The 259,416-nt window shown below is 37.6% G+C and overlaps 1 long non-coding RNA gene across 2 annotated transcripts; it reads right to left on the bottom strand.

The window, feature by feature from the left end:
• Positions 1-16,093: 16,093 nt before the first annotated feature.
• Positions 16,094-186,195, bottom strand: LOC309604790. Of its 2 annotated transcripts, XR_014231050.1 has the most exons (3): positions 169,097-186,195; positions 146,139-146,204; positions 16,094-38,822 (listed from the first exon to the last, which is right to left on the bottom strand). It is a non-coding gene; the product is annotated as an uncharacterized lncRNA (long non-coding RNA). The 2 variants fall into 2 exon arrangements; XR_014231051.1 differs by lacking the exon at positions 16,094-38,822 and having other exon boundaries at positions 142,632-146,204.
• Between the last annotated feature and the right edge of the window lie 73,221 nt (positions 186,196-259,416).

The raw sequence follows: 259,416 nt of genomic DNA, 5'->3' as shown, positions 1-259,416 counted from the left end.
GTAGTTTTAACCTAGCTACCAAAATCATAAAGTACCTCGGGTCTAAGGACCCCACTGGGCTCCTTTCGTTGAGACCATCGTTATAACACAAGGCTGACTGTCCACACCTAGGAATTCTGAATGATGATATGGAATCCACAGGAACATTGGCTAGCGGTTTCCGCAGATTTCATGGGTTTTCTTGACATCAATGAATAGTTATTTGCTGTTGTTGCTCTTTTAGAATACGAGCAGGTTGTAGGGTTCTGAAGTTCAGTCTTTTTATAGCAGTCACAGAGTGTTTTTTGAACAGCATCCATCAGGTGCTAGAAATGAAAAGACTCTTGCTTCTCTCAAAAGCTTCCAACTATCGGCTTTCTACTTCAAATAAGTTAATTAGCTATCCACCTTAAAACGCCGGTAGTGATGTAGACTAAAAGTGATTCGGCTCCTCATGCATCCCTGTGTCTGAGTAATTCACGTTATCGTTGAATCTGCACGATCATCTCGTCATTAGCTTTTCTAGTTTTACCAGCAGACAATTGTCAAAAATTAAGATTTAAAGAACTATTAAAGAGGAAGATTGGACTGCTCCCTGCTTTCTGTTGGTAGTCACTGCTGTTAAATCCAGGGGAAGGTGTGTCTCTGGGATAATGAAAGCTATTAAAAGTCAGGAAAAAGTCTATCCTCTCTCACAATGAGTGTCAGATTCATTTCAAAGAAGGGTTCCGTGCTAGCTTCTTTGCAAACCCCAGACGATCAGGACATATGCGTAGACATATGCTTTTAGGCAGTGTATAACGCCTGGGGCTAGGCCACTGAGACTCCTACTAAAGTGACAATAAAGCAAACAAGGTACAAATAGGCATTACAGCCCCTCCCTTTTTGCCACTGTGGGTAAAGCTGTGTCAGCATTTCCATTTGAAACCCCCCATCTTCAGGGGCTTTATAACTCAACCGTAAAAATTAGTTCCAAGCAAAAACTTGGCATGCAACGTTTCAGCCTCAGAGTGAACTTTTTATTTTTTTCACAAATTGTCAAAGGGGGAAAAAAAAAACCCAGCCCTTTGGCTATTTTTACTTTTTTTTTAAAGGCACAAAAATAGAAAACAGAAATGTACTGGTTGCGCACATTTTTGGAACGCTTACAAAAACATTTATAGGCCATTACGAGGCATGAGTGTTCTTGGAGTCCTTCAGGTTTTCTCGACAGATGATTTTATAAGGCTAACATCACCAGTGCTTATGAGGTGACTTTTCAAAAGTATTCTCTGCTATATCTCTTTTCTTTTCAGTCACATGGAACAGATCTGCCTCATAAATGGACGTGACAGTTCTGATGTACACAATAGTGAGTCGTTGTGGTCTATTAGCTCAATAATCCATGCTCTGAAATATCCGTCACTATAAATTTAGCCAATAGACTGAAGAGACTGGGAAGAAGCTTCCACAGTTTGTGGAGCAATTGCAGTGTGTTCTAACATTCTCTAAATATGTAGGAAAACAATTGGGCCGACATGTGAGTTTTCAAACTCCTTTGAAAGCAACGGGCCAAGTTCCCACTCCGTGTAACTCTGGGGGAGAATTAAACACCTTTCGATAGCAGCTCTCAAAACTTAACATGATTCAGGCAGAGTTCTGCAAGTTTGGTGATACAAACCGCCAGTGGTAATAGACTTGTACTTGTGGCTAACCGTGACTCACCCCATTGTTCAGAAATACAGATGAGGTCTAGGAGCGGCTTGTGATGTTTCAGCACCATATGGGCTCTAACAACTTGGTACAAGCAGCTGACAAGTTAAGGACAGTGGCAGTGAATTGAAAATGAGTCTCACTCCAACTTTCTGAGCTTGTCATTGGTCCGAAACATAATAGAGTTTACATCGTCATTGTTATCACCATGATCATCATTATTATTTGTATTCAGGTTGCTTGTGTTAAGTTACGTGGAGACCGTAACCACGGAACTTACTCCCCTGCCCCCTCACCCCTTGATTTTACACTTAATTTATATGTTACTAATAGCCAACTGCTGTCTAAAGACTTTTTGATTCATGCTCCGTTTGCTTTCCTCTGTGAGGTTTATGGTCAAGGGACCTAATTTGCCGGCTTCATTATAAACTGCATTTTGGACAAAATATGAACTAATGGGGTTGAATTTAGGCCCTCAACTTTGCCTCAAAAGTCAAACCATGGCTTTATAACAAAAAGGTATTTAGCAGTGTCATTGGAGCATTGAACTTCCTGAAGTTCACATATGATTAGAAGTTAAATATCTAAAAATCCATTTATTTGCTTAATAACACTGCCAAATTGAACCCGTCTGTGGTTTCTGCATTATAAAGCCACTAAAGGACTCTTCTGAGGTACTGTGTGTGTGTGATTACTAATTTAATAGATTTCAACCAGCACCACTCAAATCAAATCATCATTCCTCATGGATTGTGTACCTAGTATGGCAATGCCCTGTGTCAGGCACCGGGGGGGATGTGCAATTTCTGGTACTTTCTTCTGTGATCATGCTAATCACGTTGTAGTTTAATTATTTGAGTCCAGGTCTGCCCTTCACCCCCACCCCTATTCCTTCATGGAATTTTTGTGTACGTGTATCCCACGGCCCACAGCATGGAGCAGGCAGGAGGTGGAGGCCTTCCTACATGCAGTAGTTAACACTGATTCAGTGCTTTAAGACATGCCAGGTCCTACACTAACTGTGTTACCTGAAACCACTCCTAAAACCTTCTCAACAAATTTGCAAGGTGGGTACTGCCATATTCTCCATGTGGCAGATGAGAAAACAGAGGTACACAGAGGCCCCTGACCAAGGTCACGTAGTAGTAAAGGACGTGGCTGGGATTCACACTGAGACATCTGTCAACAAAGCCTGCCCTCTCTATACTCTTCTGCCTTCTACTAGAGTCTTGTTCTTAAGGAAGGATAATCTGGTTGAGCTCATGGGTACACACATGACACACCTGGGTAAAGAAGGATATATAAACACAAGTCAAAGACAGAACATTCAGTTAATTGTATGGCTCAGAAAATCAGCTTCTCCGAGTGTGTTCACCCATCTAGGGAATGGAATGTGCGGAAGAAGAGCCTTGCTGTTTCAGCACGGGAGAGAGTTACAACATCCCCCCTATCGCCCACCACTTTGGCAATGCAACATCTGGCCCCGTGTCCTTCCCGGGGCTTCCTGGAGTGGAGATGCTGCTGCAGTCTGAGGTCAGCAAAGTCTAAGGGTCAGGAGGAATACGTGGCAGTTCATCTGTATTTGAAAGAAGCTGGTGCGTTTACCTGGCTGGCCGTCCTGGATACAGGCGATTGCATCAGCGCAGGCATTGCTTAGATTAATGATTGAGCCTCCGATGTTAGGATCCAGAGACTCCAGCTAAGTTCAGTGATTCTTTCCCCATTTCTCCACAACAGATATTTGGCCAGTCTCAGCATCTCTCATAAAATCTGGTCCAAAAATAAATGTGTTCTGAAAATCTCAAATTGATATCCAGCTAATAACAAGCTAGCACACCATAAAACAGTCATCAGGATTCAACTGGTGTAGCACCACACTTTGGAAAAAGAGATCCACATTTGGAATTCCACTTGAGATACTCATATTTGGCTGAGTTCTCTCTGCCCTGTTGGGGCCCACAGCACTGTAGATTCGCAAAAGGAGCTCTTCTCCCAGGGGCTACAGGTCATCCAGGTCTAGAACTTGAACTGGGTCTGGGCCATCCCATTACTTGGGCCAGATTGGAGATTCTTGACATTTTTGACGGGCGGTGTCTCTCACTGTGGTCGTTTAGATTTTTAGAGGGGATCTTTTTTTTTTTTTTTTTTTTTTCTTAACAGCATTAGATCAAAAATGTTTTCACAGGTCAGAAAGATGTAATTTGTTTATGTGCCTTAAAATGATAGAATTTAGTATTAGAAGGTGTGACCCTTCCCCCAAGAGGCCATCCCCTCTCGTTCGACAAATGAGGAACTCTTAAACCCACGGAGGGCGTGTATTTGCCAATGCTAAGAACAGGCATGTCACTGAGCTCTCCTGACTTGCACTCCAGTGCATTCTGTAGCTCGCTGTGCTCTCTCCTAATTTATCTTTGAGGCCAGTCAGATGATTAAGGCTTATTAGAGAGAGTTCTCATTGGTATGGATAATTAGCAGAGAGGTACCGGCTTTGAGTCAGAAATCCTAGGCTTCCATCCAAATTCTCACTACCTGAAAGACCTAGAGTAAATCATTTAACTTTCCTGATCCTCACTTTCCACATCTGCAAAATGTGTATAACAATAGTACCTAGTGCCCTGGGCTGTTAAGAGCATCAAAAAAGATACTACATGGGAACTTGTTTAATGGACCATAAAGCACTCTGCAAATCTAGTTGTAAAAAAGGATGAAAATATGATTTTAAAATGTGATAATGTTTGTATTGACATGGTTTATATCTGCGTATAATTTTTCTCCTCCCACTACCCCCTAAAATAAAAAACAAACAAGAAATTGGTTTTAGAACAGGCTGCATTCCTGCCAATTTCTTCTTCTAAATTGAGTGCTCTTGGAAGGTTACAAGGCACAAGAAACGGCACATTCTAAATCATTCCTGTTGAAATACATCAACATACTAATAGTGGTTGTTTCAGGGTAGTAAGAATGTGGGAAATGTTTTTAAAAAAATTCCTTTACATTTTCTCAATTACTGATAATGAAAATGTATTAGTCTTATAATTAAGCAAAAAGCATTTAAAAATCAATCTTACGGTACATTTGTAAAGGTCCCCATTTGATAGCAATAATAATTGCTTCCATTTATCCATTGCTTACTATGTGGCATACACTTTACATATATTGCTTTATTAAATTTTTAAAAAATCCTGCCTGCGTGATAAGTATTATTTGCTCCATTTATAGACGATAGCCTGAGGCTCAGTGAGATTAAATCACTTGGCCAAGACTGCACAGCGAAATCCACAAATCCACAGTTTCTCTGATTCCTGAGCCTGTTAAGCCTGTATTTTTTTTTTTTTTTTTGGCTAGGCCCTGCTGCGTTGTGGGATTGAGATTGGGATTTGTCAGTGTTTCACCTTCCTTCTCCCTCTAAATACTGTGGTTATAGCAGATTGATGAACCTGAACTTGGCCTAGCAGACAGAAGCCTGGCTTTTCTTGGGTCAGAAGAACTGGGCTCCGGTCCTGTCTCTGCCAGTTAAGAGGTGGAGCTTGACCTCAACAGATCCCTTCGCCTCTCTGGAGCCTGTGATTTTTCCTTGTTAGATGAAGGGCCTGGATTAAATAAATGCCTTTCAAACCAGTTTTAGCTGCAGACCCAACCCACTTTTTCTTTTCAGATGAAATTTTAATTGCCTGGCCCAGGTGTCGGGGTCTCCTTGGCCTTTGAGATCCAGAAAAGATGACTCACCTCTCAGCCCACACTATGTCAAAGTACAATTCCCAGGGCCTCATCCCGTGGGCCCCACTGCCACTGGGGAGGGATCGTGTTTTGCCTGTTCTGCACTTCATTGATTCAAGCATAAAATTTAGCCCTTTACCTTAATTTCTCCTAAAAACACCAGCAAAACCAGTCATGAGTCTTTGTGTGTATAAAAGAATTTACTGATTATTTTGGGAAGATGAAGGGATTTACAAAAAAATAGCTTGAATTTCCTATTAGATACTCATGCCAATAAAAGCTTTTGGACCTTTTTGAAAACCGGGGCTCCAGCCTCTGGTCATGTTGCCCTTCTCCCCTCACTCCTTTCCTCTCGTTCCTTCTTTCCATCTCTGACCATCACAGATTTCTATTTCTCATGCAGTGGAGATTAGCCCTCTCTTGGTGGTCCTCAAGACTCCAGCTTTCACTGGCTCACGTTCCCGCCCGCGCAGCAAATCCTGCTCTTCCCCTAAAGAAATGAACCCTCTTGAAGATTTTGTGTGCTAGGGGTTGATGATAATTTTTTTTTAACAATGCATCTTTTGGCACTTTAATATATAAAACTGATGAAGAGTGATGCTTTCTGTTTGAAGCTGCCTAGGAAAGGCCCAGCACCTCGTTTTCTGAGGCACCCCAGCATTCAGAGAAGCGCAGATAGAAAACTACTGGACTAGATAATCTTTAATGTGGAATCCTCTATGAACTATTCCCTTCCCTGCCTCTTCCCAAACGTAGTTGGCCACTTTCTCCTTTGAAACCCCATGTTGCCCCATGTTGTAGAGGTCAGGTGGAGTATGCAAAATGTGTGTGTCTTTGTGTAAGTATCTTTCTCCCCAACTAGACTGTTAACGGAGAGAGGGGGGGCTACGATCATGAATCTCTGTACACCAGGTACTTGCCGAGCTGGTCGTAATGACTGCCGGTGGGTGAGACGATGTGACTGCATGTGACCACTCAGTGACAGATCACCCCCTGCAAAGAAGTCAGCTAAAAGGGCCTGTATAGACAAGAAAGCAAGCAGAGCCTCTGTATGATGCTTGGGGGGAAACCATAATGACACCTTGCTCTGTCTCCTCCCCTATATGCATGAGGTCTGTAGCATCCACGGTGCATGGGGGTGGAAAGAAGTTCTGCTTAAAAGCTTCATTTGTAAACTTTTTGTTATCAGCCCAGTTGGCCGTTTTCTTTAGATCATTTTGTGAAAGACCATGTTTGGATTAGTGTTAGGCATAAGGAAATGGCAGTTCTTTATCCGTTCTGAAATGCTCAGATGGTTCACTGAGGTAGCTGTGCAGCTGTTGTAGGACGTGTAATAGCATTAGGCACTGAGTGGGAGAGGAATCTGGTGCCAGACGTTTCTGGCAGCGGCTGCAGTTCTCGCGAGGATCCTGGTGAGGAAGCTATCAGCCGCAGTGCTAGGGGCAGGGCCCGTCAGTAGGTGACTTGCTGGAGCAGAACCTTGGATTTCAGCAAAAGGAAGGAGGGAAAGGAGTTTTTCTCTTGAGTCACAATCATTAATAATCATTCTTGAAATTCCATTTCAATTACTGGGAGTGAAGTGTTCATAACCCAAAGTGATTTTATCTGCAACTTGTATGTTTTATGTAGCTCCTCCCTTCTTCCCTCCCACCCTCCCTCCCTCCTTTTTTCCCTTCTGATCAGATGATGTAAACCAAAGAGAACTTATAACAGTACTCTACCCTCACTGGCTTCTGGGGAGCACTAATGTCCCTTATCGCTCATATTCTGGACATTTTCTGATGGGGGCGGGGTTTGGTCCACTCTTGTCTGTCACTGTCCTAATTCTTTTTATAGTGGAACTGACAGATAAGGAGAATTACTGTGATTATATCTCAGGGTAAGTTACCAAGCTGTCTCTGAGAATCAATAGGAAGCTTTCACATTTTCCAATCACATGCACATACTCTTTCTTTCTCTCTTTCCTTTTCCATTCTCCCCGCACATAAACACATATACAGAAATATAAGGTTACAAAGTCAGGGCACAGTCCTGGAGAAGCATGGGCAATTTCTCTGGATGGCCATTCCAAAGGAAACTTTAAAATTAAATAACAGACTAAGATTAGCTGAAAGTGAAGTGTTGATATATATACAGAAATGTAAAGGTGTGGGTGCATATGGAATATCTTATAATGCTTACCCATTAAAGATCAGAGCCTCCTCTAATTATGCATACTGGTAAGGGGTTTTAAGCAAGCTACATGCCACATATACATTTGTGAGACTCAAATGTGCAGGTACCTGACCATTAGCTACAGTTCCCTTGGAGCACTGGGCAAAACCAACTTCTCTGTGAAAGATGTACCATTGCAAAGGATATTGACCAGACATTCTGTTATACTTTGTTTATTTCTTTCATCTACAAAAATTTCTTAAGCACCTTCACTGAGGTTTTAGAGTCTCCATAAATAATACCATCCTTCCCTGCCTCATGTCTAGAACCATTTCAAAGAGAGATGCACTATCAGAGGTAGGCAGACCAAAATATCAACTTTTCAACCAAAACAGTTGATTGGAGAAATGGCCATACAAACTTGCTAACATAATCACCACTCTCTGAGTTAAATTTGTTGACCAGTTTGCTCACTATGCTTCCGGCATAGTGGAGAGAGAATGTAGATTCCCAAAGGCAGGCTGACTCCTTCCCAAGCATTCCATGATGGTCTGCCAAACTTGCTGTGTTAGTCAGGGTTCTTCAGAGAAACAGAACCAACAAGATGCTTATAGATAAAGTTATACATATAAAGAGATTTATTATAAGGAACTGGCTCCCATGATTATGGAGGCCAAGGTGTCCCAAGACCTATAGTTGGCAAGCTGGAGACCCAGGGGAACCAATGTTTCAGTATGGGAGCCGGCAAACCTGAGACCCAAAAAAACTCCAAAGGCCAGAAAAGACCAATGTCCCAGCTCAACAGTGAGGCAGAGGAAGATCTTTTTTACTTAGCCTCTTTGTTCTATTCCACTTCAGTTGACTGGACGAGGCCCACCCACATTAGGGAGGACAATCTGTTTTACTCAGTCTAGAGATTCAAATGTTTATTTCATCCAGAAACACTCTCACAGACACACCCAATAATAATGATTGACCAAATGTCTGGGCATCCATGGTCTAGTCAAGTTGATACATCAATTACCCATCACTCTTGCCAAATAGAGAAGTGACTTCCTCTTCTTCCAAGGAGGCTTGGAGGAGAAAAAGTAGTGAGTGAGGAGCCTGACAGATGCCTGGATGGGGTGCCACACTCATGGATGTTTCTCCCCAAGGGAACCTTGTGTGTGGAGAAGTAAGTGTTCTTGCAAACAGCAGGCAGTCTGTTAGACAATGGCAACACAAAAATGAATATAAAAGAGTCCCTGATCTCACCAAAGAGGAAAGGGGGGTGGAGGGAGGGATAAGTTAGGAGGTTGGGATTAACATATGCACGCTACTATATATACACACCACTATACATATACACACTACTGTATATAAAACAGGTAAACAACAAGGACCTACTGTATAGCACAGGGAACTATACTCAATATTTTGTAATAGCCTATAAGGGAAAAGAATCTGAAAAGGAATACATATATATGTACATATATAGTAGCTGAATGATTGTGCTGTACACCTGAACTAACACGATATTGTAAATCAACTATACTTCAATTAAAAAAAGTCTCTGATCTCCAAAACCACATGAGCAGAATAAAAGCCTTAAAATATTTGTTTTAATACAGTGTATTGTAGGCTAATAGAGATAAAGGTATACACAAAAGGGCTAGGAGGGGGTACAGGAGGGGCACTGAGTAACTCATTTGCCTAGCGTGAAAGGCTAACATTTCTTGCAGGGTATCATTTGCCCCAGGAAGTACCACATTTCACCTTCCACATACTGTGCTCCAACTGGATTTTACACAAATCTATGAACATGCATGGGTCATGGGCAGCGTAAATCCTCCTACAAGAGCACCAGCTGCAGTGACCAGGGTGGGATTATAGGAATTATCCAAATGGTGGCTTCCCAAAGGGGCAGATATACCAGTACGTTAGCATGTAAGACAGTAATGGAAAATTCTCTGGTTGTCATCACCACTCTACACTAATTATTACCCAGTTAGCTCTGGATTCCTCGGACGCTGGTTTTTTAGCTTGGAAATGATCTGAATCTTTTTGCCGCTCTTCCTGTTGGCTTGCTGCTGGAAGGAAACAGAGGGGAACAACCGACAATGAAATGCCAACCAGTTGACCTAGTAAAGCTGAGACATTGTAGTCATATGGGAAGAGTCTAGGATTTGAGGTTGGAGGGTCTGGATTCACATCCTGGCCTCACTATTTATTGGCTCTGTGACCTTGGGCATGTCTTTATACGTCTCTGAGATTATAGAAAATGAGGAGGTTAATAAAAATAATGATACTTTATAAACTTAGCCTGAGGATGAAACTAGATAATGTGTGTGATAGTGCTCTGAAAAATACAGTGTTACCCAAAATCAGTTATCATCTGATGAGACATTTGGTAGAGTTGCAAGTTAAAACAAATTGCTCAAACATTACCGGAATCTTTGGTGTTTCCCTTTTTTTCCTGCTATTCTACCTCTTCCCTAAATACTGAATTTTGTTCTTATGCTAACGCCCAACCCGAGAGAAATACATATGAAATGGTGACCATGGCAGTAAAGTGCTGCATTTACACGAAGCCTCTCTGCCCAGCTTCCTTTACGGGCTGATTCCTAAGATGCTGTTGAACCAAGTAGACTCAGTTTATTCAGTGTGGGACTTTGTCTCAGCCAGGATAGTACCACTCACCATCAGGCCTCTGCAAAGCGTACATCCACTTCAGGTCAGCTTTGGGTTTCTGTTTCCATTATGGGTTTTAAAAAATGTCCAAAGTGATATGAGAAAAAATTAAGAACAAGCAATAGTTCACCTAGGTAAAAATAAGACTTCCAGAAGCCTCAAGCACCTAGATTATGACAGAGTATCCAGAAAAAAGCATTCCTTTTTAGACCTACCTCCATCCTTCCCCCACTCCAAATCAAAAACCACATCAAATTGAAGAATAATTGCCCTGATTATAATGGAGGAGAAAGAAAAGCTTAAAAATTAAAGAAATTGATAAAAAAGAAATTTAAAAGTTCAACAAGTTGAGGGCATTTCAAACAGAGGCATGCATGTCTCACATACACATACCTAAAAATTATAGGGTTTTAGACTGGAGGAGATTTCAGAGGTTATCTGGTTAATATATATATCAAATCGTTATGTTGTACACCTTGAACTAATATAATGTTATGTGTCAATTATATCTCAATAAAATAAACTGGGGAAAATATTTTTAAAACTTCAGTTCAATTTGCTGTAACAGACGTGTCTGAGCACCTCATGTATGTCAGCCTTAAGGAGACAAAGATGAAAACACATGGGATCTGCTTTCAAGGGAAACACACACACACACTTTATAATGTAATGAGGTTGTGCAATACTTACAGCAGGTATAAAGAGTAAAGGGTTTGGAGAGCCCTGAGGGGAGAGAGCTCAGATATGCCAGAGCTTTTAAAAGTCGTGAGAAGGTCACAAAGGAGATGTAACTCTATCAGGGTCTTAGGTGGTGAGTAAGAGTCTGTACAACCCCTTGGGAAAAGGGAAGGAAAGATCTCAAAAAAGGAAAAGGGCGCGAGCTAAGGGAAGAGGAGACAACCATAAGGAGGAAGCGGAAAATGCCCAGCGATTCATTTACCTGAGGGGGCAGGTGATGCTCAGGTTGGAAGGAGAGGCTGAACCTTTAAACTCTGGGGAATTTAAAAAACAACATTAAATAGAACTTAAGAATATGACCACTTGGGTTTAAATTCTGGCTCTGCCGCCTGCTAGCTGTGGGGAAGTTACATGACCCTTCTCTGCTTCCTCATCTGGAAAATGGGGAAAAATATAGTGTCCATCTCATAGAATTATTATGAGGATTCAATTAGATAATACCTGAAAAGTACTTAGAACAGTGTCGGGTACATAGTAGGTACTCAACAATAATTATTATTAAACTGTTGTTATGGACTGAATTGTGTCCCCTCAAAATTCGCATATTAAAGTCCTTACTCCCAATCTGACTGTATTTGGAGACAGGGCTTTTAGGAGGTAATTAAAGTTAGATAAGGTCATAAGGGTGGGATCTTAATTCAATAGGATGGGTGGCCTTATAAAAAGAGCAAGAGAGATCTCATTCTCTCTCCACACTCATGAACGCCGGAAAGGCCATGTGAGTACACAGCCAGAAGGTGGCCATCTGCAAGCCAGGAAGAGAGCTCTCACCAGAGCCTGACCATGCCAGCAGGCTCCAGGACTGTGAGAAAATAAATGTCTGTTGTTTAGGCCACCCAGTCTATGGTATTTTGTTTTAGCAGTTTGAGCTGACTATTATGCTTATAGACCAGGAATTGCAAACTCAAATGGTAATAAAGTGACACAAGTAATATCATTAAATGAAACGCCGTGTTCTTAGAAAAGCAACAGTATAAGCTTAGTGAGGCAAGTTCAATGATAAACTGAACCCGGGCATATTTGACAGAAAACTGAGAGTGATGGAGCCTGGTGAACTGCAGAGTGACGGCCAGGTTGTGGCCAGCACTTGGGTTGAGTCAACTGATTATTGCTGTGTAAGAAACTAGGCCTAACATTCCAGGACTGTCTGACATTTTAATGAAAAAATAGAATTTTTTTTTTGTTGGGGTGGTGTGATTTCTAAATTTTTAACTGTTGACCAAAATACAGTGAGGGCATAAAAGTAAAACCTAGCCCACAGACCACTAAGCTGCTCCATCAAACATGCTCAGAGACCAGTGCCCAAGAAGACTGGTTTGGGCAGGAGCCACCAGTGACAGGGAGACCGTCTGGGATAAAGAAATGCCAAAATAGGAGGTGGGAAGAGACAAAGATTTCTAGTCAGACCTCAATTCAAGCTCTGTTTTAGCTCTGTAAACTTCAGCCAATATTTGGGATCTTTCTGAGACTCAACAGTGTTTTCAACAGAAAAATGGAGATGAAAATAATACCAGTGTTATATGGTTCTTGAGGGAATGAATGGAAAATGTATATAGAGTGTCTAGTGAGCGCTTGAAAATATTAGTTCCTTCCTTTCTCCTAGTTGATAATAAAAGCCTGAACAAAGGGAACAATGCTGGAATGAAGAGGATGCTAAAAAACACGGCGCCTATAGAATGACTAGGATTTGATTGGATGCAGAAGACTTCAAAGTTGATGACACTTGGGAGGGAAGGGATAAGGAAGCTGTTAACTGTGGTTCACAAGAGGAGAGAGATTAATTACTTGCGTTTTAGATAAATTGAACTTGAGGAATCTATGGAACATTTGGGTCGAAATGCCCTACTGATGTCAAAGTAAGTGTATAAAGTAGAGAGCAGTTAGGGTAGAGATATCATTTTTTTGGATGCTATCATCTTACAGATGAATCCAAGTTGAATCCATGGAAGTGGTCAGGAGTTTTCAAAGAGACCAAGTAGCATAAGAAGAAAACCAGGCCCAGGAAGGCCAAGGACTGTACAAGGAGACAATGAGTGATGGAAGAAAAGCCAACCTGGGAGAGTGAGGAGGAACTGTCAGAGGGGTAGCCATAAAACAATGAACAGGTAGTATCGTGAGAGCAAGGAAGGAACATTTTTAAGAAAGAGGAGCTTATTGTAGAAATATTAAGTAGAATGAGGATAAAGAAGAAAACCCTTCGTTTCTGTACTTTGAAGTTTACCAGTGACTTTCAGGAGAGTGGTTTGATGAGAAAACTAGCTTCATGTAGTCTGTGCTGGTGACACCCCCATCTGCCCTTTTATCTGCACCTTCCTAAATCTCAGTGACGACTCTAATCCATCAAGGAAACAATAAATGATGTTCAGCACAAAAAGGGAATATTTGCTTTTAGGATGAAGTATCCCTAGAAAATATGCTGTAAATTAAACCTTGATTTTCTTGTAGGGAGAATGATACAGAGGATTATGCTCTTGACACAGGGCGTTGTGCCCAACATTTTATAGGCATGAGTACAAACTCCATATTGAATTAATTAATTATAAATGATAACCATGTATAATATAAAGCCTCTTCAAGTATACATAATTAAAGAGTGTAGTACAAAAACCAATCGCATAAATTATATTTAATATGAGGGCATAGCATAAATATTAAACAAAGTTATTATTTTATTCCTGACATTCTTTCTCATTGGCAAGTGATGGAAATTTCATTGTCATAGAATCAGAAAGCCTCCCTTGGTAAAGTTTTCACAGACCTTTCCGAGAAGACTTTGGAGGCTACTGGGGCTGCTCTCTGCCTTTATGAAGAGTTGATGAACTTTGCTTTTATTCTTATTTTTTCTCATGATAGTTTCCAGAGTAAGTGTTGTTGGCTAACATGTTGCCTTTTCTGCTAGCATCAAGAATAAATTTCTGCTTTCCTAAGCTGCCATCTCACCAGGATGAGTACTGTTCACTTACACTGTGAGGTTATTCATGGAGGATGAACTTTGAAACACATAGAAACCACCTTTTAAAATGTTGACCCTCTCATCTTGCTACTTTACACAATGTCAAAAGAGGCTCAAAGCTTTTTCTTAAATAGTAGAAAATTCTATCAAAATTAAGTTTGATCCAAGTCCGTGGCAAGTTTTCGTGAATCCTAACAATCACATTTGATCCTTTCAAGGGAAATTTTAGGGAAGTTTTGTCCTATGTGATTATAAAAAATAAGACTTTTAATAAGCATGGAGAATATCTCATTTAGAATAGCAAATATTTATTTGTGTTGTACTTTGGAATTTATAAAACACTTCCTATACATTAACTCATTGTAGTCTCAAAGTGCTCTCTTATATGTAATAGCAAGGCAATTATTTTATTTTTTTAAATTATTATTTATTTATTTTTGGCTGTGTTGGGTCTTCGTTTCTGTGCGAGGGCTTTCTCCAGTTGTGGCAAGCGGGGGCCACTCTTCATCGCGGTGCGCGGGCCTCTCACTATTGTGGCCTCTTGTTGCGGAGCACAGGCTCCAGACGCGCAGGCTCAGTAGTTGTGGCTCACGGGCCCAGCCGCTCCGTGGCATGTGGGATCTTCCCAGACCAGGGCTCGAACCCGTGTCCCCTGCATTGGCAGGCAGATTCTCAACCACTGCGCCACCAGGGAAGCCCCACAAGGCAATTATTACTATTTCTAATTGCTATAGCTGGAGATTGAGGATCAATGAGATTAAATGTCTTTCGCTGAGCAACACACACAGTTAATAAGGGATAGAATGAGGGACCAGAACCTTGGTCCTCTAGTTTCTAAGCTGATGCTGTTTCCAAGAAGCTGTTCCTTCTAATGAGCAGCCCCCATTCCCGTCGGGACGCTGTGCACTTATTCAAATGTTGGCATTATTGCTCAAAATATTTTTAGAAAATTTGTTTTCAGGTGTGCTTTCTCTGTCACACTAGAAATTTCGTCTCAACATTATCCACATTATCCATCTTGTCTCACTACTTAGAGCTCCACTGTCTTCCTCTTAGACCCTGAGGGCTCAGTGCTGCTGCTGTCTGTTGCAGATATTTGGGAGGGGTCTGTGCATGCATGAGGTGAACCAGGGGGCCAGACTGAGACTAAGGGCCAGGGAACTCTTGTGAAGGCTCTCAGCTTGCTGCTAGAATTAGCTGGGGACACCTGTTTGTCACTCTCCTGCTCTCTCTGCTAAGAGCTGATCACATGCATTTAGCAAGCTGGCTCCATTAACAGGAACTTCTGCACATCAAATTGCCAGAAGTCAAGTGCTATCTATCCCTTTCTTATGAAGGCAGGACACTGCACCACAAATAGTTCCATTAAAGTGATTATAACCTTATTTCCACATATTGGCTTTTATAAAAGTGTGTTTTATTTTTTTGAAAATTTTACTTATATGAAATCTCTCAGTCCTTTATAATACCAATCAAGAGTTTGGAGGCCAACCCAAAATGGCATCCAGACCATAGGGGATGCCATTTATATTGATGATAACAGAAATAGAAGAAGAATGTTTATGACAAACTTGAGTGAGTCACCAAGTGAGATAGTATCCTTTCCTCCTGGATATCTCTATAAACACCGATTATCTTTTTCAAAGGAAAATGATTCTACTAAACTTTTACCATCTTTCCAAAGTAGTTCATGTTTTTTGAGTAATTCCTTTCTTGTTAACGAGATGGATTTGCCCTCGTCAACCACTCACATTCTCCTTGACCAAGGTTATGCATTTTCAAACTGGCTGACCCAAGAAGATTTTGTTAGGATACTCATTAAAGATTAAAATTAAGATTTGGGGGAGTAAAAACCTTTAAGGGTCTGTATTTAGATCTTTCCAAAGAAGGTAAGGGCGAGGGATGGTGTTTGTGTTTGTGTGAATATATATAAGGAGACCATCCTCTCAAAGGTGCCAGAGGCACCTCTTTTCCAAGATGTGAGTGTGTGTGTGTGTGTGTGTGTGTGTGTGTGTGTGTGTGTTTTGAGAGAAAGGGACTGGGTATACTGGGACATGTTTCTACAAGGTGAAAGGAAGGCTAGACAAAATTCAAGAGAGGAAAATGATGATTGTAGTGGTGGTGGTGGTGATGATGGTGGTGTGGTGATAGTGATGGTGGTGGTGGTGGTGATGGTGGTGATGGTGATGGTGGTGGTGATGGTGGTGATGGTGATGGTGGTGGAGATGGTGGTGATGGTGATGGTGGTGGTGCTGGTGGTGGTGATGGTGGTGGTTGTGATGGTGGTAGTGATGATGGTGGTGGTGATGGTGGTGATGGTGGTGGTGGTGGTAGTGCTGGCAGCAGGGAAAGGATAAATTCATAAGGTGATCAAAATCTGAGATTCTCATGGCTCTAACATCCACGATCTGATTATGGTCTCGGAAGAGGCTCTTCAATTGGACACGGAGAAGTCCTTCCCTGATGGGCTTTGTGCAGAGTCTGAGGCAGTGGCTGCACCAGTGTTTTAGGACATGAGCCAGCAGACCAGTTGCCATTCCACTGTTGGCACTCCTTCTCATGGTCACAGCAGGAAATATTGCCTATGAGTCAGGGACTGGGGCTCCAAACCTGGTACTCAGGGGAGCATGAGAGATCCAAACAATTTGGGTACAATGCTTCTTGGAGACAAAGGGATGAAAGGGTTACTCTCTGAATACCTTGTTCTTTTTTCCATTACTTGCACATTTATCTATAACACTTATTATCTTCCTAGAAATCATTTTTTAACCACCTCATAGGGATTCCTAAATGTGATGGTTCCATGACTCCCTGAAGGCTCCTACTATACTCTAGGGTCCTTAAGTAATTTTTAGTTTGTACTACAGATTCCATCCCTTCTGAAATCCTTTGGGATTATTTCTAGCTCCTATCTTACCATGGGTTCCCAATCCCTTATCTAAAACTCTTGGGGTGAAATGTATTTCATAGTTCAGATCTCAGATGTTAGAATAGTAATAATGTAAATTGCATAACATCCTTAGCAGTACACCCAGTAACACAAGAAATCAATATTTCCTTAGTGAATGTACGAACAGTCATGCTAAGGGGATAAGCAAAGATTATAAACAGCCTCATGTCAGTTTGCATCAGCTCTCACTGCCCCTGAATTTGTACCAAATTTATAAAAAAAAATCAGTTTTCAGGATTTCATGACTGTTACAAGGGATTGTGAGCCTATACTCACTGTTGTTAAACAACCTGAAAGTGAGGAAAGAGTGAGAGGTACAATGAAAATCTCGAATGGAGGAGAATGTCATTGCCCTTTGTAGTAGGCTGAATAATGGCCGCCCAAAGATAACAGGGCCTCATTCCCAGACTCTGTGAATATCACCTTATAAGGTAAAAGATGTGATGAATTTAGGATCTTGAGAAGGGGAAATTATCCTGGACTATCCAGGTGGGCCCTGAATGCAATTGCATGTAGCTTTTCAAGACAGAGGCGGAGTGAGATGTAACATACACAGAAGAGGAGAAGGTAATGTGAGAGCAGAGCAGAGAGAGATTTGAAGAAGCTGGCCATGGAGAGTGATACAGCCACAAGCCAAGGAATGCCAGCAGCCACAGGAGCAGCAAGAGGCAAGGAATGGATTCTTTCTTGAAGTTTTGGAAGAGAACCCAGCTCTGCTGACATCTTGATTTCAGCCCATTGACACTGATTTTGGACTTCTGACCTCCAGAAATATAAGAGAATTACTATCTGCTGTTTTAAGTCACCAAGTTTGCAGTTATTTGTTATAGCAGGCACCCTAATGAGGAGAGTCTTATTCCTCATTCAAGTCTTCCAATGTGAGTCCCTCTTTTTGGATCACTTGTCTTTTTCCAGTGATTCTTTGAGTGTTAGTTAACTTCTCTAAATATCAGTTTTTTTTCATTTGTAAAATGAAGGTTATAATACACACCTCACAGGGCTTTTGTGAGAACTCACTTTAAAAAAATATATAACTTGCTTAGCATATCACTGGCATAAAGTTAGTACTCAATAAATGTTAGTTTATTTTTGACATTACTGTTCTCTGAGAATCCCTTTATAACTTCTCAGGATATATGAATTTACATTTACATTTGAGTCCATCTATATTGCAGAGAGAGTCAATCAATCAAATTTCAATTTTTTCTCATCTAAAAGATTTTGCCAGCCCATTTATAATCACCAGTGTCACAATGATGATGCATTTGATGTCTAAGAGTGTTAGATGTCTAAAGACATACCAATCAGTCCTGGGAGGCTGAGTTTCTATTTTTATCCCAAACATTTGTATTTTCCCAAAGCCTGGAGACATTGAACTTGGTGTCTTCAATCAAACCAGTGCTAATTTGCCTGACAAATGCTTAAAAATGTGCCCATTTGCAGATGGGTATACTTATTGGTACTTTGTAGAACATCTTTTTCCAAAAGTGGGAAACCATATAAAAGTACAAAAAAAATCTAAGGGGCTAGTAGTACATTTTGAAAGGAGACAATTAGTATTTGTAAAATTATCCAAACTCATAAAAAGAAGAATAAATGGGACAACAAATCTGTGAGAAAGCCCCCACCAGGAAATAAGATGTATGGTGAACAGAAGCTAAGGGATAGCAAAGAAGGGGGCTAGTGAATACTGTTTTTCTACTATGGCCAGGCAAGGGCTAGGCACAGTCACACACTGATAGGTATTTGTACTACTTAGATCCAATCAGACCAAATATTTCTGATAGAGTGTTCTGCTGTAGCTGTCCTCATTTGAGCAGGACTGTTTTCACTATTTACAGATATACAGCCTTGTCTCTTAAAGGGTAACTATTTTTTGAGCTTACCATACTTTTAAAGTACATTCTTCTTTTAGGCAATGCAATGTTGTAGCTTCTGACAAATGTCTTAAAGACTCAGGGTAACTGGGAAGTGTCCACAACCCCACTGAAAGGCTGGTCTGAGGTTAAGGTCACAAACTGTAAGAGATGCCAAGCAAGGCCACAGCAATGATTTAGTATCACACTGTCCTTTTACAAAGGGGGAAGCCGAGGCACAGAGTTCCACACACCAACCTGGGGTCTCCCAGTTGTTAATGAGCGAGGCGAGACCCAAAGTGCTTGTCTTTCTATCCCATCGAGAGCTCTTTCTGTCCCACCATAAGGCACTCTGTTGATTTGTGGTGAACTGTTTTCTCAACTTTCAATTTCAGCCTTTCCAAGGCTGCAGCACCAGGGAAAGGAAAGGAGTCCACAGCTGGGCTAGGAGTTTGGAGATCCAAATGTAGAACTCAGCTCCACTACTGATGGGGCTTGATCAGGGGAAGATCATTTACCCTCGATTTGCCTAAGATTTCCCCATCCAGGAAATGGTTCTCGCTGCCCTCTATTCTTTTCTTTCAGAACACGTATCACAATTGTCTTTACCTAACATCTGATTCCTGCTCTAGGGTGTGGTGGGTGAGGGCACAGAGAGACTCTGGAGCTGTACTGCTGGGGTTCAAGTCCTGGCTCCCCCATTCACTACCTCTGTGGGCAAGTTACTTAGTCTCTCTGTGCCTCAGTTTCCTCAACTGTTAAGTGAGGATAATGATAGACACTATCTCAGATATAACATAAATGAGTTAATATGTGTAGAACACTTAGCAGAGTACCTGGCACCTATTAAGTACCATCTGTATACTTGTTCTACAATTTCATTATCTGTCTTCTTCACCATATCATCTCAAGGGCAACTGTCTTCTTGATTGGATTCCTGCCTTTCTTCCCAATTTTATCTCTTGCTACTCTCCCACTGGCACTAACTTATTTGCATTTCTCACCCAATTTCCTGAAGTTTCCATGACCTTGTAGAGAATTCCACTACTCAATATATCCTTTCCTCCACGGTTTCCAAGCAACAATGTGATTAAAAAAAAAGATCAAAACTGAAAAAGGGACTGAGAATGCGTCAGATTGTCTTGGTCTTCTTTAGAAAAAGAGGTGACTGAACGCAAAAAGGATCGAATAGGCTGCACTTTGTAAACAGTAGGACTCCCATTAATCAGTTTTCACAACACTCTGAGGATAAATACTTAGTTCACTGGAGTCAACCAGAGGTTGTCCTGGGCTTAGTAATGACCAACAGGAAGCGAGGGCCACCACACCAGCTAGTCAGTCCAGAGCACCCAGAGGTGCTCCATGGAGCTCTGGGGACATGTTCCCTAACATCTTAGGAGGGTGGAAAGCTTTTCCCTTTGTGTTCCCACTGTAATGCATCTGTATTTTTTCTTCCATTGTGTGCTGTATAGATCCATCTTTAAGGTCTAATTGTTTTGTGTTGTTTTTGTTTTTTCCCCTGACACAATTTTCAGCTTTGTGGGGGCAGGGATCATGTGTCATTTGTCCCTATGTTCTGACGTGTAGGTACAGCTGATATCTAATGTGCCTGGTGTATGATCTTAAACTCTCTTATTCCTTGGTTTCCTGGACACCAAACCCTTCCAGTTCTCCTCCAAATTCTCTGATCCTTCCTTTTATATTTCTTGGCTGGTTCCTCTTTCTTTGCTCAGTCCTTTGGGGGTCCCTACACTCATTCTTCTTTCTTCTCTTCTTACTCTTCATGCTCCCCTTGGTGCTCTTACCTGATCCCACGGCTTCACCCACTCCCTACAAGCAGAGGTTTCCACAATCTATCTATGTCCCGACCTGATCTCATCCTTCAACCCAACCACTGGCCAGACATCTTTACGTGGATGGTTCATGTGTATCTCATAGTAAGTCTACTTCTAAAACAGAACACATCCCACATTGTCATGTAAAAGCGCTCTTCTAAATCTCATTTTAGATGAATACTCCAGCTGGGAAACTTGGACTTCATCTTTTTTTCCTGCCACATCTCAGAAGTCTTTATTTGTTGAAAATGTAGAATTTCTGTGTCATATTTTTGATGCCTCCTCAAAATCTCCATTGCCATTGCTTTAGTTCATGTCGACATCATCTCTAGTTCGACCTACAGCAACAGCTTCCTAATTCCTTCATAACAGTGACATTTTAGTAGAGTATGGGCCAGATTTTTTGCAGACTGTTCCTCAAGTGGGGTTTTCTTATGTTTAGAGTCAAATTATACATTTTTTGGCAGAAATGATACATAAGCAATGTATCCTCCCTTCTCGGTGCATCACATTAGAAAGTACATGGTAACTCTGTACTGTACTGTACTTAATAAGTATTTGGTGGGAAGATATTTTGACACCATCTAAATATTCTATTTCCTCATCAAATTTTTACCAAGTAGTTTTATTATCTATAGATGATTCTTGCCTGAATCAATTATTACTATGATGGTTGCAAAATGGTAATTTTCTAACTCCATTATTCCCCCTACATTTTTTTGGTTGACATTCTACTTTAATTCAATAACCTATTTACTAACAGTATGGACTCAAGAATTGTTATTTTATTCAATGATGTATAATCCCTTAGTGTTTTCACTTATTCTGATGTTTACATTGTCTTAAATTTGGCCAGTGAGAGCCCCTTCAATCAAGCACCTGTGTCCTTTTGATATATCCTCATAATTTCTTGAGCATGTCTTTATTTCTAGCATAAGGAGCTTTTCGTCGTCTTCATTTTTGTGGAATATTTTGACTGGCTATAAAATTATAGGTTGTTGGTCACTTTCAGTATTTTAAAGATGTCTTTCCATTTTCCTCCGACAGCCATCATTTTTGTTGCTAAATCAGTCTCAAGACTTATTATTGCTCCTTAGAAGGCAATGTGTCTTTTTTCTCCTTTTGTCTAATTTTAAGATTTCCTCTTTGTCTTTGATTTTAGCATGCTTTACTATGTTATGCCTAGATGTAGTTTTCTTTATATTTACCCTGCTTGTGTTTAAACTTAATCAATCTGTGGTTTGATGCCTTTCAATTTTGGAAATTCTCAAGTAGTATTTCTTCAAATATTGTTTCTGTCTCATGTTCACTCTCCTTTCTTTCCTTTCTTTGTGGGACTCCGATTACACATATTGGACATTTTCATATCTCTTTTACTCTTTTTTCTAACTTCCATGTTTTTTCTCTCTGTACTTCAATCAGGATACTTTAAACTTGCTTGTATTCTAGTTTACAAACTATGTTTTCTACTCTAATATACTATTAAACCCATCTCTTAAATTCTTAATTTCAGTTATTGTATTTTTCAGTTCTGTATCATTCCATTTGACTTTTTAATATAGATTACAAGTCTCTGCTGAAGTCCTCCATATTTTCCTCTATTTTCTTTAACATAGTTATTTTAATGTACCTGTCTATTAGTTCTAATATCTGAATCATCTGAAGGCCTGTTTCTGCTTGGCTTTTGATCAATTGATTCTTTTTTTTTTTAACATGCCTCATACTTTTTGGCTGGATGCTGGACTTTGTATATTAATAGCATTAAAAATTATAGAGAGTCTGGATGGTGTTACCTTCCTTCTAAGATGGTTAAGATCTTTTTTTGGCAGCAGAGGGTACATGCAGATCACCTTAATTTTATTAGGGTTGTCCTATTTCATTTTGCCTTTACTCCTAGGATAAAGATTTTCCAGTATCTCAACTGAGAGCCTGGAATGTTTACCAGGACATTTCACATCAGCAGCCTTGAATTCCTTCTCTGTCTTCCCAGACCCTTGTACAAGTCTTCTAAAATCTCTGCTCAGCCCTTTGTCCTTCTAGCTGCTAGTTCCTGGTAGTTATTTGGAGACATACCCTATGTGCAGCTTAGAAATTGGCCAAAGCCTCAAGTGGAGTTTTAATGGAGACTTTTTAGGCTAACTTCCTTGTGGTTTTCTTTTCTCAGGATTTTCCCCCTCCAGTACCAGCTGTTTCAGCTGTCTTAAGCTCCAAGATCTGTCTTCTTAGACCATTGAATCTGCCACTTTCTGCTAGTATTCTACTCCCTTGTGCAATACTCACAACTACTTAGTCCAAATCAAGCTTGCTGAAAACAATTTTTTATGTAATTATATTAAAGATTTCAGAAATATTTTTCAAGTTCACCTTTTGTTATTGATTTTCAATATTACAGCATTATGGTCAGATAATATATAGTTTATGGGATATACTAGTTTGGACCAAATGAAATTTCCATTTTTGTAGGTCAAATAAAGCTGAATATTGACACTTTAAAAAAATCTTAAATGTATAGTTCCTTTGCAATTTATTGATTCTTTAGAATCCAGAATATGGAAATTTATATAATGTACCATGTATGCTTAGAAAATAACATGCATTCTGTGTTTGTTGGAGGTACTCTTTAGATTCTCTTTCTCTTTAAAACCCTTGCTGGGCTTTTGGTAATACCCTTGAATTGGCCAGAAGGTAGGGCCATCTGCTGTGAACAATGAGGCACTAAGTTTCCTACTTTGTGAAAGGACCCGTCAATGCTATAAGCCATGTATCTTCCTCAAGGCTTACTATGAGGAAGCAAAACTGACCCTGGTATTATCAGCTACCATCCAACTGTTTCTTTTTCTGTCCATGTGAAGTATTATGGAGAGAAGGGAAAGAGGCAGTCACAATCAAGACTTCCAGTGTCATACTGAAGCCTGAGGCAAAAGGAAAAATCAGTAATTCTGATTATTTCTTTCTTTAAAATTTTTATATTTGGTTTATCATATATTTTTTGTCTTAATTTTGATTTTTAAAAAGGTTATTTTAAAATAGTATTTATCTTGATTACTGAGATTTTTGGTGCCTCCTGAAATTTTGTGCCTGAAGTGATTGCCTCACTGCTTCTTCCTAGTTCGGTCCCTAGATGTTCAACATTGTAGAAAGCACAGGTAGGAGGCTTTTGCTTCTCTTCTCTCTCCGGAGTAGGTAGGGCTGGGGCTTCTTGACTCCTTGAAGCAATATAAGCAGAGAGGGACCAGGGAATTTCCCGACCACCAAAAACTGAGTAGTTTGATGAGATTTCTTATTCCAGACTACAAGAGTTAGGCCTCAGAAAAGAAACAGGCAGAGTCATCACCAGTCTGAGCTTTACCCCTTCCACTAGAGTGCAAAGAGCCGAGAAACAGGACACTGTGACTTCTCCCCTCTGTGGATTGTGTGTTTCATCAGCATTAGGAGAAGAGAGGGAGGAGAAGAGATTTATATTGAAACTGAGTTTGACGTCTTAACTGGATTAAATTTTTAATAACCAACAGTGGCCAGAGAGTTAGGGCATTTGGCCAAGTTGTCACTGAAGAATGTTAAAGGGAAAGAAGTTCTTGGAAATGGTAAAACCACTTCATGCTTATCCTCATTGAGTTTATACTTCATAATAACTGGTTGCATATGTATCGATAACAAATAAAGTTTATTAAGAATATTATTCACATCTTTTATATCATTGCTTCATTTTTATCTACCTGATGTATTAGATTCTGAAAGAGGTCAGTTAAATTTTCAAGTACTGTTATTGATTGAGCTACTATTTTCTGCAGTTGTGCTGGCTATTGTTTTGTGAAATTTCAGGTTATATTGTTAGGTGGGTATGTGCTCATGCCAATTATACCTTCTTGATATCGCTTCTTTCTTGTAAATATATTTTTTTTCCTCTCATGATTTAAATTCTCTTTTGTCTGGTATTAAAAATTTTAGCCTGGCTTTCTTTGGGTTCATATTTACCTAGCATATTTTTTCAATACACTATTTTTAACCTTTAGCTGTTTCTTATATTAGGATTTATTTCTGAAGTTTAGTTTAATATTTCCTATTTATTATTCATTCTTTCATTTTTTTCTCTTGTTTTCCACTGGATGAATCAAATTTTATTTTCTTGTTCTGAAGATTACACATTCTATTTTCATCCTTTTAGTGAATAACCCTAACTTATTTATACTCATATTCCTCTATAGTTTCCTCCCATCAACATCAAAAGCTTATCAATAGACGTATCTTTCTTCTGAACAAAACAAGAATTTTAGCACTCTCTTACTTCCTTTTCTCTGTGTTCTGTTTTTACCCTATGAAGCTTTTGGAATTTTGACATGGTCATTGATACTCCTAAATATCATTTCATTAGATTTAAAAATCTTGCCTTAATTATGGGAAATTCTCTGTCATTACTTCTTCACTATTTTCTCTTCCACATTTTCTTTCCTTTTTCTCCCTATTGGGACTCCTTTTTGCCAGATTTTGAAAATTTTCGCTTCAATGTCCATTTCCTTGATTTCTTTCATCATTTTATCCCTTCTAATACCTTCTGTTCTATGGCTGTATCCATTCCGCTCTTCAACCAATCCAATCAGCTTTTAAATTTAACTGTTATATTTTTCAATCCCAGTAATTCTAATTGATTATCCTTTATAATGTTTGCTCCCACTTTATGCTTACATTATCTACTCTTTCTCCCTTTCTCTGAAGATATTTATTATGCTTATTTCAAATTCTTGTTCTGTCTGCTTTGTTTATTCGACTGTCTTTGGTGCAGGGTGTTCCAATTGTTCATTTTGCTGATGCTTTTCAGATGTCTTATTTTTCTCCCCTGTGAGCTCACCCTTTGTTTCCTTGGGACTCTTAGCTGCCTTTGCTAGTCCTGTCAATATGGGAGGAAGAGCAAATGCCTAGATTCTGGTCTTGCTCATCTGGGGAAGCTTTTCTTGAGATGGATGTGGCAGAGAGAAAGAACTTCTAGAGATGACTTTTCTGGGTTTAACATGTCCTCGTTTTTTCCCTTCCACAAGTTTAATCTCATAGCCATTTGGCCTATGCACAGCCTACAGGGTGAACGGAAGAGGGGAGGGGAGAAAATACCCATGTGGTCAGCTAACTGACCTGTACTCAGTGACACTGGCTCCTCACCCTTGCCTGGTGTCACTCCCCTGATTTAGCGCCAGTGCCCCAAGATGGCTCTAGGTTTCTAGAGCTGACTTTCTGACCCATAAGAGCCACAGGGCAGCAAAGATCCATTTAGGGGAGAAAAGAGAGCATAACTAGAAAGCTCTCCCTTATCCAGTGTCTCCTCTGTGTTCTGTGACCCTCTCCCGTTTGTTATCATTCCCCTCGCCCTACAGAAGGCCCACGCTCTGCCTCTGTTAGCATTTCTCTCCACTTGTGAGATTCTTGGGTGGGTGGAAGGGTGAAGCTCTGACCCCCATCAACCTCCTTATGTCCTGAGTCATCTTCTATGTTTGTTTCAGGAGATGGAGACAGCAATCTTATACTCGCTTGCCATCCTGACCAGGGATATTTCTCATTGATAGAAAATTAGGGCCTACAACTCTCTGTCTCCATCAGAGACAAATTTTTGCAGCAGAATGATTGTAAATGGCCTCAACATATGTAGGGTTAATAAAACAAAACAAAACATAACTTTAAGATCTTTTATAGAAACTTCAGGATTTTTTTCCCTAGGCTTCTACTCAATATTGATTTTTACCTCAGGGAGAAAAAGGACCTTATGCAAAAATCCTTTATTCTCCCTCCCCCCATTTATATTAAATAACACAAAATTATTTTAATAATGTAATATGGAATCTAGAGTCAAAACATTTTGGTCTACAAAAGGGAACCGATTTATTTTATAAATCACATTCTTCTGCTCCTTCCAGCAATTTCCCTTTTCCCTGGGAGGGGATGTTATTGTGTTCTTTCTGTGGTTCTTTGTGTAATTTTAATTTATCATTAAGTAACACTTTGCTTTTTAACATAAAGAATTCAGTGTGCTTGATGGAGCAGCGCTCCATGGAAAGTTAGTTCACAGCAACAACTGTTTGGAGCAGAGGAGTTTATTAATTTATCAGAACCTTATGTTCAATTTCAGATCTCAGTGTAGGAACCAATAATCAGCCGCACCTGTTGCCAATTAAAGTATTAATGGCACATCAATCAAAGAAAAATCACTGCAAATGGAGATGACACAAGCTCTGTACTCATGTCATTTTTTGGAAGTCATCCTTTATTTCAAAAATAAGTGAGATCTACAAACCATACCCTTTACTCTGGATTCTCCACTTTTCGTCTATGATGGCTTTAGTGGCTGAATGCCTTAGACTATGAGGGCAAATGCATTTTCCACTGGAGGAAACCGCTGTCTTCATATTTAAAAAGTAATAATGCTGCTGTGCATGTGAAGAGTCGCAAGACCCTGTTAACATTTTTACCAAGCTTGACAGAAGTTAATTATTAGCATCACAGAAAGCAGGGAAGCACTAGCACTGCTCAAGATGAATGGAGTCTTCATTGCCTGTATAGGTTGCTATGTTTACTTAAAAGAAGAAATTCATGGTGCTAAGGGGAGAAGAGTCCAGCAGAGAAAGTTCTGCTTTTTAACCTCTTATTTTGAATAGGTCAGTGTTTTCTGGGACTGAGGAAGGGGTGGTGGAGGTGGGGTGGGGTAGAATTAGTGAAAAGAACATAGGCTATGGAAGCAGACAAATAAATCTGTGTTCTAAACCCAGTGGCTCAACTGTCGTCTGTGACTTCGCTCTCACTAGTTAGTCATTCTGTGTAATAGTTTTGATACCTGTAAGGAGGGGATACAATGACTACCTCTTGGGGCTTTGGGAGGATTAGATGAGACAGTGTGTGGAAGAGTCTAGCGTAGTATCTGGCACAGGTAGGTTCTTCCCCATTCTTCCCACCGTCAGGAATGGGTATCACGTTGTGGACAGCATGACTGCCTTGCTGGGCTAATGCGAGGTGTGTAGGAGTCACTTTCCAGTAGCTGACCAGAGCCTGGAAGCAGAACATCTGGAATGGGTGAACACCCCCCTAGACTCTTCTTCCAAACGCTGTCCTGAGTTTCCTTTATGTTTTCCACTCCTTGAATCCCTATAGTTCTTAGAATTATATCACTTAAAACATATGTGTCACTTCCTCTACACGGTTGCCTCACAGAGGTAGAAATGGCAAATAGACTCTGCACCCTAGTGGATAAGACCATGGTCTTTGGAGTCGGATAGGCCTGGGGCCAAATCCAGGTGCTGTCATTTTTAAGCTGTGTCATCATGATTGGGTCAACTTACAAGGCCCCTCGCTGTCTCAGATTCCAACTTTGCAAAGTGGGCTTAAATCCTGACCTTACAGTATGGTCCAAAAAAGAGTTAGTGTGGTATGGATGCAAACACCTGCACAGTGCCCAATGACGAGTGGCTATTTGCTGTTGTTATTGGCTAGAAGGACCAGTGTGGAGTGTCCTACCAGATCCTAGGGTTTCTGGCAGGTATGACGGGCTTGGCAGGAAAGGCATCAAATCTAGGAGAAACAAGTAAAAACAAGCAGGAGATTTGAAGGCAGGGGCTGTTTGCTCTCTAGCCTGATTTATAAAACTCACAGGTGATGCATTAGTGACATTTGCCCTTTGAGGCAAGGACAGAAGATGCCAGGATTAAGCCTGCCTGATAGCCTTATGGAAACTTTCAGGCGCATCTGCCTTATATCCCATTTAGAATGCAAGCTCAGAGGCAGGTGCTGTGTTTCACTCTTTTTTGTGTTCTCCTACGTGTCCAGCACAAAGCTTTGCACATAGTAGGTGTCCAATTACCATGTGTTAATTAATGGGAAGATTCCCTTGTTTAGTACAGTAGGGTGTCTCTAACTATCTCAAATGTTTCCATGTAATGCTCAGAATATACATTAAAAAATCCATTGTAATATAACAAATATACCAATATCTCAAATAGTTTGGATGACAAAAGGTTGGGAAGAAGTGTGTCAATATAAGGAATCTCAGTGCTAAAATGGTTTGAAATTACTGCTTTAAAGCATGGCCACAATTTTACATCCTCCACTGATGTATACTTAGATATACACTTTTTTCCCCCCACGCACATTTTTTCCTTCACAGAGCTATCTTTTGCTCAATCATTGTGATGTAATGAATTGTGGATAATAATACTGCAGGACTCCTTCTCACCTCTCTCCTGCCAGCCTTAAAGATGGGTATGACCAAACAGAGCAATTCATCCTCAGGCAACAGAGACTGGCCCACAGGGTGGGCACGTGACCAGGACAAGGCCAAGACATTGTTTGATATAAGGATGTCGCCATGCTTCAAATGTCAGTTTTTTTTTCCTCTGGAGTTTCTAAGCCAGGGCTTCCAGAGGCTGCTCTCCACTAGGTGAAATCCTTTCTGCAGTCATAGCACAGGAGGTGCCATTGAACAAAGAGTGGAAGAGAGAAGCAAAATGGGAGGAGCAAAAGGAGAACAAAAGAGTCCTGGAAAAGCAGAGAACCCCGGATTTCAGACCCTGGGGCCTTCACTGATGTAGTCCTTCCTTCACTTCTGAAAGCTCTGCAGCATCTTTTCCAGCCTTGCAAGCCAATACAATGTCTTTTTCTAGCTCATTTGAGTTGGGTATCTCGTTGCTTGCAACTAAAAGAGTCTGACCAGCACATTCAGGCTTTGGTTCTGAAACATTCACTTCAGAGCCCCGGCCATCTCTCATCCCAATGTCCTGAACAGATGCAAATATAATTACGGAATTCTCTGTGTTACATAAACACACCCATCTGACATGCAGTTTTTAGCACGTTGTATGTATACATCCGGATTTCTCAACCTTGGCACTATTGACATTTTGGACCAAATCAGTCTTTGTTCAGTGTTGGATATTTAACATTATCCCTGGTCTCTGCCCACCAAGTGCTGGTAGCACCACTTCCCCAGTCAAACAAAATGTCAAAGAGAAACGTCGAAAATGTCCCAGACATTGCCCAATGTCATGGGAGGTGGGGGGAGTGGGAGGGGAGGGCAAAATTGCCCCTATTAAGGACCAGCCACTGGTATACACAGTATGTAAGCTCCATGAGGGCAGCGTTTTTTTTTCTCTTTTTTGCAGGTAGGAATTCCCAGGACCTAGAACAATTCCTGTCTCACATGATGTGCTCAGCATTCATTTATTCAATGAGAAAACAAATGCGTTCTAAGTAAATGGAGGACGCAGTTGCAGATGCTTCGAGAATCAAAGACAAGGAAAAGAAGACCAAGGAAGGCAAATTCATTATCTCCTAATTTTATGAGCTAGGGTTACAAAAACAAAACAAAACAAAACAAAAAACAGCACGCATAATTTGGCAAACTAAGAATCTCCCTCACAGTACAGATTCCCTTAAAGAGGAAGGTAGAAAGTTAGATTAGAGAAAAATGTTGATTTTTAGGAATTATCCTTCAAGCACTGTGGTCTTCTACAATCTCATTTTTTTCCTATTTAAACAGAACAGTCAAACCCAACAGTGAAGACTGATTTGGGACCTGGGAAGTTAAAACAGAACCTGGGAGAATGTCTCAGGAGGAAGAGAAGTCCTATTAATTTTGCTTTTATTCTCTAAAAATGACACATGCTTTTTGAAGTGTAGTCTTGTTTCCACACCTTCAGCGGGTAGTTTTCCCATCAGGATTAAAATGATCAGCACATAGAAGAGCAACCCCTGCATTTCATCGTCCTCTTTTTATTGTAACTCAATAAAAAAATATGGGAGTTAGAGAATTTAGTTTTACAATAAGTTTTCCCATATTGAGGGGCACCTGATATATGAAAATATATGTACATATTCTTGGCAATACTAATGTAGCATTCACGAAATAACTGAGCCTTATACGATCCAGTCACATGATGTTAGCCAGACACAAATCACATCTACTCCAGCGACATCCAGAGCAGCTATTACAGAGGCTGTAAATCGCCAGAACAACAACCCCCGATCATCAGAAGAGAAATAACCCAGCGCTGTTTCCAAACAGCAGAATCACACTCTCTACTTTGTCCACCTGCGTTGCCACCTGAGTGCCTGCCGTCAGATTATCATTGACTGAGACTTCTGTAAATCCTTAAGTTCTTAAAAAGCGTGATTTCCTTTTTTAGTTTTATCACCAGTCCCAAACAATTAGTCTACTTTTCAGCAGTTTCACACCAAGCAGTTTTGTTTATTTGTTCATGGCAGGGAGTGGAGAGCCATAACGCCCCAAGGGAAGGAGATCCTGGGTGACCGACCAGCCAGGCATTTCACCAGATCAGTGATCCAGCTCTGCCTCAGCCACAAGCCCAGGCCATCAAATTTCATGCCTCAATAATATTTAAATCACCGTGTTGGGAGCAGGATAATGTGGTCATAGACACTCACTTTGGAGTTAGACAACCCTGGGTCTGCAAATTTACTAATTGAGGGCCCTTGGGCTAGTGACATAACTGCTCTGAGTCTGTTTTCATTATACACTAAAAAGAGGTGCCATGGTGATTAACTTCACTCAGGGTTACTCACCAATAATGAAAACCATGAATGTGAAGGCCATGAATGCCAAGGTACATAATACAATTTTAGGGTTCAACTGGCAATAAGAGAATACTATTAGGTACTACAGGTTTCAAACGTTTTCATACTTCTGGATTGGTCTGGGGACCAAATTTGCTGATAGGCTGCAGATGGGAGTAAACACCTAGGTGTCCTGATTCATGTCTTATCTCTGAAGTGGCTGGACTCAGAATTCGAATCTCCAAGGAAGCCACGAAGTGGTTCTTGATTATCTTTCAGTTGTACGTGATTCTACTCCAGGCTAATGCAGAACCTCTCTGGTCTTCCTTACTTTGTCTTAGGGGATACCAGAATCACTCCATTTAAGTAAAGTCAACAAGTATCTTATTGAAACCTGTAAAGCAGTGGCTTGTAAATCCCAATCATAATCAATTAATGAATACAGATGCCTAAATGATATAAGCAAAATTCATTTGCCAGTGGTATATGTGCCAAATTAATGAGCAAGTCATTGAGAAATCTCAAATCTGAAATTGAGAAATCTGAAATCAAGGAATCAGAGGGTTTCTTACTAGGATGATTCAGTGTGTCAACTTCTGTTGGAAAACTGAAGTTAAAGCCTTGCTTTGAAAAGAAATACATCTTGAAACATAGACAATACCACAGTCATCTATCTTAAGAGTATCTGAACTACATTTCCATAGTACTAGAAAGCTTTAATTAATTACCAATCTGCTTATGATGTTACACTGAGTGCTGTGCAAATTGAAATAAGCTTGGCCTCTGGCCTTAAGAGGATTTTAATCTCCAATAAACACTATTGATGCAGATAAAGATCATATTACATTTGGGGGAAACATTAATAGAATGAGCAACAGAGAGGCTTCCAATTGTTTGTTATTTTCATTTTCAGATGGCAAAGTCTGAATAAATAATTTTAACCTAGATAGGTCAGCAGGCTTTGTGGAACAATGAAGAAAGATTGTGTGCTAATTTTCATGTATTTCTCAAATTTATTTACTTTTCTCTGTCTCTACTCCAACATGCTCTAGGCCTCCATCATGTCTTGCCTGAGTTACTGTAATACCCTTCTAACGGGTCTCTAGTCTTGCCCTTTGTGGCAAATCATTTTCTCAAGTGGAGTCAGGGAATTTGCAAAAGTGGGCACATGATTGGTCTGTTTCCTGGCTTAAAGCCCTTTAGTGGCTTTGCAGGGCTATTAGATTACGGCCAGATGCTGGGTTTACAAGGCACTAACCTTTCTAGCCATTCACCCCTTGCAAAATATGCCACAGTCTCTAACACAGCTGGTTATGCCTACTTATCCCTCAGGTCTCAGCTTTGGCATTTCTTCCTCTGAGAAACTTTTTCTGGCCTTTGAAGTTGGGTTAGCTGATCTTTTTCTGTGCTGCCGTAGCTCTCAATAGTCACCCCTCTTATAATACTGTATAAGAATAAAATTATTTACTCTTTTGAATCTTCGTTAGTTTCCAAGTTCCATGTGGGTGAGGCTATACATGTCCTGTTTACCACTGTAGCCCTAAAATTTGGTGAAAATAAAAAACTCCTGGTGAGGGGCTTCCCTGGTGGCGCAGTGGTTGAGAATCTGCCTGCCAATGCAGGGGACACGGGTTCGAGCCCTGGTCTGGGAAGATCCCACATGCCGCGGAGCAACTGGGCCCATGAGCCACAATTGCTGAGCCTGCGCGTCTGGAGCCTGTGCTTCGCAACAAGAGAGGCCGCGATAGTGAGAGGCCCGTGCACCACGATGAAGAGTGGCCCCCGCTCGCCGCAACTAGAGAAAGCCCTCGCACAGAAACGAAGACCCAACACAGCCATGGATAAATAAATAAATAAATAAACCCAAAGTTAAAAAAAAAACAACAAACTCCTGGCGAAAAAGTAGATACCTAGCAAACATTTTGTTGAATTAGGGATTCTTTTTTTTAGTCGTTTAGTTGCTCCTTGCATTGGTGTCTTCAGTGACTCCCAGTACATCTCTGTCCAGTTGGACTTGCCATGATGATGGAACTATTCTGTATCCGTGCTTGGCTAATCCAGTAGCCTCTAGACATGTGTGGCTGTTGAACGTTGGCAATGTGACTGGTGACACTAAAGAATAAAATCTTTACTTATTTTTAATTATATTGATTTACAGTTAAATAGCTATGTGTGACTAGCTATATTGGACAGCACAGCTTCAGGAGAACTTTATTAGATTCACATGCAGTCATACTCTCTTCCAAGAAATGGGTCAAGAGCTGTCTTTCCCAATAGTAGCCACTAGTCACATGGGGCTATTTAAATTGGAATTGATTAAAATTAAATACAAGTTAAATATTTAGTTTCTCAGTCATGCTAGCCACATTTCAAGTGCTCAGAACCCAGTTATAGCTGATGGCTGCCACATTGGGTGTCACAGAAAATTTCCATTATCACAGAAAGTTCTAATGGACAGCACTGGTTTGGAAAATGGCTCACCTGGCCAGAAACAAAGATGCACATTCTTCCCAGTGGGGTGGTTAGTTACCACCACCCTCTTGTTTGGTCCTGACTGTTAGGAAGGCTGGGGAGCTGGGGTCATAGTGCCACTAGATGGCTGACAATACCCAATGCTCGTTCACCTTATGTGATTAGGATATTGACCTCTAGATCCCAGGGTACCATAAATTAGGGACAGTGATGAGAGCAAAGTAGCTGACCCCACCAGGGAAGACCAGGTAGACTCAGGGCGGCATTCTCTTGTGAGAGAGGGTCAGGGCCAATTTCAATGCTCCCAACTCAGGCTACTTATTTATTCCCAGACACATCAGCCCACAAGGTCGCAGTGACCTCTTGGCCCCCAGCGGCTACCTGAAGGTCACCTCTCCCCAGAGCATCTCTCTTTTCTCTTTATTCGCTTCAGCTCTGAAACCAGCCACCTCTCCTTTCCCATGAGGCAGTCATTGGCAGCTACTCCAGGCTTTGTTGCCTCCAGAATGGATAACCACAAAGCGTCCCCGGAAGGCCACCCAGAAGCTTCAGCTGGCTTAGTGTGGCACTGTCTATCTGCCGAAAGGCACTGTGCATGCTGCGCCAGGAACACCTGAGCTCCCACTTTGCCCCGGCTGCCTTGTCACTTTGCAGCAACATTCGAGGTACAGCCCTGAATCCCCTCACCTGAAATTGCTGCTTTGGAGGTTGTCCCCTCCCCTGAACACCACCACAGCAGGGGAACGCTGATCAGCTAAGAATGGTCCCAAGCAGGGGGTTAAAGTCAGGGAATTTTCTGAGGAATTTGCTTCCCCTCCTGGTTTGACAAAGCTGGACTTCTCTGTGTTCAGGAACACAGTGAAAAAGCCATCTGTTTAGTTCGGCTTCTGCCATGAAGGGTGGTCTTGGGGAGTGGATATTTAAGTAGTGTTTTTCTGCTCTCCTCATATACATTTGGAACTTTAACAACACGTTAGTAAAAAATGATTAACTACAAGCCTTCAGTTTCCACTAGGAGTCCTTTTAATTTTTTTGAAGTTGATTCCTCATCAGCTTTGTGGCTCTTCCCCCGGAAAAGCTGACGTTTCTTCCACTCAGCTCACCACCACTTCACAATCCTCATTTCTCAGTCTTTGGCCACAAGAAGGACTTTGCTTTAGTTCTCTTACTTTTCCCATTTACTTCCTCTCCCGCCCACGCCACCCCCAAGTGTTTTCAAACCACGACCATTAAAAAGTTCTTTTAGAAAACACTTAAGTATTATCCAACCCCCCTCTAAAAAATGTCTTGTCAGATTTCTTCCTCTTGTTTGCTTCAAAAAGTGGCGCTTTGATTGTCCATTAGAGAGTTGTTTACATTACTCCAAAAGCTCCATTTAGTTTCCTTGACAAGGTGGAATAAGTGACTGGCTGTGATGGATAGAGGCACCTGTCCTAATGGCTGCTCACACTGTGCCCACCAGCGCAGGTTACATTGATAAATTGACAACAGTTGGGACATGCTCTGCTAGCAGCAAGAATGAGGCTATGAGGACAAACACAGGCGGTGAGATAGTCTGCTTTAATATTCCCGGGAAAGGTGTACAGCCTCCTAATCTAACACCCCAACACCTGCGGTGAGGAATTAGCGCACAGGCGGAATTTCTTTGTTACCTTGACACCACTTCTGCTAGTTAGTCTGGAATGCTATGGACTGTAAAAGAGTCCTCCCTCCTCCCGTTTATACCCCTGCCATCCCTGACTTGGGGGCCCCCGTGAAAACTGTATTATTTTGATTTTGTGTTATTATGTATTTACTTTTTTTTTGAATTCCTTTATTGAAAACCTTTCTTTTTCCTCCAATAAGAAAAACAACATGAAGGACAACAAATGGCTGCCTGTTAGCTCTGGGTTGATTATCAGGAAAACGTGGGAAGTAACCGGAGCCAAGGCTGAAGTGTTAATCGTCTGGAATAAGGGGCTCTGGAGGTTCCAAATTTCGAGTAATGGGGAGGTAAGTGTCCGTCACGACGCCCCACTCAGCCAGGGGTTCTTAGAAGGTGTTCAGTTCCCCAGCCAACTTACCCTTCATTTTCTTTTTTCCACGCTGTTGGTTTCACGTTACCTTGAATACAGCGGGTACAGCAATGAGTGAGGCCCAGCCTCGGAATATCCCCATGCTGACAAAGGGCCCATGCAGGCGCGTGGCTCTAGGGGCAGATCCAGGACTTTGCAGACTCCCTTCACTATGTTCTTCCTCTCCGATAAGGTGGGAGCATCAGGGCAAAGCGATGGGTAGGTCCGCTGACGCAGCTGGGCTAAGAGCTGCAGCAACAGTGGCAATCTGACACAGCCCCTTGCTCCATCCATTACATGCTTATCTTAACTGAAGACTAATCTAAAGGAACAAATAACCACAGAGAAAATGCTCCAACTTAATACAAAGTCATAAAAAAGAGAGAATACAGGAGCAAAAGAAGCATGGACATAATAATGCTTTCCTGAGCTCTGCTTTTCAATGTCCTAGTTACCAATTTTATGATAAGACACAGTTTGCCTTTATGATTTGCATGAGTAATGAGGCAATTAGCAGCCATCATATATAAAACATGCTCGTTCTTCATTAGACACCAGACAAAATGGCACAGCGCAACGTGTAGAGTGTGGCCAGGCTCAAGTGACTGGCTCTTTCTAGAGACTTTGTGTGGAGTTTTGTTGGAAGCCTAATGGCTGAACGAATCACATTAGGAGGCTAGACTGTGGTTAGTTTGATGTGAAATTCTGACTGGCTGGCAGTCGCCTCCACTCCCCACCCCCTAACTGCTACTAAATTTCATTTCAAGTTATAATTATTGACATTGGAAACAGCTACTCGGATCACAACAACAAAGCAACAATTATACAGGATCTGGTGTTTCTCATGCAAATTACAGCAATAAAATACAGGAAAATCCGGCCCACTTACAGACCAGTCTTTGTCTTTGGAGAACACAGTCTGAACTATTTGGTTAACTAAATTAAAATGTAAATCTTGGCTGGCTTTTCTTCTTAGATAGTGATATGAAACAGTTTCTAAAAGACAGAAAAAGCTTGAGGGACCACATTTCAAACAACTTGTCATGAATATATTTTTTAATGAATTAGGACTGAAAAGCTTGACTGTATAAAAATCAAGGATTCTAAAATGCTGTTCAAACAGGAAAAGCATAAGGGGAGAGAGAGTCCTGTATATTTACCCCTAATATGTTTGTTTACAAGGGAACTTGGGAGATTTGAAAGATGCACAGTAAGAGTCCCTTGCGTTTTCACAAGTAAAGCCATAGCCCTCTTATTCCCGGTTGGGGTAACATGTATAATGAAACATATAACCTAGAGAAGGAGATTAGTGAGCATTAAAACTGAGTTCTTTTACTTTATTAGAGTTGCTTTCCTTCCTGTCTTTGTCTCTTCTTCCATACAAACTCTGAGCCTGTGAAAGTGTCACAATAATCGGGGGGGGCGGGGGGGGGCGGAATTAAAAAGTCAATCAGTGGCATTAGCAAGAAGGAGCTGTGAATGCAACCACTCTGAGCCACGTGGAGTTCTGCAAAGCGTCGGAAACAATGACTTGAATCTATGGGGAAATGGTATGGCTTCCGATCCATTATCATTACTGCTTCTAACAAGCTGAACTAAACTAAGCAAAGCACCCCTCAACCAGCATAGAAAAGGGTTGGATCCACAGGGCCTGCAATCAGTACTACAGAAGACAACATCAAAGAACAGGAGAAGAAAAGCCACTGCTTGTGCCTCTGGCCAGGATTCAGCCGACAACGCATCTGCTTTGAAAGCTATACCTCCGAGTTTGACCAGAAGGAAACTGACCCTTGTGAAGCCATGACAATGGAGGATACTGACGTGTAATTTATGTATTTAATTTTTTTTATACAGGAAGAGCAATTGTGTGATCATATCTCATTTATAACAAATCTGATCTTTAAAAGGCAATAATTTTACAAGTGCACTTCTGCGTTAAGAATACTGTTATCATAAGCAGGGAGCAAACGCTGTGTGGGCAGTCACTCTGACTTATAGCAGCTCGGTACAGCCGCTGCTAGATAACCAAGAGTAATGGTTTTTGATAATCAGGCCACACTATTAATATAACATGAACCACAAGTGCTTTTGTACTGCAGCCCTGGTTAAACTAGCAAATCTCATTGGAATATAAAAAAGGGGTGGGGAGTCGTGTTCTGTTTTCTGCTGCTTCTGCACTGAAAAATGTGCCTCACGGTGCTGTCTTAGGTGTTTCATGTCTTTGGGAATGTGCAGCAGCAGTGAAGAATGTTTCCCTTTAGAACCTCTGGTCCTTTCTGCTCAGCTAGAGCTCAACAACTACCTGCTGCATCAGAATTGAGGTCCATGAAATGTAGCAGATGGATTTCAAGTGGCAGTTCTGTTGGCTGGGGTGAAGCTGGTGGAACGTGCTGAGGTCCGGAGCAAGCTGGGTTTATGCTGGTCTCTCACTGGTCTGTGACTGTTGAAATACTGCTGGGTGTAATGGGGCTCATTTTGGCCCATGTGAACAAAAGTTAATGCTGCCCCTTCATCGTAAATGTTAGCGTGAAGGAAAATATGAGGGAGGCACTTCTGGTGGTAAGAGTCAGGCAACATAATCATAACAAGTAAAACCAGGCTTAAGCATGTCACAATAATGTTTATTCATATGGTGACATTTACTGTAACTTTCCTCTAAAAGGCGATGGTCTCCTCCAATGTTAACAACCCAGAAACCATATTACGAAGTTATCTTTGGATGCATGATGTGTATCTCTGTCATACAGCTCTCCATTTCCCAGGACGTGTGCACTGGGAGTGAATTTCCTCTTCAGAATCAGTGCTTGGATTATTTCTGTAAATCTGAGGAGGCGCATACTCAGTAAAGAAATGCATGTTTCCTGAATTTTACAATGAGGAGAGAGGGCTAAAAAAGGCTGATTAAAGAAGCTGAGACTCAGTGAGATTGAGTACCTTACTCAGTCATTTAAGAATCTCCTCCAGTGCCATGTTTTTCATAAAATGTTCCCTGATAATGCAAATCAGGAGTAGTATTTCTGGACCTCTCCAGCTTTCGTGGCAAGAGATGAAGGTGAGTGTCTTCAGTGTTTTGATTGTGATGATCTTGTGGCCATTGCCATAGACTACTTTGTATTCATCAAACATTTACTGAGCACTTACTATGTGCCGGCCAATGGACCAGGCATGGAGGGGGAGGATGAAATACATCAGCTTCAAGGAGATCAAAATCTGGTAAGAAAGAACAGACAGGTACATAATTAATTATAAAACTTGGCAGAACCTGATAAGGAGAAGTCCATTTAAGCTGCAGTGGGAAAGATTACATTGAACATGATGGAATTAATGAAGACTTTAATGCATTTAATGAGAGCCTTGAAGAATTTGTAGGCTTTGCATACATTTTATATTCACTACTATATTCTAAATTAGTTGAGATTAGTCACTACATCTAACCTGTATTTATATGTATTACTATGTTGAGCAGAATGTTTGGTCTGTAGATGCATCACATAAATCATACCATCTATAGAGCACTTATATGTTTCAGGAATTGTTATAAGCACATGTTATCTAATCCTTGTAGCACCTCTTGAAGTAGGATCCAAATTCTCCCCATTTTCCAGAGGAAACTAAGGCACTGAGAGATTAATTGTTCAAAGTCGTAGTTATTAAGTGGAGAAGCTGGATTGGAGCCGGGCAGTCCGGTCTGACCGCAGAGACTACATTCCTCACCCATACACTCTAACTGCCTGTGGTCAAGAAACATTGGTTGAATGTTGAAAAAGCTAGTAGGAGTTTCTCAGCAGTTATAATGCAATTTCATTTACCACTGCAGAATTTCTTGAGAACACTTAGCTCAGGAAACGAAACAAAAAATCATCAGGGTGCATAAAAATCAGTTTATGATTAAATGATTAACCTCTGCAAGAAAGTCAAACACTTGTCCACAATATATTTATTCTCTAGAAAGCCTTGAGGTTGTGGATCAACTAAGAAGGTATTGACTTACACTGATATTTTTTGAAAATAAGTTTATACTGTTTGATGAATATATAACATCATTGCTTTTGGCATCAGGTCCAACATTTATCCTTTCCTTCTCATCACACAATGTAATGATACACATCCATACAGTAAACTCAGGTTCTATGGACCTGAGTCTCAAGCACCCTTGGTGTCCTATATTAAATGGAGAACAAACCTTCCCTGTCAGAGAAAAGTCATTGACATCTAGTTCAAAGACGATCAATAACTTGATCTCGTCTGCACAAAATGACCTTTCAATGGCATAGATTGTAGGGAGTTGGTGGGCCAACTAGGTAGAGAAAAGCGATGGCACGGTGTATGTTAGCCAGTGACCCACATACAAACACCGCTTCAATTGGAGAAGCGAGGAAACCGGATGTGCTCAGCTGGTACAAATATCTGCATTTCACCAGGTTCAGTCTCTGCTTAAATCCTTTCTCACAATACCGCTAAACTTCTTTGTTTCGAAGAAGTTGTGTAACAAATGCGTATGAAACTAACAGATACATTTATTCTTCTAAAAATTGGCAAAGAGCAAAGAAAGCTATCATATCGGGTTTGTTGAGGTTGCTAAAAATGGCTATTCTTGTTCATCAGTGTGGAGTACAGAAAAAACCCAATGTCTTCTTAGTAACTTGGAAACTTTTAGAGCTATAAAATGCCATGCCCAAAGTACACCTAATTCCATGACTAGTAATTCATCATATGAAAATAATTAGCTGTGAACATAAAGATTTGTGGACAATGATGTACATCTAAAATTATTTAAAAATTTAAAATGTAGAAATCGCCTAAATGTTCATCAACAGGGAAGTAAATAAATGCATTTTAGTACATCTACAAAATATAATACAAAAAAAGCAGGATACAAAACTGTACATACAACATTGACTTGATTTAGGATGAAGAAAATGCACCACAGAATTAACAGATATTCTGTGTGGTAAAATTACTCATACTTTTAATTTTCCTCTTTATACACTTTATTTTTCCAAATTTTGTACCATGAACGTGTATTGTTTTTATAGTTACTAGTAGAAAGTAAATATTAAGTATTCTTTAGAAGGCTGTGGGCATGGTGAAAATCCATCCAGAAGGGCCCTAGACTTTCTCCTGGAAGATAAGGCTTGGCCTTTTCGTCCCAATGTCCACTCCCAATTGCTGAAATCAGTGGTGTTTTTCCTCACCCTTCCACAGTAATTCTAGGAAAGGTAAAACTTTCTGATGAGATATGAGAAAGCAGCCATTAGAAAACCTTGGAAAAGAAATGAGTATATGGAATATATTTCCAAGAGAAAAAATAAGCAAGGTGATTGAGAGAACTTGTTAGAAAACTGAAAATTTTCTTCCTGACTGAGTCAAATAAACCTGAGTGTTCTCTGAGTGAGCTGGGTTTTGGACTGTGGTCATAGGCATACAATATAGATGGCTTTTTACATTGTAAAAGCTTCGTGAGTGATAATGCCTAACTTTAACAGTCAAACATTATGAACAGATTTCAGCACAAGGTTTCCAAGATAAGAGACATGAGGGGGAGCAGTATTTAAAGCAGACACAAACATTCCTTGCCTTGAACTTCCCTAGGTAAGTATTAATTTCTACATGGTCACAGTGGAATCATGCTGGCAGATACTAATTACTATACCATTGGCTTGTGATGACAAAAATGCTGGCCCATTCCATAAAAGTTTCTTTTCAGTTTAAACATATGAATCAAATAACTCTGATTGTCCTAGATATTGCCCAGATGCAGTGTCATTCACTCTCAATTACATCCCTGTTCAGATGATTCTGCAAAATTTAATTCCCTTGCTTTCACACTTGACATTCATTCATTTATTCACTATTTACTGAATTCCTATTATGTATCAAGAAACAAGAAATTTTATTTTTCCTTTTAATTTTATTTCCAACCTCTTAGGAATTGTTTTAACCTAATACTAATCATTTTTCTCGTATTCTTCCATCCAGCACCCAAAATGGTATGTGGCATGTAGATTTTTTTAAGTTAAAGTGAACTAAAATAAATGTTTGAGAATTTTATTACATCCCTTGAGATAATTGGAAACATAAAATAACATACCACAGAAGAAAACTTGCATTTATGTCTGTGTATGAAGATATGCTTAGTATTGGAAGTAAGCATCACAGATAACCAGACAGATAATACATAATTAGAAAAGCAATAAAAATTTTAGTAGTCATTAAAATGTTAAATGTAACTGAAAACATAATTTTCATAAAATGATTTGGATAAAAATTGAAATATTTTAGTTGGTTCAACTTTTAGATTTGATAGCAATTCATGTTAATGATACTTGTGGCTCTAATTGTATTAAAAATAATTTAGTAAAATCAAATTTATTCTTTAATTTAATATAATTAAATTAGTAATTTAATTAAAAAATAAATTAATAAGTTAAATAATAAGGTTAAATAAGTTAAATAAGTTACATAATGATATAATGACACAGTCTGAGTAGTCCTGGCAAAGAAAAATGTCTTAGAAAATTAAAATTGGAATCAAGTTTCTGTACTCCCATTCTCTTATTTTAAAGGGAATATGGATATAGACAAGTGGAGACACTTGTTCAATATTCTATATCCCCCAGTGGTGAGCCCAGCGTAAAATTCAGGTTTTCAGACTTCTTTCTTGGTCACCTTGTCTCAGCCTGCATGAGGCAAATTGCTGTGCTGAAACTCTAATCTTTTATGTGAATGATTTCTTTGCCAGCTTGTCTAGTAGCAGACCAACCTACCTTTAAGAAAGCTCAATGTAAAAAAAAAAGAAGAAATCATTGACCAGTATTAAATAATGTAGATAAATAAAATTAACATTTACTGTGAAAAATAATAATACTAATGTCTTGTGTAGTGTAAAATATATGTAGAATTAAGATGTATGGGCAATAACAGTAAATGGGAGAAAAGGCAAAAAACATGTAATAACAGCATTATCTGGGAAAGGGTAAAAACATTTATTTATATTAGACTGTAATAAAATAAGAATGCATACTTTATCTCTAGGGTTACCATTTAAAATAATTATAAAATACTAACTAACAAACTAATAGAAAATGAACTGTTTAAAACTAACTAACTAGTTTAAATGAAGGCAAAAAAGGAGAGAAAAACATGTATAAAGTGGAAGGGATAAACAGAAAACATGTAGGAATATTATAACTATACAACTGAAAATATCAGTAATTATATTTAATGTAAATGGCCCCAAAACTCCAATTCAAAGATATTGTCAGATTAGATGAAAAACAAAAGCCAACTATATGTTGCTTACATGAGACACATCTTAAATATAAGTACCCAGAAAATTTGAAAGTAAAAGAATGGACAAAGGAAAAATGCAAATCCTAACCAAAAGAAAACTGATGTATTTATAATAATATCAGAGAAATGAGTATTTTTAGATATAAGTAATGACATTTCAAAATGATAAAAGGATCAAACTGCCGGGTTTACATAATAATCTAAACTTGTGAGCTCCTAATAACAGTTTCCAAATATACAAGTTAAAAACTGATAGATACGAAAGTATAAATAGACATATTTATAACCATAGTAAGAGAGTATAACACATCTCATTGATTGATAAAGCAGACAAAATTCAATAAAGACATAAAATATCTAAATCTGAAAATATTTATTATATACAAGTATATGTGGAATATTTACCAAAATTGACCATACCCTGGATAATCAAGGAAGTCTCAGTTTTAGAAGACCAAGATCAGTTAGAGTATGTTCTTTGATCTCAGTGGGATTAAACTAGAGATCAATAAAAAATAATATTAAAAAATAATCCAAATGGTTGGAAATCAAGCAACATACTTATAAATCATCTATGTAGAAAATAAGAAATTACTAGGAAAGTTGGAAATATTTTGATCTAAATGATAATGAAAATATAACATACCAAAACTTTTACGAATTTGCTAAAGCTCTGATCAGAAGGAAATTCATAGCCTTAAATGCATATACCACAAAAGAAGAAGGGCTGAAAATCAATAATGTGAGAATTTATTTGAGGAAATGTGGGGGAAGAATCCACAACAAATGAACAACAAAAAAGTACAATAAAGAAACTATTCGGCTTCCCTGGTGGTGCAGTGGTTGAGAATCTGCCTGCCAATGCAGGGGACATGTGGGGTCCTCCTGGTCCAGGAGGATCCCACATGCTGTGCAGCAACTGGGCCCCTGTGCCACCACTACCGAAGTCTGAGTGCCTGGAGCCCGTGCTCCGCAACGAAGAGTGGCCCCTGCTCGCTGCAACTAGAGGAAGCTCAAGTGCAGCAACAAAGACCCAATGCAACCAAAAATAAATAAATAAAAAATAAATTAATTAACTAAAAAAAAGAAACTATTAAAGACAAAAGCAGAAAATAATGAAACAAACAAAAAATTTATAAGAAATCAACAAAGCCAAAAGTTTGATCTTTGAAAAGACTCTCAGATTGATAGGCTGATCAAAAAGAAGAGAGAAGATACAAGTTACCAGTGTTAGAACTGAAAAATAGGATATCACTACAATCCTAGAAACATTGAAAGGATCCTAAGAGCATAATGTGAAAAACTTTATGCCAATATACTTGAAAATTTAGATGTAACAGATAAATTTCTAGAAAAAGACAACTTTTCAAAACTAATACAATAATAAATAGAAAATCTGAATAGTGCTTACATCTACTAAATAAATCAATCCTTGATAAAAACCTTTCCACAAAAAGTCTTTAACTCCAGATGGCTTCACCTGTGAATTCTTCCAAACATTTAAGGAAAGTTACACCAATCTTATACAAATTCTCCCAGAGAACCAAACTGAAAACACTTTCTAATTCATTTTAAAAGGCCAGGATAACCTTAATATTAAAACCTGTCAAGGACTTTCAAAGAAAGGATAAGTACAGGCCAATTTCTCATACAAATATCACTGCAATAATCCTAAACAATATATTAGAAAATAGAATATAGTAATATATAAAAATAATAAATACATCATAACCAAGTCGAATTTATCCCAAGAATGCAAAGTTGATTTAACATTCAAAAAGTCATCAATGGGGGCTTCCCTGGTGGCGCAGTGGTTGAGAATCTGCCTGCCAATGCAGGAGACACAGGTTCGAGCCCTGGTCTGGGAAGATCCCACATGCCGCGGAGCAACTAGGCCCGTGAGCCACAATTACTGAGCCTGCACGTCTGGAGCCTGTGCTCCACAACAAGAGAGGCCGCGATAGTGAGAGGCCTGCGCACCGCGATGAAAAGTGGCCCCCACTTGCCGCAACTAGAGAAAGCCCTTGTACAGAAACGAAGACCCAACACAACCATAAGTAAATAAATAAATAAAAATTAAAAAAAAGTTAATCAATGAATCACCCATTTTAATAGAATGAAAGAGAAAAATATGATCACTTCAACAGAGATTAAAAAATGGATAAAATATTATTTATCCATTCATGACTGTAAAGAAGTTCTTCATAAACTGAAAATAAAAGAGAATTTACTTAATCTCATAGAGATTATTATGATTTATTATTTTTTGGGGGGTTGCATTGGGTCTTCGTTGCTGCATGCGAGCTTTCTCTAGTTGCGGCAAGCGGGGGCTACTCTTCCTTGCGGTGCATGGGCTTCTCATTGCGGTGGCTTCTCTTGTTGCAGAGCACAGGCTCTAGGCGCGGGCTTCAGTAGTTGCAGCATGTGGGCTCTAGAATGCAGGCTCAGTAGTTGTGGCTCACGGGCTTAGTTGCTGTGCAGCACGTGAGATCTTCCCGGACTAGGGATCGAACCTGTGTCCCCTACATTGGCAGGCAGATTCCCAACCACTCTGCCACCAGAGAAGTCCCCAGATTATTTTTTAAAAATTCATTGACTGTATGACATCCATGACTGCCAAAGTACAATATTTGGTTTTCTTTAAAAAATGCTAATCACCCCAAAAATTTTCTGGGAAATTATGGATCATCAGGAATTACCAGCTAAGAGTTTTGAAACAGGGTAACAATAGTCCAAGCCAGTTATTAATTCCCCAGGATTGGTTTGTACTGTCATCTTTACCAGATTAGAGTTTGCAATTCTTTATATTTTGCCTAGGAAAGTTTTTGAGTTACTTTAAAGAATTTGCCTCCCTTCTTGTTCTGTAAAAATATGACAGGATATATTCCATTTACTTTGAACATTTATTTTGATCTTAATGATAGTAAAAATGTAATATATCCAAACTTTTAGGAATTTGCTAAACTTTTTCATCACTGATTAAAAAACAAAACAATACCACTGGCCCTGAAGTACAAAATATAATTCCAAGTATGAGGGAAAGAAAAGACATATGGTGGCCTTCATGAGGAGATGAGTTCAGAATAGATAAATCACTTGAAGGCTTACAGTTTCTATTCTGAGAGGCAGACAATACACTTGAAGAAATCTATTGCTTAAAGAAATATTAAGAATAAGAAATGAGCTTGAACAAAAAAACCATTCTTAAGAAACTTGAAAACAAAATTCTACTAGCATTCTTAATTATAATTAGATAATGAAGAATTATAATAAGGAAAACAATGCCACGATACCCACTTGGGTGAGCTTTAACTTCACAGTAGGATATAAGATTTTATTTTCTTTAACTCCCTTGAAACCAAACCCTGAGTTACACATCGGCCTATGTGTAACCAAGTGTGAAGTGGGCTACTCTCTGGAAGAATGGGCATATTTTTTCCTTGTAGTAAGTTACCAAAATTGACATGTGATAAGGAAGAATCTTTTTAGTTCTGGGGTGGGTTGAATGATATGGTCCAATGTGGGCGTCAAATTAGCAAAAACTAGATGTTAGTTTCTTTACTGCATGAAGGTAGTCTGGAGACATTTAGAGATGGGCACAAAAGGAAATTTAGCAAGGAGCAGTTTTAGAAATACTTGTCAAACCTTGTTGAATATGTGCTTCTATGTAGAGATTTTGTTTGGTGTTTGCCCTGTTTGAATGTATTAATACCAGTAGAGAGGATTGAACAAAATGGATTTAGGAGAACAATTGTTTTAGCTCCCAGTCTCTGCTTCAGACAAAGGTGATGACAGGAAATATTAGTAATTGTCTTCCCACAAGAGGTATGTCTGTCATATACAAGACCGACTCTGAGAATTACCTTAAAGGTTGTTTATGCTGTAGTATGGCCTGATTCTCTAGGAGTAGATGTGTCTGTCTTATATACTACTATATTCCCAAGGCCTAATACAGTGCCTGGCATCTTGTAGGAGCTCAGTAACTATACCTGGAATAAATGACAACTGAGATCAGCAAATAGTGGGAATAGCTGGATCTGCCTTATCAATTAAAAATAAAACTTTCTGTAAAAGTATCTTTTTTTTTCCTCTGATGATATTCTGATGTTAATTTATGGATATGGATATATATATGTGTGTGTGTGTGTGTGTGTGTATATATACATATATATATATATATATATATATATATATATATATATATATATATATATAAAGAGAGAGATAGAGACAGAGACAGAGAGACAGGAGAAATGGGGGAAAATATATATGTACTCACAAATATATATCTGTGAATAATATTTTCAGTGGTTTCTAGGAAAGTCACTCTGTGTCATGCAACCACCCATCATGTTCTGAAAACAGAGCTAAATAAGGACAATAGAGATTTTTATTGCCTATGTGTCCCCACTGTATTAAAGAAAATTAAGAGAGTGCTTCATTTCTGAACTTATGTGGCATGGCCAGAGTGACCTTATGGTCTCAAAAGCATCCAAGACATCTGGGAAAAACTCCACCTTCTGTAGCCTACAGGGTAAACTATGTTCATTGTTTTTAACAAGTGTCAAGAAATGCTGATTTCCCTAATATCTTAGAATTTGTCTGAAGGAGCAAGGAAAATAGTGTGTAACATATTGCCCATTCATTCTTATGGCAGAGGAAAATACAGGAAAAATAATGTCAATTTAGTATCCATATAGAAATCCATATTTATTCACAATATAATGATCATAGAGGAGCTATTATATTCTGGGGGATAAAATTCACTCTCAGCAGACTGTTTCAAACAACGATAATATACTACCTCAAGCAGTCTTAAAAATTTTATTATTTTCTCCCTTAGAAGTCAACAACACCAAGGTTTAGAAGAATGTTAACAAACACAGCATATTTATAAAGATGTAAATAATCATGGTGGAGACTTACTGTTCACCACTGAAAAGTAGTGTTAACACATCTATGATGTCTTCTCTGGGCTATTTTTAAAGGGAATTTAGACATAATTTCAACAAGGTTTCTGTACTTAAGGAACTTAGATTCTGGTAGAGAGAGTATGAAGGAGAAACACATGAAAATTTATTGAACAATGTAATTTATGTATCTGACATTTTGCAGTCTATCAACTTGCTAGAAGTCAAGAAAACAATTTCCGTCTTTGTTTTTCTTACCCTTCAAGCATTTGTTTTCTTACCCACTATGAAGATGGCTTCCCTTGGGTTTTATGACTTTTTAGTTTGCCTTTTTGGTTTCTTTGTGTAGCTAATTCTTGTCTAGTTGGCTCCAATTGTGGTAAAAACTCTTTGAGTGGGGCTATGCCGGCATTTACTATCATGCTTTTTCTCATTGCTTCTCTACGTAGTGTCTGCAATGAACTTTTTGAATACATCTGTTTAATGCCTGGGGGCCTTTGCATATTCTTTTTCCTCTACCTAGAATCCTCATCCCAATGTCTTTGCTTGAACAATTACTATTCATTGTTTAGGTCTCAGCTTAGATATAATTTCCTCCATTTGGCATGAATCTATAAGAATCATTGAGTTCTTCTCTTAGATTCTTTAATAGTGTATTTTTCTTAGGCATATTACAATTCTATACTGTATATAACTTAGCTATTTACTTGAGCATCACTCCAGCTAGACTGTAAGCTCACTGAGAGCAGAGAATAGGGTCTATATTTTGTTCAAGCTTATGTGCCATCTTTGTATTGATGTACACTCTGCTGTATGTATATGTATTCTAATGTGTCTATATATAATAATATATTAAAAGACCATATGACAGAGTGGTTAAGGAGAGCCTGGACTCTATGACTAGCCTGCCTGGGTTAGAATCTCAGCTCTGTCACCTACTAACTATGTGATCTTTAATTTTTCCATGCTGCAGTTGCATAAGTGTATAAATCAGAGATGACAATAACATCATAGGATTGTTGTAATTGTTAAATAATTTAATAAATGTCAAGGACTTAGTACCTAGTAGAAGCTATATAAATACTTGCTTCTACTTATTATCATAAATATTCAGTAAATAAATGAATGAATCATTAACCAACCTCAGTACCACATTTGCCTAATTTAAGTCCTAGACATCCCACTCTCGCTAGTGATACCATCCTGATTTTTCTTCCCAGCCTCATATTCTCCTCCGTTCAGTCACTTGATAAAGTCCCAAGGACCTGAGTTCTGGTTGATATACTCACCTCTCCACTTCAATCCTGAATTAGTCACAAGATCAAGGGTAAAATCTGGCTGTAGGAAGAGTTTGATCTCTCAGTGCTGGTGCAACCCTATTTGGATGTGGCAAGTGCCCTTGCCTGCGGTCATCAGCCTGAAAATCATGTCACTGAAACAATGTAACTATTGGGGGCTGAGGTGTGGGGTGGGAGATGAATGCCATTGCCCCTACCACTCCTCCTCAAGAAAAAAGAGTTCTGAAATGTGTCAGAGACAAAGACGAAGTCGTCATCCATGCAAAGTGTCCCTACTTTACTGGGGTGTGGTGCTTTTATTGAAAGGAATGAATAGATTATAAAATGAACCAGCCTGGGTTAAATGCATTCCTCTCTTCAGTTCCTTCCCTTATGTTCTCTCATCTCTTATTTTCCTCCCATGGGACTGATATTGTAAAGCTAGTTCCAAAGACTTCTGATCAAGGAACCCTTCTACCTTTAGAAGACATAAGAGGTAGCAGGGTAGGTCCCAGGGGAAGTGAACACTGAGAGTTGCTCAGGTATCTTCCACTTCTGGGTTTGCTGAGTGGGCAATGGAAGCCCTTGGTTCTTACATGGGCTAAGAGAGATCAGTAGACTAGATGACCAGATGGGTTATAGGCTGCAGCCCGCCCTACACTGCCTCTGCCTACAGTATTTTTCATGCTTCAGGAATCTGGTAGAATGGTAGGGTAAACAAAATTTAATCATTAAGATATTCTGCTCCAGCTCATATACTGTTAGAACTAACTACTGAAATTCCATCAAAGGAAGATACATTTTAAAAAAATATAAAAAATGAGAAATTTTCAAGCGTCAACAATTTACTTGGGTTTTTATATTATAGAACTTCTTTTGTGTTTACTATGAACTCGACAAAAACCAAAATGTCTGCTACTACTGGTGATGGAGATACATTTTAAGATTCAATTTTAGAGAAAAGAGTCACTTAGACAATTAAAAATTTATTAGTTCAAGTTAAAGATGTGGTCAATAGGTGAGTAATTTAGCAACCAAAATGAAAGAAAAAGATTTTTAATTCCTTATTTTAAATTAAAAAAGTCTATTTTAAAATAATGTGTCAAAAGGAAATTATAATAGATGTTGAAAAATATTTAAAACTTAATAAAAATGAAAATACTACATAAAATTTGTAGAGTGAAGCTAAATTATAGTCTTCAATTCTTATAAGGGAAGAAAGACTGAAAGTTATTGAATTATTATTCAACTCAAGAAGTTAGAAAAAACACAAGAGTAAAGCCAGACAAAAAAGAAAGGAAACATTAAAAATCAGAGCAGAAATTAATAAAATTTTAAAAATGCAAGAGAAAGGACTTAAAAGTCCTGGTGACTAAACTATTATCAAACCTGTGGCAAACTGTTTGAAAAGAAATAAGACATAAGAGAAAAGAGATAAATAAAAAAATTAAGAATAAAAACTAAGGAATAACTATAACAAGTACAAATTAATTAGAAAATGGTGTGAGACATGTTATGTCAATACATCTGAAAAAATTAGATGAGACAGATGAATTTCTAGAAAAGTAATTTACCACAATTGACTAAAAAAGTATTACAAAATCTGAACAGGCCTTGGAACAATAGTTAAAATTAGTTAAATAGTTTTAAAAAATTAGTTAATTAGAAAATAGTTAAATAGTTAAAATTCTACCACAATAAAAATATCAGACCCAAATGGTTTTAAAGATCGCTGCTACTAAACATTTAAGGAAAAGAAAATCTCAATAAAAAATAAACTGCTCTAGGAAGAAAATAAAAAAACTGAATGGTTCTTGCTTAATTTTATTAGGTATTGTAACTTTAAAGCCTAAACCAGATAAGGACATTATGAGAAGAAAATATTATGAGAAAATCTCATTTGTGAAATATAGATTAAAAATCATAAAACAAAGGAGATAGATATTTGTACACTATGTTCATAGCAGCATTATTCACAATAGCCAAAAGGTGGAGAAAGAACAAGTGCCCATTGATGGCTGAATGGATAAATAAGGTGTGGTATATACACATACAAACACATACATCTATAATGGAATACTATTCAGCCTTAAAAAAGGAGGAAATTTTGACACACGCTACAACATGGAAGAACTGATGAACCTTGAGGACGTGCTAAGTGAAATAAGGCAGTCACAAAAAGGCATATCTGTGATTCGACCTTTATAGTGTACCTAGAGTAGTCCAATTCATAGAGACAGAAAGTAGAATGGTAATTGTTGAGGGCTGGGAGGAGAAGGAAATGAGAACTTGCTTTTTTAATGGGTATAGAGTTTCGATTTTACAAGATGAAAAGTTCTGGAGATTGGTTGCACAACAGTGTGAATATACTTAGCAATACTTTACATTTTTAAATTGTTAAGAGAGTAAAATTTATGTTATGTGTATTTTACCACAATTAAAACAAAACAAAATAAATTATGAATAAAATATATCCAACAATATATTAATGTATTAAAACAAATCTATTGTGGCCAAATTAAATATATCTCAGGAATGCAAGTTTGGCTTAATATTAAAACCTATGGAAGCAACTCACTACATTAACAAATTAAAGGAGAAAAATGGCATGAGATCACTTACCAGATGTGGAAAAACTATTTGAAGAAATTTAACACTTTGTGATAAAAAGTCATAATAGAAAATTCTTCAAAATGAAAAAAATTACTAAATCTGCAGCAAACATCATACTTAATGGTGAAATATTTTAAAAATTTCAGAGACAAAATAGGTAGAATATCAACACCACTTGCATTAATTTTTGTGTAGGAGATCCTGTGTCTATTATATAATCTGAAGAAATTTTTAAAAATAAATTAAAAATAAGGAGATAAAAGATTTATAATTTGTTAATGACTTTTTAAAAAAAGAAAACAAAGAGCATGTACTGATAAATTTTAAGATTTCAAAGAAACTTCAAGAGGTGTTGGATAAATGATCAATATAAAAAATGCAGTGCATGCCTGTAGATTAGCAAACAATTAGATAAATATTTAAAAAAGAGATTTGAACAAAAACTTTGTGAAAAATATCTTAAAAGAGAATGATTTCAACTTTAAAGGAGATATAATTAAATGGAGAAACCATGTTCATGGATAAGAAGACATTATTATAATGATACAATTTCTCCCCAAATTAACCTATGAATCCTAATTAAATTTAAATAGAACTTAAAATCTTATCTGACAACTTATCATAATAATAACATGGAAATTCAAAGGAATACATTGATTTAGAAGGATAAGAATAAGATGGGGCATGTTATATGCAAGGAACATTATCATTATAATTGTACTTATAGAAATTAAGATGGTGTGATATTGGGTCAGTAATAGATACATTAGACCAGTGGAATAGAGGCATTTGGACCAGTTGTCCAGAAGAGATCCATGAAAATACACAACTATAATGTGTGACTCAGGTGGCACTACAAATCCATGGTCTGCCATGTTAATACCTGTTAACCATATGGGAAAAAATTGAATTCCTACCTCAAACAAAACACACAAATCATTCCTGGTGAATTAATGACCTAAAAAATGAAAGCAAAACTTAAAAACATTTAAAAGAAATTAGAAAATATGTTTATGATATGAATGTAGGACAAGCCAATTTGATAATAAATCCATAAGGAAAAAAGTGGAAAAATTTGTCAGCATTAAAAACTTCTGTCCCGCAAATGATACTATAAAGAGAAAAGAAAAAAACACAGACTGGGAAATTATTTGCAGTTCAAAACTGACAAACATTATTATCCTGAACAGATAAAAACTTCCAACAAATCGATGAGAAAAAGACAAGCATCCCAATTTAAAATTGAGAAAGTGGGAAAAAAAAATTGAGCTGGCAACATGAGCAGGCAAAAGAGGAAAGAGTGGCCAATAACCAGCAAGACGAGTGATTGAACAATAAAGATGCTCAACCTCCTTAGCAGTCATGAAAAACAAGTTTAATTTATAATGGTATAAAATTTCTCACCCATCAAATTTGCAAAAATCTAAAAGTATAAAAATACCAAGTATTGGTGAGATGAAGGTGAGCCCTCATACATATAAACTGATACAACCATGTTGGAAACCAGTTTGGTAATATCAATAAAGCTGAAGATAAGCATATCACATGACCCAGTGACTACATCCTTATGTATATTCTAGAGAAATTCTAGCCCAAGTGCATAACATTCACGTTCAGGTGTCTCTCCTGTAGAATGGAAGCTTCATGAGGACAGGAGCTTGGTTTTGTTTATTACTATAGCCCAGAGACTAGATTAGGGTCTGGCACCTGGTCAATAAATAAATATTGCTTTAAAATGCATCTAAAGCAAACAAAATGAAAGATAAGACAGGAATGGAAGTCAGATCTATGAACTTGAAGGACAATTTGAGCATTTACCCACTCTGCTTTTTCATCCTTTTCTGGCAGGCTACTCTAGAGTTGTTCAGCCCCTGTGCTAACTACAGTAACATTTATTCTCCTTTCTTATCTCAAATACTGCACTTCTTATGGTCACAGGATGGCTTGGGGATGACCTATTGCTTCAGCAGCTCAGTCTAATGACTGATGGTTATTTATTTATTTTTATATATATATATTTTTTATTAAATAAGGTGTCTATTTTTTATTTTATTTTGTTTTGTTTATTTTTTAACATCTTTATTGGAGTATAATTGCTCTACAATGGTGCATTAGCTTCTGCTGTATAACAAAGTAAATCAGCCATACACATACACATATCCCCATATCCCCTTGCTCTTGTGTCTCCCTCCCACCCGCCCTATCCCACCCCTCTAGGTGGTCACCACAAAGCACCGAGCTGATCTCCCTGTACTATGCAGCTGCTTCCCACTAGCTATTTTACATTTGGTAGTGTATATATGTCAATGCTACTCTCACTTCGTCCCAGCTTACCTTTCCCCCTCCCCGTGTCCTCAAGTCAATTCTCTATGTCTACATCTTTATTCCTGTCCAGCCCCTAGGTTCTTCATATCCATTTTTTTTTTTTTTTAGATTCCATATATATGTGTTAGCATACGGTATTTGTTTTTCTCTTTCTGACTTACTTCACTCTGTATGACAGACTCTAGGTCCATCCACCTCACTACAAATAACTCAATTTCATTTCTTTTTATGGCTGAGTAATATTCCATTGTATATATGTGCCACATGTTCTTTATCCATTCATCTGTCGATGGACACTTAGGTTGCTTCCATGTCCTGACTATTGTAAATAGAGCTGCAATGATTTTTAAATTAACTTTCACCTGAAAAAATAAAAGCCCTGAGAATGTCACATCTTTGAAATATGATGGTGGCCCCATGTAAATAAGGTCTTTCTGCGTTCAGCCAAAGAGCGCTGATGCCTTGAAAGATAGGCCTGTCTGCAGTTTCTTCCTCCAGCGAAAAGCAGAGGGCACTTGTAGACACTAGGGCCAGAGGTTGACTTGAGGCCTCAGAATGAGAAGCATTATGGAGATCAAATTGTATTATTTTCTTTACCATGAGATAAAAATGGGCCTGTGGACAAAAATGTTTTCACTAATCATTTTGGAGATCAAAGATTTCATTTCCTAAGAGCTCAAACTTCACATCTTTCAGCAAGGACTTACTTTGAACCCTGTTTAATGGTGCTGTAGAGGACTTTTTTCTCTTGAACTACAGCTAAAAGACTTGTAAAAAAAATGTTGTTTCAACACTGAAGCACTTTAAATGGCTGACTCTAACCACAATGTATAAAAAGTATAATTCAGACTTGGCAGAGCGAGCTAAATAAATAGTGATGATAAGCGACCCATCTAACAATGTAGCCGCCGTGTCTTGTCATTAACACAATTATGTCAGCACAGTCAATCAGCACGTTGCCTTGACTCTCAAGCCTGGGACTGAATGCACGCTTTTCAAGTTGGAGGGAGCAGAGAGAGAGAAGAGCTATCACACTTAAGCCAGCGATATGACTTCCCAGTAACTCAGAGCTTTTTAAGAAAAACAAGGTTATACATTTACAAAATGCTTTGTCGTTGCAGTAATGCTAAACTCATTCTTAGGAGTTCAATACCATCTGTAATAACCCTCTAGTGATCCCAAACAAGAAGAAGGACTTGAGTTGCCGCATTTTTTTCACATATGAGAAACTGATTTACTACCTGAAGTGATAATTAATGGGATTCCGTTCAGTTTCAAGTGGAGATGAATCACACAAGAGGTGAGTATGGAATCTCAGAATGGCAATATTCTTCTAAGAGCTCTCCCAAGCGTAATGGTAAACGGCAGGTGAGAGCACCTGCCAGCTGAATATGACAACAGGCAGAGGGACTGGGCCGTGAAAGGAAGGATATATCTGGGACTCTTGTGTGCTATTCCTCTCTGTTTGGCTTTATGACGCTTATCCAGGCTACAACAATCTGTTTGTATCATTTATTGGAGTGACTTCAAATTCACTCACTGACACAACTGACATGCCACAAAAAACATTTGCATTCATTTGAGTTTAAAATAGTCACTGCAGACTGGTGAAGAGGGCCACTGCTTTTAACATTTACGGAAGAAGTTTGACTATCAGAGTGTGAGCAATAAACACTACTTTTGATACTTAAAGGGGTGGGGCAGAACACTGTGCTTGATTAGATTGACTTTTATCACACTGGTTCTAAAATGTGGGTTACTTCTACAAGTAACAGCCATTTCATAAAACTACATCAGAAAGAATTACATAAAATTTTTAGGGGCCATTCCTTGAGGGAGATATTGCATTAGCCCCATTTGACAGAGGAGACAACTGAAGTGCAGAGGGATGAAGTGACTTACACTCCCATGGTCCATATCAGAAACAGGATTCCAACACACTTATCTTGCAGGAAAGCCTGACATTGTACTATCTCCCAGGATGTGTGTTAAATTAATTTAAATATTTGTTTCATTGTCTGCTGTGTGTTCAAGTTTACCATTTTTGCTTCCATCCTTCATAATCAACTGAAAGTTCATAAGAACTCTTGTCCACGCTCTCTTAGGCAATCTATTTTCAGACCCTCATAGCAGGCAGGCAGTGCTGATTTTCTGGTGTCCTGTCCTAGTGTCAACAGCAGGTCTTCCCCATCTTCCCTGACACTTTGTGCTGTCCTGAGCCTGCTGTATTTTTCTCTGGGTTATTTTTTACCATCTGACATATTACAGATTATGCATTATTTATGTGTTAACTTGTTAATGTCTGCCTCCTGATCCAGAACACAAGTTCATGAAAGCAAGCGTTTTGTGTTGGATTCATTGCTGTATCCTTAGTGTTTAGAGCAGTGCCCTGTGTATCGGGATTGTTCATGAAAGGATGAATGAACACTCTGGTTTTAGAGGTGAGGTTATTAAGAATCAGAGAATCTTGCCTAAAGTCACACAGGACATTAAGTGGAGCACCTGCCCTTTGAACCCAAGACTGAGGGTGGCCCAGTTCTCTTTGCACCGAGCCACACAGCCTTCAAAACAGAGGTTATCTGTTCATCTAAGAACTGACAAACATCAGCTTTATCAGTTTAAGGGTAAGTCAAAATCAGGAAAGAGAAATTTGGTGATATTAACTGGTTTCCGGAAATTGGTTTGAATGTTCTAGGTAAGAAAAACATCATCAAACTTGGGTAGAAAATAAAATCATTTGGTTATTTCCCAACAACTTCTGACAAACAATTCTGAGGTTTCAGAAATAATTTAATGACTGGGGTGATGTCATTGAATACACATTTTAAATACTGTGACACCTTTTCTGCTGGGGGCAGGGGTGGGTTGGGAATACTTTCTATGATATTTAAAATAAAAACATTAATTCCCCACTTCTCACTCCAACTAACACCATATTATTTTTCACTTCTTCCTATACACCAGATGGCAGCTTGTTTAAATAAGGCGAGGTAGAACTATACTTATTTAAATCAAAAAGTGTTTTGGGTGGAAATTAGTGAGGCATATCTCAAGATATTTGGATCCTTAACATAGAAGCCAAGGTTTTGGTCTTTACTTTGAATGTGCGTGAAAATCATTGACAATTTCATGGACAAAGGAGGTTTGTCCAGGAAGGAAAAAGAGTGTTGAGGAAGTTTGCCAAGAAACTGAAAGAGAAAGAAAAGAACGGGAAGGGGTCTACCATCTACCAATTCGTTTGATGTGTTAGGAAGTTTGCTCAGCTGGCCAATGAAAGGATTATCCTGCCCATTTTACAGGTGGCAATCAGGCTTCTAATACCAAAATCTTGCTCAGGATCACACAGTGCGTAAGAGGTAAAGCCAGGATTCAAAGCCAGAAATGTTGGCTTCAAGTTAAAGCTGCTAAGAGCAATATGGTGGCCAAGGAGGTCCTGAAAATCCACTTCCTTTAGAGCCCATTTCCTGGGAGACTGGACTAAGCCCGAGACATGGGATAAAGAGATCCAGGTTTTGCAGGTAATTAGTTCTAATGCACTTAAAAACAATGAGCCTCAGTTCCCTCTTACGTAATATAGGGATAGCTATACCCACCTTATAGGTTTGGCGTGAAGATGAAAAAGAAGAAGATGGTGGATGTGTATGAACCATGCATGCCGTCAGTGATTAAAGCACTTCTGGGCACTCAGAATTCTCCTCTATATTTTCATCTGTAACATGGTTTCAACATTTTTTGATGTGAGTTTGGGAGGAGAAGGCATAACACTTATCAAATATATTTAATCATGAATCTCCAGCCAGAGATGATGTAAATTAACAAGGGTTTTAACTGAAAGGTGACAGGAACGTCCTAGAATTTCCCATCAGGCAATTTTCTAAAGAGTGGATGAAATAGTAGAGACATCTACACTTGCTGGTATGGAGAGAGGAGAACACAAAGAATTGGGGGATAATAAAATCCCAAAGCTTGGAAAACAAGTTCTGTCAACTGTTACAGTCTCAGAGAATGTCAGCTTTGATAACTCTGGAAAAAAAAAATGAAGAATGAAGAATCTGGATCCCAGAGTTTTCCACATGTATAACAATGACTAACCCATTTGTTGAGCAATTACTAAGTGACATTGTACGAGGTGATCACATATATTTTCTCCTTACAAAAGCTATTTGAGTTATAGATCACGTGCATTTTACAGATAGGAAAACTGAGGCCCATAGAAGTTAAGGAACTTGCCCAAGTTTGTACAGCAAAAACAGATCACAGATCTGGACTGTCTTTAAAGCTGCTGCAGGTAACTACTAAGCCATAACATCAAACTAAATCCTTCAGGTGTAAGGATGTTATTTGATTGCTTACTACCAGCTGAGACAAGGAGATCGTTATAATTTGAAAAAGGAAACTGTAGTTTTTCCCAGAGGAACAGGCAAAACTGGGCCTCCTGCAGGGAGGATGAGGAGCTATGTTTCTATACCAGTTTGCCTGGTCAACAGTGGTATATACAACACTGAGGCAGCTGCCTCTGAGTTCCCCATTTGAACGGGGTATTTCCATGCCAGAAAGATGAGGGCAAGCCTGAGCTAGGGGCATGCTTATGTAACAAACGGCCTAGAATACAGAGAAAGGTTAAGGATGTAAACTAGACAGAGGGCTGACTAAGCAACAATTAACAGAGATGTGTTGATGATTTACAAACACTGGCAGTCTGCAAATATCAGGGAGAGAGATTTTCTAGAGAAGGGTAAGAAAAAGTGTAACAAAAGTAAGGCGTAATGGTATAATAATTGCTCTTCGAATTGCACTGAATTAAATTAAGGAAAAAAAATAGGCCAAATGTCAAGAAAAGTCGTTCCCCTTACAGAACTGATATCAACTAGTATGTGGAGGGTGTTAGGTCCTGCCGGGCTCTGGCTGCACAGCCCTCCTTGTAGCAAGGCTGTGGCCACATTTTCCCCATTGGGGTCCAGCCCCACTCAGTCCCTAAGCTGAGGTCTGAGGCCCAGTGTGGAGGTACTTCCACGCCACATCAAGTCACCTTCTGCTTCATAGCCTATTTAATGCATGCCTCCATTTCTTACAACTGACTTTTTACCTATTTCTAGACCTGGTTTCTTCTTTTTAGCCTTCTCCTGGTTACTGGTTATCTGTCTTGTTTCCTGTGCCTGAAACTCCATTTTATTAAGCTATCCAGCTACCCCTAAGCATAGGGACTGTAGTTCTGCTCTCCCTAACAAAATTCCCACATGTCAAGTAACCATCTGCCTACTCAAGTTAATTGACTGCTATTGGATTCCCTTCATCAAACTTCATCTCCCTATTAGGAAACCCTAACCCATGACTTTCATCTGACTTTCTCCAGAGCTGAACTCTCATCTGTAGCATATTGACTTATCCCAAAGATTCCATGCTGAATATACTGGGCCAGACTTCCTCCCAGCATCTTCAGCTAGGTATGGCCCCATCCCCAAACTGTTCCCATTCTATGGCATGGATCTACTTGAAAGCACTGGACATTCCTGGCCCCTTCCCTTCCGTGATAGTACAGTTTGCATATGTTTAGCCGTGACTACAGAGATTGAATGGAGGCCTTCTCAACTGGGTGACACTGGAGCTGAGTTGTAAAGAATGAGTTGCTCACCGGGTTGACCGTGAGAGGGGGAAGGGGCTGAGGGAAAGGATTCCAAATCTAGGGAATAGCAAAGGTGTAGAAGCATGACATGGCATTAAGCTGTAAGTAGTTCGTGTGTGGCTGGAGGGTGACATGAGATGAGGAATGGCAGAAAGTGATGTTGAAAAAGTAAGGGGGATGAATGTAGAATGAATTTATAAGCCATGTGAAAGTGGTTGGACTTTGTCTTGAAGACAGTGGGGAGATACTGGAAAATTTTAATTGGATTAATTAATTTGATATATTTATATTTCAGAACAATGATTTAGGTAAATATAGTGAGGTGGAGATTGATAGCACAGACAGAGAGACCTGTAGGAGACTATTGCTTTGTTTCAGAAGGCTGATAAAATAATGAGTTCAAGGAAATGACAGTGGAGGGAAAAGATAAGAGTGGCATCAAGGATTGGGAGAAAATCTTTCTGAGGTAGAATTGCTAAGACCTGGTGGCTTATTAGACAGAGAAGATAAGAAGGAGGGAGGAATGTAGAACAAGTTCCAATTTTTAGATTAGATAAAAGATAAATTTCTCTCTTAAACATATAGAAAGGTGAATACTGGATCTCTTTAGGGATAGGGGCTTGGTAAGACCCAGAGATGACCTGAGGGACTGCAGAGCATAGAACAAAGGTGAAACTGAAATCAAGGCAGGCACTGAAACCAAAGCATCAATCTAAAGTAGCTAAGCAGAGAGAAAAGCCAAGTTCAAGAATACCAGCTCAGAACCAGAAGGTTCTAAACGGAGGGTACAAGTCAGAGAGGTTCTCTGAGCTACTCAGACACCTAAGATGTGGGCCAGGGATGAGAAATGATGACTTCAATCTGGGACATGCTGAGTGTGAAGTGTCTATTGGTCAACCCAGTGGAGATGTTCAGCAGACAGTGGATTTGTGGTCTGGCACTGGGAGTGAGTTATTAGCATGTAGGCTGGCTCTAGTCCCTGGAGATAGGTGAGTTTGCCCAGGATGAATGGAGCATTCTGGGAATAGTTAGCCATACTTACATCTTTTTTCTTGATGTCCCCCATGCCATTCTAATTCTCTCTCATCATTCCTCTGCCATTAGGAGCTCCTTTGACTTCTGCTTGTTACACTCACTGATCCACTCATAGCTCCTTTGGAGCCCCTACAATCCTCCTTGAGCCTCCCTTTGCTGTTCTGATCCCTTCTATGCCTCCCTTGTGAGTCTTCAATTATCTCTCAGCTTTTCTGAGTCCCTCAAATCCCTTAAATCTCAGCTGTGAAATGCACACTATTCTTAGTAGGCATGCCCCTTTTGAAGTCAATGGGAATTTACAAACAACAACAATAAAAAATAAACACGATCCATCTGCCATAAAACACTGATGCAATTTAAGAAAAAAAACCCTAGAAGTGGTAGTTTTTTAACTACAGCCTCTAATCTTTCCTTCTTTTGAAAGACTAATGTGTAGTAAAGATTTTAGGACATATTTTTTCGCAACCATTTCTACATTTTATTTTTGAATTAGACTGTTCTCCATTAAAAAGGGGTCTCAAGTCAACCACTCAATATAATGTCAATAATTGCACACATGCCCATACACCCCAAATCAGATTCCACAACTAGCAACTGGGGGTAGAGAGAATCAATTTCTACATGTTTTCTGAGCAACAGAATTTCACCCAATATTATTACAAATGGTTTTAAAAGGTCACACAAAGCTAGGTTTGGAATCATGAGGTTGACCAGTGCTTTAATGTGCTTTTATTAAAGATACTTGTAAAGTCACGTTTGAAGACTCAGGTATCTATCAATTGCAATTAAACTTGCTTTGTGTGCTGTGAGACAAAGAATTTACCTTTAGCACGTGTTTATAGAAGACAGAGTGTTGTATTGGGAAGGCCCTGAGCTTTGGAGGCAGGGATACCTATCTTCCAATTTCACTCAGTGTGTGTGTGCATGTGTGTGTCTGTGTCTGTGTCTGTGTGTGTGTATTTTCCAGGGAAAGAACTACCATTTCATGATCATTTAATGTCTTCTGCATTACAGATACGATTTCTAATCCTTAAACACTATAAAGTATTATTATCCTGATTTTATAGATAAGAAAACTGAGGCTGAAAGAAGCTAAGTGTCTCACATAGCTGCAAAATAAACAGTAGCTCATGAATTCAAACTCAGGTTTCATTGCTCAGTAAGACTGCAGTCTTTTCCTTATATGTCACTGCCTTTCTTATAAATGGCCTCTCTTACTAATATGCTATTTTAAAGCCTTAACTTTGCTAAGCTTCAGTAACCTAATCTTTAAAATGAGAACAATTATTCGTATAATATAATTTGTAAACAGAATTGTTACTGGGAGGCAATGAGGAAGTGTATAATTAAATGCCTGGCACATAGTAAGTGCTCAAAAAATTGTATTTGTTTTTTGGTAGCTGAGAATCTTGCAAGCGAAGTATCCTAGTTTTTGTCAGTGAGATATACTATAAGCAGAGAAGTCACAGAAACTCTCTCATACTCCTCCATGTGAAAAGGGGTTTCTGCTTCTCAGAATAGACAATCTTTGTCTGCCTAGAGTTTTCTAGCTGATCCTAGAAGGATGCTATCAAGTGTTCTTTTGCTCTATAGTAAATAAAGTTACTAAAGTTCTTTTTGTGCTCTCATTTTAACTAGTGGTTCAAGAATATGTTTAGTTAACTGGTGGCCCTGTTTATCTCTATGCGGCATCAGCAAAAAATCAGTAAGGAACATTAATTATCAAATATGCCAGTTTTGTGACCATTAAGTACCTCATTAGATTCTGTTTTGGAAATTGCATTCCTGAGTGTCTTTATAGAGAAGAGCACAACATGATCAGCACTGCTTAACCATAACACAATCTAAAGCAAAATCACTTATTTAATGCACCTCTTTTATTATTATTATTATACTGCAAAACAACAAAATGATAATTCTTCTTTGCAAGCATAACTAAAAAAAACTACAACCTCAGACTCCAAACACATAACTTGCTTAAGAGGAAAACTACAATATTCACATATATATAAAAAAGACACAACTTTGTAGATTAAAAAAAAAAAGTATATTGAAGATCAACGTGTAATTTCCATTTTGTATTTAAGCTCCTTGTTTGAATGGCAAAGCTTGTCTGCACCTCTAATCATCCTTCCTCCTTGTGCTTGCTGGGATGTGGGCAAAACTGGTCTCTGTTGACAGGTTTTATGTCATATAATCCTTATAGGCGCTGATTTTTTTTTTAGTAAGTGGTTAGCATGAAAATCTGATATGCTTCAACTGTGAAGGAAAAAAATAGAAAAGAGAAAAAATAAATTAAAACTATGTTTAAAATATATGATATAGTCTAACCGTTTCTCCATTAGGGAAACTATAGCTGCAAAAAAAAGATTAAATACAAATTTGCTTTGCTTTTAAACCTACTTAAGAAGCACCTATCCTCTCTGTCCATATAAATTCCAATGGAAAACACGATGACATGCAATTACTAATCTCAATGTACACAGCTATGCCTCGGGGACTTGGTGGTTCATATTTTACTGTTCTGTAATCAAATACAAAACTAATGAGTAAAAACATGCTTCCCCCAATAAATTTCCAGCACCTGGACAAGTGTCTGACAGGGAAATGGAAGATGCGCACACAAAATTCATTCTGCAAAGCTATTAAAGTGTTACACTTGCCAACAAGTGTTCATTAAACAAGAATGAAGGATCTTTATGCCAGTGTCTTACCAAAGGCTTTTTAATATTTTAATGGAGAGTAAAGACTATTTATCTGAACTCTGATCAGTTAACGTTCAGATCTGTTATGAAGAAACAAGGAGTCCTTTATAATACCTTTCATAAAAATCCACTCTGCAATGCTTCAAATAAAGACTAAGGACTGTAAAAGATTATGCTGCATATAAACAAAATCAGTATCGTTTTGAAATTATATGGTTATCCGTGGAACTCCTCAGTACATTAGAATCATCCTGTATTTTTATTTAAAAAGTGGTTAACGAAATCCAGTATACAAATGGAAAATGGGATTAGAGATGGCATCTCAGCCATGTGACTTTATTCAGGCCCCAGAAAGCAAGTAGCACAGTTAATGGGGCAGATGAGGGGAGAGGAAGGCTCGTCTTCCAAGACTTGAGAAGAGAAGAGATGAGAAGACAAGAGAAGAGAAGACAAGAGAAGAATGTGTAGTGATGGCAACTGCCCTTTAAACCAGAATTCAAATAGATAACTCTCTACTTAGGAGTCAAAGTATATGAGCCTGCACAAAACAAAAAAATTGTGAGATAAAATTAGTCTTATAGGGGTTATAATATAGTACCTATGAAACAAAATTTTAGTGTTGGGTTGCCATGCACAATCATTTTCATCACATAATTTTACCATAGGAAATATACACATGCATATATTTATGCATACATGGGTACACACAGACACATATGTGCACACACACACATGAACATGTTTAGATCTGTGTGCTAGAGCAGACACTCAGATGGAGGCAGGGATCTAGACCAACCTGGGGTATCAGATACAGTGACAGCTTTTAGGACTTTATCCCCCTACCTGTGGTTTGCACATGCTAAACTCACCCTTGTGCATGCCTAGAAGGCAATCGTGCAGAGAAAATAGAGCAGGAGTCAGACCTGGTCTAACTTGAATTTTTCTTCATTTCGGAGAAAGAGGTTAATAATGACAGTAATAATAATGAGTGTGCTTAAGCTGGCACATATTAGATCCTTTGTACGTGCCAAGCACTGTTTTCAGAACTTTACTTTTATTTTCCTATGCTATCCTCAAAATAACTCAATGAAGGAGATACTATTATTAACCTTACTTTACAGATGAAAAAAGTGAGCCTCAGGTGATCATACCGCTAGTTTGTGGAGGAGGCGGGGTCCAAATCCAGGCAGTCTGCACTTTCTAACCAGACGTTTGACCCAAAGCATTAGGAACATTAGGAGCAAGAGTCAGAACAGAGGAAGCCTAATTTGTATTCCTTGTACCTGTATTACCAAAGTGGCTGAGAGCCCACAGGGAGGGGCCATGTTTTGTGGAAGTGAACCCCATAAAAGGAAGAGGTTGGGATCACCAGGACCTCGTTCAAGTTATTTAACTTCTGGGTTTATGCTTGTGTAAGTTAAGATAATAATGAGCAGCTAGAAAAGAGTTGGGAGAAATAATGAATGCTTTTTGGATATTTTGAGCTCCTTAGGTAAACTACGAAAATGCTGGTGAAAGATATTGCAGCACTCCTAGTAAATTTCCACCTAGACCCAAAGTGTCCATAGGGATGTTCAGGTGAAACCCGAGACACGTTTCAGAATTTCCCTCCCAGTGTGCTGGAAGCTGCTTGTTATTTACCTCTGCTAATCGTCTGTAGGCAATAGGAACATATTTTTGCTAAATGGGGGGGGGGGGGGACAATATCACAATGATTGATTTCCTTTGTTTGGTCTGTTTTTAAAGAGTTTAGCACAGATTCTAAGATACGCTTTAAGATCTCTCATTTGGAGGTTTGAGTTTCAAGTCAAGTCTTGTAGTGAGACTGTATAAAGTCACCTTTGGATAGAGTTATCTTTATCTTTGGTCCCAGATGGGACGAGTGAGCTCAGGGAATCTTTTTTTAATGAGAAAAGAGAGAGGGGTCAGGATTTGGTTTAATGAATTTGACATTTAGGCCAATGACCTGTTTAGGTCATGAGGAAAACACATTTATAGACCTTGGCTTTAGTTTCTAAAGAAGACTTATTCCCCCAGTAACAAAACCAAGAGGGCTGCCAGGGTCTGTGTTCACAAAAGCATTCAGCTGTTAATAGTGAGGTATAGTGAGGCCCCAGACTTCACATCTTCACCAAAACCATCAGAAGCCAATGCGATCTCCTATAACTTACAGGCATATCACTTTCCAGATGAAAACCCAGCAGGAATGATAGCGCTAACGTCTGTGAATAAATAGAAGGTTCTGATCTTCCTCCTTGTAACAAGAAGTATGTGAATTTTAAAAACCATGGGGAGAAATAATGACTAACAATTTGGAAACCTCCACTGGCAAGAAAATGCTGGTAAGGAGGGGAAAGGGTGGCTAAATGTGATTTTGGGGGGTAAACATATAGATAGAACCATGGGATGAGAAAAACAGATTTCAATTTATTTAACTTATTTAACAAGCACAGAATGTGCTTGCTATGTGCCAGGCACTGTTCTAAGTACGTAACAAATACTTACTCACTGAACTTTCTTTTTCGATGCAGTACTAAGCCTAAGAAATTGTTTTATTCCGAAACCTGGAACAGAGATAAGGTTGTCTCTGTGCATTAAAATGTCTTGCCTTATAAGGAAGCGTTTGACTGCACTAGATTAAACTCATAAAAGCTAATGAAGAGGCCTCCTTCATACACGTTTCTTTTTTCCTGTTTGGACTTGAAGTGACAACATTACAGAAACACCCTGCAGGTTTTTATCTAAATAGCATCCTATAAAACAATGTCCTCTTGTCAGTCACCACTAATTCAGCACAGTCAAGTTATAAATCTGTCCAAAGGCCAGCAAAATGCTTAACTTAGCACATCACTAATAAAATTAGGAATGCGGGTTTATTACATGAACCTTAAGTACGTTTGGCCAAGATATTAAGATTTTTGCTTATGGCAACCATGGCTAATGTGGATTGGTATTTTCATTATAACACACCCCACAGCACTTCCCAGTAACATCTCAGGTTTCCAAATTAGAGAATAATCTTCTGCACTCTCACACTCACTGGTAGGGGCTGCAGCCGGAGCCCCCATCTCTAAGGCCTGCTGCACTTTAGGGTAGTCAAGAATGGGAAAGACTTTTCAATAATGCTAATTCTACTGAATAAAATTAGAGCAAATTAATTAATACTTCTATTAACGTAACCTGATTTCACTTTGTTCAAGAACAGAAGCACTTACAGGCTTTTAACACCCTCTCAGAAATATCATTGCAGCTCAGGGCAATTTTGAGAAGTGATTTATAAGCAGTTGCAAACGCTTCTAAAATGGTAAGATTCGAGAAAGCCAAATGTATGTTCACCATGTTGTCCTGAGGTCTTGAGTGTTTTATTTTATTTTATTTTTTAAATTATGGAAGAACAATAAATATATCCTCTCTCCTGAGCCAACATTTATTGTGATGGCTTATATTTGCATAGTGATTTAGTTCGCAAAGTCGGCTCATATGCTTCCCCACGTCTCACCTTAGGAGGTGGATGGTGCAGGTATTATTATCCTCATTTTCCAGAGAGGACGCATAGCAAGGACCAGAGCTGAAACTGGACATCAGTTCACTACCTCATATCTCGAGAATGCCTCCCAATATAGCGCCTCGAATTTGTGAACATTTGTAGTCTTACAGAATGATATTGTGTCCATTTGATCGTTATACCACCTAGAAATGTTGTGCTTGAAAAAGTGTGCATTTACATGCACACTTTATCTTTTTTCGCCCTAGTGTATCTATTTTTCCTGATCCACGGACAGTTTAAATTGTCCCTTCCCAATGCCACCAGCTTCCTTCCTTACCAACACTGTTGTGGTTGCCCATGTTGGCAACCTGCATTATAGCATCTGCCTTATGAGATGTGAAACGCAACTGTGCAGTGGGGAGATGGTAAGCTCTCTTTAGCATGCCACTGTCTCAAAAACCTGTAGATGGGCAAAGTCACAAAAGTTCACTTCATGAAAAATACAACGCACCATGGAGAGCAAGTATGATTGATGTCCGCAGAGCAAACTGTTTATCAGACAAACACATTTTGCCAACTTTGACATAAATTGTTAACTTGCTTTATCACTCAGAAATGTAAGGCTAGCATCTTTGTAGGAACTTCCCCCAAACTCTTTAATGACCTCTAAAAAGCTTTATCTTATCATGATCTGATTTGCTACTACAATAAATCATTTACAAATAGTTTTGAAGAAAAACTAGTATTAGAAATATGGAGTCATTTTCCAAATATAAGAAGGCTTTAGCACTTGCTTGGCTATTGTGCGATTGTGAGGGTATAAGAAGGCACTCAACGTGCTCAGTACTAAAATATCCAACAGGACTAAGAATGCTGCAGCCTATTGGGATCTAATTGGAGGTTAATTACACATTTGGTAAATCATGCAGGTCCTTTCATTTTCTTCTTTCCTCCTTTTTGACTTTTATCATTTATGGTAGGGATGGGAGAATAAAAAGGAAGTTAAATTGTTCAATTTCTAGCATTTCTGATATTTGAAAATTAAAATGATATCTGGAGGTGATGATACACAATTGACACTCAGAACAAAAGTGTTTAAATTGTGGCTCTGTCTTATATAATCCAATTTGATTCAATCAGATCAGTTAATTTAACACTTACTGAACCACTACGATGAGCCAGACATTGTGCTAGGTATTAGTGACATGATATGACAAAGATATTTCTGATCTTAAGGGATCTTAAATTCTGATAAATCACAACTACTTCAACACATTGCCTTCTTCACCTCTAAAATAACAGTGATGGCCCAAGCCATGTTTAGGTCTGTCTGCTTTCTGTGTGTATGATCATGGTGATGGTTTTGCTGAATCTCATCCACTTGCTCCTTCTCATATACTTTCCACTCTTTTCCACCCCACTCTCTGCCCTGGGAGAGTGAGGACAGGCTCTTTTGCCCTCTGGCTTTTGCTGTGTCTGGTCAATGGGAAGTCCCTGTGGTAGATCAGGGGGAAGGCGGAGAGAGGTCAAAATACTTGTTCTTCTGGCTCATCAATTTACAGGATGACTCAGACTGACTGTGAAAGGTCCATGGTTTTCTCAAGGCAGCTCCCTCTATGGGACTGTCCATCAGGGTCCTGGTAACTGAACTCTCCCATTCTTTTGGGCAAGGCTATGGCAAGAGCACCACTGCTACTAGCGCCAGAGCACTACACGATCCTGTGGCTTCCTTATACCCTATCCACTGCTTTTTAAATAGTTCCTTTGTAAATTATCTTCAAATATACCTAATTTGAGGGTGCAGTCTGTTTTCTGCCAGGCCTGTGGTTGATACACTATATGTTTTTTTGTCAACTGGTTGAAATTGATTTTTGAAATCTTGAGAAGTCAATACAAGCTAGAAATTCCAGTTTAGCCATTTTCCTCTGCCTGGGAAAAACATTGTAACATTTAATTTAATGGGGCAAGTGGTGGAATAGTGTGAGAGAATGAGGAGCCATAGACATTTGGCTAGGCTGAACTACATTTCCCAGAATCCCCTTCCCCCTGTGTTATGGGCTAAAGTGGGGCCACATGAGACATTTTTTGGCACGACAGTAGGAGGATAGGAGTAAAGCAGCAGTCATGTTGTTTTACATTCTCAAAGGGTCAGGGCAAAGTCACCAGGGAATGTTTCAGCAAATGCATGTTGTCCCTTATGTGTTGACTTACTGCATTGGTGTGGGCTAGCAGCTGGGCTTGCAACTGCTCTGTCCTCCTCTGGACTCTCCTTCAGCTTCTCCAATTCCCAGGCCAGGTGTTAAGCTCAAGGATGAAAGGAACTAACTTCTTGTGCAGGATGTGATGATGCTCAAGGTTGTAAGCATGGAGAACTAACATGGGGTCTCATGCAGAGAACTTACACATGGCTTCCAACGTGTGTTGGTGGCTTCCAGCTTGTTCTCGCTCTCCTACACGTTACATCCATTTTCTCTTCTCAACTCCCTGACCCTAGGACTTCAAACGCTAGCATAAGATGTAAATAGCCTTGCAGAGACTGTTTAGCTTACTCCCATCATTGTGTAAGAAAAAGAAAAATCCTTGTAATAGATTTCTTTCTCTATCTCATTGTTACATATATAACCTTGTAATATATACACCCATTTTATATAGATAGATAGACAGATAGATAGATATGACTGTCTACCTATCTATATGTTCTAGTGGTTCTGCTTCTCTGATTGAATCCTGACTAAGGCTTTTTAGTAGCCTAAGCTTCAGGCATGTCCCTTTTAAGTTGGATCTGCTCTTTATATTGCCAGCCAAGAACACATCAGCCAAAACCAAAGCTTGATTATCATGCCAACAACAAAAAAACACTTCTTAAAATAACTCATTTGGCAAATGTGCATAAAAAATGGGTAAGATTTTTAAACAAGGAAATTATGTATAAATATCTGAGAGAGGCCAATGAACACACCTTATGGCTTGATATCCCACAATCCTACCTACCCTAGAGATACCACAGAAGGAAGATAAAAGTTCATGGATCTGAGGAAAAAAAAAAACAAAAAAAAAACTGTGACAAACCCCTGGGGAGGCAAAAGTGTTTGGATCATGGGGTCTGTGTGTAAGGAAGGGAAAGATCAGAAGACCAGAGTGAACAAAATTTTATGTAAAGGTAAAGGTTCAGGGTGAGAGTCTTAGATGTACATATTGCCCATTCCACCATGAGTACATTAGTGTCGTTCCAGCCCAGTGCCAGCTGAAATGTTAGAGTGACCTCAGGATGGGACAGAGGTCTGCCTGGATTGGAGAGTGGAAGGCCACAGATATAACCATTATTCTCCTTCTGAACAATAGTGAACTATTTGAAGTGCACAAGCACTGTGAAAGACCAAAAACTGAAACTCTATTTTTTACATACGAAGTAGAGTCAGTGGACCAAAGATAACAGGAATTAAAGTATGCACACTGAGCATCATTAGATAGGCAAGTTGGGATGCTGATAATATGAAACAATCACAAATTATAAAGAGGAAACAACTCAAAATCCAGGGAAAATGTAGCAGACAAAAGAAGAGCTCCATAAATATGTAAAACGGCAGATGCGTCTCAGAAATAAATTAGTGAGTTAAAGGGTCATGTCAAGAGTTTCTCTCAGAAGACAAAAGGGAGCCATAAAAGAAAAGTTAAAATTTATGCAAGATAGAAGAAGAAATATCAAGATATGGATAATAGAAGACCCAGAAGGAGAGGTAAAAGTAAATGGACGAGGAAATAGTTGATGAAAAATCTGAGAATTTATAAGAAATAGAGATGAAACATGTCTGATTGAAAAGACTCATAGATTGCCAAGCAAGAATATAAGAATATATTTACTGGGAGAAAATCCCTACATCTGGACATATGATCATAACATTTAAGAGAATCAGAGACAAAAAGTAAATCCCAAAGGCTGCCAGAGAGAAAGACCAGGTCAGTAGAAAGGAAGAAGCGTTTGATGTCAGACTTCACCAGAGAGATAAAAAATGGTCAGGAAAACAGGAGACCACAAAGAATATTTGTGTTCTGTATCTAATGGATATTGCCAGGTTCAAAGGAGTCACAAAAGCTACATTTTACTGTCTTCAGTGTGGCTCTGTGAGAACAGGGGCCCTGTCTCAGCTGGAGTCAAGGTTGCATACTGGCAGACCATTCCCTAGGCCTCGGCTTCCTGACTCAATTTCTCAGATGGCCCTGAGTTCCTTTGTCAGAGCCTCTTCATCTACCAACACCTAAGGTCCGCTTGAACCAAGCAAGCATTCCAATAAATGCTTCCTGAATTTGTTGTGCTGGTTAAATAATCCATGATATTTCTTTTCTACTGAAAATTTGATTAACTTAAATTTATTCAGTAAACCATAGAAATTGAGTAAACATAACATATTTCATCAGTAAATATTTACTATGTAAAACACCAAGCACCAGGTCCTATAAGAATGTCAAAATGGATGACACACAGCTCCTGGGAAAAATGTGGGAGCTAAGAAGTCATATGCAAAAAGTTAAGGTATAAAGCATCTTAAGTGTCAGTAACATGTGGGAGGAGAAGCTTGATTCAGGAATTCAGAGGAAAGAGGCATCATTTTCATTCAACATGATAAGGAAAGGCTTCAGGAAAAAGTGGCATTTGGTTTGGGTTCTGAAGAAAGTATCAATAGGCAATGAACTGGTGCTTAGGTTCCAGGTGGAAGAGATAGCAGAAGAACAGGAGGAAATATTTTCAGAACTGCAGAAAGCCAAGTGTGGCTGCAAGTGAGAGTTCACGGAGGATAGTGGGAGATGAACCTGGGGAGACTGGCTAGGTCCAGATTGAGGAGAACTTCAAAAACTAAGGAGCTGGATGAAATGTAGTGGGATATGTAGACCATTGGAGTTTTGTGAGCCAGAAAAGGGCATGGTGAAAACCAGGTGATTAAATAAAGTTTAATTTTGCACCAATAAAATTTATATATTGGTTGAAGAAATCCTAGAGTCAGAAATATGACTGCACTGATCTGAATGGAGAAATAATTAGATCCTAAACTAGGATAGTAATAGACACAGAATGGCCAAATGGGTTGGTGATTACTTGGCAACTGGTTAGATAAGGGTTGAAGAAAAAGAAAGATCCTGAGGCACCGATAACAAGTTCCTAAAAACATCTGCAACTCATGGGGTATGAGCTATCAATGTCTCATCTTGGTTTCTATAGATGGGAAACAAAATTATATATATATATTTATATATACACACACTTACATATATATAATGTACATGTGTATATATATACCTATATGTGTGTGTGTATATATATATATTTTTTTCTTTATTCAAGAACCAAACCAGAAAGTATTTCACGAAAACTTGTTCTTTGCAACATTTTGACCAAGAAGGGGTTTACCCAAAATATCCAGATATTTTGAATTTCTGCTTTTTCCTTCAGCTGACAGATGAAGACTATAAAAGCCAATCCAGTTTGATTATTTTGAGTTAATTACCTTTATAATAAAGTCTAATTTAACATCTTGAATGTATAAAAGCGACCAAAACTCTCTTTTAGTTCCCAAATCTTCCTAGGCATTTGGATTTGTGAAAACTGAAAAGACCAAGGGGGGAAAAAGTCTTGTTCTGCAAGTGAAGAATGCACACTGAGCAATATAAAGTAAATTTACTTCAATTTAATATAGATAATCATATGCAGGTCTAGAGTCTTTATATTTTATAGCTCTCCTTAATTCCACATCTTCATACTGCAGACAGTACAGACATAAAACATTTCATCACAGTGCTTAGGGATTTTTTTTTTCCTAAAAAAAAAAACAAAAAAAAACAAAAGGCAAAGGAAAATAGTTCTTCTCTAATAGCATATAGTCTCCAAAACCCAGCTATATTATTTACAATGATGTTTCCTACACCAGGGTTACAACACCGCACTGATGTGACTAATTGAAAACAAACTGAGAAATGTACAATGAAGAGAGCAACGGAGAAACACAGAGCTGCATTTTCTCAAGGCCTCGCTTTAGATCTCTAAAGTGTTACTGATAAAATGCACATTTTATTGCTAAATATTTGCCATGTTTGCTATGATGCATTTAAATCACATCGGTTCCCGGCTCTTCACTCCAAAAGAACAAACGTTATTATCCTCTTAGTATTTAATATGTGCCTTGTCTTCCTTGAAGCATTACCATATTTAATGTATACATGGTGGGGTGGAGCTCATACACCTGCACGCTATCTACACAAAGAGTCTACTGTATGTCACGAACCACCCCGGTTATCAAAAGTCAATGGACTCTGAAATTGATACAATTCCAATATTGCAGCTCATAAAAATCAGAGCGATATTATATTTGTGACCTACTTCATTCACATAGAAGAATCCAGAGGGAATTAGGACACTCTTCTGCATTTCACCTACGTAACTGCTTCATTCATTATTTTGGATGATATCTTTTTTTTAAATTGTGATAAGATAAACATAATGTGAAATTTGCCATCTTAACCATTTTTAAGTATACAATTCAGTAGTGTTAAGTATTCATATTTTTGCAGAACCAATCCCTAGAACCCTTTCATCTTGCAAAACTGAGAATTTGTACCCATTAACCGTCTCCCTCTTCCCCCAGGCTCTGACAACCACCATTCTACTTCCTGTCTCTATGAATTTGACTACTCTAGGTACCACATATAAGTGGAATCATACATGGTCTTTTTGTGACTGGCTTATTTCACTCAGCGTTAATGTCCTCAGCGTTTATCCATGTTGCAATATGTATCAGAATTTCCCTTCTTTTTAAGGCTGAATAATATTCCTTTGTATGTATATGCCATATTTTGCTTATCCATTCATCTACTGATGGACAGTTGAGTTGCTTTCACCTTTGGCTATTGCGAATAATGCTGCTATGAACATGGGTATATAAATATCTGTTTGAGTCTCTGCTTTCACTTCTATTGGGTATATACACAGACATGAAATGGCTGGATTATATGGTAATTCTATTTTTAATTTTTCTGAGGAACTGTCCTACCGTTTTCCATGGAAGCGGCACTATTTTAAATTTCTACCAACAGTGCACAAGGGTTCCAATTTCTTTATAACCTTGCCAATAGTAACAGTTTTCTGTTCTTTTTTCTTTTTCTTTTTTGATAGTAGATATCCTAATGGTTATGAGTTGGTATCTCATTGTGGTTTTGACTTGCATTTCCCTGATAATTAGTGATGCTGGGCATCTTTTCATGTGCTTGTTGGCCTGCATGGTAGCTTTTGACTTATTGACCAGAACAAGTATGAACACAAGGATAGAAAACAAATTTCCTAAATTTCTCAGGACTTTGGAGTGGCAATCAACAACAGTTATTAAGTGTATTCTTGAGATGCTCTGGGCTAGGGCTAGAGATTTTAAAAAATAGATAAAATAGAGGAGTTTAAGAGGAGTCTGCCTGCAGGAATCTGGTGGAGAAGACAGACAGTGTGTATAAAAGTACAATGACTCTACCGAGACCTCAGGTTCCTTGAGAAGAGAAGTAACTTTTGTATCCCCACAATTTCCAGCACAGGAACATCTTATGCTGTGTCCTTCATAAATATTTTTAACAAATAAATAAACTCATTCTTTATATATGTGATCTTCAAAAAAAATTTTCCAGAGCAAACTTTTAATGCTTTTTCCAAGCGATGAGCTTCAACATGGATCTACATACACTACATTCTTGTAAATCTTCTGAAAACAGTTGCTTTTGAAGAGGTGTGAATTTCCCTTACTTTCCCTAAAAGGGTGTTAACTTCAAAAGGCGACCTGGTGAGTGTTAAAAAATTAACACATTTAAGTCAGTAGCCAAAACATCACTCCCAGATCTGTGAACCTGAAATTGAACTGGTAGACTGAGCTCTGGTTCCGACGCCAGAAAAGTCATCACTCAGCACTAATCCAGACCAATGAAAATTTGCTCTTCCCTTGTGTTGGGGAGAGGGGAGGATTTTGAGGATGGTAATGCTAATGAGGCGTAAAAGCAGAAGGCAGCTAGTTATAAACTCTCTTAGACCCTTCTAAACCCTTAAATTTGCTTTAAAAGCTACTTTACTGTAGAGAATGTGCACTTTAGCTGGCCATCATCAAAAGAAACCTTTTTTTATTAACAATGAAATTGTTCATTTGTGGAGAAAATTGATTGAAATATCTTTGCTGGGTCCCTTCCCTCCTCTTCTCTCCTTGTTCCTCATCCAGCCAGGACACAAACAGACTTTTTTTTTTTTTTTTTTCCCTCCAGTTCCTTGTCACTTTGTATGACACCCACCAATATGTTACCTGGCCCCCCTCATTTTTTCTCTCTGCAGTCCTTGTTTAACAATGATCTTAACCACTAAACTCTGGTCAACAGAAGTGTAGCAAATGCAGAAGTACTGATGCCAGGATCCACCTCAGGGACTTTTAACGCTAAAAGGAATTCTCTGAGGGCATCTGGGTCCACCTTCTGCCTCTGGGCATTACTGCACTTAGCTGATGCAATTACAAAATCTTTTATGCCACACAGAGGCAAGACATCACATTATGGTTGTGAAATACTAGGAAACATCAGGAGCAGAGAAGGAAAACTGGCGTGTAACAGAAGTACTAAAATAAAATAATAATAATAATAATAATTAATAATAAAGTTTTCTGAAAAAGTTGGAGATCAAAAGGCTGTGACCCAGGCCACAATTTTGCCAAAGTTCTAAAGCAGTAGCTAGTGTATGAGTGTTTCCAAGGGGGAAAAAACTGGTTGTTGAGTGGTCTTCTCAGTCATGGCTACAGAATTCTGACAGTCACAGGCACTGATCCAAGCTTGGCCCTATGATCCACTGTTTCCTTTCCCTAGGAGATGCATTTCTAAGAGCTATCCATACTCGTTCACCAGGTCGTTCATTCTTTCATTCAACAGAGGTTTGTTAAGTACTAACGACATGTCAGGCACTTTGCTAGGTGCCAAGGATAGAGGGATGACTATGACCTATGAACTGAATTAAGGGTCTCACAGGCTAGAAGGGCAAGGCAATCTAAACACGAGTTACAATGCAGGGTGTTAAGTACAGCAATAGCAGCATGTTAGAGAGAGAAGCAGAGGGAGAGAGACACTGCTTCTGGGTGAGTCAGTGAAGAAGTTTCTGGAGTTCTTTCTTCATCATTTATTATCTGTTTCCTGATGTCTGTATTTCACTGGCCCATGGGCTGCTTCCATTCTCCACCTCCTCTACTGCTCTGGGTTCAGAACTGAGGAGAGAGACAACCAAGGGATATGAGGCATATATGCTTTGTTTTATTTAATTTGTTAGTACGTATTAATATGTATCGAGCTCTTATAACATTCCAGGCACTTTTCTAAGCCCTATATGTGAATTATGCTACTGTAGTCCTTGCAGCTCCCCTATGAGGTAGGTCCTATTTTCAATCATCATTTTACAGGTGAGGAAACTGATGTATAAAGAAGTTACAGAATTCCCAAGGCAGCAAACTAAGTGGTGGGAGAGCCAGGCTTTGAAGCCAGGCATTTGGCTACAGAGTTTCCATGCTCAGGAGTCATGAATGTAGTGGTCGACATAAGAAGATGACCTAGAAGAAGCACGTGCAGTCAGAAGAGAAGCAGGCAGTGTGCAGACCCAAGCAGAGATGGCAGCAAAGGATGGGGCCTGAAAAGGTAGAGAGGATGATGGAGAGCTAGAGGACAGTGTGTCCTTCAAGCCCAGGAAGGAGAGAAAGTCAAGAGGACACAAACCCAGGCAGCTCTGCATTTTGAGAAGAGCGCTGAAGGGGATGGGGGTAAAGGCAGGAGACTTCCCCAGGTCCTAGCTGTCACACGCTCACATATGAGAGCTTGGGAAGGTCACTTCACCCTCTGAGCCCTGGTTTCCTCATTTTTAAAATAGTGATATTTCTTTTATGTACCACAGAGATTGTTGTAAGGCTCATGTCAGAATAATTTTTGTGACCATCTTGAATATAGTATAAAACAATGTGTTCGTTATTATACCATTCCTCCTGGAACTGATTTAGTTTTAACATTAATAAAAATTGCCCTTAAGGTTCCTAATTTTTACCTTAAGTATATACATAACTGTGTATACTTTATCTCCCTTATAATTTCTGTGAGGAAAGCTAAGATGATATAATCAATCCATATGACTATTAATACTTTAAATTATTAATTCATGAATACATTGATCAAAGTTTTGAGTGTGTAGTTATACTAAGTTTTAAGTAAAGTTTTGAATTGCTCTATTCAAATGAAGAATATGTTCAACTTTTTATTTCTTCATAAAGGAACTTATAATCTAGACAGGGAATCTATTTGTAAACTAATAACTATAGTACATTGGTCCTCAACTAGAGATGGCTTTGCCTTTTCCCCTCCCACCAGGGGACATTTAATAACGTCTGGAGATATTTCTGGCTATTACAGCTAGGTGGGATGGGGGATTGCTACTGGAATCTAGTAGGTAGCGGTCAGAGATGTTGATAAACATCCTAAAATGCACAGGACAGTGTCCCTTCTCCCATCTCAACAAGCAATTATGCAACCCAAAATGTCAATAGTGCCAAGGTTGAGAACTGCTGCTCTAGTACAATGAAATCGGAGCTGAAATAGAGGATTGGAAAGATGACATAATGAGAGAAGTGACAACATATTTCCTGGGAAAATCAGGAAGTGACTTTTGCCCTTAATAAGTACATTTTCATCTTGTACAATGCATGCCAGAGATAATTCCCATTTCACTGAAAATTTGTAAATAACCCTTGCATGTTTGAGCAACTATACAAACTATTTAAAGCACAACAATCTTGGATGGGAAATTTTCATGAAGTGCTTTTGAGCCAGGAGTTAGCCTATATTATATATTAGTTCACTAGTATCTACTTGTGTATGTATCATATTACTCAGGGATCAAGTCAAGAAAATCAAAACCACCGTAGGTGTTTTGAGAGAATTTAATACAAGGAATTGGTTATTCAAATGACAGAAGAGCTGAGAAGCCAGAAAAGGGGATTAGTGAGTCAACCCAGAAGTTATCAACAACAGGAAGCCATGATCACCCTAAGGGCTGGAGGAGACAAGAAAGCTGATGGTCTTCGACCTAAAGCTGCTGACGACCGGTTGAGGCTAGAACCATGGAGAGGGTGCCTGAGCAGGAGCTGGAATCAGGGGTGAGGGCTGTCAGGTAGAAGCTGGAGCAAAGGAGGAGATAGAGCCACAGCCAGAGATGCCACCTTAGAAGGCATCAGAGGGAGAAATACCCCAACTTCTTCCCTCATCTCTTCTTCCCACAATCCAGGTTTCTTCCAGTCCCTCCCATTGGCTGAAACTACCTCATAATTAGTTAGCAAGGGACCCTGGGAAATGTAGTTCCCTGTGGGACAGATCAGCGCAGGAGAAGGGTGGTGAATGAGCAGTAAGCAAACATCTGGCACTCACATCATTGCGAAGAGGATAAAGGAATATCTGTCGCTTGAAAGAAAAAAAATGTGTCAGTAACCTTAATTATATTTTAAATAAATACTCTTTACTTAAATATGTAGGCATTTTTAGTTTTAGGTCGGGGGTGCACGACAAAGAGGCTTTTTGAAGTTTACTTTGCAACATGGGACATCTAAGACTTACCTTTCTTGTCATTCCAAAAAAGGTGCACATACAAGACTTTTAGCCATGAAACTAAATAATCACTTACTTGATTAAAGAAAGCCCTGTGAATATGTGTAAGAGTATAGTTAAGTGTTCAAGTAAAAGCAAATCAATGAGATGTGTGTGTCTGTAAATCTAATTAAATAGGGTTGCCGTAATTATTGCATTATACTGAATATCTTTGATATCTAAGTATTCACGTCAGAGTACTTGCAGTTATGAGGTTGCACAGGGAAGCAAAATTTGACGTAATATGAAAATATTCTCTAATGTACCGAACACTGAACAGTTGTATTTAATTCTCACACAAATACCCTTACCAAGCTTAGACCAGGATCTCTCCCTTCTAGACAAACCAAAGCTTCTATTGGTCAGCATTTCACAAACTGTCAAATGTTGTTACACAGGAGGCAAACACAACAAACACATTATGCAGTGAAACAGAAAATCTTGAAAAAATAAAGTGGCTGACAACAATGTTGAATAACTCTCTGAATGACCAGCAAAACCAGTGACAGATGAAAATCTTGTAAAAATAAATCAGTTAGCAATTAAAGAAGAGAAAGGGAAGAGAATAGTAAATGGAACCTCAAATGGGAATGATACTAGTATTTAAGGATTAATAAAGGTGTGCAGGAAAACTGAAGGTTCCTGAATATTGCATAAAATGTTGTTTTTTATGATCACTTAGAGGGTCAAATTTGAAATAAAAGTTGTCCAGTCAGGCTATCATAAAATTTTTGGAAAAATATCACCTCAACAATTAACATTTGATTCATTCCTTGCTTATTTAAAGAATTAAAACTAGTTGGAAATATAATTTAAACTGTGAGGTTTTTTTTTTTTATTTTAGTGTTTAACATCAGTCTTTAATGTTATTGGGCGGCACATTGATAAATCACACGCTTTGGTCTCGTGTTGGCAGTGGCATGAAGCTGTGTTATTATAAGATAAAATACTACACTTATTTTCATACATTTTAGATTCTTTTTCAATATGAAGTTTCAATAGAATGTTCCTATGAAAATCTGGTTCCCATTTACAGTGGCTCCCCTTTAAGTGGCTTCCTCTTGCACAAACCCTCCTTGGGTAGGAAGCCTGTGCTGGTCCACTTACACACTAGAGCATCATTTGTTTATATTTGCTTCCACTCTAGACATTGAGTCCCTGGAAGTGGTCATGGACAGTGACACAGGCAGTCACTTCAATATCCCTGCAAAGTATCATCCATCGCTTTTGTGGTGCTCAGATTCGTTCAGAAGCCAATTGCTATAACTTTTAAAAAGCAATAGATAATAGAGGAAGCAGACTCATAAAATGTTATAGCTGAAGGGGACCATAAAATCATCTAGTGTCTCTCTCCCTCATTTTATAGCTGAGGAAACTAAAGAGTCGAGGGTGATAACTTGTCCTGTGGCATGAATCTAGTCTGTGGCAAAGTTGTTACTTGAAACCAGGTCTCTGGACTCCGGTCTAGAACCTCCTTCTAAATGGTAGTTCAGCAATCATGCAAGGGATGAACTCTGTGTAGCTGCAGCAGATTTGTACACTTTAGTGACCTAGCAGCACTGGCTGCTGGGTAATTGCCAGATTTCTCTGAAATTTGCAGGCATAGAATTGCACGGTGGTGATGAACCCAAGCTCTGGAGCCAGACTACCTGGGTTTTAGTGAGGCTTTCCACTTCCTAGCTGAGTGATCTTGGGTGGTTACCTAATCTCTCTGTGCTTCAATTTCCTCAATATTTTCTGAGTGCCTACTATGTGCCAGAAGATAATAATAACCCCTATCTCAGAGGGTCTAAATTTAGCTAATATTTATATAAACTACTTTGGCTTATAGTAACTTCTCAGCCATTCCACTGTGAAAGAGTAAGGAGTCAGCAAGTCAATAATATCAGGAACTAGAAGCTGGGCAGCGAGAGTTGTGTAGGGAAACCATCTGCATCAAATGACCAGCCAACAAAATGACAGCCTGGGGGCTAGTTAGATAATGTCAGAGGCACCTAGGAGCTATATACTTTCTCTTCTATGGGAATTTGCTCTATGTATTTATCTATTTAAGTTGAAAGGTTCATAAATTTATAGTTTCTTCATGGTCTTTCTCTCAACTCTTCATTTCTTCTTTAAAGCATTGAGTTAAAAATTAATTCAGATGTTGTTAAGATGCCAGAATGGGGTGAACCCAATCACATTCATTAGTCTTGTTTTCTGATAGGGAGCAGCTTATATTTGTTAGACCAGATAAAAAAGTCAAAGTAACGAAGGTCTGACCAAGAACAGCCCTGTTTGGCTGACCCAGATAAACTACTGCTTCAAATACATGGTAGACATGCACGCATTTATACACACAAACCAACACAGCAGTTTGGATTATTAACTTTCCTAGCCCATGCTGCAGACAGATTTAACTCATGAATGCCAAATTTCTTCACAAATTTTCTCTAGCAGCTACTGTCCTAGAAAATATGTATCTAAGTCCAATAGAATTGACTTTCTATTTTAATAAAAACATTTGTTAAATAAATCTAGCCTAATTTCTCTGAAGTCTAGATCTCATGCCAATTTACAAAATTTATCAATTCTATTACTAACATTTCCTGAGGAGTAGATTCTTCAACATTGCTTAGAATTCCCTTCAAGTTTCTCACAAGAAATCCAGGCAACCAGCTAAATTACAAAATGAGAATTTGAAATAAACAGGCAATCTTACAAATACGTCTCCATTCCCTCTACCCTAGTCTATTTGTTTAGATAGTGCTAATACTATTTTATTCTCTTTTAATAAGACCAGTCCTCCATGGGAGGTGATGAGTAGGGCCATTCCAGAGGCTCCTTTTAGAGGATTTCTGAGGCTTGTGAAATGCTCCTTCTAAAAATTAGAAAACAATGAAAACAAAAGACTACAATTGAGTATCCAATGCAAATGGAATTAAACTGTGTAAAGCTCCGGGGAACAAGGAAAATTCAGTTAAGCTTTTGTTTTTCTGTAAATATATCAATCATTCTTTCAATATTTATTGAAAGGCAATGAAGGGTGGAGTTAAAAGATTGGGCTTTGGAGTCAGATATATATACAGTCAAGTCCTGGTTTTGCCACTTGTTCACTGTGAGATCTTGGGTAATTTGCAAGATTCTCTGAACCTCCAGTTGATCTATTTTAAAATGAGGATACTATGGTACCTACCTCACAGGGATGTGAAGATTAAATCAGGTAATGCATACGGTATACCTAGCATTGTTCTGATACCTGGTAAGGATTCATTTGCTTGTGCATACTGAGGGACTACTATGTGTAGGCAGTTAGTGAAATAAAGTCCCCAGTATCTTGGAGGCATGTTCTAGCTGAGGGAGCAAGAAATTGACACACACACACAAATATGTATCTTGTGGTCCCAAAGAAAATTAAAACAATATAAAGAGACAAAAAGAGATGGCGTTGAATGAGGTTGCTACTTTATAGAAGGAGTTCAGGAAAATCTTCTGCGGTAACATGACATTTAACCTAATGTTAGGGACCCAAAGGAAGTGGAGGAGTGAGAACTGCAGACATGTGGAAGTCATGCAGAGGGAGCCCTGCAAAGGCCCCAAGGCAGGAGAATGCAGGGGAATGCTGGAAGAACCACAGGAAGACCCGTGTGGGTGGAGCAGAGGAAGATCCAAAAGGAGCTGGGTCAAGAACAAGACGGTCATTGTAGGTTGTTTGTGAGGAGCTGGAATTTGATATTGAATGAGGCAGAAGTCATGGGAGGATTCTGAGCAAAAAGTGACATGAACCCACAGGTTTTAAAAGGATCACTTGGTCTCTGAGTAGAGAATAAACTTCAGGAAGAAAGCAAGGATGCAGGGAGACCAGTTAGGAGGGTTTTGTAATAATTTAAGCAGGAGGAGATGGAGCTGTGGACTAAGGGGGGAAGGGAAGGGGTGGTGCCAAATGGTCAGAGTCTGTATATATTTTGCAGGTAGAGCTACAGGGATTTGCTGTTGAGTTTGACGTGTGGTAGGGGAGGAAGAGAGAAGCCAATGAGACAAAGTTTTTAGTCTGAGTCTGAAAAATACAGGGCTGCCTACTCATATGCGGAGTACATTTTGAGCAGGAAGTGCTATTGCAGATCATGTACTTTGCCTCAGTCAACACCCTTTCAATCCCTTCTTCCTTCTTTCCTTTGGAATAGAAACTGAAAAACAAAACACTCCAATTCCCAGGCTCTATGTGATAAGAGTTCTGGCTAGTAAGATGTAGGTAGGTGTGCCTGGCTAAACCCCCTGGATAAAAAGAAGATAAAACAAGGCCTAGCCTCATGAGGAGAAGGCTTTTTTTCCTTTGTATTTTTGGCCTTTCCCTCTAATTCCTGCAACGCGGAGAGGATACTTGAGTTGCAGCAGCCGATAGAGCCAAATATGCACCATAAAATGGTAAAGCTGCAAGATAGAAGAGAGTGAGTTCTTGATATCGCCACGGAGCACCAATACCTGCCCTGGACCATGTGACATAAATACACCTGTCTGTTTAAGCCCATGTCAATCAAGCTTTCTGTTACTCATAGGCGAAAGCATTCTTAACGGATACAAATGTGTATTAAACATCTAAGTGGAGATAATGAGTAGGCAGGTTGACTTATCATCTGAAGATCAGAGAAGAGGGTTATGTTTGAAGATACATACCAGGTCACTGTTGGCATGTAGATGGTATTCAAAGCTGTGAGATTGATTGCATAAGCTCACAGTAGGAGTGAGTATTGAGAAGGAGGGGAACAGCTGTGAGGGACGAGCCTGTAGCACTCTTGGATCAGAGGTAAGGAAGAGAGGAGGATCCCAAAAGGAGGCGGAAAGGCATGGCCATTGAGAGAGAAGCTGATCCACATGGTATCTCCTTAGCAGCCACTTGAAGAATATCTTTCAAGGAGAGGGTAATCAGCTATGTCATGTGTTAATGAGAGATGAAGGAAAATGCTTCAGTGGTTTTGGAAATATGGAGGTCACTGGTGACCTTGAAAACAACATATCAGTTCAATGTGCTGTAACCACAATTCTTATTATGTACCTACTATGCCATGACTCTGATAGGATCTATGCTTATCAGAAACAATCCAGTACACCACCTCTCTTTTCATTAAAACAAAGAACCAACCAACCAACCAACCAACCATCCAACCAACCAACCAACCAGACAAAAAAACAAAAGAACAGTTTTTATTGATTGAACTTCGATAATTAAGGGAGGGGATGACTATCCTTTTCTCCAAGTAATAATATTTTTGCAGTCTTCTTATCTGGTTATGAACATTGTAAGAGCGGCATGGGAGATAAGTGTTAGGAAGAGGATGGAATTCAGGGCAGGAGAACTGAGTTCTCATTCTCCCCCACCACTTCTACTGCGTTGTATTCTGAATGGATCAGTGACCCAAGCTGGTCTCATTTCCTTCATCTCTATAGTAGACTGGATTTAGATTCCCTTCCAATTTTAACCTTCTAGATTTCTAGACTAATTAACGGATATTTTCAAATTTATAGTACCCCAAATGGCACTGAGTATGTTGTGAGCACTCAAGAAATATGTGTTTAATGAAAAGTGAATGTACATATTAGGAGATGTTGACACAGGGCTAGGTGACTTGCCCAGCCAGAGCTGGCAAATGGGGGAGCCAAGGGCTAGGTGTTCTGACTCCAAGGTTAATGATAAATTTTGTCTGCATTGCAAGATTTAAAGTATTAAGTCTTTCTGTCTATAAAAACACCTCCTTCTTTTTGCACATTTACAATTATATGGATACTAGCCAAGTGAAATAGTCAAGTCTCCTTGACTAATTGGTCTGGACTTCAAAGACCTGCAAGAGATATATACACCTCACATACACTGAGACAACTGATTCAGATACTACAGCATTGTTTAAAAAAACCCAGAGTGTTTCTTTCGTTAAAAGGCAAGAAGTTGTTCAAAGAGTAGAGGAAATCTTTTTATTTTTGGAAGGTTTATTTGTTTGATTCCTCAAAGTAAAAATGCTCCAAATTCCCACACAAGCAGAAACAGAGTTAAGCTACATGGTTCTGTCTTGAGTATGCAAATATCACAGCCCAGTCTTATGTCAGCTCGAGAGATAATGTCATGCAGAAAATTAAGACCATCTGATGAAATCATGTTATGAAATGTGGCTTGAGAGAGCAGCTTTTTGTGTGTTACGATTTGATATATTTTCACACCAAAACTCAAATGAACAGGCAAGGAGCCTCAATTACTGCAAAATTTGAAAATTTCAGACAAATTTATAAGGTGTTTACTGAGGAGAAAAGGGGGGGCATCTTAAATACTGTCTCCTTGTAACAGCCTTGATTTTATGTTATGTGCCTCAGCTTTTCATTTAGAGTTTTGAATTTAATCTGATGGCAGTTTGGATATAATAATGATGCATTTATTGTTAATTTCCTTACTGCCTTACTATCAAACAGTGTAGACCATTATCACTCCAAATGCCTTCTGTGTTTGTAGGGATTTCCATATTCCACAGTGCACAGAAGCTGACTCCAAAGCAAGGCTTAAGAGGAATATATGAGAAGCAAGAATATATTTCCTTAGTAACTAGTTGGTCTTTTTTTCCCCCTTTCTGCAGACCTGTTTTCTAGAAGATGAGAAGGAGACTTGACAGGACTTTATTGGTTCATAAATTAACTTGGTAGATTTACAATCATTACTTGGAATGCCAGGAACTCTTTTTAGGAACTTATTTTCAAGAGAGAAAAACACACGTTTAACTCAGAATATGAAATTGGCACTGCAATCTGCCTAGAAGAAGGTGGGTTCGTTTGTTTTTCACCTATGGTCCAGATCACATCTGCCACTGACACAGTTTTTTTTGGCCAAAGGGAATATTTAAACAGATATTCATGATTATGTTTTCTTTCCAGTGTAAATGAATAACAAGAAACCATCGTGAGCTATGTGATTACTGAGATGTAGTTAGTCAAATTTGTTGGCCTCTTTAAGAGACTGTAATGAAACGGAGAAGGTCAAATGAGCACAATGCAAGTCTAGAATATCCATTTCTTCCTGCTAACCTGCGAGTCTAATCCAGGAGGAAAGAAAGATAGCTTAATATCTGTGTGACCTTCTCTTCCCAACTCCTGTCCAAAGATGTAAATAAGCCAACTTTTGGAGATAAATGGCCCCTTCCTGAGCAGACCTGTGGGCTCAGGGCTCATGGGAGAGGAATTTTCCTAAGTTCAGAAGTGAAGGTGATTCTATATTGACAAGTAGTGGGAAGAATTTCCTACCCATGTCTATTGGATCAAAACTCCCTCTCTGTTTATCCTGTTTCATCCATGCCCTGAAAAGAGCCACCCAGAGGTCTTCAGTCCTCTCAGAAGAATGGATACAGAAGGACAGATATTTAAATTCAGGGCCCTGTACTCTGTGGAAAAACATAGGCTACTGAAGGGACTGCCCATTTGGCCAAAGCAAACTTGAGTCCCATATTTTGCTGTGATCCACACAAGCAAATACATTTTTTTTCAAGTAAGATGGGGCTAATTATAGGAGGCAGAGAGTAGGTAAAATAGCTCCTTGTTCAGAAGCATCCACATATTTTCCTGAGATGAAGAGCAAATATTTTGTTTAAATAGCAAGCAATTTTCTATGAAAGTGCTACTGCTTGGAAATGCTCTTTATGATTTATTGCTGCCTTTTAACCTGAAAAAATATTAATAACTGAGGAGCCCTTGTTGGTATCTTCAATATGCTTAAACCCAAATAGCCATAATATTATAACTGGTGTGGCCAGGTTCAATATTTTTCTTTCATGAATGCAGCATGGGCTTATTAACAGAGACCAGAAAATAAAAATAGAGGGGACCTTCCAGGCATTAGCTTTACATAGAGACACCACAACAGTAATAAGGCAGCTAACTTTTGGAAGAAGCTGGGATGAAACTACGCAGAGAATCTTTCTGCATTTTCCCCTTTTCTCTCAGATAGAGCGCTTTCTCTGCGTGTGGATTCACGTCAGCTGTTTCTTCTGGCAGAGCCAGAATCCAGAACAGACTCTCCGTGAAAAAGAAACCAATAAATTAGATCTCTTTGTGAGCAATTTGCCGTTAGTTCTATTCTCCTTGCCTATTAAGATTCTTTATTTACTTCACCAAGAGATTTCTGCTGACAAGTCCATCCATTTACCCCTAGCCTAGATAAAATGATAATAAACAAAATGTCAAAAATGTATTCATGGGACCTTCCCCATTCCCGCCCCCTCCCCTTTTCCTTTTTCATCAAGCTGGTATATTAAAGAACCACTAGAGCTAAAAAGTTTAAAATGGACACACTGGCAAAGGCTTTCAGTTTAGCTAATTAATTATATTTTATGACTATGTTTATATATTCTATATTTATAATGATGTATGTGTATATATATATATATATATATATATATATATATATATATATTATACACACACACACACACACACACATATATATATAAACATTACACCAAAAGCTGGGACGGTCAGAAAGAGGGAAAATATCTTTCAGCTCCCGCTGCTTTTGTTACTGATCTGATTTGGCTAATAATCATGTCTCCAGGATGGGGAGGTCGAATGGAGGCATATTAGGGGAAAGGAAATTTTCCATTTTATGCTTATGGATGATTCCCAGAGGAATCTTTTGTTTCAAAGTATCTTTGAGTCCTTTGGGTGAAAGGCAAACGCTAAGCAGTTCTATCTTGCATATAACTCAAATGGAGACACCTATAATACAAAACAGAGATTCCCCGAGGGCACCGTTATACATTTATTATAAAGCAAAGATTAAAACAATTTTATGGAAATTAAAGATAATATGGAACATTTGTCTCTCTCCCAGTCAAGGAGTAACATGAAGCAGTTCAACAAACAGCTCCAGGCAGCTCCACGCGAGATGATGGAATGGCTGGGACCGAGGGGACACGCAGGGCGGCTGCAGACTGAGCGGGGTGGGTTTGGTACCAGGGCATCTCACTGGTGCTTGGCAACTGTGCTTGGGTAAAAAATGACACGCCTGCAAAATCAGAACAATGGGCCAGTCCAAGGGTACTTAGGTGGTTTGCCCTCCTGAAATCTATCTCAGCAGGACAGCACGCAAGCAGCAAGGTGGGGACCAGGAGGAGGGCTCAGGGGAGTTTTTTGTTTTGTCTGTTTTGGGGAGTGTGTGTCTGTATGCATGTGTGTGTGTGTGTGTGTGTGTGTTTGTGTGGTTGGTTGGTTGGTTCTGTTCCTACTTGATTCACATGGTCCCTGGAAAAAGAATGTACAAAAGCTCTGAAAATTTGCAAAAAATCTGAGCTGGTAGCATTTCCATTTTGTATATAATAGAATCCTGTTACCAAAAAAAAAAAAAGTGGTTGTCAGAGGAAGGTAAAACATCTGTGTTAAGAGAGAGATGTACTCTACTTCATTTGCACACAGGGGTCTGATTTGACCTCTAGCACACTGAATTTATGGCAAAAGGAGGGCTTTTAAATTGAGTTTGTTTTATTTTGATCCTCTGTCTGGATATTTCTTTCATACCTCCCAGGCAGTAGCTCTCATGGGTAAGCTTATATTTTTGTTAATAAAAAAGTGCAATTGGTGCTAATCTAGACTTCCATCATGGTTGTTCAAGCTTTCCAATGTTAATAACCACTCCCAAAGAAAGGATCATCAAAAAGAGTTCAGACTACGTGGTTTTGTGGTCAAGGCAGTGAGCCATATTCAGAAATGTCTGCTTTCCTTTCCCTGGTCCACTGCTGGATAACTATGTGACATTTATAAGTTAATTGTTTTCTTTCAGTCTTGATTTCTTCAGCTGTAAATGGCTACCCTTTATTTACTTATTTAACATGGGTCTAGAGATAGCAATGATTTATGGAGTGAACTAGTTAAGATATTGGACTCTTGATCTGACTGACCTGGGCAGAAATCTCTCCTCATTACTCACTAGCTCTATGACTTAGGATCAGTTACCAACTATAACTCTTGTTTGTATATATGTTAGTTATTGGGAAGATTAACTGAGATGGTATATGTAAAGTATGTTGAGACTGGCACATGGCACTCAATAAACGTACAGATTTTATAAACAATAATAATAGCTAAATGTACTTAGTCCTCCACACAAATAATTAACTAAAGAGGAAGCATTATCATACAATTATTATTCATAAATAACAACAGCAGCATTTATATACAGATTTTTATGAGCTCTACACGGCAATGAATTTTAATGCCAGATTATAAGCACCATACTTCACCTTTCATTTTAAACTATGTGACTTTTTCATATAGTGGCATAATATAGTACAGACGCTTGAAACACCTCCAGTTTTAATTCCCCTCCTCCACCACTGCCTCCTGCTTTGTGCTCTCTAATGAAAAGTAAAGGTTAAAGGCAATCTGTTTGAGGCTAAAGCTTACTAGACGGACCAGGCCAGCGGATGGCGCAGGGCTCAGAGACTGATGTGAACAGGAAGGGAAACACGGAGAAACTTATGAAGCACACAGAAGGTGTCTGCACTTTCGCATTAAAAATACACTAGAGGGAAAAAACTCAGCACCAAAAATAGCAGAAAAAATATTTTCAAGAGCTTGCTTTTCATTTGCCTCCTTCTGCCCTTCCAATGGAACTACTTTCCCACAAATAGATGGAAGTGTTTAGTACAATAAACACAAAAGTCCTCTTGTTAGAATTCATTAAAAAAAAATAAATGTAAAAGAGACCATCTTTATAATCACAAAAAGACATGGAAGCCAGGGGGGTTCCTGGGTAATAACACACATCAAGGGGCATTACAGGGGCAAGGCCTTCATTTTTACCTAATAACATCTACCCTGGGGTGTCATTGCTTAATTACGGTTTTTCGAATGTTTGGGCCATAAAGGACCCAAATTTATTTTCAAACACATATTGATGTACAGCCAAACAATATAGTTGTTTCTCATCTGTTAATGAGGTTAAGACCCATGCCTTTAAAGGGATCTCAAATAAATTCTTGGGTGTATTTTGCCTTTTAAATATTTTGAATATATGAATTCATCAGGATTTGGGGATTAGGTAACTGCTGTCTACACAAAAAAAATCTGCAAAATTTTTCATTACTTTCTTATTAGTTGGCAGCAAATACTCTAACTGTGAACTTTTATGAAGCTATAAACATAAAGGACCTTCTGATACTGGTATGATGATAATTCTAAATTTCCTCTTTGCAGCTGTGGTTGATCCCCTCTATTTGGTACAATCTATTTTTTTGTGACTTAACAGAAGAAAGTTGGCTCACTACTGTACTGCCTTTGAGCACTTTCTTGGGAAGTTCTTGAATTAAATCCACATGGAAACCCAATTCCCCTCTCCACCTTTCCCTTAAGGTGGTTATAAAATGTCAGTAGAAAGCAAAGCTGTTTATTTTACTTAGGGTTGGATTCTGTTAGTAAATGAGTTTCTGGTGGGGCTTATGTGCAAACCACATCTTTCAATCAGATTCTTTACATTACTAAATGTGTATTAAATTGTGCCATAAATATTAATTGAAAATTCAGAAGTTCAGATTTCACCTAAATCCAAGTGAATAAGCAGAGAGACAAACCGTTTGACAAGTTCTAGATTCACATCCTTGCTTCACTAGCAAAACATTGCTTAGCTTGGGGATGTCCTAGGCCAGAAAGACAACTGTGCCGTCTTCCCAGTGAGCAGATTCCCCACCTGGCAGAGATCTGTGGGCCGACTTTCATGACAGCTTGGAGATCTCTGCAAAGAGAGTGTGGCAATCCTGGCAGGACAGACGGCTCTCCTCCTGGAATCCAGGAGATGGTATGTGCTGAGGCAGGCCCAGGCTGCCGAGCCACGTCTAATGCTTCAGGGGTTGGGACAGTTTTCAAATATGATGGAACAAGACTGTGACCTAGGAGGTGCCAGGGCTATTGGGAGGTAGATGAATCTGAGATGATATGGTGTGTCTGGGCTGGGTATTAAGGGTATCTCTTATGAAACCAAGCTATGGTTCCAGGCCCTAAGAGGCAAGAGGCTCTCACTGGCCACCCAGTTCTTGGATCCAGCTCTCTCCAGCTCTGCTCCTTGAAGAGCATTGCACAAAGCATAGTAGACACCAAGCGGCTGCTAATAGTACACAGGTAGGTAAAACATGAAGACAAAGACGTCTGCTTCGGTTTCCTTTTCACGTGACTTGATTTAACTCTGAGGGTATCTTTTCTTTTACTAAATTCAAGGTAGCTTAAAGAGAAGGGCAGTGACATCAGCAGAAATTGCAGGATGAATGGATTGTAGAAACTACCTACTCTCTCTTCTTTTTTTTTTTTCACTTTCCTACAGACCTGAGCCTGTTCTTTCTACATAAAGCTGTAAAAGTCCAGCATTTGTTTCAAGGCTTTGAGGAATCAATGGACACATTCTTTCATTAAAGAGAGATAGGATACATTTTGGTACCTGCATTTCTGTCCTGCGTAAGTTTAAAAATTCTTGAGGCTAGAATATGGAATTCAATGGCTTTCTATTTTTTCTTTTGGGAAAACCATTTAATTTGTTATAAAGTCTCATGATCCTCCATATATGTGTTTTAAAATGTGTGTTATTAGGCACATCCACTGCTCTAGACCTTTGAAAATACACTGAAACATAATAAACGTATCTCTGTGAAATATAATACTATTTGAGATAATCCTTGGTTTTAGCTTCACTCACATCTGCCATTAACTCTGCTGTTTCCCTAGAGCCTGGAGCCCATATATTGGCAACCACCAAACTCCCTGTAAGGAGGGGCTGCTGGAAGGCATTTGCTATGGTCTTAAGTGCAACAGTATTAACTGAATGGATATTTTGGAATCTTCTGGGATCCACCTGCTAGCATCATCCTATTTCCTTGCTGCTTAAAAACAGAGCCTGCTTGGATTAGAGATAAACCCCAGAGGACAAAAAATGTATAACAGATAAGCATGCCTCCCAACCCTATGGATAACCCTGCCATCTTTGTACCGTTAGCTTGGAGGTTTGTGGTGTTTTTCATACTAACTATATGCTTCTACTCAAAAAGAAGGAGGACCAGGGTCAATATTCTGAGAAGTAAGGTGAAAAATAGGTTACACATGGTGATAGAACTCCCCTTATTTTTCCTTCTATGCAGTGCTCCAGGGCTTACATTTGAATGATGTTGAATGATGCATTTGACTCAAAAAGGAAAAAAAATCTATGAAAGTAGTGGAAAAGGAGTAAAAGGTAGTAGTTAAGAGAATGGGCTTTGGAGTCATATTTGGGCTTAAATATATATTTCAATACTTACCAGCTATATGTGGGCAAGTAACTCAAACTCTCTCCAAATCTCAGTTTTATCATCCCTAAAGGAGCAATAATATTTATACCTAGAAGTTAGTGATTATTAAATAATAAAATTATATAAAGACTTAACATAATTGATGGTAACTAGTAGCACTCAAAATTTGTAGTAACAGTTGTAAGTACTTTGTGACAGGCTAGAAAAAAGAGATTTCAGGGAATAATCTTTAGAGTTTAATCTCTTTTGGGTATTTCTCCTTAAAATCAGTTGGCTCCATCCATCTTCACTGTGTAGGGTTTCCTGTTCAGGTCAGGACTAAGTGCTCACATGTGCCATTGAGGACATGGGGACAAATAGGAACACTGCAGGGCTATGATGGATGTGGCAAATGTGACTGTAATTGAGGGAGCAGAGAGAGCAGTGGAAGATGGGAGGAAAGGGGGAAAAAAGAGACAATGAAAGAAAAAGAATATTGGCAAACAACTGAAGGACGTTTAGGGAGCTGGGTGAATACTTCAGATCTCTGTAGCAGACCACTAAGTTGCAAAGACCTATACACCTGAGACTCTGCAACGGCATTAATATCAGCAATGGCTGTAGTATTTGGACTGTCATCAGGAGCTGGGCAAGCATAGTATACCTTCACATCTGGGCCTCAGTTTTTATGGTACTCTGGTATTGCCACTTATTAAAAATGATACCACTGCTAATAGTAATAATGATGACCAATGTTAGCTGGGTTCTTGGCATGTGACAAGCTTGCAGACATGTATTCAGCCATTTGTCTGTGTACATTTCACAGAACAGCCATTCAAGTCTCTAAACATGATTCAAATGTAGCAATAGCTAAACAAGTCAAAATCACTACCAATGATCCTAGTCAAGATAAATTCATATTAATCAAATATCTTTAATTTTGGCATGTGACAAGCTTGCAGACATGTATTCAGCCATTTGTCTGTGTACATTTCGCCATTCAAGTCTCTAAACATGATTCAAATGTAGCAATAGCTAAACAAGTCAAAATCACTACCAATGATCCTAGTCAAGATAAATTCATATTAATCAAATACCTTTAATTTCTAGACTCTACTAGTCTAAATCAGAATCAACTCGAAAGTCTGAACTCCTATATAAATTTAAGGGGGAAGGAAAAGATCTTTTTCAAACAGTCCCTGAGGATCACCATTGCTAAACTGACAGACTGTATGATCTTTATCCAAACTGCTGTGATCTGTGAAAACCAATAGCATTCAATGTTGGTTGTCTATCTAGGTAAATTAAACCTTGTTTTAGATTAAAAAAAAAAAATCTGTCTTTTCTAAATCCTGAGGGTAGGATGGTTTGTTGCACATGGCATCCCAGGGTCAGATTTCAAGAATCTGGTTGAAGCCTAGAAACACTAAAAAATAAAATCATTGCTATACAGCCAAAGCTAAAGGCAGGTGGAAGCTAGAGGCTGCAATGGCAGAGTCACTGCATGGAAAATTGGAGAACAGGAGAACAGAAGCATCATCTATTTCCCTACGAGACCAGAAGAATCTAGAAGAGAATCAACTTCTTAGCTGGCCATCCTCATCATCGCCACTATTCTGTTTAGGATTATTGTTAGTCTTTGATTCAACAACAGTCCTTTACAGAAACAACTCAAGCTTTTTTGACTTATTAAATCCTGATAGCAGTAAGCTTTCTTCCAGCTCCTTTCCTGCGTTTTCTTCTGTAATGACTTCCTCTTCAATCCTCTAATCCTGTGCTTGCTTTGTTCTATTCCCTGTTAGGGCTCACATGCCCTTTCTTTACACATGTGTGTCGTCTGCTTCTCAAACTCCACAGTATTCCCTTCCTCCAAAACTTTTGGAGAGTATTATTTTCCCATTAGAGCAGAACACCAGGACACTGAGAATGGTTTAGTATTCCAAGATTCCATAAACAACTCGAGTGACTGCTCAGTTTTAAATGACCTTCACACATCATTTTAGCAAATGGAGATGCATCAAATGGTTCCAACAGGTGTATGATTATAAAAAGAATGTCAAATTTTTGTGGAAATTAATACTGGAATATAGGTTCTACTATTACTGCTTAGCTGCAAATGGTTCAAGTAGTATAATAATATAGTAGGCTTAGGGAGCCAATTAATCCATTAGAGGAAAATTCCATTTATTTAAAAAAATAAAGTGATTTTAACTTTAAAGAGGAACTGCAGACAATTCTAAATGGAATTCTTCTTAACAAGTTACATACTGTTGTGTGGATAATTTAAATTCCAGCTGTGAAAGGCAGAGAAGGGTATCAAGAAAATACAATTGCTATTTTTAATAAAATGTGCTTTTTCGGGGGGTATACGAAAACTTTATATCTCCGACACTAATTATTTTGGCATCTAATTGGCAGTCATAATTGGACAAAAAGTGGAAGAATGTAAGTTCATAACATGTTCTTGCCTTCATTTCTTCAGCCCTACATATTTCCGGGTTTTATTTACGGCTAAATTGAAGCTGGATGTCAAATCTAGGCCCCTCAGAACAAAATCTTAATAATTAACTGGCAAAACTGAACATGATCGCTTCTGACACACCTACACTGGTAATTATTGCTTTGAGGCCATTTACTAATGAAATTAATGTATTCATTGCCCTAACAAATTAGCATAACTCATACATAATGCCCCACATTTCAAGACCTCGCTGGAAAAACAACACTTAATACTGCAGAATGAAATGGAAAGGGCAGTGCATAGAGACAGTATTCACTGAATTACTACATGTTAAAAACAACAATCGCTAAGTGTTTGTTACCATGCAAAATGTAAACACAATGTGGGTATTAGAGCCATTAATAGTGTAGTCAAGAGTGTACAATTGATGATTATCTTTGCACTTCGAATAAGCAGATATTACAATAGCGGTAACCATGGAATCTAATTAACCGGCTACTTTTAGAGCTACAAAGTATGAAACGAATGCTCAGCAGACAGCCTCTCCTTCCCTTCCTCGTTGATAAAGAATATTGTTCAGCTGTTGCCACTTCTCTACATTTCTTACTAAATGAACTTGATGGCACACTTATTAAATCTTGACCCCCCTCCCCCCAGCAGCAAGAGGGTTAAAAAACGGAAGGTAAACAGTTTCAGCATCCACGTGCTATTCTTAAAGGGGAAAATGTGAAAATCATCCTCGTATAAGCTCAATGCTTTAGTGTAAGAGGTGATGTTACTCTCATTCTCTACGTGCTTTTTCACTTCGAATGACAAAGAGATAACTGTAGGTCCAATGGGGTAGTTAGAAGAAAAAGGAAAAAAAAAACTCTAAGCCGTATTATATTTCTTTGACAAATTGTAACCTAAAGATATTTTCCGAAGTACAAGCATAGTGAAGGGTGGAGGTGGAGCTTTCATTACTCCTGCCCTAGAGCCACTTTAAGGGAATTGTACCCTGAAATGATCACATGCTCAGTTGGGATGGTGCTTAACACAGGTGTGCCATGCACAAACACACACACACACACACACACACACACACACACACACACACACGGAGAGCAGTCAGCAGTTATCGGAAAGTTGAGGTTTGGGTTTGACTCATGCTTGATGAGACAATAATGTGTATTACAAAAAGAATTGCATTCGCACAACCACTCAATTCACAAGAGTTGGCCTCTACTCAGTACCTAGAAACATGTATTTCATCAAAATTTGGGGCATAATTACTGAGAGAACCCATAGAATTGATTACAATTGGAGGCTTAAATCTTCATGCATGCAAGTAAACTTGGAGATCATATAATTCAACTCTCTCACTTTGTATAGAGGGAGACAAACATTTTGAGCCTTTAAGCAACTGGTTCATGGTATCGTAGTTAGTAGGTGTAGTCAGCTGAAGTCTGGGTTTTCTGACTTTAGTTCCAGAGCTCCTTTCATTACACTGATGAGAAAGTGAATTGTATGAGTTCTCAGGAAAGAAATTGTTGGTGTCCCCTTGCTTTATTTAACAGGAAAAAATAACCGGTAAGTGTTTCTTAGAATCAGAAATTTTGCAGTTTCATTAAAGCATCCTAGATACATATTTTCAAATAATGTTAATCCTGAAAAACTATAAATCCTGAAATGTATGCAAGCATTTCAACCATAGGGAATATACAGCTGAAAAATCCACACCCTGACCATCTCCCCCTATTGTTCCAGCGCGGGGCCTTAATACCTTCTTTCATCAAAGATATGCAGAGTTGATATGAGAGCAAAAGAGTTGGGAAAAGGGAATATCCTGTTTGGTCATATGATAACTATGTCGATCACAAGGCAAAAGTTTGAATTGAAAAGGTGAATTTCAATTAAATTGACTTAAATAGCATCCATACATATACATGTGTATATATTCATCTATATGTATTTATATTTGTTTTTGCACTGCAGAGACCAAACCTTAAGGTTGCTCACAGACAGATTCTTGTGAAAATCAAATCAAACAGAAATAGAACAAAGACTCAAGTGGTGAGTGTACTACACACTACCTGATTGTCATTTGGTCTGTGGACCTGTTTCCATTTAATTTGCACACAAGAGGTCCTGTGCTTTTATAATTTACATAGCTCTCTTTGAGCCTGGCTCTGATTGAGTACAGTATATCTGTCCCTACCTCCTTCACCCTTGAGTCCTTTTTTTTTTTTCCCTTCCCTTCCTCCATTTGTTTGAAATTATTGCCAGAACCTTCTACACCTCACTGGATACACTACACAAAAGACCAGACTGGTGGCTCATGGTGATAAAAACTCCATCTCCTTACCCTGCATCAACCAATGACTCTTCCCCTCCCTTATTTGTGGTACATGTTGGTGAGATGGAGATTGTGAGAAGTTTGGAACATACGTAATTCTGTGTTCTTTCTGTTCCCTTCTGAGGCCAAAAGGAAAGGCTATTAGTAAGGCAACATGACAAATACCAACAGGCACATTTAGCTATGCATCAAGATTCCTGAGTGGTAAAGGCAACATTTACAGGAGACAAGTGAGGATGGCCTTGCGACAGATATGAAAACTTGAGTATAACTAATGTGCTTTTTTATGTATAGAATATGGACTTGAACCAAACTAAATGTTGGCTAAAGCTCAGTTCTAAAAACATTTTGATACTCTAAGAATATTTTGGGTTCAGTCAATTAAGAAAACATGTAGATTTGATACTAGTTTTAACTTATAGCCAATGCTACTATTAGTTAAAAAACAGTAGTAGTAATAGCTACTGGCGTATGAGTGAAACGTGCCAGGCAACATTTGTTAAGAATTTTACATATATCTTCTCATACAATCTTCAACAGAATACTACGAGGTGGGGTTTATTTTTCGTATTACAGGTATCCCCTGCTTTTGAAAGTTCGCTTTAGGCCACTTGGCTTCTGTCGAAGACCTACATTAGTACCTATTTTCGCCAACCGAAAGAAATCTGAAGAGGATTTTTGCTTTTATGAAAAAAGGTGAAAAGCAAAAATAACATTGGTTTTTCAACGAGCCACGATACAGTCAGCATGCACCCAGAGCAGCGAGAGTGGCACTGCTGAGAGCTCCTTCCCCAGGAGCTACCCTCAACATCTCAGCATCAAGCCCCATAGCTCTGAACTATGTCTGTAATCATCTGTGCTTCATCTCCATTTATTTTGTGTATCGTTAGCAAGATGTGTTTTAAGGCGATTGCTTCTTCACTTTACGTCATTTCAGCTTATGAAAGGTTTCATAGGAATACTCTGCTTTCAAATAGTGGGGAAACCTGTAACTTCATTGTAATCCTCTAAAGGTCAGAGAGATTTAATAATAATAACAATAATAAATATGATTATAGTAAGAATACTAATAGTTAACATGTATTACATGTTGTCTGTATGATAAGTCCTACTCTACAAGTTTACATTTAATCCTGCGTAATCTTCACAACAATCCAATAAAGTAGGTATGATTACCATTTACAGAGGAGGAAATTAAGGAACAGAGAGATTAAGTAATTAAAGGACACACATCTGGTAAGTGGTGAAGCCAAGTGAACCCTGTTAGTTTGACTCTGCAGTTCACACTGTATCCATAATATTCACTACCCCATATTAAATCGCTCAGATAACACACAGCCAAGCCAAGAGTTGGAGGCAAATCTGTCAGACTGCTGAATCCCCTTCCTTTCTGTTGTTTACACACCAAGTCTGTTCCACCTCAAGGCCTTTGCTCTTGATTTTTTCTGCCACCTAGAGCTCTGTTCCTCAACTTTCCCCAAGGCTGACCCCTCGTTTTGCAGTCCTGGCTGATCCAACCCCTTCTCAGAGAGGCCTCCTTGGAACACCTGATCTACGTATGTTGCTCAGATATTTGTCCTCACACCAACTTGTCTCCTTGGTGGCATTTATCACTCTATGTATGTATATGTCTATGTGTTGTATGTTTACTTGTTTGCTGATGATTTATTCTCTGATTCTGCAATTCTAAGTTCCATGAAGGCAAGAACTGTGACCTTTTTCTTTACCAACATACATCAGGGCCTCTCTTAAGTTTTGCAAAGATTAGGTGCTCAAAGGGCTTGCTGAGTGAAAGAATAAGTGAGTATACCTAACCTCGGTGTTATAACTATGACTCTAACTGCTTCTCTATGTGACTGCTTGTGGTATTTTAGGTCATGGCATAGATGTAAAAAAACAAACAAAAAAACAAACTAACAAAAACAAACAAAACTGTTTGCTTCAGTGTTGAGCAAGTTTTACTTTAGCATCATGGCTTGGTTCAAGTTCCTGTTATCAAAAGCTTTATGCGAAGAAAGCTGCTAAGAACACAACATTGCACCCTCTCTTAAAAGCATTCTTGCTAATGTTTTTTGCTTCTAAGTGGCTTTTCTGCCTATTTACACTTTCAAAAGTTTTCGTTTTAATTGGAGTTTTTGTTTTGCTATAACTAATAACACAATGCTGCTTGGGCAACAGCTATAGAGTTGACCATCAGAAGGAACAACTATCACTTAGGAAGTCACTAAAGAGGAATCTGGAGTTGATCAGCTTTTCCTTAATTTCCATGACAAAGAAATAGTCTTTCATTTAAAAAAATCCATCCCAGTTTTCTCTTTAGAGTTCATGTGTCTGTCTGTACCACATTGAGAGAAAATAGCTTCAGCTTGCATGTGGGTCTGGGTAGGTGTGAAGATAAAACCAATAGAGAGTTTCTTTAATGTGGTTCTAATTTGGGGCAATAGCAGTGGATGGGGAGGGAGGGGGCAGCAGAGGAGATGCCTGTGGCTGGATGTCTTTTCCTAAATCACATGTAAACTCAAAGTGTCTGGACTGCGGAGATGGGCACAGGAAAGAGGGTAAATAGTGGTAAGTTAGAAAAGGTATTTTTGTGGTTAAAAAAAATAAAATAACTTAGGCACTGAAGTAAATATCACTGTATAGGAAATAAAGTCTGGGGAGCTTTTTTATCTCAGGAATGGCCCTTCAAACCCTCACTACTACTTATTAAGCATTTATTGCATGCCAGCCACTACTAGGTATATTAGACATATCTTAATTTGCTAAATCCTTAAGTCAAGTAATTCTTATGACCTGCATTTTATTGATGAGGAAATTAAAGCACGGAGGATTAAGTAACTAACTTGCCCAGGGCCACCTAGTAATTAAATGCCAGATCCAGGATTTAAACTTCAGTCTGACTGCTACCAAAAGCCTTGACTCCTAGGATCCCACATTCTTTTTTGGAAGAAATTTTCCCACAGAATCTCAGACAGGGTGAGTTCTTAATTAAGAAATTTCCCCATTTTGAAGGCTGGGTGAAGGCTGGCAGAAGAATAAGCCATCTCCCTCCAATCAAATATGGCTATCTGCAACCCGGTTAGATTTGGACAAGCAGAGGTAGAGAGAATGATTTGTGTACATGTATTTATTTGTGCATGTGTGGGTTTAAAAATGGTCTCCAAAATCACACTAAGAGGGGGAAAAAAAGATTTGAAAGGGAAACATAATTTTATATGTTCTATAACATAACATAGAAATTGAGGGGAAAAAAAAGCCACTCTTAATGATCCAAGAATTGAAAGGATGCAGTAAGGAGGGAACCCAGTCAAGTTCCGTAAAGCACAAGTTGTTGTTGCCATTTCAACCTACTGTGGTTCAAATAATGACTTTGAAATATAACACCAAAGAGTAACAGCCTAATGTGACACAATTATCCTATAAGGTGGGTCGTGGTCCTGTCCAATAGCCTTATATTTATAAACGGCTAGGGCTTTCTTCCCATCAGGGCATACATCCACAGTCACACACATGCATTCATCTGTTACACTTTAATATTTGATATTTTAGGACCATGTGATAACAATGTCAAAAAATTGCTGGGGTCAAGACTGCCATCTAAGATGTGAACTTTTAACATCAAGGCTCTGGGATTGATGATCCCTGAGAAAAATTCCCTGGTGACCTCTACTTCTTATGGCCTTAAAATTCTGTATGTATATGTTCGCTTGGTGAAGGAGGTTAAGAGCTAGGAGAGTCATAATTAACCTTAGCTCTGCCCAGTGGCGAGGCCTGGGGGACTTTGTGGGAATTTTCTGAGCCTCACCTGAGGCTGGGAACAAGGCAGCAGTGCCTGCATTGCCTGTGTTCAGTGGGTGTTCTAGACCTCGCAGTCCTAGATTCTTACTGCTGCAGTGACTAAAAATCCGATTCTCTGAGGGACTCCATGGTCTTGTCAGGCCAGAGTCCCAGGGAATGCCACATTATGGGGGTCAAGTGCTAAGAACCCAGGGACTGGAAAAAAAAACCCAGATTGGTCAAACTTACGAGAAACATTATTAAGAAGCAATCAATCTTCCTCTGGCGACATGCTGGCAGGAGTACAGGGCTGCTGAGTCCGATCCCTGGATGGGTTAGCGCTGGGACAGCCAATGCGGGCAGGCCGCCTCCCCTTGCAACTGAAGGGCGAGCTGCGTCTGGAGAAGGAACTCTGGGTGACCTCAAGGAGCGATGAATGCGGCCTGGCCTAGGACACCCGTGAGAACGTTCTCTGTTATGTTTATAAACTTCACAAAGTTATTCTCACAGTTATATAACCCCTATGTGGTACCATAGTTAATGAAGTGCTGGAAGTTAGAAAAATAGCAATGATGTTGTTTTGCCCATGCTGGGCTTTACTATATAAGGGTTAAACTCAGTGCTAATTTGCTGATGTGACACAGGATGTGATCTCTCTAGCACCGGCCACGGGTGAAGTCAATCTTCTATTTCAGGAAACTCGTAGCAATTGAATTAATATACAACCATATTAAAGTCATTTCAAAGAAAGAATGCTAATGAGCGACTGATATTTGCAGTTTAATCCAAATGCAGAACAAGATCATCCCATAAAAATAGCTATAATAATAATTTGTTGACTCAATAGTTTATCCTTGTTTTTATTTTTTCGTGCATCAATCTGAAATACCAAGTGTCCATTTTGAAAAATGCCACCATTCAGTCTCTGCCTCCCACAGCTGCTACATGCTTGCCTATTTAGAAAGCACTCAGCAGCCTTTTTCAATAGCTTTCTAATTCTTATCTTTTTGCAAAAATAATAAAAATACATAAAAGATGAGGACTCCATCTTTATATCCATCTACTGGCACACCATCATGCATACACACAGTGCCTAAACATTGCTTTCCACATGGGAGGCACTCAATAAATGTTGGTTAAGTAAAAGCAATGAATCAGCACAACCATTTTCAGCAAAAAGATCACTCTTTCACCTGGAGTAGAACCTGGAGGTTCAAGTCAATATTTAATTAAAGAACTAATAGTTGTGTTAAACCTAATGAATTGTTGTATCTACAAATGTCATAACATTTCTCTCTTAAGAGATCACAAAGGGACATCTATGGCCAAAGAAGCACTTGGATCTGTGAACTTTTTGGAGAACTATAAAAATCTTAGTGTTCAGTTGGATGAATTAAACATTATAGAAAATAATAAATGGCTGTAGCCATATCCTTTCACTAAAAGTATTCCATTTCATAAACACATTGGGAAGGAAACAATATGATTGTGATATTCAAATATATTCAGGACAACATATGTTCATTTCTTTGGTTTTCTCAGAGGACAAAGTTCCACCAAAATCATCTGTTGAGGTACTTAAAATATTGAAATGACATTATTTAAAATATTTACATTATTTATTAATATGTTTCAGAGGTAGCCTTTTAAGAATTTAGATCTTTTAATCAGGGTTTCTACCTAGATACTTTAGCTCTATGGAAAATTCCTGAAAACTGAAAAATTAAAATAAACCTTTTTTCTTTTTATGAGACATACAAGACTGGTTACAAGATGAATAAAACTCATAAAAGAAAATAAAACAACCAAATATCAAATTGAACAAGATAAGAATTATGATGTTATTTCACCTTTTATCATCGTAGATATGAAAATTTAAAAATCCTCCAATTTTCCTTTGAAAGAAAAATAAGCATATAAAATGTCAACAAGCCTTCTCTTAAATTTTTAACAGACTCATAAAAAAGTAAACTGCAAAAAAACTTGAGAAACATTTTGCATATGATTTCCATAAAGTTGTTTCACTTCCGGAAAACTCAGAATAGTACTGCACATGTTCGGTACAGCACAGCGTAAGGAAGAGTGCCAATGAAGAAAACTGCAGATTTCAGAGTTCTTTTATCAAAAATAATGTTTCTTTATGTAATTATAATTGAGTATCTCCTTAGGTTTTCAAATTGTAAATTTTGTGGAACCCACCACTACATCCTGAAAGAGAACGTAGCCCTTTCAATAACATTTCATGTCAAATTTCCTCTAAAGGTATATCTGTGTTAACGTCTCTGGTATTTGGGACAGGGGCTGACCCATTAGTTTTTCATATGAGGGAGAAGCAGGGCTCACGCGAGAATAAATGACATTGTTTTATCCAGGTACAAATGCAATCAATCAATGAAAAGGAAGCAGAATCTAGGTTTAAACATTGTTTTATCCAGGTACAAATGCAATCAATTAATGAAAAGGAAGCCGAATCTAGGTTTAAATCAAATGCAAGAGGCTGGGGGCATACCATGCCTTTCTATAAACCTGCAATAACCTGTTATTTTATTTAACTTACTCCTCAAAACCTCTTCAGGAAAAGCTATTTCCACTTTTGTGAGTAGAACAGTGGGTGTACAGAGGTGAGTTACAAGTTTGAAAGCAAATTCCAAAAAAAAAAAAAAACCCTTTTCACCCCAGGAAACACTAAACCAACATCATTTCCTCCTGTCTAAATCAGATGTAAATACATTTTTCTTACGAATATTTTGGTTGTATTGTGCCATGTATACGTAAATGACTAAAATGGCCACCATGTATTTTGTAAATTCCATGTAAATCTCCGTGATTTTAATAAATGTTAAATAAGATTAATCTACCTATGAGGAAATTTGTATGCTTAGGAATAATTATTACAGTTATCTGCGAGCAGTTCTTTTACTTCTGAAAGTCCAACACAGGGATAGTTCTTTGTGCAGAAAACCAGGATATTGCTGTGGAACACCCGTCCAGGCTGTGTTGAGAGTCTGTCATTCACTGTAAGCTGTCTCCCAGATGCATCACAATTTCTTGGATGCCACAAGTGGATGAGGATGAATCTATTCAGAGTTCCGATGGGACCTGGTGAGAGCAATTATACTACTAACTCTCAGCTGTTGATAACACTCAACTAGAAAAGTATAAGAAAATAGTAAAACTAAGAAACAGTATTTGGTGGAATTTATGGCTGTAGAAAAGAAACAGAGGTGAAGGATAGAACAATCTTAAAATACATTCTTTGGTACAACCAACAAGAGACAGAAGTGGCTGTGTCTGACTGTGACTGGCTATCTGCTTGAGGATGGCGCTGAGTATTAGGACTGAAACAATGCTCATATATACCACACATGAGCTATCCTGGACCTACAGCCAATTACTTACTCAGAGGACAATCCCTTTCACATGTGAACTCATGGATTATAAGTCATTTGTTTTCCATTAATGGCACTCATCTTTGAACAAATCATGGCAAGAAGAGCAGCTGTGTCTCTTACCTCAGAGCTATGACTCTTCATCTTGGTCACTCTTCCTGAACAGAATCCTATTAGAGGAATTTGTTTTCAGTAAGAAGACTACTTTCAAAATTGTATGTGCCAGAAAGATAAATATAAGACACATTATCGTCCATCCTGCTTTTTCCCATATAAGCAGAAGATGAAAATAACAGAGCAAAAAGGGTAATGAAAAGTGTACACTGTATTATTGAAAAATCTGATTCAGATTTGATAATTGACATCTTCTTTTCATTTATGTTTGTCATTTTATGGAAACAATCTTTAAGAATCTTCTAGCCAACAGGGCATGTCATTTTATGGAAACAATCTTTAAGAATCTTCTAGCCAACAGGGCATGAAAAGGTAATCCTTGAAAACACCTAAGACAATGAGTTCACAGTGGTGCTCAGACTCGGGGTGCTCTTTGAACCTTCAGAAATATTCAAGGTTCATGGTGTTAGACTATCATCCTGAAAAGGAACTATATATCATACAGCATGGGTGGCTTTTTAAAGAAATAGCCATAACATGAGAGGCAAATTAGTGTGTTCCAGGAGCATGACCTCCAAAAATAAAGCCAAGGCCTGCTTGGAGGAGGAATGTACAGGAACTGACACTTCTTTCTAACTCTGCAGTCTTACAATGAAGTGGGCTTTAAGGCAAATAAAAAAAGGAGCTCCCACCAGAGATAAAGACAGATAAAGGGCACCTCCAAAGTAAGCTACATATAGGAGGCTTCAATGAATGCAGGTCAACTACAAACATTTGCAATAATAGGAGAATATGATTTTTCTTTTTGGAGAAATGTTCCCTCTACAGCTTATTGGAGAAGTTTGAATCATGACACACTTTTTAAAACCTAACAGTTTTTCTCAGAAATTACAAATGGTAGAGAAATAAACTTTAATACTACAAACCATTATATATCTCATATCTGTTTTTCTTATAGGTATCTTCAAGTCACAATTGCTTTTACAATTTATTTTTCTGATGATCTTTGAGAACTAAAATTTATTTTTTGAACAGTATTTTTGAATGACTATTACTGCTAATTATTAATTATGGCTTTTAAATTGGCTAATTAAGAATTTTGAACAAAAACAATATTTTACCTGTAACATCTCTACATACATATATGCACACATAAACAAATGACAAACAAGTTATTCTAGAATGTTGTAATGACCTTAGGACCTTCTATAGCACCCCAGTAGAAAAGATCTCTCCCTCCAGAAATTCTATAATGTTAATTACCTGAATTCTCATGGCTTTGAGCCCATGGTTTTCCATCAGTGTTATCTGTGTGCATGACTGCTTGTCAAAGAAAACCATAAGCTCTCAGAAGCCTTCTTTCTGAAGGCCTATACAGTTCTTAGACTTAAACCATAGAACAGAAATTAATAATGTGTGGTGAATGAATAAAAATAAATGTGGACAAATTTTTATTCTTCTAAGGGATACCAGATGAGTCTCACAATTTCCTTAAGTGGCATTTAGTTTCAGGCTAGTAAACTGAGGTTTTAAAAATTAATAGTAACCAAAATAATTGTAGCTCAAATAGAGGAGGCTGGTATAACTAAAGTCATCATTCCAAATATGAGGCACTTCCCAGCTATTATTGACTCAATGCTAATTTATATTTTAGTTATAGTTCATTGAAAAAATGGAACCTAAATGTCCAAGAACAATGGAATTAGGCGGAATAAGATGTGCTCATATAATTAAATACTTCACTCCATCTAAAAATCCTACTTTGAGGAATTTTTGATGACTTGGGGAGAATTTTATATTTGCTTTGTGGAGAAAAACGGCATAATGTAAAATTGAATATATAGCTTAATTGTGTTATAAAGAAGAAGAAGGAGAAGGAGAAGATGGAGAAATACTTGTAAATCTCTTTGTAAGAGCATTTGAGGTGAGTTTTATTCTTTACATATTTTTGTAGTTTCTAAAATTTCTATAATAAGCATATAATACTTTTATAATTGAAAAATTATAAAACTGTGGGGAAGAGGGTTGATTTGAATGACAAAGAAAGTAAAAAAAAATCCAACAAAACAAAACAAAACAAAACAAAAACCCTTAAAAAAATCTGATTTTTATTAGGGAAACTCCAATAGAGCTAAGATAGCAAATGTCAAGACCATAGCAGTACAGATGTTACAAAGGACTGAAGATATTAAAACTTTTTAGTTTTCCCTCTCAAAATTATTACCAAACATCTTCTAGTCTAAGAAGCACATTTTAGCATTCATATTAAAGCATTCTGAAATTAGAATGGCCTAAACTTCTTTTTCTTTTTTTTTCAGCCAAAAGCTGTTAATAAACTTAACAAGAGTTATTTTATAAATTTGAATTGCCAGATATAATTCTCAATTCTCTCTTTATCCACCTGAACAATCACCTTCTTCCCTCCATCCGTCCTTCCTTCCTTTTCTTCTTTCCTCCTTCCCTTCCTCCCTTCCTGACTTCCTTCTTTGTAATATGACTGAACGCTTTGGGCTCAGGCAGAATAGACTATATCTTTGCTCCACCACCTACTTAATATGTGATCTTGGAAAAAATTTTAACACTCATAAATTCTTGGTTTCCTCATCAGAATTGATACCAAACATGCATTCTATGAGGATTGGATAAAAAAAATCTATATAAAATGCTTGGGCTCCAGTGGATGCTCAGTATTCATGGTCTTCCTGTGATGGATTCATCTCCACAGTGTTTCCCCAACATCTGGTAACATGTCTGCACAAAATAAGTACTACTGAAGGCATGGCTGCTAAGTGAGTGAAGATAATGTTTAACGGACTAAAATCTCCCAAGTCAGATATTTGCCCTTCGTTAATTTTGGACAAATGTGTCTGATTTTGTTTAAATTCTTTTTAATAGTGGATCGATCATATGATGTAGATATATCCCAGATCTGCAGGTGCAGATCTCCCCAAATCTATCTTTAGGAGTGAAAGATTTGTTTTCCTTTCTGCTGTGAGTGCGGCCAGCACTGCCAGCAGACAGCCCTCAGCTGTGGCCCTGCTATGCAGAGATTCACCTCACCCCATGCCATGCTCATTCCCATGAGCATGGTCGATCTTCATCTCATGGCTGGTCCACCCAGAGGTAAAAGGGTGGTTGTCTCATCCAACTCTGATGGTCAGCCCAGTTCCAGAGTTCCCAGGAGCTTGGCTGAGGCCTTATTAGAGACTGCATTACAGCCCACCCTCTCAGTCCTGCCTCCTTCCCTTCCCTCCTTTGCAAAGTACTGATCCCACATCAACTGTTCACTACCCTCAACTCAGGGTGAGCTTTCTGGCAAACGTATCTGTGACACCTCTGAAATCAGATTTCTAAAATCCACCTTTTTCTTTAGGAAGATGCCTTTCAAAAGCCTGAGACGGCTGTGTGTATTTTTAAGTGATTGGCTGTGTTTATTAAGCCTCCTGTAATGCAGGAACACGTCTATGAATGTTTCATGGTATGCTCCTGTGAAACTGCAATTTTTCAGTGAATCCCCCTACTTCCCAGTTCCCCAGGGACAAAAGTTTTCTAGTCAGAGTTGGAGGTAAGCAGACTCCAAGGCAACAGTTTCCTCCTATATTTTAAAATAGTATAATTTATAACATGAAATTAAAAACAACATAACTTAGTAATTCAATCTTGGCATTCCAATTTAATGAACTAGAGGTTTTGTTGCATTATTGTGTGTTCTACTGGACCATTCTTTTGGTGTATGAATAGGAAGTTCTTCTTTATTAATAAATAAGTATATAAAAAAATTAAAGGTGCCCTCTATGCAATTATGTTGATGTCTCATAGGAGTGCAAATTCAGTAACTTAAATATTTTTTTTTAGCATATTCACAACCACAGTAGATAAGAAAGTGAAATTTGTGTCTTTTTAGTTTAAACTCCTTTTAAGTGCAGTGTAGCAAAGAAATTGGTCCCTAGTGGCGCATGAGAAGCACTTATTGGGAAAATTGTTATTGGATTACAGTTCTGGCAGCATAAAATGTGAAAAAAAGGGACATTTCTGACATCCAAAAAGTGACCATTGATCAGAAATCTGTAACATCTACTTAAGATTCAAGTTCAGTGCAAGGCTTCTTGTCTACCTAAAACAAAAGTAACACTTGGGATCTTAGTTCTAATTCATTCACTACTATTCAACAATAATTTATCTACTGTAATTTGGGATACACAACAGATGCAAAAATCCTTTACAGATATTTAAAAACTCTGAAGAACTGCTAAAGGCATTTCCCTAAATGCTCATCCTTATCTAGATATCACAGTCTATTTAAGAGATCCTATTTGCCTCTGAAGAATGTATGTCTATTCCTGGAAGGTCACTGCTGTGTGCAAGACTGGTATTTCCTAAATTATTTCCTTAACTGTCTTTTACTTGAGCAGTCTCTGCTTTTGTAGCCTATGGCTTTCCTGTTTGTTTCCACCAGCTCTTGGTCATACTTTGGCTTTTCTCCATTCTGACCCTTTTAGTTGTTGTATGCACCGTCAACTTACTTTCAGACAGACAGTAAGCTGTGTGAGGGCAAGGATACTGTCTTATTCCCAGCTTTACCCTTAGCACACAGCACTGTTTCTGATCTAGAGCAAGTGCAGAATGCCTATCTACTCACTGGATGAATACATGGATGAATATCTGGCTTCTACCTTCATTTCCCAGGTTAACTAGTGTTTCACTCTTCTAACACTGTGTGTATGCAGACTAACAAACATACAACAGATTCTTTTTAATCTCACAGTCCATGAACCTCCCACATATACTACCCCCTTGCATAGCTCTGTAATGAATTAGAAGTAAAATTTTATGATTTGATGAACTCCATATCTCTTCAATGTTCAAATATGATATAAATGTTTAAGAAAAGCAAGAGAAAGAACCTCCAGATTTAGCAATGCAAGAGACAAGATATCTTAAACAATTATCCTGCTATAAAAATTCTGTATAAATATATACTAAATTTTTAAAATATTTGGGCTTCCCTGGTGGCACAGTGGTTAAGAATTCACCTGCCAACGCGGGGGACATGGGTTTGGACCCTGGTCCGGGAAGATCCCACATGCCGCGGAGCAACTAAGCCCATGTGCCACAACTACTGAGCCTGTGCTCTAGAGCCCGCGAGCCACAACTACTGAAGCCTGCATGCCTAGAGCCCGTGCTCTACAACAAGAGAAGCCACCACAATGAGAAGCCTGTGCACCGCATTGAAGAGTAGCCCCCACTCGCTGCAACCAGAGCAAAGCCCACGTGCAGCAATGAAGACCCAACACAGCCAAAAATAAAATAAATTAAATAAATAAATTTTTAAAAGTTACTTAAAATTCACTTTAAAGTAAAATGAAATAATAAAATAAAATAAAATAAAATGTTTAACTGAGTAGGCCAGAGGTAGAGAAAATTCTCAGGGGCCAAACATGAGTGAGAGCAAGAATCTAGAGTAGTAAAGGCTTTGAAGCCCAAAATAAAACCAAACAAAGCTGAAATAACTGAGAGGCAACTGCTATTCCTTGGGGATCTGTTCAGTTTTGAATTTGAGTGACAAAGACAGGAGGCAAATCTTAGAGAACACCTAACTTAGGGAATCTGACAGGATAACATCACATAAAGCCAAGACCACAAAGGTCTTCACCCATAGAGAATGGGTGAAGAAGAAAACTTGTTTTACATAGGAATAGCAGAGAAATTTATGTATAGGTAGAAAAAAATTTTCTCCTGTTAATTCATAAGCCAGTCCTCACTCAAGTTTATAGCTCATGCATATTCACACTACCTGTTTTGGCCAAAAAAGTCAAATCCAGAAATTATTTTAAGAGATATTTGGTTTGGAAGTTCCAAATTAGAAGTAACAAATATCCTTTATAGAGGAAAGCCCCATGAAACTAGGTTTCAAGGCATTTACCCAGACAAAGTTGATCAAACATAGAATTGAATGAAGTAGTACAAAATATAATAGAGAAATTCATCTGTATATACTGATGGCCACAATACATTGAAATGGACTAAGCAGTCCAGTTAAATAAAAGACAAATATTGGATGATGGAGATTTAAAAAAATCCATATGCATGATATTTACAAAGAAAAATCTAAAAGATAAGACTAAAAAATGCTTAAAATAAAAGGATAAAAAAGAAAAAATACTAACCAAAAAGGATTGTATATTGTAAAAACAAAATAATTAAAATAATTCAAAATAGACTTCAATATTAAAAGCATTACTAGGTATTGAAAAGTATCATTATGTAATTTAAAAAGATTTATATCTGGAAGATGGAAGGTTCTAAATATGTTTATTGCTATTAACACAACCTAAAAATATAGAAATTAAAAATGGGAAGAATTGCATGAAGAAACTGATAAATACGCTTTAATTGGGGGATATTTTAGCACAACTTTTTCAGCAGTTGCTAGGTTAAGCAGACAAAAATGAATACGAATATAGATTTGAAAACCACACACAGCAAACTTTATCTAAAATATTTGTACAAAACATAAACATCTAACAGTTGAATTTGAAAACTGACAACCAACTAGACCATTATTCATGTCTCAACAAAATTCAGAATAATTTTAAATAAATAATGAGTCAATGAATAAATCATTATAGAAATTAGTACAGAATAATAATAAAAGTACTAAATGTAATAGATATCAAAACTTGAGAAATGTAGCTAAAATGGTCCTTAGAGGGAAAATTGTAGCCTTAAAATGGTAACATTAAAAAACCAGAAAGGTTCAAAATTAATGAACTATAAATCTAAGTTTTAGAGTTCAAAAAAAATACAGAACACACCCTAAGAAAATGAAATAATAAAAAAGAGATAGATAAAGCAGAAATAAATGAAATAGAAAACAGAGAAAATCAATGAAATCTAAGATTTGCTGTTCAAAAGGATTAATGAAATTTATAAAACTCAGACAAGATTGACCAGATACTTGCAAAAATTTTCAATATTTAAAAGTAAAAGGGCTCACCAAAACAAAAGCTATTGATATTTAAAAGAATATAAAAGTAGCATGAACCACTCTCTGGCAATAAATTTGAGAACATCTATGAAAGAGATATATTCCTAGGAAAATACAACCAAATCTGAGTCAAGGAAAACAAAAGAAAGGGAATATATATTGTCCTTTAACTCTTAAAGAAATTAAAACAGAGGTTAAAAATTCCCCATCAAAAAAACTATGACATTTCAAGTAATTTTACAAAATGGTTTTACTGAACATTCAAGGAACAAATAATTTCTGTACAAAAAATCTGGCAGAGACTAGAAGAAGAAAGAACGTGCCCCAAGTCATTTAATAAGATTTTTAGTGTAAACTGAAAATCAACATCAGACAAGGACAAAGCAAGGCAAATCACTAGCCAATCTCACATATGTGCAAAGATGCAAAAATCCCAAAACAAAACTAACAAATGGAATCCCACCATGTATAAAAAAGAAACTATATTAAATCCATTGTGTGTTTATCACAGAAATGCAAATGTGATTCAACATTAGAAATTCCATTAACACATACTTTATCATATTTAGCAGATTAAAGAAAAAAAACCCCAAATTTTCTCAAGATGCAGAAGCTTTTTATAATATTCAAACTTTATTTATGAAAAAAGTCCTAAACAATGTAAAGAGAGAAGGGATTTTTCTTAAAATGATACAGGGTATCTGCAAAAAAATTCTATTACAGTTATGATACTTAATGGTAAAACTTAAAAATGCTTTCTTTAAAATCACTTATCTGAAAAATGCCAGCTAGCAACACTTCCATTTATCATTATAGCTGAGGCTCTTATCAGTGTAGTAAGACAAAAGAAAAAAAAAAAAAAAAAAGACAAGGATTAGAAAAGAAGAAAGAAGAGTATAATATACTGAGAACATAGCAGTATACAAAGATCTAAAAGAATATTCCCAGAAAACTATTCACAAATTATTAGAATTAATAAGAAGATTTATTAAATGCCAGATATAAAAAGAGTTAGTCACATCTCTTTATGTCAGTAATAATTAAAAATATAAAATTTTAAAAGAATATTATTTATAATAACAGCACAAAATATAAGGGATCCAGGAACAAATCTAGCAAAATACATGCAAGAACTTTATGGAACAAAATTTTATATTTATTCAAGAGATACTAATGAAGACCAAAAAAATCTAGAGGTATACTATATTCAAGGATAGGAAGACTCAGTTTCATGAAGACATCTACCTTCCCCAATTTGAGCTATAGATTCAGTGCAAGGCCAACCAAATTTCCAAAGTTTTCGTTTTCCTCATGTGTAGAGGGTGAGTAATGTGATTCCGAAATACATATGGGAAAATAAGACAACAGAAACCATCCTAGATATTCCTGAAGAAGTTGGAATAATTAGCATTATCATATATCAAGACTTATTAGAACTAAAGTAATGAAAATGTTATGGTATTGGTCAGAATAGACAAATAGACAAGTGTATTCAATAGAGAGCCCAGATACAGACCCAAATGTATATGAAATTTAATGCATAAAAAATTGACAGTGCAATCCAGTGGGAAAAGCACAGGCAATTCAATAAATTAGTATGGGACTAATGGTTATACATATGCAAAAATCCAACCTCACAACATACACAATTCTTTGTGGCCTAATGTCTTAAATGTGGAAAGAAAACATAAAAGCTTTTGGAAGAAAGTTTAGGAGAACATTTTTATGACCTAGGTATAGGAAAGGCTTTCGTAAACTAGACCCTCAAAAGGACAGATCATAAAGGTAAACGCTGATAAATTTCTCTTCATTAAAATTTAAAATCTTTCATCAAAAGCTAGCATAAAGACACTGAGGAACCCAGGTGGGCTCCAGTGTTGGGTTGCCTCAGGCCAAAAAACCAAGAGGGAGGGAACCCAGCCCCACCCATCAGCAGTCAAGCGGATTAAAGTTTTACTGAGCTCTGCCCAACAGAGCAACACCCAGCTCTACCCACCACCAGTCCCTCCCATCAGGGAACTTGCACAAGCCTCTTAGATAGCCTCATCCACCAGACGGCAGACAGCAGAAGCAAGAAGAACCACAATCCTGCAGCCTGTGGAACAAAAACCACATTTGCAGAAAGATAGACAAGATGAAAAGGCAGAGGGCTATGTACCAGATGAAGGAACAAGATAAAACCCCAGAAAAACAACTAAACAAAGTGGAGATAGGCAACCTTCCAGAAAAAGAATTCAGAATAATGGTAGTGAAGATGACCCAGGACCTCGGAAAAAGAATGGAGGCAAAGATCGAGAAGATGCAAGAAATGTTTAACAAAGACCTAGAAGAATTAAAGAACAAACAAACAGAGATGAACAATACAATAACTGAAATGAAAACTACACTAGAAGGAATCAATAGCAGAATAACTGAGGCAGAAGAACAGATAAGTGACCAGGAAGACAGAATGGTGGAATTCACTGCTGCGGAACAGACTAAAGAGAAAAGAATGAAAAGAAATGAAGACAGCCTAAGAGGCCTCTGGGACAACATTAAATGCACCAACATTCGCATTATAGGGGTCCCAGAAGGAGAAGAGAGAGAGAAAGAACCTGAGAAAATATTTGAAGACATTATAGTCGAAAACTTCCCTAACATGGGAAAGGAAATAGCCACCCAAGTCCAGGAAGCACAGAGAGTCCCATACAGGATAAACCCAAGGAGAAACATGCTGAGACACATAGTAATCAAACTGGCAAAATTTAAAGACAATGAAAAATTATTGAAAGCAGCAAGGGAAAAACGATAAATAATATACAAGGGAACTCCCATAAGGTTAAGAGCTGATTTCTCAGCAGAAACTCTACAAGCCAGAAGGGAGTGGCATGATATACTTAAAGTGATGGAAGGGAAGAACCTACAACCAAGATTACTCTACCTGGCAAGGATCTCATTCAGATTCGATGGAGAAATCAAAAGCTTTACAGACAAGCAAAAGCTAAAAGAATTCAGCACCACCAAACCAGCTCTACAACAAATGCTAAAGGAACTTCTCTAAGTGGGAAACACAAGAGAAGAAAAACCTACAAAAACAAACCCGGAACAATTAAGAAAATGGTGATAGGAACATACATATCAATAATTACCTTAAACGTGAATGGATTAAATGCTCCAACCAAAAGACACAGGCTTGCTGAATGGATACAAAAACAAGACCCATCTATATGCTGTCTATAAGAGACCCACTTCAGACCTAGGGACACATACAGACTGAAAGTGAGGGGATGGAAAAAGATATTCCATGCAAATGGAAATCAAAAGAAAGCTGGAGTAGCAATACTCATATCAGATAAAATAGACTTGAAAATAAAGAATGTTACAAAAGACAAGGAAGGACACTACATAATGATCAAGAGATCAATCCAAGAAGAAGATATAACAATTATAAATATATATGCACCCAACAGAGGAGCACCTCAATACATAAGGCAGCTGCTAACAGCTATAAAAGAGGAAATCGACAGTAACACAATAACAGTGGGGGACTTTAACACCTCACTTACACCAATGGACAGATCATTCAAAATGAAAATAAATAAGGAAACAGAAGCTTTAAAAGATGCAGTAGACCAGATAGATTTAATTGATATTTATAGGACATTCCATCCAGAAACAGCAGATTACACTTTCTTCTCAAGTGTGCATGGAATATTCTCCAAGATAGATCACATCTTGGGTCACAAATCAAGCCTCAGTAAATTTAAGAAAATTGAAATCATATCAAGCATCTTTTCTGACCACAACTCTATAAAATTACAAATGAATTACAGGGAAAAAAACGTAAAAAACACAAACACATGGAGGCTAAACAATACGTTACTAAATAACCAAGAGATCACTGAAGAAATCAAAGAGGAAATCAAAAAATACCTAGAAACAAATAACAATACAAACAATACGATCCAAAATCTATGGGATGCAGCAAAAGCAGTTCTAAGAGGGAAGCTTATAGCTATACAAAGCAGAAGGAAAGAAATCATAAAGATCAGAGCAGAAATAAATGAAATAGAAACAAAGAAAACAATAGCTAGGATCAATAAAACTAAAAGCTCGTTCTTTGAGAAGATAAACAAAATTGATAAACCATTAGCCAGACTCATCAAGCAAAAGAGGGAGAGGACTCAAATCAATAAAATTAGAAATGAAAAAGGGGAAGTTACAACAGACACCGCAGAAATACAAAGCATCCTAAGAGACTACTACAAGCAACTCTATGCCAATAAAATGGACAACCTGGAAGAAATGGACAAATTCTTAGAAAGGTATAACCTTCCAAGACTGAACCTGGAAGAAATAGAAAATATGAACAGACCAATCACAAGTAATGAAATTGAAACTGATTAAATATCTTCCAGCAAACAAAAGTCCAGGACCAGAAGGCTTCACAGGTGAATTCTATCAAGCATTTAGAGATGAGCTAATACCCATCCTTCTCAAACTCTTCCCAAAAATTGTGGAGGAAGGAACATTCCCAAACTCATTCTATGAGGCCACCATCATCCTGATACCAAAACCAGACAAAGTTACTACAAAAAAAGAAAATTAAAGACCAATATCACTGATGAATATAGATGCAAAAATCCTCAACAAAATACTAGCAAACAGAATCCAACAACACATTAAAAGGATCATACACCATGATCAAGTGGGATTTATCCCAGGGATGCAAGGATTCTTCAATATACACAAATCAATCAATGTGATACACCATATTAACAAACTGAAGAATAAAAACCATATGATCATCTAAATAGATGCAGAAAAAGCTTTTGACAAAATTCAACACCTATTTATGATAAAAACTCTCCAGAAAGTGGGCATAGAGGAAACCTACCTCAACATAATAAAGGCCATATATGACAAACCCACAGCAAACATCATTCTCAATGGTAAAAACTGAAAGCATTTCCTCTAAGATCAGGAAAAAGACAAGGAAGTCCACTCTCACCACTATTATTCCACATAGTTTTGGAAGTCCTAGCCACAGCAATCAGAGAAGAAAAAGAAATAAAAAGAACACAAATTGGAAAAGACGAAGTAAAACTGTCCCTGTTAGCAGATGACATGATACTATACATAGAGAATCCTAAAAATGCCACCAGAAAACTACTAGAGCTAATCAATGAATTTGGTAAAGTTGCAGGATGCAAAATTAATGCACAGAAATCTCTTGCACACCTATACACTAATGATGAAAAATCTGAAAGAGAAATTAAGGAAACACTCCCATTTATCATTGCAACAAAAAGAATAAAATACTTAGGAATAAACCTACCTAGGGAGACAAAAGACCTGTATGCAGAGAACTATAAGACACTGATGAAAGAAATTAAAGATGATACAAACAGATGGAGAGTTATACCATGTTCTTGGATTGGAAGCATCAATATTGTGAAAATGAATATACTACCCAAAGCAATCTACAGATTCAATGCAATCCCTATCAAATTACCAATAGCATTTTTTACAGAAGTAGAACAAAAAATCTTAAAATTTGTTTGGAGACACAAAAGACCCCGAATAGCCAAAGCAGTCTTGAGGGAAAAAAACGGAGCTGGAGGAATCAGACTCCCTGACTTCAGACTATACTGCCAAGCTACAGTAATTGAGACAATATGGCACTGGCAGAAAAACAGAAACATAGATCAATGGAACAAGATAGAAAGCCCAGAGATAAACCCACGCACCTATGGTCAACTAATCTATGACAAAGGAGGCAAGGATATACAATGCAGAAAAGACAGTCTCTTCAATAAGTGGTGCTGGGAAAACTGGACAGCTACATGTAAAAGAATGAAATTAGAACACTCCCTAACACCATACACAAAAATAAACTGAAAATGCATTAGAGACCTAAATGTAAGAGTGGACACTATAAAACTCTTAGAGGAAAACATAGGAAGAACACTCTTTGACACAAATCACAGCAAGATCTTTTTTGATCCACCTCTAGAGTAATGGAAATAAAAACAAAAATAAACAAATGGGACCTAATGAAACCTCAAAGCTTTTACACAGCAAAGGAAACCATTAGCAAGAAGAAAAAACAACCCTCAGAATGGGAGAAAATATTTGCAAACGAATCAACAGACAAAGGATTAATCTCCAAAATATATAAACAGCTCATGCAGCTCAATATTAAAAAAACAAACAACCCAATCCAAAAATGGGCAGAAGACCTAAACAGACATTTCTCCAAAGAAGACATACAGATGGCCAAGAAGCACATGAAAAGCTGCTCAACATCACTAATTATTAGAGAAATGCAAATCAAAACTACAGTGAGGTATCACCTCATACCAGTTAGAGTGGGCATCATCAGAAAATCTACAAACAACAAATGCTGGAGAGGGTGTGGAGAAAAGGGAACCCTCTTGCACTGTTGGTGGGAATGTAAATTGATACAGCCACTATGGAGAACAGTATGGAGGTTCCTTAAAAAACTAAAAATTGAATTACCATATGATCCAGCAATCCTACTACTGGGCATATACCCAGAGAAAACCGTAATTTAAAAAGACACATGCACCCCAATGTTCATTGCAGCACTATTTACAATAGCCAAGTCATGGAAGCAACCTAAGCGCACATTGACAGACGAATGGATAAAGAAGATGTGGTACATATATGGAATGGAATATTACTCAGCCATAAAAAGGAACGAAATTGGGTCATTTGTAGAGACGTGGATGGATCTAGAGACTGTCATACAGAGTGAAGTAAATCAGAAAGAGAAAAATAAATATCGTTTGTTAGTGCATATATGTGGAACCTAGAAAAATGGTACAGATGAACCGGTTTGCAGGGAAGAAATTGAGACACAGAAGTAGAGAACAAATGTATGGACACCAAGGAGGGAAAGCAGTGGGGGAGGTGGTGGTGGTGTGATGAATTGGACGATTGGGATTGACATGTATACACTGATGTGTATAAAATTGATGACTAATAAGGACCTGCTGTATAAAAATAAAATTAAATTAAATTAAAAATTAAAAAAAAAAACCACTAGGGTCACAAAAGGCAAACACAGGCTGAGAATTTGCTCAAGGTCAAAAGAAACCAAAGGGAATGACAACTCATTGCAATCTGTTATCTTGGAATGGACCCAGATCCAGATTTTTATTTTATTTTATTTGCTATCAAAGACTATTGGGACAATTGGCAAAATACGAATAAGGAGTGTAGATTAGATAATGGTATTATATCAATGCTATTTACCTGATTAAAAAAAATTAAAAAAGAAATGTTAGCATAAAGAGAATAAAAAAGGAAACCACAAAATGGGAGAATATATTTGCAATATGTGTATAAATGACAAAGGAATGATATCCAGAATATAAAAAGAACAAATCAATAAAGAATACATAACTCAATAATAAAGTGATCAAAAGATTTGACTAGCACTGTATGTAAGAGGAAACATGCATAGCCCTAAGATATTCAACTCATTAGTCATTAGATAAATGAAAATTAACACCATTATATGATACCATTTCCTATACAACAGATTTCTGAAGGATATAAAAGCCATACAATATTAAATATCTTCAAGGGCATGGGCAATAAGAATACACTGCTAATAGAATATAAATTGATACAACCATTATTAAAAACAATTTGAGACTATTTTGGAAAGCAATTCAACTCCTAGGCAGTGGTTCTCAAAGTGAGATCTGAAAATTTTTTCGGGAAGTCTGCAAGGTCCTCTTTTCTCCAACTATATAGTTGTGCAAGACTAGGTATTTCTTAGGTACTTCAGGCAAAACTACAAACCCAGCAGATTGAATGCAGAGTAGATATGAGAATTTAGTTGTTTTCCTTAAAGCCAGACACTAAAAGATTTTCAAAAATTTAGGATAATGTCACTCTTTTCATTAATTTTTGTTTGTTTTAAAAAATAGTTATTCTCTGCAAAAATGTTACTAGAATTAACATGTAATGGGATTATTGATAGTTTTAAGTAAATTAAGAAAAATTTAAACATTTCTGAATTTTAATTTCTAGTACTATGAAAATGTATAGATAAAGGTATAATCTATATAAACAAAAGCTCTTAGGAGTCCTCAACAATTGTCCAGAGTGAAAAGGGGTTGTGAGACCAGAAAGTTTGATAATTGCTGCACTAAAACCTTTTACAAGTATAAATTAGGAGATATGCACAATAATATATATAATATATATGGTGAAAATTTATCTATTGGTACTAATATGGATAGGCTTCAGAAACGTGATGTTAGGTGAGAAAAGCAAATCATACATATAGTATAAATTACTGGACCTAAACAATACAATTATTATATTATATAATATATTGTTTAGGGAGAAATACATGTGTAGGAACCTATGAAGAAAAATACAGAAATAAATAGGGAAATATAGAACATAAAATCATTTAGGTTTGCGATTAACTCTAGGGAAACAGGAGGAGTATAGAGGAGCTTCAAAACTTATGTGTTCTGTTCATTCAGCAGTGTGGTAGTTACATGGGTGTTTGTTTTATTTTTAGTTTTTAAAACTCACCCATATATTACAAATATTCTGTGTGTCCTATTTAATTAGAGCATTTTTAATTTATAAGAAAAGCATTTGAATAAAGGAGAAGGGGGAAAAAAGGGAGAGAAAAGAAGGGGGAAAGAAGGACCAAGGAAGGCAGGCAGTATTTCCTGATCTTTAATGAGGGCTAAATGAATCTATTAAATGCAACTCCTCCAATGTTAACCAACTTTTCTGTGCTGACGGGAGATAACATTTTGGGGAAAGATATCACCTGCTCTGACCTATACTTCCTAAAAAATGGTTAAAACACCTATTTTCAAACTCTTTCAGTTAAAGAGACACATTTGTGATGAAAGTGGTGCTGAGCAGATTTATCTCTAGGATTGGCCCAATACCATATACAATTTATAGAGCTGTACAGGTAATTGGGATCAGAGGAAATGGTCTCAAAAAGGGTTTAGAGTTTCTGTTTGAAAGTATGGAGTCCCTTCCCCAGGACAACCTACCCCCGGCTTCCTGACACCCACTCAAGACCTAAGGTGAGAAAAACACATCAGCCTTTCACACTGAGCCCAGTGACCTTGTGACCATGTCCTGAAAATACCAATAACTGAGTGACGATGCCCTCTAAAGGGGAATGTGTGACAGAGAATAGTGGGAGCCTGGGTGCAGCACTTTTCATTATTTCCTAATTGGAATGAGTGAGGTTTTTCTTTTTTTTTTTACCACCCTTTACATGGCTGCTTTGTACTCTTATAATTATATATTTAGCAACTTTGGCACCTATTTTGCCACTTTTTAATTGTGTTTCTAAATATAATTGGGAAAACAAAGAAATACACCTAGGAAAAGGAAAATGGAAAAATAAGGGGAAAAACATTTTAAAAAATTGCACTACTTATACTATGCTTGTGCCAGCAAACTATTCCTAACAGTAACTCCAGGGACCAGCAGTGCTTCAGATATACACCTCCTGTTACAATGTCATCCTTTTGTATATTAGGAATCAAAGATTTAGGGAAATGCTAGACCCCTTTTAGAGTGTGTGAAATATCAGCAGCGTGTCAACTTACGCTCTAATCTGCTTTTTCAAATACCCAGCACACTTGTAGCACAATGATTTATCGAAAGGTTAATGTGGCAGAATAACCACACTGAAAATTAACTGTGCCGTACGGGTTTACCATGAAATACTGGGAAGCTTTTTTCCAACACTTTTTAAAGAGGGCAGCCAAGGCTTTAGAGTTTGGTGATTTTAGCCTCCCTTTCCTCAGGGAATAGTTGAGAGGTCTTTACTTTGCAAAACTAAGACTATGAGAGTTTGTTTGAAAAGAGAAGGAGAAGAGTAGACCAAACACAGAGATTCTGTCATGCTCAGGGTATGAAGATTGAAGATGGGACAGGAACAGTAAGTACAGAGGCCTTAGAGGTCACGGGGGAGTCTCCAGGGACAGGGTGTGAGAAAAGAAGACGTGGATGTCATGAGCAAAGGATTTGCTAGTCTTGGACTCTCATGGATATTATGCATCTCAGCAGTGATCATGATGCACTGAAAGCAAGAGGATAAAAGACTTCCACAATTTCTTAAGTTCTTGGATTGCATAAACTCCAGGATTCTCATGCAATGCCAGTTCAGAGAAGGACCCTAGAAAATTAACTGAGGTTGATTTCCCATCAACTCTACTGAGTGGGCAAGGTGGTAGGGAAGAGGGGCAAGAGTTAGATTTAATCTGATTCTAGAAATCACCTTTCACAGAGCACATGTGTCTTACAGAGCCCAAGTGGGCTGGGAGTCAGGTGGGTTGAGCTCATTCCTTGTTGTAGAACACAGGACGTCAGAGCTGAAGGTTAAGGTTATGGTTTTGGAGGCCGACAGCCTGGTCCTGGTTCTGCCTCTTATCTCCTCAATCTCTATAAACTAAAGTGTCTTGACTTATAAAAAAGGAGAGTCTACCAGTCTGGATCTCTAGTTACTAATAGAGATAGTGTGAAAATTCCACCTGATAGCTACATAAAATGCTCATCTTAGTGCCTCACATATTAATGAATTCTCAATAAATATTAGCTATCATTTTATATATGATGTTAATTATTCTGAAATTCAGTTTTCCTAATCTATGAAAGAAGGTCTATGTAAATGACCACCTTCCTGCCTGGGCTTCTAGAAAGGTTAATACATTTGAGGAATCGGGTTGTAGAAAAAGAAACATATGAAAGAAAGTTCCCCAAAATAATTTCAATGGGTACCATTTACTAAAGATCAAAAGTGAACAAGATCTATGCTAGTTTCTTTCATCCATATGATTCCACCAAATCCTTCAAGTCACCCTGAAAGGTGGATTACACAGATTAGCAAAACAGTTGAGTATCTGCTCATGTCCACAATGAGTAAATGGTTTAGCCTGGCCTGACACATGGTTACTTTGTGCTCTCATAATTTTAGAAGGATTATAATCTTAAATTCTTCCTTCCTGATTATAATGCTTAATAATAGCTACCAAATACAGAGTAACTTTTACATGCCTGGCTCTAGTCTGGGAATTTAACCTATGTTTCATCATTTGCATCTCACAAGAAACCAACGTGATAGTTACTGTAGCTCCACTTTACAGATGAAAAACATTTAGAGACTGATTGAGAAAGACACAGTATAATATAAGAGTTGTAGCTAAAACTGAAATCTGCTTGAATTCAAAGACTTTGCTCCGCCGCCCCCCATTATAATTCACTGTCTCATGTAACACTGGTATTCTACTCCCAGGTATCTACTTAAGAGAAATGAAAATATACACCCACCCAGACTTGCACAATACTTGCAATCTTAGCAACATTGCTCACAATAGTAAAAAATTGGAAACAACCTAAATGTCCATCAGCTAGTGAATGGACAGACAAAATGTGATATATTTATACAATGAGGTACTACTTAGTGGTAAAAAGGAACAGACTACTGATATATGCTCTGACAGTGACAAATCTCAAAAACATTATGCTTAGTGAAAGAAGCCAACACTGGAAGACACATATTATATAATTCCATTTATGTCAAATATCCAGAGAAGGAAAATGTATACAGATAGAAAGTACATTATGGTTGTTTGGGGCAGGGGCTGGGATAGAAATATAGATGCTGCTTCTGAAGATAAAGTCTCAAGATGAGACAGACCTTTCTTACACCACCCAAAAGTGACAGTGTGCTATGGGCACATTGGTCAGTCTCTTCAGTTGGACAGCAAAATGTTCCTGCCTCGGTTTCTTTTTCCTGAAATACGTTATTCAGTCACTGATCAATTGGAGTAAAGTTCAGGGAATGAGAGGACAAAATTTGACTTACTTTTGAACAAATACCATAGAATACAAATTCTGTATGTATAGAATCCTATTTCAACAACAGATTAGAATAAAGTCATGTTTCCTTTTGCTTCTTCTAGCAAGTTCCCTCCATTCTTTCTGCTACAGAAATTATAGAGAAAATAAAGTGCACAAAGGATAGGAACAGATTTGTGTGTATTGAGTGGGTGTGTATATGTGGGTGTTGGGAGGAGTAGAAAATTATCAAAGTTGAAAAGAGGTTCTGAATATTGGTCCATAAAGAAGCCAAAATTAATTCCACACCAACTGAGACATTACATCCATAGGCCCAACTGGGTAAAACTAAAGCTAGAACTCAATAGATATTAAATAACAATAATAAAATAATTGGAGTCTTTAGATTTTAATGAGCGGTCATTAGTTGCTCTTTCTATCAATATAATGGGCTATAAAGATGAGCTCTTGCCCAGTTATAGTTATTAAAGACTACTTTTTTTTTCCTAAAAATAAAATGCCTGAAGATGCTCTACTGAGACTCCAACTTTGTTCATCACATCCTGACACCTTGGTTGAGAAAGTCAACAGGGAAATTCTGCATTCTGTGTTTTAAGACCTGATCCTAGCCTGGTCTTGCCATGTCACATCGTGAAGATTTGTCTCCTTATCGCTTTTCTATAAACCTTAAAGAAAATTTACCTGAACGAATGCCACCTCTTTGTCTTAACTTTAACATGTAGTAAGTAGATAAAAAAGATTATGGTGGGGAAAAGCAGAGGAAGTGCAAGTAGACGTTGAAGGCACAAACTGTCATTCTAGGTCAAAGACCCACGCTTTCCACGCTGGTTGAAATACATCTGGAGAAGCACTCAGACTACAGTGTTTTTGAGAGGGTGAGAACAATGGTAAGAAGCTTAGCAAACATCTTATAGGAAAAAAAAAAAAAAAAAATGAAAGCCCAGATCATGAACTGAAAAGCCTTCTAGGAGACAAGCGAGTAATAAATGTGAACAAAGCAGGCCAGGTATAATGGACAGTTTTCACCTCCTTAAAGAATTATTCTTGTTCCTATTTTTCTTAAAAATGCAGACTTCAGTACTTCTTTCTCCACCTATCCTTTAATAGCAAAATGGGTCCAAGAAATATTACCTCTTTTCTTAAGAAAAATAAAAGCACAAGCAGGATGCTGAGTCATTGAGAGGGATCTGAATAGAGGAGACTCCGTGTCTCATGGAATAGTGGTTACTTGGAACGCGATTGATAGAGTATCATTATTAAGGAAAGATGGGGATCCACCATTTTACATAAAAATCTCCCAACTTTTAAAAATTAGCTACATTGTAATTAAAGAGAAAAACACTTCTGTGAAGACCAATGTTGTGTCAGTGTAGTAAATCACATCCGTGAGACAAATATGGCCATAGGTATCCATGACATCTCTGAAAAATGGACGATAAAAGAGGAAATTCAGAGCTGGAGACATGAAAGAGGGCCTAGTAGAGCAGACATATTCTGGATCAGTCTAGAAGAGAGAAATAGCCCAATGAATGAAAGTTACTAAAAGGAATATATCAGTGCCTCAGGAGAAAAAACAGTCTTCAAAGTGAAATTTCTATGAGTAAAATGGTTTGGCTCATGAAGTGACAAGCACCCTATGATGGCTAATTTTATGAGATGACTTGACTGGACTAAGGGATACCCAGATAGCTGGTAAAACATTATTTCTTGGTGTGTCTGTGAGGGTGTGTCTGGAAGAGATTAGCACTGGATCAGCAGACTGAGATAAGATCACACTCACCAGGCCAGGGGAGCATCACCCAATCCTGTGAGGGACTGAATGGAACAAAATGACAGAGCAAGGTGAATTCGTTCTGTCTGCTTCAGCCATCTTCTCCTGCCCTTGACACTGGCCTCCTGGTTCTTGAGTTTTCAGACTCAAACTGGAATTTATATAATTGGCCCTGGATTCTCAGGCCTTCCAACTTCGTGCTGAATTACATCACCAGTTTTCCTGGTTCTCAAGCTTGCAGACAGAAAATTGTGCGACTTCTCAACCTCCATAATTATGTAAGCCAATGCCCATAATACATCTCCTCAAATAATACATATATATGTCTATATATATATGTATGTATATGTGTGCGTGTGTGTGTGTATATATATATATATATATATATATATCCTATTGGTTCTGTTTCTCTGGAGAACCTTATACAATATACATCCCATTGTTGGCCTCAAGTTGAATGATCCTCAGTCAGAGATATGCTGAAAGAACTATTTCTTGCTTCCTCTCTGAGAGTTCTAAGATCCCTTTTAACTAGGATAGTCAGTGACTTTCACCCAGACTCTCAGCGGTTAAACAAGGGAAACCACATAGCATACACTAAGTTCAGTTCCTTAATATTTAAAATTGATTTACTCACTGTGTACTCAATTTGAATAATCATTATGTCTTCACTGGCTCTGGAGTAAGACTGCTTGAATTTGAATTCAGGCTTTATCACTGTGAATTTTGTATCCTTGAACAAGTTATTTAAGTTCTATGAAACTAAGCTTACTAATCTGCAAAATGGGTTTGGTATCAGTACCCCTCTCACAGTGCTCTTGGGTAGGTTATATTAAATAACAGATATAAAATGCTTAAAATAATGCCTGTAACATAGTAATTGCTTGATCAATCCAGAGAAGCATACAAATAGACTAAAGTGTTTCTGAGAGGGTGAGAAAAATAGTAAGGGGTCTGGTAAACAAGAGTGGTGAGAGAAGTAAAGTATCAGCAGTGACTACAGTGGTAGTCACGTGACACTTTGGGGGCATGATAGAAATGTGTTATAAATGTAGGTACATATTGTGATTCAATCAGAATGTAAACTCTATGAGAGCAGTGACTGTGTCTGTCTTCTTCACTGTATCCCCAGTGCTAGTCCAGTAGGTTGTTGAAATCACAATTTTTAAATAAATGGAGGGTCAACAGAATCTCTTCATAAACCTAAGTCTGATGGGAGAACATTGAAAATAACGATAGAGTACTTAGGTTTAAAAATATGTAAACAGCTTGTGTTTGCCTGATTTGACCTGCCTGCAATTTCACAGATTCTTCACGATCGTGATAAATATATCTTAGAACTTTGAATATCCTTATTTTTGTGGACATCAATAAAACATATTGTTCTGTGAAGTCTATTTGAAAACCATAAAAGCCCCCTTCAGACCTGATGAGAGTGATCCAGCTGGGTCCATTGACTCACAATAAGTGGGAGTCAAGAGCACATTTTCACAAAACTACAAATCACAGGGATGATAACAAAAATTTGTAAAGACCAGTAAATGTTTAGCAACTGATCAGAATGAACATCCAGCCAATCAGAATAGATGTCAGCCGTGAACAACGAGTCAAGATAAACTGATGGGTTCAGGCTGAATATCAGCTCCATAAATTAGAGGCCTGACTCTTTGGGTCATTTGCTTATAAAAAGCCATAATCTTAAGTGTTAGGTTCTCAAATGTCAAAGCTCTCTTGCTTAATCATACATACTTAAGTGATTATAGAGTTCTACGGTAACACTTAGAATACAATACCCCACGAACACACTACCACTATTATATCTTGATCTGAGCAGGTTATTGGGTTGAACTGATGCCCTCATCAAATAGCTGTTCCAGCGTCCAAAATGCAGACGCTGTTTTGCTTGGGGCATGTTCACAACCCTGACCTGGGGTTCTCTATGTCCAGTCCAAGAGACACTAGTTTAGAAGAGCAGAGCCTTCTGTTTTCCCTCCGTAGGTCCAGAGTGTCCTGTACCTTTTTAAGTACTTTGTTAGGACTTAAATCAATGCTCTAATTACAGGCAAGAGGAAAGAACATTAGAAACCAATGCCAAAAATGAATGGAGAGAGCTGCTTCTTTTCATGAACAAAGAGAGTTATATAAACTGCTCAAATCTGCTCTGCCTTCACTAATTTTTTTTTTTTTTACCATCTTTATTGGAGTATAATTGCTTTACAATGGTGTGTTAGTTTCTGCTTTATAACTAATGTTGAGGCATTTAAGGCAAATGAGAGCATCACCCTTCTCTCTGCTCCCCTTAACATTTGGGTTAGCACCATTTAAAAAAATTTTGGAAAACCAACGGATATTTATGGGTAACATATAGAGGAAGAGATCTGTGACACCAGGAGGTTAAGCTGGACAATTCTTATCACTAACAGATGATTCAGTTGGGGTCATTAATATCAATTGAGATACTGTCAACATATGCTCTGTTTACCAAAATCTTTACTGATTGGACTCAAGATCTATGTTGCAGACAGGACTAGACATCAGAATTAAAGGGCATTTAACATTCTCTAATTGCATCTACTTTAAAAATAAATTTAGGTTTTAGAATATTGAACCATTGCTGACCAGCCTTTCATGAAATTTAGTCTTCAGACCACCGAAGTCAGAATTCCCTGATTGTTAAAAATGTAGATCCAAAACTCTCAACCAACATCTATTGATCAACTAGGGACTGTACCTTACCAAGTTTCCTATCCTTAACTTCCTGGATGTTACTTAGTCTATAGTAAGTGCTCAGTAAGTTTGTTGAATAACATGATTTATTAATTAATGAGACCCTGGGATAGATACATTGGCTGGGATTAAATTAACCAGGGATTTGCTTTTATCTTTCTTCCCACTGATCTTCAGTTGGCAGAACTAAGATAGTTGGAAAAATACAAGTCAAAACATTTTCTACAGTTCCCTTTAGGCTTCCAACTTTCCATCAAGTCAGTAATCTTTAAGAGATGAAGCTAGTTTTGGAGCAGTTCTCTGCTGGCTACAACTCAAAAGAACCTAAATGGTCTAGAGTTAAAGCTTAAATCTCAGACAAATAAGAAAATATTCAACATCTGATGAAGAGTTGGAGGAAGCAAGATGTGGAGAAAATGCAGAAGTAAAAATGCAAGATGAAGAGGGCAGCAACTGACAAATGCATATGTACTTGTCATGCACACAGCTGTCATGGGTAAACCGTGAGGACAGGCCTGACCATTGAATGAGTAGATGGCATCCAACACGGTGTGGTTTAGGTGTCAAAAACCCTTCAGATACTCCAAAAGCATCTCTTCCACCAGTCTTTCTTACTCAAGCATGAAGAATCAGATTATCAGAATACTTAATCAGCAATTCCCATCCTAGGTCCCACAAAGTCAGAGCTTACTCAGTTTAACATGAAATGCTGGGTTAAATCAAGTTTTTATTGCATGTCATCTCAGAATCTTCACTACTCCAATGGGCATGTTAACATACCTCCAAGAGCCAGCAAGTAACATGTGTGTGCGTAGAGACAGAGGTTGGTTTGCTCGATTAAGAAGCACAAGAAGGGGTTGTCAAGAGCATTGATAAGGGAGTAGAGTAGGGCACAAGTTAGCCAGCAGCTGCTATCATGAATGTCACTTAGTGTATAATTTCACTGTTTTTATAACAAGCACTCTTGGTGAATGACATTGCCGATACCCCTGGGAGACAGCACACAACCTGGGACCAAGCCCTTATTCTGTGCTTTTTAATTCAGCAATCCAACACCTGTTTGTCCCCTCAAAAAAAAAAAAAAAGAAAAATTAGGGAGACCTGCTGGCTCTCGGGGGTGTGTTGACAACAAATCCCACTAAAGACAGTAGTGGCCTATGAAGAAACTGATCATGTGCTATCTGGAAAAAGATTATTTAATGATAGGTCCCTTTCCCTAAGGGCAACCTATGCTGTTTTTGCTCTTCCTGCATTTCCTTTCTCTTCCAGAGCCCCACAGTTTGACTCCTCCAGGTCATTTGGTACATGAAGAAAGCCAAGAAAATTTAATGTCTGCTGTGGACGATAATGTATTTGAAGGGATTGGAACACACCCTCGGTGGGTCCTCTCCCACACGCATACACAGAACAGCATGCCAAATGCAAAATGACCCAAGGGCGGGTCATGTTCAGGAGCACTGACTTAAAAGCTCTTTAATTTTTTGAAAAAGAAAAGCCAAAATTTATCTGTTTGAGCTCTGTGTCCCATCTGATCAAAGTCCAAGAACACGAACTGGATCATAAAACAAGTAAAACACATCAGCGTTGGAGAATGAGAAGGCTAGAGAAACACTATCAGGAAACATGTGCGCTGATATGGCCAAAAAGCCATCTTCCGGTCCCTAGCTCTGGTCTTGCCCTCCTTTCTCTGGGGAAGGCGGGTGGAAGGTTGTCCCTCCACGTTGAATTCTTCCACGCCACACGTGAGCCATTTTACTCCTTCCTCAGTGTTGCTCAGCCTTCCTCTGCTCTGGCCTGACCTTGTCTTCAGTCTCAGCAAACCCACTGTGCCCTGCTCTTCTTCCTACCCTTCACCTTGTACCACATACATGTCCTGCATAAAGAAAGGCTTATCTAGATGGTTCCAAACTAGGTTTGAAGGAGAAGAAGCAGGATGGGGTCTATTTGAATAGATGTTGTCATCATCCAAAGTCTTTTATGAACGCTCTCCCCTCAGTACATCTCCTAACAATTCACTCTTCTCCCCAGGCCTTCCTTCTCTTTTAAGTATTTATCGGGCCGACCTATTTTGAATGCAGTACCTGTGATACGTCGGCTATGAAAGACTTAGCTGTTTGGGAACTGCTTAAGCTCATTAGAAAATCTAGAATTGAACCTCTGTCAATTTTTCCCTGAGTGGGGCTAGCACCCTGACTTATGAAAAAATAGCATGCACTTCAAAAATTGAAGTTCTCTGCAACAAATCTCTGTTGAGGAGTTAAGCAACCGAAAGTCACATTTACTGAGCATTTACTACCTGCCAGACCCATTTACATACCTCATCATTGTCTCTTCAGTTAAGCTCTGAAGGGAGGTATCATTCCCTCTTTAGGGACAAGAACACAGAGGCTGGGAGTGCATGGTAAGTGGAGTTAGGAGGATTCAGACGCAGGCCTGTGTCATTCCTGCTGCCACAATCTGGGCACCTAGTAAAGGGTGACTCTATTATCCAGAGTCTCTCTGACGCTATAGCTTGTGCTCTTATCTTCCACATTCTAATGCCTTCTAATATAAGCTCCATTGGTGGATTCCCATCACACAAAGGATGAAGTCCCTTTTTAACTTGGCTTCCACCTGCCTCTCAAGCCTCACTGTGCACCATTCACCCAATCCAGACCCACACCCAACTTCGTGTAGTTTTCTGAATAGGAAATGCTGTTTCATAGCTCCATAGCTTTGAGAGGCTATTCTTTCTACCAAAACAACTTTTCTCCATACACACCCAGAAAATTCCTATTCTTCAACAGTCAGCTCATGGGCCACTTACCTTGTCCAGCTTTACCCTGACTTCCCCACCACTAGGTAATTAGATAATTTATTGTGTCTCCATATTTACATATGTACCTATATTATTCACGAGATTATGACTCTTCCGGGTTATCTTCCCAATAATAGCATCCCCGGGGCCTGGCATAGTTTGATGCATAGTGAGACTTCAATAAAAATCTATTGACTGAATATATTATTCTACACCATAGGGCCCAAAGAACTAACTTGTATCAGCCTTTCAAGTTCGAGTGGGTGTTATATCATGTTTTGTAACTGTTGATCATTTACTTAGCTTTCTTATTCTTCCCAACCCTGCTTTTCTATTTTGTCAATTCTGTCATCAGCCAGCAATCCCAATTAGTGTTAACTTCATTATTTTTGTTTCTGTGGCCTCAGTCCACTTCCTGACACACTCTTTTCGGAGCCAGGCTCCCTTTCCAGATGCCCTGACGTCCGCCATTGCAATTCCGCACCCTCACTTTCACGGCAGATGGGAACTCCCAACACTGGTGTGGCAACAATTTAAATTCTCTCCCTAACTCACCAGTTTTAACAATGCCAAGAAAACCAATCCAATAGAAAGAAAGGAAAAAAATAAAAGGCTGTTCATGCAGATGATTTGCAGCAAGAGGTACAAGCAAAGCTGTTCCCAGATGGAAACAAGTGATCTCAGCTTTGGGTCCCTCACCTCCTGCCCCAGGTTAACAGGGACCCTCGGTGAGCAATCAGGTTCTCCATCCTAAAGTGCAGCAGAACATCATGGCCCAGCTCATCTCCTTCCCGTCAGATAAAACATTCTTTTGCCTCTAATTAAAAAGATTAATAAAGGAATAGCACACATCAGGTTCACATCAATCATTGCCCATGTGGTTCTTATTACTGTAATTAAAAGTTATCTTCCCCAAATTTCGGGATGAAAGTGCCATGATCTACAATTGAAAACACATTGTAGGTTTTACATTTTCCAACTTCATTCATTTTCCTTCTTTACAAAAAGAGTGGCAAAGCAATCCTCTTATGGCTGATAGTTTAGAGGTGTCCTTAATAGCAATCTATCAGCCAAAAGTGCACTTTTCTATTTTTTGAAACACCCTGAAAGAGGTGCATTTTCCTTTTGTATTCAAAATGAATGATTGCTTATTTTTATAATTCTTACGCTTGCCTTTTCTTTTTGTTCAGCTATCAGTGCTTTTGAAAATTCTGATATGAAAGGCATTTTTAATGACAAGTTAAAAATTTACTGAAGACTCCGCTATCGTGCTTGGGATAGAACAAGACAAACTTAATGCTTGAAGAATTTATATCTCCTAGAATGTCTTCCCCAAACTGACACAAAACACCAACATGCCCTGGCCCCTGGGTTCACCTGGAAATGTGTGTGATTCTGGGGACCCTGAATTCTTTTATACAATCTGAAGGAGTGGAGTCAACCCTGGGTCAATTTCTGGGGGATTAGCAACTCAATTTCAATGCAATCAAATTTTATTAAGAACCCACAGGTCAATCAGGCACCATGGCTTACGAGTTTATTAGGCTGCAGCCAGAATGCAAACAGCTGGAGATATAGAAAGTGGTTTGGAAAGTTCATAGTTTACATTCTCTTTGTGGATATGAGGTCTCCAGGCAAAAAGGATTCTTCTAGAAGACCAGTTGATTCTCAGGGTTCCTGTTTTTTTCCTATGCCAGTATGTATCCCTCTCCTTTGTCTGAAACTACAGTTCTAACTGGAATCCTTCCTCTCCCCGACTCTCTCACATTCTGGTTGCTGGAAGCCTTCACTGGTTGAAATGCATGGGCATTGCCTTTTCTCGAGGCTCTCAGCCTTCCGACCCAGGGCTCTATCTTCTCTATGTTTCTCTTATCTGTGTCAAAGCAGGGGGCTTGTAACATTCTTTGCACATCTCACATCTGCACAGTTCAAAGCAGGAGCCTGCAGTCTCAGTGTTTTTTCTTATCTATCAAGGCTTTCCTGTGCAAACAAGGGCCATAGCAGCTTCATCTACATGACTCAACACACTTAGAGACAGGGCTGATTGCCTCTATATTCTAGTTTCTTACTTCTGTGAGAAAGTGCATGCAACTCCAACTGGCATGCAATCCACTACTTAAAAACTTCATTGTTTTTAGCTTATTGAAATCTCACTCCACCAGGGTCCATTGCATTGGACCACAGTCCTTGTCCTCAGGAACTTAATGGCCTATTCCAAGACATCCACATCTGTGTAGAGCCACATTCCCAGACCAAAGTACTACTTCTTTTTCTAAAATCGCGTGATGCATATTATTTTCATCATTGAAATGGTACTAAACACAGTGTTCTTTGTATCTTGGCTTTTTGGTTCAATTCTTTCTCCCCTAGACTGTGAGTCTCTAGAGCCTGGGAGATCTGTCTTTTCTCCTTTTGGTGTCCAGCACCTCTCATAATGTTCTCACATTGCAAGTACTCAATGTTCTTAAGGATGCTACCTTTTAGAGATTCCCACAGTGGGGAAAGTCAGAGTGTCATAGAGTTAGGCCTGGCAGGTGGAAAGTGTGTGCATGGAAATGCTTGTAGTTATGGATAATTAATACTCTTCTGCCATGCCTGCCCATGTCAGAGGCTGTCATCTTGGCCCCCCTTGGATTTCTCAAAAGCTGCTCATCTGTGCTCAGAGCCTCTCTTGCCTGTGCCAATGTTTTCAGCTAATGGGGTAAAGGATGGGGTCAGAATTTCTTTGCCAGACAAAGAGTCTCCACTTACCTAAACAGTGCTCAAAAAAGTGCAATGCAGACCGCAGACAGTGAGCTGCACTTACAGGATGGAATCTTAAAGAATCAAATTAAAATGTTCATGAGGGCAGTCAACCTCTATACCTTTCTGAGGAACTGTCTGTGAGTGGAGCCTGTCCTCTGCCAAACACATAGGACATGGCCCAAACCTCAGGATGGAGAGCCAAACATTGGGATGGAGAACATCTTTTCAGCTCAGAACTAGGGGTTCCTAGTTTGGGTCCAAGGCTACATGGAAGGACTGATCTACGTACTGAATGCAGAGGCAGAGGCCAAACATGCAGAAAGAGAGGAAAAACATAGAAGCGACTCTATGTGCCAAACATTGAAAATGCTGGGAGTACATTCTCAAAAACAGTCACTTTGTGTTAACTTGTCACCCACTGATACCCCTATAGTTCTTTACTGGGGAACGTACTGATATCGAAAGTTAAATTTTTCAACGGAGAGCCATACATTTCAAATATTGTAGATCTGCAAACATTTTCAATGAAATCAAGTGAAAACATATCATTTGAGACAACAGATATTTTCCACATTTTCCTTTGTTCTTCTTGGATACTTTTCTAACTTATGTTTGGTTTCATCATTTTTAGGACCAGAAAACATTATCAGTGGGACAGCTAGAGCACCAGCCCAACAGAGCATTCTGAAACAAGCAACAGAAGCACATTGTTTGGGCTGCAGATCCTTTTTTTACTTTTCCATATGTTGGTCTACATGGAGCTAGTGATAAGGCAGAGTGTCTGTCACCCCGACAGCTAGTCTGGAGGCTCTTGTAGGGAAAAAAACCCAGCACAACACATTGGTTGGAAGTGAAAATGGACATTTGGATGGAATGTTTTATAGGTAAGGGGCTTGCTTTCCAACTAGTCTGCAAAATCCTTGAGACAGACCCATGTACCTATCATCCATAATGCATGGTTTATTTTTAGTACACATTTACATACAAAGTTGATGCTAAGTCCTCGATGAACACTTCTTTCCAAAAAAAAGTTTACTGGCGGTTGCAGAGATACAGTCTCCATTTAAATGGCATCCATCATGCTTTGCCTTAGTGGCTGGCCACGCATGTTAAAGACAGCTTCTCCTACCCTGCTGAAAAAGGACTCCCACCCTCAAAAAACAAGAACAACCTAACGAGGCTTCATCCTGTGTCATGTCTGGCCAAGCTACACTTCCTTTTATCCCTTTCACTCTTTGATTATCAGATAAGTGACATCCACAGCTCTATATAATTTTCTATGTTATGTATTAAAAGCAGATACACATTGATGACAGAAACATGTTGAAGACGTGCTGTAATTTAAGATTCATAGAGGATAATACAAATGGAAGAGGCAAAAAAATGGGAACATTAAATGAAAGATGCAAGAAATCCCTCCTCCTGAAGTGATGGTAACAATAAATAAGGAGATGAATTATTATTGGTCTATTGCCATAAACTGCCATGTTATAAAATGAGTTTAGTTCTAGAGTAGGCCTAGAATAGGCTCAGAAATTCCACTCCAATATGTAGAAGTCCTATAATATCTAGGCTTACTACAAACCAAAGCATAACATACCTAGTGTATCCCAGGACGACATCGGAAATTCAATACCAAACTGCTCGTGAGAGGTCAGAGAATTCTGGACCAGCCTGAGCACACACTGTCCATGTGTGGGTGAGATCTTTACCTGGAAGACTTCCATGCCTGCTCCGATCTCCTTGAAACTGATTTTCCAGAGCCGAACCAGAACAAACCAGCCTCCAGGGTTTGAGCAAAATAGGGAGAAATACTTCATGTAATCATGCTTCATCTTGGCCATTTAAAATAACCTTTGAATTGTGGAGCCAGTGTTTACAGAAATGGATGGGATGGGCTACCTAGGGTTTAGTACTTGAAAAAAATGTTACAAAATCTTTGTGGTGAATACAGCTAAGTATTCAGATTTTTGAGGTAGTTTTTTTAAAACTTTACAATAGCCCAGAATTTGGTCTTAAGTTAGAACAAGAAAGCCACAGAGGAACAATATTTCTTTTAAATTACTCCACACTATGAGATTACATGGGGAGCAGATGAAGGTGTAATAGTAGAGTTCAACATATTGTATTTCAAGGACAAGAAGTAGTGTTTAGCAGGCCTTTTGAACATTTTGAACATGTCTAAAAGCAAAAAACAAGAGCCTTGCCTAAACATTAAACATTAGGGGAAGATTATTTGTTCAGATCCCTGTTTCAAGTTGCACAAAGAAATCATAAACAAAGGCGCTGGATTTGCTACATAGAATGCATTCTGCTTCATGAATATAGAGGCAAATGTGGGGTGGGAACCATCAGTGTTTATCATTTTACCATCATGATATAGTCTGTAGCTTGGAGGCAAACTGCCTTAGAAAAATGGGCCTCTCCAGCTTCTCCATTCTCCCCCAGAGGAACCACAAAAACAAACCAGGGCTTTTCCTTGAGCTTTCCGGTCAGATCATCAATAACCAAGTGTCCAATAGTGAAAGACCCCCAAAGCAAACTCATCATGGCCTGGGCAATATGAACCCTCATCATTTTGGTGATACTGTTTTGAGAAAGACATGTTTTGTGTTGTCAATGTTTCATTTCCAGCTGATCTGCTGTGACTCATTTGAACTGACCAGGGACAATAGTCAGCTTCTGAATGCAAGCATTTCACTTTATTCATTGAAATGGGGCCTTCAAGAGCTAGACATTCTACGGGTTTCATGCTTCCTGGCTGATAGTGGTGGCTGGATAATGTGGAAGGTAGAATAGTGCCAAGGAAACTGGAAGCTGGTTTAGTCAATACTGCTTTTTTCCCTCCTGCTTTTCTCTTTCCTTTTGCAATTCCTAAACAAAGGCTTTTCTTATGGTTCGAACAAACCATATCTAACTGCTATTTATTGAGCACTGCACAAAATACTTTATCATGCATCCTCCAATTTAAACATTACAGAGACCCTGTGTGGTAAGTATTTTACAAATAAACAGTGGCACAGAGAGGTTGTTTAATTTACCTGAGGTCACACAGCTAGTGCATGAAATCCAAGCCTTTATAAATCAAAAGCTGTTACCCACTATGCTATAATTGATTTTCATGAGCCACAGTGATGTTAGCTTACAAATTTCCGACTCTCAAATTTATCCTTTCATTCCTACTTCTGCTTAACTCTCATCACAATCCCTTTGACCTATGCACCACTTTTATCTCCTTATTCTGTTAACTTATTTTTAAATTAAATTTGTTTTGCTTTCAGAATTATTCTGTGTCTTCAATAGACAACATCATCTGCCACTTCTATGGGAAACAGACAGAAAGGTGTTCAGTGGGCAGAGGCGAACTCTCCATCCCCAGGAGTCTGCTTATAATATTACATTATTTGTCTCAAGGTGGCACCCCTAATTCTATTCCAGGCCCCAAAAGACCCAGATCCACTTCACTGTGGAAAGCAAGCTGTTCGAAAGCCATAGAGAGGCAGACAGTAGTGGGAGGAAAATACGTTATGATGCCTCTGAAGTTGAAAGCCAACACAAAAGGAAAAGAACATAAAAGACAAGACAAGATTGAAGTGAAGGTCAGAAAGCACTACAAGTTTAAGAATGAAGAAACAAGAAAACATGCTAGAATAAAACATATGTAAAACATTAAAGGTCCATATTGAAGATTAATGACCACTGAAAAGAATAAGGTGAGATTCATTCATTATACCTCCAGCAAATATGCATTGAGGGACTACTATCTTTCTAGAACTGGGGTACAACAGTAAACAAGCAGATAAACTCCTTGTCCTCCTTGTGGCATCCATAATTTTTTGGAGGAGAGATAGATACAGACCAATAACTATAAAGTTTGAAGAGTGTTTCAAAGCTCTGCAAAGTGCTTTAGTATCTGAAACCTGAAGGGCTAGTACACATTGTCCAGCAAAGATCAGGGGGATAAATGATAAGAGCACTGCATGGAAAATGTCAAAAAAAGATTTTAATAATGCCTTTTCTCTCCTTGGGTTCAGGCCAGTCTAGTTCATTAAGAAGTTCATTGAGTTTCTACCATATTTGATTGTTCTATTTTTTTTTTTAAATATCTTTATTGGAGTATAATTGCTTTACAATGGTGTGTTAGTTTCTGCTTTATAACAAAGTGAATCAGTTATACATATACATATGTTCCCATATCTCTTCCCTCTTGCATCTCCCTCCCTCCCACCCTCCCTATCCCATATATGGAATCTAAGGGAAAATAAAGGTCATGAAGAACCTAGTGGCAAGATGGGATTGTTCTATTTTTATAACCATCTTCTGCAGAGTATGCTGAAGTCTGTTTAGGGATCATACCCTATGATAACTCAGAAAAGAAGATGACAGTGTGTCTGTATTTTTTTGCCATTGAAATATCTGACATATTTGGGTGCACAATAAGCAAACACAGATGTGAATGAAGCAAAATAACGGAAGGAAGTAATGATGGAAAACTGAAAGTGAAAAGGCCAGGCAGCAGATTTCACAAATGATTTGAACACCAAAGGTCAGTGCATATCAACCCCAGAGTTAGGCTCCCACACAAATATCATATTACAGGAAATATATACTGGAGAAGAATTAAAAAGTGCACAAGAGGGTAACCAAGATTAAAAAGTCTTGGTATGGAGCAGGATTCGTAACTGGACTCTATGGAAAGAGAAGAATGTGGGGCATAAAGTGGTGTTCCTCGTCCTGAGCCCCAGAAGAGCTGCAGTGACGTGGCTGGAAGAAAAGATAGATGTAAGACCAAAAACTCAACGAGTTATACAGGCATTAGAACCAATCTGTTTACATGTGGGAGGTGATTACCCAAGTCAGCAGGAGATGCCGTACACGTGCAAACACTAACCAAGAGACCTGGGCTGACGCTAAGCATCCAAAGTGCGTAACTGCAGTAAGTACCAGCGGTGAAAAAAGAGAGAGCTCCTCTGTCTCCTAGCCTTACAAAATGCCTTTTTCTTTTGTGGATATATATACAGGACTGTTAGCGACATTACCAACTCTTCAGGGCTAATGAAAAAATGCCATCAATTGACAAACAGGTATGAAAGCTGGAAAGTAAAATGGGGGCACAGAAAGCCAACCAGAGCAGTTCCTATTATAAGAGCAACAAAAAATTTACAGTGAAATCAAAACAATATCTGGCCACTTAGCAAAGACTCATTTTCCTATGCTATGAAAAGAAGAATTTTTCTAGGGTACAGCTAAGAGAATTGCGTAGAAGTCCCAGAAACACCTGCTCTTTTACTGACTGACCCCGTTACCTCCCCGCTGCTTCTGTCCTCTGTATTAACTGTCCTACTTCTTAAGGAATGGTGGGGGACCTCTTCCCAGCAGCTCTCTATTAGGGAATCCTCCTCAATATTGTCTCTCTGGACCACAGGAATGGGTGCTTCAGCATAACCACTCTGGATGATATTCCTTAATAGGAAACATTGTTTTACGATTCTTTCATTCATTCTCTCACCGGATATGGTTGATGTGCTGTCTGCATGCCATGGACTTGTTTAGAGCTGGACATAACATGGTAACTGATAGTAAGGAGAAACTGTTTTGGTTAACATTAATTGAGGAGTGAGGCGGATCTGAAAAAGATGACCCCTCCCCCATCACCCCAGCACTGCAGACTTTCTGATTATCTCAAGGACCATTTAATGACTCTTCAAACAAAAACTTTTTTCAGTTTTAAAATGTGCTCATACCTGACTGCACTTAAGGGAGGGAATAGGTGAGGTCATAAGTGAATATTGCAGGGTGTTCTGAACTTGCACACAGCTTAAGTGGAGGCCAATTCTTATTCCAGTCTTAGTGGCTTAGTTTCAAACTATGCTAAGCTAACTGGTTACCATAACTTTGATCCTGACAGATGAATACAGGCCTAATACCAGGGCTGGAAATCTGAACAAAGTACAGGGCCAAAAAAGTATAGGGAAGAAAAGCATCATCAACGTATGTCAAGCAATTAATAAAAAAAATTATGTTGTGAAAAAAAAATTATGTTGTGATTTCTTTCTCATTCTAAATAAATACCTTCTAATTGTCTATTTCTAATAATGTTTTCTTGTTTTCAGGAAACTCCCCTACCCCAACTGTATATGCTTTAGCCCCCATGAAACCTGGACCTGCCTCTGGTAGACAGAAGTGAATTCCTCTTTCTTGGCTCTGCTGCTCTCTAGCTATGAAAACCTGGGCTCGTCACTTAACTTATCTATTTATTGCTGTTGTTGTAATAATAATAATGATGATGATAATAATAATAATTTTACTTCATGTTCCCTTAAAGCATTCATAACAATACTTTCAAGGCATGGCAATAGTAAATTTTAGAGAAGGTTATCTATGGAAAAGTACTTGGCAAGTTAAAAATAGTACATTATTTAAAGCATTATTTAAAAAGCCACTAGCCCTCCTAACTTCAGTTTAGAATTGCATCTACTGCTTCAGCCTCAAAAGTTGTCTGTGGGACTTGTATTGTTGTTTGGCTCTGGAATTCCGGGTATTTTAAAATGTTACTTGTAATGTAACTTATTTTGTAATGTATCTTGACTCACTACCTAATCCCAAACTCCTTCAAGGGGTCATTGAATTACTTACTTCCTTTTAGAGACCTCTTTAGATCTCACTGAGACACTGTATGTAAGTGCTTAATAAATATTTGTGGATTTGTTCAACTGGCTTGAATTCTAAGATTTTGCACCCTAATCAACCAACCATCCATCCATCTATCTGTCCATCCATCCATTTAAAAAGCATCTAAATGTGCCTAATGCATGCTACCGTGGAAGCCCAGAATGTCAACAGATGAAAGCAAGGCTGCTCTGATTGAATTGCCCTGGAGGACCCGGAGCTCAGCTTGGGTGGCTTGGCAGCGTTTGAGGCTTATAGCTCTGGATGGGAGTGGGTGATGTGTGCAGATCACTCTCCCCAGGACATCATTCTGCCAGGTACTATGCCAGGTGCTGGTGATATAACAACTAGTACCATACAGTGTCTCCCCTCCAAAGGCTTAAGTTGTCATGGGAAAGACCAAGAGATAACGAGACAAATCATAATAACCTTGCCTGAAGGGGTTAAGGAAAGCTATGCAGAGGGGATATCTTTTGAAGTAGGCCTTGAAGAATGAGGGGACACTCCAGCAGGCACAAAAAGTAGGGAGCATTCTTAGGACAGGCATCAGCATCCACAAAGGCACAGAGATATGGAAGCACCTGTCAGTGAAGAAGAGAGGGGACCTCCCTCTACGGCTCTGATACCGCATACCTGGAGATGGAGCAGAGCCTCAGCGCAGTGTGGTCCTGCAGAGCTTGGCTGACTCTATCCTGAATTTTATTCTTTATTCTGAATTCAATGAGCAGCCACTAAGGATTTTAAATGGGGTGTCATGATCAACTTTGCATTCCAAAAACAATATAGAGACACCCCATTGATTCTGAGCTTCCAGAACTGGAATCTTATATCCGGATTTCCAAGGGATTTGCCACTTGATACATGATGACTATGAATTCTTCAGGGTGATTCATAGAAGCCACGATCACAGATTCAGCCCCTCGGGTATTAACTGAATGTAATCTGAAATGGGAAGCTTCAGTAGAAGTAAGCAAACAGAAAGAAAGAATATTTGAAATATAACTCTTTTAATTTAAAAGTCTTCCAAAAAGTAAGAATTCTGGGACTATGATATTTTCTCTCTTTCTCTAACTGTGCTTTTCTTCTAAGCAATTTTCTGAGATTTCTCCATTGATTAAAATTAGGATTTCATTGTGGGAACCCTTCCGTTTTAGCCAAACACAGATTACTCTTTGGATAATACTGTGCACAGTAAGATGGAATATGCCTACTTTTGTGTATATAAAAACGATTAAGAAATTCTGTCCTGAATGTGAAAACCAGAATGAAATGATACACATTAGGCGCAAAGCAAAGAAGTAAAGTACCACCTGGAAGGCAAAAACTACGGGTTCCAACATGGGCATATCTGTAGTTCTATCAAAAAGATGATCAGGCAAAAAAAAGCTGCTTGCATTAAGATCCACGCCTCTGAATTCTCCAGAATGCAGGCACCAGTCAAGGGTGGGGAGATCCAATACTTCCCTGGGCAGATCCTCAGGGTAGAAAGAGGTCCCCAAAGAGCAGAAATGTTAATGATTAACCTCAATGTTGGGCCCCGCATTAAGAGTTCATATTTGTAAATGCTTTTTGACCCTCAGTTAAGCTGTTTTCTCTACCAGCACTCCCTCAGTAAATCCAAAGCTTTTTTCTTTTTTTCAGCTGAGACCTGGGCTGGGAGCAGTGGGGCTTGTATTTGGGGAGGAAGAGTTAGAGCCCCTTTAAACCCGGGAAAATGTTAATCCCTGTTTTTAAGAAAATAGGCTAAGAAAAGGCTCAAGGGAGTGTAGGACATCAAAGAACTCTTTTAAAACAACATTTTTGACGATTTAAATGAAAATGAGGCAGATATATATGGATTAAATTTTCCCTTTAAAGCAGCCTGAGGTTTAAAGATTAAGGGGAAGAGAGATGGAGGTAAAATGTACTGGGGGTTTATTATCAGAGTTTCAACTAACCTGAAACCGAGGTCATTAACCCATGATGTGTCCACGTGCATCCCAACACGCACGTTCACGCACACGCGCGCGCACACACACGCACACGTGTTCCATGTGCTGTGAACCAGTCCCTTCACACTTGATGATTTATGCAGCTTGCCAGGAGAGAAGTAGGCCATGCCAGCCTTGAAAGCACTTTAGTTTGGTTGTTTTTACTCATGAAGGACATGTTGTCCTGTAATTATTCTGTCATTTCTTAAAAGGTGAAATCCTTAACAGGCTTGTGCTTTTTGTGTTGCTAGAATTGTTCTTGTCAGAGCACGTCTGACGAAGTTGGAATCCCCATTCCACGTCTCCTTTATGAGGAACAAAGAGGAACTGGACATTTTAAAATGTGTTAGAGAATCTAGAGAAAAGAATATTAGGGAGGACATAGATAAGATACAGAAAAATTGCAAACAACATTCCTGTTTCCTCTTTAGGCTCTCAAAACACCTAAAAAATGCTTTCTGTCATTAACTTTTTTTTTCTTTCTCTCTCCGTCAACAAACAAGTATAATTTTGTATCTTTATGTGATAACAAAATAGGGTAGGGTAAAAATAGGTAATGTTTAACTCAGACAAAATGAAAAACATACAACTCCAACCAATGTAAATATTAAAGTTATGTTTTAATACTTAGGAAAATCTAAAGGAGATGCTGGCATTGATCAGGTGAGTTATTTGTTCTCTGTATTACTGATAAAACTTGCAAGGTTGGTGAATTAAAGAGGAAAAGTTTAGAGCCTCAAATAATCAGGAATTTGACCATTTCAAAGATCAAATGCAATAAGAATGCAACGTTTTTCCATATCAAAAATAATCTTTCAGTTTGAAAGGTCTAGCACTGTGAAATGTTGTAGGTTGTTTCTGGGCCAAGTAAGAATGAAGAGTTAGCAAGCTTATCATCACCTTAAGAATGATGTTTTAATTTCATGAATTGTAAAAAGTCTTGCCTTCTCTAAGTCCACAGGAAAGTCAGATCAATAGATGACATGTCTGTGTACTGTATAGCTTTGTATGATTGTGAAAGCAGAAGTCTAACCTCTCTGTATGATATAGGCAGTTACTTTCTGGTGAGTTCTCAAGGGTGGGTATCCTCCAGAGGTTCTTAAGCTGTGGCCATTAAACACAGCTACCCATTCATTTAGGCCAGCCCATAGCAGCACAATCACTGATGATTCTATTAGCTACCTGTCCTCTGCCAGGACACTTTAACAATCAAACTTCCCTTCTTTTTTTAATGAATTTATTTATTTATTTATTTACTTATGGTTGTGTTGGGTCTTCGTTTCTGTGCGAGGGCTTTCTCTAGTTGCGGCAAGCGGGGGCCACTCTTCATCGCGGTGCGCGGGCCTCTCACTATCGCGGCCTCTCTTGTTGCGGAGCACAGGCTCCAGACGCACAGGCTCAGTAGTTGTGGCTCACGGGCCTAGCTGCTCCGCGGCATGTGGGATCTTCCCAGACCAGGGCTCGAACCCGTGTCCCCTGCATTGGCAGGCAGATTCTCAACCACTGCGCCACCAGGGAAGCCGCCAAACTTCCCTTCTTATCCTCTAACCTCCATGCAATTGCTCAGAAATCTCTTTTAACTTGAACTTTTGAAAATATGACCCGAAACAATCACAGAAGTCAAAGCTGAGATTCAGCCAGTGCACAATGGCTCACAGCTACAGTGTTGTTTATGTTTGGAGTCGCTTCAGATTGTTTGTGGCATCAACTTTGTTGGTCAGTGTTCTTGCCAAACCGATTTTTACATATTTTGAATACTACCCATGAATGGATGCATGGTGATTAGTATCCTGAATCCCCAGGTTAATGTTACTACCTCTCAATTAACACTGCCATTGACTTGGTTCAGGCCCTTGTCATATTTTGCAAAGACTATTGCAATAGGCCCTGATAGGGCATGAGATCAGTTGGGTTCACTATAGGATATAGGCATGCTGAGACAGGCCCAGGTAGGTAAGTCTGCCCAGCAAGGCTCTATTATTATGATAAATATAGAACATTCAAGAAAAATAAAAAAAGATTCAGGGAAGATAGAAACCAAAAAAGAAGTTTTGGTTTAAGAGAGACAGGCTAATGTCAGAGGAAAGAGGTGATTCTGAAGATGACAGCATATCTGTACTCAGAGTGTCCTCCTGCCAGCCTCTTAGATTTTGTCTGAGTTTTGGGTGGCTGTAGGTGGAAAACATAAGTTAATTTCATCTCAGTCTCGACAGGACATTGGAAGCATTTGGTGACATTGATTTCAACACCTTCTGCAGCCAGGGGAAGAGGTGTCCTTGCAGAAACCACAGTTCCATCGGTAGTCTTGGTGGAGATCTCCATAGGTGGCCATAGGAACAGCAGCCTTTGCCCCTTAACTGTGCATTAGCTACAAAACAGCCTTTTGGACATTGACAACTGTGGGGGACATGACCACAGAAAGCCAGTGTTCTCATGCATCCGTTCACTGATTCTAACCAATATTTATTGAGTACCTACTATATTCCAAGAACTAGGGGTTATGAATATTGCATTAAAAACAACATATCTACCTTTGTTATATATTATATTTTATAAATATATTATATATATTATAAATATATATGTTATAAATATATTTTCCATCCCAACTGAGTATGCACACACATTTATACATAATGAAAGAAAGTTTCATGAAACAAGGTTAACTCTTGCCATGAAATCACTCTGATATTTTTTATTTTCAATGGATATTTTCTATTAGATTGTATCTTATATTCTTTTATTTTAAAAAATATGATAGTTTGTTCTACCAAATTAATGTATGGACCAATAATGGATTCTGACCCATACTATGAAAAACACTTTTCTAATAGGGATTTCAACTGTGATATCTAATATTTATTGAGCATTTACTATGCGCTAGGTATGATTCTAAGTACTTTACATACATGAACTTATTTAGTCCTCGTAATTTTACTGCTTTCACTCGGCTAGTAAGTGGAGAAGGCAGAACTTAGTTCCAGGCAGTCTTGCTCCAGATCCTATACACTTAAACATGGAGGGAGGAAACAGTGAATATTACAGGATAACCAAATGGGTTAACCTTGTAGGAGACACCTTTGAAGACTCTCACATCTATTTAGGAGAAAAAAATTAGTGGGTGTCATTTGTGAATAATCCGGGAAATAATGCCCTGTGACTGTTCCTGCAAAGCTATTTTTACTTTCAGGCTGTTATGGCCTGGAAATTGCTGTCTCATTTCATCTCTGCTTCTGCTAGAGTTGAATGCTTTCAATGTAAATCCGATGTTTTCATCCTCTGACTTCAGAACTTTCAGTGGATCGCCAGTGAACAATTGATAAGGTCCACTTGCCTTGGCATGGAATGTATGTCCCTTTCTGCCCCACCCCTGACTACCAAACTTGTAGTCAGCCTCAATTCCCATCACTCCCCAATAAGCATCTACATCACAAACAGGCCTTAGTATTTGGCAATCACCAAATATATCATGGCCTTTCCTGTCTCTGTGCTTTTGAATACACTCTTGGTCTTTGCATATGCTTTCCACCTTGCCTAGGATTCCCTGGTCATGTTCATTTACTATGAAGTTAGTTCCTTGATAAGAAGCAATGCTGTATGGAATACCATGACGGTAGATAAAGCATTCTATACATCCACATATGGCAGTTTTAGCAGAAACTTTGTGTGCGGGGAAGGCAAACCCATACTCAGAATAAGTGTCCATTTCAGGAAGAACAAAGCATTGCCTCTTCCATGATTAAAACAGTTCCAATGCCATCAACCAGGTAGCTGGCTGATAACCCTAGAGAATGGTACCATATCAGGGACTCTGTATTGGTACCTAATGCTGGCATACTAGGCACTTAACAGTGGCTGAACCCAGGTCAGTGTTGGTGAATGGAAGTCTATGTTGCTGAGCCCATGTATAACCACTGTCTCCATGGCCACTTGGTTCATGAGTCCCTTGGGCAATGACAGGGGTGGCTGGGGAAAGAGACTTACTGGTATTCACAGGATGGGTTATCCTATCCACTTGGTTAATAAAATTCTCTTCTACTAAAGTCACCCTTTGGTGAATATTCACATGGGACAAAAATATCTTCACATTTTTTGTCCATTCAGAGAAGCCTACCCACATACCTCTTCCCCAAACTTCCTTGTTGCTAATTTTCCAATCATGTTCCTTCCAAGGGTCTAACAATCCAGCCAAACCATTGGCCACAGCCCACGAATGTATATAGACTCTTACCTCTTGCCATTTAAAAATTGTGTATCATCAAAACCCTTAAATTTCAAAAAGCACTGTAAGTATGGTACCATTTCTCAGTATGTTCGACTCAGCCAATTTCTTCTTTGCCACTGGACTAGGTAGTTTCTTTCGCTGAGCTTCAGATAATATAGTTAGCTTGTTAGACAAGTAGCTAGAAACCGTGCTATAAGATTCACATACTATAACTTAACACCACAGGAACAACTGCAGAGGAAGATGTTCACCATATGAGCAGCATGTGGGAACTGAGACCTTAAGACAGAAGAGCAAATTCACACATCTCTTCTCACTCTCCAGACACATAAGTAAGTACATAAATAAATAAATATAAGCAAGACAATCAGCCAGTCAGCCCAGGGTAGGTATTATTTTCAAAATCAATATTAAACTCTACTTCAACAATAGAAACTGTTTATTGAATACCTATTCTCTTCGAGAAACACACTGGGTTCTGGGGATATATGGCTGGACATACCTTGTCATTGCTGATATTCTACATCAAAGACAGAACACCTATCTTTGCTCTTAAGGGGCTTGCATTCTGAAAGACATAAAGGATAATTACTGACAGCGTTTACTGAAGCTCATATAAACTTAACTCTCTGTATCTCTATATCTATATATAAACATATATAAATAAATTATATACATATAATTTATTAATGACAATAAAGAAACATCACCTATGTTTTGCTGATATTAATGCCAATAAAGAAACATCATCTATGTTTTGCTGATATTATAACTCAGAATAATAGTATGGAATAAACAGCATACAGTGTTTATTGTATACCAAACAATGAGACACACTGTTTTTACATATATTATCCACTTAATAGTTATATAAAACCTATGGTTATTATTATCACGATTAAACATATGAGAAAATCGGGACTTAAAGAGATCACTTAATCAATGTCCCCAGACTAGTTTAAGGTAGAGGTGGAATTTCTATTTGAGTCTAAATCTCATGCTCTTAGCCATCGAGTGAAATTCTTCCAAGAAGATAGCAAATGAACACTTTAGTTTCTCCTCAGTAAGAACTTTATGAGTTGATCCCTTTACCTTAGTTATCCATCCACAACTTCTGTGGTGTAAACAATAAAAAGTCCTGGGTTCAAGTTCCTAATTCTTTATTGCCTGGTTATGTGATCTTGGTAAAGTCATTTAATCTTGCTCATCCTAATAACTTATCTGTAAATAGGTTAAACAGTAAGCAGCTTATATTATTGGCAAGTTTTAGATATTCAAGTGTTTTGTCAATTGAAAAGTTGAATCCAAATATAAAATGAATGCTATCTGCCTTCTGTGCAATGTCACAAGAGGCTAAATGAAAGTTAAAAATAGTACCAATTTTGAAAATTCTCTGTATCAGTATTTTACCCAAGAATTATTATCATCCCCATCACAAAATATAAAATCAAAAGAAATCAACTCAAAAATCATTAATTCCTGAAAGAATTTGATGAGAGAGTTAAAAAGATCTCTATCTGAAAAGTAGAGAGTGGGTACCTATACAGACCAGCTGAGGCCTAGTTAATCTCCTCAAGCCTCAATTTTCTCCTTTTAAAACTATGAGGTTGTACTAAGGAATCTCCAAATGCCTTACAGGTCTGACATTCTATCCATGAAACCTTCAGGATCCTTTGGCTGTGACCACCACTATTCACTTTACTCTGACCAGACTGGAGAATCTTACAGAATCTTTCACCCAATTGATCTGGATGCATTTTAGCCTCAGAAACTCTAAAGATAGTGTGCCATTTGGTCTGCTTTTCTGAATTGAATTGACCTCTCAGCTTTTTAAATGTATCTTCCATTGACTTCAATACTGACCACTTAATCCCTGGAAATTAATGGAGGGAATTTGAATTTGAATTTCCCTGGTGTTATTGGTGTATGGAAAATCTTGCTACTTAAATCTCACTTTTGTGTGTTACACTGTAATTTTTAAGAGATCATCATAGCAATCTCCTGTTTCTGTTAACTCTCTCTGAAAATCCAAATGGGTTTATTTCTTAAATTGCTAATAACCTTACCCCGTCAGACAAATTATCGAGTATATGGACTACAGTTGAACACAAACTCATTTTGTGTAATGAAGTCAAGAAAAGTACAAAGATTTCCATTTTGAGAGTAAAACTGCCAGGGTGAATTACTTGAAATGCAGTTCAACAAGATGAAATGCCATAAATTATACTGAAAATTTCTTTGTGTAGGTATTCAGCTCAGTATGCTTTTATTGATAAAACAGCACTTTTCTCCCCTTTTTAACGGGGCTAACAAGTACATTACCCTGAAAAAGAATTTGACTACTATTAGCTGACTACAGCACTTGAACAAAAAATTTCTATTGTCTTATGCTAATTTTAGCAGAAAAAAATATCCCCTCTAAGAAGGTCTGCCCGGTATCCTCACCTGCCTTGTACCCTTTTGGTCTCTCCTGTAAGTGTAGCTCAAGAGAGGAAGTTATGCCACTCAAGTTAAAAGCAGCAACCAAGGTGAAAGGAAAGGATTCACAGGTACAACACAACAAATGTACTGCTTCACAAAGATGCTTTTTCACACAAAAGTCTGGCAGAGCTCAGGCATCAGAACAGAAGGTAATACAGAGTTCTACCAGGCTGGGCTGGAAGTTCTCGAAGCGTGCTGGATGATTCCCCATGCACTTTTCCCCAACTGGGCATGTGTTTTGGCAGTCAGTCTTCTGCTTAGGTTCTGCCATTTGATTTTCAGGAACCTGCTAGAGTATACAAAAGTTAAAAAAAAAAAAAAATCAAGATTTTTAAGTTCCATATGCTTAAGTAGAGTCTTCACAAGTGACCAGCACATTCCAAAGAGACCTGTTTGAAAGCTTGGACAAAACCTCTGCCGAGTCAGAGAGGAAAGGGCCTCGTTCCCTTTGCATTAGTCACTCGGTAAAAGATTAATCCTAATGAACTCCTTTCTACAGTCAGGCACACCCAGGCTTTGCATTACATACCTACGATTTCTCAATATTTAGGCCCAAATGTGTACACTCAGATGTTGATAGATATCGTCTTTCCAGAAACCATTAACCACAGTATTAACAGTAATCACTTAGTGAGGTTAAGGAATGAGGCCCAGCAGGGGGCTGTTCACAGTTGCTGGGGAAGCAGTGGTTCAGAGCAGAGTAAAAGGACACATTGATGGAACTTACACTTCTAAAAACAGAATGAAAAGAAAACCCAGTCCCCTATCTTTCTGTTTCATCTGTTCTACACTGCCATTCCTTCCTCTGTGTCTTTGCTAAGCCAGTTTTCAGCAGGTAGTGCTGCTGGCTTAATTGATTTCATCAGTTAATGGTAGTCACTGTGATGGAGTTGGAAGTTTTAGTTTTATACTCAAGAAATCAGCAGGGAGACAGTACTTCCGGATACCATTGCGAGACCCTGGGAGAACAGTCACACAAGGACTGCTATATTCACCGGAGAGCGAGTGCCACAATTCACTACCTTTCCACTACGACCCGCCTCCACGCTAGCCCACCCACCTCTGGACAGCTGGTGGAGAAACCTGCCCTGTGATTGCACTTCTAGGAGTTACGAGCTGATGCCTTAGCCATCCTTATTCCAGTGTGGTTCTGAAATTAAATTTCATTTATATTCCATGAGTGCTTTGCCTTATGAAAAGGTTTTTTTATATCTTATTTTTCTCACCGGTCTCTTGGGACTTTCGTGACGTTTGAGATTGAGAAGACAAAAAGGTAAAGAAACTGGAAGAGACAAAAATTGAGATAAAGCGAAAAGGGCGTGTGAAGCAGAGAGAAAATAAATCCAGTCAGTGGTAGGATTCAATTTGAACTTAGATTTAATGAATTTAAAAATAAATGTTAATTTGATTGAGCCACATATATGGGCACATACACAGCACAATGCTAGGTGATGTTGACTTAACAGGTAGTTCATGAGACCTTCTCTCACCTTAAAAGGCTGACATTTTGGTGGAGGAAACAGATCAATAATATTTGCTGCCATTACTTTTGTCATTTGTGCCAAGCTTTGAGTGAAACTCAAACAGGCTGTGTCACTTTTAATCCTCCCTACACTAAGTGATTAAGTACTATTAGTGTTCCCATTTGGTAGATAAGGAATCTGAGACTCAGAAAAATTAAGTAACTTTGCCTAAGGGTAAAGTTACTGTTGTCTTTATAGACAATAAAGAGGCAGTCCAGGAATCAAGTTTAGATCTTCTAAACTCAGGAATCATGTTCTTTAGGATTATGATTTAGTGGCTGGCCAAGGATACAATGAATAATAATTCCAATAGATTGGAAAAAAGGCTAAAAGAGAGGTAGGAAAAAGTTCTTTGGGAGAACAAAATGAGAAATAGTTAATTCTAAATTGTTTCATTAGGAAGTTGCTTGTTGATCCATAGATGTTTCAATGCCTTCAAGATATTACCAAGAGTCTTGAATGTCAGCTTAAGGTGGTTGTTTCAGGACCTGAGGTGCTCTCTCACCTTTCTGGTTCAGGGTAAAAAGCCTCAGGCTCTGTGAACTTAATCCCCAGCACACTTTGTTTTGTGAGAAGTAGCAGAGTAGTAGATGTGTACCAGCACCCGAGGTGAACAGCCTGTGAGATCAAAGAACAGGAACCAACAGAATGTGGTGCTGGGACCACAAGAACTTTCAGAAGCGGCAAGAGCGGCCAGCTGTGTGAACTTAGCCTCCTTTTCTCCAGGAGAAGGTAAAGTCCATGAGGTCTGGGACACTCTTTACCTTGTACACTGTTACAATGTCAGCAATTAAAATAGTGCTCTGTAAATGTTATAACTTAATGAGTTTAAACAACTTCAGTGGACTGGGAAAGAGCTGGCTGTCATCATAGATTCTGCCATTACCCCTTTTTTTTTTTTTTTTGACTCACCATTCCATCATATATCTCAGACCTTACTTCTGACCTTCCTTATGTTTGATTTGAAGTATATCCTTCAGTCATTCCTATAGTGAGATTCTACTTAAGATAAACTCAGCTTTTGTTTCATAAGAATATTTTACTTTACCTCCACTCTTAAATAATAGTTAAGTAAGCATACGTAATAAAGAGTTTGGGTCCATATTTGACGCTTGACTACTGACCCCTTTCAAGCCCCACCACTTGCCCCTTTCTTTCTGCTACACATCTGGGAGAGCTAATAAGAAAACCTGGGTGCTCCCTCTTTTGGAGCCAATAAGAAGCTCAAACCATGCAAACGAGCTCCATGCAAGAGAACTCTGATGCCAAATCAAGCCCATAACCACCATAAACCCCAAGCCGTTTACCACTCCCTGCTCTCAAGCCACGTTTGGACCAGCTTGGGAACCTGCCCTGCTTTCTCCAGAAAGCCTCATTATGTGAGTAATAAAGCATTCCTTATCCTCTTGGTGTATGTGTGACATTATTAGTTTGGACATCTGAACTAAATTTAAGGTGGGAGTGGATCCATTCTGTCTTTGAGGAGTGACACAACAATCAGTGCAGTAAGCAGGGTATCTAGGCAATGACTTCCACCACCAGGGGTTTTTCTTTTCTTGCTAAATGTCACTGCTGCCTTCTGACTAGAACATCCCTTTAGCTGTGTAGCTGCTTGCTGGCGAGCTTGCACTTTGAACTGTGCTTCTTTGTACTGCAGTTGCTGAGTTCTCCTATACCTAAGTTGAAAGTTTTGATAACTGGCATTTAAGGACAGGCATATGGGGTTGGGGTCTTCCATAAAGTGGCACTGGGTTGTGTGCTTAGCAGGGGCCTATCTGAATGTCTCAGGTTGAATTGTCTGTCTTGATTCCAGTATAAGCCATGACTGATGCTAGGATAAAGGGAACAACTCTTACCTTGTGACTTTGGGGTTTGTGTCTCAACCAGGTATTGGCTTACATTCTAGAGAGCTCTCAAGGGAAAGACTGATGCCCTGTGCAGTACACAGGCCCATTGGGTAACCACTTGTAGGGAGGAAGAATATTCACCATGTGCCATGTTGAGGTCCACGCTCCTAAGAACAGATGTTTCACTAAGACCCTAAAAAATGCCTTTGCCACTGCTGCTAACTACGCCTCAGTCATCAAAAAAATATCCTGATGCTCAGGGTTATAGGGATAACACCTATGACCACACTGTGGCACAGCCAAATGGTTAATTCAACTGTTACCGTGAGGGAAAATCTGAACCCTGCTGGTACTAACATAAAACTCTCCGGAGGAAGAAACTCATCAATATGAGCAGGATGGAGAGGGCCTCCACAGAGTGTATATATAGTAGCCACAAAACAAATAAATACATTTAAAAATCCTGAATATACGGTACAGAAACAAAAAACTGACACAAAGTCCCATATGTTGACCCATTTAGAAATCCAAATTTACTAAAAGAAATTATGCAACCAAAAGACAAAAGATTGGTTTTTGCGCCTCTGTAGTATAGGTTCTGAATTAACTTTAACATCTACCGAGATATATCAATTGGCAAATTTTCATGGCCTAAATCACTACTGGGGCTCAAATTAGCTATACTTGGATATTCCACTAAATTTAAACACAATACCACCTTTAATCTTAGAGGATTTATTGAACATAAAAGAGAGAACTAACTTGTATGTCATATCTTAACCACTGGAACTATTGCTTTGCCTAAATCTCCCATAGTCATATCACTTATTGCCCTAAAATATCCCATAATGGGCACAAATAATCTGACTCAATGATAATAAATTATAATTAAGTCTTTGGTACTTTCAGTTGGCTTTACAAAAAGACCTAAGGGACATCCTCACCTTCCTGCCCCTGATTAAAACAGTTAACACACTCAATATAAATTAAAATAGGGCTTTCAAGGATTGAAACCTATTACACAAGCCCTATTTAGAGAAAGGGCGATTATTGCCACAGTTTTTCTATTTAAAAAGCCAACTTAGTCTGTTTTTAACCTGGAAAGAATGAATAGCACCTTATTTTGGATTACTGCAATTTAATGCTGTGGTCCTCATATTCAATATTATTGAAATTACTAACTCTATACAATCAGCAACTGATAAGTCCTTTTCAGTCATGGATTCAGCTAAGTCTATTCTGTACCTGTTTCAACAGGCTCTCAGTCACAGTTTGCCTTCACTTTCAAAGGGACACAGTACACATTTACCTGGCTACCTAGGCACTCTTCTTTGGTGGTGGCAGAAAGTTCAAACCATGCAAGCCTGGGATCATGCAAGGAAATCCACACCTCACCCTCTAACTACATAACCATCATAAGACAGTCACCTTACCCTCCTCTCTCAAGACATTTTCAGAGTCGTTTGGGAGTCTGCTTTCTCCATAAAGCCTCATTCTATGATTAATAAAACCTTTCATACCCTTTTGGTGTATGTATGGCACCACCAGTCATGATATCTGAGCTAAATTTTGAGGGGAGAGCCCATCCATCTCTGTGGGGTGATTACAAAAGCATACAGTTCTAGTTGATGGCTGTTTGGTTTTAACATACTGAAAGCATTACTCCATCATCTTTTGATTTTTAGTGTTGCTATTGATAATTCTGCTGTTATTATAATTTTATTCTTTCAGTGTTTTCCTTCTCTTTGGCTGATTTCAGAAGTTTTTTAAAAAATTTGGTGTTCTGAAATTTCACTATGATAGGTCTAAGTGTGGACTGAATTATATTTATCATTTTTGAGACTACTAGTACTTCTTGAATCTGACAATTCACATTCATATCAATTTTGGAAGAATTTCTCAATTATTTCATATTTTATTTCATCATATTGTCTCTTCTCCATTCCCTCTGTTCTTTTCTTCTGAACTCCTTTGGAATACATATTTGACTTTTTAAATTTGATCCTCTGTGTCTCTTAAACTCTCCTCCATATTATCCTTCTCTTTATCTTTCTATGCTACATTATAATTTCCAAAGATCTATCTTCCTGTTTCCTAATTCTCTCTTTAGCTAGATCTAATCTTTCATTTAACTAGATCATTAGTTTTATATTTTAAATGATTATATTTAAATGTGTTATATGTTCTATTTCTTTCCTTTCAATAGCTGACTAGTCTTTATTATAGTATTGTATTCATCATGTCTTCATTGCCTTTTAAAATATTTAGTTATTTTAAACACAATTATTTTACAGTATCTACATTTCTTATGTGAAGGTAGACTGTATAATCCTGTTTCCTATGTGTGATCACTATTATTTATGGTGAATTGTTTTCTAATGTGAAATTCTTTGTAAATTCTAAATTGTGAGCTCATTTTGAATAGAAATTTATCTATGATAATTATATTCAGCATGTTGCGGGTCTATCCCTCCATAAATGTTTTTGTGTTTGCTTGTACATAGAATCCCAGATCTGGTCTATGACATGTAAATTTCTTATTGTGAAGGGGTCCTTGCTCACATTGATAGTATAAATTTGAAAGCACCTCTGCCTGAAGAAAAGCATTAGGTTAAAAGTCTAAAGCATAATATGTACTTTTACCACATAAGAGTTTACATTTATACAGAAAAGCATATCTGTCATTTTCCTATATCAGTGGGCAGGATTTTAAAATTTATGCTGTCTGGTTCCAGATTTATAAATGGGGTCTGAGTTATGACTCTGGCCCTTATTAGGGCTTCTAGGTATTTCTCTTTATTCCTTGGTTGCTGAGACTAGTACCCCTTCCTACTAGCATTGAAGTATCAGCTCCAGCTCACTGCACTGATGGTCAGTTTCCTATCTATTTTTGAACCATGTGGTTTTCCCTTACTTCCTTGTGATCTGGCCTATGCATTAAAAAATGTGTGATATATTTTTTTCTAAAATTTCTGGATGTTTCATTGCTGGGAGAGTTTTCAAGCTAGCTAGCCTGTCATTGCTAGAAATGGAAGTCTTCAAATAAACATTTCCTCCCTTTGTGCTGTAGTATGTACTTAGTGTGCTTTGAAATTGGACAGCACTAGACTGTGGAGTATGTCAATTATCACAGGTGTCTGGGTGCATTTGGAGTAAATAAAGGAGTCATATTTCTACACATTAGCCTAGACCTTTTATGTCACAAATTTCTCTGATGCGAGATGGAGAGTAGCTGTGTTGTACTGGTATATGTGCATACTTATCCAAAAATGCTGGCCATTCTGACTGGTGTGAGGTGATACCTCATTGTAGTTTTGATTTGCATTTCTCTAATGATTAGTGATGTTGAACATTCTTTGGAGATCAGCTCAGTCCTTTGTGACCACCTAGAGGGGTGGGATAGGGAGGGTGGGAGGGAGACACAAGAGGGAGGAGATATGGGGATATATGTATATGTATAGCTGATTCGCTTTGTTATAAAGCAGAAAATAACACACCATTGTAAAGCAATTATACTCCAATAAAGATGTTAAAAAAATGCATATTTATTTGTGTACATAAATGGATACATACATAGACATAGATATTTCGCTTTGGAAATCACTGCTGTTCAGCTTCTGATTCTCTTATCCAGCTGTGTTTCTTAATTACTTTTCCTGAAGGGTGGCACTCACCATGCTTCTCAAAGCAGTCTGGATTCAGAGTTGGCAATATTTTTTTCTCTCACAGCCCCAGTGCAGTAGAATCTGATCATTCCAGCCCTAACAACTGTGCCACTATGTTTTGTGTGCTACTAATTAGACTAAGGTGCTCCTATAATGACCACTCCTGAGCTAATGCTTTAATGCTTTTCCTCATGTGCCTAAGTTCTTCAACTGACTTCTTTATTAGTTTCTGCCCACTGTCTTAAAAATTCCTATTCTGAGATAGCTTAGCTCTGAATCTGCATCTGCTCTATTTTATTCTGGCCAGTGTCTCTCCCTGGGCACAGAACACCTGTCCCGATTGCAGGTATGATGATAGAGGTACTACAACCATCACCAAACTTCTTGAAAATTCTCCCAAGTATGGATCACCTTGGATTCTCTACCTATAAGAGTTACCCATTGACCTGGGGCCCGGAGACTCTCCTTGGGAAACCTGATATGTCATATTTTCTAAGTTGTCTATGTCTAGGCATGTTCTTTAGACATCATGCCTTGAATATCTTTTCCCTGTTCATGAGAGGTATCATAAATGCTTACAACCAACTTTTCAGACAAGTCATTTCAACTATTTGATATGTCATTATCAACTATTTGTATATATAAATATATTTATATATATTCTCTTCATTTTATAAACAAAATATGTAAATAGAAGATGAGCTGCCAAAATATTCTTTCAGGCTAATAATTTGGATATCTATTCGCAAGCTTGCCTTAGCTATTAGTCCTTAAAATAGAGATGAACTCCTTTATCTCTGAACTTTCATTTTTATAATATAATAGAACATACTTTCCATGATTGTTCTTATTATGAGCATTCAATTCTTATTCTCTCACCAATAAACTTAAAGTAACTATGCAACTCTACAATAAAAATTGGCCACTTGGGATGTACAACCCCGATACAGATATTCTCAATATTTTAGTAATAGGACAAAACCCTTATTTCAGTCTTCTGTGAGTGTGGTACCAGGTGAGAAAAAAAGAACTCATAAAATTGGTGGGTGAGGGAACAGGGCCAACTAGAATAAGAACTTGGTGCCAACAAGGGTTTTAAAGAGAATGAGGGATGAGTTGTGAGAGATCAGGGGAATGAGGACAAAACTGGAAGGAAATGAAGAGGAGCTATTCAAAGAAAGGGAAGAGATGGTCTGAAAAGAAAGGCCTAAAAGGATTGGGAAACATTTTCAATTACCAGGACAAAGGAACTGGGCAAACACTTCTAAAATGGTAGAAAAGAATGAAGACCCTGGGACTTCCCTGGTGGCGCAGTGGTTAAGAATCCACCTGCCAATGCAGGGGACACGGGTTCAATCCCTGGTCCAGGAAGGTCCCACATGCCTCGGAGCAACTAAGCCCGTGCGCCACAACTACTGAGCCTGCACTCTAGAGCCCGCGAGCCACAACTACTGAAGCCTTTGCACCTAGAGCCCGTGCTCCGCAACAAGAGAAACCACCTCAATGAGAAGCCCGCGCACCGCAACAAAGAGTAACGCCTGCTCGCCACAACCAGAGAAAGCCCGCGGCAGCAACGAAGACCCTACACAGCCAAATAAATTAAATAAATAAATAAATTTATTAAAAAAAAAAAAAAGAACAAAGACCCTGCTGCAGAGAATGAGGGCCTTTTTTGGCGGGGGTAAGGGGAGTATTTGGAGTTAGAATTTAGTGGAGTCTTCTGGCAGACGTTTATTCAACTGAATCTTGTAAAATTTATTTCTGGAATTTAGAATTGGAAAGTTAGATGTAACAGAATATTTAAGTAAAAAACTATGTAAAATATACCAATAGCAAAAATATGAACTCAAGTCTTATAAACTTTTAAAACATTAATCTTATTTTTTCCTCAGGAAATGATTATAATTCCATCCATAACCATAAGAAAGATTAATTTGAAATTTAAAAAACCTTCACATGCTCAAATTATTCTTAATAATCAAGATAAAATGTGTTTTGTGGGAGTCAGAAATAAAAATAAAGTATATAAAAGTATGCCACCAAGTAGAAAACCAGCTGAGGCCTATTTTTTTTTTTTTAAGTTTTAATATCTACTAAGTAGCCCACATGAAACGTGTATCTTAACATATTTGTCCTATTCAAACATATTAGTCATATTCAATGCATTTTAAAATATCACCATACATATACTTTATAAATGTAATTTAGAAAAACTTTGCTAATTTTCACTTCCTTAATCTGCAAACCCCCAGTTCTCACAAAGAACCCTGCAGTTTCACTTCACTTCTCAGCAAAGATTTAATAGCTGAGAGCTCTATCATGTTCTCATATTACTAAGACTTCATTATTTTTACATGCCACACTACAGGACACTTACGAATATACTATTAAGTATTATCATAAATAATTAAAATGCAACTACACGACAAAATGAAAGAACAAAGCGTATTCTGTGTTGCAGTCAACTTGTGTGTATGTTGGCGAAAGCGAGCTAAGCACATATTTTAAAAATAGAAAAGCAATTACTAAGAGCAACCTCAGTCAGACTGCAATGGGCCTCCCTCTCATTAGTGTGAGTTAGCGAGGTCTTTTTCTGGCTCCTACCTGCCAAGTAAATCATATAGTCATTGTATCATTATCACTGTTTAATTGAAAAAAAAATTTAAGTACCAATAAAGCTTTGTCTTTGTGCCAGCCTGTTCCACATAGCCATGCTTTTCACTCTTAGTTGACTTGGTGGATCCAGCACTTTTACCACTCCTTCCCTTGCCCCACACGCTGTAAGGATTTACTGTCCTATTAACTGGTCAACATGCATTTACAAGCACATACCATGTGGTCAGCCCTATACGGACAATGTTCAGGATATGTAAGTGTCATGGTCTTTGCCTTTAAGGAGTTCGCAATATAATTTGGGAAACAAGATTACACCATAGAAGAGAGAGAGAGAGAAAAAAAAAGAGTGCATATAATGAAGTTTTACGTAGTGTTGGTCTTCACTTCTGAAGCTACATGTTAGATGAGGCCGAATCCAGAAAAACTTCCCAGATTCTACGAGCCTGGCTTAAGTGTTGGTCACGTGTGTTCTGCTAGCATCCTGCATTTACTCTGTAAAAAGTTGCCCATTTACATAGCATTAATGGAATCCATGTATTGTAATTTAACTTCTCTCACCGGACCATACTCATCTTGAGGACAGGGGCTGAATCTTGTTCACAGCATTGTTTCTCCTCAAATGGAGTGCCAGGCACAGAAGGTGATCAGGAGCATGGCATTAGGCGAGGCTGCAGACTACGGCGCTCTGAGCTACACAGGGCCTTGTACGTGGCTGTGTTTCAGAGTCTGGCCTTCAGCCCTAGAACAATGGAAAGCCAGTGAAGGCTTTGAAGCAGGCAAAGTGGCGCAAGCAAATTCAAGTTTTGAAAAGAACCCTCCATCCACAATGTATTGAAGAGCAGAGAAAATGATGCAGGGAGCTCAGATAATTTGAAATAAACATTTTGTTAAGTAAGGAGGGGCAGCCAAAATTAACATGTGTTTTGTGGTGTGATTTACCCAAATTTGGGTAATAGCCAGGTTTTCTTGGCCAGTAACATAGAAGTGTGGTTATTGCCCTGTTGTTATGAATCAGCTCATTATTTCTGAAAGTAAACAACTTAAATTATATTACGATCACTTTTGATAATTTTTGAGAGCCTAGAGTATATACTGTGTTAGAAGCTGGGGATAGATATTGAAGCAAATTAAAGGTAATACAGAAATATATTGAAAAAGTTTTACGTGTTCTCTTAGTAGGTGGCTCTGCTGAGACATTCCAAATGGAGCATTTTGTTTTCTAAATCTATTATGAGTTGCTAATCTTTGCTAGGTGTGCAATCCAAACTGCTGCATTTTTAAATAGTGATTTGCCATACCTTTTGTTGGGGAATATGAAGTTGTCTATTCAATGTGCAAGAAGATAAAATTGGTTTGAGCTTTAGGAATCCCATGGGAAACTGGGACTATTTGGGGTTTCTAGGATATGTGGCTCTGGGCTGGGAGTGGAGTAAGGAGGTAGCACGAAGTTTTCATAGGTTGCAGCTAATTCCACCTGATTTTAGCAGGGACAATGGTTCTCTCCTCATGTTACTCTCCCTGCTTTAAACCTTTCAGTGGCTCTGCCTTGCTCTTTGGGTCACTTCCAAAGCTTTAATAGGATCTGCCAAGCCCTGCATGGGCTGGCTGCCTCCTACCAACCACCCCAGCTCCATTTCACACCTTTCTCTCCAGGGGTTCAGGTAAGTTCCTTAAATGTGCCCTTCTTCCTTTGACAAGGGATGTTTGACCTCTTTCTACCCTCTGCTTGGAATGCTCCCTACCCCATTCCCATCCCCACCTCCAATCTAGCTGTTTAATTGATTCCTACCGTTTCTTTAAATCTTAGTTCAATAATTACTTTTTCAGGCAAGCCTTCTTTGAGACCCTCTCTCCACTACTTCCACCCCAGACTAGGTGAAACTGGCTCATGTTATGCCCACATAGCACTAATAATTATCCTTTACAGCAGTTATACTTGTACTTTTAAGTAATTAATTTACATCATTATTTGATGGATGCCTCCTTCTCATCAAACTGTGAGCTCTGTGGGGATGATAAATATGTCTGTTTTTTTGCAACATTACATCATCCCCAGAGTAATGTAAACCCAACACATAGTAGGAGCTCAATAAATACTTTTTTTTTTCAATAAATACTTTTGAATAAATAAATAAGTGAATGAATACATAACTCTAATAATAATCTTTTCCTTAATTTTCTTCTCTCTCTGTGATCTCGGCCATTTGCTGGAAATTGGATTTTTCTCTGTATTTCGCTTAGGGTCACCTACTCTCTAGGTGCAGTTGTAGATGCTCCCAGTGCCATACGTAGACTAGCAGGTGAGAGGATGGTACCCACCGTGGCAGAGGCTTAATTCCAGGAAGTCCTATATAAACCCATGGGGGGAAGTATTTCAGCTTCCCATTGTGTTCTCTTGCATCTGAGAAGAGATAATAAAACAAAAATGCAAAAGGGCCAAGAGGCCCTAAAGAGATCTTGGGTGCATTAGACCTCTTGGCTCATTCGCTGCCATCTAAAAGGTTTACTCTGGACCTGATGAGCCTATATTTTATTTTTCTAGAGAAAAAGGTGAGATTTAAAGGGAGTTGACCTCGAGTAAAAAATAGCAACTGTACTAAAAACCATGGACAATTAGATCCTCATAAATTCACTTAAAAGTTCATCTTTCAGGCTTTTTTCTAGTGGGATTTCTAGAAACATATAGAGTGTGGATGCTCCTTACAATTTAGGAGAAGCAGGATTTGTTTCCCTCCTTTCCTGTAGCGCATATGTGGGACTCCTAAAGACCTCAGAAAGAGAAAGGACTGAAGGGTGACTCTAACCTTTGCCTAATCTTGTATTCCTCTTAAATTCATTCTTACTGTCCTCTGCCTGAAAGTGGCCGCTGTGTCAGTGGGGACAGGAAGACTTCAGGCAGATGGTTACTGGAAAATGGAGACAGGCGACAGGTAACTGAAACAGGGACAACTGCACGATGACTTGCACCACTGTTGGTTCTGCGGCAAGAGCTCCAGAAATTCCTCTGGCTCTGGTTGTCACAGACACAGCCGTGTGGTCCCAGCGAGGGTGAGGAGGGCTCGAGTCCAGCAACAAACATCAGCCGCAGGAATCCACACATGCTCTCAGGAGTGGCAGCACAGAGCCGGCCAGGCGCCTACTGGGGGCCTTGTTTGTAGTCCTCTTTAAAGTTGCAATCAAATGGCAGAACGCAGTTTTGAAGCCTCCTTTGAACAATTTTATTGTCTGTTCCCTTTGCCACAGAAGGGTAAAGCTGATAAACTGCTAAATAATCCACTTTTGCATATTTCATTTGAAAACATTAAAATTTTAAATACTTACTTTATAGCCCTGATAAAGCATGACAGGGACTCAGCACTGGCCTCCCTGCACTCCTCTGGTGGGTGGATTTGAGATGCTTGGTTTAACAGCACGCTAAGGGACTGTCACTGGCCTGGATTCCACCCCCAGGCCATGACTCACTGATTGGAGAGAGTTACTACTCCTGGGAAGCAACAGTTTCATATATTTCCAGGGAAGAGGCTGGGCCCAAGATAGAAGTGGAATCTAGTCTTTCAGTGTCAACTGGAGGAATCAATCATACTTATTGGGAAAGAACAACACAGATGGAAGTGGATCCCAGATTGGGATGGGAGGAACCCAACAATATAATTATTTAACACTTTGGAATATTCATCTGTCTTTTTGAGGATAATGATTAGGTCTTATTCATCTTTGTATGCCCAATGTTTTGTGCAGTGCTTGGCACAAAGCAGATGCTCAATAAATATTTATTTGATGAATAAGTAAATGAATGAAAAAGCAAACTGAGTAAACCTCGAATGGAATTGCCCTGTATATTAGTTTCCTCGAATTTATGTAAGGAAGCATTACAAACTATGACTTAACCAACAAAAATTTGTTGTCTCAGTTTTGGAGGCTATAAATCTGAGATCAAAGTGTCAGCAAATTCGTGCTTCCTCTGAAGGCACTAGGGAAGTATCTGGCTCAGGCCTCTTTCTTTGCTTCTGGTAGTTCCTTGGCTTTTGACAGTGTAACTCCTGTTTTTACATGGCATTCTTCCTGTGTGTGTATACATGTCAGATTCCAAATTTTTTTCCTTATTCAAGGACACCCGCCATATTGGATTAGGGGCCCACCCTATACCAGCATGACTTCATCTTAATTTAACTAATTATATCTGCAATGTCTATTTCCAAAAATAGGTCACATTCTAAGGTACTGGAGGAGGTTAAGATGTCAACATATGAATTGGAGTGGGGGGCACAATTCAATGCATAACGCCTTTTTTCTTGTACGTTCAGGAGTGGAATTTTATTATAAAAATATTCAAAGAGCACTCATTTAATAGGTACTTTCCTGGATGTCAAGAGATATGGGTTCTGAACTCCATTCAGCCATTAACCACTGGTGTGAATATAAACAGGAATTTCATTTGGGTTAATGAGGAGGCTGAGATGTTTGATCTTCAAGGTGCTTTTTAGCTCAAACTTTGTATAATTTTCTTAGCCATTCATTTGAAACACACCTCTTATATGGCCCTTCCTTAGTGCTCCTTGCTTATTGCTGCACATTTAGATTAGACTTTCAGAATTCTACAGTAATTGAGTCCAGCAATGTTTCTTTAAAGAATTCAAGAACTTGGTCTTCCTGCTTCAGAGGCCAATGTCCTGAACTCATAAAGTCAGGGACCATGTCTGTTTCTCTTAATGCTGAATTTCAATAGCTAACATAGTGCCTGGCATTCAATACTCAATAATAGTAAACACTCAATAAATAGGTGTTGAATAAATATTGAATGAATGAATGTACTTATTTCAAAATTATTTCCATAAATTTGTCAGCTAGGTTCAACTCCATATATGTTTAAATCTTTCCTCCTCACTATTCACATTTCCCTGTAATTACCAATTCCAATGTAACTTAGAGCTCAAAAATCTCATGTTTAATGTCCATAAATCAATGGTTGTCTATAGATAAAATAATTTCAAGGTATCTAAGGGATTATGTGGAATATTTAGGGCATTGTGAAGAAATCAACATACAGGAAACACAGTCATTGTATAAAAACTGGCAGGAAATGACACTTATAAATTTCCTTCAGTGCAATCTGGTGGAGAAAATTAGCACCTCTCCATGGGCTTTTCTTAATAAATCTTACAGTCTCTGTTTCTGTATATATTTTATATCATTTTATGAAATAGGAGACTGACGTATATATGATATAAAGACTGTAAGTAGAAGGTTGAGAATATAGGAAGCATTAATTTCTGTGTTACCGTGATGTTTGGGCACAATGGATCATGTATGGTGGTCACAGAAGGTGCATGTGAAGAGTCAAGAACAGTGCTCTATGAATAATAAAATTTATAAACTTTCTTTTGTTATTATTATTTAAGGCCCCAAAGAGATTTGGGCTTTTATATAATTTTCAGGGCTTTGACGTTATTTCTTTATTTTTAAGACTTGAGATTTAAACTTGTCCTAGGAAAATGGAGGAAGAGGTGTTATTTTTGCAGCTACTGTGTCACATGTGGTTAAGCCAAGAGACCTCAGTACTGTCCCATCAATCCCACCACCAACAGGGGGGCTTTCAGAGGAGGACGTAACCTGCTAAGAGCAATACCAAGCACAATTTATGAAGTAACCTAATTCTAAAAGCATTTTAATAATTGGAGGGAGAATTTTAAGTTAGGGGAATAGAAACCAAGGAGTATTTCATTCCTCCTTCTATTTCCACCTAACCCATGTAACCCCTTGCTAGTCAAACTGCAGTAACCCATTTGCCGGGAATGGAGAACTGTTTGAAAAATCTTATAGGGTACAGAGGTGCCTTCATCTTCCTGAATAGTAAATGGAACAAGACTCTTCCAATGACAACGTTAGAAAATTATATCTAGTTTAATTTTTCTCCTACATCCTGGTTTCATTTATGAAACTGTTCGGTTCTCCAGGGCTGCTGCTGAAATCAGGAAAGCCTTTCTGCCAAAGAAGAAAAGGTTTCCATTTGACAGAAATACTGTTCAGAGTGATTGATTTAAAAGTGCTGAACTCATATTCAGAGTCTGAAATCCAGGAACCACCAGCTGGGCTGGGATTCAAAATTACAAGGCTGGAGTGAGTTTCTGAGTTGTGATGCATTAAGCAGTGGGGGCAATTGCTTTTCTCACCTATCTCACAAGGGATGGAGGAAGGGAAACATTTAAGAATTAAGAAAAGAAATCTTTGGACTGTTGAGTTACTGCATCTTGCTCTGCTAGAGGCAGAATCACAGTTTGCATTTAGTAGGGAAACTTCGGTGAGGAATTTAATAAATCTTTTGGTAACTATGAATTGTTTGAAAGGGAAATTGGAGGAGACTAAACAAATAATAGACGAGGAAAACCGTATGGACCAGTCACTTTACTAAGGCTGGACCTACGCAATATGTAGCTGGCTGAGAGCAGGATGCACCTATTTGAAACAAGCAAAGCATTTCCAGGGTGTGAACTAAAAGGAGCTGGTCTACTGGAAAAAATACCATTTGAATATTCTGCAAGAAACAGTAAGCATGAACAATGGTGCCAGGAGATTAAGACATATAATATAATGTTCACTTAACTCTTTTAATTTGGGTGCTGTGGTTTTTAACAGAAGAATTTATCAGCGGTTTGTTGTTTCTTCTTTTTTCCTTACGCATGCCGAGCTATTTCCTTGCAAGCCATTTTAAATAAAAATATTTTTAAAGGGGACACAATGTTAAAGGAGATGTATAAATAAGACAAGTGTTAATTACAGTGTCTAAAAAGAATGTCTTTATCCTGTAAATCGCAGCCCAACTGTTTACATAGGGTGAGAGCGCTCCATTCTGGAGCTGCACTTTCCATCAAGTCACGGAGTGTAAATCTGGGCAATAAATGATCAGAAGGTACTGTACTGTGTAACTTGTACAATGTTCATAAAACAAATTAATGAACAAATAAATATTCTCTGATGGATGACTTGGCAAAAGTATATCTCACAAAAATGCCTTCGTCTTTTGTTGGGGAGAATGGCACGGAAGTGACATCTCTTTGAACAGTGTAGCTGATCTCAAAGAGATTAATGTTTGGAAAGTAATCTTAGTGCCTGATCTGAGAGCCTTGACATCGGCCAAATCCCTGTGGCTGTCAGTGGGGGACCTGCCTGTGGCGAGGACACGGGAATCAAGCTAGACTCTCACCTTCTGGTCACAAAGCCACCAACCCACTTGAAATTCTCAGAGACCTAAGTATTGATTTGTATCCCCAGACAGAAGTTTGTGGGGCTTCATTCTGAGTAGAAGTAACCTTATAAGCTCGAAAATCTGCAGATTTTCAAGCTTATAAGGAAGATGACTTTCCTTAAAGGAAAATGACTTTCCGTAAAGAAATGCTCGTAAAAAAATAAAAATGCCAGCTGCTGTCCCCCGAGTTTGGGTGGGAGGGTATACACATGTCCTGAGCCAGATTTGCTGAGCTGACTTCGCAATGAACACCCGTCTCGTGCTGCTCGTTTGTCAGGTAGGCATATATGATGGCTCTATAGTCTGCAACATGAAGTCTAAATTCTGCGGTGTGGCCTTTAAGATCCTGATTAATACGACTGGGCTTCTCATTCATGATCAAGTCTCAGCAAATCCAAACGGAAATAGTTCTACTTTTTCCTCCCTTTCTACATCATCTCTGGCTCTTCCAACTCTTATTCCTATTTTCCTCTCCAAAGTTTTGCGCATACTGCTTCTTCCTTGGCCCTACATTCACCCACATTTCCTCCTGTGGAAATACTTCCCAGTCCATCCTACAAGGCACAAATTAAGCACCCATTTCTCAGTGAAGCTTTCCCAACTGTTCCATCCTGTGATGATTTCTCCATTATTTGAATTTTTGGTTTTAGAACTTGACAGCACACTGAATACCTTTTCTTGTAATTGTTTGACTTCTGCTCGTTTTACTTTCCAAAGTACTTCTAAGACTTTGAGGTCAGAGACTGTCCTATACAAAGCCACTGCACCTCGTGTGAATATTTAAAATAGGCAATTTGAAATAGTGCAACTTAAAATATTAATAACACCTATGCACAAAGTTTGAAATAATTATTTAAAAATTAATTTGTAATTTTAAAAAGTCATCAAGAATCTTACAACTTCAAAGTTTTAGGTTTTAGCCTCATAAAAGCATCTCTTTAGCTGCTAAACAGAAATATTCTTCTTCTGTCAGTATCATGTGAGCCATGCTTCTATTTATCTGAAATAAACTTTTCATAAGTCATTTTGGTAACTATTTTGTGGTTATTTTAATTTCAATATAATTATCATTTTAAAATTACAATCTATTAAAAGTGAATCCAATCATTTGTCAACATTAATACTAATAATTAGTATTAAAGAAATATGCACCAAATAAATAACTTTGAATTGGAAGTTAGATTTGATAAGAAGATATCAAGAAAGCCAAATAGCCACCATGATATACCTTGAATCATTTAGGACAAAGTCCTCTGTGAAATTTTGGAGAGAGTATGGTGAACAAAAAAAGCAACATTAACATTAAATACATTTTAGTATTCTCAAAAACTGTAAAATAATCCAGTCAAGAATGATTTTTAAATGGAAAAAAAAAAAAAGCCTCACCATGTGGTGTGGCTGTAAGATACCCTTAATCTTCCCCAAAGCTATGAAGGCCAGAGATATATGAATGAATTCTGGCATGCCATGCCCCTGCTTTGTATTTCTTACATTAATTATGTAAATTCTGAATTCTGGAGAATCACACACACCTTTCCTTCATTATGTTGTTCCCTATATCATAAGCTTGCCAGATAAAACATAGGATGCCCAGTTAAATTTAAATTTTGGATAAACAATAAAGAAATGTTGGTATAAGTTTTCCCTAAATATTGCATGAGATCTACTTATAATAAAAATATTCATTGCTTATCTAAACTTCAAATTTAACGGGGTGCCCTCTATTTTAGAAACTAGCTGAATGATTTATAATAATTAAAACACTATTTTGTGCATGTGTGTGTGTGTGTGTGTGTGCACAATAACCCAGTTTGAAAGATACTTAATTATGAGTCATCTGATACAGCCTTTCACCACCACTTCCTGGGCACTTAGTTGATACACCTCATCTTCCCAAAGCCCTTCATGATTCTTCCAACTAGTATCACTCTTTCATCTTTTTTCCAAATACAATTTGTGCTTTTCCTTGGGCACTAATTCATATATTCAACAACTATTTATTGAGCACCTACTAAGAGCCAGCCACTGTTCTAGGCTTGGGAGACTAGTAATGAACAAAATGGACAAAGATCCTGCTTTCATGGAGTTTACATTCAAGTGGCAGAAACAAAGAAATGACCTAAAAAGTATATAGTTTGTCTGGTGGTGATAAATTTTCTGAAGACAAATAAAGCAGAATAAAGAAGATGGAGGGTGGGGGTAGGGAGTGGAGGTATCCTTCAGTAGGTGGTCAGGGAAGGCCACTTTGATAAAGTCCCAATTTAACGGACACCCGAAGAAGAGTGCGAGCCACGCAGATATCTAGGGTAGAATATACAGGCAAAGGGACCCTAAAAATAACAGAGTATGATTGTTGTGTTCCATGAGTGGTAAGAAACCAGTGTGCCCAGAAGTGAGAGAGCAAAGTGGAGAGGAAGGGAGAAGAGAAGAAAGAGATAGCTTGGGGCCACATTCAGGTTATTTCTGAGTAGATCATACTTGGAATGCAAAACAGTAAACTCCTCTCTGGCAAGGACCATGAACTGGGGAATACGGGCAACAGTGTTTGAATGTGAGATTGATCTGGCTGGGGCATTTATCTCTCTGTAGGTTACAGCTCTGATTTAGCAGGAGGAAGGGCTGGGAATTGTTCTTTCACTGCTCCAGTTGGTTTCCTCCTAAAGATGAAAGTTTGAATGATTAGAGTGCGTTTCCTACATCTGAGAGAGATGACCTTTTGCTGAAGCCACATCAGCCAGTGCATTATCTGTCTAGAATAGCTAAGAGGATTCTTGCTCCACAGTCACCGGTAGTCCTTATTTCTTTAACAGTACCCATAATTCTGCCTAAATCATAACAAATTAGAAGTAAATGTTTGCTAAACTGAGTTCTTGAGCCCCTCAATCTTTACTTCCATTCATTGGGTTGATGTTATTTGGTAACTACAAAAGCCTCATCAATTCAATAAGGATGGAAATTGCCCTATTTCACATGATACCGTTTGTTGACCTGTTCTTCTCCCAGACATGACATTGCTCCAGAGATTCTTCCAAATTTTTAACTCAAATTGCATCAAGTGGTTATCATGAATGGTCCCTAGTGATACTTTCTTTCATCCAGTTCCTTCCTTATACAGTGTTATCTCTACAGACGCTGCTGCTGTTAACAGATAACCCCACACTGTATTCATCTGTCCTGGCATCTTCTGCTCATCACCAATAGGCACATTTTGACCGCAGAAACAAATAATAACATTTTGACCCCATCTGACCCCATTTATTTTGTTTGTGACTGCAAAATCCAAGTCTTGAATGCCTGTAGCAAGGTAACTGTCCTTGACCCATTGGTGATCTTTTTCTCTGCCTTCAAGACACACATTCAGTCCTCATGTTCTTTCCTGCAAATTCCAATCTCCTAATCTTTGAGCCTGAAGGTCTCCACAGTAATCCCATAACTTCCCTCTGTTGGCGCATTCACTCTTATCCAGTGAAAATTCTTTCAATTTTTCCCTTCTATAGGATCCTCTTTTTTCTCTGTACAACGTGGGAGCTCAATAAATATGGATTGTGTGACTAGTGACTAGTTTGTATGTGTCACACTGTCTGATTTTCTTTATTTAACATTTCCTCAAGCACCACTTTCTTGCAGACACCTATTTTGAAGAACTACCTTTCCAAAGTGATCATCATTTATACACTTACTCATATTTGGCAAATATACTAAAGTTACAAACAAAGAGATGAGGTGGAGTAGACTGATGAGTTATCAGAAAATGTTCTATGAAGTGAGGTCAATAAATGTCCCATTCAAATTTAAATTCACATTGTGAGTCACAAAATCTCTACTTCCTAAAAGTTTCCTGGTCTGTCCCACATGATAGATATTTAGCAGATACATTTTAAAAAGCCACCATGTCTCTAATCCATAAAGCTCTTTCTCTTTTGGTAACATTAGTCAAAGAAAAACACATTTATTTTCCTTGCTAAGCTTAAAACAACAGGCAAAGCAAGCCAAGGTTTCTTCCTGCTCTGCAGTGCCTCTCTTTCTCTTTCAGTTGAATTATAGTCTTACTATTACTCTGAATGAAGATTACGATGAACAGTTACCTTCAAGTAGACGACCAGTTGGGATCTGGGGGGCTCATAACTGTTCCCCAGTGGTTAGTCCTTCCCTTTCTGGAAACACAGTCTTCAGATGTATTTGTTCTTCTACCCACGTAGATGTTCCCCAAAACCATTCTGTGGTTCTTCTCCTTACTGTGTTTCTTCCTAAATTCTACTATGGCAATCTGGGCACACATTCAACATCAGTAAATGAAAACCTCTTCATGCAGCCCAGCTTCAGCATTGCATACCAGCAGTTGAATGCTGTCTTTCCTGTCCCACATCCAAACGTTAGCATATACAATATCAATAAGCTGTTCCTTTCATCTTCTCAACACTGTGGAGGTGTTTATATTTGTGTGGGACATTTAAGCAATTCCAGCCAATGGGCTTTTACATCGGGCTAGGCCCCAGGCAGGGAGCAGCCTCAATTGGAAACAGGAACTGAAAGTGTTCTTGGTAAAATTCTGTATCTGCCCAAATGTAGCTGTCTAACTCAATGCCTGACCTTCTTTAAAAAGGTCATCCTCAGAATTATGGGGCAGTTTGATAAGCTGGAATATACTAATTTATTGGCCATTAAAAAAAGAGGAAATTTTATTATGGATTACTCTGCTTTCTTGAAAACTTTTTTTTGTAATTAAAAACATCTGGAAGGCATTTTAATATATCATAAACAAGAGGAAATCCAAAGCACGTGACTTCTAAGAAAATGATGCAAATTGAATTCCTTGCCAAAATTTACTGTAATCTGTTTTTCTTTTTTTCCGGGGTGGGAGTTTGAAGGTGAGGGATTCAAGAAAGGAGGGCAAATGAGAACAGCATTGAGAATTCTGCAGAGAAAACAGTCATTTCAAAATTCGTCTACTGCTATTTTTGGCCAGTGTTAGAAGACATTACACACTGGCAGAGTCTCTGAAATATATTTGGTTTCTTCTTAAAAATTAGTCATTGTACTGGTAAATTTCTTTCTGAAATAGACAAATAATTACATAAACATAAACTAAGTGTTCGTAATAAGAAGTAGAAAGAAACATCTTCCAGGGTGAACTTAGGTAAAGAGCAAGCTATGCTTAGTACTTTATTCTTCCTCTCTATACCCATTTTTTATTTGGATAATAGCATAATACACACAGTTCTAATATACAGCACCCAAAATTGATGTCTGCATATAACATTGCAAATGTTTCTCAATTTGTCTTTCATCAGACAGGGCATAAGGTAGCTTACAATATAAATGATGTTATTTTGAGGACTTTCTTCTTTATTTAACCCTGGAGATAAATGGAAAATAATCATCAATCTCAGGAATTGAGTTCTTTTAATATTGTGGGTAATACACACACACATACACACGCACACACACACAAACACTCCTCCATAAAACAAACCTAACAGTAACAATGTGGCCAATGGTCACCTTATTTGGCTTCCAATTCTTGGATGGACACGATAATTTCATAAAAACAACTTTGATGCAGAGTATGTTTTAAACTATATAAATAGTTTATGAAAGCTCATTGAACTGCTGTAAATATGTACTTACACAAAGAATCAGTGGTATTTTTAAAGATGCAGGAACCTCTTATTTTGCTGGACAAATTCCAGATTTGGTATTTTTTTTAAAAAGCATGTGAACTAAAGGAAAACAAACCTCTGTTCAAATTGTAGCTTTGGACTTTATAGCAGTGACTTCTTTGAATTTCAAGCTCTTTGCCTCTAAAACAGAAAGAGATTACCCATATTTTCTAAGAATTAAATGAGATAATACTTATGTATAAAGAATCTGACACTCAATATTATGACATAGTATGAGTGTGTTTCGTGTTTGGTAATTGCAATCGTTGTTGCTTTTGTTGTGGTCATCCATTTACAATGCTTGGTGTCAGTCTATTCATCTCTTGTAAAAATAAAATACAGTGTGTGTGTGTGTGAAAAAAATGTAAACAATGGTTGATAGGATAATGAGATTAGAGATGGCCTTTTAAATTTTTCATTGTTATGCTAATACAATACCTTTATAAAACCTAAAAATCTTGAAACAACACATTTTTAAAAAATTGTGGTAAAATACACAAAACAGAAAATTTATCATTTCAACCATTTTAAAGTGGACAGTTCAGTGATATTATGTCAACAAATTTTTAAAACTTTCAGATGGCACCTGAATAAAATATGTGTTGTCCATTGGTGATTTTAATATATCTGGTATATAACTGAAGTCACCACAAAACTTTTTCTGGGAAATTGGCAGATCATAAACATAAAAAATTATTTTGCTTTATATTAAACCTTATTGTTTTACTGTTTCAAAATTCAAATTTACTCACAAGAAAGAGTCAGTTTCATATTAGATTTGGTTTAACAAATGCTCCTGCTATTCATTCTTATCACCAAAAAAAAAAAGACTATTTGTGACTTAACGATAATATGTTCCAGAAAATTAAAAGTTAAGGTCTCTTAGAAACAATACAAACGTTATCAGTAGAAGTGAAGTATACCAAATTTATATATTCAGGAGAATGTGAAACTTATACCATTGATTGTTAAAGGGTTTTAAAAGCTTTTTATTACATTTGGTAACAAAATTCTAGGCTTAGTTGTAAAATCCTGGGTTAACTATCATTTGGAAATTTAAATATACATTACAGTAAACATTTAGAAAATGTTTTTCTAAAATGTTCCATCTAGGTCAATAAACTTGTCTGTAGAAGTCTTTTAAAAAAAAAAAAAAAAAAAAGAATCTGACACTGATTCTGGAATATAATGGGACCGTGAGTGATAGCTATTTTTATTATTGGTATTAAATGTATTATTATGCAAATAATTCCATTAAAAAAAACAGCCAGTGGCAAGGCTATTTACTGTTCTAATTCTTTTTCAGGAGGGTGCTATTCTGCTTTGCCTCTCTATTTCTGCTCAAGAAGTTGATCAATTGATTGAATGATGAATTCATCCCTTCAGCACATTTTACCATGTGGGTGTGGGCCCTGCCTCTACCACTCCAGACACTGAGGCAGTCACCTTAGAAGGCTTAGATGTGGTCCTAACAGTCAAGGAGCTCTCGGTTTATGTAAAGAAACAACTAACTAAAAAACTTCCATTTATTTAGTGCCAGATGTTGTGAGAGATGCTGAAGATAAGAAATAAGGAAGACAAGCTTTCGGCTCAGCAGGAGGTGTTCAGGGCTGCATTTTTCCTTCCAAGCAAAGACAGAGGTAACAACTGGCCAACTGAGAAGGTCATCAGTGTTGACTATGGGAGTTGAAGGATGGATCAGAAGTCAAAGTATACTTTTATGTAATGTGGAAGATCGAAATAAAATTAATAAAAATCAGTATTTAGAGTTCTATTTACAAATATTGATAAGAAAGAAACTTGCTCATAGAAAAATGTTATGAATTAATTAAGTCCTTTAAGGAGTGTATAAACCCTATTAGGAAGTTTACATTTTCCAGATAGTTGGAACTAGTTATATGGGGTTTGGGTGTGGAGAGTAAGATATTCAAAGAGGATGGACACTGAAACAAGAAAGACATGGTCCTACATTCCAACTCTGTAGTTTTCCAACATGAAGCATTGAGCCAGTTATATAACCTTTCTTAGCTTTGATTTCCTCACCTGCAAAGTAAGAATAATATATTCAGAGTTGTTGTGAGGATTAATGTTAATTTATATTAAGAATTTGGCAGATAGGTAGCACTCAATAAATGATGTCTGTTATTATGGCCGTTATTATTATCATCTTTAAGAAGGCCAAAGGATTTAATTTAAAACCACTTTCCCTGCAATGAAAATATAATTCATATCATTTATAAATTTACACATTTCTCCTGTTTTGGTGTGGACATTAGCTAGTGTTTGGTCATTGGCCATGATATGTGTTGGAAGTTTTGATTATTTACTATTTTCTAAGAACTTTATTTAAAAAATGCAGAGTATAGCTCTTTCAAAATGACAGCCAGTGTTTTATAAAATTTAAGAAAAGCTAATGTGAAGAAGAAAGAATAATTTAAAACCCATATTTGAAGTAGATGATAGTGGATTATATCTACCACTCTCCTGATTCCTCTGTCCTTAATAGGAGCTCAAAGCAACAACCTGAATAATACTCAACTACAGATTAGGTGAGTGAGAACAGACTTTTATTACAAGGGAAATTACAAGGTTAATTTGCATTGACTAGTTTAAACAACAGTCTACCAACTACACTAAACTTAGAAAATATTACACAGAGACAGAAATGGAAGGGACTAGGTTAAGATAATGCTTTTTCTTTTCACATTCATATTTCAGAATCATGATATCTTAAAATAGGTTGTCAGACGGGTTAATGGTCCTTACTATTTCATTTTAACACTGAATACCAAAAAAAAAAAAAAAAAAGTTTATGGAGTCTGCATGTTGAAATAGGCTTCCATAAGCCCAAATCTAATAGTTGTTAGTTACACAAGAGGCACGAAGAACATTAAAACCTTCCATGAGAGAAGTATGTGTACTAGACCAGGGATTCCATCATAAATATTGCTATGAAGAGTATGGTATAAAAAAATTAAAGCAATCAACTGCAGATAAAATATTAATGTTACAAAAACATGTGCTGTATTGAGAGAAAGATATGGGGAAGCAAAATAAGATGCACTAGTATACATAGAATATTAATAGCTGAGTCACCAATTTTGTTTAAGCCTGACATGTTATCTATTACCTTCATAGGATTCAACATAGTCTTTTTCTCATTTTGGATCTTGGCCTATAGTGATATTCTTTAGATTGCAATATCTACTCATATGGTTTACCAATTTGTATTGTCAACCAGTCCGTGTACATACATTTTGAAGAGATATTTAGCTTTTGCTAGTGGAGCCATTTACAGATCAGAAAGTAAAACAAAGGGGAAATCTCTCAGTTACATGTTAAGAAATAAAAAAACAAAAACAAATAAACAAAAAACTCTCCAGAATTAGAACAAGGTAAGTATATTAGAACAAGATGAATATGCTCAATGATCATTAGCTATAACCTTATGCACTTAAGGATGTCGGCCACCATCTAACAGATAAAAAGGGTAAAAAATATTTAGAGATGTTACTCACACTGCCCATGTTAAAGTATTACAACCATAAGAGGCTATCAGTAAATTTTAAAACAATGCCCAATTACTCTTCCTCTGTGCTCAGTTACCGATACTATCTGCCAAGGTATAGTCAAACTCTGTAAATAAATAAACCAATAAAGTCCTTGTGGAAAAGTCCTTAATCTACAACACAGTGATTTTGTAGCTTGAAAAGAAAAACTTTGCAAAATAAACTTTTGCAGAATAATACTGGAAACCATATATTTATCTTTCTACCTAAGGTGTTAAAAAAACATAGGCAATAAGGTTTGTTAATTTAACAGAATAATGTTGAACCAAACTGGGTGCTGGTGTTATTTTGGAGAATAAAATGGACTTGGTCTGTGTCCTCATAGAGCTTGTGGTCCACTATATTATCCCTTAATATCCCTAATATCCTTCTTTATACATTCAGGGAAGATAGATATTAACCAAACAATCATCCAACCATATAAACTCTGCCTAGAATGTAAAGAGCAAAGGTGTGCATGGTAGAAAATAATGCTGCAAAAGTAGGAAATCTGAAGTCTCGCATGTAAACTTCATCTCAGTTGTAGTCCTCAGTTTCCTAATGAGTAATATTACACATGAGATAAAATTTCTGATTTCTTCCTGCATTATCACATGTTATGAAAATGAAAAAAATACTAGATAATCTTTGAGAGAAAACATGTTATATAAATCCTAGATGTTCTCATTTATATCAATTTATTCAACACAGTTTGGTTGTATGCTCATGAGACTCAAGAAGAAACTCATCATGGTCCTGCTCACTTAAAACAGTAGAATAAAGTATACTCACTAGGAATCTTCATAAAAGGCAGAGAATGATAATGATCATGTGACTATAGAAGGAAAATGAGATTGGGCTCTCAGATGATGGAAAAAGACCATTTTGACTGGAGAAGTGGTCAGTAGGCTGAACCTTGACATATAGGTAAGATGTAGGTTTGTGAAAATGGCAAAGAGAGAGCTCAGGAGGAAAAAAACTAGGCACAGAATCAAAAAGGCCCTCACATATGGTCAGTTAGACAATCTATCCTCCAGGTTTTCCCAGGTACTTATGATCTAGACATAAGCTAGAAGCTCAGGATCCTGAGCTATGTGACAGGAACACTGAGAGACAGGCTGCAGTGGGACTGGGAGCCAGATTATGGCTGATCTTGACTGAAAATTAATGACGCTTCACTTTGGTAAGCAAAGATAATCACTGGACTTTTTACTGTGATCACAGCTCTTCCTTGGGAAGATTAATTTCTCAGCATTTTGCCGAGTTGGTAAGAGATAAGGCAAGGCCTAGCAAGAAATAGGTTAGGAGAAATGGAAATGGGAAGGTTTGGAGTGATCTAAATATTAGAAGACTGAGTAGTTGAATTACTTAGGTGGTGAGGAAAAGAAAATAATCTAAAACCACCCCCATGTTTCAAGCTCAGTTTACTGAGGGAGTGTAACAATCAGTGGTGTGCTAGAAAATGTTCAACAATCTGCTTGAACAAGAGAAAGAAAGAAAGAAAGGAAGAAAGAAAGAAAGGAAGAAAGAAGGAGAGAAGAGAGAGGGAAGGAGGAAGGGAGGAAGGGAGGAAGAAGAAGAAGGATGAGGAGGAGAAGGAGGAGAGGAAGAAGGAGAAGAAAAGGAAGGGGAAGAGGAAGAAGAAGAAGAAAACAAAGCCCTGATTTGTAGCATTTGCCATTATCTGTGGTGTAAATGCTTCCACTATGGCCAACCTCAGAGTTGGGAAGAGATGTACACAGTGAACCCTCATATGCTGGTAAGAGCCAGCTCTAGCACATGGCTGCCAGTTATGGACACAGAGGAATGAAGATGAGGAGATCCAAAAAGGGAGCTGGGAACTTCAACTTCGGACACATTGAATTGCAGGAATTACTGGGAGTATCTAAATGGCAATATTCAGCAAGCAGTTGGAAATGCTGGATTGTAGTCCCGTGGCAAAATCAGCCATATATATAAATGATATTAAAGGTAAATAAGATTACCTAGGTAGAGAATTCAGGGAGACAAAAAATAGAAATAATGACAGAATCTTAGAAAATATCTGTATTGGGGGAGCAAGGGGAGGCAGGAAAAGAATAGTCTGGAGAGGTAGGAGGCAAATCAGAAGAGTGCTAGAAACCATGAGTGCTAGAAACCAAGAAACACATCTTAAGAGGGCTTGACTAAAGTGCCAAGGGTGGGAGGGAGGTCAAGGATAATTAAACTGAAATAAAAGTCTTCGAGACGAGTCTCTTTAGGCCCCTGGGACCCTGGAGGATGCAGTTTCAGCAGAGCTGTGGGTTGAGAGAGAGTTTCTGCAGTGTATATCTTCTCATTCTCTTAATATGTTTGACAGTGAAAGGAATGAGAAAAGATGAAATGGTAGCATTTTTAATTTTTTTGAGTTATTATTATTTTAATGGAAATTTAGCTGCAACATTAGAAGAAAAACAAACTCTCATAAGCCTCATGAGTAGCAAAAATGGCTTTAGTCCAAAGTTAAAAGCTTGTGAGCCCCGATGGGGCTGACCCTAGGGCTGCCCATTATTTGCTATGAGCCTCGCTTAGTCAGACCATTTGGGAGAAAAGAAACTCTCATGGGCAGCTGTGACCAAGCAAACAGAAGCAGTGGAATGAACCAACATGAATCGCATGAAGAGGATGAATATGACAAAGCATTTGGTTTAGGGAAAATATGGGGGTGGGGAGAATGAGGGAGACAATGCCAAGAACAAATATCTGAAAAAATACATTTTTCTAGAATGACTTGTGTTGTTCAGCCAGTTTAAAGCTTAACATAACAAAACTGTCTTCTGAGCCCACAAATTCTTATTATTTTCCAAGTTGCTCCCCACGTTGTTTTCTTCTTGCCTGGAATAGATGATTTCCTCATTACCCCATTTCCAGATTCTACCCAAAAGAGTAAGTATAGCCCATCCTACTTCCTCCTTAATGTCTTCTCTAACTCAATATTTTCAAGATGCTCAGATAAACTACACTGTGTTGTCTATGCAATGCATAATAAAGAACAATAAATATCTATTAAGTACTCATTACAAGCAGTGCGCACGTGTTGACACAGTTATTCCAAGTCTTGTACAGTATTCTGATTATTTTATGTATGCATCTGGTTACTTACATTTGAAAAGTTAGGATCTTATATTTTCCTTTTGTAAACTTTTTTTTATATAAGGCACAGTTATAGGCTGGTTAAAAAACTATTAACTGATGCTTGTTGAATTGGATTGAAATTTTAAAAACAAAAAAAAAATTTTCATTGAAATCTTTATGTGTAGTACAAGATAGAAACTCTTGTATAGCTGAAGATAAACTATAGTGTATATTTATTTAAAACACTGTTTTTAACAGTAGGTTCTGGAGGAAAGGAATGGTTCTTCTAAGAAATGAATTTGGGAACAACTGGAAGATAAAAGTAATTTATCAATATCATCAATTCAACTGTAACAGGGAAAAGACTTTTTGAAATAAATTAATTGACCCTCCCCCTATTCAGCCAGAGGCATACATTATTTGAGGCAGGATTTGGATTATTAAAGCAGGAATACAAAGAGGAAAGAAAAAGTCAATGTTCTAGGAAGGTTGTTGTTTTTATTTTTTATCAGTGTGTAGTGAGACAAAATTTATAAATAAGAATTTGTGGCAAAAGAAAGGGGCTTTCTGAATTCCAAGAGCTATTCACCTATACAAGTTAAATCTTGGAGGTATGAAAATATGTTTTATTATATAGAGAAAAAGAAAACTTAATGTAGGGAAAGCTCAACTTCAGCAAAAGAAAGCAAAAGATATAGTCCTGATAGTGATTCTGAGAGAATTTAAGGAGAGGAGGCAAGAATCCTAGTTATGTGTCCTGGCTTTCCCCTGAGGAAGTTGCAAGAAGTAAGAGGGAAGGATTGAAAAAATTGTCTGCACATGATGTTTCAGATATAGCTCAGGAAAATTACAGACCTCTGAAGAAAATACCTCAGGTCAGAATGATCATGGCCACAAGATGCCATCTAAGATGTTTCTAGGATGTCCTTTAAAAATTGCTGTCCTAGAAGTATTTAATCAGAGGAAAGTCTTGAGAAGGACCTTCACAGGGTGGCTCACATCAACATCGGGGTAACCTCTATAGAGGAGAAAGGGCTGCATGGCATCCTGAGGCAGAGAGGACGGGATAGTAGGGAAGAGATCTAGATGTTCCCTTAAGAAAGTACAATAGGAGGTACAAGAAGGTAGTTAAATTGAGAAGCAACAGATGTTCAATGAGACCACCATGGTGGGACTAGGAGCAGATAAAAGGAAGCTGACCAGAGGTACTGTAGAATCAATGAGAGCTGAGGTAAGGCTGATAGGCCAGTGAAAGCTGAGATGGATATATCTTTGAAATTTACAAACCATGAATTTCAGCAGTGGCATTATGCTCATCCCCCCTCCACCACCACCCTCCAAAATAACCCAAAAAACAAAAAAAGCAGTATTAACAACAATTCAGTGGACACTAGTGTCAGATGGCTAGTGACTAAAGAGACCAGACTGGCTTTGTCACATAATAGACCAGCAAAGATATGAAGGACAACATGAAGACCTTCTTCCTTTTTGCAAGGTGGATACAGAAGCTTCTCCATGAACCTAGACGCCATCTTGAGAAAAAGGACAGAAAGAAGAGAAATACCACTAAGAAAAAGCTTGCCTTTAAATTAACTGAATATTTACCCCAAGACTTTGTTTAAATGCACGAGTCTGGGATTCTTTTATTTACCAAGTTTAAGTTTGTATTCACTGATACCCAACAGGATGGAGAGCTTGAACATTTAGATTAGTCATGGCAAATGAATGGCAACATTTCTTTTTGCACATTTTGAATCACAGACTACACATTTTAATACATAAACTAATAGGAGAGTAACAAAAATGTTGAAAAACATGGTTTTCTTCAAACCATTTTTTATGTTGCCACAATATTTTGCTGCCATTTTTCATTTACAGTCAAAGGTAGATAAAGAAAATAACTGAAGACAATTTTTTCTTTGTACAAGAAAGTAGTCTACGTAGTGAGATCTGAATAGTAATGGTAAAGCAAGGCACAATCTCACATCACAGGATTAAGCTATTAAGACTAGTGTTACTGCTAGGAAACTGAGCACAATCCACATCTTCAACATCTGAAGCATTACAAATGAAGGGAAAAACCTTCTTTTCTAAAACAAACAAACTATGATTAAATAAAATAAATTAAAGTTTATTAATAAAGGTATATATAGTATCTAGAAAGTTGTGTTTATTTAAATCTTGCTCTAAAATTGTGTCCTTCTTTTGATAGACTATGGAAATGTTAAAATGTAGCAATGTATCTATTACTTATTTTAAGAGATATTTTATTTTATAAGAAAAAGCTTAATTGAGGGAAAACATATACTATATGAAATTCAGAAATTTATGACTCTACAGTGCCATATAGAATGGGCTCATATTCATAAGCCAGACATCATCAATAACCTGTTGGCAGATACCCAGACAGGAGATGCAGTTTCAGGGAAGAGTCCCAAAGCTGTTAGGTGGCAACAGATACCACATTAATAAAGACACAATTTTACAAGTAATCTGTATACAATATTGAGATTATCATAGAAGTTGAAGAAACCTTGTCAATTGAAATTTGGGTTTTTTTAAATATAAAAATAAAGCTGCATGGAACTTTTTCTTTCTGGCTGAAAACTGTTAGTTTATTAAAAACAAAATTTTGGTATAGTTACTTGGAAGACATATATTTACTATTGCATGGTGCTTTCCAATGCTCTTGAAAAAGTCATTCATATTTATTGTTATATTATTTTTCTGAAGAGTTACCATTGCATAGCTCAGCAAATACCACAAATTTTATAATAAAAATTTTAAAATAACTTGATAGTTGTATCTTCTTATATTCTCCCTCCCAATCCATTTTTTTGGGGGGTTTTTTTTTCAAAAAAAAACACTAAGAAGAATTTTGAAGATTAAATTTCCCACAGTTGTGCCTTAGGTGAAGAAATGTTATAAAAGTGAAAATGGAAACATTAAAAGAAGATACAAATGTGTAATATGGATATACAAACATAATTAACTTAATGTAATCAAAGGAGAAGAAGTAAAAACAAGATTTCAAATTGTTGCCCACTATATTTGGCAGAAAGTTGTCTGTTTTGTTTTATTATTAATACTCATACTTGCCACTGGACAGTAAGAGACAAACTCTCATCCACAGTTGGTGGAAGCGCAATTTGGTGCAATCTTTCTGTAAATCACTTTGAAAACATGTATGGAATGTCTACAAATGTTCATAGAGTTTGAACCACAATCTCCATACCTGAGAATTTAACCTAAAGAGATAGAGGTATGTCAGGGAATCATGTGCAAGCACTTTCACTGAATATTTATTATAAGGGAAAAATGGAAATACTCTAAATGTCCAAAGATAAGAAACTGATTAAATCAATATAGAACTCTTTTTGCTTGCCCAGTTTAAAGATGGCAATATGAGCTCCTGAATTCAATTCTCCACTTGCCTACATCAAACTTGACCCAAGGGGCCATTTCATTCCAGGATTAATCCATTTGTTAATGATGTAGTATGTTGTTGATTAAGAATATTTTCAAAGGATATATAAGACAACAGAAAATGCTCACCATGAAAGTTTTTGTTAGTTTGTGTGTATTTGGGAGGGGGAGAGAAATAGTCCAAAATGCTAATAGAGTTTATCTCTCAGTGGTAAAATTTTCTTCTTTAACTTTTCTGAATTTTACAGATTTTCTACCATGAAAGTTCATTAGTTTTAAAATCAGAAAAAAAGTAAAATGATTAACACGGAAGACAAAATAAGTCCTGAAAACATCATATCTGTTATAGTTTACAAATAAAATTCAAGTTTCCCCAAATTCACCTGTTTGTAAACAATATTCTATTAAATATTTTCATAAAAATAGAAATGAAGTTCAGAAACTTTCAAAAAATAGTGTTAGACTTCTGCCCCCAAATCATGAATAATAAAAATAGTATTTCACATTTTTATAGTAATTCACATTTTTTCAAGCAGTTACATTTATATAAATCATCTGTCTCTTCTCCCTCAACCTGATTTGATTATAGAATCAGAGAATCTAACCTGGAAGGAACCCTAGGAGCCAACCAATTGAAATCCTGCTTAGTGCAAAGGAATTTATCATAACACCCCTGAGAGAGGCTTTTTTCAACCATATGAATGTTTCTAGAGCTCATGACTCCACAAGGCTTTTTCATTTTCTGGACAGTTTTGGTTGTTTTAAAGTCCTTATATTAAATGAAAACAAGTCAAAAGAAAGCAGTGGCTACTAATTCTGAACTTTCTTATGTAAAAAATGCATTGGCCATTCCCAATCCTGGGTTTCTATTTTTCTAAAAGTGTGGTCCACAGACTACCTGCATGAAACCACCTGAGAACTTCTTTTGAAATGTAGATTTCCAAGCCCCACCTGACACCTTCTGAACCAGGATATCTGGAGGTGGAGCCCTGAATATACATTTTTCACTAACTTCTTAACTGATTCTTGGATGTCTGAGTGGGTAGAAGGCCCTACTGGGAAGGAATAGCCCTTTTATTTGCTTGTTTTGGCTTGGAATTGGCCATGTGAGCTCCTAAATTCAGTCCTCCATTGGTCAACATCAAACGGGACTTGAGGGACATTTCCCTCCATTGTTACTCCCCTTGTAAACTATGACTCGTTCAACATCCATCATTTACTGGGTCAGGCACTACTCCATGTGCTGAGTACACAAAGAATAAGTACATGTGGTCTCTCCTGGTAATGAGCTCATTGCCAGGCACAGCATCCTGTGGTCTACCTAGCTGACAATGGTTGACCTTTCCTGGTGTCAGGATTTGATTATTTTTCCTCTATTACATTCTTCTGGAAGATAATTCAATTGGGAAGTTCCTGTCACAAGAATAGATACTAGGATTTACTTTTCTAAGAATTGGGCTCTAGTGATTAGAACCAATCCTTGCCCCTTTATTTTGGAAATTAGTCCCAGTTATATTCTTTTTAAACTGAGGTGAAATTCACGTAACATAAAATTAACCATTTTAAGGTGAACAATTCAGTGACATTTAGTACATTCATAATGTGCAACCAGCACCTCTATCTAGTTCCAAAACATTTTTATAAACCCAAAAAGAAACCTCATATCCATTAGGCAGTTTCTCCCATCAACCCTCTACTTTGAGAATATTTTTAATAGTTTCTTTTCTGTTTAACTTTTCACATCTCTTACTCCCTGCCCAGTTAAGGCTTTTTAATGCTAAAAGATTGTTTCTGGGTCTATCAGTATTTATTCTGTTTAGTGTTCTATATTATAGGCAGCTAATATCATCTCATTTTTGTATTTCTATAATGAACACTTAAGTTCCAGGCTGTCTGACGTAATAAATCATTTTTTGAGATAGCTATAGCATAAACCATTTTAACTGTGAAAGTAGTATATATGTGTTGTGAACATTTAAATAATGTATAAATAAAGTAAAAAGTGAGAGTCTTTCTTAAGTACCCCTACATTTACCAGAGTAACTACGGTGTGGTATTCCAGATTATTTCTTGATTCAGCTAAATGTATATACCCCTCCCTGAAATTATATCAGATTAGTCATATCATTATATCATTAATCAGAGTTTTACCACTTGTTCATTTATTCTATGTTTTATCTATTCATTCATTCTTGAAACCAGTATTTATTGGTTGCTTATTAGATGCCAAGAATTCTTTTAGGAGATGGGGATACAACATCTGTCAGGTCATTATTTGAAATAAGTATACATAATTCCATCATATAGATGTTCCATAATTTCACACAACTCATTTAATCATTCTTCTACTAATGGACAGCTAAAATTCTTTTAACCAACGTTTGTTAAATAGCTATCGGATACCAAAGGCTACACTGAGATGAGGAGTACATTTGTTTTTGTTTTTATAACCAAAATATGAATTAAGTAGTGTTCAGCTTTACTTTTAGTATCAAGTTATCCTCTTTTGTATTTGAAACAAAGTTAGGTTTTTGAAGAAGGTGTGGGTAAGGCAGACTCAATCATTCCAGCTATGTGCCCAGGAGTATGGGAAATACCTTTACCCCACCTACAATATCGTACTGCAGAAGAAATAATCAAAATAATTAAAACCTTCCAAGCAAAGGTACCAACCATTCAAATGGACACCTAACCAATGAGAACAGATATAGTATATATAAAAAAATGGATGCCTACCAGCTTAGGTACACGCCTTGGTATATACACTGTAAGGATATCCAATCCTCAATTCGACTGAGTCTTTTCTGCACCTTTTTGTGGTTTGCTTGTCTGTTTTGTTTTGTGGGAAATGGGCAATATTTGTGCTTTTTCATTTACATATTTGGCTATGTAGAAACCCCAGGGAATGAATCATTCTGGATAGCTGAAAATTTTAATCATTTTTGATGGAAATCTTTCTAAAATGGATTTCACACTTCCCTGCCTTCTTAAACAGAGTGGATGGAATGTAATTAATCTTTTTTTGATGACTTGGTTTTATCATTATGAACATTAATGACTGCGCTGTGCTATCCAGAGATGACGTCCTAGACACTGATTGTGGTATGCAGGATGGCCTGTGGTCCTATTAGTCTTTATGAATATTTGCATCTAGGTTATATTCTTCCTTTACTGGTAGACCCCTAGTTGCCATTCTCACTGCTGAAAGTAAAGCAGCACAGGTAGGTACAAAGAGGTAGGCTTAGAAGGAAAAGAAAGCTATGTTTAGATTCAAGCTCTTGATTTAGGTGCCAATTACACTTTTAATCCAGTTTCTTTATCTGTAAAATGATCACAGCAACTCACCTAATAGAGATGTAATAAGCATTAAATAATGGGTCTTAAGTGTAGTGAAAAATAAACCAATGTTAATTCCTGTTCCCTATCAGAGTGCTTACTAATAAAAATGCATTTTGCAATTTTTATTCTGCTGTGGAACTGGAAGCTGGGTGGTAGAGTTGAAAGACTTACATGCAAATTCAGATTAATGAGTTTTTTTGGGGGTAAGATACCAGTACTCTTAGTTTTATTCCATATAGACTTTGTGACATTGATATTGGATGCTTAGATATACTAGTTACTTCTTAACTCTTAACTATGTAAGAAGAATGCTGCCTCCATAAAATAGAGTTCTGGAGGAAAAAAATGCAACTTGGGTATTTTGAAATCCATACATAATATGGAAAATGTTTTAAATCTGTATAATTATTCTCTTCTAGGTTATGAACTTGGTAATTTTTAGAAAAATATTATTTTTAAGATGTGATCAACTATACTTACCAAAGCCCTACCACATACTAGGTATATTTCTAAGTTTTGGATTTATCTCAGAGAGAGAGAAAAAAAAAAGATAAAATCTCTATCCACATATAGCTTCCAGTTTAGTGGGAGAGATAGAAAATAAAACACATAGATAATAAAATATGTAGTGCATCATTTTATATGTCCTTGAGAAAAATAAACTAGGAGAGGGGATATATGAAGCCAGGGAGTCAGCAGAGAGATTCAATTTAAAATACAATGGTTAATAAAGACCATGGAAAAGATGACATATGAAGAAAGGCTTAAAGGAGAGAACCACTGATATATTTTGTTGGAAGGCTCTTTCAACAAGAGGGAATAGTAAATACAAAAGGAGGCCAGAAAGGACCTGTTGTGTTCATGAAATAGAAAGGAGTCCCAGAGACTGGAACAGAATAATTCCGTCAGATGGTAATGAGGGCTAAGGACAAAGGTCAAGTGCAAAAAAGGTATTAGCAGTGTCTGGGATGAGGTGGTGGGTGGTATTGAGGTGCAACTTTAAATAGGTAAGATGACACACTTGAGAAAGTTGGCAAAGGAGCAAGCCTTACAGGTTCTGGAGGTAACAGTCTTCCAGGCAAAAAGAATAGCAAGTGGAAAGGCTCCAAGGCATATGTGTCTGGGTAGTTCAAAGAACAGGAAGGAGACCTGATAACTAAAAAGGAGTAACCAGCTTGGAGTGTACTTGGTGATGATGTTAAAGTGATAGCCAGAAGCAAGATTATACAGTGCCTAAGGCCATTATAAGATATTAACTTTTATTATGGTTACAATGTGAGGTCACTGCAGGGTTTTTAGCAGAAGAGTGTGTCTTTTTGTTTGTTTGTTTGATTTTTCCATAGCAATTAGATTATTCTGATTACTGGATTTTGAATAGCCTGTAGGTGATTAAAGGACAAATTAAGGAGAACAGTTAAAAATAATCCAGGAAAGTCCTGGAAAAAATCCTGCAATAATCCAGGAAAGACATGATGATGGCTTTCATGAGTTTATTTGTGAAAGAGATGGAAAGATGTGGTTGTATTCTGGATATATTAAAAGAAGAGCCCATAGCCCACTGCCCGTGGAATATCGGAGGAAGACAAGAGATAAAAATGAAGTAAGTAAAGAAGTAAATTGAGAAAATAAAAAGAAAGATATACTTTCAAAGAGGTGGTTACTTCAGCCAAGAATTATATTTCTATGTGAAACAACTGAAAAACTGGATAGAATTCATGAAATAAAATCTTGCAAGATATTTAACATTAATAATGAAAGATGAAGATTCTTTTTTTTTTTTAATGATGGTGATAACTCCCAGCATTTTTTTAAAAATTTATGTATTATTTATTTATTATTTATTTTTGGCTGTGTTGGGTCTTCGTTTCTGTGCAAGGGCTTTCTCTAGTTGCGGCGAGCGGGGGCCACTCTTCATTGCGGTGCGTGGGCCTCTCACTGTCGCTGCCTCTCTCGTTGCGGAGCACAGGCTCCAGACGCGCAGGCTCAGTAGTTGTGGCTCACGGGCCTAGTTGCTCCGCGGCATGAGGGATCTTCCCAGACCAGGGCTCGAGCCCGTGTCCCCTGCATTGGCAGGCAGACTCTCAACCACTGTGCCACCAGAGAAGCCCAAGGATTCTTGACAGAGATTCTTTGCCCTGGCTTACTCTCTGGAGAGAGTTGCCAGGTTGTAGCACAGGGAGGGGAAACCTAGATAAAGCCCAATGGTCTCCATAAGTTGAGAAAACAAAACTGGAGTTTTGAGAAGCCAAGGAAGTAGGAGTTTCCAGAAGAGAGTAACAGAGGGGAGAGATCTGCATAGAGAGGAAGTTCCAGAGATCTCTAGAGGGCCCCCCTCAATGTTCAGCTGAGTACTGACAGGTACAAATGTATGAGGAAACTATCTGCAGCTGGAACCACCAGAAAAAGTTCGAAGGAACAATGCCCAAAGCTCACACAGAAAAAAATAGTTTCTGTTCCCACCAGGCAGAGTAGAAAAACCTCATAACTAATGGGACATCAGATACAGCACTCACAGGGATTTTGCCTCAGTAATAGGGCAAAATTAAATCTAGACTGAACACTGTTCTGGTCCCATCTGAGAAAGCTTAAAAGTAAGACTCAAAAGGAACCAACTTTTTCCAAATAACTTAACTGCACCCTAGATCATAGCTGAAGAATATTTATAGGGATACAAGGAAATCCAGCACTCAACAAGGCAAAATTTGCAATGCCTGGCATACAATCAAACATTACCAAAGCACGCTAAGAAACAGGAAAACACAATTCCTAATGAGGAGAAAAATAAATTAATCAAGAAATTACAGATGATGCATCTAATAGAACAAGGACATTAAAAGTTATTGTAGGGCTTCCCTGGTGGCACAGTGATTAAGAATGCACCTGCCAATGCAGGAGACATGGGTTCAAGCCCTGGCCCAGGAAGATCCCACATGCCGCGGAGCAACTAAGCCCACGAGCTACAACTACTGAGCCTGCTTGCTGCAACAACTGAAGCCCGTGCGCCTAGAGCCTGTGCTCTGCAACAAGAGAAGCCACCGCAATGAGAAGCCCGCGCACCGCAACGAAGAGTAACCCCCTATAGCTGCAACTAGAGAAAAGCCCACGCACAGCAACAAAGACCCAATGCAGCCAAAAATAAATAAATAATTAATTAATTTAACAAAAAGTTATTGTAACTGTACTCTATATGTTCAAGAGGCTTAGGGGGAAGCTGAGCATGTTAAGTAGAGAAAAAGAAGATATGAGAAAGGCCCAAATAGAACTTCTTAGGTAGAAAGTACAATGCTGAGATGAAAAGCAACAATAACAACACTGGATTGGATTAATTGCATATTAGACATTTCAGAAGAAAAGATAATGAACTTGAAAATATAGAAACAGAAACTACATAAAACTCAGAAATAAAAGAGGATAAAAATAAGCACAAAAACATAATCAAGCATTAGTGACTTACAGAACTACTTTAAACAGTCTGACATATGTAATAGGAGTCTCAGAAGGAAGGGGAGGAGAAAAGGCAGGGGGGATAAGAAAAAAAATATTTGAAGAAATGGCTAAAATATTTTCAAATGTACTTAAATCTCCAGAACTACAAATCCAAGAAACTCAGTGAACCCCAAGCATAAGAAACTTGAAGAAAACTCCACCAACACTCGTAATAAATTGCTTAGAACCAGTGATATACAGAAAATCTTAAATACAGTCAGAGGAAAAAAAACAGCAAATTATATGCATAGGAACAAAGATAAGATTTATTCAGACTTCTTTCTGGGGTAAAAAGAAAGCAGGCCAGAAGACAAAGAAACAACATCTTTAAAGTATTGCAAGAAAAAAGAAAATCTACCTAGAATTTTATACCCAGGTAAGATATCTTTCAAAAATGAAGGAAAAGTAAGGCTTTTAAGTCACACAAAAGAAGAAAGAAGTCATTACTGGCTCACCTGCACTATAAGAATGGTTAAAGGAAGTTCTTCAAGCAAAAGGAAAATTATACCAGAATAAACACTGCATTCAGGAATGAAGAACTCCTAAAATAGTAATTATATAGGTAAATCTAAAATATGTATATTTTCTTGTTATTTAAATCACTTTAAAAGATAGTTGACTATTTAAAGAAAAATTAAAAATAAAAACAGTGTACTGTGTACTGTGAGATCTATAACACATGCAAAAGTAAAATGTATGAAAATAATAGCACATAGGCTGGGTTGGGATAAATTAAAATATACCATTGTAAGTTTCTTATACATGAAATAGCATAAAATCACTTGAAAATAGACTGTAATAAGTAAATGATGCATACTATAAACTAATAAAACACAAAACATAGTTATGGATAATAAGCCAAAAGAACCAATTACTATAAAAGTAGAGAAATTTAAAAAATGGGAAATAAAGAACATGGGGTAATTAGAAACTAGTAGAAACATGGTAGATTTTAACCCAACAACATCAACAATTACATTCAAAGGTAAATATTTTAAATGCCCCAACTAAAAGGTATTTTAAAAGGATTTTCAAATTGGATAAAAAAGCAAGATCTTGCTTGCAAGAAACACACTTTAAATATAAAGACACAGACAAATAAAAGGAAAGGATAGAAAAAGTATATATACTATCCTAGTACCAATTAACAGAAATTTGGAGTAGCCAAATTAATATCATATAAAGTAGATTTTAGAGCAAAGAATATTACCGTGGATAAAGAAGTATATCTTATAATGAGGTATGTGTGAAATCATCAAGAGGACATAATGACCCTAAATGTTTATACATTTAATAACAGAACTTCAAAATATAAAACACAAAATCCATAGAGCTGCAAGGAGAAATAAACACATATTTAATTTTAAAATAGAGATTTTTAACACTCCTCTCTCAATAATTGAAGAAAAGATAAGGAGAAACCAGTGAAGATATATATTTGGACAACACATTGACCATCTAGACCTAGCTGATATTTTAAAAACACCCTATCCCAAAACAGCAGAATACACACAGGGCATTTACAAAAATGTCATGTTTTAGGCAATAAAACAAGTCTCAATAAACTTGAAAAATACATACTTTCTGACTACAATGTAGTTGCAGTGCAATGTAAGTAGAAGTCAATAAGAGGAAGCTCTCTGGGAAATCCCCAAATATTTGGCACTAATTAACATATGTCTAAATAACCAGTGGGTCAAGTAAGTAATCAAAATGGAAATTAGAAAGTGTTTTGAAATCAATGAACATGAAAACACAACATATCGAAATCTGTGGGATGCATTGCTTGTAGAAATGTAGAACTAAATTTATATCACTAAAAACCTACATTAGAAATAAAGGTCTAAATCAGCAACTTCAGCTTAAGGAATTAGAAAAAAAATATTAAACCAAAGAAAGCAGAATAAAGGAAATACTGAAGATCAGAGCAGAAATCAATAAAAAGTTTAAAAATATATATAGATAAAATTAATGAATCCAAAAGCTGGTGGTTTGAGCAGATCACTAAAATTGAAAGAACCCTAACAAGATGATCAGAAAAAAAAAAAAGAGAGAAAATTCAAACTGGTAATATCATGAATGAGAGAGGAGACATCACTACAGATTCCACAGGTACTAAAAGGATCATAAGGGAATATTATGGCATCTTAGTATCAATAAATCTGACAACTTAGGAAAATATAATAGATAAGTTTCTTCCAAGTCACAAACTACGAAAGCTTACTCAAAAAGAAACAGATAACATAAATGATTCTATATATAGTAAAGAAATTGTTATGTAGTTAAAAAAAAAACCTTCCCACAAAGAAAACTACAAGCCCAAATGGCTTCATTGGAGCATTTAAAGAAGGAATAACACCAATTCAATACAAACTCTGGAAATAAAACAAAACAAGCAAACAAACAAAAAAACAACTACAGACCAATAGCCCTCATAAACATATATGCAAAAATTTAATCCAACAATATATAAAAAGCAAATACATCATGACCAAGTGAGATTTATGCCAGGGATACAAGATTGGTTTAACATTTGAAACCAATCAATGCAATTCATCATATTAGCAGACTAAAAATGAAAATCTTATAATCATCTCAGTATACAGAAGAAAACACTGGACAAATATCCAACATTCATCTCTCATAAAAAACATCTACGCACTAGGAATATATGGGAACTTACTCAAATTGTTAAATGACACCTATGAATAACATACATTTAACATCAAAATCATTCATAATCATGAAAGATTGAATGCATTCCCCTATAAGATCAGGAACAAGGAAAGAATGTATACTATTGTAACTTTGATTCAAAATTGTACTGGACACTCTAGATAGCAAAATAAGACAAGAAAAAAAAGGTTTCTAGATCAGATAGGAAATAGTAAAACGCTCCTTATTCACATATGACACAACTGTTTATGTATAAAATCTTATGGAACAATGAGTTAATTTATCAAAGTTGCAGGATACAAGATCAACATACAAAATCAGTGTACTTTTATATGCTAGCATTAAGCAATTGAATTGAAAATCAATATAATTCACAAAGCATAAAAATACAAAATATTTAGGAATACATACATATACAAAAATATGTAAAGGACATTCATATTGAAAACTAGAAAACATTGTTGAAGATTATATAAATAAATGAAGAAATATGGATTCATAGATCAGAATACTCAATATTGTTAAGATATCCATTATCCCTCAAATTGACCCAGAGATCTAAAACAATCCTAATCAGAATTCCAGGAAAAATTTTTAATGTTAACATTAACAAGCTGATTCTAAAATTCATATGGAAACACAGTAAACCTAGAAAAGCCAGAACAACTTTGAAGCAAAATAAAGTTGGACAATTTATACTACCCAGTTTCAAGGTTTTTATAAAGACATAATGATCAAGACATAGACAAATACATCAATGGAACAAAATAGAATTCAGAAATAAACCTACATATACATGGTCAATCAATTTTTGACAAAGGTGCAAGGTAATTCAGTGTAGAAAAGATAATCTTTTCAACAAATAGAACTGAAATTGGATATCTCTATGTCAAAAAACTAAACTTCAATTTATACCTCACATTATGGAAACATTAACTGAAAATGAGCCTTAGATTTACTATACAATCCCAAACTATAAAAGTTCTAGGAAAAAACATAGGAGAAAAATCTTCATGCTTTTGGGTTATACAAAGGTTTCTTAGCTACATTAAATGCAAAATCCATAAAATAAAAATTGATAAGTTGGACTTAATCAAAATTTAAAACTTTATTTGAAAGAGAATGAAAAATAAGACAGACTGGGAGGAAATGAAACTCAATAATGAGGAAACAATACAGTAAAATATAAGCAAAAGATTTAGATAGCTATTTCACCCAAGAAAATATGTGGATAGCAAAGAAGCATATGAAGTATGCTTAACATTATTAATCATTAGAGTAATAAAGATTAGAATCAAAATGATATACCTCTAAATACCTTTTAGAATGTCTAAAATTAAAATATTGATCTACCTAGTGTTGGTGAGCATGTGAAAGAATAGAACACTACTAGTGGGAAGATAAAATACTACAACTTTAAAGAGCAGTTTAGTTGTTTCTTAAAAAATTGGACACACTAATACATGCCCCAGCCATTCTACTTCTATATATTTACCCAAGATAGATAAAAGCATGTGGCCCTGTAAAATTCATATATAAATGTTCATAGCAGTTTTATTTGTAATAGCTAAAAACTGGAAACAATCCAAATGTCCATCAGCAGCTGAATGAATATACAAATTGTGGTATTTCCAAACAAGTTGTATTGCTAAAGAATACTTAGCAATAAAAATGAATAACAGGGGCTTCCCTAGTGGTGCAGTGGTTAAGAATCTGCCTGCCAATGCAGGGGACACGGGTTCGAGCCCTGTTCCGGGAAGATCCCACATGCCGCGGAGCAACTAAGCCCGTGCTGCACAACTACTGAGCCTGCACGCCACAACGACTGAAGCCCACGCACCTAGAGTCCGTGCTCCACAACAGGAGAGGCCACCACGATGAGAAGCCCGTGCACCACAACGAAGAGTAACCCTCTCTCACCACAGCTAGAGAAAGCCTGTGTGCAGCAATGAAGACCCAATGCAGCCTAAAATAAAATAAATACATAAAAAAAAAAAGAATAACAAAAATGAACTGTGCATGAAAAAAATGGATTAATATCAACACAATTATGCTGTACTAAAGAAACCAGGCCACCCCCCCCACCAACAAATGAATAGATATTGTATATTTCCATTTATATAAAACTGTAGAAAATACAACCTAATGTACAGTGGGGAAAGCATTTAAATGGTTGCCTGGGGACACAATGGTGAGGAACAAAGTGGATTGCGAGAGATTGCATTGAGGCAGGAGGAAATCTTTGAGGGTGTTAGATATGTTTACTATCTTGACTGTGGAGGTGGTTTCACAGATATATACATATATCTGTGATATATATGTCAAAATTGGTCACATTTCATACTTTAAATATGTGCAGTTTATTGTATGTCAGTTATAGCTAGATACAGCTATTACAGATTACATTAAATTAAAAATGTAAAAGGATGTTAATTCTAAAATTTACTTGGGGCTTCCCTGGTGGTGCAGTGGTTAAGAATCTGCCTGCCAATGCAGGGGACATGGGTTCGAGCCCTGGTCTGGGAGGATCCCACATGCCGCGGAGCGACTGGGCCCGTGAGCCACAACTACTGAGCCTGCGCGTCTGGAGCCTGTGCTCCGCAACGGGAGAGGCTGCGACAGTGAGAGGCCCGCGCGCCGCGATGAGGAGTGGCCCCCGCTCGCCACAGCTGGAGAAAGCCCTTGCACAGAAACGAAGACCCAACACAGCCAAAAATAAATATAAATAAATTAAAAAAAAAAAAAAGTCTAACAATGACACAAATTTTAAAAAAAATAAAATAAAATAAAATTTACTTGATGAGAGATATTTTAGAGCATTAAGAAACTAGGCAAATAATTTTTCAAATTCAAAATTTTAGCTTAATTACTACTGATAAATTGCTTACTCTGTGCTAGGTACTATTCTACAAATATTTACAAATATTGACTTATTTAGTCCCTGTGATAATTCTATTCCCTGGGTATGGCATTATTCATACCCATCTTACATATGAAGAAATTGAGGCACAGAGAGTGATGCAGTTTTATAAATGCAAAGCTTGGATTTCAACCCAGGTGGTCTGGCTTCAGGGATACAGCTCTGTTTAATCTTGCTTAAAAAGAGAGTTTATTTTGACTACTTCACAGATTCAGTGACTGTACTATAGGATTTTACTTTCATTTTCTTACCGCCTACATTTCTTGAATAGATTTTTGCATGCAGGTTGGAATCTTTATTGCCTTTTTATAAGATAATACTTTAACACATACTAAGCACTGCTTTCATTAGCACAAACTGTCCTGCCCACCAGACTCCGGTTTTAAAACCTCTTTGCCTCTCTATTCTTCACTTCTTTTCTGAGCTGATTCCATTCTACAAAACACAGATCTTCAGATTTTGAAATAGATACAGCAGTATGACACCTGTTCTTATTCCTACCCAAACTGGTTTGTCCTATTGCAAAGCATTTATTATCCAGATACGACTATGAAACACTTGATTGAGTATTGCTTCTAAAGATACTTATTTTGAGAATGTAAATTTTGTGTTGATAATGACTCTGAGATCAGAAATCAGTTCTTCATCTTATGTCATGCATATGCAGAAATACATATTTTTGATACAGATTTGCCAACTTTTCAGGCCTCACGAGAACATACATGCTCCACTTAGAAAATATAATCATATATATATTTTTTAAGCCCTCATGTAGAACAAGCAGCTCAGCCTATGAGGGCTGGCAATGCATCTCTCCCCATCACTGTCTCCAAGTTTTGCCTTGGGTGTGTAACGAGGGATGTCCACTCAGGCATGAAGAATAGAGGCTAAATTAATTGTGCTGGAATTGTGAAAATGGTGTGCTACATGTGGTTGGGGGACATTCCGCATTTTTTTCTTCCTTAAAGAATGTGATATTTGTGTCAACTGGTGAAGAGTGGGGGGGGGGTCCTTTTGGTATGGATACAAATTCATTAAGCTAGTTCAGCGGGGAAAACCAGGATCCACATCTTACCCAGTCCTTCCTTCTCAAATAGTTTTCGTTAACTCTCCGAGTTCTAAAACAAGTCACTCTCATTTTTTCATTACATGTTTCATATAATTTATTGTACATAATAAATAGTTTGCAAGAGTTGGGTTTATGAATAGCTTGAAACAGGTTTTCCATGTCCAAATCAAGCTGCCATAGAAACCATTTTTCGTTTCTGCCAAACGTATGGTCTTTTCCTTTTTTTTCTGCCTTGAAATATGCTGTTTAAAAAAAATCCCAAATTATTCAGGAAAGTTGATCAGGTTTCATTAAAATAATGACTTCATTGTTAGCAAATGCTCATTTCAATCTCTTATTAAATGACTCCTTCTTGCATTATGGGCATCAAACTGAAAATAAAAATATATAGCTTTAAATTTTGATTTAATGATATTTATCATAAAAATAAATTAAAATACATTTTCATTCTCCTCCCATTTTCTTATAAAAGAACTTCTGCCCTTTTAAAACAATGGAACAGGAGCAGGACCAGGTTAAGTTTCTGCCAGATAGTTCATGTAGAAAGTCCACGAGGACAGTAGTCTGTTGGGTATTTATATCCATACCTCCTCATGGAGCTTCCAATTTTTTGACAAGAAAGATTTTTTAAAAAGGTTGTTTCCACAGGTGTTTTTCCAATGTCTCATCATTATAATATTTTGACTTTTCAAGTAACTAATATCCAAAATCAGATTCCTCATCAAAGTAACCAATCCCTCCTAGGTAAATGTCCAAGTTCCAAAAGCCAGCTCAACTCAAAAGCTGCACTCAACAGCTATTTACCTCAGATTCTCAAACAAAAAACTACCTTCAAAAGTCACTGTGATATATGACCCTTATAACAGAAAAGGTGTTATGGAGGTTCAAGAGAGTGGTTGTGTTTTGGCAAGTAGAGAGAGATCTGTTTGTTAACGACCGATCTATTTTAGGGTCTTTTTAAAACTTTTAAAAAACTTTTATCCTTTCAACTTCTACTAACTAGTATTTAGCTTACAGAAAGAAAATGATTTATTAATTAGTCCAGGTTTATTCTGTAACTCAGTGTCACCATGAGATGTACACATTTTTACCCCTGCCCATTAAAATGCCTTGCTTTAAAGTACTTTCCAAAAAATTCATTTTTTTCCACTACGTACTCTAGATTCTTATATAACTAATCTAACTTTATTTCCTTCACAAGTTCTTCCATTTATTCAACAAATATTTAATGAGTGACTTCTCTGTGCAATATCATATAGGTTCCACGGAGCCACAGATTCAAGAGTAATCTCTAGTCCCTATCTTCATGGATGTAAATAAAACATAAAGATGAAATAAACATAAAGGTTGGAGCCAAATGGTGTAACACATTGAATGAGAAGCCAAAGAGTTTGGATTAAAAAAAACAAAAAAAAACAAGGAGTTTGGATTACACTACCCCTGCTACTCCTAGTAATGGTGCCACTTTTACTATTACAATGACTACTACTAATTACGGTTTAAAATTTTTATTTTGTAAGCTTCAAAAACCAATTGCAGGGCTTCCCTGGTGGTGCAGTGGTTGAGAGTCTGCCTGCCAATGCAGGGGACACGGGTTCGAGCCCTGGTCTGGGAGGATCCCACATGCCGCGGAGCAACTGGGCCCGTGAGCCACAATTACTGAGCCTGCGCGTCTGGAGCCTGTGCCCTGCAACAAGAGAGGCCACGATAATGAGAGGCCCGCGCACCGCGATGAAGAGTGGCCCCCGCTTGCCGCAACTAGAGAAAGCCCTTGCACAGAAACGAAGACCCAACACAGCCATAAATAAAATAAATAAATAAAATTAAAAAAAAAAAAAAAACAACCAATTGCAGCTAGTTTAACTTAGAAAATGGGGGGGGGGGATGAGGATCTACTGGAAGAATCTAGAATATCTCATGGAATCTAAGGAAGAGATTGACAATCAGCCTTGAGAACTATAAGAAGTAGGAGACTTGAAGTTTTGGAACCTCAACTGCAAGAGTTTTTGAACCTTGTCAAATGATTGCTGCCACTAAAGTGAAATAGCTTCCAGCTCCCAGTCTAAGGTGCTTGATTCACAACCCAGAATTAGCCCAGCTTGAGTCATGTGCATTCCCAACTAGCGATGGTTAAGCGAACAGAGTCACGTGTTACTGGCACTGCTTCTGAGGCTCACTAGTGGAAACTTGGAGGTGGGGGGGCAATTCCTTGAGAAGGGGAACTCTTGTGAGGTAATTAGCAAAAAGTGCCTTGTGTAACCACAACTAGCATTCTCTTGGTTAAGCATTGTGCTAAGTGCTTTTCACATACCATCTCAAAAAATCCCAAAGAAGTCTAATGTGGTAATATTATTATTATTCTCATTTTGCCTATAAAAATCAAAATTTAAAAAGGATAACAGCCAATAAGCAGTGGAGCCAAGAGCTAAAGTCTACTTTTTCTGGCTGCACAGCCTATTCTCTGTCCTTTGTCTTGATGTGGTCAATCCAAAGGTTGATTGAGTCTGGTGCCTGTGTCCTCATAAGCTTTCTGTCCTCAACTCTTCATTTTGAATAGGTGAAGAGCTGATTGATTGCAAGAGTCATTTGAGGAACCAATAAACGTCTAGCTGGTACCCCCAGAGTATCTACCTTTTCTTGTCATGTTCTAACACAAAATAAGAGGGGTATGTGTTCCAGGTAAACATAGCTGTGTTTTCTCATGGACTCTATGTGATATATGGTACTCGAATGTAAATGAACTGATGCCACTAGTACTGTATTCTGGACTAAATATATTCCAGAGTAAAATAGCTTTTTGTGTGTGTATGTGTGTGTGGGGGGAAACAAGCCACGAGTAATCATGCTGTTTCTATGGTAAAGTCTAAACATTTGACTTAGAAATAGGGTGTAAGCACATATTAGTACTACTGACCAATCAGATACTGCCTGTAGACTATTTCTTTTGGACAGTCACCATGGTAAAAATAAAATATGCATTTCTCTAATAAATTAACTTTTAATTTGAAAAATGGGCAATAATCTACATCTCTATTCCAATCAGAGGAGTAGAAATCCCTGATCAGAGGATCTCTTGGAAGTGGAGAGAGAACTCTGAAGTTGGGTGAGATAAATCCAGACCAGTGATAACTTATCTGCCTATGCTGGCATAAGAGAGGTAATACTTTGGGTCTGGCACTCAGACATTTGAAGCAAAGCCCAGTTCATTATCTCAGCAGGGATGGAGTGGATGGTGGGTGGTAGTGGGAGGAAGGTGCAGGGAGAGCAAAGTTTTGGCTATTATCACTGCCACTGCTTATTCATAGTCTCAGGTTATTACCAAGTCCCAAGTTCACAGGTTTGGAACTTTCTATGAGAAAAGTCACACTACCTTTAAATACTACAATAAAAGGGGTAGACATCACCATCAGGGTTGGCATACATAACCTTTAAGAAGGAATCATAAGCTTTTCCTGTGTGGTGGCCCTGTTCTTGATAATAAACCCTTTACAAAACTAGTAAACAAAAGTTTATTGACTTTCTTTTGGGCGGACTATAAGAAATGAATTCTTTGATGAAATGAGAGAGTATGGTCCTAGATGGAAGCCAGGACTCCACTTGTGCAGTGGAATTCTCAGTAATGGGAAGATGAGCTGGACTCCCTGGGGGGGATACGTTAAGGGGTTCCTAGCAAAGCTGATTGTCTCCCTCTGTTAGTCATGACATCTTCATAAACACTGCAAATGAGTTAAGGAAGAGCTCTGAATGCAAAAATATCCAAATTTACATTGATGAATGAATTAATTAGGACATGACTAACTCAAAAATTCTGATAACAAAAATAGGAGCCATTGGGAAAGTCAATTACCTCTCTTCTGCTGGAGAGGGAAACACAGGCAGACCTTATCATTTTAAATTCAGTTTAAATATAGCCCAAACGCAGTCCAGATTATTTTTTGTGATCATAGAGAATGTACTTTTGACTAATTCATCTGGCTTGGGTTTCCAAGAAGATTTTGGCACAGTAAGGAAAACTTGTTGTCTGACGGGGTGCACAGAATGTACCTAAACGGCTTTGGTACTGAATGGCTCGGACAGAAGGGTGAGGCGCCTTCATTTGCCAGATCAGAGCTGAAAGGAACAACGTGCAACTGCTAACATTCTCTCACTTTCTGCACTGACACAGGCATCCTGTTAAGAGAAGGAGAGGGAGGGCACGGGGAGAGAGGAAGGGAAAGATCAGAGCAGAGAGTAGAGAAATAAAGGGATAGAAACCAAGACGAAATTTTCTCTGGGCATTGGATAATAAATTAAGGTGATGTGATATGGGAATATTTTCCCCCTCCATCCCAATTTTTAGGATATTAGAAAATGATTCCTATTTAAGAAAGAGAGAAGCTTTCTGAAAAGCTAAATATATCTCTCCAAAATTGGCTACAACTTCCTTCACATAAAGACAAGTTTGAGACATATGAATAGTCATGGGAGGAATATTTTATGGAACAAAATATTTATTCTTGTTTCTCTTATGAGGATATCAAGACAGAAAATGGTCTCTGGAGGAAATCATGCCTGTGAAAGATATTTTAAGATCGAAGTTTACCTGACACATAAACCAACTCACTAACAATGAAAACCATGAAATTCTGTTTTGAAATGCACTCATTTTTCTTTTTTCCTTTATCAGTTTGGCCCTTTGTCTTTTACAAAATATATGTGCAACTGTAACAATGTGATCTTTTTTGCTGTTAAAACTTGAAAATTGTAATTTGATCAGAGAATTCAAGCCCCACATGGAACACTAGAAACTTAGTTTCCTTGACATACTTCTGATAATTTTTTTAAACAATGACATTTATCTCATACTAAATGCCATCAATCTTCCTATTTATATATACAATGAATTCTAAATTTTTGAAAAATATAACTGTTCAATAGTATAATACCTTCTTTTTGTGGCTCAATTTTTCTTCAGTTGATGATGAGAAAAATCAGAAATACATTATTCTTACTAACTAGAGCTGAATGAAAGTCTTCATTTAAAGTAACTTAATTATATACAGAAAGTATGCAATAAAATAACAACCTCTATCATAAATCATAAGTAGCAATCAAAATAACGATCAAATCAGAAAATAAGTTTGATTATGTGTAGAATTCCACTTTCCTTAGGTATGTTATTACTCCCAGAACAGGATGGAAACAAAAGAACTTGGCTGGAAATAGGCTCTCTCTTGATCACATGCCTAGTACAGTTCTCTCTGCCCAGTAGGTTCTCAATAAATATTCAGTGATGATTATAATGAGTCTTCTGGAAACATTGCAATGTGCAGGTATGTACAGGTCTGAGATTAGAAAAAAATTTGTCAGTGTAATTGATTGTATCAGAAGAGAAAGAATTCTGTATCTAATACCATCGTATAAACTGTGGACCAAGACAAACAAAATTGCTGTATGGTTTTTTCTTCTCATCTCTTTTTTTCCTGGCCACCCCACATACTAAATGGAGACCCATTGGACACATCTGTCACTTGATTAAATTATCCAGGAGCAAGGTAGAACAGCTAAACTGTTGCCAAATGTTTCTGGAAGGTGTACCTTGTTTCCTGAATCAGGTCCTTGATTTCTGACTGTTTTCTTCCAGGGAATAGTTCTATGGGGCACAGTATTTTGGAAGGTCCTGAGATTACTGTCATTGTGCCAGACTTTAGGCCATTCTGAGGTTAGAGAACAAGGTTGCAAGTGCCATAGTGTTTATGTTAAGGAAATAAAGGCTGAATTAAAAAAAAAATCATATGTGAACCATGGCTCTGATTATTTGCAGGTTGTGATATTGTCTGGGACAAGTTAATATTAGGCCAGTGGAAAAGTGGGCCAGTACTTTGTTCCATTGCCACAACCTAACAACTTCACCTTTAGCAAATGTGAACCTTAGGTCTCCAAAGAGAAAAGGAAAGAGTAGATGGTTAGATTGTTCAGGCCAGGAAGCTGGAAGTCAATCTTGACTCTTAAGTTTTCTTCACCTCTCCTCCTCTCCATGTAATCTATGGCCAAGTTTTCTCTACCCTCTAAAAATACTTGAAATCTTTCTATTTCTTTCTAGCCTGCTGTCACCTTCATTTCTTATATGGAATGTGCAATAAACATGTAATTGCTGCCTACACATCTTATTTACAATCCATTTGCCTCTCTGTGGTCTGGGTCATTTTTTAAAGGTTCTGGACATGGTATACTTAATTTGTATAAGGCGCTATGCCAGGCACTGTGGTAGGTACTCTCTCTCTCTCTCTCTCTCTCTCTCTCTCTCTCTCTCTCTCTATATATATATATATATATATATATATACACATTTTTTATTTGATCATCTTAAAAACCCAATTTCATAAATATAATTGTATTCATTTTCTCGTTTCTGTAAAAACATGATGAATTATTGACTTAAAACAATAGCAACCTATAAAAAAGAGTGAAATAATGCCATCTGCAGCAACATGGGTAGATCTAGAGATCGTCATACTGAGTGAAATAAGTCAGACAAAGAAGGACAAACATTGTATGATATAGCTTATATGTGGAATCTTAAAAAATGGTACAAATGAACTTATTTACAAAACAGAAATAGAGTTATAGATGTAGAAAAAAATCCTATGGTTACCAGGGGAGAAAGGGAGGGAGGGATACACTGGGAGATTGGGATTGACATATACTCACAACCATATATAAAATGGATAACTAATAAGGACTTACTGTATAGCACAGGGAACTCTACTCAATACTCTGTAATGATCTATATGAGAAAAGAATCTAAAAAAGAGTGGATATATGTATATGTATAACTGATTCACTTTGCTGTACAGCAGAAAGTAACACAACATTGTAAATCAACCATACTCCAATAAAAATTAAAAACAACAACAACAACAACAAAAACACAATAGCAACTTATCACCAGTCCCTGAGATTGCCCAATAGGTACCTTGAGCCAGGAAAGTCACCTTACGGCCAGTGCTGAGCAATAGCTCAGATTCTCCTTCCTTATTAGGGGAAATCTTTCCCTGTTCTGAGTACATAGTGAACTTCCTTGTACTGCTTCAGTGGTGTATCACATAGCATCTGGCTAGTCCACTAGTATTTCTCCTCTGAGGGAAGGGAACAGTGTTTTCACCCACAGGACAAGAGGTGTCTGTGCAGTCCATCACCCTGTGGAGGCTATCCTGTTGGCCATGGGAGACAGGAACATACTACAGACACTAATCTTGCTGGACCCTTTCTTCTTTTTGTAATTAAAGTGTTCTTATAAACACCTCATGAGTGGAGTTCTCCTTGGGCTGGTATCTGTGAACTCCTACTTCTGATGGTTGGTAGCATTACACTCTTTGCCACCTTCCATGAGGTGGAAATCCTCACCTGGGACTGGATTTTCCTGCTCAACAAACAGAAATTTATTATTTTTCAGCTCTAGAGGCCCAAAGTCTGAAATGAGTCTATGGGGCTAAAATCAAGGTGTCAGTTGATGGGGCTGTTTCCTTCTGGAGGCTATAGGGAATAATCCATTCCTTACCTCTTCCAGCTATGAAAACACTGTTCTTGGCTATCAGAGGTTCTTGGTTTGTGGGTGCCTGTGTCTATCCTCTGCTTCATTGTCACGTTGCCTTCTCCTCTTTTGTAGTCAAATCTCTCCTTTTGCCTCTCTCTTATAAGGACACATGTGATTACAGTTTAGGATCTGCCTGAATAATCCAGAACAATCTCTCCATCCAAGACAATGTAAATGTGTCTTTTGCAATATAAAATAATGTTCACAGGTTTCAGGAATTAGGATCCCGTTTTCAGTGGGGACAACTATCCAGCCTAGTACAGTTCTCTCTTTTCATATATGACAAAAAAGCTTCAGTGGGTTAAGTAATGTGCCCACATTTATATATCCAGGAAGTAGCAAACCTGATATTCAAACCCAAATCTTTCTAACGCAGGAATTCATGTTCATGTATAATGAAGAAACTGGATATGGTAAGCTTGAAGGAGAAAAATAGAAAAGAGGTAAAGAGAGAGATTATAATTATCTCCAAATACTTGAAAGAGTCATCACTTTAGAAAATAGCTAATCATGATAGCTAACATATATTTAGAGCTTGTACATGCCAAGAGGTGTTTTAAGCTCCTTTACAAATATTAACTCATTTAATCTTTACAACTCTATGAGGCAATTTTCATTATTGTCTGTGGTTCAGTTAATTGTTAAAAATTACACAGTACCTAAGTTATGGAGTTGGTGTTTGAACACTTGATATCTGGCTTTAGAGCCTGTAGTCCTAAGTCTCCTCTAGACAGACTGATCTCATCCCACAAGTTCTGGCAGGAAGAACTTCAATCATCTTGCCTTTGCAGATGATGACAAATTTTTAGTTCAATATTAGAATAACCATTAATGCTTGGAACTCTTCAAAAATGACATGGACTTCCTCTTGAGACACAGAAATTCCCATCCCTGGGAATGCCAAAAGTAAAGATTTCATGATTGCCTCTCTGAGATATTGAACTTGGTGACTATGAATTGGAAGCAAGTTAGACTAATATTTCAGTTTGTTCCAACTTCATAAGTGATGACTTTAAGGTTTTACAACTTCAAAAGCTTAATATTAACGTGAAGTCAGTCAGTGGTAGTTCAATGATAGCTATGATTTAGGAAGATTAATCCAGGTCTAGGTCATCACAGAAGCAAAAGAGGAGAGAGTGGTTTGGGGAGAAACCAGGTAAGAAATTATTTTAATAGTCCAGGTAAGAGTTAATACAGAACTTAAAGCAGTGGCTGTGGGACTAAAGAAGAAAGGATTCTAATTCTAGTCAACTGGTCTTTGACAAAGGAGCAAAGGCAATACAATAGAGAAAAGATTGCCTTTTCAACAAATGGAGCCATAACAACTGGACATCTACATGCAAAAAAAAAAAAAAAAAAAATGAATCTAGACCCAAACCTTATACCTTTCACAAAAATTAATTCAAAATGCATCATAGACCTAAATGTAAAACACAAAACTATAAAATTCCTGTAAGATAACATAGGGAAAACTCTAGATGACCGAGGGCATGGAAATGACTTTTTAGATAGAACACCAAAGGCATGGTCCATGAAAGAAATAATTGATAAGCTGGACTTAAAATTTAAAATTTCTGCTCTGTGAAAGACAGTCAAGAGAATGAGAAGACAGTCCAAAGACAGGGAGAAAATATTTGCAAAGACATAACCAATAAGACTGTTAGCCAAAATGTACAAAGAACTCTTAAAATTCAACAATATGAAAACAAGCAAACCAATAAAAAATGAACAAGAGACCCAAAAGACACCTCTCAAGGTGTTTGCAGGGAGGAAGGTCTGAATAGGTAGAGCGGTAAAACTCTGTTGTATGATACTATGGTGAATACATGTCATCAAACATTTGTCAAAATCCATAGAATATACAACCCCAAGAGTGAACCCTAATGTAAACTATAGACTTTAGGTGATAGCGATGTATCAGTGTAGGTTCATCAATTGTAACCAAAAAAAAAGGGGGGGAGGAGGAGAAAGGGATTTAAGTGTGACATTGCAGAAGCAAGATGCTGAGTTTTATTCTCATCCAAGAGATTGGACATGTGGTGGTGATTTAGATGAAAGAGTCAGAGCTTTATGCCTTAATGCTAGACAGAATGGTGGTGCCATTGGTAAAAATAGTGAAGTCCAAAGGTAATACTTTGTTTTAAGAGAGAGATAACCTCAGTTTAGACAAATGGAATTTAAGGAACAAGCAAGACAACTAAATGATCATTGTAATTTATGGACTAGAGCTTGAGAGGATGCCTAAGGCTAGAGATAAAGATTTGACTATTATTTATACAGATGAAGACCAATTCTCTGCAGCAATTAGCTTTCACTGGACAAGTTTTATTTTACAGGACTTAACTCATTTAATTCTTACACCAACCCTATAAAGTAAATATTCTTTTCCCATTTCATAGATGAGAAGTTAGGCTCAGAAAGGTTAAATAACTTGCTCAAGGTCACATATCTAGTAAGTGGTGGAGTGTGGAGCCATGCCCTTTGCATTTCAGAGTCCATACTCTTAATCACTTTGTTAAACTGTTGTGAGAGAAAATATAATCATCCTGCGCATTGCTTCTCAAAGGTTGTTTCCAGAATGTACCTTGTGGCCAAGAAGAATGCTAGTCTATCTCTTTGTGCCTGAGTGAAAAGGGTTGGATGTTAGGGAGTGGATAGGTATCTGTCAAGGAACACACTGGAAGAAGAACTGTCTTATCTTAAAAATCCATCCTAATATTGAATTAATATAAAAATCATGTTTTCTGCTCCCCAGTGTCAAGTAAAATTTATAATCTAAGGAGATGTGCCCTATGTAACCTTTGCCTTTACTCTCAGCAGACTACCATATGCTCTGGGATTGGGGAGGAAGGATCCAGGCTGAGCAACATAGACCCCAGTAGAACACAGAGGGCTAGGGGGTACTATATATGTCAATATTTATGAAATGAAAGGAAGAAGGAGGACTTAAAAGTGTGATGGAAAAGTTAGAGAAGTGAGGGCCAAATTGGCACCCAAACAGGTGGATGGGAATTTCCATACTGTCAGATGCTGCAAAGGAAATATCCAAAAGGTTGAGAAATTAAAATAAAAATTAAAAAAAGCTTTATATTTAGCAAGAAGTAACTTTCAAAGGTGAAGTTTAAATGAGGTGAGAGTCAGTGAATAAAGGTAAGAAACAACAAAGTGCTCAGAAATTGGAGAGGCAATCAGTGAATGTTGGTGGTTTGTGAAGTTTGTAGGAAGAAGTTAATATGCTGGGTCAAGTAAAACCAGAAACACTGCATCAGCTGAGGTGCTTCTGTTGTTTACAACAAAAATTGATTCTGCATAACCTAAGCAAAATAAGGATTAGTACAATGAGATAGGGTAATTCTCAGAATCAAAAGAAAAGCTAAAGAATTAGACCTTGAAAGTACAGGAACCAGATCAGTTCTAACAAGAAGTAGTAAAGAAGAACTGGTGAACAGTCCCTTCAGAATAATGCCATCAGGTGACTCCACTCCAGCCCTTTTCAAACCTTGGATTGCTGTGATTCAAGATATAAATTATAGGGAGACCATTTAACTGGCCTAGTTCTGGTCATGTTATCACACTTGGCAAGGGAAGGACAAGGTCCTTGAATTACAGTTTACCTACTAAGGAGAGGTTAATTCTTCAAAGAAAATCTGAGTTCCAAAAAGCAAAACACTACTAAGGAATAGAAAAACACAGGCAGTTCTTACTTTGCACTGTGCAATACTAGCTGAAACCCATGCACACTGGCACTGATTCTTCACTTTGCACAGTTCTGTGGTAACTGACATTTGACTTCTGACACCATGGAATGTTGCAGTGAGGAAGAGGTACTAGTAGGTACCAATTTCAGTTAACAAGGTATCATGCAAAGCAACAACTGCCTGCATGGATGACCAAGAACAATTATAAAGAATCCAAGACTCCAAAGATAGATTTGTAGAATCAAACTATGCTCTAGTAAAAAAAGGACCTTAGAGGTCATCAAATCCTGCCCTTTCCTATTACAGCAAAAGAAATGAAGTCCAGGGGAAGTACACTGACTTATCTAAGGCTTCCTTCTTGGACAAACAGAAATTATAATAGTAAAAGAAGTACAAAGAAAAAGAGTGTTTCCCAGAGCTGGCTACAATTTCACAGGGAAAGCAATCTGTGGGAAGTTCAGTTTTGAGCTAGCGTTTGAAGGACTACTGAAATATGTTTCCTCAGGTGTAAATTGAGGAGGGCTGATCTAAATCTCTAAGAGCCTTTTCAGCTCTGACATGCTATGATTCAGAGCAATATGTACTAAAATTAGCAAGTCATAGATGGAGAATAGTAAGCAGGGTGGCTTGGTTGGAGCAAAGAGGCTTGTTAGGGAATAATGACAGCTCTAGGATGGTTGGTTGATGGATGTCTGGCTGGGAGTTCAGGGTTAATAGTCCTCCAAGGGGGTTAAGGGAACATGCCACCCTCAAGGTACTGTAGTATGCCCACCATTTATGAAGCAATGAACCAATACACTTGTTAAACCATAGCACCTGATATCTTCCCACGGAATGTGATTGAAACATTATTGGGAAAAATTTTTCTGCAGGGCTGTAATAGCTGAGATTCCCTATTGCCTTATTAGATGAAGCAGCTATAATTTTTAATTCTGATTCTCATAGAGTATATGTGACTTCCAGCAGATGTGTGCCATCCCTAAGGTCAAGGCCTAGGGATATACAGAATGAACATACAAACTGAAGATTGAATATAACTCATTTTAGTAACCGTATGACAAACCCACTCATAGATGCTAAACAGGGTTTTGCTGAGTGTTTTATTCCCTAGTGGAAACATTTACTTTTCATATGTATAGAAGTTAAATGATATTAAAAAAAAAAAAAAAAGAATATTGCCCTAATTCTTTTGGCTCTGTTATCTATTATCTTTTCACAAACCCAAATGCTTTTTGATCAGATTACCAAATTAATAGACAAGGAAATATATTCAGTTCTTTCATTGAAATCCAGTTGTATTTAGATAGCTCAGCATATGCAAAAAACCATCATCCTATGCTTGCTTTTCTGCCTGGTCTATTCCTTTTTTGTAAGTTTTATCATCCTTCTCTAATTTCATTCTTTTTTGTTTCCTTGTGCATTTATCTCTGTCTCTCACTCCCCACCACTCACTCTGTGCACTACATTAATGTCATTTATTCTGAGCTAACTTATATGCTTTGTCTTCTCCTCCTCCCCTCCATTTTGGGCCACTTATCCCAGCCTCTATTATATTTTTATAAATGGGATGGGAATATTTACTCTGTCCAAAGCTGCCAGATGGGCTTACTCCAAATCAAGGTGACTCTGGAAGTTATACACGAGAACCTGGCCAGCCTAGGAGTGGAAGCGGGTAGAGAGCCTTTCTTATGTGGGTTGTCCACCCTCTCTGTGATACTCGTATTGTGGGCTATGGAATGCCTGTTCTCTTATTATCAGCTCTCCTAGATTCACCATTTTCCTCAATCCATTTCCTGACTTTAACTGAAACCAAACTTTATCCTCTGGATACCCATTAGAGCCCATCATGCTACTCACTGCACACCAGCACCTGACTGATTTGCCCAACTATTTTCCCATCATCATCACTCATCAGCCTCCTCTTTTTTTTTTTTTTTTTTAACATATAGATACATCATAGGCGTATGCAAACTTTTTGTCATTATTACATGTTTTTCAGTCTAGATACACTTTCCCTTTTCTGGATGACATTGCACATCTCTTCATCATCAATATTTATCATTTTCAAAGAGTTAAACATCTAAACAGATGGTACCCTGCTCGAATTTCTTCTGCTGGTTAACTCCAATGATCTTGAAACACAGCCATTCCTAAGATTGCATTTTTACTGAAATGCCCATTTCCATACCTCAAATGCTAAGCTTCCCTTCTCTAATTTTCACCTCCCTCCTTTCTACTTTCCAAAGTCTCCTTTCAAATGCAAATCAGACCTTATCATCCTCCCCCTACCCCTACTAAAACCCTTCATTGACTTTTCTTTGCACTTGAAATACAATGCAAATTTCTTACTAGACGTGTTCTAGGAATGGATCTAACTTTATACCTCTCTTTGATCCTGTCTCACACCATCTTTCCCTTCCACACTTGTTTCTGCAGCACAGCCTTCCTTCTCTTCCTAGAACAAGACAACCTCTCATACCCGGGTTACCTAAGTTCAGTGTTGCCTCCTCAGAGAAGACTTCTCTGACATCCTGTTTCAAGAAATTTCTTACCCTACTTTACTTCAACTCATTTGTTCATAGCACTCTCTAAAATGGTCATTTTATTTATTTCTCTATTTGTGGTCTCTCCAGGACAGTGGGTTGTTTGCCCAGTTTGTTGCTGTATCTCCTGGGGATATTACAAAGATCAAGAAATAGTCTTTGCATTTTGGGATTTCCAGTCAAAACGAGAAATCAGACAAGCTGATAATTATAATACCAAGCAATCATACTGAAGCAGTACAATAAAAGTAAGAATATAGACTCTGCAGCCAGGCTGCCTGGGATTAGTATCAGTTTCCCCACTTACTGGCTACGTAACATAGGTTAGTTAATACCTCTGTGCTCAGTTCCTAATCATTAAGTTGGGATTAAAAACAGTATTTACCTTACAAGGTTGTTGTGAGGGTTATAAATGTGTTAGTGTTATGCAAAGTACTTTGAGCCTGGAATATAGTAAACACCCCAAAAGTGGGAGATTTTATTATTGTTTGTCAAATCTGTCTTTTCCTCCTCATTCTAGGCATCAGACTTCCAGTTCAGCCACTCAGTGACTCTTTCCTAGATCATTGAAATAGTCCTGGCCTTAGTCTTATAATTTCTTCCCTGATCCACTCTATCTATTGTCTACACCTTGGTCCTTTTCCTAAAATGCTTCAGGGGCTTCCCATAACCTTAGAATAATGCCTATCTCTTGTGGCTGACAAGTCCCTTCATGATCCGATCTTTGCCTTCTTCTCTAGCCTATTAGATTCTCACTTGCTACTTTCCACTTTATGTTCTAGGAATGCCAAACTTCTTAGAGTTTCCTAACTATGTCCGGCTATTTATTTTTTTGCCTTTGCCCATGTTGTCTCTTCTGCATAGAATATCCTTTCCCTATATCACCCTTGATCCAAAATCACCCTTATTAAACCTCTAGGACTCAGCTCTGAATTTCAACCTAGAAGTATACAATGGTTCCTGAAGGTCAAGTTAAGAGATCCTATAAAATCCTGTATATGCTATTATCTTTGCATTGAACACATTGTCTTAGCATCTATGTCTGACTCCCTGAGGGCAGGTACCACCTCTTGTCCATTTTTATATCCTTAGTAACAAACCTGGCATATAGAAATTTTATTTGTATTATTCAATTATTGCCATGATAATTCCGGTTACAAACAACCCCAATTTTAGTGGCTGGACATCTGCTTCTTGCTATGATGAGCCAGACTTAACTTCCCATCATAATAATTGGAAGGTTTGACAACATACATGAAGTAACTAGTTTTCAGACATTTAACAACAGGCAGTGCAGAACTGTGAATTATGAAAAGGGGGACACAAAAGAGATGAACATGCAATTCCCCTGGATTTCAACCTGGAGTCAATTTCTGGACCTTGGGTACAGAGAAGGAAGCTAAACAAAGCCCAGAAAGTCAGTCAATGGAAACAGACTAAGAGATGACAGAGATGATACCTCTAGCAAACAAGGATGTTGAAGCAACTATTATACTATGTTAGCTATGGAAACAGAAAAAGAGAAGTGGGAAATATAAGAGAGAAACAATTACAACTTCTAGAAGTAAAAAAATACAAATCAAAAGTGAAAATTTTACCTGATGAGGTTAATAACAAATTAGACACTGCACACGAAATGAAATGATCAATGATTTATGTTATACTAATCGAATAAAGCAAAAAGAGAAAAAAAAGACTGATAAAAGAAACAGTCTCAGTAACCTATGGAATATTATAGCGTGGTTTAAAATATGTGTAATTGTATCCTAGAGGGGGAGCAGAGAAAAGTTTGAAGAAATAGTGGCCAAAACTTTTCCAAATTTGATGGACATTATAAAGCTAGATTCTAAGAAGCTTAATGTAAACCCAAAGCAGGATACACACACAAACACACACAGCATGGTGGAATCATAATGAGGGAAGTAATGATGACAAAATCTTAAAAATAGAGGAAAAAAGATACAATATTTTCCCCCCTTATTTGCAGTTTCACTTTCCACAGTTTGGCTTTAGTTATCTGTGCTCAACTGCAATTTGAAAATATTGAATGGAAAATTCCAGAAATAAATAATAAGTTTCAAATTGCTCCCTGTCCTGAGTAGCATGGTGAAATCACATGCTGTCCATCCATCCTGGGGAAGTATACCATCCCTTTGTCCAATGTATCCCACCCATTGGTCACTTAGTAGCCTCTCAGTTATCAGATCGACTCTCCTGGTATTGCAGTGCTTGTATTTAAGTGACCTTTATTTTACTTAATAATAACCCCAAAGAACAAGATTAGTGATGTTGGCAATTCCAATGTGCCAAAGAGAAACCTCAAAGTGCTTCCTTTAAGTTAAAAGGTTAGTTATACAAAAAGGAAAAGCAATTTTAAAAAGTAAACTGCATTTTATAAGCTCTAGAGCAACTGCTAAATATATATATATATATATATATATATATATATATAGCTAATAAGCTAATATGCAGAGGTAAAATAAAATACTAAAAATCTCAATCCATGAGAAGGTAGGAAAAGAGTAAAGAAGGAACAAAAAATAGATGTCACAAATAGAAAAAAATAACACGTTGATAATTTAAACTTTACTATATCAATAATCATATTAAATGTAAATGGCCTGAACTTCTAATTAAAAGAAATTGTCAAATTTATAATTAAAGACCCAATTCTATGCTGTTACTAAGAAATTCATTTTAATGTAATAACGCATCGTGGTTAAAAACAAAAAGGAGGTAAATCTACATCATGCAAACTCTTAGCATAAAACATCTGGAGTGACTTTAATTAATATTAGAACAAGGTGTATTACCTGGAATTTCATGATGTTAAAGGGATCAATACATCAAGGAAGCAAGACAATCTTAAATATGCATGCCCTTGATAATAGGGCTTCAAACTACACGAAACAAAATCTGAATGAACAAAGGACAAAAATTGATAGAGTAAATTGACAGAAAATCAGTAAGAATATAGGAGAGTTGAACTATGCTAAACAACTTGACATAATTCATATATATATATATAGACTACTTCAACCAACATCAGCAGAATACATGTTCTTCCTAGTGCATGCAAACATTCACCTAGACTGTCAAAAAGAAATTTTAATAAATTTTAAAATGAAAGTTGAAATGATATAGTACATATTATCTAACCCTAAAGGAATTAAATTGGAAACTAGTAATGGAAAGTTATCTGGAAAATCCTCAAATATTTGGACATAAAACAACATGCTTCTAAGTAACCCATGGAAGAAATCATGCGAGAAATTATAAAAGGTTTTGAAATGAAAGAAAATTAAAAACATGACATCAAAATCATGGATGTAGCTAAAACTTGGAGCAAATTTTATAGCTTTAATTGCTTACATTGGAAAAGATAAAATTTGAAATTCAATGATCTAAGCTCCCACATTAAGAAACTAAGAAAAGAAGAGCAAGAATAAGCAGAAGAAAAGCAATAATAAAGAAGAGAAGAAATTAATGAAGTAGAAAAAAGAATTGGGTGAACCACATCTTGTTTATTTGAAACAAAATCAACAAAATTTATAAACTTCTAGCTAGACTAATCAAGAAAAAACGAGAGAAGAGACAAACTACCAACATCCTGAAAGAGAGGACATCGTTATGAATCCTACAGAGATTAAAACGGTAATTAGAAAATATTATGAAACATTTTGTACCAATAAATATGACAACTTAGATTAAATGGACAAATTTAAATTTTCAAATTGTTTGAAGACACAAATTAACAAAATAAATCAATAAATCTCATTGCAATTGGATCTACAACAATCACTCCTATGAAACCATTTCTGACAAAGTCACCAGTGACTGTCCTGCTACTGAATGCAATGAACCTTTCAGGACCCACTTCTCTATTTGATAATACAGAGCACTTCTTGAAATTCTTTCTTCCCCATTTTGGTGACATAATGCCCTCTTTGATTTATTCTGACCTCTTGTCCTGGACTCTACTTTTACTCCAAAAGGGCTCTCTGGGTGATCTCATTTATTCTCAAGACTTCACTACCTCTACAGACAGACTGATGTATCCTCTATTTATGACTCAATCAGCCAACTGGATATCTGCACCTGAGTGTACAGTAGACCCTACAAACTCAACATGTCCAAAATGGAATTGATCCCTGTCCAGACTAGAACTTTCATCTTTGTATTTACTTTCTCAATAAATGAATGAATCATCTCCATAATTCCCTTATTTTTCCAAGCCTGGAAACTGAGAGTCATCCTTCACTGCCTTGTCACTCACTCACACTTTCATCATTTAGCTAGTCACCATGGATTCCACCTGCTTAGCTTTTTGCATTATTACTACCTGAGTTTTTGACACTATTTTGTTGCTTAATTTACTAAAATAGCCTCCTACCACTCTCTCTTACTCCATTTTTTTCCCTACTCTAATCCATTCCCCACGTGTTTCCAGAGTGATCTTTCAAAAACAGAAATTTGATCACTCTCCTTAAGACCCTTTACTACTCCCTTTTCCATCAGGATAAAAACCAAACCTTATTGGGGTGTGCAATGTCTTTTACAATTTGATTCTTGCTTTTCTTTTTAGCCATATCACCTATTGCTCAACTTTCACAATTTATTTTCTTTTCATATGAAATCACACTTGCAGTTTCATTAGTTTATCCCCCCTGCTCACACTCCTCTTGAGTCCTACACATGAGATGCTTTCTCAGCCAAGAAACTTTCCTCCTGACCCCTCGTTGAACCTCAGCAATTTGAGGGAATGCGTCTCCTAAGTTTTCCTATACCATCCTCTTAATACAACTTGTATAAAACATAGTACACTTTGTAAGAATATTGAAAACAAATAATAAAAATTGGAAAAGCAAAGTCACAGCTCTACAGACACAGTAAATGCAGAGAGAAGTGTAAAGGGAAATATTTACATAACCCAACATGATGAGCTTGGTAAAATGGAGATTATGGAGGAAGTTACCAGCAACAGAAATAATTGATGGACTTTAACACATTTTAAAAAAGAAAGAAAGAAAAAAAGAAAAGGGAAGATGTTTATAGAAGCATCACCAGTGGCAGAAGAATGAAAAGCAAATGGAATGCAGGCTGCTTCTCTAGGGGAAATATCTCAAGAATCAGATTTATCAGTCTCTGGCTTGTTCTCCTTGGAAAAGGGTAATAAGTCCCAACATTTAAGCATTTTATACTGAAAATATCTAGCACTTGAAACTTAAACTGGGTGAGCAGGAAAAATGTTTTATAAACTGAGATTTCTGGGATTTTTACAGATCTTTCCTCTTTCTAATTTTTGGATGCAATTTATTTCAGTGATGCACCCCCAGAAAGCCCAGCTCTGATGGGACAGAGCTATCAGAGTCAAATACTTAAAGTCTGCCACAAATCTCATTCTCCAGGTCTAGAACTTTGATTCAGCTTTGTGTCTGGAGACATTCAGGTCCCAGTCCATGAAAACAGAGGAAGCATCTTCAAACCGGGATATGCTTGGGTGGATGAAGACTCGTCATTCTCCAGACATGGTGCAAAACAATGTGATTCAAAGGAAGCCTTGTAGCCAAATTGAGCATTTTGGAGCCACAGGGAGAAATCACTCCCATAAAAAGCTTGAGTGCTTGACCACTAGAAACTTCTTACTCTAAGAGTCTATTATTTTTTTAATTAAATTAGTTCAAATACTGAATTTACTTGCTTTTTGCCTTACATAAGCAGCTGCTAGGAAGTATTTGATAGTAAGTACTGAGAATTATGGCATGTGCCAAAAGGATTTTAGAATTGGAATCTAAGTTGTGATCTAATTAAACAATAAGACCTGACAAAACAGTCACTATTGGTCTGTTAATGACTTCCTGGGGCAGTTCAACTTCCCCGTGTCAAGGCAGAACAGGGCAAGGTCATCTCTGCCTTTGGCTGAGGCTCTTTTCCCCCTTAAGAATAATGCCTCTACTGTTTCTCTCTCTCTGCTCTAAAATCATACCCTAAAACAGTGACCAGAAAGTCTGATTCAGGAGTCTCAAAACAGCAAGACTAAAATTAAAAAAAAAAAAAAAAGTTCTTAACAATCCTATAAAAATATGCAAGAAAGAAATAGCACACCACAGCCCACAGCTCTACCAAATAGAGGCAGAAAGTGAGGCAAAGGAGTTCGACAGCTTGAAAACACACATCGCCGCAATGAATGGCCCAAAGGAAAAGGCAGAGGCAGCAGATAGAGACTCAAACCCCAACTCCCACATGTGGAAACATCTGTTCAAATTGTGGCCACACCTGTTGCCCTGTTCAGGACGCAGAAGCAGATCTCAAAGCAGGAGAGATGCTTATCATCACCCACTTTATGCAGACTTCCTGAAGGTCTTGGTAGCTATGTCCATTTTAGTATTGGTAATTTTTTTAAAGAGCCACTTCACTTGTCTAGGTGGAAAATTAAGTACAACTTGAGTCTGGAGGAAGATAACTTTCTTTCAGACTATTTTCACTGACTAAAAACCTTGTTCTTTAAAAACAATCACCACAACAATAAAGCATGAATTAAGGTAAATTAAGGAACCTAGTAAAGCCAGTCTGTAACAGAGACTGTTACTTTATTAAGGCTACGTTTTGAATTCTTGTTTTCTGAGTAAAGGAAACATTTTAAGATTTAGATTAATTATATTATTTTAGGTGACAAATGTAATTTTCTCTGCATCAGTTCACAAGCGAGGTCATTTGCAAATAGTGTGCTGTCTCCAGGCTGTGACGTATGCCTTTTTGCATAGAGTAGCCAGATAAAATATAGGACATTCACTTACATTGGAATTTCTGGTAAATAAAGAAGAATTGTTTAGGATAAGTATGTTGCATGTAATGTTTACAATATTTTTACTTGCTAAATCCAGAAACCTTATTTTCACACTATTTTTGCTTTTAAATACTTTGCCTCATTCTGCCTTCATAAGGAAAGGGGATATAGAAGCATTATGCATGGAATGCATTTGACACAAACCAAATTAACTGAAAAAATTAAAATACTGTTTGAGGAAATAAAGACTTTCTCTAGAAGGATCCTATCTGTCAGGGGTCTTCATGTTGTCGATTGACCCTTACAATCTCCCGAGGGACCTGTTTGGGGAGAGGCTGGAATGCATCTTGTAGGGATTGTAGATTCAGCCTTCTTAGACCTGGAGTGGCAACCGGCTTCTCAGGTGATCCTAGTGTACAGCTACTGTTGGTCATAATCTTCAAAAACTTTTGTCTGCCTATTGTGTAGTACAGCATTGTTAATTATTAAAAATTTCCTCTTAAGCTTTTCCCATAATTATGATTACATCTCAGAATATGGCAAGAGGAGACTCATTTAGACAGGTAAGACTGATTCACTCATTTAATCGTCCTAGGGTTTGTTCACCTTCTCGTCCTCTAAAACACCGAGTTTCTCTTAAGTTTTTAATGCAGCAAACATTATCCTACCTGCCTGCTTCCTTTGGGATTTCTGCATGGTTTACTGTAATTACTCCTCATGCCAGACCTTGTGTGCTATGAACAACTTCAAAGGAAAAAAAAAAAAAAAAAACTCGAAAAGGAACAGTGTGATGTTTCTTTTTTTTCTTTCTTCTTTTTTTAAGACACTGTATCAAGGAAGTAAGATAGCATTTTGTTCTTATAATGTGATGGACAAATCATATGGATAATCTATTAGGATGATGGATGGTATAAATTTTAATATGAAACATCAACCGTAGTGAATTTCTCCTAGAATGTCTTTGAAACTGAAGTGCCTCTGTTTGGGCCAAATTTAATAGTCGGGTCTCTAAGTTTAAAACTACTCTGGATATAAAAAATTTGATTAATTTTAATGGTGTTCATTGCAGGAACCAGTCAAATCTTAGCTCAGAGCAATTGTTTCAGGAAAAAGTTCCTGAAAATGAATCCCGTTTCCTGCCTCAAGGCTAAATAGTATCTTACCTTCAACGTCTGTTACCCTTCTGCCCTGATAAAATCCTATTTCCGTAGTCTCTATTTTCCTGTTTTTTCCATGAAGCCAAATTAACCCAGTGAAATTGTTTCTGTTTTGTTTCACCCTAGACGCTTTATTTTCTTAAAATATATTTCATTCAAAAGACAATTCTTATATGCCTACTGTGTGCCAGGATCCACGTCTCTTGGCCTCATAAACCAAGATTCTTGTCCTCAAATCTCACTGTCTGCTGTTGGTCAGACGAGTAAAGGAACAAAGTTACAGGACGTGATGAATGCTTTGCTAGTTATATATATATATAAGTGCTTTGGGAGCAAAAATATAGAACAACTAACTCAAAAGTGCCGTTTTGTAATTCTAATCAAAATAGAATTTTCACAGAATTATAGAGCTAGAAAATATCCTTCCTACTGGTTAAAATTAAACAGACCTAGTTTCAAAATCTGACTGTCTCTTCCTAGCCATATGACATTTTAAAAATTACTTAACCTCCCTGACCTTCAGTTACTTCTTCTATAAAATATGGATATTAATACTTATAAAGTTGCAGGATGTGAAAATTAAATTAAGGAGCTAATTCCTGGTCCCCACCACTATCGTCACTGCTGCCAGTGGCTGACATTTATGGTTGAGCTGTGGCAAACATCTTACGTATATTATTCAGCTAACTTTCACAACTGCTCTCCGAGGTTCATGCTATTCGTGTTCCCATTTCACAGGTGAGGAAATTAAAGTGCCCAAGGTCACATAGCCAGTTCTTTGAATTCAGGCAAACTTCAAGGTCTCACCTGTAAGCATAAGACTGATTAATCCAGGGAGTTGCTCTTCCTTTCCTTTTTATACTTACTGTGATAACTTACTATTGAAGAAAAATCCACCTACTTGAAACCCCTTCTTTTATAGATGAAAGATCAGAGGATGGAGAAGTTAAGACACTGCGAAACGTTACAGCCAGTAAAAAACCTAAGACTAAAACTTCTGAGTAAATTCAGCACATCATATTGCCATCTGTTTTAATATTGAACACTGGTGGTTAAATTGTAAAATAATATTATAATTTTTTTTAAGCAGAAAATTTAGGATTCATGCCTTGTCTCACATCAAGCCTCAAAATAAATTTATTGGAGGTAAATTGAGGGTTGCCCTTTTCTTGGAGGCTGACGGGGGCAGCGTATGTGAGCCTCCACGTCACAGGTGATTTCTGCGATCTGGAAATGACTTAGTCGTATAAAAAGAAGGGTCCTTTCCTGAGTTCAGGGAGCTCAGGATCATATCCCCCGCAATATGTGTATCACAGAATCAAAATGCCTTCAGGGACGGAAGGGACCTTGGACCTCACCCTGACTTAACCCCACATATTACAGAAGCTGAAAATGTGACCAAACTGCCCAAACAGCGGATTGGTGTTCAAACTATCCTTTAAACAAGAAAATTAAAATCAAATCACTACATTTCCTAAACAGGCTATAAAGCAATTATTTTTTAGGCTTTCCAATTGAACTCACCTAACAGTTTAATTTCCTCACTATTCCACTCATTGCTTGCATCAAAGAAGCAGAGAAATAATATAAACTTCATTGTAATTTAGTAAAGGGGGAAAGTATCTGAAAACAAATTCCTCTTTTACTAGACAAAGAATATTTCTCCAGAAGTGACATTGCATCCACTGAAAAAAAGAAAAAAAAGGTACCAGATCACAATACACTATGTTTTCACTTATCTGTTTGTGTCCCATTATTATTATAATTGGGTCCCTACAATGTAACTTAGACTGTGCTGGTCACTATATTTATGATGTTTAATTAAATTCTCACAAACAGTTCCGCAAGGTGGGCAATCTTATTTCCATTTTTCAGATAAGGACTCTGAATCTCCAAAAGAATAAATAATTTGCCTAAGGTCTCACACCTTATTTGTGGCAGAGTCAGGACCACAACTCAGGTTTCACTCACTCTAAAGCTGATGTTCTTTCCACCATGTTAGGTGACCTCTAAAAAGACTCTGGGTTTAAGTCCTAACTGAAAGAGAGAGAAAAAAAAAAAGCATATCTAGGGAGGAGAACAAGGATGGCTGGGCCAGGAATAAAGTCCAAATCTTTCAATCTTCTTGCTCAGGGACTGTGGACATTAGTCTCCACCATCTGGTTTGGAAAGAAAACGAAGCATACAAAGCAGAAATGAGGCAAAAAGGACTTGCCAAGAGCAAAACCGTCCTTCAGATGCATGTTCCTTTGGAAGAGACCTTCACTATGGTTTGTACTGTGGTACCTGCATCAATCACGTCTTCCGCCACGTGTCAGTAATATGATAATCAAATATATCTGACACCTGCATACCACCTCTCCCACTTTTGCCCAGAGAGGAAAGAGTGGTTCATTTGCCTTTGGTTGGTGATGTATATAACACTGTTCTTCTTTCCAATTTTTGAAAAAAAGCCTATTTCCATTCAAATATATGTCTCACTAAAAGAAATGTTAGTACTTCACACTGAGTCAGCTGCAGGAAGAATTTTTTGTGTTCTTAGGTCAACTTAAAAATGTATGGGTCAGATCAGGGATGGTGGCCTGGTTAACCGTGATGCAGTAGGCATGTCCATGTTTATATGATGTTTGTGAAAATGATGCAAATGCATTTCATGCTGTCTAAAATATTTTTAAACTTAAAAGTGGAGGGAGAAAAAAGAATCACCCTGAGTCACAGATTCTGTATTTTGCGGAACAGAATTAAATTGTCTAAAATATTGCATAAGGAAGATCACCCAGGGACTTTGTTCACACAATAACTTTTAAAATCCTTTACCCAATGTCACAGATTTTTTAAATTCGGTGGAGATGCCAAAGGGTCTTTAAGCAAATCAGAAGTAGAAACCAATGTTAGATTTATTATTTTCAACAGGGTATTGACAACCATAATAAAGTTATTGCAACTGGACCTGGGAATGTAAAGTCAGTTAATGGACTTTATTTAGACAACATCAGATAAGGGCATTAGTAATAACTGTTATCTTGATAGATAACCTTAAATTCAAGAAAATGTTTCCCCAAACACAACTTGTTGTAAATTCCTTTCCCTTTTATCTTATAGTAGGCAGAAGATTGCAAACTCCTATTACGAAATAGCATCATAAAATGCAGAGCATAGCCACCCTGACTAAAACCACCTTTCCCCTCTGCTGATACAGACAAACTAGCAGTAAATGCTTTTTCAGCTCCTGGCGTGCAGATAAATTCCTATGAATGTCCCCAATTGGACTGGGAGATTGAGAGACACAAGGGAGAGAAAGCTGAGGCCAGGAGAATTTAACATGGCAATTAGCAACCCTTTGGCTTCGCTAGACCTCACAGCACAAGACAGGATGCAAGCAACCAAGAATCTCTCTAGTGGAGTAAATGATAAATTATTTGGGTCCCAGGGGTTGTTGGACACGGTTGTTGTCCGATGGCAGGCCTGGCTGGTGTGGAAGTCTATGTAGTGAGGTCAGAAAATGAAACACAGGGCTCTAAATTCCCAAGGAGAGCGCTTTGGCTTACATCTCAATTGGCGTGCCCTTTCCCTCATTTTGGAAGGCTCTTGATCACATCACATAATCTGTATTACCTTCCCTATCTTAACACATAACTTCCAAAGCATCGAGTATATAAAACACTTTAACCATTATCACCAATGTTTCTCTCCTTGAAAATTTAGGAAGGTAAAAGATAAACGTTAAAATAAAAGTACTTAAAGACTTTCAGATATGTTTTTCTTTAAGCAGAGGGAGGATATACGGAGGAAAAGGAATCTTGGTCTTCTTTCTCTCTCAATGTTGATAGCTGCTTTTAGTACCATTTTAACCATCACATTATGGTTCATAAGAACTTTAGCAGTGCATTGAAATTCACTCTTCATATTTCTTAATATCTTAGAGCCTGAGTTTCTTCATCAGAAAAATGAGGCTAATATTGTCTACTCAATATGTCTCTGTGAAGGTTAAATGAGGTAATACATGTAAAATGATAAAAGACTACCTGCCACTGAAGAAATTCTCAAATGTGTTAGCAATGATGATGATGAAGAAAAAGAAGAAGACGATGATGACCAAGGCAATAATAATGATTGTTGTTAAATATCATTCTGGTTAGATTTTATAATCCCTAGACCAAGGACCACATATGCCTTATTTATAGCTAAAACCCCAGCACACTGACTGAAGTGCAATTAATATTTATTGATGGAGGGGATGATTGGTTAAATGAAGTTTTTTTAATGCCACATTCCACACTTGTGTTACTATTGATTTAACTTAATTATGAGGATTATTAGGAGTCATTAAAAAGGAAGTGGGAAATAGATTTAGTAAAAATCAATGTCATCAGGTGCATTTATTGAAGGACTACTACATGTGGGGCACACTGCTTAGAATACTGCATCATTTTGCACTGGACATAAAAAAGAAACAAAATACAGAGGTAGCTTAACATGAAGATAATTTTCTAACTGGCATAATAAAGGAGCCATGTAAGAATTCCAGACATTTCAATTCAGTTTTTTTGCAAATTTCTAACATTCTTCAAATTGTCAATATCAAAGATCCCTCCCTCCTTCCTCCTCTCCCTTCCTCCCTTCTTTCCTTCCCTCCTTCCTTCTCTCCTCTTCTCTCCCTTCTCCTGCCTCCCCCGCCCCCCCTTTCTCTTTCTCTTTCTTTTACAGTGTCCTTAAAGGCTACAGCCTTAGATATCCTAAGCCAAAAAAAAAAAACCAGCCCTGGAAATATTTCTTTTTCTATTGAAATTGGCCCTTGAAATTTTCCATTTAGATTCCATTTTAATTGAAACTCTGAGCCAGTTCTAATGTGGGTTCTGCAGCTTTGGCCAAATAACATTCCTGATTGACCTGGGCCCTCAAAATTAAAGGAAGAGTCTCTCCCTCTCTAGTCAGTTCCTCTTATCTTCAGAGACCTAAAGTGATCTTTGATGGGTTGTTTAGCAATGCCAATATTAAAATTGAAGAGTATTTAACTAAATACTTGAGCTTTTAATCTTTTGTACTACTTTGTGCCTACTGTTTTCTTTATCTTCCACTGGAGTTTTAAAACACACAGTCACCGATTTTTGGAACCATCTTAGAAAGTGAAAGACAGCCATTCTTAGATGAATACTGTTTGGTCCAAATTTTATAGTCTGGTGCCTGCATTTAGAGCTCTCTTGAAATTGTAAAATCTTAGCTTAGTGCAATAGTTCAGAAGGAAGTGCCTGAAAATGAATCACATTTCCTGCCCTAATGCTACACATTGTCTGAAATTTGATGATCATTTTTTTCTTCTGCCCCAAGCAAAATGACATTTGCCTAGTCTTGTTGTTCCAAAGCCAACCAATTTGTAATTGTTTTATTGTTTTTTGGCTGTCTTCTGTTTGTTTGTTTTTGTGGTTGCTTTGTTCTCTCATGAATACTTGATTCCATCATTGTCCAACTTACCTGAGAAACATTTATTAATTGATACTTTTGGTGAGATACCCAGGGACACAAACTAAAACTAAACATGATCTCTGTCCTTCAAAGGCTCTCCTGGTAACTCTACATGTAAAATAACGGCCCTGCACCTTCACCCTGTGTCTCCCTTATCCCACTCTATTTCTCTTTATATCACATACCTGCCTAGAGTGTTATATATTTATTTGCATATGGTTTGTCTTTCCCACTGACTACAAGGATGTCTAGGGCAGTGCTTAGCATAGTAGGGACACAAAAAATATTTGCTAAATTAATTAATGAACGTTATAAGGAACACTCTAACCCGCATTACATCTTCAGGCCTAGGTGGTGATCACAGAGGTGTTGCTTTATGAACAATCGTTGAGCTGTACATTTTTGATTTGTGGGGTTTTCGTGTATGCCTTATACTTCATAATAAAGAAACGTTTAAAAAATTCCAAACTTCTTTTAAGCTTCAAATCACATTAAATTACTTACTTGTCGGCTACACTAACTAGTTCTTAATTGCCACTATGAAAATGCATTGAAAAAAATCTCTACATTTTATGTTGTCAAAGCGTAATCTAGGTAGAAAAACCTAGATAATCATTTATAGCCAAAAGCTTTATTGAGTGCCTACTCTGTTTATGTCTCACTATATAAAAGTAAGTTTAAAGGGCACACAATTCTTTAGAATGTGACAATTCCTCACAGTCCAGGGGGTGTAAAGAACAACAGACTTAGCGACCCCAATTCTCAGGCTCTGAACATACATACTGAGCTGTAGATTTTGGAGACACCCCCTTGGGTGAGGGAGTTGATGCCTTAACAGTGGTTCACAGAGGAAGGTGGGTAGACCAAATACTTAGTGAGATAGGTCTTTTTCCAGGCTGGAAGTGGGTACAAAACTATATCCAGATTCATTGTAAAAAGTCACAGATGCAAAGAAAATGTCTAATTTGGCTTCAGTATTTAAAATAAATTCATTTGATGAGTGTGCCCTGCTTTGTAGAACCATAAACGTGCTTCATAGATACAGTGTGGCTGGCAAGGCTGGTGAGCATTCAGCATGGAGAATGAGATGGTACATGCCTTCCACAGGCTTCTCACTATAACCCCCTCTCCAGTGTGTCTCAGCAAGACATGCCCTCCATCTGCAGCAGGCATCGCCCACATGCCTGTGAGCCAGGGCCAGGATTTCCTGCCCGGGGCTACGGTTATATCTGATAAACAGGTTAGGGTCAGTTGCATTAAATAAATGTTTTTATGGCTTATGATAGCCAATATTTTAGAAACCAAAGAGAATAATTATGTTCTAATTAAAGGAGGTTTGTTTCAAACCCTAGCTAGGGCCCCTCAGTAGCCACTGCTTACATTTTTCAAAATTGATTTTCTACCATATAAACAGTTAGTCTGAAGTTACCTGTGACATTTCCTCCCTGTAACAATGATACAGTGTCTTTGAAACATTTTCTGGTGTTTATCATTTTTCCTTTTTTCTGTAGTGCTCATCTCTTTAACACAATCTCTCTAGGAGAACTTGTACCAGGGTTCTACTGTACTAGCTATTGGCCTATATGACCCAGGGAGATAGGGAATCAGGAAACTTAAGCAGAATTCTAATTCATCCTTGGAAATGAAAGCTTCGCTTGCATGAGTCTCCCCTCAACAAGTGTTATTCACTTTTGCCACAAAGTATTAAGGCATGCACCAATCAGCTCTCATTGTACTGTTCCCCAAGGCAAACCTGAGAAGGAGAAGTTGGTCTTGAGAGTTTATCCAAGCTCCTTTTTCCTCTTCTATTAGGAACTTTTACTATCTGCTCCTTCCCAGAGACCCTGGTGCCCTGGCTTCCCTGGGCCTGGAAATCGATCCACGCATGATGTCACAGCAAAGATCTACACAGCCTGCTCCAAGTTTACCTGCCTATGTCTTCATCCATGGGATCTCTGCTTCCTATTTCCCACAGCAGCTATGAAAAGAACTAAGTAAATTTGCTAATATCTGACAAAGGACCTATAGATATTTTTGGAAGTAAAAATCAATGGACTTCTTAGAAAAAGAAGGCCTTAATTCCCATACCAACTCTCCCAATTAGCACCTGGGTGGCAAATCTGATAGTTTAAAAGCCTTGCTTTTCTCACCTATAAAATGGGGTTGACATTACATAGCCTGCAGTGTTATGAAGCTCAAATTAGGTGAAGTAGGTGAATTTGCTTGCCAACTATAAGTTTTACAACCGTACTACATTGTTTTAATTAATGTGATTGGGAAAGAAATGTAGCCCTCTCTCACTCTCAGCATGAAGGTTGTCCCCTGCTCCACCCACTGTGCAGGGCTCTTCCTGGAGAGCAGAGGATGGTGTGTTTTTCCAAGTTAAGAAACAGGTACCCGGTTTTTCAATTTGAACCCCACACCCAGCCCCCTGCCCTCAATCTTTCCATTCACTAATGCTTTAACAACAGCAAACCTTCACTGTGAAAACCCTCTGAGAAACCCAACCCTCCCAGGGCAGGTGGCTTACCTTGCAGAACCAGTGCACACACAATGATAGTATTTATAACCCAGGAGTAAGAACCCAGCCTCTGTTCCAGGCCTGTAACCCCCCTAAATAAATTCAGGACAAGTGGCACTTGAGAGAGATGGAACATACCTCAAAGCCATTAGGAACCTCTGGCAAGAGAGGCTGAGTGTAACTGAATATCATGTGGCGAGGTGTGACATCTAGGTGAAGCTAGTTGTCAAGGGGGCCCGCTCATCATGCCTGTGCCTTTACTTCCTAAGTGTTTCCAAAATGTGTAAGTGTACATTTTGAAGTGCCAGAGGAGAGCAGAGAAAGCAGTAGAAGAAATATTCCAAAAGTCAATATGCTGAAAAACACACACATTGCCCACTCTTTATGTGAGTACTGCTAAATAGCACACCGAATGTCATGCAAGGCTTCTAAAATGGAAAGGAACTGAAATAAGTCTCCATTCTGTGAGACTTAGGTTAGTCAAGAAGGTTGTGTAGCCAAAGCTGCAGAATTCCGTGAGGCATTCCATGTTAGTGGGTTTTCTAGCCTCCCCTCATATAAAATTAACTCAGAGTTTCAATTAAAATGGAATCTCAAAGAAACATCCCCAAGGGCCAGTTTCAGTAAGAAAGTACTTTCAAAGATTTTTATTAAGAAATAAAAGGAATCAAAATCGGAAAAGAAGAAGTAAAGCTGTCACTGTTTGCAGATGACATGATGCTATACGTAGAGAATCCTAAAGATGCTACCAGAAAACTACTAGAGCTAATTGATGAATTTGGTAAAGTAGCAGGATACAAAATTAATGCACAGAAATCTCTTGCATTCCTATACACTAATGATGAAAAATCTGAAAGAGAAATTAAGGAAACACTCTCATTTACCACTGCAACAAAAAGAATAAAATACCTAGGAATAAACCTACCTAAGGAGACAAAAAACCTGTATGCAGAAAACAATAAGACACTGATGAAAGAAATTAAAGATGATACAAACAGATGGAGAGATATACCATGTTCTTGAATTGGAAGGATCAATATTGTGAAAATGACTATACTACCCAAAGCAATCTACAGATTCAGTGCAATCCCTATCAAACTACCAATGGCATTTTTCACAGAACTAGAGCAAAAAAATTTCACAATTTGTATGGAAACACAAAAGACCCCGAGTAGCCAAAGCAATCATGAGAAAGAAAAACGGAGCTGGAGGAATCATATTCCTTGACTTCAGACTCTACTACAAAGTTACAGTAATCAAGACAGTATGGTACTGGCACAAAAACAGAAATATAGATGAATGGAACAGGATAGAAAGCCCAGAGATAAACCCACGCACCTATGGTGGCCTTATTTTTGATAAAGGAGGCAAGAATATACAGTGGAGAAAAGACAGCCTCTTCAATAAGTGGTGCTGGGAAAACTGGACACCTACATGTAAAAGAATGAAATTAGAACACTCCCTAACACCATACACAAAAATAAACTCAAAATGGATTAAAGACCTAAATGTAAGGCCAGACACTATAAAACTCTTAGAGGAAAACATAGGCAGAACACTCTATGACATAAATCACAGCAAGATCCTTTTTGACCCACCTCCTAGAGAAATGGAAATAAAAACAAAAATAAACAAATGGGACCTAATGAAACTTTAAAGCTTTTGCACAGCAAAGGAAACCATAAACAAGACGAAAAGACAACCCTCAGAATGGGAGAAAGTATTTGCAAATGAAGCAAATGACAAAGGATTAGTCTCCAAAATTTACAAGTAGCTCATACACCTCAATATCAAAAAAACAAACAACCCAATCCAAAAATGGGCAGAAGACCTAAATAGACATTTCTCCAAAGAAGATATACAAATTGTCAACAGACACATGAAAGAATGCTCAACATCACTAATCATTAGAGAAATGCAAATCAAAACTACAATGAGGTATCACCTCACACCAGTGAGAATGGCCATCATCCAAAAATCTATAAACAGTAAATTCTGGAGAGGGTGTGGAGAAAAGGGAACCTTCTTGCACTGTTGGTGGGAATGTAAATTGATACAGCCACTATGGAGGATGGTATGGAGGTTCCTTAAAAAACTAAAAATAGAACTACCATATGACCCAGCAACCCCACTACTTGGCATATACCCTGAGAAAACCATAATTCAAAAAGAGTCATGTACCAAAATGTTCATTGCAGCTCTATTTACAATAGCCAGGACATGGAAGCAACCTAAGTGTCCATAATCAGATGAATGGATAAAGAAGATGTGGCACATATATACAATGGAATATTACTCAGCCATAAAAAGAAACAAAATTGAATTACTTGTAGTGAGGTGGATGGACCTAGAGTCTGTCATACAGAGTGAAGTAAGTCAGAAAGAGAAAAACAAATACTGTATGCTAACACATATATATGGAATCTAAAAAAAAAAAAAAAAAGGTTCTGAAGAACCTAGGGTGAGGACAGGAATAGAGATGCAGATGTAGAGAATGGACTTGAGAACACAGGGAGGAGGAAGGGTAAGCTGGGACGAAGTGAGAGAGTGGCATGGACTTATTACCAAATGTAAAGTAGGTAGCTAGTGGGAAGCAGCTGCATAGCACAGGGAGATCAGCTTGGTGCTTTGTGACCACCTAGAGGGGTGGGATAGGGAGGGTGGGAGGGAGACGCAAGAGGGAGGAGGTATGGGGGTATATGTATATGTATAGCTGATTCACTTTGTTGTAAATCAGAAACTAACACACCACTGTAAAGCAATTATACCCCAATAAAGATGTTAAAAAAAAATGATTTTTATTGGCTTGAGACATTGTCACCAATACTCCTAGCCCCTTCTTGATATGATCTTGGTCTAAAAAAAGTCTGAATGCCTCAAATTTATAAGTTAAACTTCTTTTCATGGGTTAAATTTAAGACACACTGGTATAATTGTACTATTTAAATTTATCATGAAAGGAAATTTGCAGAAATAGAGGATACTGCATATCCTGCATGCCAGTAAAATGATTACTTATCAATGTATTAACAGAATTGGTTACAATCAGTCTGTTTAACAGCACTTAAATCTGTTGCCGATTATGCTGGTTAGCATCAGATAATGAAAATATTGGGAGTAAACTCTCCTTAGTTCCAAGGATTGTCAGAAGACTTCCTAGACAACTCTTTGAATTATTGTAGTTCCCAGAAAACTTTATTTGAGAGGTATGTGAGCAGGGCACCTGCCTCTGTTTTTCTAGTATTACTGCAGCTTCAGAGCAAGAGCTCATGGGCTCATTTGAAAATTCTTTTAGTGTTTTCATCCTAGCTTGTGGCATTACATTATATTTTGGTGTATAGAAAGCACAGTATGTGAGGAGGATAATATCATATCAAAAAGAACCCTGGAGATAGCCGTAAAGTATACCAGTTGGCAACTCGGCAGAGAACCTTCCATCAAACAACCTGAAGTGAGGTTGCTTTGTTCATTAAACTGACCTACATGAACCATTATTGTTATTTGGCTCTGAATTATTAAAAATCAGTAGCAAGATTTAGCACACCTCTAACTCCAGGGTCTCCTGTTCTTCAAGATAAAAACAGTCTCTCTTTGAGCTAGTTAGAAAACATATGTGAATGTCCTAGCACTCAGCTTCTCGTGATAACCTTGTTAGTGTCTATATAACTGCATGTAACCACTCAGCATGACATCCTTTACCATTTCTCGTTATGAATAATTTTGTTATACCTCATCCATTTTCTAGTGCTCTTTATTACAGCATGCTACTACATTTATTAGAGTTCCCATCAGAGAATTCTTCTCCTTGTTATCCTTAATAGTGCCATGTACTGCCCTCTCTTGACTGTAAACCTGGCACTGTTCAAAGCACATGCGTTAGTTTACAACCCTTACATTTTAAATTCCTTCCAAGAACTTCCTAGGTGAAGAATAAGTTTGCAATAAATATTCACACACGCACACACACAGGCAACACCTGCACCATTATCACCACTGCTATTAGAATTACAGCACCAAGGACCTGCCTTTCAATCCACAACCATCAGAAAACTCACAGGTTAATAATAACTTCTTCATTTAAACCTGTTATGACCAGAAAGCTTTAGGCAGCAGGTGCTTTACTTGATTCCAGAGCACATACTTGGACTTGAAGCTTTGGGGGGGTCTGTCGATTTTGTTTCAACAACCTTGCTGCCCTGGGTTTTTATTGTGTGGACTACCTCACCCCGACTAGAAGCAGTAAAAGGCTGAGAGTAAATGGAAGCCTCAGTTTTTGATATTTTCTCAATAGTCTAATCCAAAATCCTTTTGAGGTTGGCCAGGTTTGATATAGTTGCTTGCCATTGGCAAATTGCCTCTTTGGGGCTTCTTATAAGATCGCCTTTGAAACAAAGCCATTGATATGCAGAGATAATGGAAAATGAGTGGGTAGCATGTCCTTTTGTTGTTTAATCACCTGTATCCAAAGAGAAGTTTCTCCTCCCAAGGACCAGAGTGGTCAACCTCAGTTTATCTTCTATTCTTCAGAGGAGTGAAGAGGTTGGAAAGAGAGGAACGTTGCTAATAGGAGCAAGAAGAGAAAAGTGGGTATTAGAAGGAGAAACAGGGGAAGACCATTACTACCACACACACAAAAATCTTTCAGCAATGGAATTTGCCAAATGTGTATTCACATATAACCATAAACATTACTAAAAGCTTTCATCATTTTTGCTTCGGGTAGATTTACTCCTTCTTTCTCCAAACAATAAAATACATTGTTACAAGAAGATGTAAGTGCAGAGATCCCAAATATCTTATGATTTTTGGAGCTCACAAAACCCTTATTATGCAGCTGGCTCCCCAAAGTCTTAAGGAATAGCAAGAGGCATTCATTAACAATAATAATGGGACCAGGTCATGAGGGGGAAATCCACTGGGCTTCATTCATAATTAGGTTCTGCTTTGATTCCCAGAGATGTGTATTCTCTACCATCAAGTCCAGGAACTGCTCTACGTATCATCAAGAGCAGTCCTTTGACACTCAAGAGGCACTCTCTGCCTCCTATTATTATTAGCTGTTATTATTATTCTATACTAAAAATTCTGTTGCTTCCTTTTTCTCCCTCTCATCACTGTTGGTATCTAGAATATATACGTAGTTTGCTTTCTTAGCTGATTTACGACTACTAACCTTGGAAATGGTTAGCTACCATTTCAAGATCACAAGCAGAGGTGGCAAATGTAGAGACAAAATATCCAGAGCTGGGAGGAGCTTGAAAGTGAATGTTTCCCAATTGGATATTTTTGTACTTCCGTACAATGACTCTCAGAATGGTGGCAGTCTTTCTTTTCATTTTTTTTCTTTGTCATCTACGAGAGGCAAACATTTCATACCCCTTTTCCCCTTCCTCTACCCATCTGCTTCCTGATATTGAGTTCTCCACAACTGCATCTGTAAAACTACTTGCATGAGATGTTCCATTTTCAGCAAACAAGAGGCAGGTTCTGAAATGTATAGTTAAAAGAACTGTCTGCCAATCCCTGCAGTTATTTAGACATAAATTCTGGAGTATGCTCGGAGGTGAAGCTTCAGTGACGTCTTAGAGGAAAGTTTGATATTGGTATTTGAGGTGCAAGAAGAATTGGCTGATGACATCTTAGTGTAAGGAAACTTTTTTAACTAGAACTATATTGTCTAAAAGAGAGACCAAATGAAATGGGCCCAGGACATGGAAGTATCCTATGCAGAATCAAGAGAAGTATTAGAGGAAGGAAATCCAAGAAAATTAAAACCTTCCAGAAGATCCTTTATGTTGGTGAGAACAGAAGACAGAAGAAAAGGAGGCATAAATGTCAAGAAGATGAAAAGCTTAGTTTTAAGAGAATAGCCAAGGGGGATCAGAGGCTGGGGTTACACCTGGGATCAAAAGCCAGCAAAAGGAGAACTAGTCAGTGACTCAGCATGAAGTAAAGAAGACCAAGTGCAGGTGGCTTTGTTTTTAATGTTTCATTCAGTGTAGGCTCTGTTGGCAGAAGTAGAATACAACAACAAAGATAAGGAGGAAAATAGCTCATTTTTAAACCCAAAGAAAATCTCAGTCAGTTATCACTATGAAATTGTTCAAAATAGCTTAAAGATGAAATTGGTCACTATTTGATCACAATTGATTTGCACATAATGCAAATTTTACAGTAGACACAAAACTGCTCAAAGATGCACATGAGTTTCTGCTTAAATAAACACAAGTGGCCAAAGATGTGTTCCTGGAGCCTCTCTAAGAGCAGTCTTTGGATGAGACTTAGGCAACACTTCTCTCTTACCTCCCAACCCCTCCCCTAATCGAAAGATCATGGTTTTCTTACTCTTACTATTTTGCTCCCATATCACCTCATTCATTTCTTGGAAGTGTTTTTAATCCAACAAACTATTTTTTTTCCCTTTGGAAAGAGTAAGAGCTTATAATTATAGATCCCATATTTGGTCCAGTGGCTAAGGTTCTTCCTGAAGGATCATTTCTCCTTATCCTTATTACTCACTGGTGGACCTGCTCAGAGGAGAACTTGAGAACTTAGAGAGATTGTTTACTTCTACTTCTTGAGCCAACTTGGAAGCAAGTTAAGAAATACTATGGTTAGGTAAAATTCTGAATCCCTGTGATGATTATAAAATTTTTCCCCTGACTACTTGCATGTGTCACTGATGGTAGATGATTAGAATGGTTCAGTAAAGGTGGCTTCTTAACATTCTAACAACTGTACTTTTTATAAGTATCATCCAGCTTCTTGACCTCTCCTACCACAACAAACAAGCCCCATCACTGCCATATTCTTCTCCACATTGGGGTCTACCTGTCCTTTGCTCACCCACTAAGAAACTTAAAGGCCAAATACAAATTCTCATAGTATGCCACCTACCAAGCAGGTGTTATTTATTTTTATCTCCAGCTTTGTAGAGTTTTCTTAATTGTTTCCCCCAAAAGAGTTATGAAGAATACTTATTTCCTTAAAAGAAACCCAAATTTATCATATTCTGCATTTTTCTCTTTAAATTTTTTAGTCATTTCATTTATCAGTAGTCATCTAATTCCTAGACATAAATATGTGTGCATAAGTAACAATCATTGAAAGTCTAATCTTCATTCATAGTCTAATCTTTGGTTTTACTGAATGTACTGCTACTATTTTCCTTTAGCCCTTTACTTTCTGGGAATTGCAATTCACCGAAGCAATTCAAGCATTGAAAGTAAATGGAGTTCACACTACAGTTTCCATTTTGGATTTATCCCTATAAACCTTTAACTAAGTTTTCTAGTGAAGATTGCACTCTCTGATCACCCAGAACCAACTGAGGGCTGTGGGAAGATCCACGAATCTTAAGGATGGCCCAGTGTAAATGCCACAGCTTGCAATATATAGCTATATTATTTATATGAAAGTTTACATGATTAAATGGAAGCATATTGATAAGTCAACTTTTCTTCATGGATTTCTTGTTATGAAAGTCTTTTATGTTACCTGAATCAAATAAAATAGTCCAAACAGAAGCAGGTTGTTTGCTTAATGGTCTGTGAAAATAGGACCAATGATTGCACTTGTAATTTCTGGCACTAAGGCTTTCAAACATTTAATAAAGTCATCACATTGCTAAAATTTCTTCTCTTGCTTCTATGCCCTGTTATGGCTCAGAGGTTTAATTTCAATAATGAGATCAATAGTGTGATGAGAAGATTGTGGCTTTCTTTTCAGGGATGTATTACACAGAGAAATAAAGGGAACCCCTTTCTTGCCTGGTATGATGAAGGAATGTAAGCAATGACAATCCCTTTTGACTCTCCTTAACTCTACTCAAAAGACATATTGACTCCTTCATTCACTGCTCTCCAAATCTTGTTGATTGTTCATTCCTACCTTTAAAACTTTTAAATACCAGAAACCAACCTTCTATATATGTACTTTATTTATCAGTTATATTATGTCATAGTCTCTGAATACCTTAAAATATATTCACAAAATATAAATTTATAACAATGAGACAAACATTATTTTTAAAGGTCATTAACTAATATCTCAACATGTATTTTCCATTTGAGGCTTATTGTTAGGATACTGGATGATAAATCTATATTTCAAGTAGCTTTCTTGATTTTTTTTTTTTAGTCATTTTAAAGAATATTGGAGGATCCAAGTAAATCCTCATTGTTTTTAGCTCAGAGTTTATTCTGTGAGTGGACATGTCAGCTCTATATGTTTCCTATATTCATCTGTGCTTGCATTACAGGTCTATCTTTAATCAGCATTATTTCTTTGCTGGAAAATTTGTGAGTCACTTGTTCATTTAGGAGAGTTGAAATCTGATAACATATTCTGTGAATTCATATCACTGGCCCTACATAAACTAGAATATACCACAATGCGGGTAAAATAAACGAGTTGAAGTTGACTCTATTAAGCATTTTACCTTATAGAATTATTACCTTTCTTCTAGGGACCTTTAGATGACCTTAGATGACACATGGTCCTCTGAAACATGGACTGAGTGAGGGTCATTTTAATCTGTTATTACATTTTCATATAAGTTAATTTCATCCTTATTCTCAATATGGACAATAAACATACTTAGAAGCTGCAGTATTTTCTTCTTGTACCTCAATGGAGCATCTTATACAATGGATCATTATTATTATTATTATTTTTGGTGATCTTAATGTTAAGTTTCCTTTCATCTTTTTAGGATGGGGGCATAATATAAAAAGCTGCTTGGAGAGCTCTGTGTATGTAGATGGGGCTTGTCCACTGGAGACCTCTGCTTTACGACAGTTGCTCAGACAACTCTTTTTAGAGGTATACCTTTTCTTTTTTAATTTTCAATAATCTTTCTGGATGATTTTATAAACACTGAAGATGCCAGATATACCACCAGCCCAAACTTCACTTCTGTGCTACAAACCCATGTATGTAATAACTACCTCTTGGACATACCCACATGAAATTCCTACTTTTTCAAAACTGAATTTATATTTTTGATTAATGGTCCTACCATCCACTTTCTACCCGAGTAGGAAAGCTTGGCCTCTCCTTCTTTGCTTGCCTCATTCTTGTCCATAGGTTCCTTTTACTCTACCTCTTAACATTTCCCCAAGTTGCCACCCTGACTTTGCCTTATTTAATATTTTTGTTATCACTTCCTAAATGATCGAGTTGCCTGTTGATTTCCCCCAGTCTTGTTATCATCCAACAAATTCTCATACTATTGCTGGATTGATCTTTATTGGAGGCAAACATTACATCTCTCCATTTTCATAACTCTGCATGAATGGTTCCCCTTTGCCCACAAAATAAAAGAGTTTGCTTCTCAAGGTCACAAAGACTTTCTATGACCTGGGTGCTGTCCTCTTCTCCTGCCCTATTCTTTGACACCCTTCTTTCACACTATGAGATCTGGTCATTCCAAACTATTTGAATATACTAAAGGTAACATGGTTTTCCAGAAATCCATCATTTTAGGCTTAGAATGTCTTCCAACTTCAATTTATGTTCATCTGGAAAACTCCTACTAACTTGAAAACCTAAATTTTCCATCTCTAAATTCTGCAGGCCAAATGGCCATTATTCTACCCCAAGCATATATCTTTTACTTTATTTTAATTGATTTCCTAATATTCTCTCTTAGTTTATGGTGAGTATCTTTTTAGGAGGAGCCATTTCTTATCAATATTAATAGTATCTAGCACAAAATCTAGTATATAGCTGAAAAACAAATCATTAACAATAAGTATCAGGAACTGTTCCAGGTGCTGAGCATTCAGGAGTGAACAGAATATACAAAACTCTCAGTTCTCACAGCATACATTGTAAGTTACAATGGGTGTTAGCATATTTTATAATCTATATAACAATATACTATAGTTTATATCACATTGATGAAAGAGAATTGTCCCAAGTAGTAAAAATCATTTTGGAATCCCCAAGCTGATTATAGACTGAAAATTAATTCTGCCTTCTAACAAGAAAACTTATATCTTGTAATCAGATCAAGAAAAGGTTATATTCACTGAATGCAATTTATATAGCATCAAATTTCTTTAATAAAAGATAGAAAGATTTATATAAATGAAGCACTTTACCTTTAAATGCCTTTTTTTGTTAATGTTTACTAACCTCTACCTTTTCAGCATATTTTCTCTGATAACTAGTATTAGTAAATAGTAAATACTCAATAGCTATTTGAGAATGTAACTAAATAATAATAACAAATCAACTTGGATCAAGAATCTACATGATTTTTATGTTTCCTTCAAGGAATAAACCTAGATTATAAATGGAACAAGCTAGAACTAGTGTTAATTTCACTATATACATTCTCTCTGATGCTCAGTGTTGTACTTCAGTCTTTACAAATCACAGGCCTACAGGCCTGCTGCTGCTGGCTTTCACAATTTAAAAATTTTTGCCAGATGTAACAATGATAAATTACAATGTGCCAGATCCTGTATGAAGTATTTTCTTCCTCAGTTTTATTGAGATATAATTGACAAAATGTACAAAGTGTTTTATATGAATTGTCTTGTTGAATCTTCACAACAACTCTATGCATTAGGTTCTATTATTCTTTTCATTTTACAGATAAGGAAACTGAGACTCATTGATGCTTAACAATCTGCCTATTATCACACTGTTAATGAATAACAGAGAAAGAATTTGAATTCAGAGCAAGAATTTGGACTTGCAATGCCCCTAACCTGGCTCTAACCTCTTCTTCACTGCAACTTATAGAAGGCACTAACACTGAAGAAGAGGACTCAAAAGTTAATAAAATCACCAAACCCTAGATAGGCAAAAAGATAGTAGATATCTATTATCTATTAGGATTGAGGTAGGTGCACAAATAACACACAGTATGTTAGGGAAATGGAGGAGGGAAAAAGTGCTCAATGTGAGCTGAACATGGAAGTTATCAATCTTTGGCCTCAGAACCGGTTTGCAGGGCAAAAATAGAGACACAGATGTAGAGAACAAATGTATAGACACCAAGGGGGGAAAGTGGCTGGGGGTGGTGGTGGTGTGATGAATTGGGAGATTGGGGTTGACATATATACACTAATATGTATAAAATGGGTAACTAATAAGAACCTGCTGTATAAAAAAAATAAATAAAATTCAAAAAGAAAAAAGAAAAAAGAAAAAGTTTTAAATAAGAACTTGTCATTGGCTCAGGACAAATGAAGAGGAAATAGTAGCACACTGCCTATTGTGGAAATTGTTTGTGGAAAATACATGAGAACTACTTTCTGTCTCTGCTTTATGTCAGTTTCAATTCATGCTGGTATGCTCCACCTTAAAGTGTCCTGATGGTGTTTGGAAGCAGCAGAGTTTGCTGGATGGAAGGGCCAGAAATGCAGCACTGCAAGTTGAAATGAATAGATTTAGTATAAAGTGGTCTATCAGGTTAGCTCTAATTACCAAGCATGGTCTTGATAACTGAGACTTAGGCAATTAGGTTTCAAAAGAGTATTAAACTTGGATTTGTTGTGTTTAGGACAGAATGAGAAAAATGGATATGAGAGTAAATGACTGGGAAGGATGGTGATAAGGAAATGGATGAAAGGAGAGCCAGAAAAAATTCTACCTATCTCTTCTATATGGCTATTTCCATGATTTAGCAACTTAGGAACTCCTAAAGGTAGGCACGCCTCACAAGTGAGTTCATTATGATAGCAAGAGCTCGTGCCTTGGAGTCAGACCTATGCTCAAACCTAGGTTCCATTTCTCACTAGCTCTGCAAGCTTATCTTATCTGAACCTCAGCTTTCCTTCTTTTAAATGGGAATAAGAATATTTACTTCTCAAGATTATTGTGAGGATCAAAGATAATGTATCATGTCCCCAGTATAGGCCTAAGACATAGTAAAGATAAATGTGCCATCTAAAAACAATTCACACACACTCACACACTCATAACACACACACACACACACCCCACTGGCTTAGAGGGGAAATAAAGAAGCAGGCACTTTTGAAATGTGGAAAATAGAAGCATTATGCTTTGACCCCATTTCTTCCTATATGTCATGCTGAAGATTCACAGTGATCTTTAGAAAAGAGATTGTCATTCAGCAGTCACAGAGCTCAAAGGGCAGCTTACAAAACATCAACCTGCCAAGGGTTTACTGAGAAAGTACCCTGTCTACCCACTAAACTGATTATCTTTGGGAAAAGTTGTTTAGAAGAAACTTCAGATTGTCTTTAGAGTCAACTACACCTAATCCTAAATGATAAGACCCTTTTCGAAGTAAGATCTAAGACTAACACCTGCTTGAGACTCAAGTTAACCAAGATCAAAACCATGATCTTTGCTAGATATGCTACCTTGTAGACCAACATGCACCCTCTACCCATTTTGGATTCAACTGTGTCTGCGTCTCCCTTTCTGTGAGTACGATGGCATTTCATAGAGCTCTGCTTCTTGGCCCTAGACTGTGTCTAACAAAAATATAAAAGTGAGATATCCTACTCACTGTCACTCTCTGACTACATATGTTGCATAATGACTATCATAATTATGTTTTGTGTTAATCTCTATATACCTGAAAACACACCGTAATTATCAGTGAAGCTGTCTGGACAAGAATTTAGAGAGTTTAGCCAGCTCTCTAACATAATATTAAATAACAATCACATAGTTATTTTATATGTCAGGCACTATTCTAAACATTTACCACATATTAACTCATTCAATGTTCCCCAAAACCTTATAAGGTGGTTACTATTATTATCTTCATTGTGCAAATACAGAACTTCAGAGGCAGAGAGGTTAAATAATTTGTCCAAAGTGAGTTAGCTGGTAAGTGCAGAAGCTGTTCTGTGTTCTAATGTACTCTGCCATATATCACCGTTCCTCATGGCACTTAGAACACTTTGTGTAAAACAAGACAGCTTCTTCCTCCCAGGGTCAAAATTTTCCTGGTGTGATGAAATTCTTATTCTGTTCCACCATTTTTCCAACCCCTTGAAGATGGACAAACAACTTTCTTACAATACAGAGAAGTATTATTGCAAAATTTACTGCCAGGTTGAGACCTTGTATGCCATACTAAATTTTTATGACAGTTATAAACACCTAAAAAATCTAGGTCTATCATGGGACTGCTTATAAATCCTAATAATAACTCTCTAACCAAGCAGCACCATAGAAGAGTAGAGTGGCTGAATTCCAGTAAGCAAGAGCAAAGGTTTGGAAAATTTCTTTAGTCTGATGTTTGGTTCTTCTTCCCTTTCTCTGCAAGATACTAAGAGAAGGGGGAGATGAGGAGAGGTGGAAGAAAAAGAAGGTTTCCCACTGGAGCCCTGCTAGTTCTAATTTTCTGAACTTTGGTTTTCTTTTAAGTAAAGTGGTATTTAATACATTGTAACATCCTTTGAAATTCCATTTTACTAGATCCGCTCAGGATTTAGGAGGCCAATTTAATAAGTGATTGTAGAATTCCCGCCATCTGAGTGCTGCCTCAGGAGTTATTTCCCTGTTGTGTGTTTCTGTTTAAGTATTGGAAGGCCTGGGGAAATACTGAACAGAATTACAAAAATGAATTATACAAAATCTAACTTTAAAGTAATGAGACTAATTCTACAAGCCATACCTGAAAAAATCAATGTTATTGCCATAATCACACTTAAGCTTTTAGTCAAGAAGTCACAGCACAAATCAGTGGGATTAGGAAGCAAAAAAGGATTAGAAGAATACACATCAAACTCAGAATAGTGGTTACCTCTGGGATTAAAGTGGACTCTAGCTTCTCTATAATGTTATCATTTAATAAGTGTAGTGTGTTCATATATTCTTAAAATAAATCAACTAACACATTTTGGTCTAAAGAGTACCTAAACCAACTAAAAAAATTGTTGTTCAACTTTTTCTCATGAATTTTTCAAAGAAAGGGATTTCATGCTTTCAAGAAGTAACCATTCCAAGGCTTCAGTTCTTCAGCAGTACTGTGTTCACATGTTACTTCCATTTTAGGGTTGGCATAATTATCATTACTAATCAGAAACAAAATAATTGTTTGCCATGAGTTGGGGATCTTGTTTGCTTCTTTGATGTAGGAATCCAACCCTGTCACATTTCTCATTAGACTTCATTCATTAATATATTCAGTCAGTCTCTCCAATATACTCAAGAGTCTCATCAGTCATTTCATTTCCTTTAGTTGGTTTACGTCATTATCACCTACTAGACTAGGCCCAATGATTGGTTTCCATATACAGTCCTCAAGAAGAAAATTCACTTTCTCTCCTTAGATGGAAAAAAGGCAAAGAGAAATCATTTATTCCTAAACTTGAATTTGTCATCATAAGCAAGTGCTAATGGATGGTAGAGGGAAGAACTATATCTTGAGCAAAAGTGATCTATCCATTGGCTTGACTCTTGGAAGAAGTTAGATATATACCCTAGAATACCTAATGTTTAAAAATATATATCTTGGTAAGGACTCAGGAAAAAGTATATTTCAATTTTACTCACAGTAAAAATATTGGTCAACATGAAATTAAAAGTGAAAACAATACTTATCCTTGTCCCAACTTCCTCCCAAAAAATTCAATCTCTCCTATAAATTCTTTAAAAACAAAATAACATGCATTTATGTATTTTTTTCTACTAACATTCTTTTGGTATTTATAATATAGTACAGAAAGACTTTTAAGAGGGGAAAATGGCAAGTTACAACAACATACCAATGTGCTTAGCACTGAGATTACAGAGGGTACCCACTCACACCATGGTATTCTCACCAAGCGGATAGGAGAGAACAGCAGGGGAAAAATAAAGCTTACTGCTCTCCATAATGGCTACAATGAGGAAAAATAGTTATTCAGATAAATTAAGTGGGAAAATAAACCTGTAGCCCTTCTCTTTTGGTGCAGGTGGGCAATCCACATATACATTCACATATACAATTATTGACAATAAAATATAAGTACAGTGGACCATAATCATTGGTGAGAATTTATCAGGGCTTCTTGTAAAGGCTACTGACAGTATGAAATGGAAGACAAATCCCTGTGGAAGGACCTCTGATAAGACATTCTTGAGTCTTTATCAAATAGTGAAATTAACTGAGAATGCCTCATGTGACTGCACCCTGAGGCCAAGTGATATTCATACATTAACACTCCAACCCAAGGAATTAAGGTATAAATACTAGCTTCAATCCCTCCTCCAGCCTGCTCCTATTAGACCAGAAAGCCTCACAGTACTCTGCGTATAGGGGCAGAATGTACATATTAACAAATGAGACATCATGGGAAAATTTAATCCTTAAAAATTATCAAATGAGCGTGTTTGTAAATATCAAATCTTAAATTGATTTTTTTAACCAAGGGATTTTAAGAAAACTAAGAAATAAAATGCTTACTATTAATAGAGGTCAGAAGTATAAGAAAAATGCCCAGACATTATTAAGATGTCTGTAATGCTTAAACACTTTTTTTTTTTTTAATAAATTTATTTATTTATTTATTTTTGGCTGTGCTGGGTCTTGGTAGCTGCGTGTGGGCTTTTCTCCAGTTGCAGCGTTGCAGTGTGCGGGCTTCTCATTGTGGTGGCTTCTCTTGTTGCGGAGCACGGGCTCTAGGCACGCGGGCTTCAGTCGTTGTGGCACGCGGGCTCTAGAGCACAGGCTCAGTAGTTGTGGTGCACAGGATTAGCTGCTCCGCGGCATGTGGGATCTTCCCGGACCAGGGCTCGAACCCGTGTCCCCTGTGTTGGCAGGCAGGTTCTTAACCACTGCGCCACCAGGGAAGCCCCTTAAACACTTTTGATGTTGTATCCATTCTTATAGTCATTTGTATAAATGATTGATTAGCTTCTTAATCATAGTCTCTTGACTGATATGTGTGGACAAATGGAAAGAGAAGGGGCTTTGGAATCAGGCCTAGAATCACATGCAGCTTTACTGACTAGCTATATGTTCCTCCTCGAGTCATCTAGCTTCTCTGGGTTTTATTTTCTTTATCTGCAAAATGAGGATAATAAGGTTTACTTCATGTAATTGTTCTATAGAGACATAATACCTTATTACTCTGGAACAAAGTAGGTCTTCAATAATTGGTAGATAACTTTCTTATTACTACTATTGGTAAAATAAACACTATTTTTCAAAGAGCCTTACTTTCTCCTGGGAGTAAATCATATAACGCACTAACAAGAGCAGAAAAGACACAGCATCTATTCAACTCCTAGTATCTGCCAGGAATTTCATTTTGGCACTTTATATACATTATCTCATGAAATTGTCCCAGTAATCTTAAGAAGTAGGTATTCTTAGCTCTGTTTAAAGATGAGATGACTGAGACTGAATAAGATTATGCATCCTCCTTAAATTCAGACAGCTATAAATGTCAAAGTATCAGAGAATAAGGATTTTTGGAATGCTGCTTGTTCATCATTGCTTTGCTAATTGAGTCCTTGTATCTTTCCAAATTCATTTTTAACCATGAGATGGTGTCAGGTGTAATATCTACGATCATAAAATTCCAGTTCTCACTAAACTTGTCTTCTGGCAAGCTTTGCAAAGAGCGGCAAATGCTCCTTAGCAGTTTTGTGATGATGTCCAGAAATCTTAGTAATGCAGAGCTTGGAATTTCAGACTCAGTATTCCATAGATCTTCTCTAGAAGGAAAATGTTTATTTTTCCTCATCATGGTGAAAGAGAAGGCCTTGTATTTTCAAGGTTCAAAATAGACCCTTCCATTTCCTGCATTTCCTTCAAGTTGCCTTGGGTGACAGTTGATCAAGTATTCTATACTACGTCAAAACTGTTTGTGGAAAAGCTCCAGGAAACTGTAAATTTCAAAACATGTAGGCTTGCTGTCTTCAGAGTACAATAGCTAATAAAGTCATAAGGGCATCAATGTTTCATTTTTACCTTGTGGTCTCCATATTTACAAAAACCACAAAGATGGACACACAAACACACCCCCAGACAGTAACACATAATTTCCTGGATATGCCAGATACCTGGAACATTTATATTTTCAAAGATTTGAAGAGATTTGATTCAAAATGACTAACCTTAGAATTGATTATAATTGATTATAATCAGAGTGATTATAAAACAATACACGGAACACAATTGTTTTGTCACTCATTAGATGTTTAAGAACTATTTGGGTGGTCATCATAAAATGTGCTTAGTATAGTACTTTGCATTAAAATGCCTTAATTAATAGTTGCTAAATGAATGAATAAACTAGTTCAAGAGTTAACTATATCACAATTATCTTTCCTTTTTAAAACATATAAAAATAATTTTTGGTCAAGGTGGACAGATAAATCATACTAAATACATGCTTTCAGAATGAACAAGTTTATTCTAACTTAACTAATTCTTAGACAATCTATTCTTAATATTTACACACAGAACATGTAAAAGTGTATGATAACCACAAAGAAGAAAGCATACACAGTACTACTCCTATGTATTTATAAATGTCTTAATCTAGGTAACAATTACTATTTCACGTTCCAAATATAAAAAGGGAAAGTACAGAGACTGCCATGAGCTCAATATTCATTCTTTCATGAGCAAAATTAAATCAACTGGAAAGCTACAGTGACTTTAATAGTAATAGGAAGAATAATAACGGCTATCATGTTTTCTTTGTCTTCCTGACGGCTGCATGTTTAACATACTACCTCCATGGAGAGTTCCAGATCCTTAGGAAGTTGGTAAGTTAGAGTGGCCAGACATTTTGGCAAGTCATTTAGCCATTTCATTCATGTTTATTACAATTCTTCATTGCCTTCAAAATAAAGTCGAAATTCCATAGCTGGCATTCAAGGCCTTTGATAATCAGGCTTTCTTCTAATGTCAACTAGGCCTCTTTGATTTCAATCAACTGACACTGACTATGATTTATTTAACCAAAAATCAAATTTGTTAGAAGGATATGTGGCGCTGACAGGTTAAAATATAAGGTGGCAGAACCAGATTAGGTGCTGGGAAGAACCAGGCCGTTCCAAAAGGGCTCAAAGTTAGAAGCTGCTTGATTGTTCCATGTGAGAATGCTTCTGTAAACAAAAGGACCTCAGCAATTTTCAGTCTTTTTGTCACTCTTTTTGTTCTCAGGATAATAGAAACCAGGGCATCCTATTAGTCCTGCCCAATGGCTCTCAATGACAAGAATCCAAATAAAATCAGAGGCATATTGCCATAAGAAAGGTAGTGAATGCTGGCAGCTAAATATCAACAATTGTCCATCTCTCCCCTCCAACTTATTTTTGTCCCCTTTCTCTGTTTCTTCAGCCACATGGGAGAAATTGCAGGTCCATGGATCTCCAAGTGATCTTAGGCCTCTGTGCCTTACGCATCTTTCCCTCTACTAAAAAACCTTCCATTTTTTTTTTCCTGCTCTCGTAACATAATTCTAACCCAGTCTCCACAACTCAACTTCTCTAAGAGCATTTGCTAACATCTCTTCCTCCCACCCTCATTCCCCAGCTGGGTTAAGTGTCCTTCTTCCGTCTTTCCATAGTGTTCTCTGTTCACTTCCATCATACCTCTTACCATGCGTAGTGCTGTAATTGCTGACCTTACCTCCCCTTCTCAGGCCTGTCTCTAACTTTTGCCTGGAGAAGTCCATTGTTCTCTTCCCACCTTTTGTTCTTTCTTATGCCTCGTGGGCTTTCCCCACACTACCCCCCCACCCCCCCCCCCCGCCCCCGAAACCTACCTGACTTAGGGATCAGTGGTGTGGCCTTGGGAGGATGAACCTGGGAATAGGCTCTGCACAAGCCCAGGAAGGAGGGCTTCCTCACTAAGTGGGAACTGTGGGTCTCAGGTATCTGGCATGTGGTCTAGAAGGGATGGTGGCTCAAGTTCTGGGTGAACACATCTCCTTGGCCCTATGGGAAAAAAAAAAAAAAAAACAGAGGAGGGAAGTAGGGCCCTCTAAAGCTCAGTGTTTAGTGCAGGGGCCCTGGTTACTTGATTCTGAGGGCAATACTGCCTCATCTAGGCTGTGAGTTACTGGAGAAGAAACCATGTTTAGCTCTGTAGATCCAGCACCTCCTGTGGGTCATGCGTAGGTAGTATCCTATCTGAGGGCTAAATGGATTAAAAAACTTAAGTTTTCTCTGTAAAATAGAGATCATACCATCTGTCATGTCCACCTTCCATGGCTGACATGAGAGAAAGGAATAATTGATGCAAGTGTGCTTTGAAAGAATTCAAGTTTTTAAAGATTGTTTCTGACATTTTCCCAAACAGGTAATGACTTATTTTTGTTGCCCTCCCAGAACAAGAAATAGCAAAATGTTTAACCAAATCAAATAGAATAAATTCAGATTATATATACTAAGCTCTTAGCACGGAACATCAAAAATTGGGTTATGATTATGAACAATAGGACAAATAGAAACATTAGTATTTTTAATTTCCATAATTTATACTTTTCTCTTTCCCATTAAAAAATAATGTTGGGAAATCTATAATACGGGACCTCCAGCAGAATGAAACAGAAATACCAATTGGCCTAGGTTGTAAATTATTCTTAAGACACTCAGGTTCCTGCAGGATAATTATTTTAAAGCAGCAATTTCAGGCTGAGCTCCATTTTGAATGTGATTATAAAATAATTTTCTTTTCTGGAAGTTTACTTATATAAGAAAGATTATCATCTGAGGTGTGAAGTGACCCTGGTAAAGTGGAAAGAACAACTAGGATTTAGTCCTACTCCTGACTGAGCTGTGTTCATTCATTTGTTCATTTAGGCTCGTTATTCATCCAATGTGGAACAGTTCTTGAGCAATTTCCTGCTGCAGAAGTTGTAGAAGATGCTGGGGATGAAAAAAGAAATAACATGAAATCTATCCTCCAGGAGCTTGTGGTTTGGTGAGAAAGACAAAAGTAAGTCATACAATGTGGAAAACACCATAATGATAGCGATAAGCATAAATCCTGACATAGAGTTAGATATCCATTCCATTCTTCTTAAACCCTTGAGGATTCCAGAACTTCCAGCATTGCAAAGTTGATAACCAAAGAGACGCCAGCCCATCTAATTCATTTCTATTAAGTTCCATGTTTGCTTGACTTTCAGGATTTTTTTTTTTTTTTTTATACTTCTCATTCAATTTTGTCAACAGATCAGCTGAGTAGCTATCGTGTAACAAGATGAAGACAACCACGGGTCACTCGGCCTCAGTGTCAACAAGATCGACACTGTCCTGGAAGACAGGTATAAGGTGTTTAATTCACTCCACTCACCACTTAGATCAGTGCCACTCAGACTCATTTCGTAAGTGTTACTTGATGATATGTCTGCATTCCTAACTGTGTGTTCAAGCTTCCTATTGCCTAGCCCAGACCACTGAACACCAGTGTAATGAACAGAAGCTGAGCTCACTCTCACTTTCATCTCCACCTCCAGCTCAGATTGGTGCCAGTGGGTTTCAATCATGGGTTGAGTGAAAAATGATGTCATATTGATTTCTTAAGAAAATATTAAAAATAATGTGACACTTGCAAGTGAATCAAATTTGACAACTAACACTAACAAAGATTGAAGAACACTAGCTTTGTGGTAATCCACAATTTTCACAATGATATGATGCCACGCTACGAAAACTGTAGCAAAAGAACCTAAAGAATTCCAAAGAAAAAGAAAGTAATTGCCTTTAAAAAAATTATTGACTCTGATACCCCAGCCCTTGACACTTAACACCTGAAATGACCATGAACCATGCTGGGCCCTTTGTCCCCTTGTAAATGGAATATTTTCTGAGTTCCTGGCACAGCATGTATTTGTTTAATATCAGTAGTGCATTTACTTCCCTCCAGCTCGGGGGTTGCAGGCACCAGCTGTTTACACGTCTTCAGGAGGAAGAAGGGGAGTGACTAGCTCGCTCTGCACATTGTCTCATGTCAGAAAACTTTCCAAGTCACTGAGGGATGTGTGAGACCACAGAGTTGAAGGAAAGTTCGGTCTTTAGTATTTCCTTTTCTGTCTTCTTACGTTAAAAGCACTGAACACAAACTTGAACAGTCTCATTTCATGGGGCAATTGCACTGCCTCTGTTTCCCTGTGACCTGGACTAGGGAATTGGCAGTCAATTGTTAAAACAGTAATGACTCCAAAAACTTTTGTAACCTCTGATCTGTCTAGGATATGACAATATGGAACGACTCTTGGAGCTTTGTTTAGGCAACTGAAAAGACTTCCCCAGGAGAACAGAGGGAGAGGGAGAAAACCTGCTGATGGTGAACAGAAACTAAGGGTGTAAAATGAAAATAATATGAAAATTATCCAACAGTTTTATGTAGGGTAACCCTTATCACTGACTTACTGGACGGCCACCAGAGTCCTTGACCCACATTGTTCTCCCATTGCCTCTAGGCCGGGTGTCACATCTTTGCCTTGCTACTGAGAGACAGGTGAATTGTGAAGGTAATGCGTTTGTTGCTTAGATGGCAGAGACAAACTACGTGATTTAAAACTCTTTAGTATGAGTTGTAGTTTTAAAAGTCATTTTTGAAAAGAGCAAGACATGCACTATGGACAAAATAATAGAGGTGGTAGGAAATAGGGGCAGAAAATTACATGCTGCTGGAGAGCGGAAGACCAGTTCACCCAGACTCCACTCAGGGAACCTGGACTGTGCAGAGGGCCTTGCGTGAGGATGTGCAAACATGATTATAATCCAAACCTTATGCTAATGGAGTTTTACAAGCAAGTGTTAACTTACACTAGGCATTCACTCTACAAAAGTCACTCGCAAATGTTAGCTCATGTGATCCTCTGTGCAGGGCTACAAAGTGGAGAGAGCACCTAGGCCACGCTTCCCAAAGACCTGAGAGTGAAGTGTAGTGGAACCATGTCTGTCTTCAGATTACAGGTTCTGGTTTCTTTGTGCTTATAACAGGTGACTCTGAGTAGTTTACACCTAGGAGGAGAGAAAAAAACATATAACTACTGAGTGAACCATAATCTGGGAGGTGATATCCTAAGAACATAGTCTCATACTCTGTTTCCTTTTTTTTTCATCGGTCCATAAACACACTTATGGCAATCCTAAGGGTGATCAATTACTTACTTGCCCCAAGTGTTGGCCAATTAGATATAAATACTACCTACATCCATTATACCATCATTAAAGTTTTATTAGGATGGAAAAATTTCTTAAAATTTGTCCATATGCTTAATTTTGCTCTAAGAATGAAAATGATTGGATCTTCATTGAACATCTTAAATTTCTTTTACTTTTTTATAAAAAAAAAAATAGGACCATAATTGTGAATTTTCGGGAACATCTTTCTGTCGAAGGCAATGGAAATCTAAGGGCAAGATGCGCAGGAACACACACACACGCACACACACACACACACACACACACAGATGCCCATAATGCCTTACTAACATCCTGCAACAATCTTCCACCAACAATGGACTAAAGATGCAAGCTACCAAACGGCAGAGGATAAATCATAGTTCTCTGCCTGTTTTCCATTCGGTGTGGCTGTACTAAACAACGTTGATAGCAATAAGTAAACCTTCTGTTTCTTTTTCAAAAATTTTATAGGATGCTCTCATGTCCTTTTCTTCCCCTATTCCTCCCCCCTACAATTCAGCTCACTCAGAAAATGCTATAAAGTTTCAGAGAAGAGGTTTGCTCAAAGCAACTACAAATAAAGTGCATGTACATAAATAACTTAGCCTGACTTTTTGTTTAATGTCCAAGATGATTGGAACAGATTGTATCATGAACTACTTTCCCTTTGGCTAATTAAATAGCAGTCCCCACTTACCATAAAGCATATTCTTATTAAAACAAGTATCTGTAGTCACTCTGCTGGATAAATTACTCCCAAGTAGTGCCATAAAGCCCATTACATTCCTGCTTTAGGAATGGAGCAGGTCCAAACAGACAATCAAAGGATTTCACTGGGATTATTTTAGATTAGAAAAACTAAGGGAGACATGCGGCCCTGACAAAATCAAAAGGCATAAAGGATGAATTAGCGGTTCCATACCAAACAAAGTGCTCTAGTGGTATCATAGTATATCTAAAAGTAAAAAACAAATTCCTACTGTATTAACCTTCGCCAAAATGGAAATCTGTTTATGCAGAAATAAAAATGCCATGAACAACTGTTATCTACTGTGCAAATCAAAATGACTGTTTTGAATAATAATAAGAAAGTCCTTTCAAACCAATGACTATGGAAATGTGCCATAGGGAAGAAGATGTCTTCATTTCAATAAATTGCTTTCTACATTTAATAGAAAAGGTTATGTTATGATTTGTCATATTAATGAACCATTATTGCGTAACCATATTTTTATTGCAATATATTACCTGCTAAATGATGCCTTTTTTTTTGTCAGGAGAAAAAATTTTGTAGAACAGATTCTATGGGAGTTTTTCTTGCTGCCCGTTGTTAAATCTTTCAAAAGCTGTCAGGAGTCTCAGAAATCAAGTTCAAAATACCATAGCCAACATGAGTATAGGCATAGGCTAGTCTATTTTTAAATTGTAATATGAAACTGCCAGAGAAATATCTAAACACAAAAGATTATTTTAAAAACAAGATCATCTTATCTAACTTGTCAATGTAAAGGACAATGTCAGTGAAGTGAAATTTAACCCCCAGCTTCTATAAATGTTGCTAGATATTTGAGAGCCAAGCTGTTTTTTTTCAGGCTAATTTTTCCTTAAACTCATCATGCACCAGAGCCTTCATGCACTCAGCCTGCACAGACCCTGTGCATGGCAGCCACAGGTATTAAGGGACACTAATCGCCCAAGGCAGTCAACTGGCTCAATTCCCTTCCTTGCCTCAGTCAAGCAAGCCCTTCTCCTTGAGGATGAATGGATGGCAAAGTCATTGGCCTCTGCCCTGGAAACTTCTGCAGGAAAGGAGCTATACTTGTTCCTATGAATGGCATTCTGGATTTGCCCTGTGTCTGCAAGCACTGATTCACCACACTGCTTCTGAATGACAAGACTCTGTCCTTGGCATTACAATCAAAGCAGCACCAGCTGGGATCCCCTCAGAATATCCCAAGCTTATGACAGTGAGCTAGCTATCTGATGGAAACAGAGGTGGGACATTTGGGTGTAGTTTCCTGCTTAAGCTGCTGCTGCTGTCATATTTTTGGAGGGAAAGGACTGAAGTAAAGAAGGTACGTTCTGTCATTTCTTAAAGTACTGCCTGCCTTTGCTGTCAGTTCATGGGTGTACTCACCTTTGGCTGCTGCTGATAGATGTTACAGCCTATCATTCATTCCATACATATATTTTAATAGTATAATCTGTGACAGCAGTGCATTAGGTGCTGGAGACAAAAGTGAACAAAGTTCTTACTCCCAAGCAATTTTAAGTCTAGTGAAGGAGACAAATATTTAATAAGTCATCAAAGAGATTGGATATTTGGAATCTGAAAAAATGTAGTTTGGGGGAAATGCTTACCACATTTTTCCTTTTTAAAAATGATACAAATATTATACAAATATATGCATGTTATAGAACTCCTAAACAATATAATACTGTGAAAATTCCCTTCCTTCTCCCTCCAACCTATACCCTTTCTATAGGTAAATATTGCACTTCTCATTTAAAAAAACATCTAAACAAGTACCCACCTACATATTTATATGTACACACAAATAGGTTTACTTTTCTCTTTCACATACATGAGATTATACTATAAATATTTTACAGCTGAAATTTATATTTTAGAAAATGTTTCATGTAAATATATAAACCCACCATTTATTACAATGATTAAATTCCCATATATCAACAGAACATAATTGATATGCCTATTCCCCTTTTGGTGGGTGTACTAGTTTCCTGTGGCCACTGTAACAAATAAGCACAAACTAAATGACTTAAAACAACAGAAGCTTATTCTTTCATGATTCTGGGGACCAGAAGTCTAAAATCAGTATTGCTGGGCTAAAATCAATTTGCTGGCAGGGCTATAATCCCTCCAAAGGCACTAGGGGAGAATCCATTCCTTGCCTTTTCGAGCTTTTGATGTCTGCCAGTACTCCTTGACTTGTGGCCACATCACTTCAATGTTCAAGGACAGCATCTTCAAATCTCACTCTGCTCCATCTTCATGTGGCCTTCTCTTCAGTGTGTGTCAAACCTTCCTCTGCCTCCCTCTTACGAGGACACTTGTGATGGTATTTAAGGTCCATCTGGATAATCCAAGATAATCTTCCCATCTCAAAATCCTTAACTTAAATTATATTCTAATTTATAAGTTATAAGTTAAATTTAGAACTAAATTATGGTCCTCTTTTTGTCATAGAAAGTAACAATCACAGGCTCCAGACATTAGAAGTTGGTGACTTTGGGGACCATTGTTCAGTCTACTACAGTGGGTATTCAGGTTGTTTCTATTTTTTAATACAAACAATGCAGAAACTTTGATCATTGAAATTTATATTTGTACACATGTGTAAATATTTTGGTAGATGAAATTCCTAAAAGCAAAATTTCAGAATCAAAGAGTACAGGTAACAAAATATTGTTAAATAATGCCAAGTATTCTCTGGAAAAAATCATGCCGCAACACTGTACAGTTTCCAAAATACTTCATGGAGTGTTCATTTTCCTATTTTTGTCAAAATTACATATTTTATCTTTGTTCTTATCAATTTGAAAAGTGAAAACTGGCAACTTGTCATTGTTGATTTGAATTTTTTTCATTATTCAAAGGTTTAAAATTTTCTCTGTATAATTTCTCATTCTTCATTTTTTTTAAATTTTCTTCTTAATTTGGAGAAATCATTTATAAATTAATATTGATAATTAATATTTTATTCTTTTATTTTTACCAATCTATTACTTGTCTTCATAGACTTGTTGAAAGAAATTGTAATTAATGTAAAATCTACCAATATTTTCCTTTTGTATATTTTCAGTTTTGCATCTTGTTTAGAAATATCTTGCTTATCCTAAAAAAATAAAAATGTGTTCTTACATTTTCTTCATTTTGGTTTTTTTTTTTCCCTAATTGCCAGGAATTTAAGTGTAAGGTAACAGTCTACCTTTATTAGCTCTCTTTCCAATGGAAAACCAATTATACTGTTGATATTTTAAAACTAATTTATCTACTCTCCCACTAACTTTGAAATACTACCTTTATCATATACTAAGTACTCAAATACACCCAGATCTGTTTTTGAACTATATATCATTGATCTGTTTCTGCTATTTCTGAGAGTTCTATGAGGGTAAAAATTGCATCTGTTTCTCCATTCTGTACCTCAGTGGTACACAGGGTACACATATATGTACATATATATAATATACATACAGGCATTCAGTTAATGTGCCAGTAAAACATAAGACTTCCAGTTAAATATGAATTTCAGATAAAAAATGAATATTTTTTTTTTAGTATAACTGTGTTCCAAATATTGAATGGAACATACTCTGCTAAGAGAAATTATTCATTGTTTACCTGAAATACAAATTTAACAGGTATCCTATATTTTTATCTGCTAAATCTAGCAACCTTACAGTTGGTATATATTGAGTGAATAAATGAACACTCTATCATAATTTTGTAATTATATTTACTATTATAGTTCATAAATATATATATTATTACACAGGCAGGGAAAATTCCTTCTCTGTGTTCTTCTTTTGTAAAAGATTTTGTTTATTTTTAAGAATTCTCCTTCCTGCATAAATTTCAGAATAATTTTTGCCAAGTATTTTTATTGGGATTGCATTGAATTTACCAATGGTCTTTGTTTTACTTTCTGTATTTCTATAGTTCTCAATACTCAGCTATGCTGAAAAAGAGGATGATAAATAAATAAATAACTCTGGCCAATATTATGTTTAATGGTTAAACACTAAAAGCATTATCATTGAATAAAGAACAAGACAAGAATGAAACTACCACCACTCGAAATTTTAGCCTCTGTAAAAAACAAGGAAAAGAAATCAGATATGTGAATATTGGGACAGGGAAATTATTTGCCTATGATACAATTTCTTACCTACAAGTTCCTATTTAGAAAACCCAAAAGAATCAATGAAACATATTCAAATTAATATGAACGAATTTAGTAAATGGATCATTTACAAAATAATTGTATAAAAAAAGTAACTTTTACAGATTTTCAATAAAAACCAGTTAGAAATCATGGCATAAAAATATCATTCTTACTATAAAATAAAAATATAAAACATCTAGAAATAAGCTTAACAAAATATACACAAGTTTATATATAATTATAAAATTTTACTTACAGACATGAGAAGTCCTTAATACATGAAGTGCTTTATCATATTCTTGGATAAGAAGTTTTAATGTTGAAAATGAGATTTGTATTGAAATTACTTTTAAATTTATTATAATCTTTATGATAAAGTGTAAATTTTGATGCCTTTGTAAATTTGAAAATTCCATCAAACATGTCCTATACCCTTTCTAATAATGAAGTCTCATGACTACATCTTCCCAAGTCTGTGGAATATTTTTATATCTCTTATAAATCTACTTTACTAACTTAAAATATGTATTACCTGAGATGATGATAAAATTTTTTGATTGACACTTTTACGTGTCAAAGACTGGTTGCATGTGTACCCAGAGTTAATATAATCGCATCAATGAAAAAAATGATCAAGATTATTTAAACAAAATAATACCACAAATAACTGAAAAATAAAGAAGGATGAGGAGAACTTGTATTAGCAGATATGAAAGGATAAAATAAAGCTGTGAAAATCAGAATAATGGTTTAATGTAAGAATAGACAGAAAACAGGGCAGAATTAAAAAATGGACAGAACTACTAAGAAAAAGCACAGCACTGTACTCTAACACTCCTGGCCACTTTTTAACCCCAATACTGATACAGTAGCATTCTTTCTCCAAAGAATCTTTCTTATGAGAGCCTATTTCAAAATGGCAGACTTCGTATGTGACTCGATTTTCTTTCCGTCTTGTGATTCCCCTTAGTACAGGATATGTATATTTACATACATATACCACACAGTGCTAGTAGAATCAAAAAAGTGAGCAGGAATAGACCAGAAACAGACAATGAGAAAAACATGAAAGTTAGCAAGCAGATGGTGCTGGATTGACCAGGAAAATATAACAGGGAAACCCAGTGCTTGAAATACCAGAAGCAAGTGGTTCTTTCCATCCAAAGCAATGTCAACTGTAGGGCCATAAATTTCCAGACTAGGAGAGTGGGAATGGGGTAAACATCAAGGGAATTAGCTGAAAGAAAGATTCAGAATAACTGAGCAGATCGTGCCTCTTCCTCACAACTTTCTCTGGGAAGCAAGGGAAGGAGGACTTGATTGTAGTTTTTCTCTAATTCTCCCCTTGATTCTTAACAATTACTTTTTCATGAATTCATACTTTTAAAAAAATCTATATGTGTCTTTAGCTTATCTTAACCAAACCAAAATGTAAGAATAGAGTTTTGGAAACAAGTTGTTAGAAGACATTCCTCTATGTTATTTGTAATTTGGTTGTTAATGATTCCAAGGTGACTCCTAAGCCTTATTGAGGAAACTAAAGAGTCATAATGTAAAATAATTTTTTTTAAATAATTTTAAATTTTAATTAACTATACCCCATGCTATAGTCAGCTGAAAAAGGCCAAGTTTGGGAAATGCAGGTGAATCTCGATCCAGCATGACCCAGGAGAGTGAGTACACTCTGACACTAGTGAGTTACTCATTTTTATGGTCTGTTCCCATTGTTTATGATTCTATTGGAGAACATTTGTCACTTGATCGTTACTTGACGACAATAACTTTTAAGATAATCCAACTTCATTCCTCATTGAATATATTTCTTAAAAATACTTCTCTATGAGGAACACAGTTTCACACAGCTAAGATAGATATTTTTATCAAATATATCTGCTCTTCTAAATTAACAGATGGGCATTCTGAGATATAAATCTATCCATTGTAAGTGTGCTTGACACCATTTCGTGTTCATTCTTACTTTGCTCTGTCCACCCTAACTGAAATTTATAAGTGAACTAATTATATTGTGTTCTTTGAGTCTGAGAACCTACACACATGATAACCCCATGAAATAATCATCTGATTTTTTAGGATGTATTTATTGAGTGCCTATATTATGACAGAGACCCCAAAGCCTCAACTAGTCTGTGGGCCTTTTTCATAATTTATTTTCTGCCCCTCTTTCTCTCATCTTCCTGTTCTACCCAATCCCTGCTCACTATGATACCCATCCTCCCTTCCATTACCCAAATGTGAAATTGTCCTGTGGCCAACACAGTTTTTAAAAAGCGTATCTCACACCACAAGTGTTCCATTTTCACATGAGTAGAGCTCTTGTTTTAATTGTTATCAGTTTATATATATCAGCCCATCAGAAAGTTGGGACTCTATTTTTACCATTCAACTCAGAAATGTGGCTTATATCTGCTTGGGCTTATTATTTTGCTCTACTTTTAAGATGGATTCTTTAGTGTGTCAGTTTAACATAGAAATTAGTAGACAATTGTAGAAGTTAAACATTAAGTAATACTTTACTACACAGGCAGTTGGAGGAAATAGTGAAAGAGGCTGTGCTAGGATGAGAGCTCACAGCCTCACATAGCTGTGTCTCTGGCATATCTTAGCCTTTAATAAAAGAGTTTTTATGTACCATCCTGCTTACCTGTGGGTTCACAGGTGTGTGAAAGACTATCATCCACAGAATAAAACATCCCATGACACCAGGACTATAAAAAGTGGTGACTTTCATCTATCTTTGCCTGAGGAAAAGAAGGCTTGAGAACATAGAACATGGAAGAGAAAGAAAAGGGCACAAACGAAGTTTAAATTGTTTCCAGCTTGGGTCAGAGGAAGGGGTATGCCCCACCTAGAGCTAGAAGGCTTTGACCTCGTGGTCCAGCAAGTGCACCTAGAGATGTGACAAGATGGTCCAGTACAAGGCCCTGCTTGGCACAAAGGTAGCTGTGACCTAAATTAAGGAAGCAGAGAGTCACATTAAAAAAGCAAGATAAGACCCTAATCACATCTTTCTGGAAAGAGAGAGAAAGGTTTTGTTAATAGAATAGATTGGAGAGAAAGGACAAAAGTACGTACAAATAAATATCCTGAAAAGTAGACAAATTCCCTTTAAATACAAAATTAGGGAATCTAGTTCTAAGGGATACATTTGGCCAAGTGGGCTGAGGGTTCATTTATTTCACTGCTGTATTAGCTTTACCCTCCCTGGTATATAAAACATTCTATTAAACAGGAAAAGTCTATTTTTTTTCAAGCATAAGAAAACTTTTCTTTAAAAAAGTTTACTTTTAATTGTCCAAACTATTCCAAACCTTTCTCTATATTAAAACATTAAATGAATTAAAATGAATTCTGAACTGAAACTCAAAGTTCTTCACTCATTATTTGCAAGCTAATGTCACTTTTAGAAGAAGGCAAAATAAGGATAGAGGGGTGAGGCCAAAAAATCTTCTTTCCAATGTTTACACCTGATTGTCAGTTCCAAAGCATTGTTGCCTGAATTTCATTCTGAATGTCTAGGGAAAAGTGTCACTTCACCAAAGTGCTGGGGAGGCCTGAATGATATTATTTCATTTAGGAGAATGGTGGCCACCTGAGCAAACAGATAACCCAAAATTGGGCCTGATTTGAAACAACACACCTTCTTCTCAGACACTTAGCCTCCTGGGAAGCTGGTTACCTGTTAGACAGGATGTCACAGCCCCAGAATCTGTTTTCAAAGATTTCATCAATTCAGATATGGGGGAAAACACACATTCCCAGACACATAAATAAAATAAACTCTAACATACTGAAGGGCTTCAATTTCCTTGTACCTGGAATGCTTACGCCTTTGAGTCAAGCATTCTGAGTATGAAAGGGAGGTATATCGTAGAAACAGTGGGGTGTAATGATTTTCACTGCAGTGGAGTGAGGTTTATATCCTACTGAAGAACATTCAAAAGAAAAAGGTCTATACATGGACAGCGTGGACGCATTTTACTAGGTTTCTCCCTCTCCACAATTTTACCTTCCCAAGCTTGAATTTATAGGCTTAGGTTTCATAGTGTAATTACTGGGTTTAATATCAGAGAGGAGAGCCGCTTTGGCTTTTAGAGTATGTTTGGTGTTTATTCAAGGGAAACAATCTCCAATGCAGTTTCATTTTCTTTTCATTTTCACTGGGGTGGGGGGCAGGGGATGAATGCTGATGTTTATGGAGTTTAAGGGTCTGGCAGCACTGAGAACTGCAGAACTTTGTTTATCCAGAGTCCAGTTTCAATCCAGAGGGTGCCAATGCAAACTTCTCCAGACTACCACGCCAAAAATGTCAGCCCTGTCTTGGAGGAGCGGCCTTCCCAAGCGGGGAGAGGTACTCAGAGCCAGCTTAGTTTGAAACTGAACTATGGAGAAAGCCCAAGAGCTCAACCATGCTGTCTCAAGCACAGCAGTTTAAAAATATGCTTTTTATCAGATTTTCCTCGTATTTTTTTATCACAGCAGGAGCCTGCCATCACCAGCTAAGCTGATTGACGGTGTCCTCTACCAGCATCTGCCTTTGATATTCATGTCTTCAGGAAAGCTCCTTCCCTTTCACTTGCTCTCTTGCTGGGGTCTCTTTATGCACCCACTACTACCACAGTTACAGCATCTGTTCCCCAACTGGGAAGGAAGCTTTAGCTCATCAGGATCACCTGCATATCTACTAACTGTGGGTGCCATCAGAAATGCAATGTTGGCAACACTTTCTTCCATTCTTGAGACATTACATCTCCACAGCCCTTGGGGTGTTTCATTCTAACAGCTGGAAATTCCTGATTTTCAATACGATTTGCTTTTTCCTCCTCATATTGCTTGGTATCAGGGCCAACTCTGTAAGGCGGTTTTTAAAGAACCCATTGCCAGTGTGTTAAATATGTTAGTTGAGTTTTTCCATAAAGCTAAGCTAATATAACATGATTGTTTTCTTAGGCACCCTATGGGGAGTAAGGAACATAGAGGGTAGGGAAGGTGGGGCTGTGTAATTGATATAGTTGGTATGTTGCCAAAGTTACCCACCTTTCAAGACCCCCCACCCAACAGTGAGCTGATGACCTTCATGTTAGCTGAGCTTTCTAAAATAAGGAGCTCATCTATAAACTGGAGCCCAGAAAGACTGAAACTTGAACTATAACCCTTTGGGAAAGGCTGCCATGCTGAGAAAAATTGACTCAATAGCTAGCATGGACGAACTTTGAAGTTAAACTCTATGCTTGCTACTTTTCTTCCTAAAATTCTTGTCACTGCAAAACTATCTAAGAAAATCACTGCAAAACTATCTGTGACGTTAATCAAATGCAATAAAAAGAATGATATACACGTACTTGTTTTTCTGTAACTTGTGTTGCCTGTGGCATTTGTCCAGTGCCTAGTATGCAGCAGATTCTCAAGTACTGGGGATGGTTTCTGGTTGTTCCTGTGAGAGCTGGCAAGTATCTGTCAATAGCCAGAGCAGTTCATTTAAGCTCAAACCTCTAAAACTGTGAAGCGAGAAGAGAGTACTGAAAATTAAAACAAAGCAAACAAACAACAAACAAAAAACCCCAAGCTCAGTAAACTAGTTAAAATCCCAGACTCTTGAGCCATACTACTTGAGTTTCAGTTCCAGCCATTTACTGGCTGTACGATCTCAGGCAAGAGGCCTACCCTTTCTGTGTCTCAGTTTTCTCCTCTGTAAAATTGGATATAATAACAGTATTTACTCATTTTATTAGAATGAAAATTAATTGACTTGAAATCTGTAAAAGGTTGGTGATTAATACATAATAAGTTCATTTAGATATTTGATAAATAAACTACTCTTAGGATGTAGTAGTCATTGATTAGAGGATATTATTCCCTTGTCAGGTTTGAAACCGCTATACATGGAAAGAATGCATATATTGCACAGAAGAACTAAATCCATCAACTATGAAGTATACCAGTAACATGGTATATATTCAAATTAAAATGAACTATTGAAAACTAAGCATTTACGGTATTGCCAAAGATGATAATTTAAAGATATTGGATAACATTTAAAGCCAAATTGACAAAAGTTTTGAGATTCAACTCTCACGTTTACAAACTATGTGATTAAAATTTCTGCATTCTACTTTCCTCATCTGTAAAATAACCTTTTAATGCACTTCTTGCAGTAGGTTATAGTGAGGACTAACTAAGTGTTTAGTACAATGTCTGACATATAGTAACCATCCAGTAATATGGAGAATTTAATTTTTTAAATTAGGAGGCCATAATACATTTTACATCTTTATTAGAGTAAAATTGCTTTACAATGTTGTGTTATTTTCTGCTGTATAACAAAGTGAATCAGCTATATGTATACATATATCCCCATATACCATCCCTCTTGCGCCTCCCTCCCCACCCTCCCTATCCAACCCCTCTAGGTGGTCACAAAGCACCAAACTGATCTCCCTGTGCTATGCAACTGCTCCTCACTAGATAGCTATTTTACATTTGGTAGTGTATATATGTCAATGCTACTCTCTCTTTTGGTCCCGGCTTCCCCTTCCCCCTACCCCCATTTCCACAAGTCCGTTCTCTACATCTGTGTCTTTATTTCTGTCCTGCCCCTAGGTTCATCAGAAGCTTTTTTTTTTTAGATTCCATATATATGTGTTAGCATACGATATTTGTTTTTTCTTTCTGACTTACTTCACTCTGTGTGACAGTCTCTAGGTCCATCACCTCACTACAAATAACTCAATTTCATTTATTTTTATGGCTGAGTAATATTCCATTGTATATATGTGCCACATCTTCTTTACCCATTCATCTGTCAATGGACACTTAGGTTGTTTCCATGTCCTGGCTATTGTAAATAGTGCTGCAATGAACATTGTGGTACATGACTCTTTTTGAATTATGGGTTTCTCAGGGTATCTGCCCAGTACTGGGATTGCTGGGTCATATAATAGTTCTATTTTTAGTTTTTTAAGGAACTTCCATACCATCCTCCATAGTGGCTGTATCAATGTACATTCCCACCAACAGGGCAAGAAGGTTCCCTTTTCTCCACACCGTCTCCAGCATTTATTGTTTGTAGATATTTTGATGATGGCCATTCTCACTGGTGTGAGGTGATACCTCATTGTAGTTTTGATTTGCACTTCTCCAATGATTAGTGATGTTGAGCATCCTTTCATGAGTTTGTTGGCAATCTGTATATCTTCTTTGGAGAAATGTCTATTTAGGTCTTCTGCCCAATTTTAGATTGGGTTTTTATTTTCTTGATATTGAGCTGTATGAGCTGCCTGTAAATTTTGGAGTTTAATCCTTTGTCATTTGCTTCATTTGCAAATATTTTCTCCCATTCTAAGGGTTGTCTTTCCGTCTTGTTTATGGTTTCCTTTGCTGTGCAAAAGCTTTAAAGTTTCATTAGGTCCCATTTGTTTATTTTTGTTTTTATTTCCATTTCTCTAGGAGGTGGGTCAAAAAGGATCTTGCTGTGATTTATGTCATAGAGTGTTCTGCCTATGTTTTCCTCTAAGAGTTTTATAGCGTCCGGTCTTACATTTAGGTCTTTAATCCATTTTGAGTTTATTTTTGTGTATGGTGTTAGGGAGTGTTCTAATTTCATTCTTTTACATGTAGGTGTCCAGTTTTCCCAGCACCACTTATTGAAGAGGCTATTCTTTCTCCATTGCATAGTCTTGCCTCCTTTATCAAAAATAAGCTGACCATATGTGTGTGGGTTTATCTCTGGGCTTTATATACTGGTCCATTTATTTATATTTCTGTTTTTGTGACCATTCTGTACTGTCTTTCTTACTGTAGCTTTGTAGTAAAATCTGAAGTCAGGGAGCCTGATTCCTCTAGCTCTGTTTTTGTTTCTCAAGATTGCTTTGGCTCTTCAGGGTCTTTTATGTTTCCATACAAATTGTAAAATTTTTTGTTCTAGTTCTGTGAAAAATGCCATTGGTAGTTTGATAGGGATTGCATTGAATCTGTAGATTGCTTTGGGTAGTATAGTCATCTAAACAGTGTTGATTCTTCCAATCCAAGAACATGGTATAACTCTCCATCTGTTTGTATCATCTTTAATTTCTTTCATCAGTGTCTTATAGTTTTCTGCATAGAGGTCTTTTGTCTCCCTAGGTAGGTTTATTCCTAGGTATTTTATTCTTTTTGTTGCAGTGGTAAATGGGAGTGTTTCCTTAATTTCTCTTTCTGATTTTTCATTGTTAGTGTATAGGAATGCAAGAGATTTCTGTGCATTAATTTTGTATCCTGCTACTTTATCAAATTCATTGATTAGCTCTAGTAGTTTTCTGGTAGCATCTTTAAGATTCTCTATGTATAGTATCATGTCATCTGCAAACAGTGACAGTTTTATTTCCTCTTTTCCAATGTGGATTCCATTCATTTCTTTTTCTTCTTTGATTGCCATGGCTAAAACTTCCAAA

The sequence above is a fragment of the Balaenoptera borealis genome (genome assembly GCF_965194805.1).
Source record: "Balaenoptera borealis genome assembly, chromosome: 1".
Taxonomy (NCBI): domain Eukaryota; kingdom Metazoa; phylum Chordata; class Mammalia; order Artiodactyla; family Balaenopteridae; genus Balaenoptera; species Balaenoptera borealis.
The sequence above is the reverse complement of the archived record's forward strand: the minus strand, read 5'-3'. Positions and strand labels throughout refer to the sequence as shown.